We start from the raw sequence: 288,358 nt of genomic DNA, 5'->3' as shown, positions 1-288,358 counted from the left end.
ACGTTAAAAAAAATTTTTTTTTTTTTTAATAAAAATAAAAAAAAATAAAAAAAATAAAATACAAAATTATGAACACAAAATTAGGTGCCCAAATGAATACTTACTTTGAATACTGAATCATATTACTAGAACAAGAAAACACCACACCACAAATTTTTAAAAGTTGATCAACGACTGCAAACATTACACTATCTTAAAAGAGAGAGAGAGAGAAACACAATCTTTTTATTCAGGATCTGCCTAACCCACTTCTACACTACTTTTTGTCCCACCCACTCTTTGATTGCCTCCCCCTATGACAATGCAATAATTTTTACAGTGAAAATGGATAATGGAGTCCTTCCTCTGACACGGTCGGTAGAAATTTTATTTTTATTCTTAACAGTTTAGAACAAATTCTTTGCACTTCCCACTAATTTCTGGCTTGGTCATGTAAATCTCAGGATTGTTGTCAAAACTGAGAAAAGCACTGAAGGTTTCTATATGAGCTGTGAGATTTCAGGGTGTTCCAAGTTTTCTTATGCAGTGACTCATCTTGTGGTCCTCAAATTTTATGAATTGGTGAAACTCATTAGCCAGCTTGTTGTGGATTCCCTCTTTACAGCAGGCATAAGTTCAAATTATGGGGTTGCCTGGGCGGCTCAGTAGGTTAAGCATCCAACTTCGGCTCAGGTCATGATCTCACGGATCATGAGTTCAAGCCCCACTTTGGGCTCTCTGTTGTCAAGGCAAAGCCCGCTTTGGATCTGTTCCCCTCTCTCTCTGCCCCTCCCTCACTCATGCTCTCTCTCTTTCAAAAATAAAGAAACATTTTTTAAAAATAAGTTTAATTGGGGGCGCCTGGGTGGCGCAGTCGGTTGGGCGTCCGACTTCAGCCAGGTCGCGATCTCGCGGTCCGTGAGTTCGAGCCCCGCGTCAGGCTCTGGGCTGATGGCTCAGAGCCTGGAGCCTGTTTCCGATTCTGTGTCTCCCTCTCTCTCTGCCCCTCCCCCGTTCATGCTCTGTCTCTCTCTGTCCCAAAAATAAATAAAAAATGTTGGAAAAAAAAAATTAAAAAAAAAAATAAATAAAAAAAAAATAAGTTTAATTGCTTTTCTAAAAATACGTTTAAATTGTGTTGTTGATGTATTTGGGGGCAAATCAGCAAGAAACTTAAATCTTGCCCAATGTATTCAAATGACTGGCTCCTCTTAATTAGCTGGATTATCCCAAAAATCTGAGGGCTTAGTCATGACTTCCATTAGAAATAGAATGGTCTCCGGAGTAAGAACCTCCCGGACCATGAGCCCCTGCAAGAGGAAGAGGAGGAAATTCTAGACCCAATTCATCCCCCAACACACTGAGAACCTGCCGACCTCCATTTTCCATCCCAGACCCCCTGAAGAAGGGGAGGGACTTGGGGAGTCCTACCTTGTCATGTACCATCAATAAAGTATACTGTACCCAGTGAAAGAAAGAAAGAAAGAAAGAAAGAAAGAAAGAAAGAAAGAAAGAAGAGAGGAGAGGAAAGAAAGGAAAGGAAAGGAAAGGAAAGGAAAGGAAAGGAAAGGAAAGGAAAGGAAAGGAAAGGAAAGAAACAGAATCTCTCTTAATGTATTTCTGCCTTGACATATCTTTTAAAAAGCTTTACAATTTTTTATTTTATTTTTTTAATACTTATTTATTAGAGAGCCAATACACATGCACGAGCAGAAGAGGGGCAGAGAGAGAGGGAGAGAGAGAAAATCCCAAGCAGGCTTCGCACAGGCAGCGCAGAGCCCAACTCAGGGCTCCGTGTCACCGAGCGGTGAGATCATGACCTGAGCCGAAATCAACAGGTGGAAGTTTAACTGACGAGCCACCCATGTGCCCTAAGTTTTACAATTTTTTACCGTCAGGATGATTTCTATTGCTTTCATTGTGGGTTGTTGTTGTTGTTTTTTACCACATTTTGTATATAATCCATTAAGTTTACCTGAATTTGCTCTCAGTCCTTTTTTTGTTTGGTTTTGCATTATTTTTCTTTGTTTATTTGAGCAGAGTTGACACACGACGTTAGGTTAGTTTTGGGCGTACAACATGGGGATCCCATTTCTCTGGAAGTTATGCTGCTCTTGGTTCTTTAATAAATAAATTTAAAGATGACACAATAGGTTCACTTTCACCCAAACTAGGAAGTCTGTGATCTCTCACTTTTTATTGAAATGTTCCAAACCACCTTTCCAAATTCTAAGAAAAAAGCATATTTAAAGTTTATCAACTTTTCGAGTAAGCTTTATGCCCCTCGTTTATGTTCAGTCTCCTCTTCCAAGTGTTCAAAAATATATTCTAGAGGCCTTAACACATTCCACACTGCAAGACTCGAACAGCTTTGCCTTGGACAGACATCCTCATCACACTCACACTCTCGAAAGAAAAATGCAAGCTCGGCCAACCTGAAAAGAAAACCTGTAACAGATACAACACCTTTAGGCAGGGGCAGCGGGTGACAAGGGAAGGAAATACCCGAGGTGACTCCTCATTGCAGCTATAATATTTGATTTTTGCAAATTTGCAAAAACGTATGGCCATGGGAACACATTTGTCCCCTCCCAGTCCTTGGAAGGACGCTGAAACAGAATCTGCAGGGTATCCCAACAAGGGGATAACATCGACAGAGGCCCCAGGGGCTTGAGAGGCCACGACAGGGTTCCCAGGACCGCGGCACATGGGCCCTGCCAGCTCAGGGACACTGACAGAGGGGGAGCTGTGGGTGATGCGATGCTCAGGAGGGTTCGGTGTTTTTTTCAAATGGATGGGGGAAGGGAGAAGGGGACCTTAGTATTTAATGGGTACAGAGTGAGTTGGGGAAGATGCATAAGGTCTGGATGGACAGTGGGGACAGTGCACAACAACGTGAACGTACTTAATGCCCCAGAATTGTCCACTGAAAAACGGTTACAGTGGTAAATTTCATGGTATGTATATTTCACCACACCAAAATAAATTTTAAAACATGTACACGTTCAAACGTTATCAATTTTTTTCGAAAACGGAGTCTGAAGACAGCTGCAAAGGACCCGCCCATCCACACGCACACCAAGCATTTTCCAAAGCACGGGACACACTCACACACCTACCTGCTATTTTGCAGTTATGCGTAGATTTGCTTATTATTTCCCAAACCCGTTTAAAGGTGTTGATTTTCAGATTTTGCCATAATGATTACCTTTCAATCAGATAATAAAAGCAGCCAAATGCCTGTAAAAGCGTGCAGAATGGTTCACCGTCTAGAAGTGGCCCTGACTTCTGGCTAGCTCGTCTTCCCAGGGACGAGGGGTGTCTGTCGGGCTTAAGTGCCGGCTCTCGGGTCCCCCGGATATTCTTTCACTGAAGGCACTCTTCCACCTGCTGTCTTCCTGGGAGATTCCCTGCCTTCCGCCTGCCCCCGGGTCCCCCCACCTGCAGGTAACAGGTGGCTGCAGTTCTTCCCGCTGAATTTGAGAATCTCCTTCCCACCAGCCCAAGGGCTGATCCCCTCTAACCCCCCCAAGCTGTGCCTGGACCCCCTCCACGGGGCATCCATCACTGGGCCCCGGCCCTCTGGGGCAGACAGCGCTGACTGTGCACCCCAGTGTGGTCAGCACTCCTATGAGATCTCCTTTGCTCCCTTTACGAAGATTACAAAATTACATTTTCTAAGCCCTTCTGCTCTCCAAATGTACAACACCCGCACCCCAACCCTACCTCCATCCCCAGCTCTGGAATATGAAACCAAGCGAAGCCCCAAGATGGGCAGAAATGCAAACCACGGGGCCTCCCAAGGACGCCGTGCTACTGGGAAGCACCCAGCTACGCCTTTCAACATCTAACACAGCACACAGTGGGGTATGAATGTGGATTCCAGCCTTGCCTCTGGTATCTTACAAGATGGCTCCCTGAATATAATTCCAAGGAAATTGAGGTTATTCTTGGGAGGGAGGGAGAGAGGGAAGGAAGAGCAGGCTTGGCCTGTTCTATGACTGAATTGCAGTCACCGTTCCTTTGTGGCACAGAAACCGTAGGTCAAATCCAGGACCTTCCTGCAGACCAGAGGGAACTGTTCTCCCAGGAATATGAGCCTGGCCTCTTACCTCATAATAATACCCCCCAAGTCTCCTGCACTGAGAATCAGCAAAGATGAGGACACAGGGACCCGGGCCCCCTGCCCGCCATCACTCTGCATCATTTAATTGACCGTGTATGTTTCCCAGCTCTGAGCTCCGAGAGCCCAATCGTGCTTTTTCCAACCACAGGAAAAATCGTGAAGCTTCGTTTTCCTTAGATTTATCCTTTTGCCTTATTTTTGGAGTTTTCTAAAATTAAAAAACCCAATGTCCAGACCCTGGCTATTTAAAAACAGGCAAGTTAACTTCCGCTGCAGAAAACGGCCCTTTAAATAATTTCCCTGGAGGCCCCGAGATTCCTAAAATGAAGCCATCCGAGGAAGCTGGGAGGTAGGAAAGGAAAGAGAGAGAAATGGTAATTGAGGAGATACTGCCCTCATTTTGCATCCTTGATTTTCCTTCCAGAATCTTCTCAGGCCTGTGATCAAAGGACCTCCCATTGCCACCGCCTCACCCTGTACCATCTCCCACAGCTGTGGGTCTAGGGAGGCCCACCTGAGTTTAGCAGCACTGCCCCCTCCTTGGAGTGACGCCAGGGGAGGCCTATGCCCCACTGGGGGTAAGGAAGAGACCTTCCTAGCGTCTGACGTGAGTTGGTGTCATTATTTGGGGGCTCGCTGCAGAAAGGCCCCCCAGGCTTCCCATCAAAACAGAATGTCACAGCCACAATGACATGGAGATCCCATTACTGAAATCAGTAGATCCAATGATTTGGGGAGTTCACAGATTTTTTTTTTTTTTAAACATGAAGAAATATATACACATTTGCTAACTTTTGATTGTGCCAAGAAAGGATATTTTTAAAACAACCACTTTCTACCAGCACTTTTTCAGAAGGAATGCTTTACCAATTAGATCTTCAGATTTACTTGAATTTTGTCTTTTAACACTTTCCTGGCAATTAAAACTATCTGAGAGTATTTGCTTTTTTTTTTTTTTTTTTTTTAATTTTTTTTCAACGTTTTTTATTTATTTTTGGGACAGAGAGAGACAGAGCATGAACGGGGGAGGGGCAGAGAGAGAGGGAGACACAGAATCGGAAACAGGCTCCAGGCTCTGAGCCATCAGCCCAGAGCCTGACGCGGGGCTCGAACTCACGGACCGCGAGATCGTGACCTGGCTGAAGTCGGACACTTAACCGACTGCACCACCCAGGCGCCCCAAGTATTTGCTTTTTTGTCTAGCATATCTCCTGGGGACCTTGGCTTATTTCCAGCTTGTGTTCTAGTGCCTGGAATCGTGTCTGCCATGTTAATGTGCACAATAAATGCTTGCTGAATAAACAAAAGAAGAAGAAGAAGAAGAAGAAGAAGAAGAAGAAGAAGGAGGAGGAGGAGGAGGAGGGGAAGGAGAAGGAGAAGGAGAAGGAGAAGGAGAAGAAGAAGGAGGGGGAGGAGGAGGAGGAGGAGGAGGAGGAGGAGGAGGAGGAGAAGAAGAAGAAGAAGGAGGAGGAGGAGGAGGAGGAGGAGGAGGAGGAGGAGGAGAAGGCGAAGGAGAAGAAGAAGAAGAAGAAGAAGAAGAAGGCGGCAGAGGAGGAGGGGGAGGAGGAGGAGGGGCAGGAGGAGGGGAGGGGAGGGGAGGAGGAGGAGGAGGAGGAGGAAGAATGCTTTAACTCATGCACATACATGCATGCCCACATGTGCAGAAAGAGAAACTCTCAGAGTAACGAAGAGCCTGTGAGTTAACAATGAACCTGGAGCTTTCTGAAAAAGCCAACCACTGTTGGAGAAGTCCTAATTTGGGGTACCAGCCCCCTCCCTTGGCAATGTGTGGGGACCTAGGCTACACCTCCGTCTAGCAAAGATGATGAGTGGGCTTGAGGGCCCGAAGTTCTGCTGTGAACTTCTCCAGGAAATGTACATAAGAATGAATCAACTCCCCCGAAAGTCATCCCCTCCCTGGAGAAAGAGCAGAAACATGAAAGACTAGTGACCAAAACGTGATGCCCATTCCTTACCCACCGCTCACCGCCCACCAGTGTGGGTTTCCAAGGTCGGCTTAAGTCTGAAGCTTCTGATTCCGTCTCGGTGGAGATAGAGGCCTGTCCCGAGAGGGGGGCCAGCACTGTGGTGTGATCTGCTCCGGCATCAGCATGGAAGGAAGTGCACCTGCTTTCCTCCTACCGTAAGGCCCAAGTCACTCCTAATGTCCCCCTCAAAAGGCATCTCTAGCCCCCAACCGGTCTGCAAAACTTTGGGGGCTCAGTGGAGAGCAACAGCAGACCTGAAGAATGGAGAAATGGACGCCTTCGTTCTGATAAAGACGCTGACACCCCAGCTTTGTACCAGGCGGGGAGCCCCATCGTCACTCCAAAGCAATTTGTAAGGGATTGGAGGTCTTTGAAAGGGGAACGCACCGGTGACCAGGGTTGTATAATCCTGGCCTCTTAGTCACAGCTGACTTTTTTTTCACAAATGCACCTTCCGAGCATAGGCACTGTCCAATTTATATTCTAACGGGAGGAAGGACAAGGCCCCTTGGGAGCTTGGCGTGAGTGGCAAGAATCAATTTCCCTTCTCCCTGCAAATATTCGCCCACCTGAATGTGTGCTTCTGATGATGAAGGAGGAACCTGACGACCGGGAAATAATACATGAAGACAAAGCTCTTTTTAAAAGGGGAACAAGGGGGCGCCTGGGTGGCTCAGTCGGTTAAGCGTCCGACTTCAGCTCAGGTCACGATCTCGCGGTCTGCGAGTTCGAGCCCCGCGTCGGGCTCTGGGCTGATGGCTCAGAGCCTGGAGCCTGCTTCCGATTCTGTGTCTCCCTCTCTCCCTGCCCCTCCCCCGTTCATGCTGTGTCTCTCTCTCTGTCTCAAAAAAATAAATAAACATTAAAAAAAAAAAATTAAAAAAAAAAAAGGGGAACAAGGAGATGAACAGGCCGTTAGGAAAAGACTAAAGACATAAATGCAAATGGCCGACAAACCGATCTAAAATATTTAGCACCACTGGTGACTTTTTTTTTTTTTTGAGGGGGTTGGGCGGGGAGAGAAATCAAACGGGGGAGGGGCCGAGAAAGAGAGGGTCCCAAGCAGACTCTGAGCTGACAGCATGGAGCCAGACATGGGGCTCCAACTCATAACATGACCTGAGCCAAAATCAAGGGACGGTCACCCAACCAACCAAGCCACCCAGGGGCCCTACCAATGGTAACTTTTTAAAAAATGTAAATCGATACAGTGAGTTACCATGTTTAGTACATCCTGCCTGCAAAATAATGTTACAATAGATCTTGTTTCCTGGGGTCGGAGGAAATCGACCCCACAGCAGGAAGAGAAACAATTACAGTCTTTCTGGAAGTCAGTTTTTCTCTACAGAGCAAACCTCAGAAACATGCCTCTGCTTTGACTCCATGGTTTCACGTGCACAAATGTATTCTACGAAATAACAAAGAACACACAAGATGTCTTTATGTAAGGGTGTTCTCCAAGTATCCAACAACAGGGAGTTGTTTAAATCAGCTATGGTATACCTAAGTAATGGAACGAAGCTTACATGATATGGTAGCTGTGTATTTGTTGAAATGGAAAACAGTTAAGTTGTTAAGTTGTAAAAGAGTTTCAAAAACCGTAAGCTTACATTTTTTTTTTTTTTTTGGTTAACCCATTATTTCAATCAATAAATATTACTAAGCAAGAAGAATGCATCAAAGATCAAGATAGATAGTTCCTTGGTGTTCTAAAGATTGCGTTTACCAGGGCGAGGGGGGGCGGTGTCTGCGGGTTGGATAACAAAAAATAACTAAGTCGGTGAGACAATTATACTATGAGAACTGATATACAGGAGATTAGAGTAGGTGACATAGGGGGCCTGGGTGGCTCAGTTGGTTTGAGCATCTGACTCTTGATTTCAGTTCAGGTCATGATCCCGTGGTTGTGACATTGAGCCCTGAGTCGGGCTCCTGGCTCACAGCTCAGAACCTGCTTAAGATTCTCTCTCTCTCTCTCTCTCTCTCTCTCTCTCTCTCTCTCTCTCCCTCTGCCCCTCTCCCCTGCTCATGCACACTCTCTCCAAAATAAATAATAATAATAATAATAAAGTAGGTGACATAATAGAGATCTTTCTGAATTTTATACTGAGATCTGAATAACGAGAAGGAGGAAGCAAGGAGAGTGTTCCAGACATAGAAAATAGCTCGTGCAAAGGTCTTAAGGCAAGATGGAGCTTTAGATGACATGTTTAGATATAGCCAGGACCTGTGGCTAAAGCAAAGTGAAAGAGAGGCAGAGTGGTAGGCGAGGCCAGAGAGGGGCTAGGGGCTGGATCATGTGGTGTTTGATAAACCAGGGTGAGGAGCTGGGATTTTATTCTACGTGCTATGGGAAGACATTGTAGGGCTCAAGCGGGAGGTATGATCTCATTAATGTCACTAAACGTCACTCTGGCCACCGTGTGAGAAGAATGGATTTAAGAGCACAAAGAATGGAGGCAGGGACACCAGTCACTGGAGCCTCTGCAATCATCCAAGCCAGGCTTAAGGCAGGAGGTGGATGTGGAGAGAAATGGACGCAGTCAGGATTTATTTTGGAGCGAGTACCAACTGTATTTGCTAGCGTATGGATGACTCCAAGGACTTCCCCCTCTTTCCTCCTGTTCCCCCTCGGATGCTCCCAGCTCTACGGCCAGTCCTGTCCTGCCAAGGATCATCGTTACCTCCCGCCTTTGGCTTCTGTGGGGTTCCTTGCCCCATAAACGAAATCTCCCTTTCCTCAACCTACCTCAGGCCGGTCTTCACTTCTCGCAACCCTGACTGAGGCCATCGAACACCTGCTGGGTTCCAATCCTCCCGACAGCCCTTCAAGGACACTGCTTGTGTCCGCGGCACTGGACACAAGCAAAGCTCAGAGAGGTGAGGCAGCCTGCCCCTCTGCCGGCAAGGATTCAAACCCAGGTCTTCAGGGTCCAGGGCCGGCACATCCTCCTCTGTGCCACGCTGGATGACCAAGATGTACCCCGGTTGCTGGCTGACTACCAAATACCGCTAGCTGTGCCCTGAAATCTCAGCTCCTCTGTTCCCCCAAAGGAGAACAATGGCTGCCGGCCGACATTAATTTCCCGGCCTCCCTTGCAGCTAGGTGTGGACGTGCTCCTTTCTCCAGTGAAATATTAGGAGAAATGACGATGCAAACAGAAACCTGGCTTCCTCCACCCGCTTTCCCCTCCCTGCAGGCAGCAAGCCAGGCTTGGCGGGAAGCCAGCTTCAATTATGCAGATCACAATAAGGCTTCGGGGGATTGTGGAACAATGACTTGGAAGGAAGCTGAAGCCCTTGAATGGCCACACCGAGCTGAGTCTGCCCCCAGCCTGCAAAGCCCACCCAGACCTTTCCGTGAGACAGAAAGCATATAAGCTTTAATCTTTAAGTGATCCTACTGTCAGGTCTCTTTGTACAGCAGTCCTGCCTTACCTTAACCGATGCATCACCTCAACGTGATCTACATATTTTAAATACCAGCGACCTCTCTTGTTAAACAGTCATTGAGCCCCTCAATCAATACTTCTAGAAAACGCACAGATCCTTGAGTTTCCCCACTTCTGTCCATGGCTGAATTTCTCCAGTCTGTGCACTCAAGTCAATGCCTCATGTTCTCCGAAGAGTACCTTTCAAACCCAGTTTGAGTTGGAAACCAAAATTAATAAGACCTCCATCACCATGCACGAGAAACAAATTTTTTACATATTATTTATAAACAAATATTTGAAGTATTGTACTCTTTCTTAATAAATGCTCAACAATTGAAAGCAAAATTTTAAAAGTCATGCATTCTAATATTAAATCTGCTAGAGAAAAGAGAGTTATTTTGTTTGTTTGTTTGTTTGTTTGTTTGTTTGTTTTGTTTTGTTTTGAATTGGGCTCGTTCCAGAGAGTCCAGCTCTTGGGGGAACGTGGGATCTGGTCTTCAAATGTTAATGAATCATTTTACTTTTCAAAATTGTGGTGGGTTAGTCAGCGAGCAAGACAAAAACCCTGGTTGATCACGATGAGAATTTATTTATGTCAGCCAGTGAGTTTCTTCCCAAAGGGTCCAAATGGGGAAAGGACAGTAAGAAAAAGGGGGGCCACATGCTTGGTGGGAAATGTACCGGTTTGGGACTCGGATGGGTATGGATCCCAATCCTGACTCGACTCTGTGCTCATCAACTCATTTAACTTCTTTGAACCTCAGTTCCCTATAAAACATCAGTACTTATACCCACCTCATAGAGTGTCATGGGGACTAAGGAGGCATCCATAACACAGATAGAATGTTCTGGCAGGCTCGGCCCTCGGGAAATGACCGCAAAACAAAACCCAAGCTCATCCTGCCTCGAGATAAGGAACTCAGCAAGCCTGGCCCCTTTGCCAAGTCGCCATGAAGGAACACGGCATGCCAGCTGGCCTCAAGGTTTCTAAATTGTCAAGGACGGGCTTCTGTGGGTGCTGTTGTGGGGCAGGAACATATGCTCACTGACCACATCCCAGCGTTGTCCTGCAGCTGTGGCTGCCCAAACCTTCCAAGTATCCTCGTGGCTAAACCAGGCAGCAAAGCACAGTCAAGGCCTCATGGAAAAGTCTGCTTTCCAGTCACCTTATTTTGTTGTCCAAATTCATGAACAACAATGAGGGAAAGCCCTGTTTGCCTTCTACTCCTGAAGCTGATCATTCACAAACAAAATCAAAACAAAACAAAAATCATGCTTTTGCCTTCATTATGGTCCTCACCATTAGAAAACAAATAGCTGGTGTCTTGGAAAGAGGCTAAAGAGAGACAATGGATTAATTCGGTCTTTTTTGTAATGGGCACAGGTACTGGGTTTTTAGCTTAAACAGATGTACATAATATCAAATATGGAAAAGCAAGTAATTTCCTCCGTACAGTTTTGAGGCTCCCCTCCCCCCATGCTGAGACCATGATGGTTGGTATGATGGCCATCACCCCCACTCCTTCCAAGCTTCTCCTCATGACTCCCCAGCCTCTGCACTGAGCCCTCACCGTCCCCAGCACCTCGATACCCCTCCATCTCCCGATGAAGCAGCCAGGTGTTCAATCAGCCACTGCTTCCATATGTGTCCTTAGCCCCTTGAGTCATGCTCTCGATAACATCATGCCAAGATTATTAGGGTCTTCTAGCTGGTCTCCACCTCCTGTTTCTCCAAACCATCTTCCATTGGCCTACTGAAAGTGCAGCTTCATTTACGTCATTCCCCCCCCCCCCACTCAATAACCTTCGATGGCTCCCTGTTGCTCATTCTGCAACCAAGATTTTCCACCATATGGCGCTAACCTGTCTTCTCAATCACATCTCTCCTCCAGCACCCACATTCCAACCAGACTTCATCACTCCCTCCTTATTGAACTTGCCCACCTCTTGCTATCTCCATGCCTTTTTCATGTGATTCCTCTGCCTGGAGTCCTCAGCCTCCTTGACATTCGTTCACACCCCGAACTCAGAGCCATCCATCAGAGACCATCTCAAAGGACACATCTTCCATAAGGACTTTCTCCATCCTTCCAACCTAACTTCGAAATCTCATGACATTGTATTTGCACTTTTCTTCTGTCTCTCGTTCCCCTCTACCTTACAGTCAACTCCTAAATGCTTCTGAGCACCGTCTGGTTGGAAGGGAAGGCCGGGAGACTGGGCTTAAACCCCTACTTGAGAAAGCACTGGTTTTACTAGAATTACATGAGAAGGGAGAAGGTCAGACAGAGCGGCTCAGGCACAAACCAACCCTCCCCCGTCCCCCGCCACGCCACACAGCTACTGAAGCCTTCTTGGCCTTCTTTTCTTTCTCCCACTGGTCTGCAAGTGCCTTTTTTTTTAAGTTTATTTCTTTTGAGAGAGAGCGTGCATGCAAGCTGGGGAGGGGCAGAGAGAGAGGAAGAGAGAGAATCCCAAGCAGGCTCCGCGCTGTCAGTGTGGAGCCTGACGCAAGGCTCAAACTCATGAACCATGATATCATGACCTGAGCGGAAATCAAGAGTCTGCTGCTTAACCAACTGAGCCACCAGGCGCCCCTGGACTGCAAGCAGCTTACGGGTAGAGGCTGTGTTCCCTGAGGGGACACCTGCTGCAGGGTCGAGCACAAACAACAGCATCCTGACACCAAGCGGGTTGGGATCTTAAGAGCAGACACGCCCCTGGGACGCGTCCAGCCTGTGCAGCTTCTTCAGTGCAAAACAAGCAGGTCCCCAGCACCCAGTCCCTCCTGGCGTCTCACCGAGGCCAAGCGGGGGACAGTCTGTCCCTCTTCCTCTAACAAGCTTCTGTGAGAGCTCGTGTCCCACTCCTCCTTGAAGCTGCTCTTTTCCTTTTGAACCTACCTTTACCCAGAAAGACATAATGGCGTGGCCCCCAATCCAAAGAGACAGCCCCCGATGCCAGCCCCGAGTGAAGGGTCCCGCCAATGCACTCCACGTTGTTTTGTCAGCTGGGAAGAAATCCTTCATCACTTTCCCCAGGAATCCACCTTCTGAGGGTGTGCTTGAGGCCAGCAGGCGCCACCCTGTATTTGAAACAGCCAGAGACAGCAGATCAGCCCACACCCTGGTAGTGGGTGTGGTGCCTCGTTCCACCAGCTGGAGCCCCAAGGGCTGGACTGATCACTGTGCCCTTCTCGGCAGGCTAACGCTCTCCCCATGGAGTAAGGGCTTCCAGAAGCAGCCTGAAGATACATCCAGCCACTGCACATATCCCTAACCTAAAAAAAAAAGAAAGAGAGAGAGAGAGAGAGAGGCCAAGAAAGGGTGGAAGCCACAGCTCTCCCGTGTGCCTACAACAATGTGAGGCCAGGGCTCATGAGTTCAAGCCCTGAGTCAGGATACCTGTGCGGACAGCTCAGAACCTGGAGCCTGCTTCAGATTCTGTAACTCTGTTTTTCTCTGCCTCTTCCCTGCTCTCTCTCTCTCTCTCTCTCTCTCAAAACATAAACATGAAAAAAATAACAGAAATAAATGTGAGGCCAGATTTTAACCTCTCCCTTGGCAACTCTGCATATGGGACAAGAGAGGAGCTGATACAGACATGACTCTTGTACTGCATTCTATACTCACTTCCCCTACCCCTTGTTTCTTAATGGCCTTACTTTTTTTTTTTTTCTTTTTCTTTTTTTTAACACTTGAGCCCAGGTTAGCCTGTTTCCTGTTCATATTTGTAAGGAATCCAGGCCCTCGGCAGTAAAGAAAGACAAGCATCCCCTGGAGCTTTATATTAGGAATGTTTCTAGAGTGTTGGTAGAAAGCATGTACATTTGTTAATTTGCACCCTAAACACACCCCATGGCCTCATTTAACTCTGAGTGCTCATGTGTGTCTTGTAACTACCTACGCATGGTTCCAACTTAATCAAGTACTTAATGAGCAGCATTAATATTCGTTGTCATCTCCATGGGAGCCTACGCTCATCAAGGTAAATATCTGTGGGCTGTATCCAGAGTCTGTGGTTGAACTAAGAATTGTCTGTCCTCATCCAGACAGCCAACTCTTTGTCCCCCAAGATGGGAAAACCCTGCTGGGTACTTTCCGAAGGTTTCTTTGTAAAAACGAGATGCTTCCACTTACGGATCTTTTGCAGATGCCAAGCGATTTGGAAGAGCGGTAAGAAATCCACTATCTGGGTGGTAGTCATTCAGAGAATCTCGTGGCATGCCTCTTAAGTGCCGGACACTGGGGGTGCGATCATGACCTACCCTCATGGTGCCTACAGTATGGTGGGAGACACCTACATTTATGGAAAGGTCACCCTAAGGAATAGGTGAGATCAGCGTTTGGCAGGAAACGCGTGGGGTGCTGGGGGAGCCTTTCCCTAAAGGAGAGATATTGGAGCTGAGCTGAAAGATGAACGTGGGGAGAAATTAGTTCTTCAACGGCTATTAGGGCCGGAGCGCGCATTTGCACACAAATGCGCACGCACACCCACATCGAGTACAACTCCTCTGTTTATAGCGGGAGAAACGGGGCCCAGCCAGAGCTAATTATAGAAACCGGCGATCCCAATATCTAATCCCTTCCCGCTAAATCACATGGATTTTATTTACATCCCAACCATAGATTATTTCAATACCTTTGGCCAATAAAACGCAGAATATTGAGTTAAAACCACATCCCTCAAGACCACAAGCATAAATAACGATCGTGTTTTAACGTGGATGGAACCTTTTCATTTTGCAAATCCAAGTTCTCATATCAAAATCCGAGGCAGTTTGTTTTCTGTACGAACGGGAAGGTCATAACCCTGTGTGAAACGCACTGGCAAAAATCTCTCTAACCGTGCAATGCTAATTTGGGCGTGAGCTGTGTGTTGAGGCTGACTTCATGGCCCAGCTGGGGTTTCAGATTCGCACATGGCGATTGGGTGGCTCTTTACCGTTGCACTGCGAGGGTCTCTCCCTGGACTCCGGAAGCCTCCGGAGATTTACCGCTGTTCTCGCCAGTGCGTGCCTGCGTTGCCGCAGGGTGAAACATCCTTCTGAAAAGCCCGTGAGAATCCACGTGCAGTCTGTGCGTTTGCCTGTAAGAGCGCAGGGCAGGGACTGGAAGGAAGCACGGAGGAGCCCACGCTGACGCGAGGTTACCCCTGGGGAGCTGCTGCAGTGGGGAGGGGATATGACACGGCCCGCTTTTCACTCTAGATATGCCTGAGTGGTGTAAAACTGTACACGAGAACGTGTTTGTGTATTGCACATTTAATGCATACGTATGCATTTTTTAAAAGAAAAAGCTTAACCTAACATCTCAATAGAACAAAGGTGCGTCTCCGCAGAGACAAGCGTTTCTTCTGGATGTGACGGTCTATTCCAGAAACCTCAGAGCAACTCCCCCGCTGACCAGCACAGAGCTGAGGGTGGAAAACGTGCATTCCGCAGCACCCACGAGGGAAATTTGGAAAGTTGGAGGCGCCTCGAGGTCGCCGCACTTGCCGCCCGCGCCCCCCTTACCGGTGCATTCCCGCAAGCCTTGACTTTACCGCGTGCGCACCCCCCACCCACCCAGCGGATGCGGGTGCGGGTGCGGGTGCGGGTGCTGGTGCCGGAGGGTGCGGCCGCTGCCGGGGCGGGGCCAGCCGAGCACGCGCCCCCACCTCTTCTCCCGCCCGCGCTCGCCCCCCGCCCGCGCCCGGGGCGCCCGGCCCGCCCCCTCCCCTAGCGCGCAAACGAACCTCTCGACGCCGCGCGCGGCGGCGGCGGGCGGGGGCCGGGCGAGGGAGGGGGCGGGCCCGAGCAGCCCCGACTCCGCAGTTGTCTCCCGAGCGCGGGCTGCGCCGCCCGAGCCGCTGGGCTGGGGAAGCGCTAGCGGTTGGCTCCCGGGCCGGCTCCTCCAGGCGCTCGCAGGCATGCAGCCCGGGAGCAGGCGGCGCGCCCCGGGCCGGTGCTGAGCCGGCCGGGGCGGCGGGGACCAGCGCCTGCCGAGCCCCTCCCACCTTGCCCCGGGGCCCGCGAGCTGCGCTCCGGCACCCCCTCTTCGCCCGCAGCCCCGCCAGCGCCACCCCCCCACCCCCCGCGGGCCGCAGGGGCTCATGCAGCCGCCAAGGTAAGCGCGGGCCGGGAGCGGGGCGGACCCGGCCCTGACATCCCCGAGGCGCCGCCGGCACTTGCGGGTCCTCTCCAGCCCCGCGTCTCTTCTTGCTCCCGTCTTGTCCACAGTTGGAGCTTTGCTGCGCCTCGATCGCTTTAGCTCTTGGCAGCAGTAAAGTTTTTGTGGTTTAGTCTTTGCTCTTTTTTCCTAAAATGCTCTCCCCGGGCAGCCGGCAGCGCGCGTGCTTGGACAGACCCGGCGAGCGTCTCTTCCACCGTGCGCGGGCTGGGAGCTCCCTTTCTCCGGCGCGGTCACCGCCCGGCCCGCGCACCCTGGGATGTCCCGCCGTGAACCCCCATTGGCCCGACTCACCCGGGTCCCCCTCCTCCAGCTCCGCGCCTGGCTGCCTAGGCCAGCTGCAGAGCCGCGGGACAAGCGCCGGCCCCCGGGGGGGGGGGGGGGCGTCGGTGCTGCACCTTCTGGGCTCGGGTCCCAGCGGTCCTTTGAACTGGGAGCATCTGTATGCAGGAAGGTGTGGGACTTGGGTTCAGTGCTAAGGGATCGGACTCCCGAGTGGCCCCGGCGTTCCTAAGTGGAGGGGTGGGCCCGACGGGCGGGGCACAGAGACGATTCCGCGCCCGGCTCGAGCCGTGGCTCACGCGGGAGAACTAGCTGAAACAGGGGGACAGGTGTATTTAGGCGGAGGACCGACGTGTGTTGGAGCGGGGGGCGGGGAGGGGCGCTCAGTTGCAATTCTTGATTGCATCCTGTTAATGTAATTGCATTAGATTTGCTCCGGGGCAGAATCAATTCCCCCAAATTGAGATTTTTAATGGGAGCCTGCGAGTTGCTATTATGTCTGTGGTTTCGGAAGGCGTTGGGGTTGTATTTATTTTACAATTCGGGTGTCTCGAGGGCGGAGTAGGGGAAATCGCGCCATCTAGCGGAAATGGTAAGCCGCGCCTTCCTTTTCGCCGCGAAGTTGGGTGTTTTCAAAGTACGGGACTCCAGCGCCAGGTAGAGAGCGGGCTGAGCCCTCCCAGGAAGGGTGGTTATCCTAGTTATCCGTGTGTCTACAGTCTGCGTGAGCGGGAACGCCCCGACACCCCCAGCTCAGTGCGCCAAGCTCAAGGGACAGATTTACAGGTTGTGCCGAGTGGCAGGCTGGCACCTCGAGGAGATCTGTCACCTTCTCCATCTGGCTTTAGGGTCCTCCAGCAAAAACAGAAAATGTTACCTTCCGGTAGGTGGACACCCATTGTTCGGGCATCAGTCGCAGGGGGGGGAAAAAACATGCGCGCACCTTGCTCTTCTCCAGGACGTCACAGAGGAGTGATTTTTCAGGCGAATCTCAAGCCGTGACCCCGAGGAAAGAGATTGACCGAGGACAGCTGAAGGAGAAGTGGGAAAGGGCCTCTTGCAGACCAGGCCAGAATAGCATTTTTTTTTTTTTTACACATACAAAGGGCTTCTGAAAGTTCCACTGCTGCAGCAGATGACAAGCAGGCCCCCTTTACAAGGGACATGATCTCCTGGGAACAACAGGGAATTACTTTGCTGCCTGACCAGCAGAGCGGACAAAGGCTCTGGGTGGAGCACCCACACACCCAGGCGGGCTCCACGTTCTCTGTGGCTCGTTTTTGCTGCCACCTTACAGGCCAGAGGATATTAGCCACGCCAGCCGGCTTCTCCCTATTCTAAAGGATAGGTTGGTTCCTTGTAGAACAGCACGGTGGTCCCCCTGCGGTGAAGACCCTTGCCCCCTTGAGATCCTCTTCGTGGTGGTGATGGGGAGGAAGGTCCCAGATTCCTTTTGTTTTTAATAAAAATAAATTTTTTCTTACATTTTATTTATTTTTGATAGAGACAGAGGACAAGTGGGGGAGGGGCAGAGAACGAAGGAGACACAGAACCCGAAGCAGGCTCCAGGCTCTGCGTTGTCAGCACAGAGCCCGATGCAGGGCTCGAACTCACAAACTGCGAGATCATGACCTGAGCCAAAGTCGGACACTTAACCGACTGAGCCACCCAGGCACCCCGATAGAATTTTTTTTAACATTTATTTATTTTTGAGAGACAGAGCATGAGCAGGGGAGGGGCAGAGAGAGAGGGAGACACAGAATCTGAAGCAGGCTCCAGGCTCTGAGCTGTCAGCACAGAGCTGGATGCAGGGCTCGAACCCACGAACCATGAGATCGTGACCTGAGCCGAAGTCGAAAGCTTAACCGAGGGAGCCACCCAAGCGCCTCCCAGATTCCTTTTAACAAGAGCCCTGCCCCTCCCTTTTCCCTTCCAGGTGAAAGACAGGTGCTTACATTCTAAATAGACATGTAGAGTGGTAGGTGGCGTTTCTGCCTCCCCCCATGCTGTCTCTCCCTTTGCAGGCGTTTATTTAATAACCAGATTTGTGACACAAAGGGTCTTGCAGTGACCCGGCATCTTATTCAAGGCGGGCTTCTCTGACCTTTGCTAAGAAACGCCTTACAAGGTGTGACTGCTGCCTCCCCAGTGTGTGTGATCATACAGAGTAGAGCCATCAGAGGCTCCTATTTAATACGACCCTTGTCCCAGCCCTTCGGCCAGCCACCCCATGTGGGGCCAAATACAGGAACTCTTAGATGAAGATGCAGAATAAAATGATAGGTACTGAGCATCCCTGACATTGGGACAGGAAGTTTTTTCCAGCCATTGTTGTAGTGATGCTCACCAGACCAGTGATGGCGTCTAGATCTCGCTAGAGAAATGGATGTCCAGAGAAGTATAGCCCAGGTTCTGCGGGTTTAAAGTGCTTTTTTCCCTTCAACCTTGCTGCCAAATGAATTAAATTCAAGCATTTGCTTTTCCCACGTGTGGTCCCCAAATTCAGTCATGTCTCAGGAGGTATGATCACCGATCTCTTGAGAAGTCTGCCATCCAGGGAAGATTGGATATCCCCAAGTGAAACCGAACATAAACAAACTAGGATTACCAGAAACCAGTGCAGGCTCATGTGAATCTGTTAGTTCTGTGAAATGAAAAGGCACTACTCCATAAAGATCATTGTTCTAGAACCTGACTTATAATAACCCAAAGGTAAGTTCAAATAACTTTTCAGCATCAGTGGTGTTTCTGTGGCTCTTTCGGAGGATGGCTTGGGTTTTCAAACAACATGCATCATTTATTCATTCAACAGACTTAACATAAATTTAACCCGAAGAAGGAAGGCTCCAGACTCTCCCACCTGCCTGGTATCCAGCCCTATTCAAAGGACAGACTCCTGTTTTCCTAATTTTGACCCAACGGCAGTGCATTTTCAGCCTCTTTTCCTTTCAGTGGAAAAACTAAGGACTGTCTCACCTGAGTGCGCATACATGGTCAGGCAGAAGTCGATCTCCTTGGTGACAAATAAACATCTTTTAAAAGGATCCCCGGTTTCTTAGCCAGGTGTGACCCTATGAGTAGAAAACGCAGCATCAGGATGCCTGGGTGGCTCAGTCAGTTAAGTGTCCGACTTCCGCTCAGGTCATGATCTCATGGTTCATGGGTTCGACCCCCGCGTTGGGCTCTGTGCTGATATCTCAAGAGCCCGGAGCCTGCTTCATATCCTCTGTCCCCCTCTCTCTCTGCCCCTCCCCACTCACGTGCTCTCTCTCTCTCTCTCTCTCTCATTCTCTCTCTCAAAATAAATAAACTTTACAGGGAAAAAAATGCAGTATCATATTAGAGCCTAGGGGTCGAGGCAAGAATGCCTACTGAGTGAGATGTGAAATCTTTTATAATTCTCAGGGCAGCAAGAAGAAGAAATTTTGAAACTTGGGCAGAAATTAACAAAGCAAATGCAAATATCTTTTATAGCCTCATTTAAAAAATTTCAAGGCACTTCTACTTGATGGATGTAAAAATGCCCTACGTACTTACTTGACCTATAAAATTATATCCAGATTACTACAGTAAAGAACTCAAGTGTAGCAAACACTGTTTATGCAGAAAAAAATTACAGAACTACTGCTTGAGTTTACTTCGTGTTCTCCAGTTGTTTGTTTAAAGCAACACCACGAGGTGAAGAACTTTCTAGAATCAAGACACTAGATTTGCCAGAGTCTGGAAATCTGGCAAAAACTTGAAAACAAAAGCTTCTGTCATCTGTCTGGTAGACCAAGGCCAATTCCTGTAGATTCTGTGTCCTCCACGGGGCATAGCAGAGATCAGCAGATAGGAGTGAAAAATGCCCTAAAACTTACTGATTTGCATCTGTGAGGCATTGCTTAGTAATTACCAGCCCTTGTGGCTGCCACTTTGTATGTTTCATTTTTCCATCTTCGGGAACTCTCCCACTCCGGGTCTTTGCCTGGTTGACAGCAACATTTTGGCTCGTTTCCTGGTAATGCTCAGCTCTTGTGCCCTCGTGAGCAGAGATACTCTGGCCAAGTCCTCGATAAGAGTCTCAGTACGGTTATTTTATTCTTAGTATGCTGTTCCTCTGAAGATGGACACAGACTATTTTTTTCATCCTCTTTTGGAGTTGTGAGGACTTCTCTCCCTGATGACTTTTTGAAACGAGATTAGGTGGAAACGCACAAACGTACAACGACTTGCCCCGGTGGCCTCCTGAACGTTCGTGGTGAGCCTTGTCGGCCACAACGCAGACGCTCTACCTCAGAGTTCAGTCTCCTGCTAGTTTTTGATACGTTTCACTGATCTGTACCACGTGGATCTCTTCCCTCCAGTCAGGTATTTAAAAACCATGATACCTTGGGGCGCATGGGTGGCTCAGTCGGTTAAGCATCCGCTTCCGCTTAGGTCATCATCTCATGGCTTGTGAGTTTGAGTCCCCCCCCCCCCCCCCCGTCGGGCTCTGTGCTGACACCTCGGGGCCTGGAGCCTGCTTCGGATTCTACGTCCCCCTCTCTCTCTGCCCCTCCCCCACTCATTCTCGTTCTCTCTCTCTCTCTCAAATATAAATAAACATTGAAAAACAATTTTTTAAACCATAATACCGCATTGTTCCACACACTTCCACAAAGCTTTATCCTCTGTCAGAGTCTGATCCTCTCGTGAGATCCCAAGATGTTGCTAGTTACCCCCCTGCCGGGACGCTGTTTCACTGGCTCTCAAAGAGGCTTGCTCAGAAGACATCTGCTGGGCGAAAGTGACTTCGAGATTTGCTGCCAGTGCCCATTTTCAGCTCCTGACACTGTCAGTGGCATCCTGGAGAACGGATTGCTCTCATAAGAATATGTCCCCTGGATTCGGAGACTTTAGGCTACTCCGTGGTGTTACGGTCTCTGCAGCCGTTTGCTTTGGCCACGTGGCCTGTGGGGATCTTAAATTGACCAGAGCCCCCTCGTGCGAGGGCATGCCCTAGATAGCAGCCACAGAGTCCCAAGCAAATGGAACTCCTGATGACGTCCCCCACGGCCCCCGTGATAAACCATCTCCCCCACCTCCCAGGCCTTTCTCTTTATGCACCCCTTAGAAAAGACCCCCACGGGGCTCCCCAGAAGCCCACTCTTTTGGTCTGAATTGACCGATCTAGCCTCAGCACAGAAACCCTCAAACGCTCTACCGTGGACCCTAATAAAGGCATGAGCCCCAGTCCTGCCTCTCTCCCTGCACCCTCCCTTGACCACCCCACGTGGCCCCTCAAGGTATGCGGCATGCTTTGTCTAGATCTGTGAATAATCAACGTCTCCATTTTAGTTTCTCCTGCGGTCTGTCGTTGAACTGTGGCTCACCTCCCGTGCCCCACTTGACAAGGGTTCATTTGACAGATTCATACCAGAAAAGCACATGGAAATGCGTATCCCCCCCCACAGAGCCATAAACGCTGTAGGGTTTCCTCAACCCAGTTGGTAGCTTGGAAACAATACGATTTAACGTGGGTTTGGAAATTTGGGTGTGTACTTTCATTTACATTTAATTTAATATCCGTTATGGAAAGCGGTAGAGTATAAATAATAAATAGACTTTTTAAATGCAATTGCATTTTCCCAGATGGGCTTCCATTTATGCAAGAGACGCAAAACAGCAAGAAATATAGAGCGCAGAGGCCAGGCTTACCTGTAGACATTATGAGGTTCACGATGGCATCTCTTCACAGGTCCGGACCCACCAGTAACCCCCCCACTGCTAAGTTTGCTAGGTCATTTTGCCTCAGAACAAGGGAATCACGGGACATTAACTTATGGCGCTTCATGTCCTTTTGTGCCGCTAAAATAGTCTGATATTCAGAATACTGACTTCAAAATCGCTTACCTTCCTATCCTGAAGCACACATTCGGCTTTGTATCTTCACGTATCTCAAGAGCATATGGTAGGGAAAAGCCAATGCCACCCTTTTCTCTGCTGTGAGGGTTTTAGCTTGCTTTTATTTTCCTCTGCTAAGAGCATGTTAAGAAAGGAGATTCCCGGGAGCGCCTGGGGCGCTCAGTCGGTTGAGCGTCCGACTTCAGCTCAGGTCATGATCTCACGGTCTGTGGGTTCGAGCCCCGCGTCGGGCTCTGTGCTGACAGCTCAGAGCCTGGAGCCTGTTTCGGATTCTGTGTCTCCCTCTTCCTCTGACCCTCCCCTGTTCATGCTCTCTCTCTCTGTCTCAAAAATAAATAAATGTTAAAAAAAAAAAAAAGAAAAAAGAAAAATTAAAAAAAAAAAAAAAGGAAAAAGAAAGGAGATCCCTAAAGTCCACGTGTCTGATTTCTTTATGTGTAAATGGATGCTATTGGCAGAATCTACAGACTTCAGGCCTAGTTAGAAATATATTTACCTCCCCTGAGCCTGAGCCAGGAGTCAATGAGGACAAAGCAAACCCAAGCCAAGATGGCGCCCAAGGCCTGCCTTTCTGGGTCAGTGACCAATCTCTAGGGGCAGGAGCCCGCCCGGCTTTGAATTGGAGACACGGTCTGAATGGCTTGTTATCTGAAAGGACTGCAATGAATTGAGACTATAGATAGTTTTATCGAAATATCCTGTTGTGTAATATTTACCTGTCATTCAGAGGCTACATCCAATTAAGCACTTTATGAAAACTTGCCCCCCAAATACCATTTAGTATCCTAAAGAAAGGAAAGGAATTCTATAACTCTTTCAACTTCCTAAATCTTTAAAGGGGAGGGGGAGATTGTTCAGGCAAATTGTTCTTTTCTGAAAACGTTTTGAAAATTTTGTTTCTGGAAGACAGCGTATCTCCAGACATACTCTCATTTCTAACACATGACCCACCATTCTATAAATGGAGCATATTATTTGACCAACAGAAAAAAGTAAATGCCAGGTGAACACGAGAAGAGATGTGAAGCAGCTGTAGTTTGGTGGGGAAACACTGAACTTGGCATCACGAGGCCAGGTTCTGAGGCTCTCCCTGCCCTCGCTATTCTTAGTGACCTTGGACAAATCACTTAATCTCCCAGAGTTTCGGTGCCCTCGTTTGTGAAATGGAGACAACTGTGCCCGCCACACGGTTGAGATGACTCAATGGTTATGTGGGAGACTTTGTGTTTTAGTGGTTGCTCAACAGAACTTGCATATAACTAGTAATGCACTTAGAACCCACCCAGGAGTCAAGGTTATCCAAGAGTGCTTGGGGGATTCTGCAGATTTCCCCCCAGTTCCCACATGTACGAAGACTCTAGCAGAATCGGGTGCACAGTAGACACTCTGTTATAATCCAGACAATGGTTCCTGTCTGTGATGTTGTCAGCTACTTAGCAGCACTTACTCTGTGCCAGGCATCTGTCCTAAGTGGTCTGTCTATATTGTGTCAACTCATTTACGTCCTCACAAGAACCCTCTGTGGGAGCTAAAGTCTATCCCCACTTAACAGATGTAAAGGGTCGGTGTTCAGATGGCATGTTCTTAGCCAGAAGGCTGTATTGACTCTCTCACGTCCAAGTGAAGCCTCCAACAAATGCAAAAAAGAAAACAACGGTGGAGGAGGAGGCTGTCACATAAAGCAACACATTTGTTCTTGCTTCTGCATTGGCGCTCGTCCCCACCTCCCATCATCCAGGGATCTTCGGTATTTCAGCTTTGCATTAGCCATTCTAAACAATTTTGAATTTGATGAATAACTTGGTTATCTGTTCCTATTGCTAAATGTCTATGGTATTCGTGCTTGGCACCAAATTGTTCATTAATCCAAATACTCCAGCCTTCTGCTGGTGGAGAGAGAGAGAGACAGACTCCCTGTCAGTTCAGACAGTTGCCATTTGGTGAATAAATGGTTCCAAGCTGGTTATTCTCCCCAGGACTTTCTGGAATGGGGAGAAGTAAACACTGGGTGGTCTGTTCTCCATTACAGGAACCTGGTGTTTCTTGGTATGGTTACCCAAAAGTTTCTTTAAAACAAGAGGTTATTCCATGTTCGGAAGGCATGGTTTCAGGTGTAGGGTAGAATTGCTGGGGATTATCGCTGAAGAATTTGCTCAGCCACGTTTTTACTTGGGGAACCCAGAAATGTGACAGAGGAGGCCCCAGAATGGCTCCTTGGAGTCAGGTGTAGGCAAAGCCAGTTAGTTACAGAGCTAACACCAGTTGACCGGATCCCTAGAGACCCCTCCTGGGCGGCCAGGCCACAGTTCTGCAGATTGCAATGGCGTCTGGGGGTCCAGAAACAGGACAGAACATTCAGGGGCCACAAAGTTAGAGGTGGAGCCACCCCAAATGCCCCGTCTCTCTCTTTCCCCAGATCCACTGCAATGTCTAGAAAGCCTCAATCTCGACACTGACAATTAAGCACTTCACAAATGCTATCATTTTCATACTGGCTTTGTGGGCAGAAGAATTTGTAAGCTGTGGACCAGATGGTGGGTGTGTGCCAGAGTCACAGTCCCGAGACCCAATAGGAAGCGAGACTTTCGTAGGTGACACTCCAGTTATACACTGGTTTGTAACCCCTGCAGGGAGAAGTGGGAGACGGATCAAAAGAAAACGCGTTGGCTTCTCCAAGCGTTTCCTGAGAAACCCAGAAGTCAAGAAAGAGAGGCGAGGAAAGGCAGAGGGGCTGCTCAAATCCAAAGACCATGGAAATGCACCGCCAGAAACTGTTAGCAGGCGATCAGGAGGGCTCCAACCCAGCCTGGGTTAGGCAGAGACGACACAGAGGGAGTCTGAGCGAGAAGATGAACACAGAAGGTGGAGTGGGGTTAGGAGAGGCAGAGGGAAGACGTGACGTCGCTGAGCCTGGGAAGGAGTTGGTGAGCTCAGCAGAGGTAGTGTGACAGCCGCGAGTCACCCAAACCCCACTCTGCCACCCAGCCAGCTGGGTGACCTCAGACAGGTTACTGACCTTCCGCAGTGTAAGTGGGGGTAGATGTGAGTTGTCTGACTTCCAAATGACAGGGGACAGAATAAGCATCTTTAAACGGGAATCGAAGTCCAGGAAGAGGAAAGGATACAATCTGTCTGTACGTACATCTGTCAATCCTCCTTGGCTGGTGATCTCAGTTCTTCTCTGATTGCTTAGCTCCTACCATGATGGGGGAGTTCACAGCACTATTTAACAGGAAATACCTACTGGGAGAGAGCAGTCAGAAGGTTGCTAATCGTTCTTGGCGAAATGATAGCGAATGAGCTAGGCTGATTTTATATGTGCTTACATGCGCATGGAAATATCTAGAAGGATGCACATGAAACTGTTAATAGTTATTGCCTCCAGGGAGAGTCACCTAATTTCATTTGACAGGAAGTTGATTGGTTTGGATCATGTGCCTATATTGCTGTTTGAATTTTTTTACGAAATTTGATGCTAGACAGAAGGAAATGGAAAGCCCAGAAAATTTGTTCCTTCTAGCATTTTCTTTAAAAAAAAAAAAAAATTCCTGGTATATCTTCCCAGCACAGTGACTGTGCCCATGCCTACCATCAGGGGTGAGTTTCCGGGAGGTTCTAAGGGGGCCACTCCATACCGATGTCCCAAGCCCAGCCAGTGCTCCAGGCTCTGTTCCCGAAATTGGAATCATGAGTGGAAATGCCAGCCCATGGGACAGTCTGTGTAGATTCCTAACAGGCGGAAGTTTGACAGAAGGTGTTCCAGACAGGGTGAAGCTGATGGCAATGGTGGATGTCACCAATCTTTGCCGTCGGTGGTCCCGTTTGTTAAGGAAGTTCCTGACAGAGACTCCCCCCGCCCCCGCACACCAACTCTGAGACACTCACCCGTTCTGTAAAGGCCCTAGTTGATGTGCAGTAAGGATGACGGGGAATCGATGCAGGGCTCTCAGCTCCTGAGACACGGAGAAAGCGCATCAACACCCATCTCAGAGTTCTGAGCACATGGTAGTGGAAATCATTTGTCTCTACACCTGACTGCTCCCCTGGGCTGCCAGGAGGGGGCCAGGACTGTCTGTTGCTCGTGTGAGAATCCCCAACCACCGCCACCCCCCCAATCCCAGAGCTGAGTGTTCAAGTACTTGGTGAGTGCTCCTTGAGTGAGTAAAACAGAAACACAATAAATAAATAAAAAGAATCTCCCTTGTGTGGGGGAAGACAGTGTTACTGATCTGATCACGTACATTTAAAGCCATGTCCAAGAGCAAATAAAATCTGCTCATGTATGAAAGTCATAAGAAAGAATCCAAAGAAAAAGTGAGATACTTCTTCAGTTCCTAAAGAGAGCTGGTGGAATGTCAGGAAATTCTATTTCAAAACACCACTAAAATATTGGAGTACAATCTCTCCATTTTATTCACCAAGAATAAGCATCCCTCGTGGTAAGGGAGGCAGCACAGAAGCACACGGAGAGGAAAGGAAGCCTGCAGCAGAAGCGAAGAAAACAAGATGGGCCAAAGAAGGAGGACACTAAGACATTCTGAGATCTACAGGGAAGGGGTCCCTCCCTGCCAGAGTCTGAGACTCACAAATGCTTGGGAAGAAGAGAAGCAAACAGAGGCCGTCTCCTAAATCGTCATGGAAACAGGTCAAGGAAACTCTATGGCCACCAACCCCCAACCATCTGGACAGAGCGGAGCAGGGGTAATTAAAGATGGCAGCCACGTCCTGGTGGCCAGAATGCGCACTGAGCTTCCACACCGGGCCTGCGCCCAAGGGCATACAACCCTGGTCTCCCTGCCCACAAAGGGAGCCCACCCATCTAGGAAGGGGCCCTTTTCATAGCCACTTTGTGGAACATATACTAAGAAAGTAATATCACCAGGCACGTTTTAAAGTCCCAATGAACTGGACAGAGCACAGCACACTTCCTGAAAAGAGAAGATGAAACCGGAGAAATCTATTAGCATTCTTTGAGGAGGTAGAAACAGGCCCGGAGACGAGGGAGAAACCCAGGGATGAATTATGTTTAGACTTTCAAAATTCCTTCCGACTAAGTTCCACCCCGGGGGTCATTCGCAATAGTTAAGTCGCTCCAGAATGTGCCGGGTGGGGAAGGTGGGGGGAATCACCACAGATTGGAACTGTCCTCAGAGACAGGAAACAAAAGATGGGATAATCAGGTACTTTTCTGGATGAAGAATTATAAACCGTGGGGATCCCCAAGGATCGCTGGTGCTCCCAGACTTAGCTTAAATGTCCATAGATCATCTGAAGGAGCGAATGCTCAGATGCTTCCAGGCCTGTGGATGAATTGAAGGGTCCGGAAACAAATGGCAAAACAAATAGTGGATAAGCTAGAGGACAAGCTTACGAGTTAGCAAGCAAATGCATATTTAAGCTTCGGGCAGGGAGCGGGGGGCAGGCCTCAGTTGGATATGGGAGAACATATCCAAATCATAGCAAAATGGACTCTGTCCAGTCTGTTGATAGCCCCAAAATGAGATCTTGGGGGTCTTTGCAAAATGTTTGTGGGATAACGATCGTGCAGGACCCAGTGTTCAGAAGGTGCTAAAATGCTTTCAGAAATGGCATTGGGAGCTAAGCCAAAGATAGGATTCTCCCTGGGCTGTACCCAAACCTGGCGGTTTTACGACTTTGCCCTAGAGAAAAATACCGCAGAACTGTAGAAAGGTTAAGTAATCACCCAGGTAGAAGACTTCCTTGAGAAGCTGGGCTGCTTTGTTCTTTAAGAGCTTTAGGGTGGAAAGATGAAACCCCAAAGATGATATGGTCAAAGTCTATAAAACTTTGGAAGTTACTGTGATGAGAAAACCAACTTTAGTTTTTCTGAGTTGCTGCGTTTTACATTATGAGAACCCTGCTGTGGACATTCAGGTAAGGACTCAAGTTTAGGGTTCCTGCCTTAAGCTCCTGCTTTGCCAGGGTACCTTTTGAAATAACCCTTAGAGTTGAGCCTAAAGAAGAGTTAGTGACCTTCACCTCCACCCCCTTATATATAAGTGCCTGCCACCCCACTGTCTGTCTCCTGTTCACGATCTGGGATGAGGGAATGCCCCTGGCCTGGCCCACTGTGCACCCCACCATCCCACTCTTTCTGGGGCCTGTATGCAATACATCTCACGATTCTAATTCTTTTTGTACATTATTTAAACTACACCTTCCATCAAAATGACTTTATGGGCTTCACTTGCCCAAAGCGGGGAGCTTGGGTGCTGAGGGAACTCCTGCCTGCCGACCCCATGGGGGTGCTTTTGCCTCCCCGTTCAGCCAATCATAAACTGCATATTCTTTTTTTTTTTTTAGTGTTTATTTACTTTGAGAGAGAAAGAGAGCGTGAGTGGGGGAGAGGCAGAGAGAGAGGGAGACACAGAATCCAAAGCAGACTCCAGGCTCTGAGCTGTCAGCACAGAGCCTGAAGCAGGGCTTGAACCCATGAACCGTGAGGTCATGACCTGAGCCAAAGCCAGACACTTGACTGTTTAACCGACTGGGCCACCCAGGCGCCCCTTTAATATGCATATTCTTTTTTTTTTTTTTTTTTTAATTTTTTTTCAACGTTTTTTATTTTTGGGACAGAGAGAGACAGAGCATGAACGGGGGAGGGGCAGAGAGAGAGGGAGACACAGAATCGGAAACAGGCTCCAGGCTCCGAGCCATCAGCCCAGAGCCCGACGCGGGGCACGGACTCACGGACCGCGAGATCGTGACCTGGCTGAAGTCGGACGCTTAACCGACTGCGCCACCCAGGCGCCCCAATATGCATATTCTTAATGCAACACACCAGCTCCGGCTGCTCAGCACCATTAGAGAGAGAGTGAACAAGGGCTAGCTCATCAAACCCCAGACCCACGGGAGCCCTTGAAGTCTGAAATAGGAACTTGAGATTAAGTTTTATTTCGATTAAAGAGGAGTGGGTCCCCCCCTCAGTTGTAGGCAAAACCAACCGAGCTCCTCAAGACTTGGTATAAGCAAAATCTGTTCAAAGGTAGGGGGTGGAGGCAATGGGAGTAGACCCAAGAAGTTCTTCCAGTAAACGAATGAGTTGGGAGCTATTGACGACATATCCCTGGGCTTGTGAGGTTGGTGAAAATACTTCTTGGGACCAGTGCTGGGCCATCAGCTTCCTCCTTGTTACGAGTCTGTGCACACAAGTGAGAGAAACCTAAATCAAACCAGTTTCGGCAAAATGAGGAACTCTCTCGTCTCCCGTAGCCGGACCAGGGAGGAGGAGCTACAGGGAGAGTGGCATGGGGAGCCCTGAAAATCTCCAACCGTCCCAGAAAAGCTCACCAGATAAAATGCGATTTTAGTAAAAACAGCACGCTAACTCTGCAGACACATCCTCCACCTGCAACACTCATCAACACTGGCCTTCACATCAGATTGCTACCCGCAGACTCATCATGTAGGGATCAGAGACCAGGATGCGGCTCCCCCATAGCAACAGTCTCAGGACAGATTCTGATTGGTCAGCTTGGGTCATGTGCCAGTCACCACTTTATTGAAAGTACTTGTTAGGTTCTCTGCCTTGCCTTGACTTTAAATCCAAGAGGATAAACTGATCGACTCAGCCTGAGTATTAATGTGCACCCAGGGTTGATGAAGCGTGATGCAACTTACAGACCTAGCGAATCCCTACACATGAGTCACCTGGGAGAGCTCATTAAAAATGCTGATGCCCAGGCTGTACTCAGGGATGCAGATTCAGCTGCTCTGGAATGGGTCCTGGGCAGTGGTACTGGTTAGCCCCCACAGTGGTCTCCCAAAAGAATATGTCTCTCCTCTTCTTGAGACCTCAGGTGGGGCTTCCAGCTGCGATAAACATGGACACCCTCTCAGAGCCTGTGCTGGCCATTCTCGAGCTTTCTCAGGCTCCTGTTCTGTCTTTCTGCAGCCTAGTCTCCTCCTACAGCCATCCTCAAGCTTTCCAGCCCCTCAGGCAGGCCACACCTTGGTACATGTTATACTGAATGTTCCTTCCACCTGGAATCCTTGCCCTGCCCCCCCTCCTTCGCCCACCATCTCCCCCGGCACTCTCCCACACTAGGAGAAACTTCTCTCCCCACCCTGCACCTGGGTCTGGGCTGGAGGCCCCTGGCGCCTGTGTTCTGTGTCTCTGCTGTCAGAGTCTGTGTTATGCTTTATTGAAAGTGATTGTTAAGTTATCTGTCTAGCCTTGACTTTAAGCCCAGTGCGGGCTTGCATCACTGGAATTAATGGCACATAGAGCACATCAGGCATGGGCTTGGTGTGTTCCACTCTACAGTTTATTAGCCAATAATTGGGTGAGTACTTAACTGCACTCAGCCTCAGTTTCCCCATCTGCAAAATGAGGATGACACTAGAATGACCTTCGCTTTAAGTGTCTAGAAATGTAAAGTACTTAGCCAGCCCTGGACATAATGTGACAGCACAGGGACACCTTGGCCATAGTTGCTGTCATTCTTACTAAAAATGAATCCTTCAAGACAACTCACAGGACACACCATCTTTTTGGTAAAGCCTTCCCCGGGCGGTTGGCCGATCACCCCTCACCTTCCTCTATCGTCTGTTTCTACCAGTGATTCAAAGATAGGACCTGTCTTATTTCTTTAGCCCCCAGGGACTGGCATGCAGTAGTCCTGAGTATATATTTATTGACTGATGACTCAGACCCTGGATTTGGGAACACCCTGTCCGTACCCAGAGGCAGGGAAAGCTAGAGTCCCTGACACCCCTCACTCCTGAGAGGCATTAGCCTTATTCAGAACCTTGCCTTTCAGAAGCCCCGTGCCCCTCCCCTCCCCCCCCCCCCCACAGCCCCACTGCCCGGACCATGGGGCTGGGGCGAAGGGTTCAGTGCTGGGGCCTCCACAGCTAGGGCTGGGGAACAGGGAGCAAGAGCCGTGCAAGGGAAAATCTCTAACCCGAAGCCCAGAGAACAACCTAGGGGAGAACCCATAAGTGGTCAGACTCTATAATGGGAACTGTCTGTATGAAGTCAGCTACACTTTGAGTTAAGTCCATTTCTGTGGCGAATGAAGTGCTGAGTTCCTTAACCCAGTGGTTTAGGGATTTCTTGTTGCAAAGACCTGGGGAGTTGTCAATAAGCTGGTTGGTTTGGCCAGTACAGACAGATTGTTCCAGGTCAGCAAAACCCCATACTGCTCTACTGGGGGCTGGATTTCTCTTGATAGTCTAAACTATGTAAAAGCCAAATCTCCACTTCGGTGATGTCCAAAATCAGCCTCACACATCTCTCCTCGTGAGGAGGAAAAGAAGTCCTTTGCGTCCCTTTCCCAAATTATTTGCTTACGTCGTAAGAATTGGATGTCCTCACAAAATGGCGGCCAGTCTTGGAGCAGGAACTGTGGGGAGTTCCCAGGGCCTCTCCCAGACTGTATTCAGTTGCAGCTGCTGGGTGACAATATTATCAGCCTGCCCCTTACAGACAAAGAAATTGAGGTGTAGAGGCTCCAAGTCCTGCTTCCAAAGGTCTACCCTCAGGCCAGGACCGTGTTGGAAAGGCTTGCGTTGAGGTCTTCTGAAGGCTGCACAGCCTATCTGCCACGGGAGATGTTGCCACAGCAGCTGCGATGAATTCACTGCTGGGGATGGCTGACGGATCCCTTCTCTCTCATTAGTGAGAAGCTTTAGAACTAACCGTGAAAGGCACAATCCAGCAAACGGTGTTCATTGATGGACCTCAAAGGTGCCTCTGTGCCGTCTGGCTCCGTGCCTGCCCCCGTGTGCCAATGTTATCCTACCATTCTGTGGACTGAATCCTTAGGTCTGGCCCAAGGACAGGCCCCGCTGGAGAGGAATGCCATCAGAGCCCTGGATCGTGAGGTTGCTGGGCTCTCACTGGGCAAAACTGCAGTAGTTTTGCAAATCAGGGCTTAAAGTGGACCCCAGTTTGGGGGAGCGATGGATAATTAGAGCCTGTTGGGCTGAGAGCTAACTATTTGGGGGAAAAGCCGCGGCACTATAACGTTAAAGGTGAGCAGTACCTTCGTGGCATTTGGAAATGCCAAGGAAAGACAGCTTCCTTTTGTCCCATGACATACCTGGCTGAGAGACCTCAGTCCCCTTTCTTACCTGGTCTGCAGATCCCAGATTCAGAAGCACTTCTGCTTGGCGTGGGACCTCAGGGACTTAGGGCTTTCTTCCCCTTGCCCAAAGCTTGCTCCTCCAGACCTGCCCTCCTGGCAGGCAGCGCCCCAAGCAGCCCTGCAGCCTGTGTGGCCGTCTGCGAGTGAGGACTGCGATAGTGCTTAAGGGAAACATCAGAATTGGATAAAAATTCAGATTTTTTTTCCCCCTCAAAGAACCAGATGAGTAGGCTTGGAGGAGAGGTGAGGGGGGGCCACGGGGGGAATTGGTTCGACTCAAAACACTTGCTCTGGCCTATTTGTGTTCCGTCCAAAAGATGTTTCCCAGGGAAGGTTGCCAGTCGCTTAAATATCCCAACCAGAGGCAGAAGAGCCTCAGGTCCTAGGGAACCTTGGGGAGGAAGGAGACATATTTCTCCTGGAAAAATAAGCGGCCGAGTTAAGGGAAGTCACCACCCTGATGCCCTCCCAGGAGCGGCCTTGGTGGCCTTGCCCTGGCAACCCCAGGCGGCTGGGCCCTGTGCACCGCGGGGACCGCAGTATCCACACCTCCTCCGGGGTGGCAGCCGTCCTGCCGCCTCCATCAGGCTCGAAGGCCCCCAACTCTGGAGTGCAGCCAGGGCAAGTACTGGCGAGGCAGCGAGGTGCTAGAAGGGGATGCCGGAGGCCCTGAGCCCAGGCCGGGTGGGTGGCCCGGCGGGATCTGGGAGGGAGCCGCGAGGTGCGTTAGTGGCTGAGACCCAGCGGGCCATCCCGGACACCCTCGGATTTTTCGGCCCCCTGCATGGGGGACCCATCTGAGTAGAACAATGAACCAGGGGGTGTCAGTGGCGGCTTCTGGACGCGGTCTGGTTGGAAACGGGGTCCTGGGGTTTGGCTGCAAGCGCAGTGTCTACCCGAGTTGGATATTTACAGGTTGGATGGGGGAGGGGGGCTCTCGGCAGGCGGTCCGGAGGCTGGGCCTCTTCGGCCTGGGCTGCCGCTGGAGTCGGGGAGCCGGGGCGCGCCCTGCGCCCCCGGGCCCGGGTTCCCGAGCTCCCCGCGACCAGCGTCGGAGCCCCGCCGCCTCGGTCCCCGCCCAGCCTGCCCCCCACCCCACCCCACCCCTCACGCGCCGCGCTGAAACCCGAGCTCGAGGGGGCGGGCCACGCGGCGGCTGGGGCGGCGGGGCCGCGCCGACATTGGAGGGGACCCGGGGGAAGGGAGGGCGAGGGAGGGGCGCGCGGGGAGGGGGGGGCGCGCCGGGCGCCCGCGGCCGAGGGGGACCGAGCCTCCCGGCTCGCTGCTCCCGCCGGCGGAGCGAGGCTGCCCTTTCTCCGCAGCGTGATTGATTTTCCTCTTCTTTTCTTCTAAACTCTTCTTCCAGGGAGAGGCTAGTGGTAACAGGCCGAGCTGGATGGATGGGTATGGGGAGAGGGGCAGGACGTTCAGCCCTGGGATTCTGGCCGACCCTCGCCTTCCTTCTCTGCAGCTTCCCCGCAGGTAAGGCACTGCCCCCGGCGCGAGGATGGCCGGCCGGGCCCGCTCCCCGGGCCTCGTCGCTGCGCTCGGCCCCGCGTCCGGGAGCCAGTGGAACTGAAATCCGCCGGCGCCCCCTGGACCCCCGCCTCCCGTCTCCACTGGTCTTTGTTTCCCCCGCGCCCCGCCGAGGGCGCGATGCACCCCCGAGGGGACCGAGGAGGTGGCAGGCCCCCGCCCCGGCTGCAGTGAGAGGGAGCCGGGAGGTCGCAGAGGCCGGGGGCGTCTCCCTCCTTGCGGGAGAGGGGGTGCCGGGGACGCGCCCCTTAGGGGCCCCGAAGGAGGGGTGGGGTGGGCTGGGGAGCACCGACTCGCAGCAGGGGGCACTTTCTCCCGCTGCTCGCCCACCAGTGTGCAGACCTGCCGTGTGCCCAGGGGTGGAGCCGGGGCCGCCCCGGAGGTCCCAGGCGAGTCCCCGGCCGCCCCCTCCTCCGGGACGCCGTCCCGCCCCCACGCGCCGGCCCACGCGGGGATGCCCACGGCCTGGGCTCCCGCGAGCCCGGGTTCCTGTTTGATAACATTCCGCGTCGCCCCCTGTTTGTTTTTATTGTGTCAGAAAGGGAGAGAATTTCAGAATTAAAGCTGAAAAAGCCATCTGTTTCCAATGAATCCCCCATAGTTTTTCACAATGTTTTTGGCAGATCGCTGCTTTCAAATTCCTCCGAGCCCGGACCTCTTGTTTTTGTTGGGGGAAGGGAGACCAACTCCACAGAGAAGCATTTGTTCCTTCCCAAACGCTCCAGTTTCTTTACTTTTTTTCCCTCCCCCCCCTTTCGGGGGGAGGGGGAAGGCACGAAACTTAAATCCCCGGTCTGTTTTCTTTATAATGTTTCATAAAACTTTATTTCATTTTGGCCATATGCTACTCACAGCCTGGAAACGCCAGTTAAACCCTTTATACCCACTTTTCTCTTGCTAAAAATACAAATAAACCCAGTGTCACGGGCCAAATGGCCCCCTTTGCAAGGCGGGATCTGCCGGCCGCGTCCATCGTGTTGCGGGGCGCAGAGGTGTCTTTTCGGCCCCGACGCGGATCCGCAGCCCCGCGCACCACCGAGCTCTTTGCAAGAAAGGATTTCAGTTAGCCTGGGATTGGGTTGTTTTGTTTTGCTTCCCAGCCAACTGGGTTTCAGGAACTGGCGGAACTGGGCAGTCCGGGCTCGGCCTGGCTGCAACTTGGGGCTGCGGGCGCGCGGGCGGGCGGGCGGACCGTGCTGGCAGCGGTAAGGGCCAAAGGATCAGTTTACCTTCTCGCCCCAGCCCCGCTTCTGGGCCTCCCGCGCCAACCCAATCCAGCGCGCCCAGCTCACTCAGCAGCTGCCCGCGCCCCAAGGGCGTCCCGGACAGCCTCAACCTGCTCCCAGCTGTGGATTCCACCGGGGAGGCCCCGGCTGAGGACAAGATGGGGGGTGTCAGTTGCCCCAAAGGGCCCCCGCCCCGGTATATTAACACCTCTGTAGTGAGTCCAGCAGCCAGGTGGCCTACTCCTTCTTCACACACACACACCTTTTAAAAGGCAGTTTCCCCATGCACAGAAAGGTTTTGCTGAAAGGCTGATTTGGTTCCCTTACCAAAACTGAAAAAATAAATAAATAAATAAATAAATAAATAAATAAATAAATAGGACCGTCATCTTTAAAAAGAAATCCACCTTCTGGAGAAGCAGGACTTTGCAATGCGTGTGCATCTCGGTTTGGTCCAGATAAAGATCCAGCCCGTTGGAAGTTTTATCAGATGGGTTGATAAATAGCTTTTGTCCCTTGGCTGCCTTGGGGGATGTGATCTCAGCTCCGAGCTGAAATTGAGAAGGGGGGCTTAGAGGCCCTTAAAACAACACCTTCCCGCTCTTAAAGGGGCAGCACTTGTTAACTTCTTGAATTGGGGAGAGGAAAGGGAGGGCTGGTGGGAGGTACTCAGGAGTCCGGCGGCTGCCAGCACCCCAGTGGTGGTGTTTTTGCTGCTGCTTTCACATCTCCAGCTCAAAACCTTTATTTTAAAGCATCCACCCCCCCGCCGCCCCCAGTCAGAGCAAAGCTGGTGGGTTATAGAATTCAGAATGCGAATTCCATCACTTTTGTTTCCTAGAAGCCCATTTCTTTTTTGGCTTCAAGGCTGGTAACTAAAACCTGGCAGATAGAACAGATAGCTGTTGCCCTGTCATGCCAGCTGGCTCCCGTTTCTTCTCATTTGAGGACTTGACAGCTGCCTTTAGTCAAAATTGCCCACCTTACTGAAAACAGCTTCCAGGCCTCCCCAAACCAAATGCACCGGGGGCTCCAAAAACTCGTATGATCAAGAAACCTGGGTCAGAAGACCGTTTCCTAAGTAAGAGATCAAATGGGTCATTTTCACAACGAAGAGATGGACTGTCCTAGTCTTTGACCCAAGGACAGAGGGACTGCTTTGGAAGAAAGTCAGAGACACTGCAGGTGTGGCAGAGGTCAGGGCAGGGAGGGCCTGGTGGGTGCTGGGGAAAACACGAAGCCTTGGCCAGTGCAGGTACAGAGACCCCCAGGGGCCCTGCGTGCTGCCCACTGAAGGCAGGTGGAATCCACCTCGAGCAGCCACGTGAAAGCATAGGCTTGTTCAGGGCTGGTGAACTTGAATGACTGCCAGGAGTAAACCCATAGGAGTGCAACTCAAATTGGACGTAGTTATGTGGAGAAAGATGCCTTCACCTCCGTGGACTGAGAGGGTTTGTGTCTTTTGAGAGTGTTCACGTGGACTTACCCAGTGGGTATGACATACCTGCTGTGTTCCAGACTCAGTGACGGCAGTCGGGGCCCTCCTCCATGCAGGGCCGGCAGAACCCCCAACTCCTAAAGGGTGAGGGGTCTGCAGTGTCCCTAGGGCGCTAAGGGCGTGCGCTTGGACGATGCCGTGCCCACAGTGGATGGACTGGTGGCCTCGTCTAGCTGGGGCAAGGAGTGGGGCGGGAAGGAGGAGGCCCAAAAAAAGGCTTCTCAGGAGGAATCTTCCACAAATAACAGCTTGTTCAAGACCCAATTAATAGATCCTTCTTATTCTTAGACTTTGAAAGCTTTGTGACTTAATACAACAGATTTTTTTTTTAATTTTTGAATGTTAATTTTTGAGAGAGAGAGCACACACAAGCAGGGGAGGGGCAGAAAGAGAGGGAGACATAGAATCCAAAGCAGGCTCCATAGCGGTCAGCACAGAGCCTAACGCAGGGCTTGAACCCAGGAACACTAGATCATGACCTGAGCCACAGTCGGACGCTTAACCCTCTGAGCCACCCAGGCGCCCCTCAGATTTCCAAGAGAAACCCATCAAAGACCTATGTTGTAGATACGCTGGCATGCTTCCCGTTAATTTCATGTGGCTGCTGTACTCCCAGCACAGTGGTTCCTAAAGTGTGGTTCCTCCCCCAGCAGCATCAGCCTCCCCTGGGAGGCTCCTCCTCCCCAGACTCACTGAAGCCATGCTCCGGGGGTGGGACCCTGGTTCTGTACTTCACCAGGCCCGCTAGGGGGTTCTGATGCACACTCAGGTGTGAGGGCTGCTGTTGCTAAGAATTATTGCCCCGCGGCCTTTCTCTTTCCCTCGTTGCTTTCCCTTTACTTTTCAATTGCACCTGTCCCAGAAATGTTAATCCTCAGGGGAGAAACTCCAGCTTGGGGAGACCAAGTCTCTCTGCTATGTCCAAGTGCATCTCTGTCATTATGGAGATGAGAATAGTTCCGCCAGAGCTGCTGTTCAGAAATGTGCAAGCAAGTCAATTTGCGTACCACATTTTTGTCTTCCCAGTGGGACTTCGTGTCCCAAAGGCAGAGAATAACGTGATGTCTGGTTGCAAGAGCCAGATGACAGCTGAGCCAGCTAGCAGCTAAGGGGTCTGCAGGGAAGAGCGTTGGCTTCCAGGCAGAGTGAGACGGAGAGTCCTATGGACCATTTGCCCCCTCACCCCTGAGGTGAGGAGGTGGTCTTATGGTTGAAGAAGGGAAGCCTGCCTGCAGGGTTCCAGTCATTGCTAGCGATTGCCCCCATCTCAGAGGACAGGTGGGGACAGGCTCAGATAAGGATGCTCCGGGAGGTGGGGAAGACGGGGCCTCAGGACCTGTGGAGGTAAGAGGACGGGGTGGGACCAGTTTATGTGTTGGGGGCGACGTGTGGTTCCTGTGCCAAACCCTCTCTTGAGTGAAATGTGCAAGGCCCTGGACAGAACTGGGCTGAGAACCCCAGCTTTGTGCTCTGGTTGAGTGGTAGCTACCGTGCTGTTTTCCTGCTTGGCTGAATTCAACCTGCCTAAAACTGCAGGCGCTGTTTCTTCTAGGGCGACCAGCTCATCTAGTATCTCCCCTGGACTCTTAGAGGTTTAAAGCTGAAAGTCCCGAGTCCTTAGCCACCCTCTCAGTCCTAGGCACACCAAGATGGTTGGTCACCCTCCACTCCTCTCCCACCTGCCCCCCGAGACTAGTGCCTGGTTTGAGTCCGTTAAGGAGCCCGCTGCCCAGAACGGTGAAGCCCTGAATGTCCGGTGGGCCTCTCCATTCAGTGCAGTTGCTTGGGGCTGGGCCTCCTTCCTCCACCTTTTCCTGCCTGTTCCCGTTGTCACCTTGCTACAAACAGCTGACCAGCCCTAGGACCTTCCTCTGGGCACCCCCCCCCCCAAACCCTCCTTTTAGAACAAAAGTCCTGCTCAGGAACTCATCCCTCCTCGTAGCCCTCTAAAGCATCCAAAAGGGAGGACCCTCTGATTTCTGGCCCCACACTTTTCCCGGGCCTCATTTGCATGGCTTCTGGAACATCCCGAGGCTCCAGGTCACCCCTGCCTGCCCCCCTACTCCACCACCACCCACCCGCCTTCCCAGGCCTTCCTTGCCCAATGCCGCTCCCCACCTAATCGAGGCCCAAGTTCAGTGCTGTCTGTTGGGGTCCAGTGCCATCCCTCCAATGACCTAGACACCTGTCCCCTTGGCTGCAGACACCTGTGCTTCCTCCCAGTTTCGCTGCTTTGCAGGTCTTGGGGTTTTGCTCTCTTCCAAATCACCAGTTCTGTCTATAAGGGTAGAAGAACCGCATTTTCTGTTCCTTTATTCCCTTCTCCTTTCTGGACACACTGAACACACCCAGCAGCATCCTGGGAATTGGAGGGCCCTTGGGTCTTTTTGCATTTCTGTTATACGTGTTTTCTCAAGAGACAGAGACCACAGGCTTTTTTTCCCCAGATTCCCCAACCTTTTTTCTAAAATAATTTTTTCGGGGTTATAAAAGCAATACTCGTTTTCAAAGCTAAAAACCATAAAGGGCAAATAAGTACGTGAGAATAACCCAAACGCCGACCTCCCACAGACAACCTATCACATCACTACTTAAGATTATGAACATCCTTTGAGACGTAATACCTTCTACTGTTCTCTCCAAAGTATGATCGTTTGAAGGAGGACAATCATTTTTAAAGCTCTCCTCGTTTATTGAGCGGCCACAGTATCCTGGGCACTCGGCCAAACGCTTTGAGTACAACACCTCGCGAGATCACCACACCTTCCTCACGGAAGAGAAAGTACCGAAGAGGAAACAGAGGGTCACAGAGGTTGCCTGACATTACACAGCTAGCCGGTGACCAAGCCGGGAGTAGAACACAGACTCCCGACCCTTTTCCGTATCCCATATTGTGAATAAACATACTCCTTAGATTTGCTTCGGAGCATATTCGAGTTTGTGCTGTGCAGCATATAAGGCTTCAAGGTGGCGGGGGGAAATAAGACCCCAAATTTGGAGGTATTAGATAGCAGAGTGAAAAGCTGACCACGGATTCTGTGGACCTAGCGGTTTTTGGGGGTGTTTTTTGTTTTTGTTTTTTTTTTTTTTGCCTCCTCCCAAAGGCCCTCTCTGCTGCCTGTCTGTCCTGGCTTAACATTTCAAAGAAGATGCCACCCAGCCATAGGTCAGGCAAAGAAGTTGGCAAGGGCTGTCATTGTGCAAATTTTCCCAAGTCAGATTTATGTCTTTTGGGTTTTGCTTATTTATTCATTTCATGCACCATTTCACCCGAGCAGTCGAAATACCGAGACGCCTATTAAAGTGATCCGTCTGCACCCAGGTCCCCGCAGAAAGGAGCCCATTATTGGTCCGCATGCTAAGGAATGTCCCATGAACACAGGCTCACACACGTGTGCGCCAGCCGGGCGTGTGCCCAGCTGGCATGCATTTGCCCTCCCACTGCATGAGGAAGGTGGAGGAGGGAGGCCCGCCTGCGGATGGCGGTGAGGGAGAAAAAGCCACTTCAAATGAATCTAGATGTGGAGCGGCCAAGCAGATGAGCCGAGGGTTGCTGGAGGCAGAGCCAGGATGGAAAATTATCATTTCTAGAGCCAGCCCTGGACTCGGGAAAAGGGGTTATGCCTCCAAGCGGGAAGAACACACTGCTCACCTGAAAGCTTCATTGATATCTGGAAAGTGATGTCTTTGCCCGTAACCACTCTGCTGGTGGAACCTGGAGTAGCTTCGTTCTGTGCCCTAAGACAAGATGGTATTGGCCTGGAATCTTGCGCCCGGCTCAGCCCTTGGTCATCATGGGTCCCTCTTTTAAGTTTTTGTTGTCATTGTTGTTTATTTTGAGAGAGAAAGAAGGAGACAGACGATCCCAAGCAGGCTCCACGATGCCAGTGCCAAGCCCCAAGTGGGGCTCGAACCCAGGAACCATGAGATACCCACAAACCTGAGCCGTAATCAAGAGTCAGACACTTAACCAACTGAGCCACCCAGGCGCCCCCATCAGGGCCCCCTTTTACCCAGAAGCCCTCAGCCACCTGATTTGACAGGCCTGCTTGTGGCCTTGGTGAACACAGGTGCTTCTGAATGTCCTGTCTGCCATTGATCTGGTTCCGTGTGGCCCCAGTGGGAGTCGGGGGAGGGTGCCCAGTTTGGAAAGCTGCAGTGTGCCCTTTTCCTTGGCACTCGGTGTGGTTTCTTGTAGCAACTTGGCGTGTGTGATGGCTGGGGCAGAGCAGCCCTGGCAGAGTGTGACAAGTGTGACAAGGGGCAGTGCCTCCTGCCTCAGCTCAGTAGGTGGCATTCAGCCACCTCTTCCCACACTGGACAGTGAGTTAACCCCCAGCTCCCTGGCCTCCCCACCTCCCCTTCCTAGAGCAGTCGAGACTCTCTGAGAACCTCCCTCTTGCCTGCTTCTTTATCCTGTAGGCCAGTTCCCGGACAACGGGGTTTCCGGAAAAGTCCCAGCACCTTTGAGGGACTCACAGGCTAGGCCGGTTCCCCCCAGACCACCTTGGGCTGCATAGGGAGGAATGCTTTTTAGGAAGGATGATCACTTGCGACTTCGTGCAGGTTAAGTAAGGTGAATTCTGCTGTAGCTGACAAAATCTTCAGTCTGTCACCTGGCTGTGTTCCTGTAGGAATCTGATGTCAAACACCTGGCACCAGGAGCGGTTCCTGCGGGAGTGACATGAACAGGCAGCTTTAGACGTCTCTCTCTTTAAAAAAACAAAGTAAAACATTTATTTATATTTGGGAGAGCGCCTGTGGGGGAGGGGCAGAGAGAGGGAGACAGAGGAACCAAAGCTGATGTAGGACTCAGACTCACAAACTGCAAGATCATGCCCTGAGCGGAAGTCGGACACTCGATTGACCCACCGAGCCACCCAGCTGCCCAGCTTTAGGCATCTCTTAACTCAGGAAGACTCCAGAATACCGCCCAGGCCAGAGTTTGCCACATGTTGGCACTAGATCTGATCGCGTCCCCCTCCTTGATTCCCCCAAGAGGGTGGGGAGTGGCCAACTGTCCCCATGCTGAGTGCAGGCAGGCTGGCGCTCCTGGTTTGGTGCTGCCCTCCCCTCCTCCTTCAGGACCCCCTGTCACAGCTTGATGACAAGAGAGGGGAGCCCCAGGGCCTCTGCTGTCCAGGATGGATGTGAGACAGGCCGTGGGGACAGGAACAGGAGGTCTCGGGCTTCAGTGCTGACCTTGGCACAGAGGTTGATCAGTGACTGCTCATTCTGCTTCTGCTTCTGCTCATTCTGTGCTCTGCCTGCTTCTACCCGGACTAAAGCCACCACCTCCTAAAATAGGATTGTGATCATGCCATGCACTTCCTGGAAATTATCGCAGGGCTCCCTACCATCAACTGCATCTAGTCTGAAATCCTTAGGCTGGTAGGTCAGGGTCCAGTCAGGACAACAAAACCGCATGGGGTATTTCCATGGAGGGACCTTAATGTAGGGGATTGTTGGGCGTTTGTGGGAGCACCGGAAAGGCCACCGGGGACCACGGAGGAACACACACATTGTAGGAAGCGGCTTCGCTTGGGAGGCAAAAGGAAGAGAGAAGCTGGGGGCCAGGTCTCTAGAGGAGGGTACTTTGAAAGCACAGTGATGGAAACAGCCTGGGGACAGCGCCCCCTTGTGGTGGAGTCTAACAGAGCTGGGGGACGAGAGGAAAGGGGTTTGAAGTCCCTCCGGTCCCCCACCACCACCTCCCCACAGCGGAGGAAAGCACTTTGGAGCTGAGCGACATTGGCTACCAGCATGCAAGCAGCGTGTCCCCTCCAGCCAACCTCAGCTGTTTCGGAGGCCCCTGTGCTTCCGCATCTCTGTCTCGCCTCAGCTGGCAAATCCCACTGGCCCTCAGAGACCTGGCTGAACTGCCCCTGGTCCCCTCTCGTGCCTCCACCCTTACATCTTCCTTTTGACTCAGTACTCGGATGCAACGTGTTGGCTTCGCATTCTAGAAGTTTGATAGCTGTCTCCACCTGAGCAGAGAAACCACCTGAGGCTTGTTGCAGGAACAGCATGAAGCCCAGGGTAGGGTCTAGAACTTCCAGCAAGTAAATGACTCCAGGCAGGCAGGTGCCATGCCAGCCACAGAGTGGGACAGAACCAACTTGACCGTGGGGCGTGTGTTCAAAACGAGCCTTACCCCTTTAAGAGGAGGCAGGTTTCCCCCTTTCCCGGCTCACCCCGCTCCTCCTCCTGCACAGCAACTGAAACCTGATCTAATCCCTTTGCACGCGGGTAATTTATTGGTCTATTGGGCTTTTCTTGGTGGCAAATTGCATTGTCTTTATTCCTGGGTTCGGGCCGCGGAGCAGCTCCCCGCATTCCTGAGACTCGCTTCTCAGGGCGATCCTTCACACCCCCTCGGTGCACAGTGAAATAAGTTTTATTGGGCTTCTTTGTTATGCAAACAGGGCGGTAATAATCAGGCTATTCTTCTGAAAGATTGGGCTTGATTAACAGTTCAAAGGAGGTCTCTGAAAGCAGCTAATGCCGCACTGGTGCATAAATATTTCCCTCCCGCCCGGGTAAGTGCAGCTGATACTCCGAGCTCCCAGCCCCCGTCTGTTTCTGAGAGGCACTGGGCCGCTAGTTAAAGGAAAGGAATTCAGTCGCGCAGGCTGTGAGGCTGTGAGGCTGTGATTTCTCTCGCTGGCACGTCTCCGTGCACAAAGGAGGAGGTCCGGAGCCGACCTCCCCAACAAGTGAAATGTTACATATGTGGGGTGTCGGGGCACGTGGAAGCCGCCAGCCTCCCCCGCAGACCTAGCAGAGCACTGGGTTGGGGGCTTTAAAAAGGCATCCAGTCGAGCGCCTGGGTGGCTCAGTCAGTTAAGCATCTGACTTCGACACACGTCATGATCTCAGGGTTTGTAGGCTCGAGCCCCGCATGGAGCTCCGTGCTGACAGCTCGGGGCCTGGAGCCTGCTTCAGATTCTGTGTCTCCTGTGTCTGCCCGTCCCCTGCTCGCTCACTCACTGTCCATCTCTTTCAAAAGGGAGTAAACTTAAAAAATAAATAAATAAAAAGGCATCAAATCTCCCAAGATGTTTTGAGAGTAGGGTGTGGAAAATGAGGGACCCCTACTCGCGGGGTCTGCGGGCAGGAGGGGGACACCTCAGCTGGGCCCTCCATGGATGACACAGACTGTTCAGTGAGGCCCACAGCAGCCAGGGGACACCCAGGGGAGCTGAGGGGCCATCTGCAAAATTTGCAGGGTGGTTAACATTTGAGGCTTTTCTGTGTGGCTCTAGAGGAGAGCTGAGGCCCCTCGGCCATCCCTGGAGGCAGATGCGGGTCCACAGCTGGAGCTGTCTAGCACAGGAGGGGCCAGCCCTGCCCTGGCAGATCTCTGGTGGTGGCGGAGGCCGGATGCCCACCGGGGAGGGATGTTACAGGGAGGGAGAGTCCATGCTTCTGCCGTGGAGGCTGCCTGGAGGTGGAAACCAGTGACCAGTGACACTTGATAGCCTCAGGCCCCGGGCTCTAAAACTCCGTGGGGCACCTTGAGAAGCCAACATAGTTTGGTCACCAAGTGTTGAGTAGATAAAGTGATCTTGATTAAGTAGGTTGCACAAAGAGGCAAGGGATTCCAGCCCCAACTGCAGTTGGAAGCAGATGGGTCTGATGCTTGCCCGGGTGGCCGTCTGAGACCCAAGGGGCCACCCACCCTCTAGGCTTTGCCTACACCCCACCCTTAAAGCCAACACGCCCACCTCAGGGGCACTGGAGGGAGTTCAGGGGCTTCCTGTCATGAGTCCCAGCCAGCCACTGTCTTCGCCTCTGCATTCCCCTCGGTTCGTCCCCCACTAGCTCATCCTGAAGTTCTCAGTCTCCCGAGGCCTGGGTCAAACCCAGACAACGCAGATTGTGCTTCTAAGGAGCATAAAGTTCTTCTGTGCGGCACCTTTGCATTTCCCTGGGTGTCTGAGGTGGAGCCCCAGGTCCCAGAGGAGCCTTGCCCGAGGACTAGAGCGGCTAAGATAGAAATGAAATTCAGGAGAAATTCTTACTTCCCATCAGGTTCTTCCTCCCCTGGCTCTGTGCATATTGGCTGTCTTGGGTCCACCCAGGGGTAGCCAAAAGGACCAGAAGGGTCCACTCTGCCACCTGCAGGAACCAGGCAGGGAGGGGACAGCCGAGGCCTTCTCGTCACCCCAAAAGTGGCAAGGGGTGGCTCTCCCTGCAGAGCTGGCCTCCCCTTCTGCCTGTGTGGGTTGCAAACACACTTTCCTCTCCTTGCTTCCTTCCTTGGATGTTCAGAGCAGAAACAAGTCCAAGGTTTCCTGCCTGGAACGAAGTCTCCTGCTTTTTTCTTTTCTTTTTTTTTAAGATACGGTACATAAAAATCAGTCCCTCTGTGGTTTCTTTGGCAGGTGACACTGTGGCTACAAGCTTTTCCTTTTGATGCTGGGCCAGATTACATCCAGGTCTCTGACCTGGGGTGGCCTTCAGCCCGTGATTTAGTGGAGTGGATATGGGGCGGCAGGATGACTCCAGCGAGGGGTCAAGGGCCCCTCAGCTCGCCACCCGTGGGGACCGTCCAGCTCTGGCATGCCTAAAGCCCTTCTGTGACCCCCAGGAAATGACAGCTCATGCATGACCACTTGAGGCAGACAGGCCCAGGAGAGCTGGGTTACTGCCTGGAGATAAGGCAGAGGGGCACGGGAGCCCCCGACCTTGGTCCCGGGCAGTCACTGACCCCCCAACCCTGAGCTATAGCTCCTCCATCTATGGTGGGAGGTACTTGGACTTGCCCTTAAACTATCAGGAAGGTGTGAAAGGCTGGCTCAGAGTCCCCCAAGGGTTTGGGGCAGCCAAGGAAACCCAGCAATTGGCAGGGGGATCATTTTGCATTAGGACTTGCTCCTGGTATCTCCATGCAGGCCTTTCTGCAGGGAAGGGTTGCCATCCACTTGGAGGGTGGTCACTACCCTGAGAACAGACAGGTAGCGATGACTGTGTGTCAGGAACTGGGCGTGGTCAAAGAAAACACATCTTGCTTTTGGGGATTTCAGGACCTGGATCATTCTTGGCTGGTGTCCCAAGAAAGGTATGGCAAACGCACTTTGAAAAGCATAGAAGGAGGGGCGCCTGGGTGGTTCGGTCGTTTAAGCATCCAACTTTGGCTCAGGTCATGATCTCACAGTTTGTAGGTTCAAGCCCCGCATCCAGCTTTGTGCTGACAGCTCGGAGCCTGGAGCCTGCTTCAGATTCTGTGTCTCCCTCTCTCTCTGCCCCTTGCCTATTCACATACTCTCTCTCTCTCTCTCTCTCTCTCTCAGGTAAATAAACATTAAAAAAAATTTTTAAGAAAGAAAGAAAGGCATAGAAAGAGCCCCAAAGCCTGTGGCGGTGTGAGCCACATGTATGTGCGTCTATCAAATGAGGATAAAATTCCTGCCCGTTGATTCAGAATAGCAGTGAGGGCCTGGCCTTCAAGCAATTTGTAGTCTGCACAGGTTCAGGAAGTCCGGGCATTATTACCATTATTTCTTTCTTGGAGGTGAGGCTCTGCCTGTGTGTCCACCCCTAGCTCTACCCACGGGTGCACCGCCCCTGCGCGCTCAACCCCCGGAAGGGCAGAACCTCCTCTTTATTGTCTTTGTGGCCTCACAGCAAATGGGCTCAGCCTGGTGTGTGTGTGTGTGTGTGTGGGTGTGTGCGTGCGCGCGCACGCAGGTACAGAAGGTGAAAGAGGAGGGGGAAGAGGCTGGGGGGCTCTATCAGAGCACCTGGGAGGAGGGGGCTATTTAATGCCTCTAGGACTCAGTTTGCCTGTCTGTGGAATGGGGATAACAGATCGTCCTAGGGCTGTCATAGGTGAATGGAGGTACGTGTACAATGCGTTGTACCTAGTAAGTGCTCAGTACACATTAGCTGTTAGGGAGACCTTAGCCTCCCCCACAAATTCTCATTTAACCAAAGTTAACACAAAGCTGCCTTCCACCAGCTTCCTTCCAGTGTTCTCAGGGTTTGCTGCCGTCAGCTCCGCTGGTCCCTGAAGTGTATACTGATCGAGGCACTGATGCATGTCGGCAGCACAGAGAGCAGCGCCGTGTGGCCCCTGGCCACACAGCCACTGAGCTGCACAACTGCACGACTCGACCACGATCATCTGCCCCCAGGGCACATCCCCTGAAGCCCTCCCCACCACTACTGCCTCCCAAAGCGAGGGCCCCCGTTTCCAGCTCAGCAGTGCCCAGTGACACAAAATCTGTCACAGGCAGCTTGTTGACACTGACTTGACCCCGGTCTGGTCTCTGGATAGCGAAATTGCCAGGGCCTTCGTTTTTCTGTGTCTCACAGAACCCGAGGTCTGTGCGTTTGTTCATTAACAAGAGTAAAGGCGAACTTGTAGAAATTGTGCTTCGGGACCCAAAGTTTCTGATTGCGCCATCTCCCAGGAAATGGGTGGAAGAGGGATTGTGGGCGCCTTGGCAACAAGGGGGGAAGGGACTGTGGCAGGAGGAAGGGCCACACATGGAGACTGGGTCACAGAGGCTGGCAGGACAGAGGGACGCCAGCAGGAGATGAGGGCTCGGTTCGTCTCTTCCTCCTGGATGCCCTCTCCACCTTCAAGAGCCAGGAGAGTCGTCCCAGCCTGGGTCACCCCTGCGACCACAGGTCCTTGTGAGGAGAAGGGACAATGGAATAGGTGAAGTGGAACCCACCTGATTTTTTGGTCCCTGGCCACGCGAACGTCTCCAGTGATCCTGGCTTCTGCAGGGGGGATGCCGGAGGGCCCAGGAAGGGGAGGAGAGATGGGGGGCAAGGCTTGCAGTTCTGGAGGCTGCAAGTCAGGGTGCCAGCGTGGTCGGGTTCTGGTGAGAGCTCTCTTCCTGGCTTGCAGACGGCCGCCTTCTCGCCGTGTCCTCACGTGACAGTGTGTGCCTGTGCCCCCGTGTCTCTTCCTAGAAGGACCCTAATCCCATCATGGGGGCTGCACCTCACGACCTCATCTGACCCTAATCATCCCCCAGAGGCCCATCACCCCCCATCCAAGTGCCGTTACACTGGGGTTGGGGCTTCAGCGAAGGAATTTGGGGCAAACACATTCAGTCCACAGCACCCTCGCTGGTGAGAGGTGGTGAGCAAGGTGGCGGTGAAGCTATCCTGGGTGCCCCCCTTGGGAAGTGTGGCGGCCAGGGAGGGGTAGAGGGAGGGATGCTCCAGCACCCTTCCTGTCCCTTTCCTGTCCCCACCTGTGACTTCTAACCTCTTACCTCACGGTGGGGCGGGGGCAGTGTTTATCTCCCTCTGGGACCTTTGTCGGGGCCACTGGGTCCCAGGCAGATTCCGTGCATCCTGTTTAACCCTCAGCAGCTCTCTAAGGCGGTTGCTAGCCTCGATTCACAGATAAGGACACAGAGGTAGGGCCGATTTCCCACAACTACTGGCAGGGGACGGAGCGGGACTTTGAACCACTCTCCCTCCAGTGCCCACTGCCCACCACCCCATCTGGCCATTGTCACCCTCACACCTTTGCATTTCCGTCCTAGTCCCGGGTGATAGCATCGGGAACATTCTGTAGATGGCTGAGAATTGGGATGGGCAGCACTTAGGGGGAGGGAGGGGTTGGAGGAGTCCCAGGTCACCTCTGTGTGGACCCTGCCTCAGATGGAAGGCCTAGCTCCTGGGTGCAAGGGCAGCCCAAGAGTGACCTCAGGGTCGCCCCCTGCGGGTGGTGGGCAGAGCTGGCTCTTCAGAGGCGGGGTGGCCCTGTTCCCCTGCGGCTCTGGGAGGGGGAGGGGAGCAGGTGAAGGAGCCCTGTGGAGTTTGAACTGAGAGGTGAAAGGCCTGGTCTCCGAGGGCTGGGGGCCTGGGGTCGTCCAGGGCTGCTTAGGGTTTGCTCCTTGGGAGAACTGTCTCTTCTCTTTGCCCCCCTCTGCACCCCCCTCCCACCCGAAGGAAATGCCCCATTCACACACTCCAGACTGGCTGGTCTCCAGCGGGGTTCCAGCTTGGCCCTTCAGTGACCGTTTGAAAAGAAAATGGCCCAACTCTAAAGAAGAGTGGCCTGCGGACCAGCAGCACGGGCCTCCCTTGGGCCCCTGACAGACACGTCGGGCCCACGGAGGCCCTGCTGCCCCAGCCCAGGCCGTTGGGGTGCAAGGCGTCATCCCAGGAACGCTGCTCTGAACAGAGTAGTAAGGGCCACATCTGTGGTGACCCCAGAGCATGCAAGGGACTCCCTTTCGGGGCACCTCGGTAGGACTTCAGGCATGAACTCCAGACACACTGGAGAGCTCTGCAGCTGGGACCCTGCTCGGGGCCATTTTCAAGGCTGTGAAGATACGAGACTCTCATCACCCCTGGCGGGGGGGGGGGGGGGGGGGGAAGGGGGGGGGGGGGGGAAGGGGGGGGGAAGGGGGGGGGGTCCCCCAGGGGTCCCCCATTTGTGGGGTTAGAGCCACCAGTGGCAGTCAGGAGTGAGACACCTTGCCTATCCCACATTGTCTGTGTGCGGGCTGGTCCTGCCCTAGGCCCCATTCCTGACCCCTGCCTTCCAGCCCCTGCCCAGCCTGTGGGCTGGACCCTGAGCTGTGGCCTCTGGGAACTGGGGGCAAGGCCACGGAGAGCCTACGGACCACGGGCCTGCCAGCTGGTGGGGTCCTCGGGGAGAGGCTGAGGGTCGCTTTGCGGCAAAGCGTGCCCCGACCCACTCGGCGGCTGGCGGGGGCAGTCGTGAACGTGCTAACTTATGTGATGACTTTTGAAACTGCCCACTGCATGGGCTCTTAGGCCCAACAGGCCAGATTCAAGTCCTGCTTCAGCTTCTTCAGGGAGGCCTCGGGCCAGAGAAGCAGCCGTGCTGAGCCTGGCTTTGGCCTCGGGGCTGCCGGGAGGGCTGGCTGGGGTGAGGCCCTGGCCCGAGACTGAGTAGCTGTGACTTCACTCTCTGCCGGACGTCCTGGGTCAGCTTCGGCGGGAGCTGAGGCCGGTGCAAGTCGTGCTCGGGCTGCAGTGGTCTGGTTGTAAAGGGGCTAGGGGTCTCCTCTCTCCGCTTTGGGCACGGTGAGGGCCGGAGGGGCACCCATACCCGGCTGCGGGCCGGGCTCCCGAGGCTGGTGGGCAAGCGGTGGGCGTAGCCCAGGCGACAGCCACTCAGCAGCAGCCTGTGCCCCATTCAGACAGTTGTCTTTGATGCCGTGTCTCCAGGATTCTGAGAAAGCAGCGTCTCGGGTCAGCACACCCGGAATGGGTGAGGCTGCCTGAGCGGGCGCTGCGGAGCCTCCCCCCCCTTCCCCCCCTCCCCTCCACCAGGAGGGACTCCTCTACCTTCCCCCACGTAGGCCACGTTAGCATTTGGGGTAGGTTGGGTCTTGGGTGTCTTCTGTAGGTTGGCAAAATACGAAGACAGCAGGAGCACCTGGGTGGCTCAGTCAGTTAAGCCTCCGACTTTGGCTCAGGTCATGATCTCCTTGTTCCTGAGTTCAAGCCCCACGTGGGGCTCTGTGCTGACAGCTCGGAGCCTGGAGCCCGCTTCGGATTCTGTCTCCCTCTCTCTCTGCCCCTCTCCCACTGGTCCTCTGTCTCTCTCTCTCTCTCTCTCTCTCTCTCAAAAGTACATAAACATTAAGAAAAAACTTGGAAAAAAAAGAAATAGGAAGTCAGCATGGCTGGAGACTCTTCCAGCTGCCTTTCAAAGGACACCTACCCCCAGGAGCAGGTTTCTGTGGGAGGGAGACCATGCAGGGTGGGGGTGGGGTGGCTGTCTCACCCACAGCTTTTCCCGTGTTCCCCCAGGTGCCCTGTTATTAGCCAAGTCTGCTTAAGTCAGCACACTTCTTCAACTTGAAAGCTATTAAAATGGAAAATCCGCGGCTCTTCTATTCTGTTAGTTTTATCTGTCCTCATACACGTTGAAGTAAATATGTGACTTCTCAAAAGAAAAAAAACGCCCACCCAGATTCCACCTGAAACAGCTGAATTGGCCGGCAGTGTGACAAACACAGGAGAAGTTAGGGGAGGGGCCTGAATTTCGGGACAAGCGCTGGCTGCCCATACCCAGGTGTGTGACCTGGCCAGGTCAGCCTCAGCTCCAGGCAGGTGCCTATGGAGGTGGCAGATCTCCCAGAGATGGGCCATCCAGGTGCCCACGCACAAGGCAGCTGTTCAGGTGCCTCCCCCGCGTATTTCTGTCCCAGGTTTTATTTGCAACTTGATTTTGTAGGTCAGAAGCCAGCACCAGAGAAGCAGTTTTCCAAGGGTTCATGAGCCAGGCTAGTGGCCTGGGCAGGACTGGCTGAAGCAACAGCCCCGTTCTCCTGCTGATCGCTCCAGCCCTGGGCTGCAGCTGCCCCCTCTCCCTCCCCCCCCCCACCACCTCCGCTGGTCCGCCAGCCCCTTTCACTGCTAGAGGCTACGTAGAATGTTCTCTCCTGCTGCTGGGCTGCATGCCTGGCCACTGAAGTCACTACAGACTGTGCAAAAGAATCTGGGAGGCCGGGAAAGGGCAGGTTCTACGTGTCCAGGTACAAGATGCAGGTGTGTCAAAGCCCCAGTTTTTCAGGCGCGGTCTTTTGTAGCTAATTATCACTAAGGTCTCAAAGCTTGTCAGTGACTTTTTTAAAAACACAACTTAAGGCAGATCCAAGGTTATTACTGTCGGTTGCTTCCCAGCGTCCCCTCCCGAGCAGGATAAAGGAGGGATGGAACTGTGGCGACCAACAGGGAAGCTACTCTTGCTTTGCAGACAGGGTGACGGTAACCGGGTCTTCTGTGACCAAAGCTCACCGTCAACTGGCCAACATTCATGGAGCTTCTGATCTACGTCAGTGCGGTCCTTAGTGCCGTAACACTCTGAGCAGCCTCATAAGGTACATGCTACCGTCATCCCGTTTTCTACAGAAGTATAATGAGGCACAGAGACATCCAGTGATTTGTCCAAAGTCACACAGTAGCAGAGGCCAGGCCACATACTGAATAGTGGGGCTTAATTCCCAGCCAAATTTCTTTTGCTTTTGCCAAAATGCTTGCGGATGGCTGTGAAAGCATCAGCAGATGTCCAAGGCGGCAGGGTGAGGGGACTCTTTGCCTTCTGCGTGCAAACGTGCAGCGCAGGTGGCGCCCCCTGGGAAGGGATGTCCTTGTGCGTGCGCCTGCGGCGCTCACCCAGGGATCTTGACGGCGTGTCCCTCCCTTTCCCCACAGCCACGTCCGCGTGCAAGATCCTCAAGTGCAACTCTGAGTTCTGGAGCGCCACGGCGGGCAGCCACTCCCCCACCTCGGACGACGCCCCCGAGTTCTGCGCGGCCCTGCGCACCTACGCCCTGTGCACGCGGCGCACGGCCCGCACCTGCCGGGGCGACCTGGCCTACCACTCGGCCGTCCATGGCATAGAGGACCTCATGAGCCAGTACAACTGCTCCAAGGATGGCCCCACGTCGCAGCCGCGCCTGCGCACCCTCCCGCCGCCGAGCGACAGCCAGGAGCGCTCCGACAGCCCCGAGATCTGCCACTACGAGAAGAGCTTCCACAAGCATGCGGCGGCCCCCAACTACACGCACTGCGGCCTCTTCGGGGACCCGCACCTCAGGACTTTCACTGACCGCTTCCAGACCTGCAAGGTGCAGGGCGCCTGGCCTCTCATCGACAACAATTACCTGAACGTACAGGTCACCAACACGCCCGTGCTGCCCGGCTCGGCCGCCACCGCCACCAGCAAGGTAAGCTGAGGCTGAGGCGTGGGCGTCCCTGCTGTGACCAGGGCCCAGACCAGACACCTCCTGCACCCTCCCAGTGTTCTTATTTTCAGTAAATGGGCTGATGACTTAGGAATGTCCAGAGAATCTTTGTCCTGAGATAAACCAACCGGGAACCCCCTCTTCATGCTGCCTGGAGTCTGGTATTTCTCAAACTGCTGGATACTGCCCACCAGGGGTTTGTGACATCAGTTTTCTGGGGTCAGGAACCAGCATGCAAATGTCACCTTTTTTTTTTTTTTTAATTGGGCAGGGTAGAACAAGATGGCATAACCCAACACCGATAGAAAAGGCAGGTTGTGAATGCATTGTACGTGGTAAGGGGACACGTTTCAGGAAGCTCAGTATGTGTGCACACATGTATGCATATCAGTGCAAATGCTGGGTCCAGCTGTTAACGTGGATTTCTTACTGGGGTTATTGTCCACAACTTCTATTTATTTGTTTATTTATTTTTGAGAGAGAGAGACAGAGCGTGAACAGGGGAGGGGCAGAGAGAGAGGGAGAGACAGAATCCGAAGCAGGCCCCGGGCTCCGAGCTGTCAGCACAGAGCCCGACGCAGGGCTCGAACCCACAAAGCATGAGATCACGACCTGAGCCGAAGCAGGTGGCACCCCCATCCACTCTGCCACTTGTCCACAAATTTTAGAAACACTCGCCAGAGTACTCAGTTTCGGACTTTTGGGATATTCCTTTCTTGCCCCCAGACTGTATGGTGGTAGAATTCCAGTATTAAAACCCAATGAAAGAGGAGCCTCTCTACAGGTATGTTTCCATCATCACTCTCAAGGAGGGCGCACTCCTGTCCGCCCTGGACAAGTGTCCCCGACCAGCCCCTGGAGGTGACGGTCCTGCCCGGGGCGTCTCACATGGCTGCACTGTTGCAGCGTGAACAGATTTTAGAAGATGGTGATTCTGGCCCCACCCCCACCCCCTCCAGGCCTGTGTGACACCAGATCTCTGGGTTGGGTCAGGCACGTGTTCTTTTTTTAAAGCCCCCAGTGTTGGCTCGTGGAGCAGGTGAGGGACGCCGGGTTGGGGGCCAGGGCTATAGGACGCTGATGGGGTCAGCAGGGCTGTGGGGTACCGTCCTGCCCTCTCTTTGCCCCACGCCTATATGGAGAGGCCGCAGCCCCAGAGCAGAGAGGGCGGTGGTGTCTGGGAACAGGGGGAGGTGGAACAGGTGAGGACAGAGAAGCAGCTCACAGAGCACCCCAGGGGCCACCCACACAGCTTTCCTCTCCTCCCTCGGGCCAGCCCCCAAATGGGATGTGCGTCTCTACCCAGAGTGCAGTCGGCTGGGAACGGCGAGCTAGCGTTGACCTGGGCCGGGTGGCTCTAGAAGTCGGCCACATTCTCGTTGCCATCAGAGGCGTTTCCGAACCATCTGGAGCCCCAGAGGCCGCTGACAGCCGGTTGTCTTCTGACCCAAGGAGGCCTCAGTATCTGGGTGGCAAGACTCAAGTCCTGCTCACAGGGCCACAGCCAGAAGCAGCCACGAATGTGGCCTGTGGCCCAGGCCTTTGGCCATCCCCATCCTCCACAGACCCTCCCTCCCCTCCCCACTTCCAAGAGAGTCTCCTGTGGCCTCCTTCTGAGACTGGGCCACGGGGCACAGCCTCAAGGCCAGGAGGCTGGTGGGCTCTGGGAGCCCAGGGGATGGGGATACGTGTGCCTCCTCAGGGCCTGGCCCACCGCAGCCCCCAGGCCTTTCCGGGTTGGCAGTGAGTCTGTTTTCCTAGGAAGAGCACGTTGCAAGGCGGCACGTTGGGCAATGCCAGGCTGGTCCACAAGGGCGTTTCTGTTCCTTCCTGTCCCTCCACGCCCAAGAGGAGGACAGTGAGGTGACCTGGCAGCCAGGAAAATTCCCGCCATCTCCCCCTGCTCCGGTGGCCCTTGCTGCCTCCAGAGGGTCTCTTCCCGGGCCCATCTGCAGGGGCGGCAACAAGTGGGTCTTTGCCCCGTGGCTGCCCTAGCAGGGTCCTGGCACCAGGCCGTGAAGCCTAGTGGGCGGCAGGGTTGTGGCCAGCGCCCTCTCCACCCCGTCCGCCCTCTCAGCCCTCCACGGACAGCAGGGCCCGCGTCAAGGACCCAGCCGCCTTCCCTGCGGCCCCTGCACCTACCCACCTCCCTCCTTCCCTAGAGCCAAGATAAATGAACGCCAGGAGCCTGAGGCTGCAGCTTCTAAATCCAGCAGCAAACATCCCGCGGGAGGGGACCTCGCCTCCCTGTCCCGTCCTGGCAGGGCCACACAGGGGAGTCTGAGGGTGTGAGAGCGACGCGGGCCTTGGAAGCCCCGCCCCTCCTAACCCAGGGCGGTGTGAGCACCAAATGTGATAACAGAGCCAAGCACAGACCTGGGAAGAATCGTGGGAGGAATCGTGGGCCTCTGCTCCCCACCGCCCCGTGGGGGTGGGGGAGGGGGGCGTGACAGGCTGGAGCGAGAGCCTTTAGGCCACTTCCCGTTGGGTCGTACGGGCTGGGGTGACGTGCCTGGGCTTAGAACCCCTGGATGCCACCCCCCGTGATTCACTGGCACACGCTGGGACCCCGAGCCCAGCGATGCTGTTCCCAGACCGAGTGGATCAGTCGCCCATTCGTTCTTGTGTGCTATCTGTTCAGACGCCCGCCGTGCTCCAGAGGCCCGCTGGGCCCTGTGGCCGGGAGAGGTGCCCGGACAGGGATGGGAGCACCTCTCGCCCTGTCCGGGCATGGAAGTTCTAGAAAGTAGGGAGCTCTGCAGCAGAGCTCGACCGACCCAGCCCCCTTCTGCTGTGACCTGGGGTCACCTCGGTCATCCGGCAGGCTGAGAGCCCAGCCACCTTCTATTAAGCCCTCATCAGCCAGGAGGCAGCAGGAGGCCCGGCCGGACACCCGGCTGTGACGGGCTCAGTCTGTCTCAGGCCTCGGGGCAGACAGGGTACCCGGCTGAGAAACATCGGTGGCCGGTTTCCAGCGCCCTGGGCCTGCCCGCGCCTGTTTTTTTAGGTCTGCACCACGCAGGTGTGTTGGTTTTGTTCATTCATTGATTCGGCAAACGTTGACGAAACACCCCTTTTGCGGCAGCCTCGGTGCTAGGTGCCTCCTCCCCTCCTGGCACCTCCCAGGCCGAGGATGGAGAACAAAGCTGGCCGAGGGGTGCCTGAGGTGGGTGCAGGATGCCGACGCCCTTGGGTGCCCCCGGCTCTGCCCAGAGCACCGGGCGGGGCCTCCTCCACGTCCTTCTGCGGAGCCTGGCATGGAGGGACGGGAGCAGAAGCCTGGAGGAGAGATGGGAGGGCAGCCTGGAGCCTCGGGGGAGGCAGCGGAAGCCAAGAGGCTGTTATCTCTGAGGGGCCTTCGTGCCTCCCCACGAGAGCCTTCTGCCTGTCTCTTCTGCCCACTTGAACCCGCTGTTCTCGGCCCGCCCCTCACCCAGAGGGCCTTGGCTCGTTTCCTGTGATACAGGCATCATCCAGCCCGGCCCCGTGTTCTCGTAGGTGATCAAGATGTAGGGTTTTCTAGGCCAAGCCGACATTTCAGCCAGCTTCCCGCCCCCACTTCCCCCGGCTTCCTTCTGTGCCCAGCCCCCAGCTTCACTGTGCTGGTAGCACCCCATTGCACAGATGTGAAAACTGAGGCTCAGGGAGGAGAGGAACTGGGGTCTCTGCTCTGCCCTCCCCCTCCCCTCTAAAACTTACCATGTGTCCCACTGCCCCACTCATCTATTTGATGTGTCACCCCTAGAGTGTGAGCTCCTTGAGGACAGGGGTCTTGGACATTTCGGCGCCCTCATGTGGATACAGCTCCCAGTGCCGGGCCTGGTGGGGGGGGGGGGGGGGGGGCTCAGACCCCTCTGGGCAGGGGGGCAGCAAAGACAGGAGTGGCAGCCGCACCCGTGGCCATGCTGGCAGCGAGCCGCCCGGCTTTCGACAGGCCCCTTCATGCTGTTACTTGTGGTTGAGTCCCTGGCACTGGTACCAAGAAGAGTCTAGCAGCCTGTCAGCCTTCCAGGAGTCTGTCTCCACGAGAGATGACGGTTAGAGGGAAACCAGCCTTTCCTGTTCCAGGAGGCTGATGGCACTTGGAAAGCAGCAGCACCCCCCTCCCCAACCCCCCCCCCAGCACACCAGGCAGGGACACCAGAGCCCCTCGTCCCTCACCCCCTTCCCAATGGCAGGACCACCCACTGTCCAGACCACCCTGGCTGCACCTCCCGGCCCCCCACAGGCAGCCTCCACATCAGGGCGGGAGCCGCGGGATGGAGAGAAGGAAACAGCAGGAGGTAGAGGCAGGAGGTGGAACTGTGAGGTCGCCATTTTGGTAGGCCAGCGACGGCAGATGGGCAGATGGCAGTGGCCGAGGCCCCCCCGGGGCTCAGAGAGTAGGGCTCAAAGCAGGATGGAGAAGCCGTGGCCACCTTTGACATCCCACAGCAAACCAGAAGTGCGCTGCTTCCCGGGACCAGGCGGTGACCTCAGAGGGAGGGTTGGGGAACTGGGGGCCAGTGCCCGACGGGCTGTGCACAGCCGGGCCTCTGGTGCAGCGCTCCACGGACTCTGGCCAGGTCCCCAGCCTCCAGCCTGGGAGCACCAGCCCCTCCTCGTGTCCCGTGTGGACGGCAGAATGTGCCCCCCTCCGTCCTGACCGTTCCCCGGGCCCCACAGGTACAACACCAAGGGCCCCAAGACTGCCGGGGACCCGCGAGAAAGCTTTCATTTGTTTTAAAGTTGGAAGGAAAAAATCAGCATAAGCCAACCGAGACTGTCTTGGCCTGGATCCCAATGCAGTCACAAAATGTAGTTTTAGTATTTTGGAGGGAGGAAGGGGCCCACAAAGGCCCAAGAGCCTGGAGCCCCCAAAAGTGCAACTGTCCATCTCTCCTCCTCACCTTTCTGAGTACTGGGGTGACAAGGGGGAGTTTCTCTCTGAAGGCCCAGGCCCTCCTGCTCTCCCAGCCTGGTCACCCCTACGCTTTACAGTGTGGGGGCGCCCACGGAGCAGCGATGAGACAGCCCTGGACACCTCCAGCTGGGCCCTGGCTACCGTGTTGGTTTGCCCGGCCTAGAACTTTCTGTGGCCCCCTGGGCCACCCCGTCCAGTCCTTAGTCTGTTCCCCTAGCTCTGCTCCCGAGGCCCCAGGCTGATGGCTCTCTGCCGCGTCCCCCTCAGCCTCCTGTCTGTGCCCCAGGGCCACGCCCGCACCCCCGGAATTGCAGCCGCACCGTCTGGCCTGGGGCCGGCTCCAGACCCCACCCTCAGCCCTGGCCTTTCCCGCCCCTCAGCCTGAGCTGAGGTCCTTCACAGCTGTCCTGCCTCCCCCTGCCGGTAGGACCTGCTTGCAGTTTCTAACGTGCCTGGGCCTCGCCCTTGTCATACACCCACTGTTTGACCAGAAACTCCCGTAGCGCTTCACAGCGTCACCCACCCTCTACCCCGAGGACCCCCCAGGCAGTCATCCGCTGCCACGTCGACCAGGGTGCCAGGCACAGAATTCAGCCACAGCCAGGGTGTCCGTGTTGTCAGCAGCGGCCTGCCTCTTACCAGGGCCCCCTGGACCTGGGGCCCCTCTGAGGTGTGTTACCCCCTCAACTGGCGAGGAGGACAGCTCCTGGGGGGCAGGAGGTTGGGGCTTGGTGGCTGGGGCGGGGAGAAGGGAGGGACAAGTTCTAGGAATAGTGGCCAGGGGTAGGGCAGGGATTAGGGGTGGGGGTAAGCAGGGAGCCCCAAAAGGCCTTGGGTGCCATGTTGCCCCATGACCCCACCTGCCTCCCTGGGTTTGGTCTGGAGTCCGGGTTCCAGCTGCCCTTGGCTCAGGGGGCAGTGGCCTTAGAGGCACCCGGAGCCACCAGTGGTTAAAAGCTGGCACCTGGGAACAGGAATGAAGGAGGGGTGGTGGTTGCTCTCCCAGATTTGACTCATGTCTCCAGCCCATGCCGTCTTCCCGGTTGGGATCATGCAGGAAGGAGCAGGGAAGGGAGCACCTCACCCAGGACAATGCGGGGAAAGCACTCACTCCCTCGTCCCGTTTGTCTCTCCTCCTTCTCCCAGGCCTCCCACCCCGCGGGCTTGTGGCTGAAAAGAGCCCAGGGGCTGGAAACCAAGAGACTAAACCCAGCTCTGCTTTTTGCTGCCTGTGTGAGCCATTGTACCTCTCTGAGCCTGAATTTCCCGCACCGTAAATGGGAGGTCCTGTCCTTGTCCCTGGCAGTGACACACAGGGCTAGAAGCAAGACACACAGGGCTAGAAGCAAAACACACAGGGCCCGGCACGGCAGATGCAGCCAGCGGCAGTGCCCATGTCTGTGGTTCCCAGGAGGACAGTTACTGGTGGAGCCACCCAGCCACCCAGCCGCCTGCTTCTCCCCCAGCAGCTCAGCCCAGCCCCTCACCCCCAGCTGCAGGCGCCAGCAGAAATGGGCCTTCCCGCTCCAGCCCTGGCCAGGGCTGCATGCTCAGCATGGAACCCCACCCCTGTCTTCCTTCCTCCACTTCCTCCTGCTCACCTCCAAGGCCCAGCTAGGTGGCCCTCAGGGCAGGCCCTACCACAGCAGCCTCTGCTGGCCTCTGCCTGCTCATTCTTTCTCTGTTATGTTCAACCAGTGGCTCACAGTCTTCTCGAAGGAATTTGGCTGCAGGTCCGCTGGCGGCTTGAAAGATTGTGCTAGATGATTGTGGACCGTATTCGTTTCCTACGGCTGCTGTAACGAATACCGCAAACTCAGTGTTTCAAACAAGCAGAGATTTATCTCTCGTAGCTCTGGAGGCGAGAAACCTGAAATGAGTCTTTCAGGGCTAACACGAGGGTGTTAGGAGGGCCAGTCCTTCTAGAGGCTCCCAGGAGAATCTGTTCAGTGCCTCTTCCAGCCTCTGGTGGCTGCCGGCACCCCTGGGCTGTGGTCACATCCCTCCCGTCTCCGCCTCCATGGAGAGAGCCCTCGCCTTTTCTGTGGTCAGATCTCCCCCTGCCTCCCTCTTAGGAGGATACGTGTGATTATATTTAGGGCCCACCCAGATAATCCAGGATGACCTCTCCATCTCAGTATCCTTAACATAATCACATCTGCAAAGTCCCTTTTGCATATAAGGTAACATTCACAGTTGCGGGGATTAGGGCCTGATATCCTGGGGGTCATTACTCAGCCTACTATAGTAGATAATGAACTTTTATTTTTAATTAGCTATGCTTTTCTTTTTATGGTTCACCTCTCTATGTAGTAAATGATCTGGTGTCCTATTTAGGGTAGTGATCTAAAGTTCCCCTTCTAAGTCAGTTGTTTTGTTTTGTTTTGTTTTGTTTTGTTGTTTTAAAGTAAAACAAGTGTGGGGGTTTTTCTACTTCGTTTTTAATTTTAATTTTTTTAATGTTTATTTTTGAAAGAGAGGGACAGAGTATGAGTCGGGGGTCGGGGGGGCAGAGAGAGAGGGAGACACAGAATCCGAAGCAGGCTCCAGGCTCCGAGCTGTCAGCACAGAGCCCGATGTGGGGCTCAAACTCACAAACTGTAAGATCGTGACCTGAGCCGAAGTCGGATGCTTAACCGACTGAGCCACCCAGGCACCCCAAAGTTTTTCAGTTTTATTCCAGTATAGTTAACATACAGTGTTATATTCGTTTCAGCTGTACAATGTAGTGATTCAAGAATTCTATAATCAATGCTCATCATGATAAGCATATTCTTTTTAAGTTTTTTTTTTTAATTTTTTAAGTTCATTTATTTTGAGAGAGAGAGAGAGAGAGAGAGAATCCCAAGCAGGCACCACACCATCAGCACAGAGCCCAACGTGGGGCTTGAACCCACCAACCATGAGACTGTGACCTGAGCCAAAACCAAGAGTTGCGCGTTTAACCGACTAAGCCACCCAGATGCCCTATTAAGTGTCCTCTTAATCCCCATCACCTATTTCCCCCATCCCCCACCCACCTCCCCTCTAGTAACCATCAGTTTGTTCTCTAGTAAGACTCTGTTTCTTGGTTTCCCTCTCTCCTTTTGTCCCCCCTTTGTCTTACAGTAAAACTAGTTGTTTTAAGGAAAAGTACTAAGTGCATAATAATGCAGGTGGCACCGAAAGGTGACCAAAATGGGGAATCGGGGCATCTTGGGGGCTCCTCCTGTCCCCAGCATCGCCAGCATGGGGCTGGGCCTTCCCCTCTGACCCCCCCGCCGCCACCATCTCAGCACCACCTAACCCCCTCTCTCCACCCCTTTCCTGCCCCCCCTCCCCCCAGCTCACCATCATCTTCAAGAACTTCCAGGAGTGCGTGGACCAGAAGGTGTACCAGGCTGAGATGGACGAGCTCCCGGCCGCCTTCGCCGACGGCTCCAAGAACGGTGGGGACAAGCACGGAGCCAACAGCCTGAAGATCACGGAGAAGGTGTCGGGCCAGCACGTGGAGATCCAGGCCAAGTACATCGGCACCACCATCGTGGTCCGCCAGGTGGGCCGATACCTGACTTTCGCCGTCCGCATGCCGGAGGAGGTGGTCAACGCCGTGGAGGACCGGGACAGCCAGGGCCTCTACCTCTGCCTGCGCGGCTGCCCCCTCAACCAGCAGATCGACTTCCAGGCCTTCCGCGCCAACGCCGAGGGCCCCGGCACCCGCAGGCCGGCCGCCGCCAGCCCCGCGCCCGCGGCCCCCGACACCTTCCCGTACGAGACGGCCGTGGCCAAGTGCAAGGAGAAGCTGCCCGTGGAGGACCTCTACTACCAGGCCTGCGTCTTCGACCTGCTCACCACGGGCGACGTGAACTTCACGCTGGCCGCCTACTACGCCCTGGAGGACGTCAAGATGCTGCACTCCAACAAAGACAGGCTTCACCTGTACGAGAGGACTCGGGAGCCGCCGGGCCGGGCCGCCGCGGTGGGGATGCCCCCCACCCCCCGGCCGCTCCTGGGCAGCCTCCTGCTCCTCACGCTGCTCCCCGCCGTCCTGGAGGCTGTCGCCGCGTAGGGCAGAGAGGCGGGCGCTGCCTGTCCCTGAGCCGGGGGGGTGGGGGTGGGGGGAGCGGCTGCAGGGAGACCGGGGCCATCGGGGGGAGGGAGGGCATCCTCCCCCGGGGGGGGGGGGTCAGGAGCCGAGGCGGCCGCTGGCCAGTGGACTGTGGACGGTTACCTCACAGCTGCCCTGCGCCGTCTGCCGGCAAGGGCTAGGGCAGGGGGGTGGCCTCCCCCCCCCCACTCTGCCCCCAACGTGTCATTGTCGTCGGCGGGGAGGCCGCGAGAGGTTGTGGTGACCGGTGCTGTGATGTTTGTGACAATAGAGCTGTGTGAGAGGGGGAGCCGCTCCCCTCCACCGCCCCGCAGTGTGAATGTGCAAAACAGAGCCCCTCGGGCCGAAGCCCCCCACCCCACCCCGCCCCGCCAGAGACACTGGGATTGATCAGAGTCGAGCTCCTCCGCCCCCCCCCACCCCGCAATGCACTGAAACAGGCCCAGCCGACTGCTGCCCACGCCCGCCACACGCACACACACACACGAGCACACTCGCGCACACTAAGCTGAGGGGCTGAGGCATCTGAGAGGCTGGACTCCCTCCCCAGGCAGGGCCTCCTTTCCCCCTGGGCCTTAGGACGACCCCCCGGGAATCGTGACCCTTTGACTGAGAGGTTGTGCCCGCCTGGTGCCTTCCTGCCCGCCCGTGGCCTCCCTGTGAGCCGAGGAGACCGTGTGCAGTGTGGCCGCTGTGCCCCTGCTTTGGTTCCCAGGCCCCCTGCCTGACAGCCTGCAGCTGACGTCACTCGTGGGCTCAGGTGCCCTCCTCTGGTTCCTTCCCTCCCCGTCCCCCATTCTCCACCGTGCTTAGGAGGTCTCGTCCTCATTTCTAAATGTCTAAACACAACTCTCCGCGCCCCCACCTCGATTTCTGTTCCCTTCTCTCCAGCAGGGGGCAAGAGCCTCCTGGGTGGGGGAGCGTGGGCTGCAGGGCGTGGGCAGGAGGCGCAGTGGACGGGGCCAGCTGGCCTGCCCTGATTCTCTTCGTCCTCCTCACCTGCTCCCCCGGAGCCCTGCTCCCCGCCCGTCCACCCAGGTCTGCGTGCTGGGGAGAGGAGCGGCGTCTGCCGGTCAGGGTCAGACGCTCCCTGCCCCGAGCGTCCCTGGACGGTCTCGTCCCTCTAGTCCCCTCCCTTAAGCCCATGGCCGCACAAACCAGGAGAGGCTTGCCTCCGAGAGCCCCGGCGCCCACCTCCTGTCAGCCCAGGCCGCCGATCCGAGGAGCCCCGAACCGGTCCCGCCTCTGCTGCTGTTCCGGAGAACCCAGGGACCGACCCCGGGCTGGGCTCCACGCCCGAGGGTGCGGTGCCCGCGGCGGGCGGTTCCCGCAGCCCCGCACTGCCCGGCCCCTCTGCTGTTCCCCAGGGACCTCTCATACACTGGCCCGGGAGGCTCCCCGCCTCCTCCCCAAGAGGTCCCCTCTCTCTGCCCAACCCCGGGCAGGGGCAGGCGGGTGGGAGGCACGGCCCCGGCCCGCCCTGCTGGTCTTTAGATGGTCCCTATGTCGGAAGTAAAAAGTGAAGCACTTTATTTTGGTTGTGTTTGATCGCGTTCTGCTTGGAAGTGGGGACCCCTCACTGCGTCCTTGTGTCTGCGACCTGTGTAGAGTGTCACCGCATGTACATATTGTAAATTATTTATTAACGGCTAAATGCAAGTAAAGTTTGGGTTTTTTTTGTTTTGTTATTTCCTTTTGGACTGCGTGTTGGAGTTTGCTTTCTGAATAGACGATCCTTTGCAGGGGTGGAGAGTGGGGCACACTGCTGGGCGTCCCCTCACCGTGCGGACATTTGGGTGGGGCTTAGCGCGTGTGCGCGCATGCGCTTACGCGGCAGTCGTGCATGCTTGTGGAGGGGAGAGCAGTTTAACACAGGGCCCCTACTTCTCTGAAATTACTTTTTCTTCTTACGGGGCATGAGGCGTCCGAGTTTTCTTGCCTTGGTAAGGCTGGAACAGTGTTGGAGACAGATGGCCACGTGGCAGAGGAACATGAAGGGGGTGGGGGGGCGCGAGGTTGGGTGGGCTGGCCTCAGATCCAGGGTGACGCCCTCTCGGCCGCCACCCTCCCTGCAGGTCCCCTACTCACATAGCCCAGGTACGCAATGATGGCTCCACAGAGGGGACCGAGGCTTGCTTGGGGGGCCAGGTTCACCGCTGGCTGTCATCACCTTTCATCTCTTAAAACTACCCAATGAATCAGGAACAAATTCATGCCCATTTTACAGACAAAGAAACAGAGACTCCAGAGAAATGGATCGACTTGCCTAGGGTCCTTAGCGAGGGCAGGGCCACCAAGTATACACCTAGGTCCTTTTGCCCTGTGTCTGCTCTTAACGCCAAATATGAGGTACGATAGCAGCACTGTTAAGCTAGGCCACATCCTGGGCTCTCCACTTTCCTGGCCCTGTGACCTTGAGCAAGTCACTTCACCTCTCTGAGCCTTTGTTTCTGCCTCTGTGAAGTGGGGAGTATCTATCACACAGGGTTAATTCCTATCAAAGTACGTGGGGGCGTCCAGTGGGGGCGTCCAGTGCTGCTGTCTGTTTTCCCAGAGCAGGAGGGGTCGCGTGAGGCACTGAATGGGAGGAGAGTGGGGAGGGCCACACAGGCCCTTGGAACCTGGGAGAGGTTGGGAGAGAAGCAAACCGAAAAGCTAACGAGGGAAGGAATCCACTGAATGAGCATGTAACCCGTCCAAACGGGAGAGGAAGGTCAAAGGCAGGAAGGGAAAACTTTCTAGAACCCAGCTCTCACACAGGCTCCCAGAAGGAACACGGGACTCCTGGGCTTTGGGAGGAAGAACCAGACTAACAAGACCAAATGTACCTATGCATCTGACCCCATTGCCCGAACTGTCAGCACCCACAGGCCTCTCTGTCAGTAGCAGCCGGGAGGGAACGACACGGGGCCAACAGAGCCCCTGGCACTGGGCCGGCGCAGAAGAACCGATTACTGAGAAGCCAGGGCGCACAAGATTGAAAATAAAAAATCCCGTTCGCCATCAGATGAAAATGCGACGGCCCTCGCCAGAAAGTATTCTTGGTTTGGAATCTGTACAGGCCCCTAAATTTAACCAGCTGGAATTCTTTCCCAGTACCATGCTGGTAGTTGCCCATGAACATGGAAATTTGCATTTCATCATGAATATGGAACACAGTCTTCAGCTAAAAGATGCCCAAGAAGTGGCTTCGTCTTGCACCGCGGGCTGGGTTCGGAGCGCGGCGTCCTCTGTGGCCGTGGGTCGGAGGCCAGCCGGCCTGGAGGGAAATGCACTGGCGGATGGAGGTGCGATACCTCGCTGTGTCCCGGCGTTCCGACATGTGGCAGAAACTCGGAGACGTTGGGCGGCGGACTAGAATTTGTAAGGAGAGAAGACAGGGGAGAAAGGAAGGGGGGAAGCAAATGAAAGGAGGGTCCTGTATAACGAAGGGGGTGGGTTCTGGGATGAAGAGAGTTCCCGGGACCCTTGGGCAGGGCAGCAGTGGAGCCAGGCACCAGTGGGGCTCGTCAGAGCGATGCCGGCCAGCGGCGTGGAGCAGGAGGCGGCCCTCGGGCTTGGGCTGCGGGCCCACTTGGCGTCCAAACTGGCTCTGCCTGTCGCTAGCTGTGTGGTCTCCCTCGGATTTTTGGAGCCTCAGATTCCTTATTTGTAAAACAGAATTAGGAGTACCTGCCTCCCAAGGTCATTATCGAAATCCAACGAGCTAATGCTCATAAATTGCCTCGCACCTGGGCCCTAGCGCAGCCCAGAGAGGCCGCCAGAAATGGAGGTCCTCTCCCACTGCAGGGGCAGGTGCTCCTTTATCCATTTGACAATTCTTAAAACTTTGTAAGTATATTTATTTTGAGAGAGGGAGAGTACGAGTGAGGGAGGGGCAGAGAGAGAGGATCCCAAGCAGGCTCCACACTATCAGCGCAGAGCCCGACGCGGGCCTCAAACTCACGGGACTAGGAGATCATGACCTGAGCAGAAACCAAGAGTCGGACGCTTAACCGACTGAGCGACCCAGGCGCCCCTTCACTGGATAATTCTTTCGTGATCGCGGGCACTGAGGGCATTCGGCAGAGGCCACACGTTGTCGCTGGGGAGACCAGTCACTACACAGCACAGGGACACGGTCGAATGTCCCGCGCTGACCAGCACCACAAAGGAAAGGGAAGCAGGTTCATCTACAAGAGGCCCACCCGGATTGCAGGCAGGCGGGGAGGAGCCTCCATCTGGGGCGGGGGGGGGGGGGGGGGGGGGGGGGGGGGGGGGGGGGGGGGGTAGGGCACCTTTTTCCAGATCACCTGGGTGGATTTTGGGAATGAGCCTGGCCAAGATCCGGGGAGAGCCTTCTGTGCAGAGAAGTCGGGGAGCACAGGGAGCCTGGCCCGGCAGCGGCAGAGTTTCAGGGGCAGCAGAATATAATGGGGCTGGACGCAGTGAGCGGGCGGACCGGGGGTCCTGGTGAGGCTGCAGGGCCCAGGGAGGGAGCACTGCAGACTGGCGGACCGGAGAGGGGGGCGTGATGTTTTGTGCCAGGGGTCCGAGGAAGCCATCTGCAGCTCCGAGCAGGGGCAGCATGTGTCCGACTTGGGTTTTAAAGGGATCGTCTCGGCCATGGTGAGGTGGGGGAGAGAGAGGGGGTTGGGGGCACCAGCGCAAAGCTAGCGGGAAGCGGGAAGGCCGGGGTGGTGCCGGAGGTGCCAGGAATGATCTGCTTTGGGGTAGAATATGGAGGTGCTGCCGGCCGGTTGGCCGAGTGGGAAAACCAGGTGTGGGCGCTGAGCGCCTGGGTAAACTGTGGCGCCGCTTACTGAGCCACGGGAGCAGCGGGTTTGGGACACGTTATTTGGGGACAAAAATCGTACTTTGGGACACATCAGAAACCACACGCAGCTGGACTGTCTTTAATTGTTCAATTAAATGACGTACACTTCCCAGGAGCAAATGTTTAAGGGGTGCAGCCCTCATAGAAGAAACTTGCGAAGCTAAGGGAAGATGCCGTCGCTGAACAAGCCGGTGGCAGGGCTGTGGTTGGTAAGACTGGCAGGGGGGGTCTACCGGTTGTCACTTGGTGGCTAGGCCCAAGGCCACACTCCCCGTGGCTCCGGGTGACCCTGGGCCACGTGCGTGGGAAAGGACAACTGGCTGACCGAGATGGGGCTTTACCCCAAATACCCAATTGTGCACGGACTGAAGTTCTGATCCGGGTGGGGAGCATGGTGTTGAAACTGTAAAACAGAAACTTCAGAGAATAGCAAGGACCCCTGGGAGGGGCGATATCAACTCCCCGCGGCTCCCGGCTGGTAGCCTCCGTGGGCTAGAAGGAGGCCACTTGCTCCTGGCCTTGCCACTTGCTGGCTGAGTGACCTGGAACCCCAGTCCCCTCGTCTGCATTATGAAGGTGGTGGCCGTCCCGCAGGGATACCTGGGAAGACCGGTACAAGGAATAACAGAATATAGGGAGCGCTCCCCAAGCAAGCCATAGACCCCGACAAGCATTTAGTCCCTCCCCTTCCCATCCCACGGGTCACACCGCTTTCATGGGTCCATGGCCTGAGCTGGCATCCAGGGGGAAGCCCCTGGTCCTGCCTGCCCCAGGCTGACTGAGACCTGGAGAGAGGGCACTTGAAGCAAAGGCCCAGCCTGTAGCCTCATACGTTCTGTGTCTCCCACCAGACACTAAAGGTGGGTGGGGACCCTACTCTGCTCCGTGTGTTCGTCTCTTAGGTGTGGTCTTAAAATCACATCTCTTTGGTCTGATTAGCTTTAGCTGTCCAACTCCCGAAATAATTGAAGAGCAGGGCGCCTGGGTGGCTCAGTCGGTTGAGCGTCCAACTCTGGGTTTTGGCTTAAGTCATGATCTCACAGTTCATGAGCTCAAGCCCCGCATCAGGCTCTGTGCTGACAGTGTGGACCCTGCTTGGGATTCTTTCTCTCTCTCTCTCTCTCTGCCCCTCCCTGGCTTGCTCACTCTCTCTGAAAGAGAGAAAGAAAGAAAGAAAGAAAGAAAGAAAGAAAGAAAGAAAGAAAGAAAAAAAAAAAAAAAAAAAAGAAGGAAGAAAGAATTGAAGAGCTCTTTATCCAGCTCCTACTTGGGCCAGAGAAGCTTGGTGTTCTGGCCAGGGGTCAGTGGGAACCCCGCACACCCTAATCAGGAGTCCAAGGACCTCTAATTCCATGGAGGCGCTTGTTGCCCTGGGAAACCGCCACCTCCTGAATGTGTAGGCTGAGGCCCCACCACCTGTTTCAACAGCTTCCTCTTAGCTAACTTTGGGCTTTCTGCACCTTTGACCATTTAATCATTTCCTGCCTAGGACATGGGGAAGTGCCTAGTACCCTGAAGGAGAGGAACAGAAAGGAGTATTCTCAGAAAGTTCCAGCAGAATTGACTTAATTAAGAGATGGCAGTGGTGGATGTACAAGGCATGGTGTGGTGGAAGTGTGGGGGTTTCTAGGATCAGGGGACAGAGTCCCAGGCAGCCTAGATCCTGAGGCCAACGAGGGCACATGACCTGGCCTCATTTCATCCTTGCCCAGAGGAGTGCTGTGATGGCCCACGGATTCTTCCACATTTGAAGCCATCCCGACTCACCTGATGCCTCCCTCTGGCAGGAGCCAGAACCTTCCCCAGGCCAGATGAGTTTGCTTTGTCCAAAGCAGTGGTCAAACCTACTGACCGTGTGACAAGGGTGAGATGTAATTGTTCTCAGACTCAGCTCCCTCTCAACCATGAGATCCTCCTAAAGATGAAATACCTACATACGAACCTGACCTTGAGTCTTGCAATTGCCTTGACAATTTTCACGACACCCTGGAAGGTAGTTGCCATTGCCTAGTTTCCAGATGAACACCCACACCCATGCCACCTACCTGCTCTTCTCTTGAGGGCAGAGAAGGGGTTCGAGAGCCCCCAAACATCGGTGGAGTCAACCCAGGGTTCTGGTCCTGGGTGAGCAGGGACTGGGGCCAGACCCCTGCCTGGAGGCTGGGTGGGTAGAGGGACTTCAAACCTGGACCCTGAAGAGAAGGAGGATGGGAGAGAGGGTCCCTCAGATCTGAAGGCTGAGAGGCTTAGAGTCCAAGAAGGAGATGGCCCCAGGGTTCCAGAGAGTTCTTGGCTGAGTCACCACAGTCCAGGGGTGGTCATCAGCTTCCCCAGGTGGGGGACAAGCCTTCTCAGCAATCCCAGACATGATCCAGCTGCTGGTATGGACCCGCCCCCATTTGCATGGAGACTGGAGTCACCCCGGCATGACAGCTACATTTTTTGGCCACCTGCCACCTGCCAGGCACCCTGCCAAGTGTTTGATTCCAGTAGTGATTTATCATGGGGGAGCCCCCTTCTAGCCACCTCCCTCCTGGAGTTCAGGTGGCTTGAAGCCCAGGCTCCATCCTAGAACCTTGGTGAGCAGGGCTCCCGAGTGGCCTTCAGGCCCCCAGCCTTGACCACCAGAAACCAAATGCCAAGGTACAGGGCCAGGGCCCCTCTCCCCTGGGCACTGCAGGACAACTGCATGTTGACCTAACACAACTTTTCCTTTGTTAACCATCAGGGATGAACCCCTAAGGCAAGTGGCCCCAGCCTCGTCCCTCTGGGGTGTCCACTCTGTAGGTCTAACACAGCCACAAAGGCATTCCTGCCTTCCTTTCTCTCCCTCCCTCCCTTCCTTGCACAAACATTTTAGGAGCATCCCTTATGTGTCCCATCATGGTCTGGGCTTGGGGGATCCATTTGTTTATTCCACATAATAATCACTGAGGCCCTGTGGGGTGTCGGCACGAGGCTCCGTGTTGGGGATCGAGCAGTGCAGTTGACCCCAGCAGATGAATGTGCCTGCCCGAGCGGGACCGACTTCTTGAGAGAGAGGCGGACAGTGCACGAGTTAGTTTGCTGTGAGCAGAGCAGGGAAGGGAGTGCAGAATGGCCACGGGGATGATACACCGGTTCTCCCCACTTGTTAGTCCTCTGTCCCCGAGCCAGTCACACATGGCTTCTGAGCCTGCTCATCGATAACAGGGGGAAGGTTAGGGCTGAGTCCCAGGGCCTGCAGGGATAAGATGACACCAGTGGGACGGTACTTGGGTGACAGTAGGGAAAGCCATTGAAGGAGGCCGTGACGAGGTGGCCCTGAGAGGTGGGGGGAGCTGGCGTGGAGTCTGAGCTCCACCCCTCACTAGACGTGTGACCTTGGGCACATTTTCTAAAGTCTCGGGGCCTCGTGATGCTCCACTGGAAAATGGGGATAAATCCTGCCTCCTAGCATTTTCATGAGGACGTGATTCTAAAAATACAATAAAGCAGGGGCTGCTGGGTGGCTCGGTGAAGCATCTGACTCTCGGCTCAGGTCATGATCGCACGGTTTGTGAGTTTGAGCCCCGCGTGGGGCTCGCGGCTGTCAGCACAGAGCCGGCTTTGAATCCTCTGTCCCCCTCTCTCTCTCTGCCCCTCCCCTGTTCATGTTCTCTCTCTCTCTCTCTCAAAAATAAATAAACATTAAAAAAATACAATCAAGCAAAGGGCCTGGAGCCTGACACCCAGTAGCCATCTGCAGACGGTGGCTTTTGCTCTCACAAGCACATCCCATGGGGCTGCTTCATTTAGTCTTAAGTTCAGGTCACAAACAGCTCAAGGTTCCCAAACATACATGACATGCAGACCCCTTCCGGGAGCCAGTGTTTCTCCAGTCCCCCCATGGCTGGAGTTTTTATAATTCATGAGGCTAGGTATAAATTCTTAATTGTAATGAATTGTAATTATAGCTCCTTTCAACTATAAATCCAGACACACTTACCAATCAAGCCGAAACCAAATGCAAACAAATCGCATTAAATTGCAGTGATGAATGACACTGTTTTCCGGACGCCGAGTGGGCCCTCTTCGTGTGACGAAGGTGAGGTTGTCCGGCCCCTGTCATTGCTGCCAGGCAGTGACTCCGGACCCCGCCTTCTTTTCACTCTTCAGACCCCGTCGAACTTGTTGCCTTGTGTCCCTCTGTCCACCTGGATAAGTAGCACTGACCGCTTTGTGCCAATATAACACCAGAGTCCTGGGTTCCTTTCTTCTCCCCATTCTTCCAGATCATCCAGGATTCGCTTAGATTAATTCTTTACAGTGTTCTCCAAGGGGCACCTGGGTGGCTCAGTTGGTTAAGTGTTGACTCTTGATTTCAGCAGGTCATGATCTCGTGGTCATGGGATCGAGCCCCACATCAGGCTCTGCACTGAGCCCTCTCTCTCTCTCTCTCGGCCCGTCCCCCTGTTCGAGCTCTCTCTCTCTCTCTCAAAGTATTTTTTTTTAATGTTCATCAAAAGGAAAACAGAAAAATTTTAAATTCTTCCAGGTATCTCTAAGAACGACCCGCCCCATCATACGTCTGTAGGCCCCAAGTTTGGGAAACACCAAGCCAGTGTGCAGTCCAGAGGGAATTAGCTCATCTGATTACTATTTGTACCCGCTGGCAGAGCAGGCCTCAGAGAGGATTTCAGGGAAGGAAAGAACGCTCTGGGGCAGTGGGGACACAGTGACGTGTGGGATGGGGTTCAGAGGAGGCCCACAGGCTCTGTGGTGGGGCCCCCTGAAATGTGGGAAGAGGAGCCGGGGAGGCCCACAGAGGCTTCATCTCTAGGCTCTCGGGGGCAGGGAGGGGCAGGGTGTGGGCTTGACCCCAGGACAGGTTACCAGGCTTAGGCGGGGCCACGCCGAGGACCCCGAGCCTCGAGGAGTTGGCCACAGTGATGATGGTCCACCTTGCACTGTCCTTAGCACGTGCCAGGCACTGCTCCCCATCAGGTTTGGGTGGAACTATTCCCTCTGAAGGTTAACCCCTGGCCCAGCTCGCGACAGTCGGGGGTGAACCCTGACTTGAAGGTGGACGCTGTCTCCGGAGCCCATGCTCTCAGCTCAGCTGCCGCCGGGGCCCTGGGTCTCCTCGCTGGGACTGAGGTCCCTCTTGTGTGAGCCCACTCGGCTTTGCGCCTGCTGCCGCCACCTTCACACCTTCCTGCCTCCTCACCCTTCTGCCTGCTGCACAGAGTCCCCGGCCAGGGCCTGGGCTAAGGCAGCTGGGGCCGTGGAGCCAGCCCCCTGCCCCAGCGGAGCCATCCCAGACCCTGCCCCACTGAAACAGCACCACGGCGGCTGGTGAGCTGCCTCTCCTTACTACCCGCTCTGGCTATCACCCTTTAAGATTGAGCTCCCTGAAGGCTTGGCTGGCGGCGGGCAGGGGGGTCCAAGAGACGGGGACGTTCCGAGTGGCCAGCAAGGGCAGGTCGTAGAGGGCTTCGGACCCAAGCCAGGGAGCTTGCGGCTAAGGTGAAGGTTACACACAGGGAGCAGCAGAGTGATGCCTGGGCCTTGCGGCTCAGGACGTCCCTCTGGCGGCCGCACGGAGGGGAGGGGGGAGGAGAGGCTGGATCCGGAAGGGGCAGGAAGGAGCCTGTGTATCCCGGAATAATCGCTGGACATGTCAGTACATTCGGGGCTGGCTGGTGGGGAGAGAGCCCCCCCCCCCCCCCCCCCCGTGCTGGCTGAGAGGCCTAGGCCGCCACTGGCCAGCACTGCCCCCTGGGCCTCCTGCTCGTGGAGCAGGTGAGGCTGGCTTCTTCCTGCAGCCTCTCCTCTTCCCCATCCCCTGTCACGCTTCCTGCGGGGATGAGGTGGCTCCACGTCTCTGGCTCCAGCGTGGGTTCCGCAGCCAAGGGAGGCGGCCCCACCAGGGCGGAGAAACGACGGTAAGCCTCCCCAGGGGGGGTTCTGTAAATGTAGGTGTTGGCAGTGAGGCAGGCTGTTTGTGGAAATCTTCTGCCCCCTGCAGGAAGATTCTAGAACCACATTCACTCAGGACCCTCGGTCAGGGAATGAACGGGGAACTACCGCTCACTTTCCAAATACAACTCGGGCCCCAGGTCTGGTGGCATGAGGGGTCTCTGAGGAGCCTCAGGATGTTCCAAGGCTGCCCTCCGACACTGATGATGGCCACCAAGCCATCTCCCTCACCCCCCCACAGGCTGGTATTCTCCAACAGGGAGGCTCAGAGAGCTAGAGAGTAAGCCCAAGAATGCCAGTTGGTTCAGACCCAGCTCTGCCCACTTCCTACACGCACGCCTTCCCCGCCTCCTCTGGGCTCTGCTACCACCACCTGTTCCCGCTCCCATGTCCCGGCACTGAAGTGACATTTTGTCCTCTTATTGTTGGTGTAGGTGTGCCTCACCACCTCTCCGTTGAAGAGGGTGGGGCCCTCATCCTGCTTCACCCTGCATGCGTCCCCACCTTTTAGAACAGGGCCTGGCCCACAGGAGATGCTCAAGATCTTGGTCGAGGGACAAACTTTCTCTCTAGTGACTGTCCCGTCCCCATCGGACTGTGAGCTCCCTGCAGGGCCTTGCTATTGGGGTCCAGTCTCCCCCTAGAGCAAGGCCTCTTCCTGGGCCCCTCTGATGAGCTGGTCCTGGGCTGACGGCTGCTGGGGCAGAACGCTAAGCTGGGCCTGCCCAGCAAGTGCCCTCCACGGTGTCCCCATCTTCCCCCACCTCCCAGCAGGGACTGATGAACACTGTGTCCCTCTGGGCAGCTTTAAGGGTTTACAAACCTTCCCCTTTTCCACTGTGTGAGCTTCTCACGTCTAGAAGCTGCCTTCCTGGTGTGCAAATGAGGATGTGGATGTGGAGGCCATCTGCCCAACTGCACACAGGGCGGGGCCCCCACGGAGACAACACACTGACCTTCCTGCCAGCCCCTTTAGACCATCGAGGTCCCCTCTCCCCCCCGCCAAAGCCACCATGGTGCACGTGATCGGCAAGGACTGAGTTTCAGCAAGGACAGCCCCCTTTGGGGTCACACATGCACACAAAATTTAGGAAGATACCGTGTTCGAACACTCCATGAGGCAGCTGGCCCCAAGAAGTAGATAACCCTACCTGTTTCTGAGGTGAGAAGGCTGCCTGTAGGGCAGATGTGTCATGTTCCCACACAAAGCCAGATCACATGGCCACAGAACTGACCGGGAAACTCCCAGACGTCAAGCCTGGGACAGGGTGCCCCATGCACCACGAGGGCCCAGGCTTCTACGGGATGAAGAGCTTTTATTCACTCGGGCTCTGTCCCTTTCCCAAATCACCTAGCAGAACAAACAGCGGAGGCAGGTTGGGAGGCGACGGGCTGAGTGGCATTGCAGCCTTCGAATGTGACCGGCAGGGGGTCGGGGGGACGCCGACACAGCAAAGGCACATCCTCTGGTGGCAAACCTGGTCCTGCTCCTTTAAAGAGCCACAGGTCGGCATCCGGAGTCCAGACTGGTCTGGCAAACCACGGGGCCTTGTGTTTCAGTAAGTGACCTTTCAGTCGGTGCTAATTGAGGAGGGCTTGCCTTCACGCCAGACACTTGAGGCCCCGCCAGGGAGGAGGGAGGGGGCCTTGCGCCTGCTTCTTCCAGTAAAAGGCAGGCTTCTTGGCAGCGGTCGGTGTAGAAGCCGCGTTGCTATTGTAAATCCTGAGCTGATTATTGCAGTGCTTGTTCTTAAAAGTTTCCCAAAGATGTTCCAGCTGAGCTGTGAGTTGCAACACGATTGTTGAGTTGTTTATCGGCAGGAGGAGCCCTCAACTCTTCTTTTGAGTCTTGGACTCAAGAACTCTTGTGCACCAAATATCCCAGCCTCTCCCTCCTGCACAGGACAGGCTGAGGGAGGGCCCCCGCGGCCGGGTCTCCCGGGTTGAGAGTCCCAACCGGGGAGTTAACTGAGCGAACGTTATGGGTTTATTGGGTATCAAGAATAAGGAGTTCGAGAAGACTAGGAGTTTGGTTTTGAAATCCCCCAAGCATTAGCAAAACCCCTTGGGTCTGGCAACCTTCTCCAGCTCCTACTCAGACGGGATCTCCACCCGAGGGCTGGGCCACCCCTCCTGTCTGGGCCTCGTAGGAGCCGGGCCTGCCCCTGTGCCAAATTGCTAGAGTTAACATTCGTGTCAGTGTTTCCATTATAAAATGCCTTTTTCCCTCTTCATGAATATATAACCCAACTGTTAAATCACCCTCACTGCTGTGGACTGGCAGACACTGTGCTTTCACTTCCTCTGGTTGGAAGGGGAGCTACAGGACCCTATCTGGATGACACAGGTCTTCAAAATGCACCTTCCAGGTCTCCAGGGCTCCTTCTCTGGCACAACCAACGTGGGAAAGGGTGGGCTGCTCTGCTCCACCAGGAACTGTCACTGGTCCGGGTAATCCCGTCAGATGCGGGGAGCTGCCCAGCCAGGGACCACTACCCTTGGCAGTGGCCACGCAGGGAAAACCTCCGGAACCTGTGAGGGTCCTAGACCCAGCAACACGCTGGTGCTGGTAGGAAGAACACTGCAACTTCAAAAGGCTCCATTTCACAAGCTGTCGAACAGGCCAAATGACCCGGCAGCCAGGGGAAGAGAGCTGGACGCGTATCTGGTCACGTTTCACGCCGATGCAACGCAATGCAACGTGTCCGCCCAATTCTAAAAATCCTTAGTAACACTGTTTAATATACAAGAATCAAAAGTACAGCAGTTGTACAATGTAGGAAAATTTAATACATACTATATAAACAACATTATTTACATCAGAAATCACTAGGACAGTGGCATTTTTCACAAATATAAATTAATTACTGTTTAGTCAACAGGTTTGAAAAGTCCACAATTTTACAATAAAGAAAAACCATCTATCCCCAAACGAGTGGGGTCAGATGGACTAAAGCAGCCTGGACCCTTGGCCTGGCTCTCTCCGCCTGACACTGTGGCCCTCAGACGAGCCCGGAAGACCACCAGTGCTGGGCCCCGGGCCACCATTCCTGCTGACGAGTGGATTTTGGTCTGTAGGATTCCAGTGTCCCCATGTGAATTCGTAACCGAATCGCGTGTGCACCACACATCCTGATATAGCTCTCAGCCATCAGGCTAGAGTGCCTGCAGCACGATGCGAGAAGTGTTCTGGCTTCCCGTGAAAGGGCCAACGCAAGGACTAGGAGAGAGGGGGACCAGAGGCCGTAAGATGGGGCTCTGCAGAGGGCCTGGCGGCTTCTCTCCAGCATCTCTGAAAGACCACAGTGATGCCTGGGGCTCTCACCGCACCCCTTCCCAGGGCTGTGGGATACCATGCTAACCCTTGTTCCACACTCAGACTTCAGGTGATGCCAACTCCCCTCTTCCTCAACCCCTGCAGTCTCCACCCAATTACTGAATCTTTCAAAGCTAGGCTCTGTGATATCGCCCTCACAGGTTCCTGGGGTACTTTATCCTATCCACAAGGGAGAGAATTCCTATCTGTGCAAATCTGTTTTTGATAAAAGCATACAATATTCATACTGATTTAGGTCAGTGAGGAAATGCCTCCTTTTTCCTGACTCTTTAAACATACCTCAACACCTAAAATAGATGCTTTTATGGGGATACTGTAATTTTATAATCAATTTAACACTGATCTGGCTAATATTGCCTTTTGCTACATCATATGGCACAGTAAGTCCTGAATGTAAACAAAAGGAAGTTCCTTTTTCTTCATGATGAGACATCTTTGGGAATAACATCTCCTATCAACTTCAGAGGAAAAAAAACCCTGATGAGTATTGAAACACAGGGCCTCCAGTGACTTTCCTGGCTTCCCAGGGGACACAGCCTGACTTCCCTCCCACAGGGGAAGACATCCTGGGGCTCATCCCTCCCTCCCTTCCTCCCACCACAGGAAGGGACAAGCCAACCTAGCCCTCCTCTTTGGCCTGGGCAAGAAAGACACAGGGTAGTGTCAGCAAGAAGTTAAGCTGGTGGAGGCCACAGCAGACACCCTCTTCTCTCCCAAGCAGTCACAGCATGTGCCCAGTGGAGTGGCTGTGGCCAGAGGCTCCCGGGCATTCTTTGGGCCGTGGTCCAGGGCATGTTCACCGGATACGAGCCCACGGTGAACAATCCCAGTCCCGAGAGGAGATAAATAAGGAAGGGACAGACCTACTAAGCTCCCAACATAAGTTGTGAGGACCCAGACTCTCATGTGGAACTCACGCCCGGCCAGCCCCACGAGCGATGACCCACCAAAGCCACATCTGCTTCCCCAGGGCGAGCTGACTTGGGAATTTCTCAGTAAAGGCAAAAATGGTGCTGCCCAGGTTACCAGCAAGTAAGCGATAACAGTTTTATGAAGTCCTCACAGGTCAGTTCAGGGAGTTTAACCCTGTGCACACCCAATGGAAAGGTGGTCACCAGCTCTGAGCCTGGACGCATATAGGCACAGTGTAGGTTCAAGTCAGTTATTCCACCTAGAAAGGCCTTTGGACAGTCAAACAATACTGGCAAGCTATATTTAAAGGGAATAAAATGGAAGGCCCAGTATCCGTAAAATGTAAGGTGAAAGGAGCATGATTAATTGGTACAACTGACTCGCCTTCCCACTTCTGACTCTGTTCAACCCGAGTAGGACTCTTACTGTCTGCAGCTCAGTCCCCTGTCCTTGGAGGCTTCCTATTTTGGAAAAACTTTACCTTAGGTGTACGCCTTATTTGATCTCATTCTAAAACCAATGGAGTTCAATTCTAACGATCTCCGACTGGGAGTGGGAGCCTGTTCCCAACAGGGACCCAGACTTCATCTGTCCACCCGCCCTGTGGCGTCAGGAGTTGCACGTTCTGTGCAAGTCTACTTCTTCAAGCTGTGCGAAGGGAACTGAAGTAACGAGCGTGGCTGCAAACGCTGACCTGGCGCAACACTGAAGCCCCGCCCCCCCCACCTCCCCCGGGAAGCATGCCTGCCACCCACACCCCTGCCTGGGCGCGTGCTTGCAGCAAGCTTCCCCTCCTCTCCAGGCCCTGCCCTCAGACTGCTCATCCCAGGAATCAGAACCCCACCGGGGATTCCGGGTCCCTGGCCACACCGCCCCTCTAGCCCCTCTCTCACCCCTCTCCCCCCACTCCCAGCCAAGGAAGACCCACGCCAGCTCCAACACTGCCGAAAACTCACAGTACGCACAAGTCAGCCAGATGGGCCTGACTCTCCCCTGGACCAGGGCAAAGGAGATGTCCAGATAGTGTGGGAAAGGTTAGTGTTGTAGGGAAGGGGCCACTGTGGAAGCTGCTCCCCACCAGCCCCTGCACCAAAGGCATCACAAGGAGGCCCAAGTGTATGGTTCTCCCAAGAACACATGTGAGGAGTGTACCTGCTCCCCTTCAAGTCTTATGAGGCGACACCCACGCCCCGCCCCGTCAGCAGCATCCGTCACATCACAGTGAAGCAGATCATGCGTGGCCCAGCAGGTCCCGTCAACCTTCACATACACGCTCCTTCCCAGCCCACTGCACATGGGCCCAGCGCACACGGACCCAGCAACAAAATCCTCGTGACTCTGAGATCCCTTCTTCCTTCACTGGGGAAACACAGCCCACGAAGCTGGGACGCAAAAGTCACGTCTTCCTCCCAGCACTCCTCGCAGTGGGAGGCCAGGACCAGGCTGGAATGGGAGGGGGTGTCAAAGTGCAGGAGTGGCGACCCAAACCCAAGCTGGACCAAGTGAAAGGCCCCCCGCTCCTTGAGGTGCTCCTTCCACCGGCGAGCTGACAGCAGCAGCATGTCCAGAAACTCCACTCACTGGTCTAGATAACTGGCTCCTACTGGATCAGACCAAAAATATCCAGGTGCTTAATGACTCTTGCTCTCCCCTTCATTCCCAGCTGTCCTTTATGTTTTCCGAACATTCCAGTTATAATCTGGGTTGTTTTTCTGTTCTAGTGATCTCTCCAAAGGAGACCTGTGATCCAGGGGTGACTTGGAATCGTGGGGGGATTTCTGAGAAGGGGGCGAGCGAGGGTCTGAGACGGCGGGGTGCAGGGGGGGCAGGGGTTGTTTATACTCCCCCAGTTTGTCTGTGTGGAAAGAGCGGTAATGGTCCGAGGGTCCCTGGCCATGGTAGCCCACAGGGGGGCGGTGATCAGACATTCGTCGGAAATCCTGCTGGTGGTAATTTTGAGGCCGAAATTCATCGGCTCTCCTCCGCTTGGAGTCATGATGGTGCCTGAAACAGAGACACAAGGGTTAGCTGACAGCTCAAGCCCACCCCCTCCTCCTCGCCCACCTGGCTCACCCTCACACGCTCATACCCAAGGACCCTTCCAAAGGACTCAGAGTTCACAAATGTTCACATTACTAGGAATCAAAAACAAACAAACAAAACCAAAAGTAATAACAAAGGGCTATTTTACACTTATTGGCCAATCCTACCCTACAAAATGACATACACCTCAAGTCTGCAATGAAACAAGGACACCCTTGAATCACTGGAGGTTCTGTAAAGATGCACTCCCTTCAGGAAAACTGGCCAGACCTACAAACATTTTCATATTCTTTGACCTGGCCTGAGGGGAAAAAGAGCCACAGAAATTATTCGAGAAGTTATTAGTAACAGCAAAAGCCACAATCAACCCAAACATTCAACAATAAATGCAGAGTTAAAGTATTTAATAAATTGACTCCATGTAAAGAATAGTAAAATTTTTACTTAGCACCACAGTAAACTGCTTGTTATCTTATTAAAAGAAAATTGGTACAAGTCAACAACAAAAAGACAAACAACCCAACTCAAAAATGGGGAAAGGACTGAAACAAACATTTCTCCAAAGATCTACAAATGGCCACTAAGCACATGAAAAGACGCTCAACATCTTTAAAGAATATTGATCATCAGGGAAATGCAAATCAAACCACAAGGAGCTACTTACCGGATTCACACCCACTAGGATGGTCATGTTGAACACACACACACACACACACACACACACACACACACACACACACAGAAAGTAAGTGTTGGCAAAGATGTGGGAAAATTGCAACTCTCATACAATGCTAGTAGGAATGTAAAATGTTTCAGCCACTGTGGAAAACAGGTGGTTTCTAAGAAGCCAAATGTAGAATTCCCATACAACTAACAATTACCTCTTAGGTATAGACCCAAAAGAACTGAAAACAGATATTCCAACAAATAATTTTGCGCTCATGTTCATAGCAGCACTATGTACAATGGCCAAAGGTGGAAACAATTCAAATGTCCATCAATGAATGGATGAACAAACTGTGGCATATATATACAATGGAATATTACTCAGCCACAAAAAGAAGTACTACAATGCAAGCTACAGTGTGGATGAGACTCAAGCATTATGCTAAGTGTCCAAAGAAGCCAGTCACAAAAGGCCACATCTTGCTTGATTTCATTTATACAAAATATCCAAGACAAGTAAATCCATAAAGACAAAATACAGATTGGTGATTATCTGGAGCTGCGGAGATAGAATGCAGTGACTGTTAAGGGCCATGGGGTTTTCTTCAGGACAATGAAAGCGTCTGGAATTTAACACCAGCGGTGGTTGCACAACATTGTGGATGTATTAAAGGTCACTGAATTGTTTGCTTTAAAACAGTTAATTCAGTTTATGTGAATTTCCCCTCATTAAACAACAGAGAGAGAGCTGGTGACTTCAACTTCCAGTCAAGGTGGAATACGGGGAACTAGACTCACCCTCCTACCTGGAACAAGCAGAAAGGGACAAAAAATGGTTTTAAAGATACCAGATGTCCATTAACAAAGACCAGCGATTCCCTGAGGGATGGAAAAGTAGTGAGATGAGGCTTATAACAACCCCACTCATTGCCCTGAGACAGTTTCCAGGCCTCAGCACAGGGAAGGGGAGACGTCCTCAGTTGAGAGGCAGGGGGCAGAACCAAGGCAGCTGGAGCTCACAGGATGGAATGCAAAAGAGAATTCTGCACCCAGAAAGAAGTTCAAAGACCTGTAAAGGGTTCCCCTTGGGTATTCAATTGAGCACTATAAAGTGTGTATATGTGAAGAAACTATCCAAGGCCAGGAAAAGAACCACCCAGAAGATTAGAGGTACAAGGGCCCTGTTCTCACCAGCCACACCAAAAAGCCTCAAGCTTCAAGGGACATCAGTGGAGTACAACAAAGTGTTCTTACCCTAGTGAGGGGGAACAATTAGACTGCCAGAGCATTATTCTCATTCTGACAAATCTTAACAGCAAGAGCTGAAAGAATCAAACTGCCTCTAGATAACCTATTTCTCAGAACAGAGTTCCAGAATATTTATAGGAATACAAAATATCCAGCACTCAGTGAGGCATCTAATCAAAAATTACTAGGCATGGAAAAAAGAGGAAGGACCATAATGAGGAGATAAGTTAATCAGCTACAACCAATCCAAATGGTAGAATCAGACAACAATGATATAAAAACTATTTTTTTTATATTTAAAAGGAGAACTATCATCTTTGAGAGCTGCTGCTTTTACTTTTATTTCATTTTATTTATTTGTTTTAGAGAGAGTGGTGGGAGAGGAGCAGAAAGAGAAAGAAGTTTGTTTTTTTAATTTTTTTAATGTTTATTTATTTTTGAGAGACAGAGAGTGAGCGGCAGATGGGCAGAGAGAGAGGGAAACACAGAATCCGAAGCAGGCTCCAGGCTCCGAGCTATCAGCACAGAGCCCCTGACACAGCGCTGGAACCCACGAACTGCAAGATCATGACCTGAGCCAAAGTCAGATGCTCAACCAACTGAGCCACCCAGGCACCCCTAGAGAGAATCTTAATCTTAAGCAGGCTCTACACAGAGCATGGAGCCCGACAAGGGGATTGATCCCACGACCCGGGGATCATGACCTGAGCTGAATCAAGAGTCGGACACGCAACCAAGTCGCCCAGGTGCCCTAAAAACTATTTTTAAACTATATTCCAGATTTCAAAAGGTTAGAAAGATTTAAGTTAAAAAAAAAAAAAAAAAAGCTCAAATACAACTTCTAGAAATACAACTATAATGTATGAAATGCAAAATATATTGTATGGGGTTCAAGGCAGGTTAGACATTGAAAAAGAAAATCTTAGTGAACTTGTAGACACAGCCAACAGAAACTATCCGACTGAGACAGAAAGAAAACAAAATTAAAAAAAAATAAGCAGAGCATTAGTGAGCTGTGACAGCAATCAATGCAAACAGCTTAATACAGGTTTAAGTGGGATCTCCACAGGAGATGAGGGAGGTAGGACAGGAAAACACTGATGAAATAATGGTTGAAAAAAAAAAAATCTTCCTAATTTGATAGGAAAGACAAACCCACAGATCCAAGTTCAACACTTCCCAAACAAAACAAACATGAGGAAAAATACAGCAGGATGCAGCACTACAACCAAATGGCTAAAAACCAGTAATGAAGGAAAAAAAGACATGTTTTATAAAGATGACAGATTTTCCATCAGAAACAGAGCAAGCAGACAGAAGAGGAACATCTTTAAAGTACGGAAAATGTTAACCTGGGAATTTATACCCAGCAAAGTATCTTTCACAAATGAAGGCAAACTAAAGACTCTCTCAGACATACAAATGCTGGAAGAATTTATCCCCAGCGGACCCATACTAAAATAAAAGTCCTTTGGGCAGAAAAAGAGTGATGCTGAATAGAAATACAGATCTACACAAAGAAATGCAGGGCAAATGCCCACTGGAGCCACACAAGATGAGACAGAAGGGTGGGGGCAAAGGGGTTCAGTTGAAACCTCCTCTAAAGGAGACAGCTGCTACGTGGCTATATAATGTGTTACCAGATCCTCCAAAAAGGGAGATGCTGAATAGGAAATTTTCCAAATTTAAATTCAAGTCCAAGCAAAGCATGTTGTTAGCCTAAGAAAAGCCAAAGTTGCTGTGAGGTTAAAATATAGTCAAGTCCTATTCTAGGAAGAATACAGAAAACTTTAGCCCTTCCTATATACTTGGTAACTCTCCCAAGTTACAATCTTGGCTCATTAATGGTAGTGTATAGCTGTAGACAGGGTAAAACTTCACAAGTCTTTCACCCCTCAACTGTGGACTGGTGGCAGGCAAGGTCCACAGGCTGGGACCCATCTCAGGATCCCTGCTACCCAGTGTATCTGAGAGCCTCACATCAAGCTCAATAATTTTGGTCGTGGGCTCTAATGTTTCAAAGCTACCACTTTCCTACATTTCCACAGAAGAAGACACAAACTCTTTTCCTGTACAAGTAGAAGGATAAAACTGCAAATGGCTCCCTATGACCCAGAGAACACAACTTAAGACCTATAATCTGGCATTCAAGGCCTTCTTACTATCCAATGTGTCCATCTTCTGGACTTCCCTCTTTGGATGCTCACCCTTGGCCTGGGCCTGTGATACCCATTCCCCTTTCTGTTTAGCAGACTCTTCAAGGCTCAAATCAACAATCAGCAACTTCCTCTCTGCCTCAGTCCTCAGGAAAAACTCAAAACCTCTACTTTCAATCATCCACTTAGCACACCATATCAGCTGTCTACACCGTAATTCCTCCCCAACACCCTGAGGATGTCCTGATGGCAAAAACATTGGTTCAGACTAGGGACCATGACTGGCACAGGATGAGATGTTCAGTGAACATTTAATAAGTACATTAATGTGTATGTCACTTATCTCTTCCCCTTAACCAGTGAGACTCCTGGCAGAGGTCGGCCTGGTGTCTCGGGACCTTCTGCCTACCTGTCATAATAATCTCTGTGTCCCCTGTGGTCTCGGTCGCTACTGTACTGGTCATAAGGTCTTTTTCTGGACAGATTGTTGGGTCTGTAGCTCCCAGAGCGGTGGGCGTCCATGTGTCGCCGGTCCCCATAATGGTGGTCCTTGTACCAGTGCTGCTCATACTGGTGGTGCCGGTCACTACCCCACGGAGGATTGCTGTTGCCACCACCATAGTTGAACTTTCTTTCCCTCTGCCAGTCTCCTCGATCTGCAAGAAAAGAAAGAACAGTTTCGTGACTTCAAAAAATGGCTGAATTTCACACCCACTGAAGTTTAAACTCAAAGGCTGACACGTTATATAAATAGACATTAAATTTCCTCCTTCCTAGCCTTTTTGCTGCTGGTAAACATACCAGTAATGAGTCCCAACCTTCTCTCCCTCAACTTTGAAGGCAAAAGAAAACTCACTGCTTTTCTCCTTATGAAATCATAAAAATTACTGCTTTTTCTTTTCCTTGCCTCTTTACCCTCCAATCTGGGGCAGACCCTTAAAACGAGATTTCACTCAAAAAAAACCCAGAAACAAAAAACAAAAAAAACCCTAAACATTAATTCAGAAAACAGAACTGCTGAGTTTCATAGCCATAAACTGGTATCTTCTGTTTACACATCTCAACTTTATTTACCCACTGCTACAGATAACATGGTCAGCCAGTGCCTGGTCTCTGAAAATATTTCCAGGCTATTCATACTGATTCTACTACTACTCTTTCCCAGCCCACATCAAGGAGATAAACCTCCTCCTATAAAAAGTGAATCCTCTAACGTTGGATTTGGATCAATACACTAACTCTCAAAGGTAGGGCCAAACTGATATCTGTTTCAGCTTCTATAGCCTCCCTTTTCCTTCAGAAGAATCACACTTATTTTAATCAGAAAGGCAGTAAACACATAAAAGTCCAGGAATGGAGGCTATAGTGGGTTTAAGTGTGACCCCCAAAATGTATGTCCACTCAGAATCTGTAAGTGACTTTACCGGGAAACTGGGTCTTTATATATGTAATTAAGGATTCTGAGATGAGATCATCTTAGATGTAGGTTGGGCCCTAAACCCAATGACAGATATTCTTCTAAGAGAAAGGCAGAGGGAGGTCTGAGACAAGGAGACACTAGAGATGGAGGCAGAGACGGGAAGAATGCAACCAGAAGTCAAGCAGCAACAAGGGCTGCTGGTGGCCACTACAAGCCAGGAGAGAGGCAGGGACCAGATCCTCCCCCACATCTCCCAGAGAGAGACAACCCGACCGACACTCAGTGCAGACTTCTGGCCTCCAAAAGTGTGTAAAAATACATTTCCCAGTTTGTGGCGCCTTAGGAAACTGGGACACAGGCTTACCCAGAAGAACTATGTGGCCTCATGGGAAATTCGTCTTCTATCTACAACTATATTAACACCAAAAATAAGCCACCAAGTAGATACCCCTCTACTCATGCTGCTGGTCTTCTAAATACTTTTCTATAGAGCCAAAGAATAATGAAGGAACCTGACAGCTTAGGAACTGATAACACACTCAGCCAGTGGCTTAAATTCCCTGCTGCTCTGGTTGTGGATCAGGCCAGACGACCAAGAAGTAAAAAAACTTTAACTATTCAACCTAATAACTTAACAGACAACAACAAAAAGAGACACCTTCACAACATGAAAACCAATCACTTGGCGATGGCTTCAAATGGAAAGTAGTATTTCAAATGGGGTGTCAGTGTCTGCGGTATCATGGAGAGGCTTACAAATCAAGCCAACTCATTTATTTCCAGAGGAACTGAACAGTGCTTTTCTTTCTTCTTGAACCCATCATGAGGTAGGTCGCTGTTAGGAAGTACTGAGCTATTTAGGAGATGGGTGAAGAATCCAAGACTTAAATAAAAGACTACAGTGATATAAGAAGAGTTCTTTCAAAGGATCAGAATACAAAATCAGTGACATCACACGAATAACACAAAACCAGTCTGATCCCAGGAAAAAGTCAATACAGATAATACAATCAGATCTACGAACATGGATATATCTCGCTTGCTCTCCCTCTCCCTCTCTCTCTCTTCCTCTCGAGAGGAATTACTCTTGTAGAGTAATTACCTTTTGTCCCCCTGAATCAAATGGGGATCAATTAACTCAGAACTACTTAGATTTGTAACATTAGAAGACCTGGCACTTGTGCTTCCAGGCAATTCAGGGTAGCTTACAGCAGAATTACGCTCCGCCAAGGACAGTAAGAAAGGCCAGATAAACAAAAATTACCTGTTTGAGGACATCAAAGAGTAGACAGGGCATTCAGGACTAGACTAGAAGGCATTAAGACTGAAGAGCAGAAAACCTTAGAGAGGTAAGGTGACCGCTGTAGTCATTGGGGAGGCCTGTGATTCTGAGCACAGGCAAGGGGCTGAATATCTGAGCTTTTACCAGCACAAGCTGAGCCTTCGGTGGTCTTTCTAGGCTAGAGGGACATGGCAGACTTGAAGGGCTCAAACACACATCCAGTCTTCCCTTAAGGTAAGTGCTGAATCTGCAGGGAGCAGAAGGCTGAAGACCTAAGCCTCAGAAGAGCAGAGCAGTCCAGGTAGTCTCATGGTGCTGAGAAAACCAAGATTCGAGTCTAGGGCCTGCAGAAGATGAGGGGCAGAAAATGCTCCAGGCCCTCTGCTGAGCACTCTGAAGAGCTAAGCCCCAGGAACAGGGGAGCCCAGAGGCAGACTAGACGACTAGACCAGAATGATCGCCTTACACTCCATGTGCTCTTGGGGAGGAAAGAATGAATCCTCTCTAGGAAAGCAACACCATCTGAAGCTTCCATAATTTTTTTTTCAAGTAGGCTCCACACCCTGCATGGAGCCTGGCATGGGGCTTGAACTTACGACGCTGAGATCAGACCTGAACCGAGATCAAGAATTGGATGCTTGACTGACTGAGCCACCCAGGTACTTCTGGAGCTTCCACAATTTTTAAAACATAGGTTCCCCCACTTAATCAAAAATAACTAGGCATGCCAAAGACAGAAATATATGGATGAAAACCAAGAAAAATAAAACACACAACAGAAAATGATTCACAAGAATTGAGATACTGGACTTAGCAAAGATTTTTAAATAACTTAATTCGTATGCTCAAAAACAGAGGAAAAGATGAAGAAAATCAAGTTTTCTAAAAGCCTGAGAATTTTACCAGAAGAATGAAATGTATTTTTCAAAAGAAATCAAATCAAATGGAAATCCTAAAACTGAAGTTTAAAAGAAATGTACACTTCATTAAGATTATTATGGAATATTTGATTCTTTGCAAAATCCTATACTAGGACTTCTATGTATGCTATATATAGTGTGTGTTTTCACAACTTTCTCGATACTAATTCAAACACAGTATTGTTCTGAATAAGCATTCAAAACAACATTCAAACATACACTACAGAAAACGTTTGATGGTTCCTCAAAAAATTAAATTAGAATTACCACATAACCCAGCAATTCCACTACTAGGTATATACCCAAAAGAACTGAAAATAGGTACTCAAAAGTAACTTACACACAGATTTTCACAGCAGTACTATTCACAATAGCCAAAAAGTAGAAACAACCCCAACAGATGAATGGATAACAGACTGTGGTGTGTACCCACACAATGCGATGTTATTCAGCCACAGGAAGGAGTGAGGTACTGATACCCATTACAACACAGACAGACCTACAAAACCACATTGAGATACCACCTCACGCCTGTCACAATGGCTAAAATTAACAACTCAAGAAACAACACATGTTGGCGAGGATGTGGAGTAAGGGGAATCCTCTTGCACTGTTGGTGGGAATGCAAACTGGTGCAGCCACCCTGGAAAAGTGTGGAGGTTCCTCAAAAGCTTAAAAATAGAACTACTCTATGACCCAGCAATTGCACTACTAGGAATTTATCCAAAGGATACAGGTGTCATTTGAAGGGGCACATGTACCCCAATGTTTATAGCAGCGCTTTCAACAATAGTCCAATTATGGAAAGAGCGCAAATGTCCATTGACTGATGAGTGGATAAAGAAGATGTGGTACATACATTCACAATGGAATACTACTCGATGATGAAAAAGAATGAAATCTTGCCATCTGCAACAACATGGATGGAACTGGAGGGTTTTATGCTAAGCAAAATAAGTCAGTCAGAGAAAGATACATATCATATGATATCACTCATATATGGAATTTGAGAAACTTAACAGATGACCATAGGGAAAGGGAAAGGGAAAGGGAAAGGGAATGGGAAAGAGAAATAAGAACAGAGAGGGAAGCAAACCATATAAATACAGAGAACAAACTGAGGGTTGATGGGGTAGGGGGTTGGGGGGCATGGGGAAAATGGGTGATGGGCATTGAGGAGGGCACTTGTTAGAATGAGCACTGGGTGTCATATGTAAGAGATGAATCACAGAAATCTATTCCTGAAGACAAGACCACACTGTGTGTTAACTAACTTGAGAATAAACTAAAAACATACATTAAGAATAATGAACTATTTAAAAAAAACAACATACAAAACAGCCAAAAAAACAAATAATCCAGTGAGGAAATGGGCAAAGACATGAATAGACACTTCTCCAAAGAAGACATCCAGATGGCCAACCAACACATGAAAAAATGCTCCACATCACTCATCATCAGGAAAATACAAATCCAAACCACAATGAGATACCACCTTACACCTGTCAGAATGGCTCACATTAACAACTCAGGCAACAACAGATGTTGGTGAGGATGTGGAGAAAGAGGATCTCTTTTGCATTGTTGGTGGGAATGCAAGCTGGTGCAGCCACTCTGGAAAACAGTATGGAGGTTTCTCAAAAAACTAAAAACAGAACTACCCTACGACCCAGCAATTGCACTGCTAGGCATTTATCCAAGGGATACAGGTATGCTGTTTCAAAGGGACACATGCACCCCCATGTTTATAGCAGCACTATCCATAATAACCAAAGTATGGAAAGAGCTCAAATGTCCATCGATGGATGAATGTGGTATATATATGCAATGGAGTATTACTCGGCAATCAAAAAGAATGAAATCTTGCCATTTGCAACTACGTGGATGGAACTGGAGGGTATTATGTTAAGTGAAATTAGTCAGAGAAAGACAAAAATCATATGACTTCACTCATATGAGGGCTTTAAGAGACAAAACAGATGAACATAAGGGAAGGGAAACAAAAACAATATAGAAACAGGGAGGGGGACAAAAGAGACTCATAAATATGGAGAACAAACTGAGGGTTGCTGGAGGGGGTGTGGGAAGGGGGGGTGGGCTAAATGGGTAAGGGGCATTAAGGAATCTACTCCTGAAATCGTTGCTTCACTATATACTAATTTGGATGTAAATTTTTAAAAGTAAAAAATAAAGTTATATTATAAAAACAAACAAACAAAACATAAACCTTGAAAACAGAAGTCAGACACACATAGTATGATTCCATTAATATGCAATGTCCAAAATACATGAATCTAGATAGACAGGATACAGACTGGGGACTGCGGAGGCTGAGAAGAAGGAATGGGGACAAACTGTCTCCTGGATGTGGGATTTCCATTTGAGGTGATGGAAATGTTTTGCAACTAAGATAGAAGTGGTGGTTGCACAACACTGAGTGTACTAAATGCCATTGAATTGGGTATTTAAAATGGTAAAGTTTAACTTAAGATACAAAACAGATGAATGTAAGGGAAGGGAAGCAAAAATAATATAAAAACAGGGAGGGGGACAAAATAAGAGACTCCTAAATATAGAGAACAAATTGAGGGTTGCTGGAGGGGTTATAGGTAGGGGGATGGGATAAATGGGTAAGGGGCATTAAGGAAGACACTTGTTGGGATGAGCACTGGGTGTTATAAATAGGGGATGAATCACTGGAATCTACTCCTGAAATCATTATTGCACTATATGCTAACTTGGATGTAAATTTAAAAATAAACAAGTAGATAAATTTTAAAACTAAATGTCAAAAACAGGAAAAAAAATGAATACATTTAAAAAGAAATAAAAAATAAAATGGTAAAGTTTATGTTATATGATTGTCACCTCAATAAATTTAAACACAGACATACAGATTTTGTTGCTGATCTATAAAGTCAACTCATTCTTTTTAATAATTGATGATAATACTTAGAGTACAAATGTCCTACTATTTATCCAATGATTCTCCTATTAATGGATATTCAAGTTATTTCCAACTTTTTGCCATTCTAAGACTGAATGGCATCCTCATACATACAGAAAAGGGGCTTATGTATTTAAGATATTTGAGATTAATTCTTGGAAAGATTGTAGCAATTCACACTCTTAGCAATTTGTATGTATTTCACCCTTTTAACTTTTGTTGATCTGAATGGCCGAAAAAAAAAAAAAAAATTGGTTAGCTTACCATTGCTTTAATTTACACTTCCCTAACAGCAATGCTGGCCATCTTGTCATATTGGCCATTTGAATTTCCTCTTCTGTATGAATTCCCAACTCCTAACCTTTGCCCATTTTTCTATTTGGTTATTCTTTTGTTACCAATTTACAAGGCTCTTTCAGTATTAGCAGTTTTAACCATGTGACTGTCCTATATAATGTAAATTGTTTCTCTCAGTCTGTCATTTGTTTATGATGGTGGCCATGTTCTTCTTAGAGCTGGAGCCTTTTGGATCTTTACTTCATGTGCTGTGTCACTAAGACAAAAGAAGACAGTAAAGTGTTGAAGGAGAATAAAGTACAAAGGTCTAGCTATTTTCGGAAAATACAATGATTCTTTTGGCATCTCTTTTTAAAACTCCACTTAATGACCTACCTGCATTACTAAAGTGTCTTTTGTTGGGGTGATTATAGTTATCTCTTGGGTGTCCGTGCATCTGTGGGCCATGGGAGGCAGGCAAGTGAGGCTTCTGAGGGTGAAGGTTGTGTGGGGTGTGGGACTGAGATATCAGGGAGTCCCGGCTGGAGCCTGAGGCCTCTGGTCGAAATGGCTTCTTACCACCAATCACATCATCTTTCTTCTTTTGCTCCTGAGAATAAAAGGAAACCAAAGAATCTTAAGACCCCAGGCTGAATTCCCAAGAATAGTACAGAGGTCACCACCTCTAAGTATTACCCTCTTGCCCCTCTTCCGGCTTCCAACCTGCCATCTACTATATTCTTATAAACCATGTTCATAAGTTTCCCTGAACTCCCCCTGCTGCTCTGACAAGAAAGTCACGCTCCCCTGGCAAGTCACTGTAAGACCGTGTGCATGGGCTGCTGGGTGCCACTGCACAGGGCCCGCCCAGGACAGATGCCCGGGCTGTCAGCCTTCTCAGAGACTCATCTTGGACCATGTAAAAGTAGGAACACAACTTTCCTAGACTAACTAGAGCAAACAACCTCTGACTAGCCCAGTGGGAACTAGTTCCTACGCCAAAGTCATCAAGCTAAACAACTCAATGTTTATTTACTTCTTTACCACACAAGAATATGTAATAGAAAAATATTAGAAAATATAATAAGAACAGCAACAGCAAAAAATAATGTAAAGTGCCCTAAAATCTCACTACCAAAGAAATTAATGTCTGCGATTTGGTCCATATCTTTCTAAGCTTGTGTTTATATGTGTGTGTGTTATTTTTTTTTTTTTAACAACAAAAATATTATTTGGTATTCTTCTTTCACTTAACACATTATGAAAATTTTCTCATGTAAACACTTACTTACACTATTGTATTATGGCCGAATAATATTCCCCAGCATGAATATATCATAATCTAGTTAATCTATTTTTTATTGTTGGGCATTCAAGTCATTTCCACAATAAACATGTTTAAATCCTTAATTACCTCATTAAATTCTCAGAAGAACTGTTTTTGTCTTTTGACAAATCTGACTGAACTGTCCCTCCAGAAGGCTGTGATAGTGCACACCCCAGCAGCAGGACCACTATTTTTGTTCAATATGCTAATTGCTGATACTTAGACTAACGTGGCCCCTTTACCATCGTGTGTTCAGCTATAAACCCTCATCGTAACTTTCACTCCCCACTACAGGGTCTTTCCCACTATTTCATTCCCTCCTCAGGCTTTTCCTGACTATCCTTGCAAACTTTTATACTGCTTAAAATTTACATTAACGTTCAATGATACTAGTATATTATCTCTATATATTACTACCATACCATATTCTTCTAAATTATAAGCTACTTGAGCATACTATTCTACAGTACAACACACTACTAAGCATGTTAAGTTCATGCAACAAATACTTCTAAGCACCTTCGCTGTGCCCAGTACCTTTCCAGGCACTGAGGATATAGCAGAGGATGAGAAGCATAATATCTCTGCCTTTGAGGAGCTGACAGGTTAGTGGAGGAGGTATTAAATGTCCAGAGACTGGCTCTAAATGGCTGATTTGGGGGCCCTAAAGGGCTGATGTGGCAGGTCAGCAGATCTGTGAATGGGCATGTCTTCAAAATCAGCTAAGGCATTTATGTGCCCATCCCCTTATGCCAAAGAAGGGAAGGAACTTCTGGGCACCTTCTCATGTTGGCTCCTTTACGTGAGTAGCTGGGACGTTACATACAAACGCGGGAAGGAACACCAAGTATACGTGACCCAGAAAAGAACAAAACAAGTATTTTCCGCCCACATGACTTATCAAGAGCCACGTTTATAAACTACCACAAGACGAGAGAATAAATGATTATGGGCATAAGAACGCAGGGTAGGGGCGCTTGGGTGGCTCAGTTGGTTAAGCGTCTGACTTCGGCTCAGGTCATAATCTCACAGTCCATGAGTTCGAGCCCTGCGTCAGTCTCCATGCTGACAGCTCAGAGCCTGGAGCCTGCTTCAGACTCTGTGTCTACTTCTCTTTCTGCCCCTTACCCTCCCTCCCTCCCTCACTCTCTCTCTCGCTCTCTTGCTCTCTCTCAAAAATAAAATTAAAAAAAAGAATGCAGGTAACAACACCTTGTCAGAATTTTAACACTCTTTGGTTCTAACAGATTGGCTATTTCAGCCACCGAGTCTGTCACTTTCACTACCAGTGCAGTGTGCTGAGAAAGCGCAGAGCTAATATGGCATAGGAGCACACAGTACAGGGAGGCAGGGCTGTGGTGGACCTGAACATCCGTCTGTGAGGGGAGGGCGGAGAACGAGGGACCCTTCTAGCACCAAAAGTATCATTCCGTGACCATCTCCCCAGGGAAAAACAGTAACTAAGGAATTGGCTCTGTGCAAAACTGGCTTTTATCTGTTAGTACGAATTAGGATTAAATTTGTATTTTACCTCCTCTTCTTGAGATCTTTTCTTATGAGCCATCTTGTACAATTTATGCAATTTTCGAGCATCAAATTCTGTAAACTTGGAAACAAAAATCCATAGGTTCCTAAAAAAAAAAAATAATAGTTCTAGTAAATTACAGAATTTTAAAATAACTTTTTATTCTCTTTATGGATGGCAAGCTACTGAATTCTGCAAGGGATACTCTCCAAGTGTAGAAATTAAATAACAGAAACATTCTTTCAGGTCTGTGTTTCATTAACACTCCTTCAGATGCCGTGTCCACAGAGTTTGACTGAGGAGTCTGGAGACGAAGGCTCTGTTTCCGAGCTAAAATCCCTTATTTCACTGGCACTCAGGAAAGCCCTGGAGTCTTCCTCCACGTTCTGCACTTCCTGGATTCTGCCACCCAACCCGTCATTACCATCTTCCAGGTGGAGACCTCCATACACTCGGGCATCTCCGTGCTCCTGCCCCTTCTCCTCCCAGCTGTCACCACAAAGTCTATCCTTTCTTCCTGAAAACTCCCAAGGGGCGCCTCCACTGTAATTCCACCCCATCTACCCCAGCAAGGCATTACAGTGAACAGGAGAGTGCTGGGCAAAACAGGTGTCTAGAACAAGGAGGCAGGGGTACTGGCAGTGAGCTGGAAAAGGAGTCTCCCCTCTCTCCACACACTGAAGAGAAGAGTTTCACCAGGTCACGCCACCCACAGGAACCACGGGTTCCCTAAGTAGTAAACCTGCTGCATCAGGTGCAAAGCCATCAGTGGTCTTAACAAACTGCCTTTAAACCCTAAAAACCTCCCAGCCCCCCTTCTCACTGTCTCACTTTGAAGCCTTCGCCAAAGCCGGAAAACTCTCCTCATCTGAGCAAGTCCACCCTGCCCATGCCCACTCGCCTGCCTCTCAGAGAGTTTCCTCCGACTGCTCTTCTGCAGGCCCTTCCTCCTTCTCGAACACCTACCACACACATGGTCTCACAATCACCACTTCATCAAGGGCCGTCTCTTCTGAGTGGACAAAGACCTTCTTACGAACTACTGTTAGCCAGGACCACAGTACCTGGCACAATTAAACACAGATAGGCCCCAGGTCACGGGAGGAATCCTAGCTTCACAGACTATGTACTAGGATGACCTTTTGTTATCTTCCAACAGAGATTAAGTTGGGTAGAAATACATCCCAGAGGCTAGCTAGGTATAGGAAGAAGCTGGTTAACAGCATAAAGGGGAATAAAAGTAACATTTGAAGCTTAATATCTTTTTAATGGCTGTGAAGCATGCTACAGATAGCATCATGGCGAAGTTTTCTTAAATCTATTTTTCACTCAAAACCAATCCACTGAGATTGGGCATATTATACCTAAATAATTATATTAACCATGAAGTATAGGAGTTCAAAGACTGTGGATTTTAGAGACTCAGTGTTACAATGATTTTTGAGGAAGACACTCCAGTTGTTTTTGTAAAATATCGTTAAGTGAATACATAAATGAATATATACGAGCCATGATATGCCTTAAAAACTGAAGTTCTGTATTAAACTGTATTAATACAAATGACTACTAGCGTTCTTTTTAATTATCAGGATAGAGAAATCACAGTTCTGGTGATTTTAACCTTTGCTTCACCTCGTGTGTTAGTAAAGAACTGATCAAATAGTTTTTATATCTGACTAGCAACCTGAGGTGGGTGAAGTAGTGAGACCAGATGATTTTTATCCCTTCCAGGCTTACAGACCAAGTCCTTGTTCTGAGAATAGGCCAGCAAATTCGGTACTCCTGCTGTTCTCTTGTAAAATAATGACATCATCCTACCTATTTCAAAGACTGGTCTCAGTGGAATGACCTATTGCAGGAAAATGAAATTGAAGCCTGCAGGTATGTTGCCAATAGATGATTTTTATTGGGGGAAAGATTTTCATTAGGTGGTTATGTCACCCTTTATAAAACAAGAACAGATTCCGCCCCCCCCCTCCCCCCCCCATACACTGTCAAATCAAACAAGGCATTCTGAGACCAAGGCCACTCACCTCCTCCACAGTTTGATGTGCTCCTGGTCTGAGTAGGCTTTAAGGCACTCGGCTATCCGGTCTCCGATTTTCAGCAGGCAATTTCGGGTATGCTCCAGCTGTTCCTGCACATTGAGCCCCTTGTCAGGTTTGTCCAGCTGTTTCAGTGCCTTTTTCACGGGCCTCATCCTCTCTTTGCACTGGAACAGGCCAACAGAGTAGAGATATAAAACACTTGCAGCAAAGACACCTTGTCTTTGGTTCCTGTGCCCTAAATTCCCAGAGAAAACCCGGCCCACTCTCACGCCATGTTACCCTAGAGGAGGAATGGGTTAGAGTCAGGGGAACAAGTGTAAGTATTAAGTCAGGAAAACCTGAGGTGCAGGTCCCAACAGCATCTCTTAGAGTGAAGACCTCTACACCTTTCCTTTATTACAGCTCAAAATGCTTCTGTTTCCTCACCTGCAACAGGGGCATGATAATGCCTCTTAAGTCCATTATGAAGATCCGAGGAGAAGCGAAATTACAGACCTAACCTAGAAACTTCTCACCACCATCTAAACTATCTAAAACTGCAGGATAAAATATTTACAAGTCCTTCAGGCTTATAAGGAACTACGTGGGTAGCTTCCAGATAAAGATGGTGGGCTAAACACCAGAATGATTTTCTCCTCCTGCCCAACTCCACTAACACAACAGTAAAGGGAGGGTCTTAAAAAGAGATAAGCCCATAAAGACAAGGGAAAGTGAGAGAGAAAACAAGAGCCACAAAATATTGGCAGCAAGGGAAATCACTCAACAGACCTAACAGGCGAACCAACCTGGTTTATACTACAAAATTCCCCCCAGAGTCTCTCTAGACACCTCTGCAAGTAGGAGAGGGTGAAAACTAAGAATTGGGTCTTTTCAACAATGCTTAGAAGTAACTGATACCCAGAGTCACAAGAGACGCCCAAATCTCCAACTCTGCCCAGCAAAAGATGTGGAAGTTATTCTCTGGAGAGTAAGAAGGAAAGGTCTCTGAACTGGGCTACGTGGGCACAGCCAAGAGGCAAGGCTGCCGCACTGAAACAGGAGCATATGGACATATGCACACTAGATGAGCCATCACCTGGCCTTCTGCCTCCCAGACTCCAGAATGAAGACAGCCAGGCCTTCGCCCTCCACTCAGGAGATGGGAGGATTCTTCTCCACAAAATCTGACCATCTAAGAGGAGGAACTACACACTGGAAGCCTCCCAAGGCAGCAGCCCTACCACATCACCCATGGTGAGCACTCAAAGTTGATCAGGCTCCACCCACGTCAGATGGCTAGGCCCCTACTCCTAAATATGTGTGCAGACAATGATAACCAAGCCATTTGAAAAAATATCTAACATGAATGATGGAAAACAAATTCAACAGAAATATAAAAACATTCAAGAGAACCATGAAGGGGTGGGGGTGGGGGTAGGGGGGAGATCTGGGAAATAAAACATGACAAGAGAAGTAAAAAGCCTGAAAGAAATAATGTGAGGCATGCCCGGGTGGCTCAGTCGGTTAAGTATCCAACTCTTGATTTCGGCTCAGGTCAAGATCTTATGATCATGGGATTGAGCCCCGCATTAAGCCGTGCAGGGTGTGGAGCCTGCTTAAGATTCTTTCTCTCCCTTCCTCTGCCTCTCTCCCCCACTTGTGCTCTCTCTCAAAAAAAAAAAGAAAAAAAGAAGTAGAAAAGACATAATGTGAGATAAAGTGAAGGGCATCTCCTAGAAAGTAGAATCTAAAAAGCAGAAATGGAAAATAAAAAAGGTAGTAATATTGGGAACCATCCCAAGAGTTCAATATCCAAAACAGAAAGTTCCATAAAGTTAAAACCAAGAATTAGGAGGAAATTACCACAAAATAATTCAAGAAAACTTTTTCGGACACATAGAGAATGGTTGTCAATGGCTTAGATACTTGGCACAACAAACTACTAAGGCACAAGATCATGACATTTCAGAATGATGAAAACCCCACAAACTTCTATCACTCTGTGATAATTCCTTCTGTTTACTTTTCAGAGTTATACCTCAATTTTAAGAAAAAGGACACAAAATAGAAAAGTGTACCACAACCTGGAAGATACCTAGAACAACTGTTATGAGTAACAAATAAATCATGAATGTATAAAGGGCACTATAGAAAAGGTAAGAACAAACAAATTACCCTAAAATAGGCAAAGGAAATGCACAGGCAATTCATTAGAAACATGAATGCCTAACAGATACGAAAACAAGTGTTCACCCATGCCACTGATCAATAGTTCATAGTTCTCAGATAAGCAAAAATTAGGAAGTCAGAAATTACCAAGTGTTTCTAAGACTGGGAAGCAACTGGAACTCAAGTTCACTGTGAAAAGGAGTGTATAAATCTCCATAATTGCTTTCAAGGTTAATTCAACAGTACCTAGGAAAGTGATGGGTGTGCATGCAAGCCCTAGGAAGACCCAGAACTAGAGAAACGTTTACATGTGTAAATGAAAATATTTACATTTTTTGGGGTGCCTGGGTGGCTCAGTTGGTTGAGCATCCAACTTCGGCTCAGGTCATGATCTCGCAGCTCGTGAGTTCAAGCCCCGCGTCAGGCTCTGTACTGACAGCTCAGAGCCTGGAATCTACTTCGGATTCGTGTCTCCCTCCCTCTTTGCCCCTAACCCACTCGCATTCTGTCTCTGTGTCTCTCAAAAATAAATAAACATTAAAAAAATTTTTTTAATAAAATATTTAAAACAATTTTGCTATTTTTAGTAGTAAACATTTGGAAAACCTCAAGGTTCATCTACAGGAGAAACCATGAATTATAGAAGTCTTAATACAGAATAATACGAAAAAAATTATTTTAATTTTTAATTTTTTTGTTAAGCAAGCTCTACATCCAACGTGGGACCTGAACTCTAGACCACGAGATCGAGAGTTGCATGCTACACCAACTAAGCCAGCCAGGCGCCCCAAAAGTTTAAACTACTAACATGGATAAACCTCAAAAAATAGAGATGCTGAGAGAGGAAAATCAAGTTACATGACATACACAGCGTGGCATTTATATCAAGTCTTTGAATATGGAGAGCAAGATAATGTGCTGCGTATGGAACTTAGGAGGCTGTGCAGTAGAACAGTTAAGAACCCAGGCATTCATGCCCAACTGTCTGGGTCAAACCTCTGTGCCACATCTTAACTGTGGTGACACTGGACAACTTATGTGACTCTCTTTACCTTATTTTTTAGTAAGTAGAGTGGAGATAACTACCTACCTCATAAGATTGTTGTGGAGAAAAAGACCTAAATGCACACAAACAGTGCCTGGCTGTTTATGTGACCCATTATGGTCTTTATAGACAAACAAAAGTCCTAAAACTCTCAAACCAAGCACAAGAATGACAACTGGACCTAAAACCACCCTTATTCCTGGGGAGGTAAGAAAGGAGAGGTGTGGGTTTAGAGTCAGAAACACCAGGGACTTCAACTTTACCCTCAGTCTTAAAAACTCACATTTGACAAGGCTTCAAGGTACCTGTATCAATGTCTCTCGTATTCTTTACATTTTTCTACATTTTTTAAGGATTTCATAATCCTTAGCACGATTAAAAGAGCCAATATGTAAGATCATTCTGAAAACGAAAATGGTACACAGAAGCACTAGCTGGGGTTTCCTCTCAGAAATACTGGGCTAAGGACAAACCAGGATACAGATCAGATGGCTGGCTGTACAGTGAACTTACCCCTTTCAGATAGCTTAAATACTCAAATACTGATGTATCTTTTACTTTAGAGATACTTCTTCAGATACACTTCTTACACCTAAGTGTACTTGACATAAGAAAGTAGTCCCCATCAGAGAGCTCAGGGCAGAACAGTAACAGAGGAGTAAGATAAATGAGAAGGAAGAATAAAAAATAGATATGTGTGTATAGATTTGGGGGGAACACAGAGACAGGAGTAATGAGAAGACTACCTTACAGGATGAGGTCAGTATCCTACCCTCTGCTGCCACACAGCAGGAGTATTTTGAGATTTGGAAGACCAGGTTCTCTTTGAGACTGAATTAACTGCTCTAGCGAGCTGTGATTTATGCAAGGTTGGGCAGAGGAGGTGAGGGGACTCATGGAGCACACAGTCCAGTGAAGAACCTGCAGCTCCGGTGAGGGGCTACGGTCGCCCTTAAGGACACACTGGACTGTTTTCAATCCCACATGAGACCTGGGCCGTGACTTAGCCCCTAGCACCGCAGTATAGAGCATGGAAGGTAACACCAGGCTCACCACTGCTCCAGTGCACTCAGCCAGGACCCCGGCCGCGTCTCATGTCATGCTGTCCCCTTGTTCTCACCACACAAGCCACAGTGGCCTTCTGTAACCCCCTTACTGCACCATAGGCAGTTCTGTCACACAGCCTTTGTGCATGCTGCTGCCTTGCCCTGGCACGTTCTTCTCTGCCCTCGTCTCCTGTGACTTCTTCCTCTTCCTTCAGAACCCAATTTGAACATCACCTCCTTAAACATGCCTTCCCAATAGCCTCTGCCTGGGTCCGCTCCCCTTCTCACAGGATCTTCAGAGAATCTGCTGTCCCTCCCGCACGTCCCCATCACAGTAGCACAAGCACAATCTATGTGCCTATCTGACTATCTCCCCCACTCAAATGTAAAGTCTGCAGTGACAGAAACAGTCCCCTTTGCAACACAGTAGGTTAACTCCAGGGGCTGGCACACAGAAAGTATTTAGGAAATGTTACCTCAGTTAACACTAGGGTTTCCCAAATGCCTCTAAGGGCCGCTTGCAGCCTTTCTGAGTGGGAGCACAAGATATGAAATCGATCCCCCAAACTCTCTCCCCAGAGAGTGAGTAAGAAAATCTCTTCCTTCCAGCCTGTTCCAGAGCAAAAGGTCTTCAGACAGTAGAAGCAATGTGTTCCAAAGTAATATGCAAACACTCAGGCCAACTGCGGTTGTGTGGCTGACCTGAGAAAGACGGAGCCACGGCAAGCACTGTGGCCAAACACACCAGCACCCCTCAATTTTAAGACTTACTATGCTGAATGTCTCCTGGTCCAGATCATCGTCCTCATCCTCTCCAATGGGGACAGGCTCACTTCCTGCTGTAATATGGACAGGACCCTGAGATCGCTTTGATTTACTTGAAGATTTGGCATCACCACCTTTAGGCTTTTAAAAAAGAGTTACAAGGAATCATTGTCATTTGTGCAATCCTGCCTTGTAAGCTGGACTTCTTACCTATGTCACATCACTCCAGTGGGGAAATGTGACGGACTCAGTTTATAAAAAGGGTAAGATGAAGTCTTCAGAAACACCATGTAATCAAATCTACACAATTAACAAATGGCTTAATCACACATCATTTCCATTTCTTTCTCCAAAAAACCAATTATAACTTCAGCTTCAGAACAATGCTATTTTGGCTTCTATCCCCTCACCATAAAATGCACAAAAACGTCATCAACAGGCTAAGATTATAAATTGCCAAAGCTCTTGTAAAGTATCATGTAGCAACTTTTATTAAGAGCTTATGAACATACACTTTGATCAAGAAATCTGTATTAACTTTAGTACTGTAAATGACTGAAATGCACACAAATCCACATGGATAAATCTCATTTATCCATGAAAGGATGCAGAAGGATGGATATACATACTTATACACTGACTTCACGTATGAACATTTGAAAACCTAATAGTATGCTTTGTTTACGATTCTTTAATACATGGTAAAAGTATAAAAACACAGATAGGAAGGTTTCAAACCATGAGAGGAAAAAACAGGAAGGCAGAGTCAGGAAATCAGGTAGAAGGAATGGAGGGGGCTTCAACAGTGCCGGTAAGGTGTGCACAAAACACAAAATACACCAGCCAAACAAAAGGCACTTGGAATAAACATGAAAAAATGTTGGTAACAGTTATACATGGGTGGTGGATGAGTGGATGTTTGGTACACTGTTCCTCGTGCTTTTATTTTGGAAATGTTTCACTTAAAAAAAAAAAAACTGAGTATCTTTCTGCGGGAGCACAGATGCAAAGGTATCTGGCACAGGTTTTCCTAACATAAAAAATTTCAAAGTGATTTCAATATGGGAAGCTTAAATTGCTTCCAAGATATATAACCAAACAGAACCTTCTTTATTCAAAGTGATTTTAACACTTATTCACTTGGAATGTTGTTTCTGATGTACTGCTGAATTTGGGAGAAAGGACTACCCAAAGAGTCTGAGTTGATCTTCATTTTATACTCATCCGTATAAAACAAAAGTTCAAAAGGGACTCATCAAGAAATCTACTACAGAGATCACTGGATGATGGGATTATAGTAGATATTTGTTTGTATGTTTTAATGATTAAGAGTGAATTACAAAATAATTTCATCAGAAGTCAGCAAGCATACAAGCAACACTCTACCAGAAGTCTGTGGTTTAGAATTAACTTCTTAAAACTCCCAAAGCAAAGGTTCTAGAATAGCAGCGTTTTTCATCCATTTCTACTCTAAACACTTCATTGGATATATTTGGTTCAACTCCTAAACCCGTCAAATATTCAAATTCATCTATGGATTATATTCTTCTACCATGAACGTAAGAACATATTTCAAGTCATTACCTGTGAATGCAGATTTCTCTCACCTGTCCTATGTCATTCAAAACTTCCCCTCTGAAATGTTATGAGAGATCAAAGGCCTTCTATATTAAAAAAAAAAAAAAAAAACCCAAACTGCACATTCCCCTCTCTGTAAGAGGAGGTGCGAGCATCCCCCTGACAACCCCACCCTTCCTTCTTAGATGTGCCCATAAAGAGACGATGATTTCCGGACCCTCAAACCCCATTCTAAATCCTAGAAGAAATTTCAGAGGCTGTGGGTATCTCAGTAAGTAGAAGGACACTGATACCTTCTCTTTCTTATCTTTTGACTTCTTCCTCTCCTTGTCCCCTTCTTTGTCTTTCCTAGAACTCATTTGTTTCTCCTTGTTCTCCTTGTTCTCTTTCTTCTTCTGTTTCTTTTTCATTGGACTTTTTTCTAAGCCATCATCCTAGAAAACAAACAGGGCTATGAGCTTTAGCCACAAACTTTGTATCTACTCGCCTACTTTCTAGAGAGAGGAGCAACCGTCTGCATTGGTTCATCACTACATCTACACTTGGAAGCTTGTTTTCACGCTTACAGCCTTAATGCATGCACTCACACAACTCTAAACTCCCCAATGATAAATAACCAGTTAAGCCTGGAGCCGCAGATGCTCTTGACTCACATCTCTCTAATTCTCACAGCAACCCTTCAACCAGAGGCATTATCATTCCCATTTTACAGACAGAAAAAACTGAGGCCCAGAGATGTTATATACCCGCCACCTAGTAACTGTCAAGGTTGTTAGTTTTTGAATTCGCGTATGCATGACAAACCCATGCCACTTTCTGCACTCACTGCTGATCCTCTTGGAGCTAATCTCAAAGTGCCATCACACCCAAAGGGAAACGACATAAAATCCCATAAAGTTGTTACTCCCTGAAACAACACACCAAATGCTACCAATTTTTCAGTTTGCTCAGGCCAGAGGTCTCACAAGCTGCCAGGCCCCGGGCCAAACCTGACCCACAGAAGCGTTCTGTTAGCCCACGACGCACTGAACAGCAGAGCCGCTGCCCCTCAGCATCAGGCACAAGGCCCCTGGTGAGCCACAGTCCCTACCACTCCCTAACCTTTCTCACCGCAAGGCTTGGTGTCATGTGCCATTTATCACTTCACCTTGCACGGGTCCCTTCATTTACTTCCACTATCTAGGACTCTGCAATGGCCGACTTAAATGAACCGATTCCCCTCTCACGGGTTAAGCAAAGACATATAGATTCTATTTTCACTTTATTGACTCTGCATATAAACCAAACACATCTTGAATGGTTTTATATATACCAGTTGGCAAAATAAATGTAGCCTACAAGCAAACTGTCAACTGAAATCCAGCCACATACCTTTACTTCTCCCTCTTCCGATGGATTGTCTGAGTGTCTAGGTGATGAAAACTCAATCCCATGCTCATCTTTCAGCCTGGGCTCTTTGTTTTCTTTCTTTACTCGAGGCTTCCGCTTCTTTAATTTGGCCTGGAAGAGAGAGAAAATGATGTTAAAACCACAAATCAAGTCCCTTAAAAAGCATGACCAGGTAACATTAGGACTCTTCGGAGCAGGAGCAGTCATACAATTCAAACAAGAAGATTCAAAGGCAATTCAAAGCATGCAACTTATTCTACCTGGGGGAAAAAAAAGGAGAACAGTCGTGTAGGCCCTATACAGGTCCCTATGCCACATAAAAGCCTCCACATCCTTGGACCTATGGATTCCAGTATTTGGAATTCACACTAAAGATAGAATACAGAAGAAGGAAAAGCACCTTTATGCACAAAAATACCAATAAATTTAATGTGAGACATAACAGTGACATTTGAAAATCGAGAAGTACACTCTATCTAAATACTAGGAAAAAGGTTAAAATATGGATCCACTCCAACATGGTTCAGAAATCTACAAGTATAAACATGACTTAATCTGTCCCTCCAGAACCTAATGTACACTTCATACTCAACATGCTATCTGGAGAATGGCACTACTTATGACACTATAACATTAAAAATGATCAGAAATGAAATGTGACTTTATATAAAATTTGTTTTGTTTATAATACAGGGAAACGAATGCAAACGGCAGAGCTCTCAGAGGACTAGGAACCAGCACCCACAAAGGCTGCTAGTACCAAATGTAACCTCTCTCCTCCTCACTGTGATTCTCATTTGAAATGAAAAATTGGGAAAATAAAAGCAGATTAAGGTTTAGATGAGTTCACTGGCAACTCTGCTGGTATTCTTCACCTGGTATTCTGCAGCTAAGGCAGTCCTAACTGAAGGCCAGTTTCTGAATCCACCGAATCCATTAACCATCCATTAGACCTACGGGACCCATCATTCAAGCAGCCCAGAGTTAGCTACACCAGGTAAACCTGGTGGTACTCATACAACAACCGGCACCCTGTTCCAAAATTGAGGAAGCAGCATAAAGAAACAGTAAAAGCATATGTCTGGAGTGGGGCTGGGAGAGGTGAGGACTGTTTTGAGGCAATACTGGAGGACAGTGGGCTTGTAAGAAAGGTGCCAAGATGTTTAGGTCAATTACCGAATGAACTTTTCTATTATTACCAACCAAAACATCATTATTGCACCCTCAAAAGCAACACCTGACTATGGAATGTGCCTCCTGGAGAGGGCAAGCATCCCTTCTCCTACCTAATTCTGCAGGGTTGGAGCCTCGGCCCGCTGAAGGATGCCCGGTCGGCTGCCCCACTCACCTCTTCCCCGCCCGTCACAGCCCCCTTCTTCTCCAGACTCTTCCTGAGCAGCTTCAGCAAGTAGTCCGCCCGGGTCTGCAGCTGCTTCCCCTGCGGCTTTTTATCCGTCTCCACGGGCAGAATCTTCAACAGGAAAGGAAGAGAAGCACCCGCCACCACCCATGTCCCGGTTAGTGGATCCAGATACACAGAAACAACAAAGAACTGAGCAGTCCTTTCCCTCCCCAACCACCCGAAATACAGATAAAACCTCAGATCCTATCTCACGTCCATGGCTCCCGGTCACTGAAAATCCCTCATGAGCCGTTCTCGTTTTACAAAATGGGATGGAGAAATCCAGCTCTCCCACTGGCTCCTACCTGTGCTGTTAACAGGGTAGAACAACTCAGGTAGGAGGGGCTTGTTGGCTTCATCTGCTAGAGCATCCCAGCCGTCGTGGATTTCCTCCTTCCAGGAGCAGGGAATCCCTGGAGCTAGGTTAAAGCTTCGTTTTAGATTGAAAATGCTTCTTAGAGCATTGCCGGAGAGCACTGAGCTATGCCAGGACGTGGTCCGTCCCTGCTACCACGGTGGGACCTCTCGGGCCAGACTGGATTTGGTCTCAGTGCTTATGGCAGGGTGCTGTCACCCTCTCAGAACACCACACGTGGGATGAGCATTGTTTGACGTGCCAGGAAAAGCCCTGCCAGGAGCACAACGTGGAGCGCGTCCTACTAAAGTTTGAGCCAGTCAGCTTTCCCTGCTTACAGCTCTGAGCACGGCCTCACTGTCTGGTAGCCTGACTGCAACGGGTAGGGTGGGAGGCTCGATTTTGTGGGAGACGTACAGCCAAGGTTTAATCCCATTACAAAAAACACCAAGGTGTGGCTCACTCTGTGTGCAGAATGGAAATACGACTGCTTCAAATACAGTTTTAAACAGGCGGCCAACAATTAAGGCCGAAGAATCCTTGTATTACTAATAATCTTACCCTGGTATTTGTTGCAATGACATTTGATGTACCTTCAAGAAGAATTAGAATTTTAAGATTTCTCCTGTGATTTCCCCAAAATCTCACCTGGCTATTATCTTCATCTATGTAACAGTGCCCCAGTCCACCAAAGATGGTAATATTCCCCAAAACAAAGAAATCCCAGGAATTTACTACTGTACTAATTTCGAATTTGATCCCCCACCCCCCAGAAAATAGTTAAAAATAAGTTATCAAAAAATATGTATTATTCAACAAATCTGGAAATCTCCAGCATCACAGATTTACTTACTTTGTCAGTTAACTTAAGCTCTGGATCCGTTTTAATTAACTCCCAGTTTCCATAGCCATGCTCATAAATTCCCAGGAGTAAACGTGAATCATCCTCTACCCCCCACTCGACATCGAAATGTGCAGCTTTCACTCGACAGGTTAAGCAGTATCTAGAGGGATTTCAAAAACAGGAGGACATGAGAGGGGGGCCCTTTCAAATTTGGGACACAAAGTATCCTGATGCATTTTACAAAAGACAGTGAAAGCATGACCTGACAATCCATGACTTAACCCCAAATCCACTTTCTTACAACACAACCACTCATGAGTGTGCACAGGATAGACTCACTTTTTTTTTTCTTCAGGGTCCACGGGGATAGATTTATGCAGCATCTCAAACTCTTCCTCATGTTGTATAATGGATTTCACATTAACCTGAACCCCAGATATTTTGATTGTTGGGCCTCTCTTTTTCCCTGGTCCTTTCCCTGAAGAACACCAATTTGACATCAGTTAAGTGAGAATTTGCTGGAGTTCCAACTCTTATTCACTAGAAATCGATCTGTGGCTTATTGTTATAGTTCAAAGATATAATCTAAAATCAAAAGTTTCTCAATTAATGTTTATAAAGTAGCCTCCAAATAATTCAGATTTTTAAGATTTAGGATTTTTTTTTAATCCACTGGTATTTATAATTCTCTTTTAACTTTCCTGTTTGTTTTATACTTTGGTTATAAAATTAAAAGTAAAAAAGAAGATTTGGAAGGATGAATAGTAATACTGATTTCTTTCGTTTTCTAACTATCCTCTTAACAATTCAAGAAAACTTGAAATTTTTTTTATGTTATTTATTTTGAGAGAGAGAGACAGACAGACAGACAGACAGACAAAGAGAGTGCAAGCAGGGGAGGGGCAGAAAGAGGAGAGGAAGAATCCCAAGCTCACAAACTGAGAGACCATGACCTGAGCCCACATCAAGAGTAGGACACTTAACCGACTGAGCCACCTAGGAGCCTCAAGGAAACTCCAGTGTTACAAAGATGATCTTCTCCATGAAAAAAGTAGATCAAGTTAATACCAACTGAAATGATGAACATAAGGTGTCATGGAAAGACTTCTTTAGCCCTAGTGCCAGATTAAAATAATCCTAGAATTAAAGATGAAACCCAGTCAAATCTAGTCATAGTCCAGCACAAGATGATGACACTTGTCTATGAAAGAAAAAAATGGCTCAGAGCCTGAAAAAAAGATTTCTTTTTTGTTAACATTCAAGTTGATGAAATGATGCTATGATTATAAACCATTATTTAGATACTCTTCTGTAACCCACTAGAATTCACTTGCAAATGCTATTCCCAATACAGAAGAGTTGGAACAGAATGTGAGGAAGTGGGAAAGGCACTTCTCTAAAACTCAGAAATCTGGATTTATTCCCAAATCTGCACATAGTACCCCTTCCTCCCTTCCCTTTTCTCATTCTCACTTCTAGTTATTAACCTGAGTATCAGTTTCCCCACCTTAAAATAAAAGGATTACAACAGAAATACGGGCAAAGGACAGAGACAACTCACAGAGAAGCAAATACAAATGATTCCTAAACATTTGAAAAATACTCAACCTCACTCACAAGAAGAAAAATGCAAATTAAATATATATGCATACCATTTCTTTTTTTTAATTTTTTTTTTTAACGTTTTTTTTTTTTATTTTTAAGACAGAGAGAGACAGAGCATGAACGGGGGAGGGTCAGAGAGAGAGGGAGACACAGAATCGGAAGCAGGCTCCAGGCTCTGAGCTGACAGCTCAGAGCCCGACGCGGGGCTCGAACTCTCGGACCGCGAGATCTTGACCTGAGCCGAAGTCGGCCGCTCAACCGACTGAGCCACCCAGGCGCCCCGCCATTTCTGACCTATCATGTTGAAAAATTCAAAAATTTGAGAAAATTATGTTGGTGAGACCAAGAGACCAACACCCTCATTCAATGCTTGGTGGGAGAGAATGGTGCAAAATGGAAAGCATACACAATTATCTACCACAACACTGTAAAGCAAAAGATTATACAGCTGAATGTCCCTTAACATATGGTATATCAGTAACAGATTATGCAAGTCTTAAAAAGAATAAAAATCAGGCAGTGGGAAAAAGATGAATCATTTTTAATTGTATTGAGATATACAGTAACCATACAAAAAATAAACAAAATTGGGTAAGTCCAAGTGGGTCAGAGATATAAAAGTAAATGAAATCATACAAGAGGAGAAAAAGTCACAGTGAATTCCTTTTTATTCTGGGAGTAGAGGAAATGTTTTTAACGGACTCAAAACCTAAACACAGTAAGGTAAAAAGACTGATACATTTGATTATATAAAAAATTTAAGTTTTCTTAAAATGCCATAAGCAAAGTAAAAAGACACATTACAAACTATAGGGGAAAACCAGGAACTTCCATCAGAAAAAGAGATCCTAAAAATTAAGACCAACAGCTCAAAAGAAAACAAAGTAGAAAATGGGTGGTTCACAAATGGCTCTTAGAAAAACCTTACTCATTAAAAGAAAAACAAGACACCATTTCTCACCTATCATCTTGGCAAAAACCCAACCATTTGACAATATCCTGTTTGTGAGGCCTGTAAACACCACCAATATCCATTGCTGGTGGCAGTATAAATGGTACCAGACGGTTGGAGGAGAATTTAGCAAATTCCAACCAAGTCATACTTCCCCAGGACCCAGCAAACCCCTTCCAGAAACCAATCCAAAAGATACGCTGGCAGAGATACGAAACAGCATATCCATTAGACTACAAATTCACTGTGGCTTTCTTTAAAATGGCCAAAGACTGGGGCGCCTGGGTGGCGCAGTCGGTTAAGCGTCCGACTTCAGCCAGGTCACGATCTCGCGGTCCGTGAGTTCGAGCCCCGCGTCAGGCTCTGGGCTGATGGCTCGGAGCCTGGAGCCTGTTTCCGATTCTGTGTCTCCCTCTCTCTCTCTGCCCCTCCCCCGTTCATGCTCTGTCTCTCTGTCCCAAAAATAAATAAAAAACGTTGAAAAAAAAATTTAAAAAAAAATAAATAAATAAATAAATAAAATGGCCAAAGACTAAAAACAACCCAAATATTTGTTGCTCGGGAACAATGAAGTCCGAACTAACATTTACTACATGGCGGAGCACTGCAATTGCAAAAGGAAGGAGTGATCTCCGCACGTGAAAATACGAGGAACACAACAGGGGAAAGAAACACACACACACACTGAAATTCTTACAGAGAAACAGTAAAAAGATAAACCCTAAAGTATTATTAGAAACACCGACCTATGGGGGAAGAAGAAAGCAGGACTGGGGGCTGGGATGAAAGTAAGATTCTCTAAATGAAACTTGTTTCAGAGTTTTGGAGCTTTGGACCATGTAAATGAGATTTAAGTCAACATGAGAAAAGCAACCCCTGAAAGTTGAAAATAAATGAAACTTAAAGGGGTTGCGCTATTAAGTGGGTGAGCTAACAGCAGAGAGAAAAGAAGAACTTCAAATAATTTTAAAACACAGTATTTTGACCGCCCAGAGCCAGTGGGATGAAAAAAAGCAAAGAAATCAAACTTTGAGGAGTAAGACTGGTATCGATATTCAGAAATGTGTCCAATGTAGGATAAGACAAATACATAATTATGTTAGCTTTTTTAGGAACAAAAATTTCCCGCTTAAGGAAAGAGTTATCGACAATCTTACATCTGAATGAGAAATGTCATCCTGAACCCAGAGTTCATGGCAAATACAGATAGGGGCAACAAGTTACCCAATGGCAGGAGGAAGCAATTAACCGGAGCCAGAATGAGAACATGAATCAAAAAAGAGGGATGTGGGAGGCAGGGAACGGTTACAAGGAAATCTCACCAAAATATACTGGGAGATAGGAATAGCAAGGTACAGAACATGTGCTGCATTTTTGTGGGAATAAGGGGGAAAATATCATCTATTCATTTTTTGTAATATGTATTTTCTTATTTCTAGAAAGATACAAGAAACAGGGTACCCGTTTTTAAATTTTGAACCCTGTGAATGTAAAATTTATTCACAACAATTACAATGAAAAAAGAAAACACTGTAAACTTAAAGTTTATTCTTGGGTGTATTCTGAGTGCTATAAAAACACGAACTGGGATCACTGTCCAAACCACTTAAGTTTCTTTCACAAAAAAGGAAAAGACATCTAAAGAAATTTTTGACTCTACTGAAGACATTTTAATTTTTTAGTATTTATTTTTGAGAGAGAGAGAGAGAGAGCGTGTGTGAACACATGCACACATGTGGAGGTGGGGCACAGAGAGAGGGAGACACAGAATCTGAAGCAGGCTCCAGGCTCTGAGCTGTCAGCACAGAGCCTGACAGGGGGCTCAAACTCACGAACCATCAGATCATGACTTGAGCCGAAACTGGACACTTAACTGACTGAGCCACCCAGGCGCCCCATCTGACTGAAGATATTTTAAAATTCTACTACTTTCGATAATGCCCTTAAAAAAATCTAAAGCCCAAATACCTCTTCACTGATCTTAGCTAACACTGCAAGCCAGACAACATGCTAATAGGCACTTTTCAGGTATGGGATTACGCAGTAATCGTTCTAACCTCTGAGGCTGGCACCGTTACTCTCAGCAAATGAGACCATTGACAGGGTATAACTTGTCACGCATAACTGTAACAAATTCTAGTGCCACGAAAATCTCGCTGTAACAGAAATGTTTACAATATTCATCTCCTATTTTATTTATTCCACTTCTCTAATCCCTTTAAGTCTGCCACAACACAACTCATGTTTGTATATCCCAGATAATTAGAGATGATCGTTGTCAACAAGGTCCTCATTTGTAGCTGAAATACAGATGTATACAGTCAGCTCTGCCCACTCAGGGTTTTAGAGCGTTAACACAAATCTAAGGTTTCTGGAGCAACATCAGAAGAAAGCACTCACGCTGTTCATTACCTCCACCTTCTGCAAATCAACTTCGTTTGTGAGTTGAGCTCTGGGATCTCACAACACTGAGCTCACAGAAAGGAAGGTCAGAATACACACCTCAAAGGATTAGGGATGCATGGGATAGAAGTCTGTTCTTCAAAAACCAGCCCCTTAGCACAATTCCCATTCCCAAGTGCCAGGTCCAGGAGAACCATGGGCAGGGACTTGCTGACTTACCCTCGCTGGCATTTTCTTTCAGCTGTTCTTCATACTCCTGCATTGCTGATACACAGCTGTTGTGAATCAGCTCACCCAGGCGTTTCAGATCCGCTACGGACTTATCTACCAGTTCTGCATCGCGGGCTATGCACTCCAGCCTGAGGAAGGACAGATATGGGGACAACATCAAGGCCCTGTGGCCACTGTTCTAATGTCACATGAGCTACCACCTGGTCCCCTATATGCTTGCTCCTGCCAAGACATCTTTCTCTCCTTTCCTCACTGGTTGTGTCAAGGCTCCACCAAGAGCCCTCCAACAGTGACTCAGGGCTAATGTACGCATTCCATCATTAAGAACTGTGCCTTGGAGTAGTTCACAAAACAAAGTAATTTCAAAAAACACAGGGGAAAGGAGTCGGCTTCCTTTACTAACTAGATGGGCTGTCTGACAATGGTAGCAGGTCAAGTGCCAAAAACTGCACTACTCTGCTGCTTTGGACAAGCTCACAATCCTTTCTCCAGCCCTACTCTCATTCATTACAATATTCCTAGAAGCAAAGTACAGTTACTGCTACAGTATGTTTCACTGATCTCACATGAAGCATGCAAATACGTTAACGTCTAAAAATCAGTCTGCCCAAAGGAGCTAGACACACTTTCCCAGACCCTGATGATTTTTATGGTACCAGGCTCAAAGACCAGCATTCTGACCTGGAGGATCAGCAACAATCCTGGGAAGGTGCACCTGACTTTCTTGGTTTCACTGTTGCTACGGCTACACGTCACTGCTTCCTCTCCAAACAGGACAAAAAACACACAGGCTTGTAATGTTCTACTACTCCAGAAGTTTATCAGGAATAAGAGAAAGGAATCTGGTATTCCCTTCAAATCAGTACTATTATTTATAGGATATATTGCTAATTCTGGACAAAGTACTAAACTAGGTTGAAAGAGTCTTGCTGAAATCCAACTTCTGAGTTCATTTTCAGAATGCACGTAAAATAATGAAATAGTAATGACAGTCAACCTTTAGTAAGTTACAACTGGAAAGGTCTCAAGCTATTTGCATTTAATCCTCATGACACCCTATTAAGAAGAAGACTACAAAATCACAAATGTACATTACTGAATAAGAACTAGGCTGCAAATAGTTACTACATATATTCTTTCAAATGGAATTATGTGAGCATCGCTTCTGGAAATTATTTCTTTGCATTACAGTTTTGAATGTACTTGCTACATCTTCCATTCCAGCAAAATCTCTCTTCAGATGGTCATCTCTGTCGTCCCTCCCCAAAAGGCTGTGTACAATCACACAACACGCTAATATTTGTTAAAAAATGTTTCCAGGAAAATAAATGTTCTTAGCGTTAGTACTAAATGGAAAGTAGTGCCTCCCCCCCCCCAAAAAAAAACCCCTGCTACATAATAAAAATGAAAAACAGGTGGATAAGGAGCTTACCGTTCAAGAGGGAGACCAAACTTCTTATATGCCTTGATGAACCTGAGAACAGGATCAATAAAACACATTTAAAAAGAGGCTCTTAGCTCTGCTGATGCAAATACAACACATCCTGTGATGAAACACGTCATACACACTGTCAAAACAGACTGAGCCCAATCCTTGCAACTGCCACTAACTAAAAGAGTGCTGACTGACTCTGAAACTTGTCAACTGAAAATAATGAGTGCTAAAGATGTAGTCAAAGTAAAGATCAATTTTACTCTCAGTGACTGAGCAAGAAACTGAAAAGGGTCATTATAGAGAACAGAGACCTAACTCTAAAAATACCCTTTTTAGAAGGTACAAGTTTGTGGAGTTCAATATGGAGTAAATGATTCAACCACCACAACTCTTGGGATAAGACTCCAATATGGCTAACCTCTCTATTCAGTTCAATACTGTTACTATCGATTCCACATGGTAATATTTTTTATTCTTTTCTGGTCAATAACACAACTGTAAGATTTTTAAGACTGCCTCAAATACTTCTGGGAACAAGGCAAAGTAAATACATGATTTAAAAGTTCTTAGGCAAAACTATTTTGGAAACTCTACTGACTCCTCCTGTGCGACCTTATCTGCAAACAAAAATCCAATCGATCCACAAATCTCTACCCTTAACTGTGTTCTATGCTGGCTCATGTGTCATCTGCTTCCCTCCCAACAGCTAAAAAGCAGGATGTCATGATACATCATAGTCCTCACCGTAATCTGCCACATCACTAAAATCAGACGTTTAACCGACTGAGCCATCCAGAGGCCCTCATTCATTCATTCTTAAGTTTTATTTATTTTAAGAGAGACAGCAAGCATGAGTGGGAGATGTGCAGAAGCTGACACGAGGCTCAATCTCATGAACCAGGAGATCATGACCCGAGCCAAAATCAAGAGTTGGACACTTATCCAACTGAGCCACCCAGGTGCACAGCCTCCCGCTCTGTCAGCTGATTTTTTAAAACAACTGCATAAAGCAGTAATTATAAAACTGTGTTGATGGGTTTATAACATGTAAAAATATAACTTGCTTGACAATAATAGCACAGAAGAGGGTTGAGGATTAAAGCTATATTGGAGTAAAACTTTAAGACAGCACTGGAATTAAGTTGATGATACTCCAAACAAAACTGTTTCAAGTTAAGGTACTAATTATAATCTCCAAGAAAACCACTAGGAAAATAACTGAAAACACAGTAAACGAAACTATATGGGAAAATTATGAGAAACACAAAAAAACAAGGGAATTAAAATGATATACTAAAAAGCACCTACATAACACAAAAGTTTGTAGCCCTAGGAATAAAAAAAAAAAAAACAAAACATAAGACATAAAGAAAACAAATGGCAAAATGCAGACATAAATTCTAACTTCTCAGTAATTACATGAAATGCAAATATGATTAAAGACTCCAAAATGAAAAACTTGAAAGAATAGATTTTTAAAATATGATAGAACTACATACTGTCTGTAAGAGACACAACCTAGGTTCAAAGACAGTATACTGAAGTAAAAAAGAGAAAAAGATAGTGTGCATACAATATCCAAAAGGAGCTGAAGTGGCAACACTGGTACAGATTTTTTTTTTTTAATTTATTTATTCGACAGAGACAGAGACAGTGCAAGTTGAGGAGGGGCAAAGAGTGCGGGAGAGAATCCTAAGCAAGCTCCACGCGGCCAGTGCAGAGCCTGACTCGGTGCTCAAACCCACAAAACTGCGAGATCATGACCTGAGCCAAAACCAGAGTCAGACGCTTAACCAACTGAGCCACCCAGTCGCCCCCAGTATCAGATATGTTAAAATGAACTTTAGGACAAAAATCATTATGAGAGACAAAAAAAAGAGAACATCTTATGATAAAAGGGCCAATTCATGCAGATCAGTAAGGAAATGGAAGACTCAGACAACATGGAAACAAACAGGCATAACAAACATCTGTAGAACGTTGTGTCCAACTATCACAGAATATGTTCTTTTTTAAAAAATTTTATTATTTTTGAGAGAGCGAGCGCACGAGCAGGGGAGGGACAGAAAGAGGGGGAGACAGAGGATCTGAAGCAAGCTCTGTGCTGACAGCAGACAGCCCCATGTGGGGCTCAAACTCACGAACCACGAGATCATGACCTGAGCCGAAGTTGGACGCTTAACCGACTGAGCCACCCAGGCGCCCCCACATTCTTTTCAAAATAATACTGAGGGTAGGGAGGCAAGAGGATGTAAGGTATACATATAAGACTACCTACAAATTCAAAATGGTTATGATGATAACATCGTAAGTATGAGAGGACATATACTCTATTCTGTCAATGTTTGCATATATTTACACTGTTCCATAATAAAAAAAAGAAGGAAAGGATAGTTATAACAATTCAGGGGAAAATAAAGACCTCACAGTTTATATTAACTTGGAAGGACTAATTGATATGAAGTATCTTCATACTATTTTCTTCAGCCTAAAATAAAAAACATCATGCAAAGTGGGGGAAAAAATGCTTACAAGCATTTTTGGAGGGCAGATGTGTACGAATTACATACCAACAAATGTGCACTAAGTATGGACACAGACATCTAGCATCAGTTACAAGTGAGAAAAGGATGCAGAACCAGTATGTTGGGTATACTACTAATAAACCAAACCAAACCACAACCAAATGGGTATCTGCTTGATGGGAAGTGAGCTGGGAAGACCAAGGGTATGAAAGTAGCATTATCCATACTGTTTTAATTTTTTACATTCATACTATTTCTTTTATATACACAGACACTTGGGCATGTGTGCATTCTAATCTTTTTTTTTTTTTTTTCTGAGAGAGAGAATTCAAACTGAGGAGAGGCAGAGAGTGAGAGACAGAGAATCCCAAACAGGCTCCGTGTTGTCAGCACAGAGCCTGACACAGGGGCTCAATCCTACAACCCATGAGATCATGACCTGAACTGAAACCAAGAGGCGGGTGCTTAACCAACTGAGCCACCCAGGCGTCCCTGTATTCCTATTCTTAAATAAAGAAAAAAAAAAGAAAGGCTCAGCCCAAGTTTACCTCCAATTATGTCTTTTCTCTTGGCTGGCTGGACTTCCTTTGTGAAAATGCTCAGACTAACCAGAGAACAGAAGAAAACAAAAAGAGCTGAGCAACCAACAAGAGAGTGCTCAGGCGAGGAAAACCCTGGAGAGGGACCATTTTGGAGACTCAGGGAAGGATTCCGTCTCCTGCCTTCCTTGCAGATTGTCAGCCTCTGCCCTCCCTATCTTAAGTGCCAGGAATCCCAGCAGCCCACGGCTCACAGCATACCCTCCAAACACACTCGAGTGAGAGACAGCAGAGCCTCCACCAACCTTCGGATCTCTGCATCGGTAAATCCCTCGACAAGGTCCTTCCGCACGCTTCGGGGGCGCCCCCTGCGCTTTGGCTTCTTGTCATCATCGGAGTCATCGGTCTCACTCTCAGAGGCAGAGGATCTCTGGGCTTGCCTCTTGGACTCAGTGTCAGAGTCACTGTCATTTGTCTGAGCCTGAAAGGGCAAAGTCACACTGTAGCTAGTGCCAAGCACAAGAGGCCAAAGGACCAAAGCCAGCCCATCTTAATTCTTTAGTGCCCGGAACTTTTCATCCTATCGGACACGTCCATTTTCCTTTAAGAAAATAAGGAGGCAGATTTCACATCATGAAGGTAGACCTGCTTGGGATATTCACATTTCCAGAGATATACTGAAACGTAATGCCAAGTGAAGTGGAATAAAACTATCTGAATTGTAGGTTCATGTTTACTTCCTTGGGTAAGTTACTTTACCCCCTTTGTGCTTACGTTTTCCATTTGTAAAATGGGGAGAACAGTACCTCTTATTTGGGTTTTCATGAAGATTTAAATGAGTCAATAGGCACAATAACATGACTATGCCTGGCACACAATTAGTGCTCAATCAACGGTAGCTACTATTACTAATATTCATTTGCTATGACCTTAGCCAAATCTGTTATGTCCAACAAACTGGGTAATAAAACTTGTTCTACCTATATCAATGTTGTTGTAACAATTAAATTAGATGGAGCTTGTAATGGTGCTTTATAAGCTGTGAAGTATGTGTTTGTTCTCTGTTTGCGGTCATATAATCTCTTACGAAGTATTTATACCAAGTGCCATGAACAAACACTTAAAGGCAAAAGGAGGGTGGCTCTAAAAGTCAAAGGCACGGTCAAATAGAACCAAGTTGCTAGGATTACTGGTTCTAATCTCAACAGGAAAATGCACATTTCTGCCAAACTCCAATCCCATCCATCCATCTCACAAAGAACCAATTTATAAAGATCAAATGTCAAACCGGTGCACTCATGAGCAATGCAGAGTGCTCCTTCTCTGAGAATTTTACTCTAAAATATTCCTCCCATGTCAAGGCAACAATGTAAAGCCTCTTTCTTGAATAATCAGTACTTCCATAGTAATTTAATAATTAGTACTTTGCAGAGTAAGAAGCACTTTCCTATCTTGATCTCACTTGATCACCTTTTTAGTGGAACTCCGAATTCGAGGCAACATATAAATTTCTTCTAGCTCCTTCTGACGCTCTTCCTCCTCTACTTTTTTTCTTTGCTCCTCTGGAATGATCTCATCCCAGTCCTTGTGAGGCCGCTCTTCTAGCTCTTCTTCATCTTCCATTGTTGCAAAGTTGGCAACCTTCAAACAAATGGACAACTCATTGCCTGACTGACATTTCCCTATTTCCCAAACACCTTCTGCTAAACCTCCAACTCAGCCAGCATTTTTAATCCAAATAAGACACTGTAATATCAGAACTCCTGTGACATTATATAATCAGATAATCAATTATCTGCTAATCTCTCCCTTATTCTCCCTAAATCATCCTGCCAAACCCTCATCAGAAATATTACTGAGAAATAGGGAAACAGATATAAAGATATAAATTGTCTTAGAAGTTTTATGCAAAGATTTGTTGTTAAGTCATACACACTTAAATATGATACTAACTGGAAAATTTAGAGAGTTACTTAAATACCAATCCATTATGAAATTACAATTCTAAATTATAAATTGCTACTAAGTCGTGCTCATTGGAAATAATGCATAACTCAAAGCAGAAGCAATCAATACCCAACCAGCTGCCTTACTCATTTTTATCCGAAGTATAGAAACTAAAGGTATGCAATGATTTCATACACTCAAAAGTGCACGTTACTCTTAGAAATGAAAACGAGAATACAAAACACAAAAAATTCAAACAAACCTGGAAGAATGTTCCATTTGTGACATATCAAATATTTATTATCTGGCATCGATTTGTACATATGTACACATACATATACGCGTATGTATACGTATTATGTATATGTATATACGTACACCAGAACAAAAATCATCTAAGTGTACGCATTTCAAAGACTCAGACTGTGGCTACACACAGACACATCCTACAGCTCTGGTCAGCCTCTGAGCAGTGGTGGGCAAGCCCCAGACACAGGCTTCACATCCTTTTTACACCTTCCCATCTAGTCTTTAAGGCTAAAATTAAGTACAAAAGAGCTTTTGGAGGTTCCATTCCTCAAAGTCACTTAGAACTGACAGTGAAGCCAGAAGTTTATGACTTTTGGCCACAATTAATTCTAACTTCCACCACAAGATACTGTGGTCTTCAGGATAAGATTTTTATAATTCCAAGGCAAAAACAAGAGGTATAATTTCTTAGACTGAAAATTTAACATTTTTGTTTTATAAAATCATTTGACCAATCTCTTAAATTAAGTACTGTCTGTAATTACTTTAGATCTGACTTTTAAAACAGCTAGATAAAAATAACATAAATGATATAAATATATATGTCAGTGGTTCATGCAGACGGGAAGTGAAGTGGTTAAAGTGCGAAGTGGTTAAAGGCCACACGCTACAGGCCAGACCCCCTGCCTAGGATGTAATCATAACTCTAATATGTGTCACCTTAGGAAATCTACTTAGCCCCTCTGTGCCTAAGATGCCTTATCTATAAAACGAAGAAAATAATATCTATTTCATCCTAGGGTTGTAAAAGGGCTTGAAGTATCCAAATATCAATTACTATTACTTAAGAAAATAGTAATCTTAAGTTATCTCAAAAAAAGCTTACTATCTTTTCCAACATATTAAATTAGGATAAAAAAGGATTTGTGGGAAAAACAAAGTCAATTCAGTTCAAACACTCCAGAAATAAAAAAGCCCCTCTAGGGTAGACAGACTCTTACTGTTAATCAAATCACTTGATCAGGTACTGAAATGTAACAGCCAAAAAGGCTTTAGAAAGGCAAGGGTCACCAGTAATATGCTGACCACTTCTGATTAACCTGTTAATATGCAGAAATTGTTATACCTAAATAATCACATAATATTTTGACCAAATCATCATCATGAAGATTACTTTTTAAAAGAGAGTAGTATTCATAGAAGTGGGAGTCCAGTACAAACAGTAATAATTCACCTTGAGCCTCAAACACACTTACTCTGATCCTTTGGTTTATTCAATTCCTTCTGTGTTCTTCCTCTGAGACAACTTCTACCTGTGGCCAAACTTGGACCTCATCACATACTAGTGCTCCCTTCCCAACACTTCACCCATCTCTCTCACAATCCTAAAGGTTGTACTGCATTTAACCATCACTGGAACCTTCAGATGTCCCCTGCTTCTCTAACCTGTATGGAAGCAGCCCATAGCCAATCCTTTCAACCATGTTCTCACTCAAATTCAGGAAACTTTTGCCACGTGGACAATCCTCAGTATCGCAAGCCAATCTCCCACCTTGGGACCACCAAATGAACCAATCCCTCTGGCCTCAAGTACCACTGGAGGAAGTCATATGACCCTGCTGACTGGCTCCAACTTGAAGTCCTATCTTCTAAATTCAGCTCACTTCTCCCTTCAGTTCCTCCCGTAACTCTTGGCCCCACCTACGGCTGTCTCAAATCATTTCTACTTTATTCACTTACTGGTAATTAGAGTCACCAAGGAAGGAATCCCACATCTTCTCTCCCCTCCTAGACCCTGAAGCGTACCTTCCTTTTTCTTTTGAAGGCCAACTCCACCACCATGTTTTTGATTATATCCCTTCTACTCTCTTCTAAGGCAATGTGTTATCAAATTTTCCTTCTTTCCTTAGAACCTCCAATATCTCCCTATTCTCAAGCTCTTTCCTCAACCTAAAGACATAACATCTTTCAAAACCCTTGCCTTCCTTGACTCTTCTATCCTCATAAATCACCTTCACTACACTCTTTATAAGCTTTTAAATTAAGTCTATACTCAATGCTGCCACCTCCTTCCTATTCATCTGGTGCCCAGCTTCTGCACTTAGATCTGACCTCATTTAATTTTGTTGTATCAGACACCACTCCATATTGCTCTTAAGAAAAAAAAAAAAAAGCCACCAAGTCATCAAGAGCTTTCTGTCACCTTCTGTTTCATACCTTTGACCTCTTTTGTCATCTGATTCTATTAATGTCTCTCCACAACCCCTTCCACACTTTCCAGAGCTCCACACTATCTGCTTCTCCACATATCTCATTGACACATATTCTGAGCCCCTTCACCAACTTTTCTCTATCCACTGACTCTGACTGGGCAGGACACACCACGTAAGCGACTACCTCCACACAGAAGACTATCTGTAGTGTACACTCACAATAACTATCTATACACACACCTGGAACTCGGGAGAAGAAAGGTAAGAGTCAACTGAGGTAAATTAAACGTAGAGCACCTTGCACACAGGAAGTACTCACAGATAATTAGTAGTAGTTAATAAATCAATGCTGAGGATTTCCTCCCACAATAATTTTCATACCTTAAACTGTGACAGAAGCTCATCTGTCGCACTTGTTGACACTTCATTCTCTCTAGTTTCAGCCAAGCGTAAAATTTCATCTATGTCCATTTCCTAAAGGGACACCAACAATACAATATGGTAAATGGGCAACAGTTATCACCATGAACTGCAGATGTTTGGTGCAAATAAACCAAATCTCCTTTCTGATACTTCATTTACCTTTACAGTACTCAAGCTTATTCCTTTACCTCTAATGTCTCAAACGATTATTTATACAAATGACAAGGTGAACTTAGGAAATTACAGGAAATAAAATTGGAATGAAAAAGAGCAAAGACAGAATCCTCAAATGCTTTTCTCATTCTTTCCTATTCTATTTAGTAAGAGCTTTGAGCTCTATTAAAAATAAAAAAGAAACTATACCCTTCAAGTAATTACTATTCTTTATAAACACCTCTCACAGACTCAAAATCTGCTTCCAGAAAAATTTAGACTCCCACGGATGCTTGTCAAAAACGTTTTTTCCTCATTGTTAATTACCTGAGGCTCTGACTCCTCCCCTTCAAGTTCTTTGAAGAGATCCTCTGCTCCAAATTTCAAAATAGCTGTCAGCTCTTCTTTATTAAAAGGATTTGAGCTGTAGAAGTAAAATGTAGTTGTAATCTCTCAAGAATGTCAAATAACCTCTATGGAATTCTACTATAAAATAGCTACCCTTCAAAAAGGAGTCAAATTACTGGTAAATTCTGCCCCAAGAAAAATGATCTCTCAAAGATTTCATTTTTTTTAATCCCCAGGATAAGTCTGTGTTGGTAAAGCTAACCTAGCAGCAGACTAAGAAATGAATTATTTTCCTGACGGCTCATCCATTACAGGGTTAAGAAACATAATTAGCAACATGAAAGAAGAGAATTCTTTTTTCTCTTTGTCCTTTGACTCAGAAAGTTATGGTTTACCAAGAATTTTCAACCTCTCATCTTTGGTCCAAAATAAAAGAACCAAGCTTTGTCCATTTAGGTTCCTCTTGAATGGAAAATGACCTGAAAATATTCTTTTTAGGGAAGGGCTCATTTGACTTCTACTTGTGACAGAGGCTGCAGGGAGGCCTCAGAAGACACTCAGCAATTTGGTCAAAACGTAAACTCAATCAGAGAAATAATTGTGCTCCTAAATAAAACCAACTGAAACTTGACTATCTTCCTTCTAGACCTTTCTGTTTTTAGTAGGAAAAGTAACAATCTCCACACAAACATTTTTCACCAATAGTAAACAGCGGCCAACCCCATCTGGCAGATTCTCACTACTGAAATGTTTAAGGCGACTTCGTGCTGAGATGAAAGATGAAAGTATGATGGAGGGGCATGTGGCTGCCACTGCTGCTGCGTCAAATGTCATATGTGGAGACAAAACCAAAAGGCAAACAGAGGGGCAAGAAAGAGGGAGAGCACATGAGCAGAGGGTTGAGAGGCAAAAAAAGAAATTAAAAAAATTAAAATGACATCTTGTGGTCTTCAATTGGCCTTTTCTAGGTAATTAATGAATAACACCAGTTGTAGAGAATCCTATTAGAAGGATGAATTCTATCAACTGTTGATGTAAAATCAGTTTGGCTCTGACCACCTCCTCTGTCTTTCTGGCACTTACTTGGACCTTCCTGAGTTGTTTTCTAGAACTGTCCGGCCAGTGGTATCCATGCGCTGAATCACCAGATGGTCCAATACCATCTTCTTTTTGGCCCGTTCAATGATCTCCTCCTCCACAGTCCCCTTTGTAACCAACCGGTAAATATTTACCTGTACAAAGAGAAAGGTTATGTTTATACCAGATCACACACACACACACACACACACACACACACACACACACACACAAGTTACCTCTGTCTAAAACCAAGAAGAGAAATAAAAAAAGACTTACTCTCTCCTACCAGAAATGACTATAAGCCATCCATCCAAACAGGTGGCTTGAGTAGATGCAATATTTTTACCGTAACCAGTTACAATCTTAAATAAAACTGCCTCTAAAGAACTATTATTATAGCCTATTCTAATGATAAAAATCTTGCTAAGAATAATCAGTTTCACTGATGACAAGCTTCACCAAAACTGAACCTCTGGCCGAATATGAAACTTAGGCATTACCCGATACTAGAGCAGATTTTGAGATTCACATGGAATCTCAAAGCAAAAAACAAAAAAACAAAAAAAGCATGTATTTTTCCAACATAGCTCAGAGCGAACACTGTCATGTATAATAAAAATAGGCCATTTTAAACAATGTTAGATTATTTAACAACTTACCCACATTAAAATAGAGAAAAATTTCAGTTCTAAATCTATTCATCAAATCTCTTTCCTGGGGTAAACCTGAAAGTCATTGGTGATGTACTTCTCAAACACCAAAAGAGAACAGTTTCCTAAGAAGTTCATCTTAGCCCCAAAACACCTTAGACGCCTTCTCTGTACTAATTAACAAGCAGGCATCTACACTTAAGGAAATGAAAGCAAACCAGGAAAAAAGCATTTTACAAACATCCTGGAAGGGCTAAATAACACCCCCCCCCCCCACTCTTCCGCCTCCCCCAAACCACATCCAGATGTCTCTCTCCACTGACCTGCTTCTTCTGACCAATTCTGTGGGCTCGGGCTTGTGCCTGCAAGTCGTTCTGGGGGTTCCAGTCAGAGTCAAAGATGACGACCGTGTCTGCCGAAGCCAGATTGATTCCCAGGCCACCAGCCCTTGTCGAGAGCAGGAAACAGAAGTCCTGTACACAATGCAATATACTACTTTATGCAGTGGCCTTCTCAGAAACAGTTTCACAGTCCAATAAGCCCTTACACCTGGAAACCCCTGCAGGTGTGAAGAAAAGTGAGATATGATGGACAAACTTTATGGAGGCTACAAGAATGTCAGGGACTTGATGGTAGAGTGAATTTTCGTTTCATTAAGCTGAAAGAGTCAGTGCAGTACACTAAGGAGTAAAGTCGATTCTAGTAAGGCAACCAGAACCAAAGAATTAGTGTTTTCTCCCGGCTAAAACTAGTGTTACAAGCAGTTAACAAAATCCAGAGATACTTCATTATCAAGGGGATCATTCCAGCAAGTTGCCTAGACACTCATTTTCTGGGTAAAGGTGAACTATGCCTCATAAGGTAGTCGGTTAAGTGGGTGAGGAACACAGCGACACTGCACCAATAGATCACATGCACTGGGACCAGCAAGAAGCACAGGATCCCTGATCAGCACAGCACACGCACAAAAAAAACTGAGCTGAAAAAAAATGTGCAGAGCACAAAAAAGTGTGTGGCTGAAGAGTCACGTGCAGGAAAAGACCCAGGCTCTGACATACTCGTTTTCACACCAATAATAGAGAATAAGCAGCCCCGTATACCTGCCTGCACCTGAGCGCTCAGAAAATATGGGGCAGGAGGCAGAGAATAAATTATGTGAGTCAGAAGAAAAGAAAGCCAAACAGATTTCTATTTTTAGGGCATTTGATCATGTATGTCAAAGGCTGACACCTTTTTGGCACACAAGTGACACTCAAAAATTGGTAGTTCTGAGTTACATTTTGATAAATGAGTGTCTTTAATATACAAAGACACGATGAAAAGCTCTCCACAGTCTAATTAAGTCACCCTCACCAGCATTTGGCCATAAAAATTTTAAAAATAGAGATAGCGGTCTCAGAAGAACTTTAAACGATTCCAGTAAAGACTGATCAACAGCTGTGCTGAGGCACACACTTCATGATGCTTGGTACAAATACCAAGCGACACGCCACACTCTAATTTACAGAAGCCTACAGGTAAACAGTGGACACTTCAGAATGAGATACCTACACCAAATAAAACACGGGGTCTGAATTAATCATAGAAACAATTTTCTCTATCAAAGATAATATGAATTATAAGATGTTATTTGTGTCTACTATCAAACTGAAGAGAGAAACTCAATGAAATTCAATGCTGCTAAGGGTGACATAAAAATGGAAATACTCATGCACAAGGAGTATGAATATAAACAGTTTTGGGAAATGTAGCAAAGTATACCAAAAACCTTTTTTAAATGCTCATACGCTCTTGACTACACATCCAAAGACAACAAAGTATGTGATCAGGTTTAAACATTAGGTTAAATAAAGGCACGAGCATGAGAAAATACTAGAAATTAATGTTTTTAATCTTTAATGACATGGGAAAATGCTCACAGAATTTTAAATGAAAAGTGACAACTATATGCAAAAGGATCCAATTAGGTAAACATACAGAGAAATAAACAGTTACATCCATTATGAATGGAAACACACCCCAATGATGTGAGCAGCCAGTTGTCTCAGGAATGGGGGTTTTGTACAATTTTTCTTCTTCGTACTCTTCACTATCTCCTAAATTTCTAAATGTGCATCGCATATTTCCCCCCAATGTTAAAGTATTTTTCTTAATAAAAAAGGCTCAGATGTGCAAAAACAAAAAAACAAAAAATGGTAGAAAACCTGTATCTTATATACAGCCACGGGGTGAAGAATTGAGATTTAAAAAAAAAAAAAAAAAAAAAAGGCGGCAACTTTAGCTTTTCTCTGAGAGAGGATAATATGAAACATTCAAAATATTTTTAATGTTTATTTATTTATTTTGAGAATGTGCAAGCAGGGGAGGGGCAGAGAGAGAGGGAGAGAGAATCCCAAGCAGGCACCGCGTTGTAAGTACACAGCCCGATGCAGTTTCCATCTCATGAATAATGAGATCATGACCTGAGCCGAAATCAAGAGTCAGATGCTTAACCAACTGAGCCACACAGGCACCCCTCATATTATTTTGTAAACTAAGAGTAGGGAACACAAAACCAATTTCAATAAATACTAAATAATAAAAATAGCTAGCATTTACTGAGTACTAGTTATGTGTCAGGCAAGGAGCCTAGTGATTGCTATGTGTGGATTACTGCATTTAATCCACTAACATTTTAGGCTAAAGAAGCCAAAATACTTTTTGTCTAACTAGGACTACGATGTGCAGTTCTAGAGGCAGAAGACATACCATTTTGGAGAAACAGACATAAACACTAAGAATTTAGCACTTAGCCCTTTAGAAAGCAGAACATTGTTAACTAAAATTTAAATGGAAAAAAAAAAAAAGACGTAAGAGAACTTTTTATAACTTTAAACGTTATGTTTCATTTTTTTGTTCTTGGTGATAGTTATATGGGTGTTTTCACTTTGTAAACATTCATCAAACTCTATACTTAAAATGTGCGTACTTTTGGGGCGCCTGGGTGGCTCAGTCGGTTAAGCGTCCGACTTCGACTCAGGTCATGATCTCGCGGTCCGTGAGTTCAGGCCCCACGTCGGGCTCTGGGCTGATGGCTCAGAGCCTGGAGCCTGTTTTGGATTCTGTGTCTCCCTCTCTCTCTGACCCTCCCCCGTTCATGCTCTGTCTCTGTCTCAAAAATAAATAAATGTTAAAAAAAAAAATTTTTTTTTAAATGTGCATACTTTTATTTTTGAGAGAGCGAGAGTGCACTGATAGCACGGAGCCCAATGCAGGTTCGAACTCAAGAACCATGAGATCGTGACCCGAGCTCGAGTCAGACGCTTAACAATCGAGGCACCCCAAAATGTGTGTACTTTTTTATATGCATGACACTTCAATTTAAGAAACTTGACTTGAAAAAAATCAAAAGAAAGCAGAATGTTCAGTCCGTTCTACCTATACAAAGTAGTGGCCCAGGCTTCAGAAGCGCTCATGTTCTCTCTGAAACTCTAGTTCTACTTCTGGCTGTCTCTGCTGATGCCTTTACCCGCACACAGGGCTACAGTGTTTTCTCCACTAAACCTCTTCTCCCCAGCTTCTCTCAAATCCCACAGCATCTAACAGTTTGATATGCACAAACCACAATATTACTATGGTTTCTAACTTTTCCTAAGCACCCCTTCTATATGTGCCTTAAAGCCTAAATACTTAAGAATGCAAATCTAAGGTGGACAACATAATTTAAGCCATCTCGTACCAGCAATCCAACAAATATGAGACCTGGCAAATGTATTTTTTAAGCCTCAGTCACCAAAAAAGTACATATCAGAACCTTCTGATGTAACACACATGTAAAATTAATCCTACAGGCCAGCCATCCCCAACCCTTGCCTTGCTGCTCTCCCAGGCCCAAAAATTTGCTATCTGGAAGTGACTACAGAACACTCAGTTGATATTAGAACTACTCTGTCAGTAATCCGGACCAGGGGAGATAAACAAGCATGCATATACTTTTCTGGAATAATAAACAAAATTACGAGGCATCCTTTATATTAGTGATTTCTCATTCCATTCTCAAAGCAGGAGAAATTTATAGCGAACTGTTTCTGAAATGAAATATATTAAGCCAGAAAGGCTTTCCCCTGGACACAGAACCCAAGCTGCCCAGATAACAAAGCCATGCATGGTATACCTCAGACCCATCTGCATTGAAGTGGTCCAGGGCCTGTTTTCGGATTTCTCCCTTGATGGAACCATCCAGACGCTGTAAAAATAAACCACAAGAAAATCATAAGGTAGAAAGATCAGCTACACTCTGAACAAAACACCAGACTTGCAACCTTTATCATTCCAACAACACCCACTTAGTAAAAATAACCAGAATGCACTGGCAACATGCTGTCAGGGGACTGTGCTTAAGCAGCACATCCTACTTGCCCAAGCTCTCCAGTTACAGACTCAAGGTCAGAAACTTCTGGATTCAAAGGGCTATCTAGGTTGATCCAAGGATCAGAATGGCTGCTGGGGCCTATACGGAGAAAGATGGCAATACTCAAGCTGTGCTCAGAAGCTGTGTTTGCTTCTACATCTATAGGTACTAAAGAGATCAGGACACTGTACCACTGGTCACCTAATAACTAGCTCATACAGAAAATGGTCCTTCTTAGCTAATGCGACTACAAGGTGCACAGTTATTAAGGGCTACACAAACCAAAAAATTTTGTCTGGAAACATTTTGCCATAACATTAAAAGTGTTTAAATTAAGTTGATCATATATCCCAGCTTTTCCAAAAATTACACTCTGAAATCACAGCAAAATGTTTAAGCAGCCAAAACGCATATTCAAGAGAGCCTCTGGCATTAACTAGTTCTTTTATTAGAGTATGTGTCAGTTCTAGATCCTAATGTCACCATAGAAAACCGTATGTCAAAAAAATACTTGAGAACTGTCACCTGTCATCTGTACACATAAAGCATTTCTTACTCTTTAAAATCATATTCACATGTCTTCCCCTCACAATCACCACTTGAGATGAACAAAGTATCTCATTTCACAGAAGGCAAAACTGACCCAAGAGATGATGTCAGCTGGCCAGTGATGGGCGAGTGGCCAGGGACATAGTCCATGGAAGGACCTACACCTCCCCAGCTCAGAGCTCTGCTGACCAGACCCAGAGCCACAGAAACACATGTCAGATCACACCTGGCAACCCTCTTTCTCCTTTCTTACTTACCGACTCTGTTCAAAGCCTTAGCCCAAATATATGTTTAAATGGCAGGTTCAGAGCCTATATTTGAAATCAGAGAACCTAAATGCTCTCCTTTAAAATTCCCATTAATAGAAAACAGCAGACATGCCAGACCCAAGTGGACTGCAGTCTAACATTCCCTTCGGAGAATAGAAATGAATTTTTGTTCTACCTGATATTAAATGATGAGCTTGACCTGAAAGCTCGTCAGACACACTGAGAGATAACTGTCTTTATGCAGCGTGCTGATTTCTTAAATAATAACCCAGTATTAAACCATATTCTAAGACAGCTGCTGAAAGACCACACAAGATATTATGGATATGACAACACCTTTCAGGGCATTTTGAAAGACAATCTGTTAGTGAGTTTAAAGCTTGGCCTTCTTAAGAAACAATCACTAACTCCAAGTTTCTTCAATACCAGTCTAATTACATAGGTTGGTTGGAGAGTCCATCCACTCAAAGTCAAAGAAAGAATATTTCCCAGGCAATCTTAAACATCAAAGCACTTAAAGGTTATGCCAAAAGTCAAGATAAACAGCACACACGTCCATAAATGAATTGGAGAGAAGTTTCACACAGTCTAATACCCAAAAAAATACTGTGCTGAGGAAACTCCTCTCCCTCTTATCTGGTTTTTCTCCTTACACTGTAGGAGATGACTGAGTGAAAACAAAACTCCACGGTAACAATCCCACAGAGAAGAGAGGGGCCACCTTGCTTCAGGGCCCAGCAAACTTTTCACGTGTGCTGATCCTGTGAGTCCCAGCCTCACAGCCAGGGTCAGCTTCCTCTGGGATGAATACACAGAACTATCACCTCTCTCTTTCTTCCTAGGAACTGGACTTCTGTAATTAGGTCCACACTCCTTCCTCTCTACTATTACCCCAGACATGGGGCCATAAGAAACCATCTGACACATTTCTCTTGCCTGCTTTTCCTCTATTACTCACCTCTTTACTGCCCCCCCGGCCGGCCCCCAAAACAGAATGACCTCACATGACCATTTTCATTACAGGGTAGCTTAAAGGTATGGAAATAAACATAAAGACCCTCCTGGAACCTTAATTTCAATTTGTTTCCAGCTAGGAAACTTGTTTCCTAACTTTAGGATAATTTAACAAGCAAAGCACATAAGCCGGAGAGAGGCAAGCAGGGACTCCAATTTCTGAGCATCCTTACCTGGAAAGGATAGTGCTTGATAGTCAGGTACTCAGCCAGGATGTCCAACATTCGGACCATCTGGGAGAAGATAAGGACTCTATTCCCCCTTTCTCGAAGTCTTGTCAACAGTTTATCTAATAGAATCAGCTTCCCACTGCTCCTGATCAGGGACTGGAGATTAACAAGACATTCCAATCATCACACACCAACCCATATTTCAATTTGCCCTTAATCACAAAGAGTTCCTTTATTTTCAATTTTTGTTAACGCTTATTTATTTTTGAGAGACAGAGACAGAGAACAAGCAAGGGAAGGGCAAACAGAGAGGGAGACACAGAATCTGAAGCAGGCTCCAGGCTCTGAGCTGTCAGCACAGAGCCCAATGTGGGACACGAACCCGTGAACCGTTAGCTCATTACCTGAGCCGAAGTCAGATACTTAACCAACTGAGCCACCCAGGCGCCCTGAAGAGTTCCTATTTTTAAAATCATCTTTAGGGGCACCTGGGTGGCTCAATCAGTTTAGTGTCCAACTCTTGATTTCAGCTCACGACATGATCTCACTGTTCGTGGGATTGAGCTCCGAGCTGGGCTCGACACTGACAGTGTAGAGCCGGCTTTCCATCCTCTCTGCCTCTCTCTCTCTCTGTCCTACCCCTCTCGTACAAGTTTTGCTCTCTGTTTCTCTCAAAATAAATTTTAAACCCATCTTTAGGCTGAAACCCCATATAGTCTGGCTGACAAGTAATTCCTCAAATGCTCTGCACCTGGTTTATCTGCGACATTGTACTTTCCATACTTCTCCTATTTAACTTTCCTCATCTGTTTTTAAAGCTTCTTTTGATGCTCCATGAAGAGTCATCAAAGGAGGAAAGAAAAGACTTTGATAAAAAGCATCTATAGACACTGAAGTGCTTGAGGACTTCATTACAAACGAGGTGACCACGCACCAGGAGAACCTCCTGCCCGTTCTCTCGCTCGCTGTCTTCTGGGGGTTTGATCAGGTAGCAATGGTTGCAGCATTTTTTCAATTCCATCACAATGTTCAGGAAACCAGACGTGCTGCCTCGTGTTCCCTTGGCAAGAGCCTTGTAATTCCTGGTCAGAATCCATCTGCAAATTAAAATAATGACCTTCAATTCAAAGAGAGAATCGGAGGCATCAGATTATAAGAGAGAGCAAAGTTACTGGAAAGATAAAGACCAAAAAGGCCTAGGACCGTTAAAAACCATGGAGGGATATTTCACTTTCCATCTCCTGCCGCCCAACCAGGACTGCTCACAGCTTGAGTCTGGTTCAGAGTGTTAACCACTGGGTAAACATGTTCTACTGGGCATTTCAACCTGACTGAACACAAGAATATTAAAAAGAAATAACAGTGAAATATATGTACATATACACACACATGTGAAACAAGGACTGTCACCGAAGCACTCTTTATCACAACATAAAAATGGAAATAAGTTGCCTAATAGTAGAAGACTAGTTAAATAAAGATTACCAAGAGACAGAAGCTATGTACCCATTTACAAACTGTTGTAGAAGGACATTTTATATGACAAAATGCTCATGGTAACTATCTTTTATATCTAAATTTTAAAAGAGAAAAGGAGAAATACATAGGTATTTATGTATATCCATATATAAGCTTTAACTATACACTATAAAACATTAAAAGTGCTTTTTTTTCTGAGTAATGAAACCTCTTTACACTTTTAACAATCCTACTTTTAGAAATCTATCTCAAAGTAGAGTGTTCATGGATTTTCACTGTAGTACAGTTTGTAAGAGTAAAGTATTTGAGGGTTGTCTGGGTGGCTCAGTTAGTTGGGCATCAGACTGCTAATTTCAGCTCAAGTCATGACCTCACAGTTGTGAGATTGAGCCCCATATGGGGCTTTGCACTGAGCGTGGAGCCTGCTTAATATTCTCTGCCTCCCTCTCCCTTTGCCCCTTCCCCCACTTGCCCTCCCTCTCAAAAATAATAGATTAAAAAAGAAAAAAAGAGTCAAGTATTTGAAACAATCCAAATGTCCTCCACGAGGGCTGGTTGAATAAACTATGCTACAAATCAACAATGGAATATTATGCAGTTGCAAAAAGAAGAGAGTATCTTTATAAACTACTATGGAGTGTTCTTCAGCACACATCACTGAGTGAAAAAAGGTACAGAAAAATGTATACAGTATGCTGTTTATATAGGAGGAGGGAGACAGCAAAATGGTTAAAATGTATTTGGTTGTATTTTAAAAATTAGAAAATAAAGGAAAGAAAAACATTAAGAATTTTACTTGGTATCACCTAAGGGAAGAAAGGCCTAGAATGAAGGGGACAAGGATAGAAGCTAGGTATATTTGAACATGCCAGCTTTTGTAGTTGTGCCCTTGGAACTCTACAAATATTATAGTTATGAAGAAAAATTAAGCAAAGTCATCTTTAAAAAGTAAAACTAAAATGAAATCAAATATTGTATCTAGTTAGGAGCATATCCACAAGACAAAGGATCTCAAGTGCTTTTAAGACTCTTAACCATTTCTAATAGAATATACCTTTAAATTTTATTTATTTTTGAGAGACAGAGAGAGAGCGAGCGAGCGTGCACGGGTGAGGGAGGGGCAGAGACAGAGAGGGAGACACAGAATCTGAAGCAGGCTCCAGGCTCTGAGCTGTCAGCACAGAGCCCGATGTGGGACCTGAACTCACGAACCATGAGATCATGACCTGAGCCAAAGTGGGACACTCAACCAACTGAGCCACCCAAGTGCCCCTCCAATGGAACACAAACAAAATACAAACAAAAAAAACCCTTAACCTGTTTTTGTTATTCACAATGCTGACAATAATCCTTGCATTAAAATTATTGTAAAGCTGTGTGTGTAGTATGAATTGGGTTGGTGCAGTTGAGAAGTCAAATTTTTGGTAGGGGTATTAAGACTATTAAGGTCAAATAAAATCTCTACGTTGTCCTGTTTAATTGGAAAAAAAATCATGATGTATTTTTCTTCTGTTTAAAAACAAATTTTCTAATTCTGTCCACAGAAAAAGCCTGTGAGTGATGTCCAATGTAGCTGCAAATAACAGCTCTAGTAGCCAATTTGTGGTCTCCAAATTCCATTTTCCAACAAAATAGTATGCAGAGCATGCTGGATATATGGCTGACTCTAGTTCTGAGGCAGGAAACGTACAAGATGAACATGGACATTTTATTATTTCAGAAAGCAAAAAGCTATCAACTACTGCTAGGATTATGTCAAAAGGCCTCAGAACCAACTTGAATAAGCTCCTCCCAGCTAAAAATGGGAGTCATTCTAACCATGAGTGTAAAACAATACCTGTCACAGAATGAAGCACAAATTTGCTTATTGAGGAGTTCACAATCATACCAAAACAAATCTCATTGGTCAAAACCTCTGAAGACATGGAGATAACCTATTGTTTCTTTTAAAAATGTCAAATATCCAACATGAATGGACCTCGAGCACACTGTGCTAAGTCAGACAGAGAAAGACAAGTACTATATAGTATCACTTATATGTGGAATCTAAAAAAGCCAAACTCATAAAAACACAAAGTAAAATAGTGGTTACCTGGAAATGTGGGGATGGGACAGATGTTGTTTAAAAGTACAAACTGCAATGAGTAGTAAATGATCCCTAGAGATCTAATGCATGGCATAGTGAATACAGACAACAGTATCATATACTCATCCACTCTACTACGAGACTAGAACTTAATGACTCCAACCACTAAAAAGAAAGGATCATTAGGTAATGTGATACCGATGCTAACTACACTACAATGACAATATATTATAGTATGTAACTATATCAAAGTAACATGTTATACACCTTATATTTGTACTTTATATGTCAAACATGTTTCAATTTACTTATTTTTTAATGTTTATTTTTGAGAGAGAGAGTCAGAGAGCGAGCAGAGGGGGGACAGAGAGAGAGGGGGACACAGACTCTGAAGCAGGTTCTAGGCTCTGAGCTGTCAGCACAGAGCCTGACATGGGGCTTGAACTCACAAACCACGAGATCATGACCTGAGCAGAGGTCGGACATTTAACCAAATGAGCCACCCAGGCACCCCAAACATATTTCAATTTAAAAAATTATATTTTGTTGGGGTGCCTGGGTGGCTCAGTCGGTTGAGCATCCAACTCTTGATTTCAGCTTGAAATCCCCAGGATCATGGGATCAAGCCTGGTGTCCAGCTCTGCACTGAGCATGGTGCCTACTTGGGACTGACTCACTCACTCACACTCTCTCACACTCTCTCTCTCTCTCTCTCTCCCTCCCTCCCTCCCCCTTTGACCCTTCCCCACTTGTGCTCTAAAATAAAAAACACTTTTTTAAAAATTAGTGTTTTTTAAATGTCAAAAATCAAAAAGAATTATGCATTTACTTATTCTGTTTTTCCTATATGAACTGTTCCTCAGTTGAAACAGGGAAGTTTCTTTTTGTAGAAGTGTTCCAGCTAATAAACAAAGGAGTACTAAAATTTGAATAGCACCACTTTGTAATCCCTAATGAAGTAATGGATCTAGGCAATGCTTACCAAATACTTGCTAATATCACAAGAAGACAATCTCCTATGAAAGAATGTACCTTTGCATTCTATGAAATACTCATACTGAATCTGAGTCTAATCAAACATCTACACTTATCTGGAAATGAGAAGGGATCAAATAAAAATATTAAATGATGCCACGGAGCTAGAATCAGAAAAATCCAGGCTGTGAAAAATATCTAGAGAACACAGACTCAGTTTCTTCTCAAAAAATTTACAAGGACGGGGTAAACGGGTTCAAATAAACTGAAGAGACATGCCAACCAGTCATAATGTATGGAGCTTACTTACATCCCAATGCAAACAAGCCATCTGTGTGCATGTGTGTATGTGCCTGTGTATATTATGTATATGACAACCAGGGAAATGTTAACACTAAGTATTATAAAAATAAGGAATTATTGATATTTTAAGTATAATAAGAGTATTGAAGTTATGTTTTTATTGAGGTATGATTGACATGTAACACTGCATTAGCTTCAGGTGTACAACATGATTTGATACTTGTATATACTGCAAAATGATCACCACGGTAAGTCTAACATCTATCACCCTACACAGTTACAAAAACCTTTTTCCTCGGTGGTGGGGACTTTTAGGATCTATTCTCTTAACAAGTTTCAAATATACAATATGGTATTATTAATCATAACTGCCATGCTGCATGTTCCATCCTCATGACTTACTTATTTTATAACCAGAAGTTTGTTTATATGTTTTGACCCCCCCCCTTCACCCATTCCTCTTACCCCCCATCTCACCCCCTCCCCCGGCAACCACTGTTCTGTTCTCTGTATGTGTAAGTTTGGTTTTGTTGTTGCTGTTGTTTTGTCTCACTTTAGTCCTTATCTTTTAGGTACCTACAGAAACATTTGATAAGTACCTGAACCATGTTTCAAACAATCTAGGGGTGGAAATGGGGGTGCAAATGAAGATACAGGTGAACTGAGGCTGGCTATGAGTGGGTAACTGAAACTGGGTTGACTCTGGGTACATGACTACCTCCTATTCTATTTCGGTACATAGCAGAGATTTCCCAGAATAAAAAGATTTTTAAAAGTCAAGCTAGTATTAGGCAAAAGGGTCAGATAGTAATTTTTGACCACTAAAATCTTGTGGTTTTTTTGGTTTCATTAAAAACAAGCAGGGACTGGGTGCCTCGGTCAGTTAAGTGTCCAACTTTGGCTCAGGACATGATCTCATGGTCTATGAGTTTGAGCTCCACGTCAGGCTCTGTGCTAATAGCTCAGAGCCTGGAGCCTGCTTCAGATTCTGTTACCCGCCCCCACCACCCACACACACACACACACACACACACACACACACACACACACACACACCCCTCTCTGTCAAAAATAAAAATATTTTTGGGGCACCTGGGTGGCTCAGTCGGTTAAGCGTCCGACTTTGGCTCAGGTTATGATCTCACGTTTCATGGGTTCAAGCCCCACGTTGGGCTCTGTGCTGACAGCTCAGAGCCTGGAGCCTGCTTCAGATTCTGTGTCTCCCCTCTCTGCCCCTCCCCTGCTCATGCACGCGCTCTCTGTCTCAAAAATAAATAAACATTAAAAAAATTTTTTTAATAAATTAAAAAAAAATAAAAAAATTTTTTAAGTTTTGAATTAAAAAAAAAAAAAGCAAGGCATATTATTAGAGAGATTACCAAACTTTTAACCTTAGACTATAATTTTCACGGTATGTAGTTATAATTACTCCAGATTTAACTTGAAATAATCAAAACTAAAGCCCATTACGAGCATATTATATACTACCCCCTGTCCCAAATCCAGCATTTTGCCTTAAACTCATCATAACCTAAACCAAGTCCATAACCTGGCCAGGCCACTTGGGGTGCCAGAAAGGAGAGCATCTTCCCCCATCAGCACAGAGGGGAACACTTTTCCTTCTAAACCCGCACAGCCCCCTGCATCTGCCTCAGTTAGTAAACAAACCTGTTTTAGCCACTTGTCTCTACTCTGTCTTCCCTACTGAGCAACACTTCTGGCAGGAACATGTTCCACCCATCTTCGTACTCCCAGTATTTAGCACAATGCCTGCCACTTTGTAGAATCTTAGTAACTGACTGAATTGAGTAGCAGAAGAAATACATGACTGGGTGAAATATACCTGTTTATTGGAAGGGGATTAGCATTAAAACTTAACATGTACTTCGGACTACCCACATAATGAAAAGTGCTGTGCAAATTCTCACCCAAAGAAAAAAGCAAGAATAAAACTTCCTCTTTCTAACCATGAGTATACTGCTTCTTAAATCTGTGTTGAGGCATCACTGAAAAAAGCAGTCTGTCAACTGTCTATCTTATGGCTTCTCTGTACTGATGTTAATCCCACTGAGGCTTGACCCGGCCCACAGCTTACTTGTAATACTGCTTCTGCAGAGCAGACATCTCCACCCTGAGGATCTGTTCCACTTTGGCAGGAAGGGATTTTTCTACATCCTTTTTGACCCTACGGAGAAGGAAGGGTTCCAACACCTTATGGAGACTCTGATAGCCGTTTTCCCTTCCTTTCCCATGGTCCTCTTCAAAATCTTCCCAGAATTCAAACCTGGAAATAAAACAGGACAGTGTTCATTACAGAAGCAACCGAGAAGAAAAAGAAGCAGTTTTTCAAGCTAAAATTTCAATTAACTAAATGGAAAAAATAATCTGTAAACAAACAACAAACAAAATAAGACTCTTCCCTATAAGGAAAGATAAATTTTATCAGTCACTAGCTCAGGAATACAAGAGAGGGGAAAACAGTAAGGAAAGAGAAAACCACTGAATCAATCCAATGAGTCTACAGAGAAAACCCACTGAATCAATCCAATGAGTCTACACTGGATAACACTGGGTTTCCAATTCTTAGACTGGATCTAGAGTTCACAGGACACTTCTGTATAACATGCAATGAGTAAGTATACATAAGTTATTGTTATGAAATGTTCTTCAGAAAAACTAATAAGCTATCTTTTAATAAGCTGCAATTTCTTAGGAAACAAATTCAAAGGTAAGAGAATTAGTGGCAATATTACAGCTGTCACCACTCAAAGGTAAAGTCAGTTACATAATTTCCATCAATAATCTTCACTGTTCATAGATTAAAAAATTAGTGGATTTATGATGACAGTAACCAAACTATGGCCCCCAAATAAGAACAGTAACACAAGTGACACCAATTTAATAGTATTAGAACTTGAAGACACAAATTTTATTAACAATAAATTCTAAAACTTAGGGGCGTCTGGGTGGCTCAGTCAGTTACATGCCCAACTTTGGCTCTGGTCATGATCTTGCAGTTTGTGAGTTTGAGTCCCACATGGGGCTGTCTGCTCTCAGCTCAGAGCCTGCTTTGGATCCTCTGTCCCCCTCTCTCTCTGCCCCTCTCCCACTCTATCTCTCAAAAATAAATGTTAAAAAAAATTTTTAATGAATTAAAAAACTTGTCACCATAATAATTCTGCCTCAACTCTATAGAGGAAAGTTCCTTGCATTTCAACATCTTTTAACTTTTTTTCAATGTTCATTTATTTTTGAGAGACAGAGCATGAACAGGGGAGGGGCAGAGAGAGAGAGAGGGAGACACAGAAGCTGAAGCAGGCTCCAGGCTCTGAGCTGTCAACACAGAGCCTGATGCAGGGCTCGAACCCATGAACCGTGAGATCGTGACCTGAGCCAAAGCCGGACGCTCAACTGACTGAGCCACCCAGGTGCCCCCTTGCATTTCAATCTTAATTCAATCATCTTTGATTACTAACGGGCCTGTGGCAGAAGTCCAGAATAGGACACGGTGAACAGATTTCTTTCAAAAACAAACCCCAAAAATGAAGGAAATTTATTTCATGAGGATTGAAAGAAGTACACGGTTTTGCCACTAGAAAGCCAATGATGCACTTGGAGGAGCTAGCAGGGTTCTGTGTGCAAACTAAAGCTCAGTAGGGGAGAGCATGCCATCGACCAAGCCTAGCACTCAGTTGATCGCTGCTGCGTGGTCTGCCCTCTGATACCAGGCAGCCCTCCTCTGTTGAGGCCAGTCATGTTCCGGAATAAATAGCTCAACATTTCCTAGAGCTCTGTAAGACTCCAAAGCAACTACTCTCTGCTAAAATGGAAAGTCAGAGAGAAAATGCCAGCACCGCTAGTGTGCACTGGCATCAAGAGAGCCTGCTGCCATTTCTGAACTGATAAACGGCCACGCATTTCACCAGGCACTGCGAGGTGGGTCAACACCTGCCTCGGTAACACCTAGGAATGAACAAAACAGCCATCTTCAGGAAGTTCAGGCAAAAAGATCTTTTGGGGTAGAAATCTAAACACATCACTAGAGCTTATAGCCTGATAAACCTAAGTTGTATTTTGTCACACTTCTATGAAAATACTCCAGGAACAAAAATAAATGAGGAATTAAAACTAGGAAGAAGACTAAAATGAACAAGGCCAACTGAACTATCTCAATGCTAGGGATGGCACATCACACACAAAATGTATGAAGCAACTGGACATCAGGAACTATCACCATATCAAGCTATTTTCTGAAGAGCTGGGAGACAAATTTAAGAGAACATTTCAATTTACTTAACGTTCATTATCATTAATTAAAACTATACTAGTCTAAAAACTTAAATATAAACCTTATTTATAAGTTACTTCCCCTACTGTGCTAGACAACAAATATTTTCACCTACTTAGTGTATTCTTACTAAAAAGCATTAAGAATCCCTTTATGTATACACTGAATGGTTTATGAATGGCCTATGGTTGCTTTCCCTCTGAACAGCAGAGATGAGTAGCTGTAACAGACCATAATGCCTATAAGCTGGAAATGTTTCTTATCAGGTCCCTTTAAGAAAAAGTTTGCTGTTCTCTAAAGCAGAATACTGTCAACTTAAAATACCACATACATAAAAGGTATAGGCTTATAGCAGTAAGTAACTTAACAATAACACCATGCACAGCCTAGAGGTTATTTTAGATATATCCCTATTATCAACTTGTGTACATAACATATGACTCTCACAAAAGTAGGAACAATTTGGATTGCTTAAATATTCCAGACTTTGGGATTTTAGAAAAATAGAAGTTCACTCTACTGAGGAATAACAAAGAAGAAAATTAAAAGAATGAAAACAGTATGCTAGAATTCATGTGATAAATATGCAAACAAATTCAGACTGGCCTAGACAGCAGAGGCAGAAGCAGAAGCAAAAACAAAACAAAAAACAAATCTTATACCAAGAGGTTACATCTCTGAAATCTGCTCTACTGAGTTATTTTGTGGAGTGGGTATGCAGTACATTTTGCAAGTGATTATACACTCAATTCTTGGGGCTTGCTTTATCTTTTTGTATTTTTAATACCAAGCACCATGCTTTGCAGAACAGTACTTACAAAGTAAATGACTGGTACATATTTTAATAAAGGTAGTGATCAAATTGCTAAAAAGGGTAGTAGTCTGGTCAGAGCCACCATGCAGGAAAACTGACTGGACAGACCATGTGCTAAGAAAACAGATTACAGTTGGTTAAAAAAAGAACTAACTTCCGGATTTAAAAAACAGTAATAGACCAGCGAAGGAAACAATCAGCAAAACTAAAAGGCAACCGACAGAATGGGAGAAGACATTTGCAAATAATATATCAGATAAAGGGTTAGTACCCAAAATCTATAAAGAAGTTATCAAACTCAACACCCAAAAATCAAATACTCCAGTGAAGAAATGGGCAAAAGACATGAATGGACACTTCTCTAAAGAAGACACCCAGGGGCGCCTGGATGGCTCAGTCGATTAAGTATCTGACTTCGGCTCAGGTCATAATCTTCCAGTTCATGGGTTTGAGCCTCGCATCGGGCTCTTCCCTCTCTCTTTGCCCCTCCTCCACTCATGCTCTGTCTCTCTCTCCATCTCTCAAAAATGAATAAACGTTAAAAAAAAAAAAAAAAAGAAGACATCCAGATGGCTAACAGACACATGAAAAGATGCTCAACATCACTCATCATCAGGGAAATACAAATTAAAACCACAATGAGATACCACCTCACACCTATCACAACAGCTAAAATTAACAACTCAAGAAACAGCAGATGTTGGCGAGGATGCGGAGAAAGAAGAAACCTTTTTCACTGCTGGTGGGAATGCAAACTGGTGCAGCCACTGGAAAACAGTATGGAGGTTCCTCAAAAAACTAAAAATTGAACTACCCTACGATCCAGCAATTGCACTACTAGGTATTTATCCAAGGGATATAGGTGTGTTGTTTCAAAGGGGTACATGCACCCCAATGTTTATAGCAGCACAAGCAACAATAGACAAAATATGGAGAGAGCCCAAATAACCATCAACGGATGAATGAATAAAGATGTGATATACACACACACAATGGAATATTACCCAGCAATCAAAAAGAATGAAATCTTGCCATTTGCAACTACATGGCTCGAACTAGAGGGTATTATGCTAAGCAAAATTAGTCAAAGAAAGACAAGTATCATATGGCTTCACTCATATGAGGAATTTAGGATACAAAACAGATGAACATAAGGGAAGGGAAGCAAAAATAATATAAAAACAAGGAGGGGGACAATGTAAGAGACTCTCAAATATAGAGAACAAATGGTTGCTGGAGGGTAGTGGGAGGAGGGATAGGCTAAATGGGAAAGGGGCATTAAGGAAGACACTTGTTCGGATGAGCAGTGGGTGTTATACACAGGGAATTAATCACTAGAATCTACTCCTGAAACCGTTGCACTATATGCTAACTTGGATGTAAATTTAAAAATTAATTAATTAATTTAAAAAATTTAACACAGTAATAGCCTGTCACAGTTGAGGAGATGAAGGTACAAAAGTTATCTGACCAGGGGCACCTGGGTGGCTCAGGGACACCTGGGTGGCTCAGTCAGTTAAGTGTCTGACTTCGGCTCAGGTCATGATCTCATAGGTCCGTGAGTTCAAACCCTGTGTTGGGCTCTGTGCTGACAGCTGAGAGCCTAGAGCCTGCTTCAGATTCTGTGCCTCCCTCTCTCTCTGCCCCTCCCCTGTTCGTGCTCTGTCTGTCTATCTCTCTGAAAAACTAAATAAACATTTAAAAAAAAAAAAAAGTTATCTGACCAAACTTAATTTCGCTCTGTACAATAATTTTTCTTCGGTGGATCATTTCTTTGACAGGACCAAGTGGTTCTGTAGCACCATCTGGAATCGAAGGAACTACAGCTAAGGATGAGGAAAATACTGGATTTTAGTCCTCTGCATACCAAGCTCAGGCAGAAACAAAGGTAAATCTTAATTCCTTAACTAATGGAGTTGCATGAATCTTTGTGGAAAAACAATCTTTTAAAAAATGTTTGAGGAGCACCTGGGTGGCTCAGTCAGTTGACCGTCCTGACTTCAGTTCAGGTCATGATCTCATGGTTTATGAGTTCGAGTCCCGCAACAGGCTTGCTGCTGTCAGCACAGAGCTTGCTTCAGATCCTCTGTCCACCCCCTCTGCCTGTCCCTCCCCCATCCCACGCTTGCACTCTCTCTCTCCCTCTCAAAAATAAACACGTAAAAAAAATAAAAAATAAAAATATGCTTGAAAACAATGTTTTACAAAATTTTTCTCATGTTTATTCATTATTTTTGAGAGAGAGAGAGACAGACAGACAGACAAAGCACGAGCAGGGAAGGGGCAGAGAGAGGAAGAGACAGAATTTGAAGCAGGCCCCAGGCTCTGTCAACACAGAACCCAACACGGGGCTCAAACTCAGAGACCGTGAGATCATGACCTGAGCCGAAGTCAGATGCTTACCCAACGGAGCCACCCAGGCACCCCGAAAACAATGCTTTAAAAACAAAGCTTTCGAAGAGAAAAAGTTCTCTTACACACACACAAAACTACATCTCTAACTCCAATCCATCATTCCAAAAGTAATTCAACTGGCCACAAAAGAACACTTTGGATGAACTATCAGAATAATCATGTCTACTAGGAACGCCACAGTTGCTAAATAGCAAAAAAGTAATTATGACCAATTAGGAACCAAAATCCCTACCATCCACTCCAGTAGTCAAGTACAAAAGGGCAAATCTAGCTAACCATTCATTGGTGGAAACTATGCACCACATTCTTTTTTCAGGGGACAAGCACAGATGTTGCATGGTGCCTCAAGACTCCTACTATGTAGAATAGTCTCATCTCATCTCATCTCATCTCAGTGGTGCTATGTAGGATGTACTTCTTCTCTTAGAATTTGAAGACCAAAGGATATTTATTGACCTTAGTCATAGAAGACCTGAAACTGACCTCAGTCCATCCAACTTATTGAATGATAAGGGACACATTTTCATCATCTAAGTCAGCATTCTGAAGCAAATACTTCCAGTGTATCAAAAAGACCCAATATGAAAACTATAAAGTAATACACAGGAAAACACTCTATTTCAGAAAACAAAGGTTAATAATAAATAATTGACAATTTGACTATTTCTAAACTTTTCTACGTTATGTTTTACGGCACTTGTACCTTTGAAAAGCATGCTTTATAAAAACTCGGCCTTATGCTAATATGTGATGAACAGGGTCTCATTACAGAAGGTACAACAGACTGTTCAAGACGAGAAGAGGGCAACTGCCTCCATCCTCAGGCTACTATCGACTCACAGAGCTCTGTGGAAGGGACAGAGGACCCAGGTGAGAAGAAACAGGACAGGCAAGAGGACAACAAGGAGATGGGATAGGCAGGGTGCAGTGTGACAGGAAAAGAACCTCTAACATAGTGTTTCTCGACTGGTGGTGATGCCCAATGTCCCCCAATCCCTGGGGGACACTGGGAATGTCTGGAGACATTTTTGGTTGTTACCACTGAGAAAGAGGGCAGCTACTGGGGTAGTGGCGAGGGATGCTGCTCAATAACCTATAATGCAAAGGACAGCCCCCAGCAAAAAAGAATTATCCAGCCCAGAATGTTAATAGTGCTGAGACTCAGAAACTCTGCTCTGAGAGAAGGCAGAGAAAGGAGGGGTGCCGAGGGAGCTCCACTCCCAGAAGCACACCGTAGTGAGGGTGCCTGAAAAAAAGAGAAATAGTTTCAGCCTAATCTGCTAACACAGTAGTCAGGGCAGCATGGTTAGAGTGGTCAAGCTTCTCTACTCATCTTCTGAAGAGTCTTAAACTATCCTTGAAAAACAAAAGTCAAAAAAAGACAGCCACCAACAAATGAAAATAGAGAATTTGTTGCTAGTAGTCCTGCCTCACAAGAAATACTAAAGAAGTCCTGTAAGCTAAAAAGTGTAAATTTTAACCCAGTGACAAAGTCCACAGGGAGAAATAAATATAACTGGAAATGATAATATAAATGTGTAAATATGAAAGACTATATGTTTTTCTCTTATTACTTTAAAAGACAAACCTGGATAAAGCAATACTTTTATCACTGTCTTCTTGGGTTTACAACACAAGGAAGGAAATAAAAACGAAGCCATCCTGGAGAACAGTTGTTATATTTTACCAGAATTAAACTAGTATTAATCTAAAGAAGACTGGGATGAGATGCATACTAAAAACCCTAACAACCAGTAAGAAAATAACTTTTTAAAAAAACCAGTTAACAGAAGAGTTAAAGTGGCACACTATAAAATACTTGTTGAGACAAAAAAGGCAGTAAAGGAGAAATAGAAAAGAGTAAGACATATTAGGGAGAAAAGTAAAATCGTAGACATAAATCCAACCATATCAATAATTACATTAAATGTGAATGAATTAAATTCTTCAAAAGGCAGAGACTCAATTAAAAAGGGAAGATCCAACTACATGTTGTCTACAAGAGACACATTTTTAAACTCATAAACAGCAATTGAAGTAAAAGGACAGAAACAGCATAACATGCAAACAGTTACCAAAAGACAGCTAAAGAGCTGTCACATCACACAAAATAGACTTAAGGAACAGGAAATATTACTAGAGATAAAGAGGGACATTTCATGATAAAAAGATCAACACATCAGGAACAAAGAACAATTACAAGCATGCACAAACCTAACACCTGAACCCCTCAACATACACAAAGGAAAAAGTAACAGAACTGAAAGTAGCAGATCACTCAACAACTACAGTTAAATATTAAAATATTTCACTGTCAATAACAAAACTAGCCATGATGTCAGGAAAGGTATGTAAGACTTGAATAAGACTATTTATTAACTAACTTGACTTAATGGACATTTACAGAACTCCACCTTATGAAAGCAGAGTATTATTCAAGTACACAAAGAACATTCTCCAAAACAGAAAACATACTAAACCATATAAAAAAGTTTTTTTTTAAGATTTATTCATTTTTTACAGAGACAGAGCATGAGTGGGGGAGGGGTAGAGAGAGAGAGGCAGACACAGTATCCGAAGCAGGCTCCAGGCTCCGAGCTGCCAACACAGAGCCCTACACGAGCTCGAACCCACGCACTGTGAGATCATGACCTGAGCCGAAGTCAGACGCTCAACCAACTGAGCCACCCAGGCACCCCAACATGCTAAACCATATATAAATAACAGTGAATTCATTTAAAACATGTTCTCTAAAACAAAATTCAATTACAAGTCATCTGGGAAAACCTAAATATTTCAAATTAACCAACACACTTTAAAAAACAAACAAACAAAAACCATGCAACAAAGAAAAAAACACAAAAGAAATTAGAAAATAGGTGAAACTGAATAAAAACTTGGGCAAGAGATTTAAGCAGACATTTCACCAAAGATCCACAAAGGGCTAATGAACACATGAAAAGATGTTCAACATTTTTAGTCATTAAAGAAACGCAAGTAAAATCCACACTGAGATACCACTACGCTCCCACCAGAATGACTAGACTGATGACATACCAAGTATTGGTGTTGGTATACAGAACTGGTAGGAATGGCAGATGGAAAGTAAATACCTACTTTCCAAACAACCCAGCAATTTCACTAAGTATCCAACCAAGATAAATAAAAACAAATAAATAAAATAATAAATAAATAAAAACAAATGTCCACACATAGACACAATAGCCCAAAACTGAAGCAACTCAAATGTCCATCAACTGGTGATACATGTAATGGAGTATTACTCCACTTTAAGAGAATAAATAAATCTCTATGACACAGGTACATCTCAAAAATATTATGCCAAATGAAATAAGCCAAAAACAAAAGATTACTTATTAGGATTCCATTTATATGACATTTCTAAAAAAGTTAAATCTAGAGATGAAAGCTGATTAGTGACTGCCTCAGACTAGACACAAAAGCAGATTTAACTACAGGCAAGAGGGAACTTTCTGGGTGAAGAAACTATTCTAGAACTAGATTATGGTGATGGTTGCACCAATACACAAAGTTACTAAAAAAAACGAATTGTATACTTACAATCATGTATTTTATGATATGTAAATTACATCTCAACAGTGTTTACAAAAAAGTTAACAACACATGGGGGAAGAGACCACTCATGTTTTTCATTATGCTATCCAAAATGCCTTGCTTAGTTTATGGCACATAGCAGGCACTCAAATATTTTGAGTTATAAAAAAAAAATTGTGGAGCATTTCCCTGTCAATCTGACAACTCCTGACTAGTTACTGCATGCCAGATACTACTCCAGCCAATGTGGACCATTGAGGAATAAAGTAAACATGATCCTTGGTACTTCTGAATGCATAAATTTAATGACATGAGATGAATGAGGAAGAAAGGAAAGCAGTGAGGTACCACATAGAAAAAAAAAAAACTGGGTAGGGTGATAAGCATGTCTGACAGGCTTTTGTAGGTTAGGTGGTCTGAGAAGAATCTGAAAGGAGGTGGTCATAAAGGCTCAGGCAAAAATGTTCCTGGCCATGTGAAGATGAGGAGAAAGACCATCCCAGATAAAGAGTGGCAGTGGCTTGGCAGGTTAAAGGTACGGAAAGCTGGCAGAACAGCTGGCCATTCTGGGATGGGATGGGAGGAATCAAGAGTACCATCGAGGTGCCACACTGGGCGGGGTCTCCCAAGGTAGGGCAACAAATTTAGGTTTCATTTCAAGCATCACTGAATACTGCTGGATAACTAAGTTTTATGAAATGTGTATACCATCTCCCCCATAAAAATCTTTTCAATAAAGACCTCTATGATTCTTTAGTAAATTACAGATCTGAGTAATAGCTAATGCTGATTGCTTCTGTTATCACAGGTTTGGGTTTAAGATATTAACACCTGTCAGACTGAGTACCTTGTATACTTCATTTCAATTCTTGATTACCTTATAACAACAGTGAGAAGGTCTAACATTTCCTGTTTACCAATTATTTCCCCAAAGCATTAACAGATTCAAATGTCTTGTAGATAATAGGCTTTCCTCCTTGACATGCTGAATTCTGTGCCTCCTAACATTTATTATGGAACGTTTTACTAATTTTATTCCTGCAGCAGTTTAATGTTTTGCTGTTCCCAAATCATGTCATCTGTTTTTCCTAAGGTCTATTTTTAAAAAGTTAAAAAGCATTGGCATTTCAGACATTCTAGCATCTTTCGAAACACATAGGAAGGAGCTTACTTCTCCGGCATAATAAAGTGCAGCAAGGACCAGAGCTCTTTGAGGGAATTCTGCAGAGGGGTCCCCGTAATCAGGAGCCTATGGTGGGACTTGAAATCAATCAGAGTTTTATACAATAAAGAGTCATCATTCTTCAACCGATGGGCTTCATCCACTCCCAGAAAGGCCCAGTTAATACTGCCCAGCACAGTCTAAAGTAAAAACAAAACAGAACGAGCCACCAGGTCAGAAGGAAACCCAAAGTACTTTCAAGTGTTAATTATCTCTGTACAAATGCCATCACAAAGGTAATACACAGAAACATTTGTTCTTCACGGACTTAAAATTGTATTAGGACTCTTCTGTTTAGTCTGTGTTTTGCCAGACTAGTGTCTACTCGAAAGAGCACACCACCATCCAAAAGGTTTTGGGGGAGAGGGGGAATCTCTTATGCCACGTACTGCTGCATGCCCCACGGCAAGAACACAGAAATTGGTATGCTGGGCAAAAATGATACAGAAACAAAAACTGTGATTTTGCAGTCTCTCCTTAATTAAGATTCTCCTCTGCCTATTCTCCACCCCAACTCTGAAGCACAGAAACAACAAAAGCCACCAAATTGAACTTATTTACACTTATCTCCAGTGGGACCACCTGCCACATACATTTCTTAGTAATTGTAGAAAAGAGAGGATATGAAGAACTTCATTTTTACGTCCTCCTCACAGAGACCATTCACATCATCTGTTGTGGAGAAATTCCTTTACGATGATACGATGGGAAACGCCTGGGATGGCACTCAAGCCCAGGTTCCAATGGCCGACTAGAATCTCAAGTAAGTTACTGGCTTCAATACCCTTTCATCCTATTATTTAATTCAATTGGACTAAGCGATCTAAAGTCCCATTCAACTGTAAGGTTCTGATTTTTATTTATAAGCTCAGTATTCTTTGTGGATTTTTGTTTGTTTACTTGTCTGTTTTTAACTAAATAAAGAAAAGCAACATGGCAAGCGGGAAGCACAGAGCCCACCATTGGGACAAGTCACACTACAAATTACACACCTTATCTTTTAAGAGAATCTCATATGTTGTTATAAGTGCATTGAACTTCAGCCTTTTAGTCTGAGAATGAATCCATTCATATTCCCGTATCTAGAAGAGAAATCAGTAATTAAGATACAATTTCAACTTTTACCTTTCTTATCACCAGCAGTCTTGTGACAGATGCATAGAAACACGCCAAATAAAAAAACTGATTAGAATTTAATGAATATTTTATACATTCTAAATTGACTGAAGCAACCAAACTATAGAGCAGTAAAAGAATTAAAAGATCACTGAGCAGCAGAAACTTTACTGCCAGAACTCAAATAACCTATCACTTCCCCCTGCCCCCATCCCAATACATCTGACAAAACTGACAAAAAAATGCATTCCATCTGCAGTTAAACCCTGGTGACTTGAACTGATCTAGCAACCTCCCAGAATGTGAATTTTCTTAAGGAATATTTTATTATTCTTTGCTCTTTGGTAGTGCGATACTTTTATTAACAAATAGAACAATTCCCAACCTCTGGCTTGGTCAGAAATTTCATTAATCTAGAACAGAAAGATGTGGCCTCCAAGAAAAAGGAAAAGGAAGGTTACAGAATGAAAATGTAAAATGCATGAAAATAATGTTAATGTAAAGGAACACAAAAACTAACACATTCATACTGCAGTGTGACCGGGAGTCTGGCAGGCACATGGCCCATCATACTACAGTGTGATCGGCCGCCCGGCAGGCACGATGGCCCATAACAAGGCTCCTGTAGTTTGGCTGTCAAGTTGGGGACCGGGAAACAGGACAAGGAGCACGTGCAGGTAATCACCACCAAGTGGGAAGAGCAAAGAAAAGGAGTATGAGAGTCCACATAGAAAATTTCCCTGACTCGGGGCGCCTGAGTGGCTCAGTCAGTTGAGCATCCGATTCTGGCTCAGGTCATGATCTCACAGTTCGTGAGTTCGAGCCCTGCATTGGGCTCTGTGCTGACAGCTTGAAGCCCGGAGCCTGCTTCAGGTCCTGTGTCTCCCTCTCTCTCTGACCCTTCCCCCACTCGCACTCGGGTCTCTCTCTCTCTCAAAAATAAATAAACTTCAAAAAAATTTAAGAAAAGAAAAGAAAATTTCCCTGACTCCACAATTTTCAGAGTTCACTTTGTCTTCACCTTTGAATGCAGTGCTTGAAGCCATTTTGCATCATCTAGGAAGTGTTTTCTTTTGTAATGGTTAACAAATAGATTAGCAAAGCTAAGAACGGCTTAGAAACTCAAAATTAGAGCAGGGAAATCTGCAAATCTACCAGGTTTAGGTTAGACGACTTGAATGAAAATATTTAATAAAAGTAAGTTTCAATCGGTATAATATATAACATATCTCTCAAAAGTTTGAGAATTCCTGATGGCTTTCTCTTGGGATAAGCAATCTCCCAGAAACAGTTTTCTCTAACACACAGTAATGAAAGAGCAAAGGTCTGGGACCAGACACATCTCTGTCCCAACCCCAGCTCTGCCACTTTGTAGCTGGCCTGTGGACAAGTGTTAAACTCTGAGTCCTTTTCTTCCTCGGTCGGTTGGAAAGAATACCATCCACTATCATGAGGACTATCATGAGGACTATCATGAGGATTACAGGTCATATACCTGTAAAAGGCACCCAGCACAGACAAGCCCTCACACACAACAGGTGCTTTTAAAAAAATTACTCATAATCAAGAAAAGAACCGCTAAACAGAGATCAACTCAAGCCTCTCTGTTCTAAGTTCCCTATGCTCAAGTTAAGGTTGAAAACAGACAAATAATTCTCATTTCTATAGCCCCAGCAAAGTCCATTGTCCTTTCTCATTATTCCTACCTTACTAAGTTATGCAACCTCACCATTTTAAAAGGCTGGGAAACAAACTCTAAGAACTTGATCATTTTTAGTAGTATCTCTCTGTTCAAACAGCAAAAATAATATTAACATTCCACAGGGTATTAACTCCATCTTATAATCCATTATAAATAAAATAGTCTTAGAAATATGAGACAAAGAGAAGAAAAACTAAATACTGCAATCCAACTAAAACAAATTCCCATTCACATACTGCTATTGCTTTCCTTTAATATAGTAAGCATATTTTAAAGAATATGTGAGTTGCATTTTTGTGATACATAAATCTCCCAACAGTGGGGGCACATTACAGTGTCGGAATCATAATGTTACTAAAGACTATAATGGTTTTAGGTCAATTTCCAAAATACATTTATAACACAGATTCTATCCCAATTCTTTTTGTTTACACACCGTATTTCTGCTCATCAGGTCACCTATGTAAACCACTACGTTAATCTCTGGTGCCCAGATTTCAAACTCCCTCTGCCATGAGGTGAGGGTGGATAAAGGGACGACTATAAGAAAGGGGCCATACAGCTGGTGTTGGTGGAACAGGTAGGAGAGGAATGATATGGTCTGGATGGTCTTTCCTAGGCCCATTTCATCAGCAAGGATTACACTGTTACTTCTGCAGGAAGAGAAAAATAAAAACAAAACAAAACAAAACCATTAGTACGTGTACACACACACACACACATACACACACACACACACACACGCACACAAACCAGCATGTGCACAAACAGCAAGGACACCAATGACTCCCAATTCACCAAGCAAGGCACTGGTTACCAGCCTCAACTGTATTTCCTTTGTAGTAGAAACTACAAAATAGCAGAACAAGTGATCTAAGTACAGTCAAGCTTTGGAAATACTTTAAGAGCTTACTCAGACTACATTCTTTACCTTGCATTTTGTTCTTTTACATCTACCCCTTGTAACACAGAAGGCAGGTTTTGTTTTATGGGGGTATCCAAGAACATGACCTTGGGTTCCACCTTTACAGAAAGCAGGGGGGCAAACTGGCTATCCCAACTGCTGGTGAACCCTACAGCCTGATGGCCACGTGCCTTTGCTCAAATCACCCACCTACTCCACTGCATGCCGCTGGGTTGTTTAATGCTACATACACTCCTCCCCAGGCCTATGTGCTGCAGATCTGGAGCTTGGTTTGTTGTTTTTTTTTTTAATTTTTTTTTTTTTTAACGTTTATTTATTTTTGAGACAGAGACAGACAGAGCATGAACGGGGGAGGCGCAGAGAGAGAGGGAGACACAGAATCGGAAGCAGGCTCCAGGCTCTGAGCCATCAGCCCAGAGCCTGACGCGGGGCTTGAACTCACGGACCGTGAGATCGTGACCTGAGCTGAAGTCGGACGCTTAACCAACTGAGCCACCCAGGCGCCCCAGAAGCTTGTTTTAAATACAGCACAGTCTACAGCAGAGACAGGCTGCAAATCAGATTTCTGAATCCACCCTACACCTACCAAATCAGAACACCTGGGAAAGGGCTCAAAGAGCTGTACTTTTAACAGACACTTCTGGATATTCTGATGCAGGTGTATTCCTTGGACCACACTTTGAGAAACACTGCTCTAGGAGACAGTCTGGATATTTTAACAGGATATTAACAGGAGAGGATTGTTCAGCTAGAAGAAAAACACTTGAAGAAATGGCCAGAGTAGGAAAGTATGTTCAGGAAATAGAAAATAGCCCTTTTGGCAGGGAATTAGAAATATATACATGGCAAAAGGCTGCAAACATTAAGAGTTTCTAGAAAAATCAGGCGATTAAAGGTTTATACATGTATAACAAATGTTTAATCAATAACCCAGAAAGAACTAAAAATAATGGACAAATTACAAAGAACTGAACGGATTAGAAATACAAGACATTTAATTTACCAAGAAGAGACTGAATTTTTAAAAATACATTCCGTGTTCCACAGAATGGCTAGTTTTATGGGAAAAGAAAAGGACAAAGGCAAATATACTGGGGCAGGGGAGAAGGAAGAGGCCATACCTCTCTATAAATCTGAATCTAAATCTAAATCTCTATAATCTAAATCTCTATAATTTATGCACTATTCAGATATGTTATGTTCCTTTGTGTAATTTCCCTCCTATTTCTCTCACCTTTCCACACTAGTAGGGAGGAAACAGGATTTTCTCCAACATTTCCTCTCCCTAACAAACTGCCATTGTTCATACACTGAAAGAGATTTGAATGGATTTCCCTGTTTTTCTAAAACTAGGCCAAAACAGCATATTACTTAATGTAAGGTTCCTGTGACTAGGGCCTAACAACTGTTTGGGTCCTCTTCAGCACACAGTGTGACAGTGATGTTCGTGACATGACTGCACATGACATCTTTGTGGCTAAGACCCTTCAAGTACAAAATGAGAGGGCTGGATCACACAACCTCTTGAGGTTCCACCTAGCTTTAGAACTATCTTCTAGGAAGATGAGATCTCCCTGTTCTCTGAAACAAAACCAGTTTTTATGCAATTTAGAATAGTCCTATCAGACTTACATCCTTAGTCACACAAACTGAAGCTCACCAAGGGCTCTAATGTTCATAACTGAATGCTAGATGCTGTATTAGATTTTACAGGACAAAGAATATAGGTAGTTTCATTGGGAAGCAGGCATTCTAAATGTACCTCTAACCAGAAACCACTTTTTGGCATTGAGAAAACCAGTTCACATGGTTTTATTTCCAGGCTGCAGTTCAATTTGGAAACAAGAATTTTTGCCTTACTGTAAAACACTGAAGCACTTAAGAATTGCATATGGGGGAAGGAGTTTGCAGGTAAGCATTAAAGATCCTTCCCACACTGTATGCCCTGGGAGGACAGGGAAACTAGGTCTGTCGTGGTTCACTGTTAAAACTGTCCAGGCCTAGATGGGGCCTGACACATAGTAATCAGAGACTACTTAGATTTGCAATTGATCTGATGGACAACATCCATGAGTACTGCCTCCAAGCACCTTTAAACTTCAAATGCTTTCATTGTCACACCTTTCCTTTTCAAAATTCAGGTGGTTTTGTTACAAAAAGTAAGGACAATTTTATAGGTTCAACCATCAGAGACCTTCCTCTACATGGGACAGTATGTACAGCAACCTTAGGAGGGAGGGGGGTGTTTCACACTATTCTTCAGCACTACCACAAGAAATGAAGGGAAAGGTTTCCCTGGCCTAGAAGGAAAATGAATGGAAAACAGACATCTTCTTTCTTCCCGAGAAAAATGACTTCCACATCACAGATGTGGGCAAATTAACTTGCTACTTATATTCACACTCAGAAACAACATGTTATGACATAGGTTTCTGGCTAGGACAAATTATCCCCAAATAACTAATTAACAAAGTATTCTTTACTTCAGATTAAAATGGTATTACACATACATATGAACTCCTACCAAAGCCTTCTCTCAATCACATATTTTTGTTTCTATAATACACAACAGAAATAATTATTTGCACTTAAAAATAAAGAAGCCAAAAACGGTACAGAGAATTTCAAACCTATTTTCTACCTACTTGCACCAGGAATGAGCAAGCCAGTTGAGACCTTCTAGCTGATAATCACGAAGCTCCAGATTCTCCCCTCCTAAATATGCTGGCTGTTTCTTTAAAGCCACAAATCGTGGTCTCTGCTTCAAGGCCTGAAAGACAAAAAAATTCACAAAGCCCATGTCTGAAAAAGACTTTCTTCCTATTCCCATGTTAAAATGCTACCTATGATTTATGTGCTCTGAACTAAAGCACAGAAGTTTACATTTCACATCTGAATCACCAACCTCACCTACCCCACCGCACCCACACCTCCTTTCATTGAAGTCTGTACTCCCGAAGCCAGATGTATCCTGAAATAGTCTTTGGTTAACGTGCTCCTGTCCTGAAGTCAGTCTGTGAACATCCTTACACAGCACTAATTTTACATCATCTCTATCATATGGCAGGGAGTGCTCCATTTTCATCTTTATAATCTCATTTAAACGGTACAAAACAAGACCACTGGGAAAGTCTGTATATGCCAAACACAGCAGAAGGTCACCATGAGAACATCTAAAAATTCCAAAATGCCAACCCCCTGACCTTGAACCCCCCAAGTGTGTGAGTTTGGTTTTCTAAAGGAAAGGATGTGAAGAACATCAGTCTAGTAAGGTCATGTCTCTATGCTTTGCACAGTACAAAATGTGGATTCTGTGACTAAATCCATTTGGGAAACAATGTAATACAAGTTACATAAATTTCATTACTGTGACTTTTCAAAGTCTAAAACGCTTGTCCATATTGTGAATTTACAGAAAAACTTCATTTAGGAATGCTTCCCAAAGTCCTTTGGCCACAAAGTCTTTTCATAGCGAGCATTTCTCTGAAGATTAGGGCTCTATGGCATCAGCACCCTATTACATGATGTACCGCCCTAACAGTGTATTTGGTTAAGGTGATTACCGACCGTCTCACCTCTCCTCTGTGAGCACCCAGCAGTGAACAGAACCTGACTCCTCACACCCAGCCACCGAGCCCCACGTCCACTTCTGCCACGGCTCCCCCAGAGCTTCCTCCCCTCCAATCCTTGCATCCCACAGTGACTTCCCTTGTCCGCACACTGTGGTTCCCTCACGGACTTCCAGGGCATGTTTCTGGCTGGACCTTCTGGCTTTCCTAACTACACACTGCCATTACACGAAGTTTTCCGAATACAACACTGTTTCCATCATGCTGCTCTCTCTCAGGGAGGTAGGCGTGTCCATACCCACCAGATAAAGCCAGCATTACCCTCCAAGGTATTCAAGACATGCACACTCGGACCTAAGTGCACTTGCCAATAACACCTTCCTCTCTTCCAGCCCCAAGACCATCTTTCTCCTGATGCCTTTCAGGGGAGGGCAATAACCTGGGCCCCCTTCCATCTGTCTATCCAGCACCAACCCATTCTTCAAGAACCAGGGCAATTCAAGTAGTGCAATCTCTTTAACCCTTTAAACCTCCTCATGGACTACTGGAGCTCAGTGACTCCTGCCTCTGTATTTCTCTGACCACAGTTCGTTTTTACACTCACTGCCCCCTCAAATACACACTGAATTCCACAGATGGCGGTCTGGTGCCATGAACTGGACGTCAACTCCTCAGAGACAGAGCCCATGTCTTACACAGACTTCTTCTGCCAAGGACCCAAGCACACCATTTTACATGTGGAATGAATTCCAAAAAAGGGAAAGGATTTATGCAAACAATCAAGCAAATAAAAAGCCTAGATGTTTAGTTTCTAACTTAGAATTCAGAGCTTCTCCCCTTTCCCATCACATTTCTTTGTTTTATTTAAGTTTATTTATTTTGAGAGAGAGAGAGAGAGAATGTATGAGCTGGGGTGATTGAGGGGCAGAGACAGGGAGAGAGAGAAAATCCCAAATAGGCTCCGTGCTATCAGCGCAGAGCCTGACACAGGGCTTGGACTCACAAACCATGAGATCATGACCTGAGCTAAAATCAGATGCTCAACCAACTGAACCACCAGTTGCTCAACCATCAGTCACTCAACCGACTGAACCACCCAGGCGCCCCACCATACAATGTCACGTCTCTTTAAAGTGCTTAAATTCTTTCAAATATTCTGCACAATATCTCTAATTAGACATATCCAGTTCCGTGAATTTTAAGATTAAAGAGGTCAGCGAAGCCATTATACAATTCATCTTCTTCTGTTTTAATATTTTCCTTTGATGTCAAGGTTAATTCATCTTTCACGTCAAAATGGAAATTATCATTTACTTTTGTACATTTTCTCTTCCCAATATCTATGTGATCAACCCTTCCCACCAACACATCTTTCCCCGGAAAAACCAAAAGCCAGCCATCACCACACCTTGCATTCTCTCGTTGGGATGGTTTTTGAGTTGTTCCGACTATGGAAGCTGTCAATACAGCTCTGGAACTTCTTTCCAATCAAGGCTTCATCTTCCCAGCTGCACTCTGAATAGGGCAGTCCCATCCATTTGCATAGATATTCAGGTTCATTTGAAGGTGCCGGCTTCCGACTGTGAGCTGTTTGGTATACAAAAATTAGTAGATTAGCAACTGTCAATCAAAGAAGGGGAGTGTCACTGTTTTACACATGACCATTGAAACACCAAGTGGCAAAACTAAATACACTGCAAAACCTGAACTGCTCTTAGATGCTCACTAACATTTGTTAACCAAATCTTTTGCTTACCTGGAAAATCTGATTGACCCAATGTAGATTTGCTTGTCTTCACGGCTACACAAATGGAAAATACGACAGAAAAGTTATCACTATAATCAAGGAAAGAATGACATTTTAGGTCCTATGAATAAGAATACAAATATACTCTATAATCTGATATCATTTAAAAAAAAAAAAAAAAGGAACACCTGTCTTGCTCTCACAGCCCTGAGTAGCTACAACCCCATTTCTGTTCCCCTTTACAACAAAACTCCCCAGGAGAGTTGTTTTCACTCCCGGTGTCCCCCTCATTCTCTCTTGAAGCCACCCCAATCAGGCCTCATCCCCACCACTCCACAGATCCTGAACCAGCCCAAGTTCAAGGATCAAGTCTCAGTCCTCCTTCCCCCCAGAGCATCATGCTCTCAGCCCCCCTCCTCTCTCACCAGACTTTCTTTCTCTTCTCCTGTGGCTTCTCCCTAACTTCCAAAACCTGGAATGCTCTCAAACTTCCTAGTCTCACGAGGTATACTATTTCTGATAATCTCAGTAAATCTTAGGCTTTAAATACTATCTACATACTGATAAATTCCCAAATATAAATCTCCAGCGCAGACTGAGAGTTCTAAACTCCAAGCTCACATATGCTACATACAACCTTCACGATACTCCCCAATTAGTCAACCAAGAAGAATAGCAAACTTACAAATATCAAACCCAGCTCTTGATTTCCACTCCAAGCCAGTTCTTCCCTTAGCCTTTCCATTTCAGTAAATGGTACCTCTGTTCTCCTATTTGCCTGGGTCATAAGTCTTGGCATCGTACTTGACACCGCCTTCTCTCATCTCCCACGTCCAAATTTACCAGCAAATCTTGTTAACTCTTCCTTCAAAATCAATCTAGATAGCCATGTATTCTCTTGCCTTTTTTCCCCTACATCTATTCTCTACAAGTAAGTCTACAAAATGCATTTTTAAATTTACAATACCCCAAAACCAAAAGCCATTATTTGCGGAGCTCAAACACTGCTAAAATAAGTTTCCATGTGCTCACCGATTATTCTTTCGACTATCTGATACTGTTTGTTCAACTCTGAGGCCAGCTCTTGTTGGCAGTTGAAATATTCCACATCTTCAGGAGAGACTTTTCCTAACCTAGACAGAAGAAAAGAAAAATACATTCCAATTAGATTTGGGAGATCCATACAAATCTATCAAAGCAAAGTCTAAGAAGAGCAAAGGAAACTGAGCCTTTACTTCCATCTGTCCCTTTAGCAATCCTTCACTAGTAATTAAGCCAGAGATTTTATAAAAAAACATACACTTTTAGGAAACCTTAGACTCATAAAACATACCAGTTGTTCCTTCTTTATAAAGAAACCTAAAAATAATTACTTTGTGTAATAAATTCCAATATCTAAACAGAATAGGACCATAAAACTGTCTTCCAGATTTAAAAGGAAACATGCCTTTTTCATATAGGTATGTGTTTTGGGAGAGATTAAATGTAGCTTTTACACAAAGCTAGTTATTCTTTGGACTAAAATTCTATAGAAGGACAATACTGGCAAGCTGAAATGAACTATTACTGTACTTCCGAGGATTTTAAATTTGTAATTGCTTTACAACCGACCCCATTCTTAGGGATACCTAAAGGAAAAATAAGTGATTTACTGAAGGAGCACATGGTGCACAGTAGTAAAATTGGGAATTAGAACCCATCTGGCCCTATTTCTAACACAAAATAACCTGATCACATTACACTGGCAGGTCGGTCTTCAGGGTTGAACCTGATACCTCTAATTAGTCACTTTAGGTCTGTGGGTGCTATAGGCCCCACATATTTCTCATATGCAACTTAACCACCTTCAAAGTTGTAAGTAAATTAAACTAAAAACAATGGTCTATCAGAGCTTCAGGAGTTCATCTGTTTCAGTCACATCATTTCTGCAAATTGTGAAAACCGAGATTAGTGGTAAGTGTACTGTAACCCAGACAGTTCTGGAATATTAACTCCTGACATCTAAGCCACCCCAGCGTAATCATAGGAAAATGACAGGGTGCCTAAGACTTAGCTCTGGATTTGGGCTGCCAGAACTCCAATCCTGGGACCTCCCGGAAAAGTTGCCTTGTGCCTCACTCTCCCTATCCACAAAATGTGTACAATGGTACAATGTGTGTACACTTGTACAATGGGTACAAATCTCATGGGCTTATCATGAGGATAAAAAACACTGGGTGTGCAAAATGCTCCATAAGCTACTTATTATTATTATCAAACTCTGCAAAATTGGTGGCCGTATACAAAAAACATATATATATATAGTGTCTTCAGGTCACAATTTTATAAAATGGAATTGTGACCAGCTCTGTATTCAGATAATTAAGGCAAAATCTGAGTTCCTAGACAGCTATGTGCTCCACACATTCTTTAAAAACCTTCCTTCCCTCAAGGCTGCAAATATACCATTGCTTGAAAAATGTACCATTGCTTGATTTCATCCTCTTTCTTCTTGAAGTTCTCTAATTTTTTTAGACCCTTCACTTTCTGCTGTTGTAAGGATTCTTCACTCTCCCATGTGCTGTGGATGTAAGACCAACCCTTCCACTTGATGAGGTACTGGACTTCACCCTCATCCTTTTCAGTGTCAAAGTCGCCACTTGGGTCTCCATTAGCTTCAATCGCATATACAGTAGTAGAAGCTCCCGTAGCTGCAAAAGGATTCAGGTAAACATTTAAAAGTGTATTAAATCAGACCCTGAAAAGGCTTCCTGAGTACACATTCAGCTAAAGAATCTCTTTTTGGATGAAGCATCAAAATCCTGTTGACTGAAAAATAAGCAGAAATTCACAAACAATACAGGATGAACAAGATTCGTAATTTCAAATACTGTCAAAACGCAAACCCAATTTCTACACTTTAAAATGTTTTCCAAAATATGTTGGTGAAATCAAAGAAATCCTTGTGTCTAAACACAAGAGAAATGGAAGAGCAACACCCTTCTGGTTTGGTCCCTACTAACTCAGAAAACAAATCTGTCTCTCCAAGAATACTAAGAAATAGGGGCGCCTGGGTGGCTCAGTCAGTTGAGTGTCCAACTTCAACTCAGGCCATGATCTCATGGCTCATGAGTTCAAACCCCATGTCGGGCTCTGTGCTGACAGCTCAGAGCCTGGAGCCTACATCGGATTCTGTGTTTCCCTCTCTCTCTCCGTTCCTCCCCTGCTCGCATTCTGTCTCTGTCTCTCAAAAATGAATAAACATAAAAAAAAAAAAAAAAAAAAAAAAAAAAAAAGAAGAAAGAAAGAAAGAAAGAAAGAAAGATCCCCCCACCACCCCACACCAATTACCCATCCACCCAAAGTTCTGTGTTAACTCTTAACCAAAAGTGAGGCTGGATGGAAACAAAAAAGAAAAAGGAATTAAGCAGTATTTTGATATTTTCTATATGGAAAGGTTAAAGAAACTAAGTTATAAGACACCTCAAGTTAGATATAAAAAAATCTTCATTCCCTATCACCCAGGAGATTCAGAAACACCTAATTAAAGGTAAATTTGTTTCAGGTTTATAAACCAGAATATCTGCGACATCACTGCTTTTTAAGCTATAAACACATCTTAAGTTTCAAGTCTCAAAGACATATCGGACACATCCCTACATCCTCTGCAATGAAACATGACATTATGCCAGAACAACTTCCACCTTTCACGACCACTGTGAGCATGGACTGAAATTCTTCATTTGAGAGCTGAAATACAGAAGATTTGGGCCTGAGTAGGTAAGACATAATTTGCTCCCCACAGAGACATACCTCCTTTCTTTCCCAGCCTTGAGTCTAAGACCTTCTCAATAGTTTCACTGTTGTCCTGCTGGTCATCGGCTCCTTCTCCGGTCATTTCGATGAGGTCGTCAGAGTCAGTCTCAAAGTCGTCATCTTCCTTATAGCTGCGTGAGAAATAGTGCTGGATAAATGAGAGACTACCTTTCCAGAATTAAAGACCAAATACAACGACGTTCAAGAACCATATCCTTTTGGCTCCGGCATGTTGTTTTAAGATCAGCCACAGATAAAGTGGGCTCAAAGTACCTGTTTCCTCCTACTTAAGTATTAATGCATGTTCATGGAGAACTGTAGGAAGGCTTACAGTTCAAAATAAAAACACACTACTGTTTGTAGTGATTTGTGTAAGCAAGATACAGAAAACTACAAGGACATGCCTATGCTTTTGTTTTTCAACAGGAGGTTACTATGTAAACAAGGAAACTACAAAGAAAACATATACTGAATGAAAAAACAGCTGTTTCATTAAGCAAAAAGGAAACACTATTTCTAAGATGAAATGTTTCAACCCTGTATTTTGTCTGATAATAAGAATATGAAATTTAAGTATCCTCAAACTGTTGAAAACTTCAACAAACATACTTCCTGGTAATGAAATATCAAAATGTAACCTTTCACAATGTAACCTTTCACCGTATATAAACAACAAATGGTTTGGGAGTCACACGAGAAAAACACAATCCTGGATGTACAAGAGCTGAAGGAGGAAAACGTACACTTTGGCATATTCAGCACATTGTCCAAGCCTTTGAATCATTAACTAGACACACTGGACAGGTTAATATCTCCAGGACTTAGTTTCACTATCTCTCAGTAGACCAAAAGAAACCTGTGTATCCTCTGAAAGAAAATGAAATATCCTTGGACTCATATAAAGTAAAATACTGATGTCTGCATGTTTCTATTCCTTTATTTAATTTTCTAGTAATACTCCATATCCTATTAGTAAGCTTAATAAAATTACACCCAAATACCAGTACATAAAGTGATCCTCAGAAGAATCTGTCTGATTGAAAGAGCAATTTAAAAGTGAGAATATAATCCAAACATCTTTCCTTAAAAAGGGTGACAGTTATCACTGACTAACCCACCTCAACAGAACATCAACACTAAGTGCTTTTCTTTACAGGAATGAAGGCCAGAAATGAACCACTGCTATTCCTTCCATATTCCCACTGGCCAACATCATTCTTTTTTGCAAGAAATTTCTAAACACAACCTCAGGACACAGGTCATTATTTTTGCCTATCAAAATCCAAAATTTTGCAAAATCCTGGTGGCACCTGGGTGGCTCAGTCAGTTGAGCATCAGACTCTTGGTTTTGGCTCAGGCCATGATCTCAGTTTGTGGGTATGAGCTCCACAATGGGCTCCACACTTACGGCACGGGGCCTTCCTGGGCTTCTGTCTCTCTGCCCCCTCCCCTGCCACCACCAACTCATGCTCTCAAGTGTGTGCACACAAGCACTCTCTCTCTCTCTCTCTCTGTGTCAAAATAAACTTAAAAAAAAAAAAAAATGCAGAATCGTGGACTCACCTGAACCAAGTTCTACCCAACTATCACCCTCACACTAATGAAACACTTCTGGGGCACAACCTACCTAACATTTTTAGCTGCTCTGCGACGAGTCTGCCTTTTAGGAGCTTCATCATCTTCATCATCGTCATCAGAAGAATCTTGCCTTTTTCTCTTTCCACGCTGAGTCTTGGGTTGCTTTTTAACACGAGGTTTGGGCACTGTTCTAAAATGAGAAGAGAAAAAAGGGCAAAGTTTTTATTCTATCACTTGGTGTCTATTTCAAATCTATAATTTCCCAGAGCCACAATACATATATAGGATTAACCTGGGGAATGTCAGAAATGTATATTCCTGAGTCCCATTTGCTAAGATTCTAATCAACTAGAAATCTGCATTTTCAACACAAAAGTAATTGTAATACTGATAATCCTCAAACACATATAGGAGATTCAGTGAATTCTGAGGCAATGGTTCTCAACTACTCCTCAGGGTTACCTGACATAAAAATATACATGCAACATGTTACTGATGGTACTTCTTTGGCAGACAACTTGGAAATATCTATCAAACTTAGAAATGTCAACATTTTTCATTTCTGGGAGTTGATCTTACAGATATACACTGATACCGGCACAATAAGGTATTCACTGTAGTATTATTTGCAATTAACAAAAGACTAGGAAAACTCTAAATCTTCATCAACTTGGAATCAGTTCACTCAACAGAATAACTAGGTAGGCATTAAAAAAACAAAAAACAAAAAACTTTTCCATGTACTGATATGAGAAGATTTCCAAGATAACTAAAGAAAAACGCAGGGGTGCCTGGGTGGCTCAGTCAGTTAAGCATCCAACTTTGGCTCAGGTCATGATCTCACAGTTCGTGAGTTCGAGCCCCGCATCGGGCTCTGTGCTAACAGCTCAGACCCTGGAGCTTGCTTCAGATTCTGTGTCTCCCCCTCTCTCTACCCCTCCCCTGTTCACATTCTGTGTCTCTCTGTCTCTCAATAATAAATAAATGTTAAACTATATATATATATTTTTTTTAAATGCAGAAGAAGATGCATGAAATGCTATCTGCATAAAAGGAGCAAAAGACAAAAAATAACTACACGCATAATAGTGTGTGTGACACGTACAAAACATATCTGGAAGACTACCTGAGAAACCACACCCTGCCACACAGACTAAGGAGATGGCCACCCAAGGGAACTCACACACAGCCAGCACGGAGAACCACAGCCTAGGCACTCCCGTAAGGAAATCCCGAAATACTCTACCAGTGGTAAAAAGGTGAAAACAGGAGAAAGAGACAGATGGAAACTCACAATCTTATCTGTTTCTCTCACACCTTCCATAAGCAACACTACAGAGAGATGATCAGGGATTCAATAAATGACAGGTAAACTCTAGAAGAAAAAGCTGAAGTGGCTTTCCAGTCCTGTGACCAAACTAAGTTGACAAATTTCCCTGCCAGCGTGGTGGGCCAGTGTAGTGTCCTAACTCAGAGGCAGGCAAATGTTGGCTGCAAAAGTCCAGAGCACAACTGTTGGCATTCCCAGACAAGACGCAAAATTGAGGCCACTATGCAGGCACTTACTTAACGAGAAAAAATAAATTTTCACATAATTTTTACTGACAAAACTCAAAATGAAATAATAATCACAGGATTTATGGGATACACATCTAATGATAAGAACTGAATTCTTTTTGAAGGGATAACATTTCACGGAACTGAGGTTCAAATTTAGTGTTGCCTATCATCAAACTATAAATGTTTATCTCTAAATGCTATACTTAGCTCACAGGCCATCCAGAAATAGGTGATTGAGTGGGATGTGGCCCAAAGGCAACAGCCTGTCAACCCCCATCCTAAGCAATACTGCAAGGAGGAAAATTCCCCTGAGATCTCTGCCTCCTGCCCTCCTTTCCCCAACATGAGTACCTTACATTGCCAGCCAGCTAATGAAATTACCAAAGTTTCAGGGCACCTGGGTGGCTCGGATCACTTAAGCATCCAACTCTTGATTTTGTCTCAGGTCATGATCTCATGGTTTGTGAGATCAAGCCCCACATCAGGCTCTGTGCTGACAGCACGGAGCCTGCTTGGAATTCTCTCTCTCCCTCCTTCTCTGCCCATCGCCCCACCTCTCAAAACAAATAAACATTTTTTTTTTTTTAAATTACCAAAGTTCCCTGCGACCTCGCCTACTTCTTTCCCTGCATAATCAGATTCTCTGCTTAATGTCAGATTCTAAGAACAAGGTAAGAAACAGTGACGCATGCTTTCAACCAAACAGTATTTTAAAGTTAGGAATTAGTTCTTCCCCCAAAAAGCCTGCATACTGCTCCAATACACAGGGAGCTTTTTTTAAAAGCAGAAGATACGTTCACCCCTCGGAACTAGTAAGTCGGGGAGTAAGAAACAGAAGCTTCGCTCTACACGACACACCATGCAAACACCCACAGTCAAATGCAAGCATCCTCATCACCTAATCACTTGCTAACGAGGAAGCCTAGCAAGAAGTGAGCCCGAGACTTCCAAAGCCCCGAATCACAGCACACCGTAGGCCATCATTCTACCACTGTACCATCCTTCTCAAACTAACACAAACTAAGCTCCACCAGAAGCAGAGAGTTCAAGCAAACACTGCACCTTCTGGGGACAGGTCTTCTGGCTTTCACTTTTTTCTGCTCTGGTTCGCTCTCTGCACTGGTGCCTTGTTCCTGTTCATCTTCTGAGGGCTCCCGTTTCCATTTTTCTCTGTGATCAAAAGCAAAGCAAAATGATTTTTTTCTAAATGAACTCCTCAGGATTGTTTAGTTTGAAGAATCTGACAGGACCAATTTCAATAGGATTCTCCAAAAGGCAGAACATGTATAGTTTAGGTATTATGGCTAAAAAAGGTTTATTCTAGCTCTATTTAAACTCTGGCTATGTTCCTTCCTAGACTGTGTAATATCTATGCCTATTTTTTCTCTGGTGACAAAAATAAATGAAAATGGAAATGAAGAAAGTATTTTTTAAACTATTCTGGAAAAAAAAAAGCTGTTAAATCTCTTCTACTCTATTTTTATTTACCACTACCATTGAACAGATTGAAGTCGTAATATATACGAGACCAGTGGTTCTCAAATGTAAGATGATCAGAACCACCTGAAGAACTTGTTAAAACAAATTTCTGGACGAGTGCCACAGTTTCTGATTTAGCAGGTCTAATACGAAGCCTAAAAATGTTTATCTTAACAAATTCACAGATGATGTGAATCTTAATAAATTCTAATACTGGTTAGAAACTTCTTTTAAAACTACTATAATACTAGACATGCTAACATCTTTAAAATATATTCGATAAAAGTCCCTAAAATTATTTTTCAGTGATAAACCTACCACTTACTAGCTAATCTATTCAGCCAAAGATGTAGTTCTTAATAATTATTAGATACAGTAGGTGTTCCTTTGCTCCTTGAGATCTTAGAAGGCTTTAAAGGGCCGTACCTTATAGCTCTCTCCTACCACCCCAAAGAGTTTTTGAGGTTTAAAGACCAAACGTGGGACTTAGCTCATTTCTAGGGAAGAAGGACAGAACACATAATAGTCACTGAGCATGAAATATCTAGGAAAAAAAAAAACTCACAGGCAAGTATCTGAGGTTTTATAAAACAACTACCACTGTGCCTCTGGGTCTATGCATAGGAAATAAGATTATGCTGAAGACAACTGTCACAGAATCAAAGTCAAGTTAATATTCTTCACGGGAGAATAGGTCAAAGGAATAGCAGGAGCTTACTGCAAGAAGGTGGCTTATCTACAGATTCCTAAGAATCTTCCTAAAAAGTCCAGGAACCACCCTACTTCAGGAAGCATGAAAAGGCAGTACAGCACTTTTATGTACATTACTCAAGTTCTACTAGCACTGTTGGTTTCATATCGGTTTCCCTTAGAGTAAGTGACTGCTTCCAGGAGGCAGGGCCACTTGTCTTCATCTTTGTACCAGAGTTCAGCACAAAGGCAAGCAAATGGAGCTACTTCTTTGTTGAGGAAAGAAATAATTAAAGAATGAACCGTATCAGCCTAACAAACAGGCCCGGTACTTTTCTTTTGGACACAGACTGCCGAGACACTAAGGCCTATTAATATTGCATAATATCCTTGCAGGTCCCTTTTTAAACAAAGAATTCCTTATATCTAACTAAACTCTAGGCATGTTAGTCCCCCTCCCTAGAACCTAGCACAACAAATGTTTGCTAAGGAACCAAACGAATAGATGGGGACGGCCAGGAAGGAAGAAACAAGATGTCTCCAGGCACTAGAAGATTGGCACATGAGACTGCAGTCTCCTTTGGGAGAACAGTTTGGCTCTCAGAAGGGACACACATAGTCAAACTGGAGAGAAGTGGTTTCACAGTTAACAAGCTTGAAAGAACATGAACAATTAAGATGTGAGGGAGAGCAGATCAGATGAGAAAGATGCACAAATATTAGTTGTAATTTACGGAACTCCACAGGAATTAAGAATCTAAATCAGGGCACTTAATGAGGTCCACTTCTATGACTTTATGGAACTAAGGTGGCAGTAAACTGACAGAATCAGTGTTGAGGCTAGAGTCCTCCAGTTAAATTGGAGGTCTACAGACTTATGGACAGCCAGGAAGATTCAGAAACTTCTAGTATGAGAATGCACAAAAACTGAGCAAATCAACTGGTCCAAAGTCCGCCTCCTAAAGCAGGAAACTAAAACCCAGTGAGAACAAGGTGTTTGGCATTACATGTCAAACCTACAGACCTCCTCCTCTCAGTGACAATCCACTGAAGACCACAAAATCAGGAAAAGTCAGACTTACACATTCTGGGAGGATCTGAACAACAGAAGGCTTAGAAGGCCTAAATGAGTTAGTATGCATGTGTATCTGAAACTGGCTGGATTATTTTAAATTTTGTTTTAACTTTCAAGAACAGAGGGAAAAGTTAGATCAGCAATACTAAGCCACTTTGTATAAAGGGAAGGTGAGGGGCACCTGGGTGGCTCAGTCGGTTGAGCGGCCGACTTCGGCTCAGGTCATGATCTCACGGTCAGTGAGTTCGAGCCCCACGTCGGGCTCTGTGCTGACGGCTCAGAGCCTGGAGCCTGTTTCCGATTCTGTGTCTCCCTCTCTCTCTCTCTCTCTCTCTGCCCCTCCCCCGTTCATGCTCTGTCTCTCTCTGTCTCAAAAATAAATAAACGTTAAAAAAAAAATTTTTTTTTTAAATAAAAAAAAAATAAAGGGAAGGTGAAAAGAGTGATCATTATAAAATGATTACTTCCCAACTCTGTAGATGTAGAGGGCTCTCCTAGATCACTGGCTTCTTCTATATAATGCAAACTTTATGAGCACGACTCCCTGACTAAGCCATATGTATAAGTCGGGCTACAAAGAGGAGTTGTCTAAAATATAAGGTTGTGTTTAAAAATTTTTTTCATATGTTATAGGAGATGTGAATTGCCAGATCCAGCTCTAAGAGGGCATCGGCAGGATTCCCTAGGAGAGAATCAATGGAATTTTTACCAAAATTTTGGGGACTAGGGATAAAAATACCAAGGTCTGGCCACTGAGGCCCCATGGCAATGTAAACAGATATGAAAAAGTCAGAATGCAAGCTAACGAAGTATGGTTTTCTTCCTTTATTGGAAAAAGGTGGCTGGCAGAACACAAACCCTAAGACAGAAATCAAATCTAAATAACTGTAAAATTCCTTTGTAAATAAAATAGGCCTAAATTCTGGCCAAGAGTCACTGAGGCTTCCTACTAACTATCTCTAAGAGCCCAGAGAAGAGGATTCCTTTCTCCTCCACTTTAGAAGGCAAATCATGAAAAGAGGGAAATAACTGCTTAAACTTCACTGATTTTCAGTACATTTCCCAGAGAGAACGCCTTTCAAGAGCAAGTTTCAATGAAAAAGAAAACTCTGGGGCAAATTCTCCACTGTGTCACAAGTTTCTGACAGTTACAATTCAAAGAACTGGGAAGAAAAAAATAACTATGGTCCCAGAAGAAAAACTTCCAAGTGATTTACGGCTAACACATTTTTTTTTTTCATTCCAGTTGGGAGAAGATGTTCTGGAACCATTCTAGAGTGGCTTGAAAAACTGATGGTACCATAATGAGCCAGCATAGGTCCTCTACATTTCACAAATTTGGACAATATTAAGAAGTACTGCATGGGAAAGGGTTGAATAATCAAAACAGCATGAGTGGGTCAAATAAAATTTGAAAAATTATTGGTTAGCATGACTAGGTCAGGAGTTACAATCTCCAGTACCCACTTGGGCCAGGTAAGGACTGTAAATTGGATTGAAAACAGAGAACTCCCAGTCTATCTGAAGATTACAAAGACCACTTGTTATGAGGACCAGTACTGACAGATTTTCTCAAAAAAAAAAATCTAAAACTCTGAATTCTTAAGCATCATCCCTCAAATTTTCAACACTGCCAACTTGAAAAATGTTCTCAATATCGTGCAGAAACATTATGCTCTACAGCTTCTAAATTTTTTAAATGCTAACTTACATTATGACTCTGGGGAGTTAATCCCTTGTAAGACTGTATTCTTCAAAGATGCCAACGTCATAATAGCACAGAAGGGCTGTGAAAGACCACTAATACAGGATCTAATCCTAGATGGGACCCTGCAGTGGAGGTGGGAAATGTTATAAAAGACATTCCTGGGTCAAGTAACAAAATGGGGATATGGATTAGACAAAACTATGTTAGCAATGTTAAATCTATTTGTAGTAAAACTATCCTGTGCTTAAGAAACAGAGTATCCTTATTCTTAGGAAATCCACACTTCAGTATTTAGGGGTAAAAGGCCATGATGTGTGTCAATCTTAGTCTTAAGTGGTTCAGAAAAAATATTATATGCATGCATACATAAATATTTACAAAGAAAGCACTCACAACAATAAAAACAAATGAGGCAAAAGTGGTAACCAATGGTAAATCTGGGCAAAATACACAGGCAGTCTTTGTACTACTGCTTTATTCTTACAACATTTTTAAACTTTGAATTTTTAAAAAGTTTAACAAAATAGCTTTTTAAAAACTTCAAAATCTGTGGTACAGCGCGCATTTCAGAAAAACCTTTCCTTGTGCTAATACTTCAAAATCTCTGCCCCCTTTGAGTCTCTCAATTCTGAAATCCACATGCCCACACACTAGGTCCTGTTATGCTTGCTCACATCACACAGACCCCCGTTAGTGCTGAGGCTTTGCAGAGGGAGTGCCAGCACCTACTGCACCTCCTCCTACTAATTATAATTAAACGGACTCAGGAAAAGAGCTCCCTATAAGCCCCAGTACTCACCTGCTGCCCAGAGGATAGCAGGAAGCGAGGCCAGCCCAGGGCCCAAATAAACAGGAAGAGAACTCCCCCAGCTCTGGCTAAGTTCCTAGGGAAGAGGCCGGGGAAAGGAAGGGCACTTACAGAAGATACAACCCCCTGCAAGGAACGAAGAGGTTCTACTCAGGGAAAGAAGGCCTCTAAGAACGGTCAACTTTAGAGACGTCTAGGATTGACAGAAGGAAAGTGAGCACAGGGGCCAGTGCGCTTCTGCACACCCAGACGCCACTGAAGTAGAAACTGGAGGTTTTCAAGCACAGCACCATTTAGATCCCAGTCAGGAGACCAGAAGAACATAGCCAGATGGTAGAGGAAAGAACACATGCACAGACTTCCCAAAAGCCCCCAAAAGGCCATCAGATCAGAATAATTTCCCACGCAGGCCAAGGAATGGGGTAGAAAAAAGCCTTCTAAGATGCCAAGAAGTACAGGCTTGCCTACAGTTTTTCCTCCAACTCTAACAAGTATTTCAAACACAAATGAAAAGTGTATGTGCTCTGGAGAGGACATACTAAATACTCAACTTTTCCTAACACAGTTCCCAATAACCCTGTTAGGTTGGCAGAATGAGTATTACTCTATTTTGAAGATGAGTACATGGGTTTAAAAAATTCAAGCTCCTTTGCCTTAGGCCAAATACTTATGAAAGATTACTAATTAGTAATTCTATTACTAATTACTAATTCTAATTACTAATTCTAAAATTAGTATTTGAGAACAGAAAATACATATAACTGGGGCTCTATTTTAATAGGTACCATGGACAATCGTTTACCATGAGAAACCCCTGAATTTGTCTGCCAAGTTTTCAATAGCTACATTTTCAAATGAAGCTCCTCAAGAGGTGGGCTATAGAATTTAGACTGTCAAAAAGATCCAGACACTCTCCAAAAGTAATTTTTTTAATTCCAAAAAAAACCCAAAAACAAAAACAAATTTTTTTCACCTTAATTAAGTATAATTTGTGAATTTTTAAAATAATGAATATATAATCTACGTTCTAAAGGAATGTCATGTTAAGCCCAAGAATTAAAATTTTCTGGTTTGTAAACTGCAGTATTAAAATTATACAGTAATAACACTTTGAAATTTAATACTAAATTGGGTGTCAGTCCAACAAATATAATGTTGCCACACCCACACAAAGAACAAATTAAAAGAAAAAAGAGCAAATCTAAATTTGTTCCTTGCTCAACCAGAATAGAACTGGTGCACATTTTTAAGAAAAATAACAATTGTGCTAATCAGGCTAACCAAATGGAACAAGCTGGGGTTTGCCCTAAGAAGTAGTCCAAGCACATGGAAACACATGCAACCCTGAGCTTTGAGGGCTGCGGCAGCAGTGGGTCGTGACGGACTGCAACCCAAGACAGCAAGAGAAGAAGCAGACTCCGGGACCCGGGACGGACGACCACACAGAGAAGGGAGCCCCAGAGAAGCTGACATGTTCAAAACCCCTGGGGGAAGTAACTGCCCCATGAAAGACTTACTGTTTCTTCAGCTGCCTCTGGCCTCTTCTTTTTGGGCTCCCACTCTCAGACCCGCTACTTGCCTTCAGTGTGTGAGAGGGGAAAAATGATTACAGACTTTAATTCACAGTTCATAGGGACAACACGATCCCCTGCTTCCACAATCTACTCAATAATAACATTATCCAATGTGAGCTTTCAGACAAAAGAAACCTGTGTTTGATCGTGCTCACTCTTCTTTTCCTTTGAAAATTAATTTGTCTGTAATGACAGAGTTACCTCTAACACCGGGAAACCCTCCCTCAGCTTGACTTCTACAAGGGCTCAGTCCAATAAAATTCTCTGTGATGATGGAAATATTCTGTATCTGCAGGGAACAATCTAGTGGCCAGGAGCCACATGTGACTACTGAGCCTCTGAAACATGGCTAGTGCGGCTAAGGAACAGAATCTTTCATTTTATTTTACTTTAATTAAAAACTTTAAAAGCTACATGTTAGAGGCAACCAAACGTGATACTGCAGATCTAGAACATCATGTGAAATGCCACAACATTTAGTGTGTCATTAAAGGTGGTGACTGCTGATTTGTCCCATTTTAGACTCATTACAGAGCATGTTCAATCATGAGCCAACAGTGCCCTGCTGACAGCACTAGACCAAGGAACGTTTATAGTCAGAAACATTTAAGTGTCTCTTTTCCCCCCAAATTAGGGAAACTATTTCTATTGCTGTCTTGTGCCCTATAGAGAATGTGTTAATGGACGTATAAAAGAGGAAAGAACGGACACAACTACGTGACCGGTTGTAACAAATATGGTTCAGCAACCTTGTCCTAGACACTGTGGAAAAAGAAAACTCGGGCAAACCAGCTCAGAGGTCATTCAAAATAAAACACCATAAAGGCAATATGGATGTTAACAGTCAATTAGATTTTTAAAATATGCTTACCAAAACCCACCTCCAACTCACTAACCTCTATTAACTTTCATCAGAAGAATGCTACATACTTAAGAATAGCAAAGTCCTTCTCTCTCTCTCAAAAATAAGCATTAAAAAAAAAATTTTTTTAAAGGGGGGAGGGGGAGTGCCTGGGTGGTTCAGCTGGTTAAGCAAAGTCCTCTTAAGAATACAGAAAGGGGGGGGTGCCTGGGTGGCTCAGTCGGTTGAGCGGCCGACTTCGGCTCAGGTCATGATCTCGCGGTCCGTGAGTTCGAGCCCCGCGTCGGGCTCTGTGCTGACAGCTCGGAGCCTGGAGCCTGTTTCGGATTCTGTGTCTCCCTCTCTCTGACCCTCCCCCATTCATGCTCTGTCTCTCTCTCAAAAATAAATAAACGTTAAAAAAAATTAAAAAAAAAAAAAAAAAAAAAGAATACAGAAAGGGGACATCTCACTGAAGCACAGAAGAGCACCTCTTCAGAATGTGGTCTATACACCTACTACAGAGGTAAGAATTGACAAAACTACCACATGAACTGAGAAAGGTGAGAAAAGTCTATTCTATAGAAACAATAGAACCCAGTAATTACCAATTTTAAAAAACAAACTACTCAATCTCTCACAATTAGATCAGACTAAATGTGTGTGAATTATTTTATACTGCACACTAAAAACAGAAAGCAAATTTGAATTAGTTAAAACGCTGTATTTAAGCAAATTTTCCTTCCTTTCTCAGAAATAAATCTGAAACAACTTCCACTATTACATTTGTTTACCAAGCAATGACTCATTTTACAAAATGTAGATTTAGAAACTAGGTATTTTAAAAGGTAAACTTCTTATAATAATCAATTTCACTTGAAACTTGGAAACCTTAAAAAAGAATAAAAACAAAAATTTGAAGCCAATCTGTACAATACTCTACTAAGACATTCATTATGACACAATCTTCCTGGTAAGTTTCTTCCTTTAAAAGCCACCTGTGGTTTTCCTTGCCATATTAAGGTGAGAAAGCTCACATTAGAGTCACTTAACTCCAAGGCAACAAGTTCAGTCATGTCAATGGTAGCATATACCAGAGTCAAAAAGGATGAGGTAAGATAAGGAGTTTAAATGTATCCCCTTAAAACGTGTCTTTTTCTTACCTCCTCCTTAATATTAAATCGTGATGGTTCTTGTCTGCTTCGGTTTGACCGCCTAACCCCATAAACATCAGGATATTCTTCCCACATCTGTAAAATTAATAGACCATGAGTGAATCCTTTTTGATTTACTATTTTCATTACTGGAACACGTATTTCAATTTAAGAAAATTCAAGTAACTAAATGTCTAAAGGGTGTTTTGTGTCAGTTTTGTTTATGAGACAATAAAGTACCATCTTTATTATTCCGAAACACACTGAAGCTTAACAACGCCTCTTCTTTACTGAATGGCTCTTCAACTACATGGCACACTACATACTCGTCATTAAAACATAAACTTACAATTGAATAATATGGCAAGGCTCCTGCTAAAGACAAAATCTTTACTGATGAATTTGAAGTCCCTAATGCTTTCCAGTATCAGCTATGTCCACACACTGACCCATCTGGGAAATCAGAAACCAAGCAGGGCTCCAACCATCTATTTGTACATTTCCTCTACTGCCTCGGAATGTGTAATGTGCCAGATGTACGCAAATTAGGCACTTCCAACACTTAGCTAGAAGCTCTCAGATGAGAACCACTGTCTCATCTGTACACTGAACCCTGTCTCTGTACACTGTATTCTCCAGCAGTAATTACCCTTAACCTTTAGGACTTGACTTTTAGTTACAATCCTCGCTGGTAATAGAAATACATAAATGAAGTTGAAAGGAGAGATTCGTTGAAGAGAAATTTTTTTTCTCAATATATCAACACCATCTTATTTAAAAGATGCAAATCAACAGATGTATAGAAAAAATGTAAAAGACCCTTCCAACCTCTAACGATAACAGTCTAATCCCCCAATCTCACTCTCCTTCCCAAAGATAATTCACACCAAGCATACCATGTGTTTTTCTAATGAAATCAGTCACACAGCGGCAAAATGAATTTGGATGGATTGTGGAACACTGAGATGAAGATGTTTAATAGGAGTTAAACATGTAGAAAAGATGCCGGACAGCCAAGATTAGAAATGTGGGCTTGTTGTCAAAACACAGGTGACAGCAAATGTCATGAAAATATTTAGAAAGTGAAGCCACAGGAGAAGCCACTGGCTGAGACTCGTGAAGTGTGTAGAAAGTGGACCCCAAAAAAGACAAAACTGATGAAAGACAATTCAAAAAGACAGAATGTCACTAAGGCAAGGGAGGATATTATCAACAGTGCCTTAAAAAACAAAGTGCCAAGTAGGCTGAATAAAACCAAAGCCTCCAAAGAAAACAAGCAAGATGTTCCAGGAAAAGGCACTTTAGAACAAGAATCCAACATAATCATGAAACCCAGTGTTCCCAGTTTATAAAGGTGACAAATCCATAATGGCCTTAGAATAATCTCAGAGTCAGGAGGACAAAGGTCCAACCAGGAGGAGTTAGGAATAACCAACTGGCAGGATCTGGGTGACAGGCAGCAGGACACTAAACAAATCTGGCAGAGAAAGGAAGGAGACAAAAAAGTTTACTCTAGCCCTGCTGACCCTGACCCTGACCCCAACCCCAACTCTTACCCCTTTTTGGACTTCTGCTAAAGGTACAAAATTACTCAACACAGGTATTTAAGGAGCTTTTATTAACTGGGGTAGCTAAATCATTTAAGTGTCACTGTACCAGTTAGTTTTATCATTTTAAAATATTAGGCATTCAGGCTCAACTGCTGAGACTATATTACAGGATATACTGTAATGCACACATACTAAAATCATCCTGAGCTCATCTTTGTCCTTTTGAAGGCTATGATATCTAATTCAAGTCTTCAATAAAAAAAAATAAAAAAATAAAACTGCGACGTATACAGAAAACAAAGAACCTTCCTCAGAAGTTCTCATTTTAGAATAGCATCATTAAAGTCACAATCTGATCAGGATGCCTGGGTGGCCTGGTCAGCTAAGCGTCCGACTCTTGATTTCACCTTAGGTCATGAGCTCATGGTTTGGAGGTGAGTCCTGCATCAGGGTCGGCACTGAGAGTGCAGAGCCTGCTTGGGATTCTCTCTCTCTCTCCCTCTCCTGCTTATTCCCTCTCTCAAAACTAAGTAAGTAAACTGAAAAAAAAAAGTCACGATCCAATCATTCTACCTAGTTAGTACATCCATCTACCTGTTAACCTTATTAAGTTTTTGGAATTTATTGCCTTAACTTTGAAAGTGTATTTTAGGAGCACCTGGGTGACTCAGGAAGTGTCCAACTCTTGATTTTGACTCAGCTCATGATCTCAAGATCCTGAAATGCAACCCAGCGTCAGGTTCTGAGCAGAACACAGAACCTGCTCAAGACCTTCCCCCCTCCCTCTACCCACTACCCAACTCGCACGTGCACACACACTCTCCCTCAAAAAGTTTTAAACTAAAATGTATTTTAATATTTCTGTCTGAAACTTTACTTGTATTTTGAAATTCAGTCTTAGTAATAATTTCTCCTTTCTTAATTCCCTTTTATCTACTTATATAAGGTTAAAAAAAATTATATATATACACACACACACACACTCATACACACGGTCTTATAGTTAACAGCTGAGAATCCCAGTCAACTAGATTTCAGTGAAGTTTTAAACACTATGTAAGTCACAGTTTCCATGGTTTCCTTTTACCTTTTCAAGTAAAGAATTCCTCACTGCACAGAAGAAAGTTATATTCAGATGTTTTCTATCCATTATACTTTCTTCAAAAGTGTGTTGTGGTGTTCTGAAAAAAATACCCAGTCTAGATGTAGAGGAAACCAGGCTCAGACATTATCCTCTGAAGATTGCCAAGCAAAGCCTTCTGCTACAAGCCTGGAGAGTAAGTTTCTGAGTTTAGTGATACTCAGAGCAAAATCTTTCAGTGGTAATCTACATGCAGGGTGTTTTTGCATTTCCACTTGTCAAAGGTTCACTGACACACTGAGCAGGTAGACAAGGTGCAATACTTGAGTGTCTAAGTCACTGGTGATGACTGAATTAGCAAGGACAGCTTTCATTTTCTTATCCCTAACGGCTTCAGATGCTTCATCTGTTGAAGCATCTATCAAAGCTATTCTGTAGAACCTGCAGGTAATTTAAAGTTATTCGTACTACTACCAAAATCTGAGTGCTCAGACAAAGATTTCTGTCTTAAGAGTAATAAAAACTGATTTAGCATAAAACTTTCATTAGGACATCTTTTAAGTTTCTAAAAGAATATTCTTTTGCATTTTCAGTGATTTACACCTAACTGTCTCAAAATGGAATTTTAAAAGATAAGCTGTGCTCTTGTGACTAATTAGGCCAAGTCATTAATTTTTCCCCAAAAGGAACGCATCCCAGTTTGTGCATCAATGAGAAGACACTATGCACTTCAATTTTTGCCTTTTTGCATTCTTTGCTACAAGACTCCTCCGTTAAGCAAACAAAATCTATATTGCCTAGATGCAAGTAACTTTTTTTCCTGTGAGAAGTATCTTCCTTCCATCCTTCAGAGAAGAAAAATTGCCCTTATTCTTGAACTGTTATTATCCATAACTAAGCTCCACAACTACATTCCATAATCTGTCAGTAATTCACTCTGTAGTGTTCGGTACTATTACCTTTTTTAAATGTTAAAAACCGAAACTATAAAAATTTGTCTTTTTGCCCTGTAATTTGATGGTTCGTGTAATTATTTCCCTTATGGCCCTGTGTCTACTATATTCAAAGAGTAGAACAGAAAGCAATCTTTATATCCACAGACAGTATATTACAAAAGGTGGTGGTAGTTTTCATTATCCGAATACACTAGTGAGTTTTCCATGTGAAATAAAGTTCTGCTTGCTGGTCCTAGCCAGCAGCACATTTTCACTGTATAGCAAAGTAGATACCTTCTTCACATCAGCTATCCGTTCCTTCTTAGAGGCTGGCTTCTCTTTGGCTTCTGGAAGGACTGGCTGGGATTTGGAACCCGCCGACTCACTTTCAGATTCCGACTGGCTCTCTGAAGATTCAGAACTGCTATTTGACTCACTGCCATGTCCACTTCCTGGATCGCTGCCCTGCTCACTCTCCGACTGGCTGCCTGAGTCTGAACCCGAAGCCTCTTCAGATGCTGAGTGACTTAATTAAAAAAAAAAAAAAAGTACAAGATATAAGAACTGCCACATAAATCTGTTTTTTAAAAATTCCACATAAATCTTTTTTAAAAAGGGGTAAAATGACAGCTGAGAGTAATTCTAGTAATACACAATCAAAATCTTCAAATTCACTTTTACATTCTTATATTGCCAATAATGTCATTATCGTTCCAAACATTCCTAGCAGCGACCATTTCCTGAGTGCTTAGATGATGCCATATACCACTTAATTTATATAAATTAGCTCTTTTACTAAACTCAAAAAGGGCATGTTATTTTCTCCTTCACTCATATGAGGAAAAACTGAAAACTGAAACCTTAATGACAGGTAAGGAAAAACTAAAACTCAGAAATAATTAAGCAAGTATCCCAAGATGACACAAGCAGAATTTGAAACCAGGTCAATCTGTCAGGATCCACTAAGTCTTATTTGTTCAGTATCAGTCTTTCCGTCCTCAAGACAAATATTCCCCACACTCAAAGAAAAAATCAACACAGAACAAAACAAAACCAAAGCGAAGTTCCCCAAAGAGTAAGAATGCAATCTGGATGCAATTATCTAATCACTGGTTATCAACAATAGGTGCAAATTTGGGGAGTTGTATTGAAAACACACCCACTAACCCCAACCAGAGGTCCTGCCTGGGAATCTCCAGCAGTGAGTTCCAGAGCTGATAGCAGAAAAAAAATAAACAAAAAGAGCACTCTGAGTCTGATGTGAAAGCGTAAACAAATAAAGACTGCTATGGGCTACCACACATGCCACCCCTTCCTCATTCCAAACACCCCTCAGGAGGGAGGGACCTAAGTAGGCAGATGACAGCAGAAGCTACAAAACACAAACACCAGAGGCTGTGGAAGACTGAGTATCAATCCTGGAAGCCGAGGAGGCTACATACCCTGCCCATTTTCGAACAGTAAAAAAGCAATTCAGGGGCACACTGGTAGCAGTGAAGCCACTTTAAAGGGAAAGCCCTACAATGAGAAGGAATGAAATCTGGCCATTTGCAGCAACGTGGATGGAACTGGAGGGTATTACGCTAAGTGAAATAAGTCAGGTAGAGAAAGTCAGATATCATATGTTTCACTCATGTGGATCTTGAGAAACTTAACAGAAGACCATGGGGGAAGGGAAGGGGGAAAAAATAGTTACAGAGAGGGAGGGAGGCAAACCATAAGAGACTCTTAAATGCAGAGAAAAAACTGAGGGTTGATGGGGGGTGGGAAAGAGGGAAAAATGAGTAATGGGCATTGAGGAGGGCACCTGTTGGGATGAGCACTGGGTGTTGTATACAAGCGATGAACCACAGGAATCTACCCCCAAAACCAAGAGCACACTGTAAACACTGCATGTTATCCAATTTGACAATAAATTATATTTTAAAAAATAAAAATAAATAAATAAAGGAAAAGCCCTCAACTGGATGGACTCCAGAAAAAGGTGGCCAGTTCAACTCTTCTGCTTAGAGCTAAAGCATAGGAGGGGAGGCTAGCAGCAACCCAGAAGCTAGAGTAACCGTAACTTAACCCAAAGGGCCTTGAGTTCAGCAACCAGGAGATAAAGGGCACGCGGCATGAAGCCCAAAAGGTTAAAGAAGAGAGGCTTCGTATTTACACCCACTATATCTTCCCAACTAGAAATTAGGGCCTATCAATTGACAAACGTGTCCACACAATGACCAGGGCAGTACACTGGGAACTGGGATTGACCCTCCAAAATCCCACATGATCCACAGTAAGTGCATTACAGCAAAGGCGCCTTTGAGTTAAGATGATGCAGTCAGTGAGGGGGGGAGGTGTCCTAGCCTGGGGAGGGGAAAAGAAAGGAAAAACCATGTATTAATTACCTAATCATCTAATAGGTGCCTGGCCTTACTCTAAGTACTTTACATGTATTATTTTGCTTATTTCCCAGAACACCCTATTGGGAATTTTTATCCCCACGTGAGGGATGAGAAAACTGAGATGGGCAAGGATCCCAACCCCCAAGTCTGGCTCTAATGTCCATATTCTATTTGACCACAAGGGTTCAAAACGTTAAGAGACTCAAAAAGTAAACCCTTTCCATGTTATACAATGTCCAAAACTAGCTAGGCATCCCTGTTAACAGGTGATTCACACTCCCAAGGCCTCATCATACTAACTCCTTGGCCCTTGTAACAGTAAAGGCGGACTGATCCAGCTGACTAAAGCATCTGAAGTCACTTATCCTCCACCTGTGACCAAGCATAAGGCAGTCCACCAGGCAAAGAAAACAAAGAGGAAGGCTGGACAGTACAGTTAAAAAGTGCAGGCTGCAGCATCCACAGCTCGGGTCTCAGTCCTCGAGCCTATCTCAGCCTATGCCACTTTTTAACCTGTGCCATCCTCTGTAAGGTCATGAGACAGCTATGACAAATGGCACCTATGACAGCAGCACTCTATAAATGTCAGGGCCTTATCCAAACATTAGACTTTTCAGAATTTCACAATTTCACATTTCCCTTCTAACACAAAGTTCTTCCAGCTAGTGCTCATTATTAGTGAGTCAGAACCATACAATCCATGGCAGTAGCTGGAAACGTTATTACTTTTGCCTCCACCATCTGCTCACAGTTTTAAAGGTCCAGAGGCAGCTCCAGAATTTCCTTACAAGGAGTTTATAAAGAAATCACTTTTCACTTAGAAGGGGAATTAGGAACATACCTGGAGGTTGCACTTACACAGCCAAAGCCCTGAGTGCTTAGAGAGGCCTGGAGGGTGAGGAGTCAGCTGGCCACCTCCCCTCACCCACCCTGGGCCTGATGCTGGAATCATCACGTCTCAGCATGCCGGATGAAACCTGGCCTCCACCTGTCAAGTTCTCAGGACTCAATGCCTAACCATTCCTCCCCCTCCCCCTCCCCCCCACTGCCCCAGCCTTACTGAACCACTGAGTACAGAATGAGCCCTAGGATCGCTCACCTCCAATCTCTGCTTGTGACAAACACCACTCCAATTCTTAAAGCCTCAGGTATTACCTTCTCTAGGAAAACATCCTTTGTGCCCTCGCCATTCCTAAACTCAGCACCTTTTAAGTCTTCCATAATACTCTGCCACAGCAACTGTGCCAGAGCAGTTACTCCCATAGGCCACTCAAGGAGGCAGCCTCATTTCAGTCTGCGCGTCAACCACTGGCTCTCGTTACTTTTATTATTTTTTTTTTAATGTTTATTTACTTCTGAGACAGAGACAGAGCATGAGAGTGGGAGGGGCAGAGAGAGTGGGAGACCCAGAATCGGAAGCAGGCTCCAGGCTCCGAGCTGTCAGCACAGAGCCCGACGCGGGGCTCGAACTCACAAACCGTGAGATCATGACCTGAGCTGAAGTCGGTCACTCAACAGACTGAGCCACCCAGGCACCCCGGCTCTCGTTACTTTTAGCAATGACACATCCCAGCCTAGGGGATAGACTCCAAAGCCCCAGTTGTTAACATCCGTGCCTCTTTGCCTCCCCATTTGTCCCATCCTATGCAAGTAATTTGGTCACTTGTTGACCTCCCTAACAGATGTGAGAGCTAAACTGTCTTCTTTGACGTTTGCTGTGCCTAGTATGCATGCTAGAGAACAGAATGGAAAGGCGGACTTACTGACTTTGCTAGAATATGCAACTGTTTTGAAACACTTGAAATGAATGGTTTTTTTAATTACTGTAATGCATAGTATCTCCAGACAAGGGATTAAGGCTGAAATCTCATTTTGGCAATCACCACCAACTAAAATTGTCACAAGACCTTAGTATGATCCATATAGTGCCATGAAACACAAAACATTCCAACAACAACCAGACAGAAAATATTCAACTCCCAATTTTAAAGACACAAGAAGTCACAAATAGCATTCATCTGCTGAAGATAACTAGAATAGTCCAATGCTAATAGTCCAGTTAGCATTTTGTGCTGAAAAGCAAGAATCACTGCATATGTGATGGAAATGTCCCAAACCAACACCCACAACGGGGTATGTGTATATGTACACTACATCACTCCCTTTAAATTGCCCATACACTACATCACTCCCTTTAAATTGCCCCAGTTACTATGAAAACTCTACTTTTATTTAATCTGTCCCCAATTAGTGGGACATTTAGACTATTTTTAAATTGTTCTCTTAACCAACAAGCCACAGATATCCTTGATATACTTCCATATTTCTATATTTCTGAGTAGAATATTTATATTTCCAAAATGTTCACCGTAACTAATAAAATATACCTATCCTAGTATATGCCTTCTGCAGCTGTACATTTGTGTTTGTGGAGGGAAGCGACCTCTAGAAATGTAACAGTGCACACAATACCTTTTAAGAAAGAAAAAACCACCACCTATGTTGTTAAGAGTGGTTTATTCATGGGGGCGCCTGGGTGGCTCAGCCGGTTAAGTGTCCAACTTCGGCTCAGGTCATGATCTCATGCTCCATGAGTTCGAGCCCCTCGTCGAGCTCTGAGCTGACAGTGCAGAGCCTGGGGCCTGTTTCAGATTCTGTGTCTCCCTCTCTCTCTCTGACCCTCCCCCACTCATGCTCGGTCTCTGTCTCAAAAATAAATAAACGTTGGGGCGCCTGGGTGGCTCAGTCAGTTAAGCGGCCGACTTCGGCTCAGGTCATGATCTCGCAGTCCGTGAATTCGAGCCCCGCGTCGGGCTCTGTGCTGACAGCTCAAAGCCTGGAGCCTGTTTCAGATTCTGTGTCTCCCTCTCTCTGACCCTCCCCCGTTCATGCTCTGTCTCAAAAACAAATAAACGTTAAAAAAAAAAAATTTAAAGAGCGGTTTACTCTGTTGGATGAGTTATTTCAAGTATATTAATGGAAACCATCAACTACTTGTGTAATTTCAAAAAAAAAAAAAAAAAAAATCAAGTAAGCATGAAAAACCAAACCTCCAAAGAAACAAACACCAAATTCACAATTGCACTTACCTCTGGGGGCTGAGGGAGACAGATGTGATCACAGAATAATATTGGTGATGTTACATGACTGAAGCTGAGTGGTGAGTTCATAGTTGCTCATTATATAAGTATCAGTCTTTTTAACACTTAAATGTCTCATAATATATCCAGACAAAAGAATCAAATGCAAGGCAAGAGATACTAGTACCCCAATCCTACACAAAATGAGCTACAGATTTGAAAGAAAGACTACGTGTTTTTTAAATTATTTTTGAAACCAGAAAGTCATATTTAGCAGACTTAAAATAATATTTAGGGAAAAAAGGTGTTTTTTAAAAGAAAGGCTAACATCATATTCAATGTCACTGAAAAGGCAGAAAGCTTTTCCTAAAAGATCAGGCACAAGTCAAGCGTGCCCACTCTCACTGCTCCTCCTCAACACAGTACTTTAAGTCCTACCTAGAACAATCAGGCAACAAAAGGAAATATAAGGTAACTGAAAAAGAAGTGAAATTGCTTCTATTTGCAGATGGCATGATTTTACATGGAGAAAATCCTAAAGTCTCAACCAAAAGGTTGTTGGGTCTAATCAATGAATTCATTAAAGTTGCAGGATACAAAATTAACCTACAAAAATAAGTCCTATTTTTATACACTAAAAATGAATTTTCTGAAAAAAGAAAATCGATCCCACTTACAATAGCATCACCAATAAAGTACTTAGGAACACATTTAACTGTGGAGGTTAAAGATCTCTATTCTGAAAACTGCAAGACATTAATGAAAAGAATAAAAGACTACACAAATGGTGGGCACCTGGCTGGCTTAGCCAGTGGAGCATGTGACCCTTGATCTTGAGGTTATATATTCGAGCCCCACATTGGATGTAGAAATTACTTAAAAATAAAATCTTTAAAAAAAAAGGAAAAATATTTGGTATTCATAACTTGGAAGAATACTGTTAAAATGTCAGTATTATCAAAAACCATCTACAGAGTCAATACAATCCCTATCGAGATTCCCATGGCATTTTTTACAGAAAGAGAAAAAGCAATCGTAAAATTTATATGAAACCACAAAAGACCCCAAAGAGCCAAAAATAAATACAAAATTTTTTAAAAATCTTGAGAAAGAAGAATAAAGTTGGAGGCATCACACTTCCTGATTTCAAATTATAAAGCTATAGGCATCAAAACAGGATACTGGCATTAAACAGACAAACAGACCAACGGAACAGAATGTGAGAGCCCAGAAATAAACCCAAGCATACACAATCAACTAATATTTGACAAGAAAGCCAAAAAAAAAAAAAGCAAAAAAAAAATGAAGGGAGAACAGACCCTCTCTTCAATAAATGGTACTGGGATAACTAGATATTCATATGTAAAAGAATCAAATTGGACCCATATGCTACACGACTCAACAAAAATTAATACAAAACATAAACTAAAACCATAAATTTAAGACCTAAAACCATGAAACTCCCAGAAGAAAACAGAAATAAAGCTGCTTGACAGTAATGTTGGTAATAATTTTTTGGATATGACACCTAAAGCACAAGCAACAAAATCAAAAATATACAAGTGACCGGGTGGCACCTGGGTGATTCAGTCTATTAAGCATCCAATTCTTGCTTTTGGCTCAGGTCATGATCCCAGGGTCATGAGATGGAGCCCCACAATGCCTGAGATTCTCTCTCTCCCTCTCTCTCTGCCCCTCCCCTTTGTGTATGCGCTCACACGCACTTTCAAACATTTAAAACTAAATAAATTATCTTCTGCACAGCAAAAGAAACCATCAACAAAGTGAAAGACAACCTACCGAATGGGAAAAAAATATTTGCAAATAATATATCTGATAAGGAGTTAACATCCAAAATATACAAAGAACTCCTCTAACTCAATAGCAAAAAAAGAAACTATTTAACAAATTAAAAATGAGTAAAGGACCTCAACAGACATCTCTCCAAAGATATACAAAAACCCAACAGGTACATGAAAAGGTGCTCAACATCACTACTCAGTAGGGAAATGCATGTAAGAGCCACAATGAGATGTCACCTCACACGAGTTCAGAATGGCCATCAACAAAAAGAGGTAACAAGTGTTGACGAGGACACTGAGAAAAGGGAATCCTTGTCCACTGCTGGTGAAATTGTAAATTGGTACAGTCCCTATGGAAAACAGCACAGAGGATACTCAAAAAAATTAAAAATAGAACTACCATATGACCCAGTAATCCCACTTCTGGGAATATATCCAAAGGAAACCAAAACACTAACTCAAAAAGATATACCTGCACCTCCATGTTCATGACAGCATTTACAATAACCAAAACATGGAAACAATCTAAGAAAAAGAAATACCGTGTAGTCTCACACGTGGAATCTAAAGTAACTAAAAAGTAAATAAAATAACTTTTTAAAAACTCATAGGGGGTGCCTGACTGGGTGGCTCAGTCAATTAAACACCTGACTTCGGCTCAGGTCACGATCTCATGGCTCATGGGTACCAGCCCCACTTCAGGCGCTCTGCTGTCAGTGCAGAGCCCGCTTTGGGTCCTCCATCCCCTTCTCTCACTGCACCTCCCCCACTCACGTTCTCTCTCAAAAATAAACAAACGTTAAAAAAAAAAAATCTCATAGGAAAAAAGAGATTAGACTCATAGTTGCTGGATGCACTGAGAGGAGGGAGAACTGGAGGAAGGTCTTTCCAAAAAGGTGCAAATTTCTAGTTATGAGATAGGTAAGTAACAGGGACATAATATACCAGATGACTATAGCTAACACTGCTGTAGGATTTATCTGAAAGTTGTTGCGAGTAAATCCTACAAGTTCTCACTACAAGAAATTTTTTTTTTTTTTTTTTTACTATACCGGTATAAGAAGATGGGATGTTAGCCAAACCCACTGTGATAATCATTTTACAGTATATGTGAATTAAAACACCATGCTGTATGCCTTAAACTTACACAGTGACATATACCAACTGTTTCTCAATAAAACTGGAAAAAAAATGATATTACCTTTACAAGAAAAAGAGTCTTAATAAAGGTACAACTCAATTAATTTGCATACTTCTTTCCTAGGAGGATAAGCTCCTAAATGTTGAAAAAGGAGTATTTTTTTAAAAAAAGAATATTTAAGAAACAAAAATTATAAACACTGACAGTCTAGTTATTCCCTCCAAAGGCAAGATTAAATATTACGCAGACTTGCTATTAATGCCGAACTATAATACAAAATAACTGTCAATACTAAATTGTAGCTTATGATGCTGATGTACCGGGGTCCAACTGAGTTAGTAGGAGAGGAGACCTTTAATCAGGCTTTCACCTAAACAAATAAAGTAATAAAATGAACAGATTTCAAAGGCATTAATAGGGATAAAGCAATTAAAAATGGAATATTCTGGGGGTTCCTGGGTGGCTCAGTCAATTGAGCATCCGACTGTTGACCTCAGCTCAGGTCATGATCCCAGGGTCACAGGGTCCAAACCCACATCAGTCTCCAGGCTGAGCATGAAGCCTGCTTAAGATTCTCTACCTCTCCCCCTCTTCCCCTTTCCCACTCGTGCCCTAAAATAAAAAAAAGGAGTACTCAAGAATCTACCACATATACAAAATCCTCATGAAAAGTAAGTGTATCTTAAAGTTACTCCAAACCTAATTTGCAAACAAGTCTTGTAATTTTTCATGGAACAATCACGACACGGGAGAATCAGTGCAAAAATAATGAAAGGGACTTTCGTTAAAACTGTGATTTTAGGGGCGCCCTCCGACTTCAGCTCAGGTCACGATCTCGCGATCCGTAAGTTCGAGCCCCGCGTCGATCCCTGGGCTGATGGCTCAGAGCCTGGAGCCCGCTTCCGATTCTGTGTCTCCCTCTCTCTCTGCCCCTCCCCCGTTCATGCTCTGTCTCTCTCTGTCTCAAAAATAAATAAACGTTAATTAAAAAAAACAAAACAAAAAAAAAAACTGTGATTTTAGATTCTAATAGGAAATAAATGTTTATGAAAAAAAGCTTAACACTTCTCACTTGTAGATAGAAGTGGATTTGGTAGCTCTTCAAAATCCTTTTTGAAGGTGGCAGAAATGTAGTGTGAAGTGTATTTCACAACTGGACTTTGAGAGCAAGCAGCACTGGAATAGCTCTTGTTCCAGTTTTAATTTATTACCGTTTCCCACATGGCCACAAGAGGGCAGCACAGCAACATGTCAGTTAGAAAGCCTGTGGGTTCTCTGCCCGAGAGCTGCCATTTCAGGCTTTGGGTAGTGTTTACTTTCCTAAACACTTAACAAAATGGCTGAACTGCTTGGCAGAGGATGGTTTTTTTGTGTTGGTGATAGAAAAATCTGGTAAAAACAAAGCAATCTACACTGGAACTCCTTAAAACTTATTTCCAGACTACATTCTACCAATGATATAAAAGCTGATATTTATGGAGCACTTACGCATCAGGCATGGGCAAAAATTGCCCTCTAAATCCCTACAAAAACCCTCTAAGACAAATTATCCTCATTTATAGAAAGTCTTAGCCCAAGTGTGTACACATATGTTATCCATCAGCCCCACAGTATGAATTATGGAATCTACACTCTTCAACTCTAACTGGTATTGCTATCCCCGCCACACATACATACGTTCTTCAGTTAAACAGATCCTTAAACCACCCAAGGTTGATGCAGAATGATTCCTTCTCAATCACTTCTATGTGTTTGAAGAGTACAAAAAGGCAAAGATCATTAAACCATGAGTTTCTTATTGATAAAAAAAATACTGGGTGTAGTTCCTTAAATAAATGGAACTGCATTTAAGACCTTTAAGACCTCCTCCACCTCTCGTTCAAGTCCTACTATTCTGAAGAATAAGCTACATTATAAACAAGGTTAAAAGACAAGTAACAGACTGAGAAATTTCAATGTATGCACAACAAAGGATTTCTACAGAGAACATAAAAATAACCACAGATCAAAGAAAAATCCAGTAGAAAACTAGGGAAAGGAAAGGGACATGCAACTACAGAAGAAAAACTGAGATGGCCAAGAAACTTATAAAAAGAAATTAAACATCAGGGGTAATTTGAAAATGTATTATCACAACAGATTAGTTCACATTCACCTGCTTTGTAGAAATTAAAATGTATGATAGTATTAAGTGATGGGGAGAAAACAGGGGAGACAGTATTCATACACCATTACTGAAAAAGCAATCAGCAGATGCTTTGCAAAGCAACGTGGCATTTTCCAGTAAACCTCAAAATATGCATATGAATCATGCAATTAAATCTGTGAGTATATAACCTGGCAAATTATTGAACTTGTGCAGGAGGTGGGAAGTATAAAAATGTTCACGGCTTTGCTCATAAAAAAAAGGGGGGGGAGGAAATAATCTAAATTTAGATTCATACTCTGCAATTAAATACAAGTTAGACCTAGTAGGGATTATATTTATAAATGTCACCATGACAATTTCAAAAACTATTCAATTTTTAAAACAAAAGCACATTACATGAACCATGTACATTTTTAAAATACCAAGGTTTTTAGATGCCACGTTCATGAAAGTGACTAAGGAGAAGGGGCAAATAGGATTTTAGCCGTATCTAACTTGTTTAAAGCTTTAATTGTAGTCTTTCAATTTTTCTGAGTTTTTCTGAATTTCTCAAAAAAGAGCTATGTTTCTAAGATTGCAGAATTGATCAGTATTCAGAAGCAGACCTTCCTGCAGTACCTCCCAAATTAAGAAACTCCATGCTAATGTGGAAAAAACACCTACCTTTGATAAGCATGTTCCTAACATTTTCAACCGGTGCCAGAGGAAACCTTGTCTTGATCACGCTACTTCTGCTCCTCCACTAACCAAATAACACTGAGTAGTCCTAAATAGCTTAGGAAGCATCAAACAAATGGCACTCAGGCACACAAACCATTAGGAAAAAAGTGAACTATAGCAAGAAACCTAGATGAGGTACAAACCTAGATAATCGTTTCACAAAGAGCTACCCAATTCAGATCTGGCAAGACACGAAGACTAGACAAGGATAGGACAAGCTCTCTGCAGGAAAGAACATGAAGACTTTCTAACCCACCAAGTAATGAAAACAGGTACCAGGGGAAAGCTGTTCCTATAAACCTATCATCTCAGGTGGGTACCATTTAGAACCCTGAGGACAGATGGGACTAGTCTGAATTCCTTTCAGAATATTTAAAGTCTTATCTTTCCTTACTAACCTTTAGGCTATGATATTTAGACTTTCGAAAGATAACAACTCCAACAGTTCAAAGGAGATTTAAAAGTCCTGAATGCTAACCTCAATAGTAAGTGCAACTTCTGCCCCCACAGAGTCAGAGGACGGAAGTACGGTCCTTGGATCAAGCCACAGAAATCAATCAGAACGGTGCGAACTCACAACTTTCTCAGTACTCACGGTGGCAATACTCACTGTGGCAGGCACTTTCCTAAATGTTATAGACCAGTTTCTTAAGTGTGCCATTACTGACACTTTGGGCCCGATTAATTCATTCTTTGTTATGGGAGGCTGTCCTTACACATTGCGCGAGGTTTAGCAGCATCCCTAGCCTCTACCTAGCACACACCAGATGTACCGTAGCTCCAAGCAAAAAGATCTCCAGACACTGCCAAGTCAGGGAGGGGTTGTCCCTAGTGGAAAACCACTGCTTTCAGACGTATTATTTTATTTAATTCTAACTTCCCTGAGACACATACTCTGCCTTTATTAAAAGATAAAGAAACAAGCTCAGAGGTTCTTGCCCAAGATCATACACAGCTAAAAAGCAGAAGAGAGATGAAAATTCTTGTCCCAATTAGCTCTTATTTCCCAAACCTGCATCAGCACTAGAAACCACCATAGTTTTTGTTCAAGATAGATTCCTGGAACAAGTCCTCCCAGACCTGACTGAACTCAAATATCCAGGCAAGAAGGCTGGGAGTACGTTGAACAAGCACCCAAAGTGGCTCTTAGCAAGTAAATCTGGGGGCTTAAATGCCTCTGTAAAGCTAAGTTCAGTAGGAACTTTTATTTTTTTTTTTATTTTTTATGTTTTGGTGAATCAAGCAAGGGAAATGGAGAATCTGACCCATCACCCTCTGCCCTCAAAGTCACAACTTCCCAGCCATACGCTGCTCTATTTGAATGTCAAATAACCTTATACAGGAACTGAAGACACTCAAGATTTTCCACACCCACCACATTCAAGAACTATTTCCCTTCAGGGCACGTCTCTAGAACACTGTTTCCAACCCTGGCTATTTATGCCAACAGACCCACCTGGAATGCTATCTCCCCTGCCCTACTACTACTTAACCCCTAAAATCCCATCAGGTAAGGGGCCTTTTAAAAGTTCTCAAGTGATTCTGATGCAAATGCTATCTGGGAAGTAAGTAAGGGAACTAAATTTAGAACAAAACAACAAATTAGAAACCTGGTCTTCATAAATAAATCACTGCCAAACCCAAAGTGTGTGGGGGAGCAATGGGAGTCAGACTGCAAAAGGATGGGGTTCCTCTGCAATTCCCAGTACCTCCCCCTCCCAGACACCTGTCTTTCCTCGTTTCCCCAACTACCCCCGTGGGAATTACTTCACCAGCAACATCTTCACTAGAAATTCTTTATGCAAAATGACTTCTTGAACTTTGTTTCCAGTATCAATCAAGCCTAAAATGTATTTTGAGTTTTCGGTTTAAGTTTTTTAAGAGAAACAGAGTACAGGATTATTCTAGATTTTTACTATTTTCCCCTACTATAGTTTCCTCGCAACCATTCAATCAAATGACAATTTTCTTTTTTTTTTTTTTTTTTTGATGGCAACTTTTTTTTTTTTTAACGTTTGAGAGACAGAGTGTGGGACAAGCGAGGGAGGGGCAGAGAGAGAAAAGGACAGAGAAAATCCCAAGTAGGCTCCGAGCTGTGAGCGCAGAGCTCAACTCGGGCTCCATCTCACAAAGTGTGAGATAATGACCTGAGCCAAGATCAACAATAGGACGCTTCACCGACTGAGCCACCCAGGTGCCCCTTGATGGCAATTTTTGACAAGATGCTTAAGTGACCCTGAAACCAAACTGCCAGTGTTTAAATCCAATGCCACCATCTGCTTCCCCTAATGCCTGTTTTCTATCGGCAAAATAGGGTAATGATAATCACACCTGTCTCAGACTTGTGAAGACTACCCAAATTAACACATACAGAGGACTGGTTCTAACAAGTTCCAAGCTCACAGTAGGTACTATAAATGATAGGTATTGTGTCTTTCCAAAGCATACAACATAGTTTCCATTGAAATACCTCTCACAATCATCTCATTTGTTGGTTTGGTATGTTACTGAAATGCAAAATTACAAGGGAAACCAGCATAAATAAATCTGAGAAGTATCTGCAAATCCTTGTTATGTATACAACGCAAGTGAAGGAACACAATGGGATGGGTATAAAAGAGCTCAGCAGGGTGTAGGACCCCCCACAGGCCTTCAAAGGAAGAGAGTTCTGTGACAGTTAACCTGGGGAGCTGGCTAACCAGAAGGTCACTAGCATTTCTGCTACACTAACCATCACATTAAATACACAATGAAAAAAAAAAAAAACAAAACCCACTTTCAGTGCCTGACAGAGTAACCACTCCAAAAAGCATAAATCTATTCCAGTATTTTCCCACAAAATGCTTACCACATGCTGCTTTCCTTTATGATACAATCCAAAATGAAAGATTACCAGCATTACAGGCACTGCTTGACTTAGAAATAAACCATACAAATGCCATTCCTGAGGTTTATTATCCTATTGTATTCTCTTTTATTTTTTTTAATGCTGGGGACAATTCACAACCCACCACTGTAAATAATTGCTTCACAGCAGAGCCCACGTCCACTGCTTTCAACAGTCACCTGAATTAGCTGTTAAGGAAAGGGGATTCTGAATGGAATGCATTCCTGCATTCAAAAGTCAACTCTGGAATCCAAACTTTTAGAGGGATCTAAAAAGGGCTTAAGTAGAGAATTCTAGTAAAGAAGAGATGCACTAGAATTTAAAGCAATTAGGACCAGAATTCAAAAATCTTGGAGTCAAAACTCCATCAGCATTCACTGTTAAAGGTATGCGACTGCTGGATCCAGCATGACATTTAATGCGGAAACTGTCCATCTTCCATCAAGCATACAACAACCCTTAGGAGAGCCCCACCCACTTTTGCTTCCAGATCTCTAAACCTAAGCTTTTGGTAAAACTGCCCAAAAGGGGCACAGAGAAAATGAGGCAACGGGAACACCAACAGTTAGAAGAGAATACAAGAGGGGCGCCTGGGTGGCTCGGTTGGGCGGCCGACTTCGGCTCAGGTCATGATCTCGCGGTCCGTGAGTTCGACCCCCGCGTAGGGCTCTGTGCTGACAGCTCAGAGCCCAGAGCCTGTTTCGGATTCTGTGTCTCCCTCTCTCTGCCCCTCCCCCATTCATGCTCTGTCTCTCTCTGTCTCAAAAATAAATAAACGTTAAAAAAAAAAAAAGAAGAAGAAGAAGAGAATACAAGAGGTGCTCTGTCATAAGAGGCGAAACACATGCAAACATACGGAAACACGCAACTGTAAACCACATGGAGGGCTTTGGAAAATTAACTCAATCCTGGGGAGCTGGGCTGAAGAACTTTAAGATGCTCTCCAGAGCCTGATACAGAAACAAAAAAACAGAATTCAACTCCCTCACAAACCAAAAGGAAAGGAAATGAAGAAAGTTGGGGAACCAACAACACAGAAATCTTAAGCCTAGACTACAGTCCTAGCAGAATAAGACTGAACTCTGGACGTTATGCTGAGTCCAATATATGATGATATGCTGAGAATGGATTACTAAGAGCAAGCCACAGCCAAGTAGACATTGGTTGGAAATATTGCAATTACATCTACATCCAAAGAGCACTGCTACTTGGTATTCATTATTCACTCTTGCACAGCTTGAGAGGGGAAATGAGGCAGAGGGTAAACCAGGGCAATAACCACTAGCTCCAGAAGAGGGGTAAAAGGGATCTAGTCAGAGTTAAGTGCCACGGGTAGGGCTGTGACTCACACAAGAAGTTGTTCTGGTCCAGGAAGAATCATACTCTCCCTTCAAAAGGCTGGCTTTCTCAGAAAGAAATTCTAGGAGAAGATTAACTGCAAAACATACCCAAGGTTTCAACTAACAAAAACGGACTTGCCTTTTTTTTTTTTTCATGTTTATGTTTGAGACAGAGCATGAGCAGGGGAGGGACAGAGAGCAAGAGGGAGACACAGAACCTGAAGAAGCAGGGTCTGAGCTGTCAGCACAGAGACTGAAGCGGGGGCTCGAACTCACCCCAGACTTGCCTTCTAAAATCATTTTAACAACCCTCTCTCCTAAGTGGCCTAAAAGACCTCTTGTGGGAGGCCAGGACGCCAACTTCAACTCTCAGGAACCATTTGGCTCTTAATGAAGCACAGGAGAGGGAAGAAAGTAAAGCATTAGAAGTAAAATATTACTCACAGCTTACATTTAATAAGCACTTTCAACGTAACCGCCTCCTTGCGAATCACTATATAGGCATTATATTACTTAACTTCATTACCCAATGAAGAGTATCATTATCCACATTTTTAAAGTCAGGAACCTAAAAATCCAACAAGTAGTACTTCACTGGCCTAAATTGGAGAAAGTTTTCAGTACTCAAGGAAACATTGCACTGGTGGGTATTAGGTACACAGCTCTTGTCAGGCATTGAGGTTAACAGTTAAACACACCACAAATAACAAAATAACTTCCTAGATTGAATTCAAAGTATAAAATCAGAACCATCCTTAAAATGGTGCTTTCGCCAAAGCTCCAGCATTTCCCCGAAACCATGGAGACTTTCCTGTAAAGGGAATTTAAAGTACTTTTCAGTATGAAACATAATCCAGATGTCACTGAAATAAGGGAGAAAGGTGACCCTAACCAAATATTGTAACAATAAAATACTAAATCGCAAGTGTTTCAAAATGTAGCATGAAAGGCTTCCTTCCATATACCTAGGTTCTCCAGGATTTATTTCACAAAAGGCTCATTATTTCCCACCTCATAAATTGCATTCGAGCTTTTTTTAAAAAAAGTCCCTCTCCCCAGACTTGTCCTGTTAATTAAACTATGTAGGAGACAAGGTCATAACAGACATTAAAAAAAAAAAAAAAAATGTGTTCCAACACTGTGCTTAGTTACTGATCACAACGTAAACATACAACAGACTTTAAGCATAGATATATTTGATGGTATTTGGTATTTGGTATTTGATGGGCATTTGTTGATGGAGTCAAATTTTGTTGTTCTGGCTTTACACTAATTAACACTGAAGTTCCAAAGCAACAGCAATTTAACCAATTTTACCAAGGTATGAATTTCAATTCAGTGCCCAGGCAGGCTGGAAAGCAGGAGGGAATTGCTCAGCTATGACAAGCACCCAGTAGAGTTTATTTGTATACTAATTCTTAGGCGATTAAAAAAAGTTTCTTGGCTCACGTGCCCCCCGTTCCTCAAGAAAGCCAATTGAAATCTAAGGTTTTTTACAAAGGACCTAAAACACCTTTTTAAAAAAAGCGAAAACAAAAACAACTCATAAGCAGAAAAAACTTACTAGGTGACAGAGCAGTCACTCACAATTTGTGTTAGGAGCAAGTTTACAGTAGTACCCCATCTTACAGGAGAAAGGATAGGAGTCTGGAAAGCTCAGTGACCTCAGGAAGCATCTTTCACAACTGTTAGGGATTTGCTATACGAGGGAGGGGAGAAGAATAAACTGATTATAAAATCTGTGAGTTTCAGATAACTGTCAGGTAAAATTCAACTGACCTTCCAGATTCACCTCTCAAGCAATAACTTGGTAAACTTTGCACAGCACTCCTTATCAAATATTGTCTGATGACGTTCCCGCGATGACTTAATCTTTACAGAAGATGCTAATTCCTAAGGTGCCAAATATCAATTGGAAATTGTAGGTTTTAAAACCGAGAAGTCAAAGAGATTAAAGACAGAAGAAAAAGGCACAAAAGTCTTAATGGACAAACCTAATCACTCTGGCTCCTGAAAAAGTTCACTGGTTCCACGTGGCATGCCAACAGCTCATAGATAAATTGCTATTATTCAAATATGCATTTTAACACACACAGTATCTATTTTGGACTAAACACCTTCAACAGAGTAGTTTATATCCTGGAACATGACTGCAATGCTACTGAATTCTATCACAGTTTTTTAGAAACTTAAGGACAGTTAGCGAATAACAAAAATTTAATCCAACTAACAAGAAGTCAATCTCAATAATACACAGAAAGAACCTTCATTCTTGTTGCTTTGGATGCACTTCAGAAGTTCCAAACACCAGTTAGTGATCAAGTTCCATGAGAATTTACCTCTATCTAAAGCTAATTCGTTTATATATAACTTATAATTGAGCATACAGTTTAAAAATCCATTATCAAATCTTTGATGAACAAGTCTATAAAACCGAAAATCCTGTTTCACCTAATGTTTCCATAAACTATCCAAAGAATTCTTCCTGAAGAATCGAGACTGTGGGAACCTATAAAACCCACTAGTACAGTGAATTTTACCCTTTATAAACTTCTCCAGAAACTTAAGATATGCCTAGGTAAACCTCTATCTATGGTCCACATCTCTCTGCAAGTGACAGATCTTACTCGGTAAGAAACTTCTGACATATGGCCAACTAAGTGACAACTCACTCCTGTCGGTGCTAAAAGGACTCCAAAAGCACAGAAAAAAATTTTTTTTTTTTTTTTTTTTTTTTTTGTTAAGGTGCAGAAGGAAAACAATACAGCCTTTCCTTCAGGCTGAAATTCATTACGTGTAACTGAATAATGAAGTCATCATCGCTAACCTCTAATTTCTTTCTTTTTTTTTTTTTTTTTTTTTCCAAACAGAAATCCCTGCAAAGGGTTTCCAAACGAGACAGACCATGAGCATAACCACAGCACTGTAATCAGTTTACCAGGACCAAAGTAAAATCTCCAGAATGGGAGATTTGAGAGGTTTCCCGAGGTTCTTCCGGGTGATCCATTCCACTATCAACCAAGTTTTGGGAGTCACCGTTCTCTAGCAAAGTGCTGCTAACACTTAAAAGTTGTTTTATAACACTTGTTTGCATAGTAATGGATGCCTCATGCTGTCTTATTTTTTAAAGCTAACTTAATATTTATAGTTACTTTGTGAAAACTCCTAAGCTGCTTTCTTATTCCAGAGTTAATGTTAATCATAAACCACTTTGCACATACTGACCTGAGTTTTCCTCCATCAAATGCCAACTGAGAATATGTACGGTACCAAGTAAAAATGCACGGGGACGGGGACAAGTTCAAATAATCCTCCCTTTTTTTATGAGCCATGATCACCCGACAGCTATAACACCCGTTAAGACCTTTCACTGTAAACAAAAATATCTCCTCTTGACAGTGAAAAGGTTTTGGTCAATGGTGACACAAGATAGAGTTTACTAATCTCTTCACGCTGAACAAAAAAGGTAAAAAAAGAAAAAAAAAAAAAAAAAAGACCCGATAGAATATGATAAAGGAAAGCGAAAAATGTAAAAACTGGTAGGTTTTCGATTTGAAGGCTTCCGAATAGTGCCTTCTACTTTCTCCAAAAGTAGAAGCCGCTTTCTGAGAAGCCAACCCTTCCGAGGGAAGGGCAAAGAAAATACACGCTGCAGGGTGTGGACTAAGAGGAAGGGCGCAGAGGACTGCCAGAGGCGAAATCGGCCGGGTGACCACCCACCGGAAAGCCCCAGTCCGGGGTCGCTTCCCCTTCCCTTTCCTACCCCGCGCCCCCAAAGCTGCCGGCTCCCCAGACGAAGAGGCAGCACCCCGGCTGCGCACGCAGCCCTACGTCACTGCGTTCGCTCCTCCTAGGAGCGAGGGGACGCGCCTGACGTCACGGGGCGGGGCCTGCCGAAGGCCGCCGCTGTTGACCCGCTGTTACCAGGCGTGCGCACAGCCAATCAGCAGCATGCGCCGGCGCCGGCGCCGGCCGGCCTTTGAACTCGGCACGGCAACTTCCTGCTGTTTGGCGAGTACACAGTGCAATGCAGTATGTCTGTCAGCGCTGCGGCACAAAGGAACAGCCATTTTGTGACTGAGCTGGACCTGCACCAAGATGCCAGGGGCTCACGGAGCTGCTGCCCGCGCTACCTACCAAGCTGCCCCTTATTTTCGCACCAGAGAACCAAGAAAGGGGAGGCTGGGGGTGGGAAGGAGTTTTGATATTTCAAGTTTCAGTTCGATTTTGTCTTCGCAAAAATCCCGATTCTTAAGAATTATCAGCATCATAAAATGGCTGCCACTTAAAAAACTGCCTGTTCAGTCCACAAGCAACTGCATTATGCCATTTCTAATTAGCCCCAGGCTTTTAGAATAACTGCTAAAAGGCTGATTAAAATTTGCCCACATCGGAGGTTGACAAAATAAATCTGGTTCAAAGGCAGACGATTTAGAGATAAATTTAATAAACTGTGTTTTTGGATAAAATTGCAAACGCAGCGTCCTAGAACAAACAGAACTCTTTGTGTGCACACACAGTTCCAATCACATTCCCTTCTCTCCTATCTCCATTCTTTAATATTATTGGAGTTATCCCAAACTGCCAATTATTTGGGTAAGAAGTGTGTGGTATACATTTCCATGTATGTCCATCACTAAAACTTTGTTTTAAATATTTAGAAACTTGACAAATCTATCAAGGTATTTTTAAATTCGTATTTTTTGAAAATGAACTTTTTAATCTTCAGAAATCACGATATGCAACGTGTAACATACTTAAAAGCATTAACAAAATACAGGAGTAACATACAACTTTATGTAATAACTATTAAGTGACTGCATTATTTCCAAAACAGGGAAGTATCAGGTTTACCTAAACTTGCACTCAATCCTTTCATATCTATCTAAAGTAATTCTAAGTTTACTTGACCTGCAAACTCCTCCCTTCCCCTCTTGTGGCTCAGGATACAAAATTTTTGTAGTATTCCCTGCACACTAGACTTTGTGCCACAGAAACTAGGTCCTAGCGAGGAAATTCTAATGGATTAAGGGACCAAGTACTAGTACCTAAACAGTCTCCTTAATTGTAGCTTCCTAAAAGTAACATTAATCTACTACAGTAAAACACCCCTAGCATCCTGTTAAGCTTTATAATTTTAAAAGGAAGTGATGTCATAATTATGTACATGTATTCAGATATGCAATTTCGGGTAACTAATTTAAAACTCCCATCTTCAGGGAGTCTATCAGATATTTTTGGACATTCATCAGGTTTGTGAATCAAAACACTTGACAAAATGCATTTGAAAGTACAGTGCACGCTTCCAGTTAAGCTGTAACCCCACTGCCAACAGGCCAAGTCATGATAACTTCCAAGTCGTTTTCTAGGTAAGTAAATTATTAAAAGAAAGAATAGCAACACTGCTTAATTTTTTAAATTAGAAGGCAGTCTCATCAATGATGTTAACCACAAACCTTGCATAAGAGAGCCAAAACCTATGTGAGACTATGCAAATCATAAATACTCAAGGGAGTAACAATTTTAGACACTGGATCTTTAGTAATTTGTCAAATCCACCTGGGGATTCCTGTTTCTTAAAATTGGTGTTAACTTCTCAGAAAAAGCAGTTTAGGATCAGTTAGATAAGTTTCCTGTCCTAAATCAAACCTGGGTAATTACATGGGCAGTTCAGTTCAAAAGACAGTCCAAACTGTGTGACAACTCAATTTGCAAAAGAATTTAGAAAGTATTTTTAAAGGGTCAAAATATTGTTAAGTATAATAAAACATAAATAAACTTCAACCTTGCAATAAACCATCTCAAAACTTTTGAATTCACTAGCCTAATAATAAAGTATATTATTTCTATAAAATTATAGAAGTAAAAACAAAATTGGATAAAAAATCATATAACCAATCACATCCTTAACTGCATGATTTAAAATTCATGACAATTTATAAGAACACACATCAAGAAATGTATTCATAAGCACTTTTAAAAATTAATATACAGTTCATACAACAAAATGTCTCAGAGGCTTTATTACTTAGTCACTAATAATGTACTCCAACAAATATGAAACAAATCGTGATTTGAACAAACTGTATTTGTAAGCTTCAGAAGATAAAGCATTCCAGGTGACTCTGTCAAAATAAATCAATAAATTTAAAAGCAGCTACAACTAAAATGCAAAAGATACAGGTCTACCAACCAGAAAGTACTGTCTTAATATGAGCATATAAATGCAAACCTTAAAATATTTTAAATGTAAAATATACAAATAGAATCACAGTAACAAACACAAAAGAGAAGTATATTAAGAGTATTCCAGGATTTCTGTGATCACAGGTTTGATTTCATAAATGCAGGAACTGTACCCATCGAGTAAAGGTTTTGATAAATCTTATCAAAATTTCCTAAAATGTCAAGAGTATCAAAAGAAATACAGAGTCAAATAAAAATACAAACTGAGAGGCATCAGTCAAAGGGTCCTTTTTGCAATTTCGTTTTAAAATGTACATTTTTTCATTCATATAACTTTCTCAAACGTCTATTTACTATAATTTACTACCACAAGGCTCCTCTATGGCCTTCAGTTACAAGTTTGGGTATCCTAGATTCTTCAAAGAAAAAATTTGCCTTGTATGTAAAATGGTGCAATGCAGCAATGGCTAAACCGACAAGGTCATTTTTCTACAGCACAAAAACCTAAAAACTGAAATTTATTGACAGAAAAACTGGAGTTTACAGGAAAGGCCCCCTTGAATAAAGGTACCTTACCTTTTGACTGCTGTAAGAGGCCTTAAGTCACAACTCAACTTTCATAAATTGCTACCAAAAAATTAGGGTGTGGCATATTAGCAATCTCAAGGTCACGCTTTAAAAAACGAATCCAAATTAGTAAAATACCTAAAATAAAACAGACAGCTATCCCTGTCTGTCAAGGTAAACAATGTAAGCTGAGGTTTCCCCCAAAAAAGAGAGAGAAAAAAGGAAGAAAGTTGATAGCTCATACCTCGATGCATTGCTGTGTAGCGAACTGTCCTCCTCTTGGCTTTTGTCCTTATTTCTCATCATCTTTTAATTCTTAAATATTAAGGGGGAGGGGGAATCTGTGTTTGCTTTGAAGTCCTGTGCCCAGGTATTTACTGTCAAAAGTTGAAAGAAAGGTAAGGTCCCAGCTTCTATCGATGTTTTTATTATCAGGAACAAAGTCCTGACGATGTAGCGATATTGTTATAATACAACAGCGGTAAGCACCAAAAAACAAAATATTTCTATTTTTTCTTTAAAAAAAAAAAACACAAAAACGGATAAACCGAACAGAAGGAATCATCACTATCAATAAGGAAAGTTTCTCAAAGTAACACACTGGATACAAATAACAATCTCTGTATCTTATTGCGTCATCCAGGAATTTCTCATATTTACAGAAAATAAAGCAAACTTAAACATCTAAATCTTTAAAATTATCACTAATGATCATGGACTTACCTGATCCATGTAGTAGGTCCAAAGCAAGAGTCCTATCTAGTAGTAGAAAAATATCAGATCCCAAATAATTAAAAATAAAAACAAAATTCTCCGTTACAAAAACGAAAAATAAATACAATAATCCTCAAATATGTTAACTGGTCAAAAAAATAGAGCAACAATTAATACTAAAACGGGTCCGGAAGAAAAAAAACCTCATTAGGAGAGCGCACAAAAATGGAGGTGCGCCATGGCTTCTAAGCTGGAAAAAACAACGACCTGGGCTCTCAGTACGGCTGCTTCTTTCCAACAAGGCACGAAAAGAAAGCTCCCAAAAGCTGCTTTTCTCCCTTAAAAAGGTTCGAATCGACCCCAGTAAGTCACTAGGAGAGGCAGGGGGCTGCGGGGGCCCCCTGAGGCTGCCCGAAAGTTAGGGAAAGTTGCGTAAAGTGAGGCGAAGGCAGGGAGCAGAGCGCGCTCTCTCTAAGGCACAGCCGCCATCTAGAGCCTCCTTCCCAGCTCTGAGAGCTCTGCCTTTGATTGACACTCTCTACATTTACCCCACAACTCAGGTGATGTACCATAGACCCACCCCTTCATCTCCACCAAAAAAAAAAAAAAAAAAAAAAAAGAAAGAAAGAAAAAAAAAAGATCCTCCATCCCAGGGAGCCTGAAGACCCCTACCCCCACACCTCCCTGCCCCACCAGACCACCCCATCAAGGGGAGGAGGGAGGGTTTCTTAACCCCCTCTGGCTCAAGCACCCTTTTTAAGCCAGAGAGAAATGTAATTTGTTCCTTTTGTCTAAAGATCTGCTAAATATTTCAGTCCTTGAGCTAAAATAACTTCCTCTCTGGACAGGAAGTGGTGTTTTATCAAGCCATTTTGAAAGAGGGATAATTCTTAGAGAATATAAAGCTAAGCTTAAGTACTAATCTTTTAAAAAATTAACCCCCCCATGGGTAAAATGGCTGTCTAAATAAAAGCAAAACCTCAATTTCATAAATTAAATTCAACTCTTGCCTTCTTTATGAAGTCTAAAAATTATCTAAAGACAAATTGTAAGGGGGGATTTTCCATCCCAACTGGAAAAAGGGGGTACAACTCAACAGCGCCTCCCTAGTGTTCAGTTGCATTAGGGCAAAAATTAATGCAACTAGTTTATATCCAAGAATCTCCATTTTTCTTTCAACTTTCACAAAATTCTTTAACCCATTATATATAACCTTGAAAACTTCACCAAAAAATTCTCAAGACCACAATATATTTACTTCACACAGAGCCAGGCAAAACAAAGTTCTTAAATTTAAGAGCATGAAATTACCATGGGCACCCTTAAGTAACAAACCCAACAAACTCCACCTCCAAACCAATACAACAGATATATCGCAACCATTCCCTTGTATTTCAAATCAAATTCTAAGTATACATACACATTTCAACAAGGCAAGTTATTAACAACCGGTCCTATCTGATGGCAAAGTTATCAGAGCAATGTCACAGGGCAAATTCTCCTAAATATCAAAACCATGAGATATACGGAAACAAAATGAGAAAATGAGTACTAATGCCAAAAACAAATTATTCAACACTTTTTCTTTCAACAAGCACCCCAAGAAAACATTCACACATCCAAAAAAATCAACTTTCCTCACTTGACATTACAGTATGCCAAGACGATGTCCTCCCCTCACTGAAGAAATCCATTTTAGGTTTATACCTAACAAAAGCAACAATGTTGCATCTAAGGTAGTAAAATCCATAAGCAAAACCTAGTTTCAATTCTGTACTTTCTACAAAAGATTTTCTACCAAAATCAAAATCCAACATTCCACTTTTGATTTATACAGACCAACCACCTCCAGTCAGTCAGTGAGAATATTGCACATGTACTGATCAGAGATATCTGCCCTATGATATTTGACAATCACAAATCGCAGAATGATTTCTCAAAAGCAAAAAACTGAAGCTGAACTACTCTTTATTGTCTGTATAATGGGAAAAATATAATCAACAAGTCATTTGGTCTATCAAAATAAAGCCTACTCCACTTTTATAAGTTACTAAAACTGGTATTAGTCATTTATCAATAAATGGAACAGCAGTATTCACCTAGAATCCAAAAACAGTAATTACACGGTACGATTCATTTATTCTAAATTCCTAAATGTACAGAATAAAAATACAAGATAAAAGCCCTATTTCACATTTATATAAAATGTATTATAGACATCACCACCACCAAAATTTTAAGTTCTTTTGTGAATACCCTAAGGACACTTCCATATAAATCCAACACTTCTTCCCCTAATATTAACTATTAAAACAACAGAAAGCATCAGTTTGATATAAATCTTTAGATGAATATTCAACTGCAAGACACTTATAATATTAAAAAGCATAGGTAAAAAAGACCTTGTCCATCAACACAAAAGAACTTATAAAAATACTTTATCGCTCATCCTGAATTCTGAGGCAAAAGGCGTTTTATTTTATAAGCTCATTACACTCTCATGGCAAATTAAAGACCTATTATTACCCCTTGTTAAGTTTTTTCCCCAAGATATTTCAAAAAAGCACAAAATAGCATTTCAACCAAATGACCATCTCTTAATGCACAAATAAATTTCCACAACTTTGTGAAAAAAGACCAATCTTAATCAACCAAGTAAAACATTTTCCAGCACACCATTTCCATTTTACCAGCTTTATTCAGTACACTTTCCTGCTGGGCAACTGTAAAGGTCAAAGTGTTATTTCAGGCAGTAACTGAACATTTAATGAAACGTCAGCTTTAAAAAAAAAAAAAGCCCAAACTGAGAAATTTTAAAGTGTTAGAAATTTTATTAAAGTTAACATTTCACAAGGTCATACTCATACAAATCAAACTGCAAAAAGTTCCAGGCATACAAACTATCATTTGTGTTAATGTGCCATCTTTCTTCTCCAAATGTCAAAAATGTGCTTGTTTTAATGATACAAAAAGTCTTTAGAAAGTCCATTTGTGCTGGGTAAGAAACCTATGTCTTCATTCATTTCATGAAATCCATGTTAAAAGAACCCTGTCTTGGTTGTGTATTATCACAGCACTCTTGTATTAATCCATTTTCCTCAATTCCCCATAGTGGACTGCCATCTTGTTTTCTCAGTGGTAGGGTCCATTTGAGACTCTTCAAGCTGACTGGGTGCTTGATGAAAACATTAAAAGAAAAAAATGCTGTTGGAATACCAATCATCTTATTCCTTCAAACAGAGAACATCCACCCACCTTGAAGATACTCTTACATACACAAAGCTTTAATTTTGTAACAGCTTTCAACTATGAAACTGTACTATATTAAAGTTGTATGCACTGCACACACTTCTCAATGAAGAGAATCATGGAAAGACTGCAAACGAGTAACAAAGTTCTACTGTCACAGATACATATGTAACCATAAAAAAGTGGTAGTGAATAGTCAAATTTTTACATGTGTAATGTTATTATATGGTCAATATGAAATAAAAATTCAAATTCAAAATCCTGGAAAACTAAATTACAACAACACTATGGATTCTAAATCTCAAGACAGAAAAGTTTCCAAGCTTCTTCAAATAAAACTAGTTATGGAAAAGAATCCTAAGGAAGAAAAAAAAAAAAAAAGGAAAGAAAAGAAACCAAGGTAGTGGGTAAAGCATAGTTTTCCAGCCCAACAGATGTTAATTAATTTTGTTTAGATAACACAAATGGCCAACAGAGATGTCACCATCATCGGCTACTTATTTGAGAATACAGAAAATATGTAGCAACTAGGAAGCAAAGAGATCAAAAATGCAAACTGACTTTTTGGTATCTGCCATAAAATGCTATCAGTTTTCAAATTAAGCACAAGTAAAATACTCCTATTGACAAAATACCAAATGTTTCTCAACAAAAAACAAATCCATTACTTAAATAATTTGAACTAAAGTTATTAGGTGGGCAATCAGGATACTGTATTATTAAATAAATAATCCTGATCCATCAAGATCAAACATAACTATAAAAGTGAGTTTTAACCCCAGTCTTCTCAATCAGTTTTGCAGCTCAAACTAAATCTATAGAAGTCAAGTCTGGGTGACTAGAAGATTATTAAGTGAAAAATATTTTTGATCTTCTGGTAGTCAATCCTTACCTCTTAAACTATCATTAGGATTTGTTATCTACGTATAGAATACAAAAATCTACTCAGTAAACTACTGGGTAACCAAGAGACACTGGCACTCATGTTAGAAATGGGGTAAGTGTCACAGCATCAGTAACAACATCAGATGTAAGATCTTTCTCCTTCACATACTTTCCTTATTTCTCTCCACTCTACAATAAGAACTACATAACTCATTCATTACTATTGTCAATAAAATACCTTCCATTTGAATTATTCACTCCAAAATTAAGGAACATATCCTTCCTATGTTTAAGTATAAAAATAAAAATACCATCAGTTCTCTTGCACCATTAACTAATTTGTCCCCAATCTCTACTGGTACAATGGCAGTTCAAGCTCTAAATGACATTGGGGATGTAAACACAATTATGATGAAAAAGACACTAATGTACAGAGAACAAGTTATGATCATTTCAATGGCTATAGGTGCAATATATTCAATTTAGTACATTAAATGATAAACTCAATGCTTTATATTCTTCTGCCACAGGACAAAAGGTAAAATTCATCCAGGACATTATATGAAATTTCATTTTAAAAATCATTATTTAAAAAAAAAAATTCAAAAGAAACCTAATGATACTAAAATCATTCTAAAATTACTTAATAAAATATACTAGTTTGTGTGACAATAGAGATTACAAAATACTAGCACACTGATCATTCTATCACATATACTGTTATGTTTTAAGACAGCTAAACAAAGAGGAATGAAGAAAGCCAATGCTAAAGAGAAAGCAGACTCTGATAACATTGTAAGGCCATGATCAGTCTGCACTCCTACAAAGCCTATCAAAAGCCAACAGTGAGAATTTTGTTAATAAGCAAAAGTGCACAGTCAAGCATCAAAATACCTAAAAGAGCAATGAGGGATTTATGAGTAAGCCATTTATCTTCATGGAATTCCAAATTCTTGCAAAAACCGAATTTATAAATAAGCAAAATTATGTTAAAAAATAAAGAAAGTGGGCATGAGTTCTTTCTGTGAGCCTGGAAATTTTCTTGGTAACAAAATCCAGTTCTTCATGTGTAAAATGGAAATTGTACCTACCTCATGTGGCAATAGTGAGAATTAAATGAGTCAGTACATTTAGAGCTTTCACATTACCTGGCATATAGAAAGACCTCAATAAATGTTATTTAGCTATTATTCCCATATACCACAATAACCAACGTACATGGAGATCTACAAACTAACCTTACAGAAGCAAAATAATTTATATTCCAATAACAACAATGTGAAAAATCCATACGATATGGATTGACCCCATATGGGATCAACTGTTTAAAGACAAACACTTTCTGCTTTAAAAAGATAATTTAGGGGCACTTTGGTGGCTCAGTTAAGCATCCAACTTTGGCTCAGGTCATGATCTTGTGGTGTGTGAGTTTGAGCCTGGCACCAAGCTCTACACTGGTGGTTCAGATCCTGCTTGGGATTCTCCCTCTCCCTCTCCCCCACTTATGTGCTCTCTCTCTCAAACAAACTTTTTAAAAAATAAATAAATAGATAATTTAATCTTGCATTAAAATAAGATCAGTATAGAAATCTGAGTAGTGTTCAGATATCAAAACCCTACTAACTCTACATCTCTCCAGTAACTTGTGAATTCCTACGGACATACTGAAAGGATGATGGTTTGATATAGAATTCCATCCTCAATGAGACCTTCATCTTTTGTTTACTTCACATACAGGTTCCAAGGTCATTCCATGAACAGGTAGAATTTTTCCACAATGACGTTCATAGTTTATATCTCCTTTTTAAGGAAATTGTTCTAAAAAAAATTCCCAAAAGCCAAAGCAAAGACTTCTATGGTAAGAAGGCACTAAATAAAGCTACCCCTTAAAATCCCAAAATATTGTACATCCATAAATTTAAGAATATGAAATTAAGGAGATCTTCTCTTTAAATTCTAATTTAGTAAATGTGTTCCAAAATCACTGGTATTATAAAATCAAGTAAGTTAGCTGACATACAAGTGAAGTTGTCTGTTGAAATGCAACTCCTGACTGAACTAGGCTTACGAGGGCCTCCCCTAAATTAAGGATAAGTAATCGCCTTACTTCTACTTCCCAGCAAACTCCCACTTTTATTAGCAACAAAAAATGTGAGGGACAGGGAAGAGTACAAGGAAAAAGAAAAGATGAACGACTCTTAATTTTTAAAGTCGGTGGTTCTAATAATGCCACAATAAATTAATGTTAATTTTTATTACTTTAAAACTTAAATGCTTATTGCAAAACCAAAGGGACATAAGGGTATAAACGAGGAGCAAAAATCGAATCTTCCCATCATGTAATTTAAATTCTTGGTGCTTATGACGACTTCAATCTTCTTTGCTCTGATCTTTAAATTTGAAAGCATTTGGGGCTCCTGGATGGCTCAGTCGGTTAAAGGTCTGACTCTTGATTTCAGCTCAGGTCATGATCTCTGGGTTCATGAGTTCAAGACCCCTGTCGGGCTCCAGGCTGACAGCACTGGAGCCTACTTAGGATTCTCAGTCTCTTTCTCTCTCTGCCCCTCCTCCACTCCCTCTCAAAAATAAATGAACATTAAAAAAAATAAACTTGAAAACATTTAATAGTGAATTCACATATACAGTTTTATTACCAAAAGTAACTTCAATCCTCAATAGGATCACAATATATGCCTGCGTCCTAAATACAATGGGGATAAAACTTAACTACAAAATTATTTGAAAAACACCAGCCAGCTACTGATCTCTTAAGAGAATAAGATTATGGTAACTAAGAAAAAGAATCATGGTACTTCAAAGTTTTACAATCAAATCAAATCTTCTTTATTTTCCATATATTAGTTTAAAATCTGACTATATATGCATGTTAAGAGGCTCAAAGTTGTAGTTTGTATCACTTTCAATTTTTACTGAGTCAAAAATTTTAGTTTTTAGACAGTAAAAATAAATACCGCATTAAAATGTATATTTTCATAATGAATTTGACCTTCTTTTTCAATTAAACCTAAAGTACTAGTTGATAAATAATGTTTGGCAGAAATTATATACCATAAATCAACAAGTATTTATTGAGGATCCACTATGTGCCAGGTAATTAATGTCTTTAAAACATAAGACAGATCAATGGTTGTACATTAGAAAAATTTTCATCTCTGCCCTCACCATCACCATCGAAACATAACCAAGAAATAGTAGACATTTATACAGAAATTGAAGTACTAATTAGAGCAAAATTATCATCTATAATGTAGATTCCCAAATGGGATTCAAATTTATGAAACAGCTAGTATGTAAAGTACCAAAAAGTTCACTCAATAATAAAACCTTTAGAGAATTCATCCAAATTCACTTCTACAGTCTTTCCCCATTCTTTCTCATGCTGGGAGTTAGAATAAACTCTTCCATAGTAGTAGTAACCAAGTCTTCTAACATCAAAGCATAATCCCAGTGTGAAAAGAATTTTGTATTGGGCTTTCAAGTTTAAGGAAAGTTCAGAATTATTTAATTTACTAAAATTATTACACTGAAATCCATTAAAAAGTATGTTCTATTACCAAAAGAAAACCCAAGGGCTTCTGAGTTCTAGGAAGAATTAAGTTGACACAAGGGATGGATCTAGGACAAGGACAGGTAAGCTTTCTTTACAGAAAAAGATAATAAATATTTCAGGGTTTGTGACCATTAGCTACCAACTATTCTCAACTCTGCAGCTATAGTGGGAAAGTTGACACAGACAATGTGTAAATAAAAGAGCAGAGCTGTGTTCCAATAAAACTTTATTTTTAGGGGTAGGTTACCAACACCCAGCTCTAAGGTGAAATGTCAGATGTTCAAATGTGAGTTACTTTGAATTCTGTAAGGGAGTTTAAGTGAAGAAAGAAAATAACAACTTGGAGTAAATAAACAAGCAAAATTTTAATAAACTTCACACACATCTAATCATGTTTTTTATTTTTGTACTGCTTTGAGCTTCACCAAATCTCTCTATATTTTTACAAGTAATTCAATTATTCAAATTTCCAAAGTCATATGAAAATTTTAAAACCGATCAAACATGAAAATTAAACAAAACTTACTAAATGGTTCCACCAACATCTATTACGTTGTACAGGCCCTTTAGAGAATTCAGTCTCAGGATTCACATTTCTGCAAGAAACAAAAAGAATATAATTTTATGCACAGAAAAAGATAAAACTAGACTACTAAAATGCCTTTATTTGAAAACTTCAACATGACGATCCACCAGAAGACCAAGACATACACTTATTTATGAACAACATAGTCCAAGCAGAAGTTCTAACCCCAAGGATTTTTTATTTTTATCTCTTAATTTTAGTATTTATTTTTGAAAGTGAGAGAGACAGAGTACAAACAGGGGAGGGACAGAGAAACGGGGAGACACAGAACCTGAAGCAGGCTCCAGGCTCTGAGCTGTCAGCACGGAGCCCAACATGGGGCTTGAACTCACAAACGACAAGATCATGGCCTGAGCTGAAGGTGGACACTCAACCAAATGAGCCACCCAGGTGCTCCTCTAGCCCCAAGGATTTTCAATCTGGCTATTTGGAGACTTACCTACAGAGTAAGTTACTACAAAAACCATTCATAAGTCTCAGCCCCCAAGAACTCCCAACAGAGCAGATAAAATCTGGCCTCCCTATATGGTAGAGAACTAGTTGTTTCAGAGTCCAACATCACCTCTTAACAGTACAGAATTATTTTCTGATCTTTCATCTAATCTACTTTCAAGACTCGTAAAGGAAAACTTCCATTACCCACCTGCAAGGCCATGTTTCTCTATTATTATTATTATTAGTTCAATATTTAATCAAATTATTTTAAGATAAAGTGATAGAAACCTTTAGACAAAATTTCAAACGACTTTTGTCACCAACTGCATTGACCTACTCAAGTTAACTCTAACCCTTTTTAAAATACATTAACAAAAATACCATATCCATACTTTCCACTAATTAGACTGAAATGCCCCATTTCACATTTCAAATGCCCTCTGACTACAGGTATTTTTTCAGTCACTCCTGCTCTGAAGTATAATAACCATACTATGTAGAGCTATCATAAAAGCTCTAAGTTCAATATTAAAGTGTAGTAATTTAAGGATTTTTAGAAAGCACAATAGTTTAGGATTTAAGTTAAAACTAACCTATTCAAATGTTGTTCCATAACTAAGATTTCAATTTTTCAAATTATAAATCAAGTTCTTGATTATATTACCAAATCTTAATCGGTTTAGTCATTTTGACTAATCATAATCAAAAAATGCAGGAAAGACCTGCTTCAAAATTATCTCTAAGAGTTAAAATGCTAAAATATCCTCCTAGCAAGTTAACAAATGAAGCAATTTGTAAGAAAAAGGATTATTTACTTTTAAGCTTCCAAATTTAATTTGACCTTAATAAGAATAGAGATTGTGAACAAAGACAAGTCTTAAATCAAGTAAGTGAACTAAACTGATTTAACTCTTAAGAGAATGGTGGAATTGACTTATTTGTGGAAAAAAAAGGTCTGAGGGAATCCTTCACACTGGGTTGGTGATGTGATTAAAAAGCTACCTACAAGTTTGTCGCCTGTGGGTTTCACTTGGGAGTTCACTTTGCACCACTTCAAAAATTACTGACACCAATGTAATCTGCCATATCATCTCCTTTCCCAAAATTGAGAAAGCAGCATTCCGCCTTCCTTTAAAAATGGTGGGGAGAAGCCAAGTTTGGCTTCAGCAGACTACAAAAGTAGGTACTTTTGCTCATATTCCTACCTATCTTTAATATTTTGCCATATCATAGATTCTCAATATAAAGCTCTAAGTGTAACGTACATTTTGACTTATATATTAAAAGGCAAAGACTGTTATCTTTATTAGCCCATCTGGGCTTTTCTTAAAATATTGACTTTGTTACCTTTTTAAGTCCTTAACGCAATTCTTACATATAAGAATAAAACCTGACAGCACTTTTGAAATGAATATATGAAATCTTCCACAAAAATAAGGTAGCAGTAAAGTCATTACCACTTGTAAGAAAATTCAGAAACCATTCAAGTTAAGCAAACTACCTTGATAATCTGAATTAAAATGATTATGATCACGATATAGTACACATCAAGGGCATATTGCTTATTTGGGAAATATTCCTTATCAAATAAATAGCTTAATTTCAAAAAGCAAAGGATTGTTTTCCAAAACACAAAACTATCTTTGTATATTGTACAAATCAAAACTTTACCCAATTGTTGTAAGAAATATGCCACTTGAATGTTATGAAAAAAGTCAAGTCCTACAGTTTTTATTTATAAGCTTCAGAACATCATCAAATTTAAACTGTAATGGTTAACTACATTCAGAAATAACAGCCAAATGTGAAAATTAAGTTTGTACTGAGCCACTCAATCTAGTAGGGGAAGATAGCTCGTGTCTTTGAAATATAAAAATTTCTGAAAGGAAATTAAATAGATTATGTCAAGCATGTAAACTACAAATCCTTATTTATAGTTGTGATAGCCAGCTATAAGTGTTACATTGAATACACTAAATTTTAAGTACATTTATTTAACCTAGCAATTTTTTATTGCAGCATTCTAAATCTCACTTGTTTAAATACAATTTCACACCTTAACTGGTTTTCAAGATCAATTTTCCAACATCTGCATTTAGATTGTTAATATTTTGGAATGCCTACAATCAAAAAAGTCGGGTACACTATCACCCAGGGGTCATGTTATTCAAATCATTTCTTCACAGAAACAACACATATATTTATTATGCAAAATTATAAAAACTATTCTCCAGTTTGTATAAGATACTCCTTACTATTATTTTTATCACACAATTAAAGGCTAAAAGATATTTTAAGAGATTAGAAACTCCAAATACTTTCTAGAGATTAGAAGACAAGGTCTGCAGTGAAATATCAAGATTACAGGGCTAATTTACATTTAGAAGCTCAGTTTCCTGATTGCCGATTTCCTGATTTCCACTCTTATCACACACACCTCTCATGAATGAAGAAGATGGAGATGTCCTCATAGTCTGTTTCCCCTTAAGCCTCTCAACAAAGAAAAAACCCGGAGCAAATAAGTAAATTAATTGGTTGTCCGCAGTCCAAATTTTTAAATAATCAAAAAACTAAGAATAACAGTAAATTCAACTTGAAAGAAAATTTATATTCAACATACATACCTCTATCGCATAATCTAGCCTCTAAGTGTCATACCATAGTTCGTGAAAATCTTGTGATTAACTATGGGCAGAACATGGCTGCTTTCCTTTCTGTGGGATTTCAGGTAATTTTTTAAATAGTACCATAATAACAAATGCAATAAAACCTATCGCCAGTTCAACCTAGTAATGATTTTTAGGATCCAAAAATTAGTTCAAAATGCCAAAATAAAAACGAGTATTTAAGCATCACTTGGTTCTTAAGCAGAATATAGCAGTAAACCAGAAAGTTGCTTTTTATATGAAATCTGGTAACTACTGCCTATTTTACAAGCAATATTTTACAGCAAATATCAAAACACTAAATATAAGCAGCATCAGCATTAAAGTTCAAGTACATGTGAGACCTTTTTAAAATGTGACTTGCTATAATCGTTTATCTTGTTGGTGATAAAAGAGAAGCTGCAATCCATTATATTGAGGATTAATTTAGAAATTACTGTATCATTTAAATATTTTTTTAATTCTTGATACTGGAGTAAAAAAGATAAAAACCAAATCATTTAACATTTCTAACCTTCAACCATTCACTTTTTATTTTAATGGGTCAAACTGCACCTTTGATAGGCCATTACAAATTTACTGCTGATTTGTACTTAAAATTACATTACACTTCACATATATTTGTGTCCAAAAGGCCCAATTCTCAATTTTTATGACAGTGACCAACCACATGTGAATGCTAATCTAATATCGTTATCATTTACATACAGGAAACCGTAACCTTGGCATTTGTGTCAAAGGTTAAGATGAAATAGATTTTGATTTTTTATATATATATAAGATCTTTAAAAACACTATAGTTACAGGTCTAACATTTAGTTTTCTTTTGCACACTAAAACACAAATTTGATCAAACTGCAAAATGACTGAAAAGGAAAAATTAAGCTAAAACAAAGGCAATAAAAATATTACCTTTATCACCTATCTCAATGATATAATTAGCCAACATCAACAGATAAAAGAATTTCCACATTTCAAGGACAAAGTTAAACTTGCCTTTATATTACTTATTTGGCTAATTTGGCTATTCTTAAAATTTCCGAAGGTACTATATATACATATTTCCTCTGCTAAATCCCCAACATCAGCTTGACAGTAATTTCCATGTTCAGTGTTAACTTATAAAACACCTTTCTTGAAAATTACCCGCAGACGTATTTTTTCATTCACATATGTAGTTTTAAGATGTGAAAGTATTATATACATGTTGAAAATTATTTGTTCCTTTTATGCTTTAAAAACAATTACAAAGTTATAGATTAGGTCTCTTTAGATGCGTTATTCTAATTTCCTGTAAGATAACTCACTTTAGTATGAGTTTGAAAACAAACTCATAACAACAGTTAAAATGAACGTATTAATTCCATTAATAAGAACTAAAATACGAAAGTGTCTTCAGTTTTTAAAATACAGTTCTTTTAAGAAATGTTAAGATCAGCAAATACAAAATTCTAAGCCATTTCCAAAATGTGACCTTCATCATCCAAAAAATGGCTGAAGAATTTCAGATTATAAAGACATACAACTCTGATAACTACTGATTTAACCATAATCCTGAAGCAGCAGATTATTGGAAAGTAATGACCATCTTACTGCTCTGATATAAATTATGTGTATCAACTATTTTCTTATAATACAAAAGTGCTTTGATGTGAGATAAAGGAATTTGATGGGCTTTTTTCTCGTCTCTTTTTCGAGATGAACAGTCTACATTTTGTTTCATTGACCAACTTAGTGATATTTTCCTACTCAAATGTTGGTAGCTATTAAATTTCAGATGTTGAATAAAACATTTACTTACTTGCTATATAAAATAGACTTTTGCAAATATTTCCTTTATCCTCAAGGATAAAACTCCACGGTCTCAGTCTTCAAAATGGCATACCTTTTGGGGGGGAGGGGGAAATACACCAATATTCTAAACAATTTATTGATGGAACAACAAATAGCAAGTAGAAATGTTTTAAAACTTTTATTGTGTAAAGAAAACAAAAACAAAATCCATGCTCATAAAACTTGATTTTTTAAAATGTTCTTCCCTAAAATCTACTTACTACGAATACTAACTAGCTCAAATTTTCCAATAAATTCATTTCTTTAAATACTTAAAAAATTAATTTGCACAGTATATTAGAGAATTACAAAGAAAAAAATGTATCTTTGGTTCACGGTTTTTCTCAAAATATAATCAGTCTTTTCTTGTTCCCCAAATTAAACAAAGGCTTAAGGGACCTTCAGTATTTTAAACTATTCAAAAGGCACATTAAGTTACAATGGCTAAGCACATACACTTTTCATTTAACGGAAAGGTTTAAAGGCTTTGTCAAATTATTTCAGATATTCAGTTATTCATACTCATAATCACTACTCATTGGAAATACAAATTTATCAAAGAGCAAAATAAAAACCAAATAGGCTTTTTATGTTAAAGTAATTAAAATTTACCCAGCCTTACCTCATAAAAGCTGTATTTGTTCAGAACCATCATCAACCATATTTAATCTGGTAAGTTACCTTAAAAAAAAAAAAAAAAAAAAAAAGATGTATCAATGTTTTGATTTTTAAACATTTCTTGGCCAAAGTTTCAGTGTGATGAAACAATAAGAAAATATTCCAAATACATGATCTATGGACAAATTTAGGGACGGCTCATGGACACACCACCTTCACAGTTAAGGATGCAGTTATTTCTTATCTTAATAATCTATCAGTCTTTGTTTTCCTCATCTTTTGGTGGCATGAATAAACACTAGAGATTAAGGCACGGAGATTAAATAAACTACAGAAAATTCATATCTCCAGACAGATTTAAGATTATAACCTCATTTTTATTTTTCTTTTGATGCCAGGCAATACACAAAAACAAAGGAAAAGTTTACCCTGCTTAAACACTGAAATCATCTTAAAAATTAACCATCTAGAAATACCTTTTACAATTACAAACAATTAAAAATTAACTCCTCCAGGAGAAATTAGTGAAGTTAAAATGGCTACTGGTTACTTTAAATTTTTAAACCACAAGTTATTTGATCTCACCAAGTGAGATATTAGCTTTGTCTTTTAAGCAAGTCTAAAACATGTAGTGTCTATGACCTTTATTCAATTTCAAACCAGGGTCTTGGAAATTTTGTCTCTCCCTTCCCCCATTTCTCCCATAAAAAGATCCTACGAGGTTAAATTGCTAGCAATTATTTTGCATTTCACTATTCAAAAAAGGAGCCTGAAAAAACAGATTCAGAATATACATTTAAAACTTCTCTTTCAGTGTTCGAATATAAAAAATGCGGTTTTGAAAAACCAGAATTGATACTTAAGATTCTGTAAATCAAGATATGCGCAACTGATGTAACATGTAGCACTATATGAATGCCTTTCAGAAATAAAGCAATTTCACTGACAAAAAAAAATACCATCAGAAATACGGTCGATTACACCAGTAACTCTGATTTTCTAAGTACTACGTAAATCTGCCCAACACTGTTTTTACGTAGATCTGCACCTTTACAACACGAGAGCTACCGCAGAATGGAGACAAATATGTTATAACATACACAAAGGTTTGTGCATTTGTGGTTTGCTCCTCAAACCATTAAACTTAAATTCCCTCTCAGTTTTTTAAACTCAAAACTATAGAGGACTCCGCAAATTCTTGAGAAAGCAGTATTTATTATGAAAATACTCTTCCGTTTTCAGCAGATCTAGATTTTTATGCATGCAACAAATGCAACAAATATGGCTCCTCTTCATCGCCCATTACCGAGAACAGTCCTACTTTAATATTTACACTAAGAGAAAGTAACTTCACAAAGAGATTTGGCGTCAGAATATTCCTTTGTAAAAGTTTCGTCGACCACGGCTTGTGCTAACATAGATTATTTTTAAAAATAATAAAATGATGAACTTCAACTTTTAGAAGTCCAGGAACTGATCCAAGTACGTTCTAACATTCAGGTGTGGTAAGTTACAGATAACGGCTCCTTATGACCTTTTAAAAAGTACCCCACAGTATATTTAATCATTATTCAAACATCAGAATGTCAACTAATCTTGGCGTAACTAGTCCGCAAAATAAACTATCTTGATCAAACGTCATCGTCTACTCTCGTAATTAAAACCTATTTATTTCCATTAAACAGCCGAGACGACAGCATAGTAAACTTATCTTCGTAATTTTTGAAATACCAGCGGCACTTCTCCAACTTGCATTTTTAAAAGACAACCTTAACGTCATCAATGTTTTAATAAGCAGCAAGTACCTTCTTGTCTGTAACACTGCAGCCGTTTTCAAAATCGGCTTTGAAAGAGTTAAAAGCCAACACCCAAAAGAAGAAAAAAAAAAAAAAAAACACAAGTTTTATTTTTGTTTAAACGTAGTCAGGGTTCCATTGTTCTTTTTAAATTCCACCATGAAGGAGAGCTCCCACCTCGCCGGAAAGAGGTCAAAAAGCTCCCCCGTTGGAGAACCTGAAAAGGATTTTTTTTCCCCCTTACCCTAAATATCAAAATAACTCACCCGGGCAGAAAGGGGCTCTCCTCGCGCGGTCCCCTTCGGGCTCCCGCCTGCGGTCCCCCGCCGCCGCCCCTTTCCCGGCCGGGCCGCTGCGGGCAGCGAGGCCGCCCCCCGTGGGGTCTGCCGCGGGGCCCCGCGCGCCCCCCGGCCCCGCGGCGCCCGGCGCTTCCCGCCCGGAGAGCCAGCGGGCGCCGCCGGCGGGGCCGCCTGGGGAGAGCCGGCCAGCGAGGCCCGGCCCGCCGCCCCCTCCTGCTCGCGCGCTCAAGGACATTTTGCTTTTCCTCCCAAGGACAAAGGACAATAAAAGGAGCCGGGGAGCCACTCACCGGGTCCGAGCGCGGCTGTCGGCACCTCCAGGTCGCCCGCACCCGCGTTCCGCGCCGTGCCGCCCGCCCGAGCCTCCCGCCCGCGCCGGGTCGAGTCGCCGGGGCCCCGGGGAGCCTCCGCGGCCGCTGCCGCAGCGGCGCTTTCGGCGTCGTGGGCCCGGCCGCCCCGGGCGCCTCTGCCGCGGGCTCCGACACCGGCGCGCGGCCCGCCTCGCCTCGGCCGCGGCCGCTTCGCTCCCGCGGGCCTGAGGGTCGCCCAGGCGCAGCTTCCCGCCGCCCGGCGGGCCCCGCGGCCGCGGCGGAGCGCCTGACAGCTCGGGGTGCTGCTGCCTCTCCGGCCATCTTGTGCCGTGTGTGTGTGGTGTCTCTCTCCCGTCTCCTCTCTCGGCTTTACTCCCTCCTCCTCCTCCCCCCGCCCCACACACCACACAACATGGCCTCTTCGCTGCGGCGGCGGCTGCGGCGGCAGCAGCAGCTCCACCGCGCTCCTGCCCGCTCCCCTCCCCCACTCTCCCCGCCTCCCGCCCGCAGCCCCTGGTCCCAGCGCGCACGCGCGCTGCCGCCCGCCCGCCTCGCCCATTGGCTCCGCGAGCTTCCTGCCACCCCTTCCCGGGAGCGGCCTCACGCACGCTCGCAGGCGTCTTCCTCCCTCCTAACAACAACTACTTCGGTGCTATTGGCTAATTTTGATCCCACCCCTTCGGCTGCCTCCGCGCGGATAGGCTGACCTTAGTGCCATTCACCTCCCTTAGGTGTTTCTGGTTTTCTTGAGGGGCACCAGCCCGCGATTGGCTGGTGATGGAACCTTTGGGTTTGGAGCTGAGCTGTTGCTTTTCGCCCCGCAGTGCGGACCCCTCCAGGCTGGCTGGGGAGGGGAGGGGTGCGGGTGGTGGTTCCTGGCGCAGGCTAGGCCAGGTAGGATTTAGTACAGAGACCTTCACTTCTGCTTAATAGCTTCACTTCTGGAAAAAGCTCGGAATGCAGTGCCTCTGAGCTCAGATTTTTGTCTTCTTTTTTTAGAAAAAGGAAAATGACTGACAGGTTGATAAGCAAACAAGATGCAGGTTCATAGCCCTTGGGCAAGCAGCCATGTCTCCTCAGCTGTAGAACTCAAGATCTAACCAACCAGTCTTTCTCTAAGGGTCACAAAGTCAGGACCAGTGGTTTTTACAACCAAGCACATATCCCCAAGCCCAATAATCAAATTGAGTTGCCATCTACTTGAGGGTTGGTAAGCTTCCGGTTGCCCATTTATGCGAGGCAGCCTATTCATAATGTACAGTGTCCTTAGAACTTAATCAGTATTTCATAATCTTGGTTGGACTTGATTCCACCCTTTAGGGCAGTATTTGTTTAAAGGGGTAATTTTAACTTGAACAGTCACAGTCTACCTGTCCAACCTTCTCCCTGAGAAACCAGGCAAAATAAACTTAATTTACTTTAAGAAAATCTCACTATTTTTCACTATGTCTTCCTACTTTGATCTGGAAGCTATTCTAGGCATTCAACAGGAATAACTGAAAATCTAAACTTCCCTGAAATGGATGAGAAAGGAAAAAGTGGCTCTCTCCCACTGCCACCACTATAGAAATCTTGCTTCTTTTGGCAGGGAATCTAGGGAAATGGAAGAGAACACCAGAGGCTCTTAGTTTTAACAGATTTATTTGCAAGGCTGATTCTTGGGGCAACTATTAAATTCTCTAGAGACCCTGCCCCTGGGTTAGAATGTTAAATACTCATCAGGCCCAGGAACTAGCTCTGGTCCTTCTTTTAAAAAGAGCACAGTTGAAGGGCACTTGGGTGGCTCAGTCAGTTGAGTGTCTGACTTCGGCTCAAGTCATGATCTCACCCTTTACGGGTTTGAGCCCCATGTCCGACAGCCCCCTGCTTCTGATTCTATGTCTCCCTCTCTCTTTCTGTCCCTCCCTCACTCTCTCTCTCTGTCTCTCTCTCTCTCAAAAATAAACATTTAAAAACAATTTTTTAATAAAAAAAATACCATAGTTGTTAATTGCCTTGGCTCAAATTGGCATCAATTACTTAGGGCAGAGCTAAGACTAGAACCTAAGTCTCCTGACTTATAGATTGTGGATTCCTTCTATGCAACCTGGCCATCCACCCTAGCAATATAAGTTTAGTTCTAAGTGGGCACACAAACAGAGTGCTTCTTTAATTAAATTTTTTCCATTTAATTTCCAACAGACATCCCCATATACAGTCTAGCTTTGAACACCGTACACCCGCAACAAGACTTCTTTCTCTGAATTAGCGCCACTCTGAACCCTTTTTCTTCATTCTTCCCTGTGTGTTCTTACTATGCTATTGTTCACTCCCCTTTTCCCCTTCCTACCACTACCTTAAATCCATCTGTGATTCTACTTTTCCATATGCTTCACCAAGTATTCTGTGCCAGCAAAACAGACCTGAACAGGCCTTTATTAAAAATAGTAATGTCTGGGGGCGCCTTGGGTGGCTCAGATGGTTAAGTGTCCAACTTCAGCTCAGATCATGATATCACCATCCATGAGTTTGAGCCCCACATCAGGCTCTGGGCTGAAAGCTCAGAGCCTTGGAGCCTGCTTCAGATTCTGTGTCTCCCTCCGTGTCTGCCCCTCCCCTGCTCTCTCCCTTTCTCTCTCTCTCTCTCTCTCTCTCAAAAATAAATAAACATTGGGGGAAAAAAATAGTAATAGCTGAAAAGCCTTGAGTTAGCTATGTGCCAGGCATTGTTCTCACCCCTCATTGTAGATTAATTGAGCACCCCTATGAGAGACTATTATTATCCCTCTGCATTATCTTTATTAGGAAACTGAGGTGCAAGGAGTTTAGTTTGCCTAGGCTCGCACCAACAAGACTTACCAGAACCAGGATCGAGCCCAGGTGGTCTGGCCCTGGACCCATTCCCTTCAGCCTCTCCCAGTTTCTTTTTGAAGACTGCACCTTGCCAGAGAAGTTCAGTTGGATCCCTGTCATGTGGGGCTGTCTAATTTGCCAGCTGCCCCATCCTCGACTTCATTGAAATGTTCCACCTTCAGAATTGGGCCTCCCTCCAGTTGGGAAATATCTGGTCTATCCTAGGTGAGTTCCCAGATGCAGGCCCCACCCTGTTACTGTCAAACTCCTTGCACGCCATGTGGGAAACATCTAGGTCTTGTTTTGTTTTATCTTTGAGCGTGGACCCACACAGCTCAACCGTGGGGTGACTCCCTTAGGCAGCTTACATAAAGTAGCTTTCTTCTCCCAAGCTTCTATCCCACACAACATCCTCTTCAGAGAAAGCCCTTATCGGCCACGTTGAAACTTTATTCCCCGCCACACGTGACAGCCATAATTTCCTTTGACATATCTTTAGCGTGTCTTTAGCCATCCTTCATTAAAGTTAGACTAGCTCTGCCCTAAATTAAAGGCACCTGACACCTGGAGGACCCCGTCCTATCCCCTCCACTGTTCTTTTTCGGGCTAAGTGATCTGCCAATGAATGGAGAAGAGATCCCTCCCTCCCCCACAATGGCTTCTATTACTGCTGTTTCTTTACAGGGGAAAATGAAGAGCCCTTAGCCTTGGCTCACGTGAAGGAAAGACCTCTGTGTGTGCTCTGAGTAGTTGTGGTCCTATTTAATTGTGACCGAATGAAAATACGGATGGGCCGAGAATATCCTGTAAGGATACAAGGATTTGTTTACACTGGTTGCCTCCACGGAGATCTCGAAGGTAGAGAATGAAGTAGGAACTGGGAATGTCACTTTCCACTTTATACCCACTGGTGATTTTTGAAATTTGAACCATGTGAATGTAATACCTTTTTAAATAAAGAAAGAAAAGAAAAACCTGAAATCCAAATAATCTGCTGAGCTAAAAGCTGACACTGTCAGACAGGAAGGTAACTTTTTCTTTTAACTATTTAATTGTGACATCTGCGTTTGTTATAATAAACACTTTAAAAAAAAAATGAAATAAAGGTCACGCAACGGTTGGTACCTCCAGGGATGTGAATAGCATTTAAAATGTCCCTGGTTGGGGCGCCTGGGTGGCTCAGTCAGTTAAGTGGCCAACTCAGGCTCAGATCATGATCTTACCAGTTTATGACTTCGAGTCCCACGATGAGCTCTTTGCTGCACGCTCAGAGCCTGGATTCTGCTTCAGATTGTGTCTCCCTCGCTCTCTGCCCCTCCCCCGCTCAGTCTGTCTCAAAAATAAATAAAGATTAAAAAAAGTTTTAAAAATAAAAAAATAAATTAAAAAAATAAGGAGTCGCTGCTTGATGATAAGGATTCCTGGAACATGAAATGGAGTCAGCAGCTTTCATTCCCAAGGTAACATGGTCTCATACGCTGCAGAACCGTCCTTCCCACTGTGCCCCTGCTTCCCGGGAGCTCTCCAGATCTGTTTCCCTGTTTCTGCCCTCCTGGCTCCCTGTGGCAATTAAAAAAGAGGCAGAGACGCCAGCAGGGTCTGCTTTTCTTCGTTTTCTGTCCTTTGTGTCTACCTTGGTCTGGGGTGTGTCCCTTATGTGATCAGCCCCGCTCATGATGGAGGCTCAACAGAACCCAGAATGTCTTTGCCTCAAGTCAGAGACACGGTTTTCAAGTATAGGCCTTTCCAGATTCCTACAGTTCTGCTCCTGCTCTCTGCTGTTTGTTTTGCCGCTTCTATTCTGCATGATTATATGCAGACTGTTACTTCTGTACCCACCCCTCTCCTTCTTCCCTTGTGACAGTCTTCCTTCTTCCCAGGGTACATTGCTCCCGGGATTGACATTCATTTGAAACTCCAAATATCATTTCCAAACACAGTTATAACAATGTGCTCAATAATGAGCTTCTTCCATGTTTGAAGTACTGTTTTACAAGCGGGGGGGGGGGGGTGGGGGGGGGGGGGGCCGAGGTACCTGTTCTCATGGAGCTTACATTCTAATGGGGTAGGAGTCCATAAGTAAGAAAATACCAGGTAAGCGCCATAATGACGGGGGCCTGATTTCAGCTGAGTGGTCAAGGAAGGCCTCTCTGAAGAGGTGATGTTTAAATTGAAGCAGGAAGCGCACCAAGGAGACAGCTATCTGTATAACTGCGTGTGAGTTTCAGGCTAAGATGGCAGATGGTATTCATGCAACTAATTTTGCTCCAACCCAAAACTGCTCTAAACAGATTTTCTTTTCTTTTCTTTTTTTTTCAAATCTTTTCTTTCTTTCTCTCTTTCTTCTTCTTTTTTTTATTTTATTTTTTTATTTTTAAGTCATAAACTCAGAAGGAAAGGAGAACAGGAGAAAAGAGCAACACAATTTCAGAAACTGGAAAATAGATGGCTAACCGGTGGTAACTGGTTTAGCAGATCAGAGAAAGCTGAGCTGCATCCCAGCTTCTACTGTAAATACCTCAAAAGGCTCAGAAACTGCCAGAACCAGGGATCACTGGGACTGAGGGTAGAAGAGAAGGCTAAGTGAGTGAGAGCAATTTGAAAAGCAGTTGGATCCCCCATCCCATCCCTGATCCCAGCAGAAGGTTGGAGGTTCATCCTGCAGTGAGAATCTCTGATCTAGAGGACGCCAGGCACACAGAGGACATAAGAACCATGGCAGAAATGGGGGGGTTGGGGGATCCAGAGGCCAGATATATAGCAAATGCAGCAACTCCAACCATCTTGTGCCATTTTGGCTCTCAGAATGCTGGCAATACGATCTTCACCTTCCAGATAAGAGACTGGAAACCTCTTCCAGAGGAATCTAATCAGCCTCTGAGGAAAGATCCACAGAGTCTGACACTGGGGCATCTCCCAACTGATCCGATCAGGTCACCGTTCAGTGAAGCTCAGGGTCAGTGTGCCAGACACCTCGTGTGCACCACTTCTCATCCTCTTGGTCTCACCTCTTACTCTGCCCACAGTTGCAGGCACTGCCCCATCAAGTTCCTTGCATCTTCCCAGAGCAAGTGTGATGGTTAATATTATGTGTCAACCTGACCAGGCCACAAAATGCCTAGATAGTAATCATTATTTGTAGGTGAGTCTTTGAGGGTATCTCTGATTAGATTAGCACTTGAATTGGTAGACTGAGTAAAGCAGATTGCCCTCCCCTATATGGGTGGGCCTCGCCCAAACTGTTGAGAGCTTAAATAGAACAAAAAGGTGAAGGAAGGGAAAAGTTGCACTCTCTTCCTCTCTCTCTGCCTTATTATTTTTGAGATGAGGCATTGGTCTCCTGCACTGAGATGAGAACTTATGCCATTGGCTGTCTTGGGTCCCAGGCACAGGGACTGGAACTATACCATTGGCTCTCAGGGTCTCCAGTTTGCAGAATCATGGGAGATCATGGGACTTCTCAGCATAATCACATGAGCCAATGCCTTATATCTATATCTATCTACTGTTGTTTATGTTTTTCTGGAGAACCTTAGCTAATGTAGCAAACAGAGTTTCACCTCAGCCCTGAATCTTGCTTTCCATCCCAAAGCTTCTCTGATACCCATGTGCGTGTGCAAAAGCACTCGGCATCAGCATTCAGGCATGTGCAGCCCAGAAATTCAGGGATGATAAGGTCTGTGGAGCTACCTTCGAGGATAAATGTTTCTTTCCCTCTTTCAGCCCCTGGGTGGACAGTTCTGAGACACTCTCCTTAAGACCCAGAACATCCCGTGGAATGGAGCACCAGTCACTACATCAATGGCCAGCTGGATAAATTTCTGTCTTTTTTCACTCCCCCTATCCCTTATTCCTGCTTCTTTGGATCGCTCACCAAATGCACTACCTCCATGTAAGTCTTGAGCCTTTAGACTGTACTCTTATTCATGAGCACACGGCTAATGACAAACAGCTAAAGAAAGCTTCTCAGTGAAGGATAAGGACCAAAACCAGCAGAAAAAAAAAAAAAAAAAAAAGTAACTTGAAGGAAAAACAGACCATGCAGGGAAAAGACATCAAAAAATAAATTTAGAAAATTATCATTAGTATTTTCAAAAGGAAAAAAAATAATATTGCATTCATGAAAATAGGAAAGGAGGCCATATAAAGAAATTATTCACGGGTGGCCAGGTGGCTCGGTCAGTTAAGTGTCCGACTCTTGATTTCAGCTCAGGCCATAATCACTCAGTCACAAGATGAAGCCCCAGGCCGGGTTCTGCACTGGGCATCAAGTCTGCTTGAGATTTTCTCTCTTCCTCTCCCTCTGCCCCTCCCCACCATCTCTCTCTCTCAAAAAAAAAAAAAAAAAAAAAAAAAAAAAAAATCAAAGAAACAAAAAGAATTCTCAGAAATAAAAAATGGTATGTCAGAAACAGCAAACTCAATAGAAAGAATGATAAGATTGGAGAAAATTCACAGAAAGTAAAACAAAAAGGTAGAGATGGAAATAGGAGAGAAAATTAGAGGCCAAGTCATGTAGGTTCAACATCTGAATAATAGAAACTCCAGAAAAAGAAAAAGAAAAAAGATAATGAACCCAAAGAATCATCAATTAAATAATTCAAGAAAATTTCCTACAAGTGAAGGATACAAGTTCCAGACAGAAAATGTTTATCAAGAAAAAGACCAACAGATGAATGCAAACACACACCAAGGCCCATCATTGTGAAACTGCAAAATACAGGGGATGAAGAAAAGATTCTACCAGCTTCAAGAGAAAAAAAAAGTCACATACGAAGGACCAGAAATCTAACAGTTTTGGAGTTCTTTTTTTTTTTTTTTAATATTTTATTTATTTTTGGGAGGTGGGGGATCTGAAGTAGGCTCTGTGCTGACAGCAGCAAGCTGGATGTGGGGCTTGAACTCGGGAACTGTGAGGTCATGACCTGAGCCAAAGTCAGACACTTAATGGACTGAGCCACCTAGGTGCCCCTGGAGTTCTCACTAGCATCACTGGAGTCAAGAAGATATTCAAGTAACATCTTCAAACTGCTAAGGGAGGGTACCTGACTGTGTGGCTCAGTCAGTTAAGCATCCAACTTTGGCTCAGGTCATGATCTCCCGGTTGTGAGTTTGAACCCTACGTGTTGGTGTCTGTGCTGACAGCTCAGAGCCTGGAGCCTGCTTCAGGTTCTGTGTCTCCCTCTCTCTCTGCCCCTCCTCCATTCATGCGTTCTCTCTCTCTCTCTCTCTCTCTCTCTCTCTCAAAAATAAACAAACATTTAAAAAATGCTAAGGGGAAATGATTTTCAACTTAAAATTCTTTACCTATCCAAATCATTTAGTAACTATGAGAATAGAATTAAGGTGATTTTCATGTAAAATCTCAAAAAATTTTACCTGCCAGGCATGCTTTTTCAAGGAGCTGCTAGAGAATGGAGTCCACAGGGCACTAAACCAAGAAAGAGGAAGCAATAGGATCAAGGACAGAGGAGATCCATTGCAGAAAGCAAGCAAACAGTCCCCAGGTGGATGGTACAGAGAGATTCCAGGATGTCAACTGTGCTCCAGATGGCCACCAGTCAGAGCTGGAACAGTATAACCCAAGAGACAGACATGTTGAGGATGGCTTCATCCACGGGCTCCCACCCATCCTTCCTTCCTTTTCACTGAGGACTAAATCCACAGGTGCACCTGACCCAGATTCTACTGTTCCTCGACCTGTCTTGGACCATGTATCGAGAAAAGTGCCACCTAGATCACCGGAGGACTCCTGTCTTCCCCCACAGAAGCAATCTGCTTTGACATACTTCTAGGCTATGGTGAGCTTAGAAGCAGATAAAAACAAGAGTGGCACACTCCCCCGACCACATAACAGCCACACGTCTAACACCTGCTTCCTACTATTGCCCTACCCGTGCCCTAACTGTGCTGCACTCTGTTTTCCCCAGGATTCACTCATGACATTGCCTAGGAGAAGTTCTGGTAAATTCCCAGAGAAGCTGAATTCAGACTCTAACCTAGGGATCATTCCCTTTGTCTTGGAGGCACCTTCATCTGACGCTGGCGTTATTATTACAGCAAGGTGTGTGCTTGCTACTCGGCTTTTCAAAACTAAATCATAACTATTCAGGGAGACCTGTGTGGCTGATTTTTTTTTTTTCGAACTATAAATAAAAGCAAGAGAACAACTAACCCTAACTCAAAACTCAGGGGAATGGGTAACCTCTGGTGGGGGAGGGGCACAGTCACGAAGGGGAACCCAGGAGGCTGCAAGTGTACTGTTAACAGTTTATTTCTTAAGCTGGGCTGTGGGGACAGGGTGTGCCTTTGGGTATTATTATTTACCTGTAGGTAATATACTCTTTATATACTCTTCAGTATGTAAGAACATTCCAGATGGTAATTTTATTTATTTATTTATTTATTTATTTATTTATTTAAATTCAAGTTAGTTAACATAGAGTGTAGTATGTAGGTTTCAGGAGTAGAATTTAGTGATTCATCACTTACATACAACAACCAGGACTCATCCCAACAAGCCCTCCTTAATGCCAGTCGCCCATTTAGCCCATCCCCCCACCCACCTCCCTTCCAGCAACTCTCAGTTTGTTCTCTGTATTTAAGTCTGTCATGGTTTGCCTCCTTCTCTGCTTGTAGCTTATTTTTCCTTCCCTTCCCCTGCGTTCGTCTGTTGTGTTTCTTAAACCCTCATATGATAATTTTGTTATAATTCAATTATGTTAGTGATAATTTTTAAAATAATGATCCGGGGCGCCTGGGTGGCGCAGTCGGTTAAGCGTCCGACTTCAGCCAGGTCACGATCTCGCGGTCTGTGAGTTCGAGCCCCGCGTCAGGCTCTGGGCTGATGGCTCGGAGCCTGGAGCCTGTTTCCGACTCTGTGTCTCCCTCTCTCTCTGCCCCTCCCCCGTTCATGCTCTGTCTCTCTCTGTCCCAAAAATAAATAAAAAACGTTGGAAAAAAAAAATAAATAAATAAATAAAATAATGATCCAACCAGGAGAGAAAAGCCACTGAAAAAGACCTAAGGCAAGAAGAAACTTGTTTTATACTGAAATCGATAGTGTTTGAGGAAGGCTAGCCTTGTGAGATGGGTGAGCTAGGAATTATTGCAAGTGTCAAAACCCCTGATTTTGCCCAAGCTGACTTTCTGTCCAACGTCTTCTGCCACCATCACATTTGCCCAAATCAGTTGGCTATAGACTGTTAAGGACAGAAGTCACAGGAATGGGTTGGGGACCAAGGAGGAGAGAACATCATAAGAAATAAAGGACTCAGCCTATTTGTAGGAAGTTTTCATGGTAGTTATCACCAAGTGAAAGATCATCCCAAGGTCTCATCCCATCCCCAGAGACTCGTCATTAAAAAACACAAAACGGGTATTAATCATCAGTTTTTCTATTACAAAAGATAGAAACCCCACTGTTATCTATAGTATGTTAAAAAATCACCACAAAACTTTGTGGCTGAAACAATAACGTACACATATTATCTCACACGGTTTCTGTAGGTCAGTAATCAGAGCAGCCTAGCTTTGTGATTCTGTCTCCGGGTCTCCCGTGAGGTTGTAGTCATGATGTCAGCTGAAGGCTTGACCGGAGCTGGTGGATCCTCTTCCAAGATGGTTCACTCACAAAGCTGTTTGCAGGAGGCCTCAGTTCCTTGCCGGATGGATCTCGCATAGGGCTGTCTGAGTGTCTTCACAATAGGGTAGCTAGCTTCCCTCAGAGTGAGTCATTCAAGAGACAGCAGAGGTAGAAGGCAGCACTTGTAATGTCTGTTATGATCTAGCCTCAGATGCCACACATCCTGATTACACAGATCAGCCGTGTTCCGTATGACGGGGACCAGAGGAGAGCTGGAATACCAGACTGGGGGAGTATCACTGGGGCCATCTTGAAGGCTGGTTACCACACCAGCTTGACTTCATAAACATTAAAAAGTCTTGAATTTCTTTCAAAATACTAAGAAAATGAAAAGACATGCAACAGATGGGGACAAAATATTTGCCAATATATATGCAATAAGTCTTTTATTCAGAATAAAGAACTCTCAATATTCAGTAATCACAAACAAATATTTGTAAATGGGCAAAATATTTGTTTTTTTAATATTTATTCATTTTTGAGAGAGAGAGAGAGACAGTGTAAGCAGGGAAGTGGCAGAGAGAGGGGGAGACACAGAATCTGAAGCAGGCTCCAGGCTCCAAGCTGTCAGCACAGAGCCTGAGGTGGGGCTCAAACCTATGAACTGTGAGATCATGACCTGAGTCAAAGTCCAACACTTAACCAACTGAGCCACCCAGGCACCCTGGGCAAAATATTTGAAGAGACCATTCACCAAGGAGGATATACAGATGGTTTAATAAGCAATTGAAAAGATCTGGGGCCCCTGGGTGGCTCAGTCACCTGAGTGTCTGACTTCAGCGTAAGTCATGATCTCCCAGTTCATGAAAATTCAGATCTTCTGTCCCCCTCTGTCTCTGCCCCTCCCCCACTCTCTTCCTCTCTCTCTCTCTCTCTCTCTGTGTCTCTCTCTGTCTCTCTCTCAAAAATAAATAAACATTTAAAAACAACACATGAAAAGATCTTCAGTATCCTTAGTTATTAAGGAAATCCTAATTAAAACCAAAATGAGATGGGGCGCCTGGGTGGCTCAGTCAGTTAAGCGTCCAACTTTGGCTCAGGCCACGATCTCACTGTTCGTGGGTTCGAGCCCCACATTGGGCTCTGTGCTGACAGCTCAGAGCCTGGAGCCTGCTTCAGATTCTGTGTCTCCTTCTCTGTCTGCCCTTCCCCTGCTCACTCTCTCTCTCTCTCTCAAAAAAAAACAAAAAACAATAATTAATTTTTAAAAATTTTTAAAAATGAGATACTACTATGCACGTAGTAGAAAGCTGAGAAGTCCTGTCAGGGGGTGAGGATGTGGGGCAAGTGGAACTCTCCTTCCCATTTTGTTGGCGAAAATGCAAAATGGTACCAGCACTTCAAAAAAGGTTTCTTTTACAGTTAAACATACTTAGCATATGACCCCTACTCTTATTTGCCCAAATGGTGTATCTGTGAAATGAAATACTACTCAACGACTTTTAATGAATGAACTACTGATACATGCAATATGGATGAATCTCAAACCTAAGTTAGTTTGACTGGGGCGCCTGACTGGCTCAGTGGGTAGAGCGCGCGACTCTTGATCTTGGGATTGTGGGTTCAACCTCCACATCGAGTGCAGAGATTACTTAAAAATAAAATCTCTAAAATAATAATAACTTTGCTTGAGTAAAAGAAGCCTGACACAAAAGTACATACTATATAATTCCATTTATATAAACCTTGAGAAAATTCAAACCAATAGCAAGCAGATCAGTGCTTTGGTGGCCTGGGGATGGGAGACAAGGTGGGAAAAGGTAGGAGGCAGGGATTTCAAAGGATATGAGAAAACTTCCAAAGGTAGTGAATAGGTTCATTATCTTTATTATGCTGATTGTTTCACAGAAGGAAATGCGTGTCGAAACTTACCAAATTGTACACTTTCTTTTTTTTATTTTTTATTTTTTTTAATTTTTTTTTTTTTAACATTTATTTATTTTTGAGACAGAGAGAGACAGAGCATGAACGGGGGAGGGTCAGAGAGAGGGAGACACAGAATCGGAAACAGGCTTCAGGCTCCGAGCCATCAGCCCAGAGCCTGACGCAGGGCTCGAACTCACAGACCGCGAGATCGTGACCTGAGCCGAAGTCGGACGCTCAACCGACTGAGCCACCCAGGCGCCCCCCAAATTGTACACTTTCAACATGTGCAAGCTACCATGTGTCAGCTATACCTTAACAAGGCCACTTCTTTAAATGGCAGAAGAGTTTGCCTGTTTGCTTATTTTTGATGGAGCATCCTGTGAAGATTTTAATCTTAAAACGTTTGTTCTTATTTTATTCCTTTTTTTTTCCTGGCACACATGTTCTAGTCTTTGGTTTTTTTAATTTTTAGGTTTTTTAATGTTTATTCATTTTTGAGAGAGAGAGACTGAGAGAGACAGAGAGAGAGCAAGAGAACATGCATGGGGGAGGGGCAGAGAGAGAGAGAGAGAGAGAGAGAGAGAGACAGAGGATCCAAAACAGGCTCTGCCTCGACAGCAGCAAGCCAGATGCGGAGTTCAAACTCACCCGCCAAGCAGTGAGATCATGACCTGAGCTGAAGTCGGATGCTCAACCGACTGAGCCACCCAGGTGCCCCTAAGTTTTTTTAACAGTTAACACCTGGTTCAAAATTCAAAGAGTACAAAAGGGTACACAATGAAAACTCCGCATCTCTGTTCCCATTTACCCAGTACCCCTCTGGGAAAGCAGTTTATGTAACTATTTTCCTAACTCCTTCTAAAGACATCCCAGATTTTAGTGTCCTTCCAAAGATATTCCACATTTTATTGTAAGGAACACACCACTAAAATGAATTAGACTAACACAGTTGGCTTGAAGCTCTTGGCCTTAAGGCCATCTTCTTAGAAACCTCCACACCATGAGAGCCAATGTGCAGCCTAAAGTGAAAAAGAAGAGAGACGAAGCAGAGGTCCAAGTAAGCCACTAGCTTGTGCACCCGTGGAAACTCCAGGAGCAGAAACAAAGAAAGCCATAGGTTAGGGACGCTGATGCCAATTGTTGGACTCCATGCCTACTGTCTAGAACCTGTCTAATGGATCTAGAACATCCATTGCCATCTGATCACAGTAACCATCTTTGAGAGACTCTCCTTGTTCATACCTAAACAGTCCTTTTTGGTCCTTTGCCTTGGACCTGAGAACATCCTGTTCTCAGTTGTGGCTGAATGTTACACATGCACAATAAGCCAATCTCTTCTCCCTTAGCCGAAGGCACAAACAAACAAAAAGGTTGCAGGATCAAGGGCATGTTCACGTCACACAGACCAGTACAGTCCTCGGGAAGCCATGCCACCAGGAAACCCCTTCCATAAAACTATGACCCACAGTCTCAAACGTTTCTCGGCCTTTCCCCTGCACCTCACACTGACCACTCACCTCCTATAGTTCTTGGGGCCTGGCCCTTTCTGACTTTGCACACTCTTTGCTTTCTTCTGACTGCTCTACCATTTCTTCTCAATCACCTTCTCGGTTGCCTTCCTGCTCTCCCCTGGCTCTTCTCATGAAGACAGCCCCCAGGAGCTGGTCTTGATCAGTTCCCTGGAACATCTCATCCATTTACAGCTGTCCTGTGAGAGAGGAGACCACTTTCAGGTCTAAGATTGGTGTTCTGCCAGCTTGATACAGCTGCTATTCAGCAGGACTGATGGTATCACTCTCACGTGATCCTGTCTGGCACCTGATGGCCCCTTACCTTTGCACAGCCCTCCCCATAGACCTCAAATATGCACTGCTCACATTTCCAACTAGGTACCCATCCTACAGAATCAGTTCATGCCAAACCGTTCTGTTTTCTCTCTTCCAAAGTGATTGCTTTTCCTCCTTGGAATTTCTATGAGTTAATGGCTATGCTATTCAGTATTCAGGTAGCCCTTATCATAAGTTAATATTTGTCTATTTGGGTATACGGCTCATATCTCCCTAAGTAGACTCCACGTGGCTTTACCGGAGGTAGAGACCTTGACTTAGACTTTATTTTGTTTACCACTGCACAACTGTAGATGCTCAAATAACAGCTGATTGAAGATTTGCTACAATAAAATTACCCAACGGGTCATCAAAATACCCACCAACCATAAATCAAATTCCATTTAATAGATTTGGAGAACTTGATATCGGATGGGCTTCATCGTGATTTAGCCAAAGTAAATCATCACAACTTAATGTACTTTTAATGTAAATATAGGTTTCCACTTATCAGAGCTCCTTAAAAGTAGGACACACCCTGTGTGTGGGTAGTGAAAAATAGATCTTGCCCCCAGCTCTCTGATACAATCGCTGGAATTGCTGTCATGTTATGCAATAGTCCATGACTGGCCAACCAGAAATATCTCCATCCTGAGCACTCCTTTGGACTTTATTCAGGCTCTTTTAATTTCCAGTCTGTAGGAGAGTGATTCCTTTACCTGTGTTTTCTCCTTGCTAGGTATAGGCACTAGGCAGACAGAGTGGATAGAGGCAACATAACAGCAAGCAAAGCACAGGGGCCATGGCACCATGAACTTTGGGATCCAACCTGAACTTAGCCATTCTCTGGTCATCTGACCCCAGCCCAGTTCTGAACTTCCTCTACAATTAAAAAAAAAAAAAAAAAAAAATCATGACTCCATAGAGAATCCTGCATCACTCAGTCTGTCTGTACACCCTTGGCAACCCTCACAAATACACCGGACAAGGAGGAGACGGCCCCAGGTGTCTGGGAACCTGAAGCTAATAGGAAACACCATTCCCGTTGCCCAAAAATGCAGGGTTGTGAAATAAGCAAGCAGCTGGCCTTCATTTAAAATTTTGATATTTTGTTCAGCAGGGATATTTGAATATTAATTTTAAACTTTTAAAGATACTACCTTAAAACATTCTTTGTCTTAATTTAGTGCCTCTTACATTTTGTGCCCAAGGCAAGTGCCTCACTTGTGTCACCCTAATCTCAGCCCTCTTGGAATTCTAGAATTTGAGAAAAGGGACTCTGGTTACTGAAAAGTCTTTGCTTCTTTCTCTTTTTCTTTTTCTTAAATTTGTTTTAATGTTGATTTATTTTTGAGAGAGAGAAAGAGAGAAACAGAGTGTGAGTGGGGGAGGGGCAGAGAGAGAGGCAGACACAGAATCCGAAGCTGGCTCCAGGCTCTGACCTCACCTCTGCCATTTACAAGCTTCAAGACCTGGGTTTCCCGGGGCATCGCCCTCACAACTTCCTCTGCCATACAATATAGATGATTATATCTGCTGCAGTTTCTTTGCAGGACAGTTAACTATGAAAGTCGGATGAGTTAATGTAGGAAAAGAACACTTTTAAAGCAGCATTGTGTTACATACACAGAAAGGGATAATAATTAGCACTGGCTTATCTTCAAGCTTGCACTTTGAGCAGGGATTAGCAAACACAGCTTGATCTGGGAGCTCGCAGGATCAGCCCAGAGAGTCAAGCAAACAAAAGTAGAACATCTTTCCCCCAAAGATTACTTAGATGCACGAAGAAGGGGTATCTGTGACACACTAAAATGCACATACATGCCAGAAGTCCTTTGCCCGAATTTACATCTGCTTTGTACAAATTGTGGTAAGCTACATATAAGGTAAGATTTACCACCTTTAATCATTTTAAAACATACATTCACATTGTTGTCTCTGCTTTTTAAGAGTTCATGAGGCACAGGATTTTGTGGTTCGTTTAGTCACTGTTGAGAACATGAATCAAGGCTATTCAGGAGATTTGGAAAAGCCTGTAAGGAGAGGGTTTCAGTTAGCAGAGGATTGGCTTTGGTTCTCTAGTGTTCCCGTGTTTCTGTGGGTCCGGTAGGGCCACGGGGGCCTGCCTTGTGCCCCAGGGTAAGTTATTCTGAGAGGCAGTGTCAATACAGGAGCTGAGAACTTGGATCTGGAGCCAGACTGTGCGCCTTTGAATGGAGGCTGCAAGACCTTGAGAGGTTGCTTAACCTTCTGTGCCTCCATTTTCTCTTGTGTAAAATGGAGGTAATAACACCCAACTTATTGGGCGGCTGTGAGGATTAGTAGAGTAAATACATAAAGTCCTTAGAACAGTGCCTGCTGTGTCTTACATGCCCTGAGACTCAGCTAATGTTACTGGGGGAGGAGAGAGAGGGAAGGAGAGACGTGGGTGGTGGAACAGAGGTGATGTTTCTGCGTTTAGCTTTGAAAGAGATGGGGCCAAGTCAACACAAGAGGGTGGAAACAAAACAAAACAAACCCCAGCAGAAATGATTTCTATCTATGATAGAGGCACTGTTGGTGAAGTGGGGTCTGAGCCAACTTGAGAGGCTTTTCTCTTTGCTGATTTTGTTTGGTACCATTTATAGTGGGTTCTACGAGTCCTCCTAGCAAGTTATTGAAGTTGAGAAAGGTCTTGGGGACCCACAAGACAAGGAAATCTTAAGATCATGCTGCTTTAGTAACTTTGTAGGCTGACTTTTTTCTGGGCACAGTACTAGGATGATTGGTGAAAAACCTGGTCAGTCTCCTGAATGTTGCCTGCTACCATCTTTTACATAATTTCCTTTTATTTTCTCAGTTTCCTAACTTTCTAGGCAATTTGGATGCTTTTGAATATCAAAACATATTATTCAATGGCCATTCCTTTTCAGGCATGTAACATAAATAAATTTGGTGGAGTTTGTCTCATCATCTAAATATTTTCATGTTAGCCATCATCTTTAGTGACTACAACTAAGATTATCTTGAGCTCAAAATGCAATTAGTCTATGAAGAAAATATTTGCAATAGAATTATTTTTATGAAAAGTACACTAAAACAACATGTAGCTTATCTAATTAGATAATAAGTTTAGGGGCCCCTGGGTGGCTCAGTCAGTTAAGCGTCCAACTTCTGCTCAGGTCATGATCTCGTGGTCCGTGACTTTTAGAGTCCAGCATGGGGCTCTATGCTGACAGCTCGGAGCCTGGAGCCTGCTTTGGATTCTGTGTCTCCCTCTCTCTCTGCTCCTCTCCCACTCATGCTTTCTCTCTTTCTCTCTCTCTCTCTCTAAAATAAATAAACATTTAAAAAAAGAATTACTTAAAAAATATATTAAATTTAAAAGGTATGCATTAACTTTGAAATACTCTACAAATATTTCCCCCCCTTTTCTTTCTGTCAGATTGTCAGTAATGTATTCCATTTTCAGATGGAAAAGTAAATAACCAGACTGAAGTGACTTCTCATTTCTGGTCCCTAAACAGTGCTCAAACCAAAAGTCCTTCCTTGGATTTTACAGGACGACAGAATAGGCCAAAACTTCCAAGGTAGGCTTGAATGGTTCAAATTACCTTTGGCTTGAGCATTATGACTGTGATTGACTACTTATGACCATGTGCTGTTTCAAAGACAAAGACAAAAACAAAACAAAAGCAAAAGCAAAAAAAAAAAAAAAAAAAAAAAAAACGCAGAAAAAAACATAACTTCAAATTTTACTTTGAAACTTTAGCTTTTCCATCAATAGATTTCACCAAGAAACTCTTCCCTTTAATTTTGTGTTTGTATTTGCATCAGTGTTGTGTCTTTCATAGTATTCTGTGGGGTGATAGAAAACATTAAATGTCTCTCTATCCAGAGATCTAGGGAACAAAGCTCTTCTTGGGTAATTGCTGTTGATGAACATATGGAAAGACACTTATTCCTTCAATCTGTAAAAACAAATTCCAGCGTGTTAAAAAAAAATAAGCTTAACTAAAATGAACTTCTCCACAAATCAAAACCACAAAGTGGTATCACCTCACACATCTTAGAATGGCTATTATCAAAAAGACAAAAAATTACAAGTGTTGGTGGGTATGTGTAGAAAAGTGAATCTTTGTGCACAGTTGGGAATGTAAAACACTGCAGCCACTGTGGAAAACAGTATGGAAGTTCCTCAAAAACTGAAAAATAGGACTACAATATGACCTAGCAATCCTACTTCTGGGTATTTACCCTAAGTAAATGAAAATATCACTTTGAAAAGATGTGTACATACCCATGTTCATTGCAACATTATTTACAATAGTTAAGATACGGAAACAAACTAAGTGTCCATCAATGAATGAAAATATGGTGTGTATATGTGTGTGTGTGTGTGTGTGTGTGTGTGTGTGTGTGTGTGTATGTATACACAATGGAATATTAGTCGAAAAAAAGAATGATTTTGCTATTTGTGACAATTTGGATGGATCTAAAGTGAAAAAAGTCAGAGAAAGACAAATACATCTGATTTACTTATACATGAAACAAAACAGAGATAGGCTCATGGATGCAGAAAACAATGTGGTGGTTGCCAGAGGTGAGAGGGAATTGGGGGATGGGCAAAATAAGGGCAGGGGATCAAAAGGTATAGACTTCCAGTTATAAAATAAATAAGATACCGGGATATAATGTACAGCATAGAGGAATATAGTCAATAATACGTAACAACTTAGTATGATAACAGATGGTAGCTAGATTTATTGCAGTGATCACTTCGTAATGTATATAAATCTTGAATCACCATGTTGTTCATCTGAAACCAATATAATAAAATATGTCAACTACACTTCAATACATTTCAATAAAAAAAAAATCTCAGCTCATTCAAATGAAATTTCAGTGTAAGTTTTAAAATAGCTATTATTGCAGGGCACATGGGTGGCTTAGTCAGTTGATGGTCCAACTTCAGCTCAAGTCATGATGTCATGGTTTGGGAGTTCGAGCCCCTCATGGGGCTGTGTGCTGACAGCTCAGAGCCTGGAGCCGCTTCGGTTTCTGTGTCTCCCTCTCTCTCTACCCCTCCCCCCCCCCCCCCGCACTCTGTCTCTCAAAAATAAAAATAGAACATAAAAAATAATTTTTTAAAATAGCTGTTATTGAAAAAATGCTCATGAAAATAAAGACCAAACAAATATAATTTAGTCTTAGGGTGGGTTGTTCAGAAACTTGAATGTTGGTTTCCTGCTCCCCTTACAAAGAAAGTCTCTGAAACTTCTGAATAATCCTGTATTGTGATTCTAACTCGGTGATTCTCAAAGTTTTTGTGGGCATTTTAAACATCTTTACTTGGTGAAGGGATAAATGGAAAGCTATGTACACCTTTAAATTATCTCATTGAGAAATCTTTTGGTCTCTTTATAGGATAGATATATATTCAGAGTCTGAATTTTCATGCCACCATTTTTGTTAAATTATAAGAACTTCTCAGGGCACCTGGGTGGCTTGCTTAGTCAGTTTTGGCTCAGGTCATGATCTCACACCCAGTTCATGGGATCGATCCCCTCATCAGGCTCTGTGCTATGTGGAACCTGCTTGGGATTTTCTCTCTCTGTCTCTCTCTGCCCCTCCCACGCTCTCTCAAAATAAGTAAACTTAAAAAAAAAAAAAGTGTTGGTGGAGGTTGGTTCTTTTGGAAGATTATTAGAAAAATCTGTTCCACACCTCTCCACTAGCCTCTGGTGGTTGCTGGCATCTTTGCTGTTTCTTGGCTTCTGGAAGCATCACTCCAATCTCTACATCACCTTCACATGGCATTCTCCCTGTGTGCAATGTCTGTGTCCTAGATCCCCTCCCCTTCTTTTTAAAGTTTATTTACCTTGAGAGAGCACGAGTGGGGGAGGGGGAGGGAGAAAGGGAGAGAGAATCCCAAGCAGGCTCCTCGCTGTCAGCACAGAGCCCGATGCAGGGCCCAAACTCATGAACCATGAGATCATGACCTGAGCCGAAACCAAGAGTGGGATGCTTAACCGACTGAGCCACCCAGGCGTCCCAGCTGCTTTTTATAAGGACACCAGTCATATTGGATTAGTGGCCCACCCTACTCCAGTAGGACCTCATCTTAACTAATGACATCTGCAGTGAAAAGGCCTCATTCTAAGATTCCAGAGGTTAAGATTTTGACATATGAACTTAGGGGGGGATGGACATAGTTCAACCAATAACACATATGAAGACGTTTATCTTAACAGATAACTACATGGCATTGTGCGAGAGACCTACCCACTCTGAACGTCAGATTCATTTCTCAGGAGGTGTTTGTGACCGTTTAGTCCCAAGACCGTGTGTCTCCGAGAGACTGAGGACTGGCGTATCCTATTGAACAGCTTGAGTGAGAAGCAGGCCCAGCTTTGCTTCTTCTGTCCACACAAGTCCCTGTGAACAGGACTGTCCCCTTGCCCCAGCACCAGTGCTGGTGGTAGAGAGTCCTTTGTCTCACTCTATTGTGATCCTCATATATAGGCTCCTCTTCATTACCAGCTCGGCAACAGCTACATACATAATTCCATTCCCATTGCCAGGATGCAGGAGCTCCCACCGCTCACCCTCCCAGGACCTGACTGGTTGCCATCACAGGCTATCACATCTGGCTCCATATTCTTCCTCTGAACTGGTGGCATCCCAGCCAACTAATGCTTCCAGCCTCCCTTTCCCAGGTCTTGCCTTGTTCTCTCGACTATTAAGCAGGTGCAGAGCTGATGTTTTAGCCCAGGCCTCCATAACACCCCAGACAATGGGTACACAACTGAGCACTCAACAGTTCCTCTTATCACATGTCCTACTAGATCTGAAACTGTTCAATGACCATGTTGTCCAAGCTATATATAATGTATTCCTAATTTCTAGAATGGGATTCCCTTCAATCCAAATTTTGGAGCAGTACTTTTGTACAGCCAGTGAACCAGCCATAGAAACATTCTGACAATCATTGTATTCATAAATGAACTATCAGTATCTTATATTTAATAAAACCTAGGAGACTACATACTCACAAACAAGCTTATGGAATCACAGAAGCACGATCTGAGAAAGAAATCCACCCAGTGGGAAGATTCGGTGTGAAGATTAATTTCATGTGTCAGCTTGGCCAGGTTATGGCGCCCAGTTGTTTGATCAAACACTAGTCCAGATGTTGTTGTGAACGTTTTTTGTAGATTTAATTAGCATTTACAGTGAGCTGACCTTAAGTAATAAAGACTATTCTCAATAATGCCTCTTCAAATCAGTTGAAGCTCTTAAGAGCAAAAACTGAGGTTTCCTAGAAAAGAAGGAATTCTGCCTCAAGACTGTAACATGGAAATCCTGTCCGGATTTTAGACTTGCTAACCACCCCAACCAATCACATGAGCTGATTCCTTAAAATAAGCCTCTCTAGATAGAGAGATGATGATGATGATGATGATGATGATGATGATGATGATGATTCCTATTGATTCTATTTCTTGGAAGGACTCTGACTGATATATTCAGATTTATTCTTAATGGTGGCCAAGAGAACAGGTTGAGTTGTCTGAATAAAGAATTTGAGATGAATACATTGAGAAGTTAGAAACCCAATCTTTAGCAATTTTTCACTCTGGGTAGTAGGGAAAGAGAGAAGAAAGATAACGGCTGTCGACAACTTCAAATGATTCGCTTCCCACCTGGAAATGGCACCAATAAGGTGCCATCCCAAAAAGGATGTCTAAGATGTTTTCTTAAATCCACATATATCAGATCCAAAAAAAGAGAATGAATTCTCAACTTAACCTCTACAGATGAATCCTTAGAAAATTGCCCTATTGACAGGCTATTATTACTGTAAGGTGAACTTTCCTTCTGTCTGTAAGGTGGACTTTCCTTCTGTCTCTACACAGTTCTTGAAAGGATGCAATAAGTAGGTTATTCTAGCCTCAAAGGTAATGAAATGAATTATGAATGACTCAACGGATAGCAGTGAACAGATAAAAATGTATATCTTCCGGGCCAAAAATAAGCTAATTAAATCAAAACTCAAAAGGCAAACACTAGATGAGGGGAACTATTTATTAATAATGAGGAACAGAATTAATAGTTTTAATATTTAAAGAGCTCATAACCTTCAGTAAGAAAAACCTCGATAGTTAAATATGCAAAGGATCCTACCAGACATTTCTCAAAAACAGGTAATAGAAATGACCGGCAAACATTTGGGAAAATGTCCAGCTTCACTAATTCCAAGAAATGCAAACTGAAGCAACGATGAGATTGCACTTTTCATCTACCAAATTAACAAAGATGGAAAAAAATTAAATAACCATGATGGTCCTGATGGGGGTAAACAGCTATTGGAACACAATTTGGTAAGACCTAAAAGACTTGACCTAGTAATTCACCTTCTGAAAATCTACCTAAAGAAGGGTTGGATCACAAAAATGTTTCACACATCATTATTTCAAATAGTTAGAAATTGAAATGTCCTACCAAAGAGGAATGCCATTCTCATTTAGCCATCCAAATAATTATTGAGTGCCTACTATGTGATCATTTCCTGAGATTGCTAAACAGTGGCTAGTTGTTCTAGATTAATCTTTTTAAAAAAATTTTTTTAATGTTTATTTTTGAGAGAGAGAGAGAAACTGACAGAATGCGAGTGGGGGAGGGGCAGAGAGAGGGAGGGAGTCACAGAATCTGAAGCAGTCTCCAGGCTCTGAGCTGTCAGCACAGAGCCCGATGCGAGGCTTGAACTCATTAATGGAGAGATCATGACCTGAGGGGAAGTCAGGCGTTCAACTGACTGAGCCACGCAGGCATCCCATAGATTAATCTCCTTTAAAACATGGACTGAGATCTGTGTAAATAGATGTATGTGATTATACATAAGCTTACATATGCTTGTATCTGCTTATACCAACACTGGAAGTATACACAAGGAACTCATAACAGAGATGGTCTTTAGGAAAGATCTGGGTGAGGGGGAGAAGGGAAAATTACTTTTCACTACACTCTTGTACCTTCTTGAATTTTTTATTTATTTATTTATTTTTAACGTTTATTTATTTTTGAGACAGAGAGAGACAGAGCATGAACGGGGGAGGGGCAGAGAGAGAGGGAGACACAGAATCGGAAGCAGGCTCCAGGCTCTGAACCATCAGCCCAGAGCCCGACGCGGGGCTCGAACTCACGAACCGCGAGATCGTGACCTGAGCCGAAGTCGGCCGCCCAACCGACTGAGCCACCCAGGCGCCCCCCTTCTTGAATTTTTTAAATGTGAACATTGATTTTGGTCATGTTTTGAAAGTACATGATACATAAATAATTTTATTTCTTATAAAGAAGTCTTTAGTTGTTGTCAAGTCATTTCATGGGTGTCTTGTCTTCCTGAATGTGGAATACTCTTCAAGGGAAGAGACTGTTTTATATTTCTTTGTATTCTCCCATAGCGCATACACAATTCTGGCACATAGTGGGTGTTCAAAAATATTTGTTGAATAGAAAATAATGTAATTTGGTGCTCAGATAGAAGTTAGTTAACATAAAAGTTAAAATCAATAGTTCTGGGTATTGCTTTAATGCTGATTTGTGTGTTTTAAAGCATATCACTTATTGTTTATATCATAAATTGCTAATCTGGAAAGAAGAAAAAAACAAGATAATTGATGGAATTCTTTCTTGAAACTATATAGGGAAATGCAAAATGCCCTTTTAATTCATATGCATCTACTTGTAACCTTAATAAATTGATTTAAAGACCCTTCCAGAGCAAGTATGGAAACATAGAGATAATCTCAAGGTTTTAATTATTACAAAATTTTAAAAATTTCAATATAAGGTCTATTCTGTGCATTTGTAAGAGATTAGATTTGTTTTAACACACTTGGTAAGGTATTTGTAATCTACAGCAATTCCTTTATCATCAAACACATGTTTGTTTGTTTGTTTGTTTGTTTTTATTCTCCTGTACATGAGAAACATGCAACAAAATTGTTACGGTAACACAATGCATTTACCAGTGAATTTATCTCTTCTCTACAGTTTCATGAATGAATGGACAATATCACTTGATTTGGTATATTGATTCCCTTCACTGACTCCCTCCCCTCGCCCATAGTCATTTACTTTCAAAATATCATTGCCTGCTGAAGAAATTAGCTGGCATACTACCAAAAGGAAGTATATTTCACTAAATGGAGTTCCTGAAATGCAGCTTTTGTTTTTTTGTTTCTTTCTGCTCTGCCAGCAACTTCAGATTATGAGAAAGTATATTCTCCGCATTGCGTAGCAGAAGACAGTTCAGGACTGTTCCAGAAGGTGCAGCTGCTATTTGGTACAAAGTACAAAGCAGGGGGAAAGCTTGAGGAAGAGACTGAAGAAACTTTTGAAGAAAAGATCTGTTTTCCTTTCTGAAATGAAGGAAACAGTTTGATGTGGAGTGAAGTACTAGGCCCTCCTAGTGAAAAAGCTAACAGAAAAGGAGGCTGGTCCAATGTGAAAACAGAATTGGAGGCAGAGCTGGAAATAAGGTCTCTTAATGAGAGAATGAAAAGGACAAGGTTCAGTGAAAACCATAGTGAGCAAAATTCTCCCAGTGGATTGAAAGGATTTTGCTGCAAAATTCCTTAATGAAGGAAACCCACAGGTTTGCTGGGATGCCGGTAGGCTAGATGGCAGGAAATTGGAAAATTTTATTAAGCTTGAAAATAAAGATTCAGATGCTGGTCATAATAGCCCATGTATGTAGCTCTCTGTGCAACAACGGACAAATGACCAATTGCCAACTGCCAGCTTGTGACCAGAAGGCAGGAAAGGTGGCCCAGTAAAAAAAATAAATAAAACAAATGCCTTGTCATTGCGGAGGAAGGAACAGTGTGCTGTATTTATTGTGGTCTCTGCATTGTTTCCATTGGTAAGAGTAAGAAAGAAAGAAAGAAAGAAAGAGGGAGGAGAAAGAGAAAGAAAAAAGCAAAGAGACCGATAGTAGAGAAATTCTCATTTCAAAGAGAATAAAGGAAAAGGAGAACAGGACGAAGGAGAGGTGGGAGCCGACGGTTAAAGATGTCATTTTGGGGTGCCTAGGTGGCTCAGTCTGTTAAGCATCCGACTCTTGATTTCAGCTCAGGTCACCATCTCACAGTCTGTGGGTGCGAACCCCACATCGGGCTTTGTGCTGACAGTGTGGATCCTGCTTGGGATTCTCTCTCTCCCTCTCTCTCCCTCTGCCCCTCCCCTGATTGCTTGCTCACTCTCTCTCAAAATAAATTTTAAAAGCTTAAAAAAAAAAAAAGATGTCATTTCAATTTCTCTTCTCTACAGTTCTGAAGCCCACTTTTATTCCCATTGTACAGGTGAGGGAGGCTCAAGGCCACATAGCTATGAAGGGATAGAGCCAGATAGGACCTGATGACAACGATTCCCCTCATTTCCATGCCACACGTGACCATTATCAGCAGTCGGCGCTGAAGAGGGTCATCTGTCAGCTGTGGCTCATCGGTAAATGTGCAGAGGGGAAGTCAGCACGTGGGGCATTACCTGCAGAATTGTTGCTGTAACATTAAGTTACATTTCACCTCTGGGAAAGAGGTAATGAAGGACACAGAAAAGCTTTTAACTCTTTTCCACACAGGAATGGAAATTGCAACTGGTCATAATGACATGCTAAAAGCCTTGGCCTTTAAAAAAAACCAAACAAACAGAAAACTGGATTAGTTTATCCTGGAAATGAAAAGCTGAAAAGAGATGTAATGTTCTGTGATACAAAAATTACTGATATATTTAAATCATCACCACGCACACACACACATACACACACACACACACGAGAGAGAGAGAGAGAGAGAGAGAGAGAGAGAGAGAGAGAGAGAGAGAGAGAAGGTGGGGGGAGAGAAGGAACGGTAACACAGTTGAGTGTTTACAACTACAGGGGCAAATTATAAACACTTAACTTGGGATTTTCTGCTCTCTCTCAAAACATTGCGGATCTCTTGGAATTGAGGGACTGGTTTCATGTGGTCTTGTCTCAATGCAGAGGTTTATGGGCTGAGTTGTTTCTTTGTTGGTGCTGACAGTTGGTTAGAAATTACAAGATGCAGATTCCCATGTGGTGTCGGGCCCATCGTTTCACAGAGGAGAGCGCTGGGGTCCCAAACCCTCCTGGGTGCCCCCTGTCATTCTGAACCCCCTTCAGTCTGAAGACTCCTCAGTTAGGCATCATTCACTTAGTCCCCAAAACTACTGTGACCTCTTACTCCAGGGAAGGGCAGTCAAGGGGCACTGGAATCGCCTTTGGACCCCAAGCAAGGCACAAGGGCCCTAAGTTCGACTCCAAACCCTATACTTTGTCCTTGTCACAGTGCGCCTCCGTCCTAGCTCTGGTCCCTGGATCTTATTAAAAGTACAAAATACAGCGTCCTCTTAACTGGCTAACGCAAAAATGAGACAAAAAACCCCATCGTAGAGAAAATGAACTTGTTTTTAATTAGTTAATTATTCCTATTTTGGGAAAAATACGCAGCATAAAACTTAACCATTTTTTAATTTTCATTTTAGAGAGAAAGCACGCACAAGCGGAGGAGGGGGGCAGAGGGAGAGAGACAGAATCTTAAGCAGGCTTCATGTACAGTACAGAGCTCAATGCAGGGCTCAATCCCATGACCCTGCGATCATGACCTGAGCCAAAATCAAGAGTCAGACACTCAACCCACTGAGCCACCCAGGCACACCCCCCATCTTAACTATTTTTAAGGGTACAGCTCAGGGCAACCATCATCCATCTCCAGAACATCTCGCAAAACCGAAACTCTGTTTCATGAAACGGTAACTCCCTATTCCTCTTTCCCTCCAGTCCCTGGCAATCACCATCCTACAGTCTGAATCCATTATTTAACTACTCTAGTACCTCATATAAGTGGAATCTTATAGTATTTGTCCTTTTCAGACTTACTTCACTTAGCATAGTGTCCTCAAAATTCATCTGTGTTGTAGCATGTATCAGAATTTCTTTCATTTTCAAGGCCAAATAATATTCCATTGTATATACGTCACACATTTTGTGTATCCGCTTATCTGCTGATGGACATTGGGGTCACTTCCACCTTTTGGCTATTAAGCGGGTTTTCAAAATCTTGCATTTGCCTAGAAATTTTTCTTAAAAGTTTGAAAGCACTTTTCCATATATGATCTCGCTTTATTCTCCGTATCTTCTTCATTGCATTTAGAGATAAATTCATAGGGTTATTATTTTACAAGTTTTGAAAGTGAAGGCAATCACAAAAGGTGGAAAACAACCAGGGAAGGCATGCCACAGCAACCAGTCCATGGAGAGGCCTTATCAAAGGCAAGGCAAGGCAAGGCAAGAGGCTCCCAGTTCTGTTCTCCAGGACGGCCCTGGGTGTTGGGTTGCCTTTGGCACACTAGAGAAGTCCAATACCAGGTCGGAACTGGCAGGAGAAGGGTAGGCTTGCCCTAGATTCTGATATTTATCATCCACTTCCCTGGTGTTTGATCACAGGCAAAAAATATAATAGGTCCAATGTTTCTCTAATATAAATGAAGTCAGAACACAAAGAAAATCAACTCGCTTGTAATTTATTTGTTAAATCTGACATTTGTACAAAACAGGATTAGGGAGATTCCCACCATGGTTACCCCTATCAGAGGGAAGCTTCTATAGAATGAATGACTAGAGAAAACAGCTGAAGAATATGACAAGTATTTGTCGCGCTCACCAACAGATGCTACGAATGTTAGTCACTCGGCAAACATTCTTAAATGTTTATTTTTGAGAGAGTGTGTGTGAGCGGGGGAGGGGCAGAGAAAGAGACGGGGACAGAAGATCTGAAGGGGGCTCTGCGCTGACAGCAGTGAGCCCGATACAGGGCTCCATGTCATGAACCGTGAGATAATGACCTGAGCCGAAGTGGGACGCCCCTTAGCAAACATTTTTAAGGACCTGGTGGGTATTAGCACTTTCACATGGGTTGTCTCACCTTGACCTTGCGAGAACCCTCTGTGGCAGGCCTGTTTCGTCACATTGTACAGGGTTAGTACCAGGCACAGTGCTGAGGGCAGCACAGCAACCGGGGGGTCCCGGCCCGGCTCCACCGTTACCAGCGGCACCGCCTGCCAAAAGGACTTGACCATCCCCAAGTTTCAGTTTCCACATTTCTAAAATGAGGCCCGTAGTAATGTCCACCTCCTAGAGCCATCACAAGGATGGGGAGAGATAAAGCGTGCAAGCCACTGAGCGCGACGCCTGGCACACAGCTGGTGTTGAGTCTGCTTCAGCCAGTATTATACACATGCATTCACCTGAGTTCACCTGGTCACCAACCCCATGAGACATCTATTCCTAATATGCCCATTTTCCAGATGAGAACACAGTGGCTAAGAGAGGTTCAATAGCTGCCCGAGGGCCTGCGTGTTGGTAGTAACAACAGAACTGGGGTTCAATGCCGGTGTCTGGTTGTCCAGATCCTGGCTCTGCTCCATTTTACGGCTGTCTGTGGAGCTGGAGCCCCCCGGGCCAGGAAGTCTTCGAGGAACAATGATGCAAGCCGCACTGTCCTGGGACGCCTGCAGGCAGCTGTCCCCGCTGCGGCAGGGGGAGGCCAGCGGCATCCTTAACACAAACAGCTGCCCAGTGGGTCCTCAACCTGCACACCCCAGCTCGCCATGAGTCATGCCAGTGACCTGGCCCCTGCTCATCTGCCACCCCGAGACCTTTCCTGTGTCTGCCCACCCGCACCCCCTCGTCCCCTTTCTCCTCTCACCTCCTCTTTGCCTTCCCACAGCTGTATTTCCCCTCTCCATTTTCCTCTCCCTCCTCTCTCTCTTCCTTCTAGGCAGCCTCATTTGGAATGGAACTAAATTATTCTGTGTTCGTGAAACAAGGCGTTAAAGTTTCCTGAAGTTTTTAAAAGCAGATGAATTGAATTTTTAGGCCAGGCTTTTAAAAAGCCTCAAGCATCAGTGGCTTGGAGAGATAGAAGAATATTCTGTAAGGAAAGCCAATCTAGCAAAATGTTCATCGTAGATAGAGTCTAAGTGGTAAATAGATGGGTGTTCATTGCAAAATTCTCTCAAGTTTTCTGTGTGTTTCAGAATTTTCATGATGTTGGTGGGGTGGGGGGGAATCCGAGGCTTTCAATGAATTTTTGTTGTGAGGAGGGCTGAGACAATGGCCTCAATATAAAAAAAGGTTTCTCATCAGTCCAGGCAGAGTGCATTCGGGCCTTCCCAGTGTCCGTCCCTCTTTCGGAAGGGAAATCACTGAGGGGCTCGCCCAGGGCCCACAGTGGAGCGAGCCATCTCCAAACAAAGCCAGGCAGAGGCAGACATCGGGCTGTCTGCTTTTCAAGGAGCCTCCCCAAAAGCTTTCATCTCAGGGAAGAGAATGTGAGAACTGAGCTGACTTAAGTTGCTCAGGTCCCTTCATACCTATGGCTGAGAAACAGCCATAGGTCGGTAGCCTTCAGAGAATGCCATCATCCTGCTCACTCCTTATGTGTTGGTCCACATCACTCAGAATCACAGGCGGTGCCTCCAGCGGCAGGAGTCACGGAACCAGCCCAGTCCCTGGCACAGAAGGTCCTGCTGTGAAAGGTGACAGAGGCATATCTGGCAGGGCATATTTGGGGAGGCTCACAGTGTCCTTTCATTGCTGCTGCTACCCGATCTCAGTGATCAGTCAAGCTGACGTCCGGATGCCTTTTCTGAGCTGCCCCTCCACGAACGGACTGTCTTCTGACTACAGTCCTATGGAGGACAGTCCAGCGGTAATAATGCCTCTCTGGCTGGGGGAGGGCAGGCCAGAGTCTCTGCTCCCTTCCTCCTTGACACACGTGACATACGAGAGCTCAGAGGGGCCTGCGCAGCAGTGCGACAAAAGGCACGAGCAGATTCAGTACGCTGACTGTCGGAGCTCCGGATCAGAAACGGCCTCACCAGTCACTACAGGAGACTGGTTGTACAAATCATGGCAGAGCCCTGCAACAGCTTTACAACCTCTTTTTCAAAAAGGGAGAGTGTGTTTAGGTATTGACAAGGAAGAATTTCCAAGCTGCATTGCTAAATAAAGATAAAAAGGAAGAGAGAGGGAACAGTGTGTATAGTGTGTGCCCGTTTGTGTGGTTTAAAATACATCCCTCTGTGGCTACAGATGCAAGACTATCTTTGGATGTACCAGAAAGAGGTTGACTCAGAAGGTGAGGGCAGGAGGGCAGGGGTAGGATGAAGACTTACTCACTAGACACAATACGCTTTTTCTGTTATTTGACTTTTGATTAGGTGTATGTTTTCTTTTCTTTTTTTATTTTTTACTTTGTTTTTGAGAGAGAGAGAGAGTGCTCGAGCAGGGGAGAGAGAAAATCCCAAGTAGGCTCCTCACCCAACATGAAGCCCGATGCAGGACTCGATCCCACGACCTTGGGATCATGACCTGAGCTGAGATCAAGAGTCAGACACTTAACTGACTGGGCCACTCAGGTGCCCCCATGTGTGTATTTTCTATTTAAAAAGACATACTTATGTCAAAAAAATAAAAACGAGACCAGATTCTCAAAGCAACAGCCTGGGGACTGTAGTATTCAAGGTGTCCAAGCTCCCTTTTCTCCCAGATACGTGAGTCCCAGTAATTAATTCAATCTCGGGCCTGGAGGAATAGAGACCAGCTTATGGCAGATAGTGAGGACCTGCTAGGGAGACCCCTCCCCCACAGCCTGAAGCAGGGTCTGTTTAGGAAGCTGCATTACCACCACTACCACCAGCGCCCAAGGGCACCATTTACAGCTCTCATTTCTGATTTCCAGGCAGCTGGTTTGATTAGAGGGGAGGAAAAGAGAGGGGGAAATGCAGCCAGGTTGGAGTTGTTTTGGTTTTTTTGTTTGTTTATTCATTTATTTTTTGAGAGAGAGAGAGAGAGAGGATAGAGAGAGAGAGAGAGAGAGACACACACAGAGTCCCAAGCAGGCTCTAGGCTCCAAGCTGTCAGCACAGAGCCCGAGGCAGGGCTCGAACTCACAGACCGTGAGGTGATGACCTGAGCCAAAGTTGAATGCTCAACAGCCTGAGCCACCCAGGGACCCCCAGGTTGGAGTTTAGAAAGGAATGTGTGGCCATGTCAGTCAGTGTGGGTGTTTCCAAGTGGGCCTCTGCCAAGATTTCCCGGGGGTTATGGAGCTGTGGTGTCTCGAATTCTGACTCCCGGGGACACTTAGACCCTAGCCTTTGATGGCAAGCTGTCTGGGCTTCCTCCCTGTCCTGGCTCTACCCTTGACTGGCTGTGGGACTTGGGACATAATAAAATTTCTAAGACTCCATTCTTTCTTCTTTTTCCTTTTTTTAATGTTTATTTATTATTGAGAGGCAGAGAAAGAGAGACAGAGTGAGAGCAGGGGAGGGGCAGAGAGAGAGAGGGGGACACAGAATCTGAGGCAGGCTCCAGGCTCTGAGCTGTCAGCAAAGAGTCCGACATGGGGCCCAAACCCACGAACCTCAAGATCATGACCTGAGCCCAAGTCAGACGCTTAACCAATTAAGCCACCCAGGAGCCCCTAACACTCAATTCTTTCATTCAGAAAGTAGGAGGGAACGTAAGGATGGGGAGAGAATAATTCTGCTAAAGATGACATGGGGTGGTTGTGAAAATTAAGCTTTCAGTGAATGCGGCCTAGTTTAGCAAGGTCATAGACTCTGGAGCCAGACTGTCCGGGTTTAAATAACTTTGGAAAAGTTATTCAACGTCTTTGACTCAGTTTATTCACCTGAAAAATGGACACAATAATGGTACCTATACAATAAGGATTTTATGAGATATACCTAACTTACCACCTATAAAATGCTTAGCATAGCGCCCGGTCTATAGCAATTTTTGAGCTGGATAAGGTCTTAACCCAACCTTTTATTTTTAATAATGAGGAACTATGGTCCAGAGAGCAGAGAGGGACTTGCCCAAGAGTTGACTGTTTATTAGTGACACAGCCAGGAGTATAACCCAGTCTCCCAACCTCCAGTCTAGAATATTTTCCACTGTTTAGGCCAAAATGTTTTCTCATGTTCTGGTATAAAATTAGAAAGAAGTGAGGAAAAGCCTGTTTTGGATCAAATAAAACAATATCGGGTTCAGATTCAGTGTGTGGCCACAGCCCAGTTTCTTGACCTCTCTAAACCTACTCCTCCTTGGGAATAAGAGGAGGATAAAAATATGAGCCTCATAGTGGTGTTGTGGCAAGTGAGCTTTGACATGTAAAATGCCTGGCACAGGGCATTTCTTAATAAATGATAATAATATCAATGCCAGTTAACAACAGGTGCTAGTGTAATGAGGCTCACGAGTCCCACGTCTGTGAATAGATGGCTTTTACTCCTCACTCTTCCCAGGGCTTGCAACCTAACTGGATAAATCCCAGTGGGGATAATTATTAACGATACAGACTCATTTGGTAGCAATGATCTTTTAAAACAAATTGGAAATGCAAGAATAAGCTGTCTATTATCAGGGGTAGGGATGAGTTGGTATTAGGACTATGAAATATCCTAGTAAATAAGGTTGGTTTCTAAATTGGGTCATGATATTTCTGATCCAAAGTAAGTCTGGCATCAGCAGGAAAATGCAAATTAACACCACAATGAGAAACAACTCCACACGCGTCAGAAGGGCTAAACTCACACTTGCTAAATACGCACTGTTCGTAAGGATGGTCTGGAACCCACACACACTGCTGGAAGGAATGCAGAACGGTAAAACCACTTTGGAAACCAGTTTGGTAGTGTCTTATAAAGTTACCCACAATCTTACTATATTAATTATCTATTGCTGTGTAGCAAATTGCCCCCAAATTTAGTGGTTTAAAATAGCGTGCATCTTTTTTTTTTTTTTTTTTTTTTTTCTTTTTAAAAAATCTCTCATAGTTTCTGTGGGTCAGAAATTGGCTCAGGGCACAGTCTGCTCCACCATGTCTGGGCATGGCTGGAAAACTAAAGGCTGGGGATGAGAGCGCCTGAGGGCTGGCCCACCCACATGTCTAGAGATGAGGTTGGCGTTGGCCAGGGGCTGTTGCCTGGAGTCCCCTCACGTGGCTCCTCTGCTTGGCGCGGGCTTTCTCAGTGCTGTGCCTGGGTTGGTTCCCAGTGCAAGCCTCCCAAGAGAGGAGACGGAGGAAGCGAGAGAGGGAGAAAGGGGAAGAGATAGAGAGGTAGAGAGAGAGAGAGAGAGAGAATACCTGAAAGGAGTTATCAAGAGAGTTATGAAGAGTTATCACGTCTTGGGGCGATTGGGTGGCTCAGTCAGTTAAGTGTGCAACTCTTGATTTCCACTCGGGTCATGATCTTGAGGTTTGTGAGTTTGAGCCTCACATCATGCTCTGAGCTGACAGCACAGAGCCTGCTTGGGATTCTCTATCTCCCTCTCTCTCTGCCGCCCCCGCCCCCCACTCGTGCTCTCTCTTTCTCAAAAATAAACAAACATTAAAAAAAAGTTATCACGTCTTTCCCATTTTTAAACTCTCACAACGGCTTCAACCTGGTAAGTAACCTCATAATTAAGCGAGTGAATTTTTCAAACCAGGCGTGTTAACCTCTGTGGTGGTTAATTTTGTCAGTGTGTCCAGACGTGTGGCCATTATTCAGGATGTTTGTGTGAGGGTATTTTTGGATGAGCTTAACATTTAAGCCAGGGAACTAGAAGTAAAGCAGATTGCCCTTCATAATGTGGGTAGGACTCATGCAACCGGTTAAACAACTGAATAGAACAAAGACCGACCTCCCCTAGCAAGAGGGAAGTCCGCCAGCAGACAGCTTTCAGACTTGAACTACAATATTGACTCTTCCTGGGTCTCCAGAGTGTCCGTTCACCCTGCAGATTTTGGATCTGACACCCTTTATAACCACAGGAACCAATTTCTTGAAACAAATCTCTCTCTCTCCCCATAGGTTCTGTTTATCTAGAGATCCCTGACTAATACAACCTGGTTTCGTAAATACCACCAAAACCATAGACTTCTTGTTTGGAAGTTTTTGTCTTGGTTCATAACTACAAATAGGATTTTCATTTAACGTATTTCCTGTGCCACTTCTTAATAATAGACAATGTACCCCTAATACCCAGCATTTACATAGTGGCTGTAAAGCTCATAGCAAGGTGGCAGTTCTCAGCGGTTTTGCGAGGAGGATGGGAACAGGAGCCATTACATGGCTCATCAGTTATCTGTTGCAAAGAAGCTGTGCTCATCAGCGCAGAAGTAAATCTTTCATTACTGGAAAATGTGAATCAACTCAAGTGAAACAGGGTTCTGTCAGCTTATAAAACTTAATTATGTTTCTAACTCCATAAATTCATCCAAGTAAAGACGTTTGAAAACACCTAACTTCCAGTTTGAACCGACAGAGAATTAATGGCAAGAATGCAAACGTACACAACACCTTAAAAAATTTCTGAATTTCTTAACTGTGTCCTTCCAGCACGAGCGTGAGCTTTACATTTTTGTGTCCACTCGGCATCAGAATCGCCCCATTTCCTCTCATATGACCAGCTGCAGAAAATTCTCGACTTTCAGAATAAGAACATTGCCCCCATCACCCCACCCCCACCAAACAAGAGAATATGGAGTGGGAGAAATCGGTGCGTGGCTTAAGTTTTTCACCCTTGTAGAGTTAAGAAAAACACTTCAGCATGAGGACAAAGCTCCCTTGTTTAAGAGCCTCCCCAGCTGCACTTCAACTAAATATATCCTGGGCAGAATGTTTTCATTTCTCCACCCCTCTCCTGGAGCCAATCACACGGTGACAAACAGCTCAGAGGCCCCCGGGGACTGGCACAGCGGAGGTGAGGCCTCGGTTACAGGCTTCACCTTCCTTTCCCGGGCTGGCCTGCTCTGTGGCCGCCCCGCTTCCCCCAGAGGCTGCAGGGAGCACAAGGCAGGCTCAGGGAGGCAGGGAGGAGGCCTGCAAGGGTTAACTCGGAGGCCTCTGCCTGGAATTCAGGCACCACCTGGGCTGACAGCATGAATGACTCATTGTTTCCCCTCTGAACAGTCTGAGGAGTGCTTCTTGGTTGTCAATAACCGAGGCAAAGTAAAATTGTTGCTTCCCTTTCAACATAACCAATTTTCTAAAACTGAATATAGAACTGGAAATCTGGAGAGTGTGTTCCTTCTGCAGCAACCGTAGCCAAGGTTACTGCTTTGAGTTGGTCTGCAGGGACAAAGGATTTAAATTTATGGTCTACAAACAGAAAGAGGCCTAAAGCCAGGGGTCCTTTCATTTACAGCTGTGTGACAGGTCCTATAACACAAAGCAAAGTTGGTTTAAACCTCTAGTCTGCCTAAACCTGTGCTCTGACCGGATTCAGTACTAGATTTGTATGACTCATGCATTGTATAAAGGGAAATTTTGACTGATCATTTCCCAGAGCCAAATTGAAGATGCACATGCACGGAAGCCCACAGATGAGTCTTCCGCACCCCTATTTCTAAAGTAGCATGTTAACAGTAATGCCCCACCTCGGATTGTCCTGTATGGCACCCTTCTTTGATGTCAGCGAGTTTTATGCTCCTTGGGAAACTGGATTGGTAGATTTTTCTGGACTGTGGGATCTCTTGCTTTCCATAAGTATAAATTTAGCCCCAAAACTTGAGAGCCTGACTATACAGACATTGTACTACTTTTCTGCATTTGGGTCACACGCAACACATTTTGAACTCTTGTTTCCATGGTCCTTTCCATTTCCTTATCTACAGTTTAGGTATCTCCAGGAAAATGGTCAAAAGGAAGACATAGAAAGACAAGAAAAAAGTCCTGTGCAGATTTAGGTTCTAGGCTCCAAGTCAAATCTGGGAGGTTAGCACACAGCAGAGGGTTTTCCTCATCAAATTAAGTAACGGCCCTGAATAGATTCCAAGTCAGTTTGACTTAGAATAAGGAAACGAACAGTTGGTGTTGAAGAAAAGGGAATATGCATGGGATGTGAAGATTAAATTGGGTGATTAATAAAATGGCAGAGATGCCGTCATTGTGATCACCATCAGTCAGTTTACATATCCTTCAAATCACCGCAGCAATAGGAGACTGGTTTGGTTTTGGCTGGTTTCCTGTGATATATACAGGGCTACTCCATACCATGGATGGAAACTCATGCAGATTCTGCATTGGAAAGAATCAAAATAACAAAAAATAATTGCCCTCTCTTTCAAACCAATGCTATAATTTGGCAAATTGAGTATCTTTCTTTGATTGTCAGCATCCTTTAAAAAATTTTTTTTTAATGTTTATTCATTTTTGAGACAGAGAGAGAGAGAGAGAGAAAGAGATGGGAAAAAGCAAACAAACAAACCCTGACCTAAAAAGAAAAAGGAACGTGGCAGGCACACTCGAGATTCTTAGGTTAGCCCTTCTCCATTTGTCCGAAGGCCAGTCCTCCCTCCCCCATTTCCTTGGCTTGTTTGTCTCTCTCAGCCATGGGCACAAATGCGGAAGCTGTAAGATTATCAATTGCTCAGGGCTCAGATCTTTGGAGAAACTGTCTCTCCTGAGCTCATCAATGTAAATAAACCTCCGATCCTCCAAGATCTCCGCTCCAAGAGTGCCGCTTGGTTCTTCCGTCAGTGATTTAGCCTGGTTCCCCAACCGGGAAACCCAACCCCGCTGGCTCCTTGTTGCCACTGGTCTGGGACAATGGTGGGGTGGTGATGGAACGGGGAATCTCAGAGGAAAAGGGTGTTCCTGCCAGGTTGTTCGGCAGCTTCCAAACCCTATTGCCTCCGTCTGACCCCGCTCCGTCTTTCCACCGGACTCGAAGAGACTTAGCAGGTGAGGGCCTGGACCCGACGATGGAACTGGTAAGATACTATGCCCCAATTCAGTCAAGCCTGCCCATAGGGGTAGAAGGGGGACCTGATCACTCCTCGGAGACCTCAGAGACCTCACAAGTAGGAATTCTGTGGGAGGGAATGTAATAACCTCTGGTGTGTATGTGAGTGTGAGTGTGCAACTCGGTCTGGCTTGCCTGCCGAGTTCGACTTTATGGCTCCACAGATGGGCACCCTTAAGGTCTCCAGAAGTCTACAGAGTCTGATTGGGCTCTCCTGCGTCGTGATGAAAGGCATATGGTCCAGGGCGGCATGAGAAATAGGCTCCGACTGTAAGTCACAAAGCTGAGTCCACTACGGCTAAGCCTCAACAAAGCTCCTTCCGGACGCGGCCAGTCAAGCATCTGGTCTCCTCGTTTGAAGGGACCACCCTCCCTTTGTCTGTCTTCGCGCCACCAGACATAGGGAGACTCAGAAATGGGATCAATACAGAATAAGCCCACAGTCCTCTAGACTATGCTCAAAAATTTCAAAAAGGGGTTCTTAAATGATTATGGAATGAGGATAATGCCAGGAAAGTTAAGGACCCTACATGAGTTAGAATGGCCTACGTTCAGTGTAGGATGGCCCTTAGAAGGGACGTTAGATGTCCAAATAACCCAACGAGTCTAGCTGGTAGTCACCAGGGATCCAGGTCACCCTGACCAATTCCCACACATCTACTCTTAGCTGGAAATTGCCCAAACCCACCCCCCCCGCCCCGCCCCTTGGGTGCGATTCACCCATAGCAAACAGGGCCAGGCAAGGGTCCTAGCCACCTCATCCGAAAAACCAAAGACACAACAGAGGCTCAGCTCTCCTCTAGTGTTGGCCGATGACCCAGAGGACGATCCTGTCCTTCCCCCACCCTATGACCCACCAAGGCCTACAGCTCCCTGTAGCTGCCCAGGGACCTGACACCCATCCACCTTTCGGCTCTCCTCCTCCCCCCACTCTGCCCCCTGGGTGCTGAGGATTCACTCGCACCTGGGGGGGGAGGGGGGGACAGACTACGCCCCCGACCTGGTCCTAGCGCCCTCCAGATGCCGGTACAGGAGATGCGGGAACCGAGAGGCAAAATGAAGACGGAGCAATCCAGCCCGGCTGTTCCATGACGTGTTATCAGCCTTTCTCCACCACTGACCTCCTCAACCGGAAACACGACACCCCGTCCTACTCTGAGAAACCACAGGCAATGGTGGATCTGACGGAGTCCCTCTTCCAGACTCAGCGGCCAACTTGGGAAGACTGCCAACAGCTATTCTGTACCCTGATTAACAGAGAAGAGAGGAGGGTGATGAAGGAGGCCCGGCGATACCTAGAGGAGCATGCCCCCGCGGGAATCATTGACCCTGTTGCCTGGGCTAGGGCGGCCGCTCCCAAAGAAAACCCAGCATGGGTCTTCACCACGGACGACAGACAGGCCCACATCCGCTGATACCAGGAAACCCTCCTCTGGGGAATCCGAGCAGGGGCCAAGAAACCCATGAACATGACCAAGACATCATCAGTCACCCCACGACCAGGGGAGGCCCCCGGGGACTACTACGAAAGACTTTATGAAGCCCACCGGGTCTACACTCCATTCGACCCTGAGGCACAGGAAAGCCAACAAATGGTAAATCCCTCCTTTGTGGCTCAGGCCCCCCCAGACATCCCGAGGAAGCTTCAGAAACTAGAAGGCTTTGCTGGTACGAATATCACTCAGCTAACAGAGGTCGCCAAAAGGGTCTACGTAAACAGGGAGGTCACAGTCGAAAGGGAAGCTGAAAAGAAATTAAAAAAAAAGGTCACCCTCCTCACTGCTACCCTAAACGAAAAGGATAATACAAAGATGGGGAAGCCTCAACCACCAAAAGGGGGGAAGCCCAGAGCCCCCTTGGTGAAAGATCAATGTGCCTATTGTAAGGAAAAGGGACACTGGAAAAATGACTGCCCTAACCATAAGGGGACCCAAAAGCCTAGCTGATACAAGGAAGAACCCCAAGAAGGAGACCTCATCGGCCTCACAGAAATAGACTCAGACTGAGGGGGACCGGGCTCTCTCTCTTGGCCCCCACGAGCCCACGATCAGAACGAAAGTGGGGGACCAAACAGTGACTTTTATGGTTAACACTGGAGCTGAGCACTCAGTCGTCACTTCCCCAGTGGCCTCTTTCAGCCAAAGACTGCAACCATCCTTGGGGCTACTGAGACGTGGGCAGTACAACAGCCTTTCTGTCAGGCTCAACAATGTGAACTCTGGGGCCACAAGGTCTGACATGAGTTTCTCTACCTACCAGATTGCCCTATTCCCCTCCTGAGCTGAGATTTACTTTCCAAGCCTGGGGCTCGAATAACTTTTGAGCCCACGGGACACACCAGCCTCCGATGAAACCCAAAGCAGGAAGAGACCCTGATGTTAACAATCACCATGCCGAGAGAAGAATGGAGACTCTTCTGTGCCCAGACCCGACCCTGTAGCCCGCCAGAGTTTAGGCTTGCCTTCCCTTCTGTGTGGGCTGAAGGTAACCCACCTGGACTAGCCCGAAATCAGGCCCCTCTATCACTGTTGAACTCGTCCCGGAAGCCCAGCCTCAGAGGCAGAGGCAGTACCCACTTCCACAAGAAGCTAAGATGGTCATCCAAGAGCATCTGGTCAAACTGAAAGAGGCGGGTATCCTAGTTAAATGCCATTCAGCTCGGAATATCCCATTCTTGCCAGTCAAGAAGCCAGGAGGAAGATACTGACCGGTTCAAGACCTATGGGCCATCAACAACATAACTATTTCTCTGCATTCAGTGGTTCCGAACCCATACGTGCTCCTCAGCCAAATTCCAGGATCAGCCAGATGGTTCACTTGCCTGGATCTAAAAGGATGCCTTCTGTCTCAGCCTAGTTTCCCAGAGCTAACCACTGTTTGCTTTTGAATGGACTGAACCCAATACAGGACATCAAATGCAACTCACTTGGACCCACCTTCCACAAGGGTTCAAAACCTCACCAACCCTCTTCGGGGAGGCGCTGGCTGCAGACCTTGCCAACTTTCCAAGAGAAGCCACGAGATGCACCCTCCTCCAGTATGTAGATGACCTCCTCCTTGCCAGCGACACCCAAGAAAACTGCACAGGAGGCACAAAGGCCCTCCTGCAGCTCCTGTCAGACTCGGAGTACCGAGTCTCATGGAAGAAGGCACAGATCTACCAGCAGCAGGTCCCATACTGAGGTTTCCTCCTCACCCAGGGAAAGAGAGAACTAGGGCTGGAAAGGAAGAAGGTCATCATCTCTTTGCCACAGCCCCAAACAAAGAAGGGCCTGCAGGAATTCCTGGGAGGCTGCAGGATTATGCCACATCTGGATCCCTGGGTTCTCAGCAGTGGCAAGACCCCTCTATGATCTATTAGGGGGAACAGATCAAAAGCCCCCTGTGTGGACTGGAGCCCCCTGTGTGGAAGTGAGAACAGCCTTCACAGAAATAAAGACAGCTATAAGGCCGGCTCCATCTCTGGGCCTCCCAGACACAGAAAAGCCCTTCAATCTCTTTGTACATGAAAAAGACAAAATAGCACTCAGGGTACTCACTCAGACTGTAGGACCTTGGCCACAGCCAGGTGCATACCTGTCAAAGAAACTGGATCCTGTTGCCGCAGGGTGGCCACTATGTCTTAGGGCACTAGCGGCCACAGTCCTACTCATTAAGAAAGCAGACAAACTTACCCTGGGGCAAGGACTTAATGTCAAGGTCCCACACACAGTTATGTCCCTCATGAACACACAGGGGCACTGCTTCCTCTCCAACTCTTGGCTAACATGATACCAAGGGCTCCTCTGTGAAAACCCGTGGGTCACCCTCGAAACAGTAAGGACATTAAACCCAGCAACTTTCCTCCCCACGGAAGAGGGGGAACCCGACCATGACTGTTCCAAAGTAATAGATGAGGTCTATGCTAGCTGCCCAGATCTACGGGATCAAGCTATAAAAAATCCGGAGCTCACCCTGTTTAATGACGGTAGGGGTTACTTACAGGAAGGTGCCCAAAAAGCAGGTTATGTAGTGACCACAACTACTGAAGTCTTAGAAGCCAAGACATTACCTGAAGGGTGGTCAGCACAACGAGCTGAACTATATGCCTTAGTCCGAGCTCTCACCCTCAGTGAAGGCAAACGAGCGAACATTTACACTGACTCTCGATACGCCTTTGTTACTGTACCTGTACATGGGGCCATCTATAAGGAAAGGGTGCTCCTTACTGCCACAGGGAAAGCTATCAAAAACAAGAAAGAAATACTAAAACTCCTTGACGCCATCTGGCTTCCAAAGGAAACAGCAATCCTCCACTTTAAGGGACACTGGAAGGTAGACTACCCCACAGCGTGGGGAAAGCGCCTGGTAGATGAAGCAACCAAGGCCACAGCCGGCAAAGACACAGATAGGCCTGCAAGGACCCTGATGTCTCCAGTGAAAACCCGTCCACCCAGTTACATTGGAGAAGAAAGAAAATGGGCCGTGGCAGAAGGGGCCACCCTGACTGAGGAGGTATGATGGTTATGCCAGATGGATGTGTCTTCGTTCCATCAGCAACAGGGGGACACCTAGTCAAGGAGTATCACCAACTTGCTCATCTAGGAAAGACTGCATTAGAGGCCCTCCTCAAATAACACTACTACATCAGCCAATGGCCAGCGCTATGCAAAGCTACCAGTGAACAATGCATAATATGTGCTAAAAACAATGCTCAGTCTGCACCATGGCCCCCGCCAGGTGTCCAAAGAATAGGAGCTAACCCGCTTTGAAGGTCTAGAGATAGACTTCACAGACGTGCGGCCAAGCAAGGGGTTCAGATACCTCCTGGTGATAATGTGCACATACTCTGGATGGGTTGAAGCCTTCCCGACCAGGACGGAATGAAGCCAAGACTTGGCTAAAGTCCTCCTGCGGGAAATCGTGCCCCGGTTGGGCCTGCCCTTAACAAGTCACAGTGACAATGGGCCCGCATTTGTGGCGGATATTATGCAGACCTTGACTAAGTCTCTCAACATTACCTGGGGACTTCACACCGCTTACTGGCCCCAGAGCTCAGGAAAAGTAGAGCAGATGAATTGCACCCTCAGAGAAACCTTAGCAAGTTCCTGTCAAGAGACTAGCCTCCCGTGGCCAGATTTACTGCCCTTAGCTCTAGCATGCTTGCTGCACACCTGGGACATTAGGTTTCTCCCCCTTCGAGTTAATATATGGGTGGCCTCCCTCATGCCTGGGAAATCTTTCAGGAAACTTACAACAGGTTGGGGATAAAGGAATAAGTGAACAGCTTCAGGCACTGGAGACCACCTTAAATGAGTTACAAAGATATATTATAGAGAGAGCCCCAATTCTCCTAGGGTCCCTAGTACATCCCTTCTTGCTAAGAGGCTCAGTCTGGGTCAAGGACTGGAAAAAGAAACCTCTTAAACCACAGTGGACTGGGCCACACATTGTTATCTTAACCACCCTTACCGCCCTTAAGGTTTCAGGCATCACCCCATGGGTTTATCATTCCAGGGTCTCAAGAGAGCCAGTCCTGAGGAGTCTCTGACCTGGAGAGCTGACCCAGACCCAGTAGACCTGCTCAAACTAACCCTCTGGAAGACTCCAACTCCTGAGACCTTCAGCCCTGCTCCAGCCATGTCCCAGAAGCTGGCTGGTCTAAGCCTGGCCGAAGCCTGAGGATTCGACGGATTAATTGGACCATCCTTAACACCCCTGTTCAAGCAACTCTGTCAACCCCTGCCTCTTGCCTTGCTTCTTGCCATCGGACTAGCAGAGGTTGCCTCAACAGATTGGACATGGGTCAAAAAGCTTATGTTGGGTCTCACCTACCTCCTCTGGATGGGAGGGCTATTATGTATTCCTTAGATCTTATGCTAACCTCTCTCACCCTCACAATTATTGCATACCCACAATGTCCTGAGGATTGTTATAAGATGGTAACAAGAGGAAAGTCAGAGAAAACAAAAGCATTCAGCTCCCTCACCTCAATAGAAAATGTTACAAGGCTGGGCGGGGGGGCGGGGCTTTGTTTGCCAGTCACAGGACGCTGGGTCACGTAAATTTTGGGCCACAGAGATTATCAAAACAGATGGACTCTGCAAAAACAAGGGCCTTACAAAAGGGAAGAAAGCCTGCTTTACTTACCTTCCCCTGTTGGGAATGTCAGATGGGGGAGGAATGCAGGATAAGGCCCTTCAAAAGGTTATAAAAAATACACAGGCCAAGCTGGTACAGCCATAAAGGCGACCACTCCAACACCCTACTGGGGCCTAAACCTCTCGGCCCTTAATCAAATGATTTCTGATTTCCCACTCTCTGGCGCTGGCCAACACCACCTACCAGGTCCTCCATGGCATAAACACCATCCAGATTTGCTGGATGCGTTTGCCTCTCCCCTGGAAGGGCTTACTTAGCCACTCTTGTCCCCTGGGACTGGGAAGCTCCTGAAAATCTCACAACAAATGCTACTGTCTTAATTGGGCCCTTGGCTACAGGGGTCCTTCTCACAAATGCTGTTAATCTAACTTGGATACTCCCTGAGGATACAGACGGGACCTCCCTATGCAGGAAAAACCTAACCATAGATAAAAATGAAACCCTATGCTCACCTCCCGGGGTTTTCTGCCTATGCTCCAATTCAGCCTATCAATGCTTAGAGGCCAACTGGACTCAGATGCGCTAGTCTTCCTACACCCCCCACCCCCACCCCAGATATCTGTATACACTGAAGGCCAATTCCTGGCAGCCTTTAGCCCTAAGCCCCAGGCTAAACCAGGAGTCCGGCTACCTGTCCTAAGACAAATAGGAATTGCTACAGGGATAGGAACCGGGAGACGAGGCATAGACTCTTCTGTAGGACTATACCACAAGCTATCCCAGGAACTAAATGAGGATGTGGAGCGGGTCGCTGACTCCCTGGTGACCTTACAAAATCAAATAAGCTCCCTGGCAGCAGTAGCCCTCCAAAATAGGCGAGTCCTCAATCTCCTTACTGCAGGAAAGATAGGCACTTGCATCTTTCTAGGAGAGGAATGCTGTTATTTTGTAAACCAATTAGGAGTAATCAAAACTAAAGTCAGGGAACTGACAGAAAGAATTCAACGCAGACAACAAAAGGGTAACAGTCTTTGAAAAGGATGGGATTTTGCAAGTTGGACACCTTGCTCCCTGCCCTGGCAGGACCACTCCTTTCCATAACCTTGCTCGTAACCATTGGCCCACGCATCCTAAACACCCTGGCGTGCCTCATTGAAAAGACTGCCACATGCCAAACTGCAGCGTGTATTTCAGCCCTTCAAGGATATCAATCGATAAGACAGAAAGATGACGCCTACTAAAAGGAAGATTTTTAAAGGCATCAAAGTGGGCGAATGATGCGGGGGGAAAAACAAAACCCTGACCTAAAAAGAAAAAGGAATGTGGCAGGCACACTCGAGATTCTTAGGTTAGCCCTTCTCCATTTGTCCGAAGGCCAGTCCTCCCTCCCCCTCTTCCTTGGCTTGTTTGTCTCTCTCAGCCATGGGCACAAATGCGGAAGCTGTAAGATTATCAATTGCTCGGGGCTCAGATCTTTGGAGAAACGGTCTCCCCTGAGCCCATCAATGTAAATAAATCTCCGATCCTCCAAGATCTCCGCTCCAGGAGTGCCGCTTGGTTCTTCCGTCAGTGATCCAGCCTGGCTCTGTAACAGGGGAGGGGCAGAGAGAGAGGGAGACGCAAAATCTGAAGCAGGCTCCAGGCTCTGAGCTGTCAGCACAGAGCCCAACGCGAGGCTCAAACCCACACACCGAAAGATCATGCCCTGAGCCAAAGTCAGATGCTTAACCAACTGAGCCACCTAGGCAGCCGATTGGCAGTATCCTTAAAATAAAGCGAGGGATCAAAATACTTGTGCTGCTACCTTTGTTGAGGCTAACGAGAATCTGCAAAGATTCAATATTTCTCCGTTTTTGTAGACAGGACACAGTTATTACAGCATGCTTAGAGAAACAGCAATAATCAAAGCTTCAGTTTCTCACATCAAGCCACAAGTAAACGTGTAGTTCTCTGAATAAGCCTGTTTTTACATCACATACAAGGAATCTATTTGCCAACGAACTTCCTTAGCTACTAAAGATTGTGTGGTCCTTGTGCCAACAACATAATCGAGCATGACTGTTGAAATATCTGGAGGACTGTGATCAGATGGCAGAATAAACAAACCCTACTACGTGCTCTGGATTTTCTAACACAGAACGAAATGTGAATTTCTGGGCAGCTTTCTAGGTGCGGAAAGAGGCAATTTATTTCCATTTTCTCAGCAGCAGAGCCACCTCACCCAAACCTTACAGTGTCTTTTCAAGAAATCACGGAGTCTTTTCAAGAAATCACAGGTCTCAGGACTCCAACTTTGCTTTTAGGTCCTTTCTATTGGGTGGTGGGTTCTTTTGGGTTTTCTCAAGTCCAAAAGAAACGCAACTTGCATAGCCGATTGTTTTTTCTCCAAGTGCATAGAAGTCTTTCACAACGAGTGTTAACAAATGTAAAATTCTCTAACGCACCCTTCTCCTTTAGACACCCCTCCCCAATTGCTGTATAACCTTCACTTGTTTTTAAGTGGGCCTAACAGGAACACTGGAGGTTCTTAAAGACAGCATATGTCAGAATTAACTGTGAGGCTTTTCCTAACAGAGCCCACTACCAACCACTGCCCAGTAGCTCCACACATTTGAAAAGGACAGGTACGGCCAGGCAAGACAATAACTTAATGGCTTTTAAATCCAGGCAAGGAAAAGGAGACAGGTGACTTGAGCTTCATTTTATGATGTCATAGCACGTTCAGGGCAGAAAGGAGTACTTTGCATTTTATCATTCCATTTTATCATTCCAACTTAATAATGCCATTAAAGGACAGCAAACACTCAAGGTGTTCAGAAAGATTCCCTACTCCCTTTAAACCAGATAGGATGCCCGTTCAAACAATGTAAATCTAAGCTATGACAATTTAGGAGGAAATGATAATTGAAAATCCTCCCTTGAAAACAAAAGCTCTATTAAGCAATGTTTGAAACTTCTTAAGTAAGGTTTTGTTATCTTGATCAGTTTTACGTGAGACAGAACATCAATATTCTACTTTGTACGCACATCACATACATCGGTGATTCTTATCTCACTGGTGTTTAGAGAGAAAAGTTAGTATTTATTTAGATGCTCCTTGTGATATGTAAACACAGATTGCAACAGGACTAACAATTTGCTCTTATTAGGAAATTTTACAGAATAGTTATCAGTTCTATCCATCAAACATTATCTATTTTAAAGTGCTGTGATTAAGCTTCTGAAAACCAATTACCTGAATGAAGTGAACTTTTTTGTTGTGCGCATTCTATGCCTGTGGAGTCATCAAGAAGAGAGGGCATATGTATGAATCTACCTCACTGGGTTTTGCTAAATTGCTATCAGAATCTGAGTATCACATGCATGCTCGACCAATCTGCCGCAAATGTCAGAAGAGGTAGATGCTCAGGGAGAAACTGAAGGACTGGATAATGGTAGTAAATTGGAAAGTCTGTTTAAGTAGCTGAATTAAAAAGTTTGGAATCCTAACCATCTGCTGAACTTATTTTTCTTTTCTCTTTTCTTCCCTCCCTTCTTCAAATAGTTTTTGAGTATCTATGTACGGGTCAAAAACTCAAATATCCGTAGTGGCCAGGAACAAATGTAAATAAGCAAAGCAGGTGGATTTTAAGAAAAATTGAGACAGACATATTTTATGTGTCTAATCAACACAGAGACAACTCTTCTCTCCCACCATGAAATGGGCTCTCTCCCACTATCCTCAGAAGATGCTTTAGTCTTGCTGCCTCTCTTTTGGTACTGAGAAGTATTTTACTCTAAGAAAAATATCAGTGCACACTCACTATAAATGATACCTCATACTTGGCTTCAGTGGGAAAACTATAGGGAGTGGCAAAGGCTGAGGCAGAGTGGAGAGCTCCTGTCCTGTCTAAAGTGGTGGTCTCTGGGTCCGTGGCTCTTGATTTCAGCTCAGGTCATGATCTCAGGGTTCCTAAGATAGAGTCCTTTGTCAGTCTCTGTGTCGACAGTGTGGAGCCTGCTTGGGATTCTCTCTCTCTCTCTCTCTCTCTCTCTCTCTCTCTCTGCCCCTCTCCTACTCACGCTCTCTGTCTCTGTCTCTTAAAATAAACAAACTTCAAAAGATAAATCAATAAAGTGGCCAGTATTTTTACCAGGTACCTGGTGGAAACAGGTACCTCTCTCTCTCTCTTTCTCTCCTCCTCCTCTCTCTCTCTCTGCCCCTCTCCCACGCATGCTCTCTGTCTCTTAAAATAAATAAACGTCAAAAGATAAATCAATAAAGTGGCCAGTATCTTTACCAGGTACCTGGTGGAGCAGACCCAGGATGGCCACATCTTAATTTTAAAGAGACGTCAAAGACCCTGGTTTGTAGGTAAATCCAGATTTTAAAATGTGATCTGGAATTTTTTAAAAAACAAATTTTAAAAAGAGTTAAACAAAATAGTTTGGTGGTCTGGATGAAGCCTGTGATTCACCAGTTTGAGCGTCAGGCACCCTGCTGTGAGGTGTTGGGAATTCAAAGCCTTTTTTTTTTTGTTTTTTTTTTTGTTTTTTTTTTTAGAAAGATCTTGGATCTTGGGGTGCTTCAGTGGCTCAGTTGGTTAAGCATCCGACTTCAGCTCACGTCATGATCTCATGATTTGTGAGTTCGAGCCCTGCGTCAGGTTCTGTGCGGACAGCTCAGAGCCTGGAGTCTGCTTAGGATTCTGGGTCTCCCTTTCTGCCCCTCCCCTGCTCTCTCTCAGAAATAAACCTTGAAATTTTTTTTAATTAAAAAAAAAAAAAGAAAGATCTTCAATCTCAAGAAGTTTATGGACTAATACATTTAACATGACTAGGCACCCATGTCTATGTGTGCCCAGGGGAGACCAAGTCAGATGCAGGTTAGTGGGCAGGGAGGCTGGTCAGGAAATGATTCCAGAAAGTAAGTATGCTGAGCTGTCTTGCTAGTTGAGTGACACAAGCAGAAACGTAGAGGAAGGAGGTCCAGTGTCAGGTATCACCCTGTGCTAAGGCAGGGAGGCCACAAGCAACCTGAGCCTTTTGTTAAAGAAGCTGAGGTCGGGCAGAGGAGGCTTAAGAGGTTGGGGGAGGGGGAGGTCCTCCCCGTCAGACATGTCCAAGGCTGTGCAATGAAGAGGGAAGACAGAAGAGTTAAGACTGAACTCAAAAGTACATGAAAGCCAGTTGTCTGTTTGGCAGGTCTTAGACACATTTTCATGGTCTAGTGCAGCACGCAAATTCACTCAGCATCTGCTGGAAATTAGATGTAATTTCAAAGTAACCAGGAAGTAAGAATTCGAATTAAAATAGAAAACCTAACCCTCAGCATTAGGTAATATGCTTCTCCTGGCTTCCTACTTTTTAACTCATTATTATGTCTGTGTGAAAAGGTGGGCTGGTGAGGTGAAAATTTGAATCCAAGTAGATTCCTTGATTGGAAGAGCTGACCTGAGTGGTCTCTGTATCTCGTGTCAGGGTAAATATAAATCTAAAGAAATAAATTTCCCTAGGACAGAAGGGGGTCTCTAAAGTCAAACATTTACTTTAGAAAATTTGTGATTGTAAATTCTCTGCCCCTTTGAGAGGCATGTAAACCTTTTTAAAAGCTAAATAAGCCTCTTGCCCTTTTTACAACCCGGGAATGACCTGGGAGCCATCTCTTTGAAATGTAATCACCAAGGAAGAGAGCATCCCTATTTCTGTGGGAGGGTAGGAGTCTAACTCAGGTTCCCCGTTCCAAGTTACAAACCTACCTCCTGTGATAAAGGTGTAAGTTTACTTTTTCCTTTGGATAATGCGAATTAGCTAATAGCGATTTCCAGCTACCAATTGCCAAGGTGAGTTCAAGATGAACTCTGTATGACAAATGGTGCCAAGTCCTCTTACTTAAAACTAGTTATTCTGAGAACAGGTATGTGATAGGGTGTATCTGCTTAGCTGTGCAAAAGGGTGAAATTTCTTTCTGTCCTTCCAACCTCTCAATGGATTGATGTGATGCACGTCCTATTTCGGTTTAATGCTTTCTCTATTCAGTGATGAAACTGTTGTCTTTCTCTTCTACTTATGCAAAGATTTCTTCGTGTTGGCAGAAGATTTTGTTTTTAATTTTATTTGCCCAACACCTGCCACCAAGGTTAGTTGAATTTGTGTCTTCCAGCTCGGGGTCTGGTAAGCGTCTAAATGCCCTGACTGATACAAGCGTGAAAAGTCTATTCACAACAAAGAGGAACATTATTTCAGGGAAAGAGACTTACACGCTCGTCCCCCAAAAGTGCTGCAATTAGAAGACATCATGGACTCCCTGCTGTGTTTTCGGAGGCAGCATGTGGCACAGCGGCAGCCTGGCGCAGGCTCTCCTTAGACTGCCTGGGCTGGACTCCGTTTCCCTCATTTACTAGCTGCGATGCTTCCGGCAACTACTCGACCTCCTGGTGCCTTAGTTTCCCTACCTGTAAAACAGGAGAGAAAAGCTATCTCGTAGTACCCGCCTCTTAGCACAGTGCTTGGCTAGTAAAAAAGCCTCAAAAATTAATTAGGATTATTTAGCAACATTATTCCAAGATTTGTTATAGACAGAAACGCCTCTGGGACGTAAAGATGAATAAAACATAATTCCTATCCCCAGAGGTATTTACCATCTTAGAATAATGATAATGGTACCATGAGATTAATCTGGGTTTAACCTAACCTTTCAGGAAAAAGAAAAACAGAAAAATCAACAGGTATTCTTAAAGGAGAGCGGATACGGCCAGGGGGAATTACCCTGATTGAGCTCCACTTAATTATATGGTCTTTAACATGGGGCGTCATAGACCGGTTTAAATTTGAAAACACTTCTTCCTGAGCTAGCGTAACAGGAAAAAACAGAATTCTTATCAAAAGAAACGAACGTATCCCCAACTTTGAAGCCAAAAGACTAGGAGACCACGGCTCACACACCCTGAGGCGATCCCCGATTTTTCTCCCATCCAGACAACCTCAACAGAGAGGACTTTTGTAAAGTTCTAATTGTAAATAAAAACTGACAACAGACACTCTTAAGGCCAGTCGTACAATTCTCGCTTTCCGCTAAGCTTAAGGGTGTTCAATTGGCTTTGTTCCGTGCGTATTAAAACAGAACTCGGAGGCCATCTTGGAAACAAAAGGGCTTTGGGGGCCAGGGGTAGAGGAGGCGGTATCCTGGCAACGGGAGGCGCGCGTTGCGCCGCGCAGCCGCACTCCGTCGCACCCTGCCCCCTGCCGCGTGGGCGGGGCTGTCCCGGCCGTGGAAAATTACCGCGGCTGCTCTTAAAGGCACCAGCTCATTTCGTACCTGAAGCCCCTGCGCTAGTGGCCCTTGTAAGCTAAGATGTGGAGTCTCCATTTTATCTTCCTAGAGGAAATAAATTCATTTCGCGGTCTATAGGACTAAATCTATAATTAGGCAAATAATATCGAAATGAATAAGCTTCCATATAACCAGGAAAAGGGGGGAAAACCCCAAACACCTGAAATATCAGCTGTGGTGTAAAGAGAGCCACTAAACACATGAGAACGGGATGAAAGGAACAACTTTAGGGAAAAAGTTACATAGACTATGCAACAAGTTTAAAAATGATTCGGCTCTGAAGCAAAGTAAACCTATTTTTGACAGATGGATTGACAGAACACACTAAACCTTACAAAAAACAAGATAAACGTGTTTAAGAGGCAACAGGATGGGTTCAACGTGCATCAAAAATTTATCCTCTCTTTATAGATCAGTTTTTGCGGTAGAATAAATAATCTATGAGATTTTTCCTGGTTCTTAGTCGTCAAAGAACTTTCTTCATGTTCGAAACTCTTATGATGTACAAGTTATGGGATAGGTTTATTGCTGTCTTACTTCTCTGAAAGAACAAATAAAACCTAATTCTCCTGGTTTTTGCAAGGTAAACATCTAGGATATATTCTACTACGCTCAGTGGCTCTAAATTTATTCCCCTTACCAAGCTATATTTACTAGAAGCCATCCTGGAAACATCAGGGTGAAAAAGAAATATTGGCCTTCCCCAAGTAAAGCTCTTGACGTATTGAATCTCTGTTCAATCCGTTTTAAAATATGAAAGATGGTCCTTTATTCTGTTCCTCCTCTGTTGGTTTGCTGGGTAGTAGTTGTCTTTTCCTTTGTAAACTATCGGGCATACCCATTCACTCCTGTACCCAGACTCTGTGTCAGAATGGATCCTTGCGAAATGTGAAGGTGACGTTCCAGGCTTGTCGTGGCCCTGGCAAATGGATTTTCCACTCCAGGACTGAGCCATTTTCCTTATGCTTTTTTGCCTTATTAAGTCACATTATGTCGCCACCCCAAGCCCTTTTTAAAATGTCCCTTTTTCCCCTCCTAATGTAAATTCTGTCACATTCCAATCACCACTTCTTAGTAATTTGATGGACGTTTATGTTTTTTTTCAGAACTCACAGCTGTGATATTTGAGCACTAAGGATTTTTTTTGTTTTTTTTTTTTTTTTTTTTTTTTTGCGCGAGTTTAGACGCGTAGGACAACGTTTAGCCTGTAAGTTTCAATTTGGGATGTTAAAGAAGAGAGGACACTTGTGACATTATCTTACTTTGTAGAACCACAGGGAAAGCTAATTACATGTAACAAAAAGGTGTGTGGTGTAGAGTTGTCAGTCGCTCCTAAGCTGTAGGGGAATGTGCTTTAATGTCAGGGGAAATGTTCCTTTGAAACAAAAATATGTGCAGGCGCTGCTCGTGTCTACATTTTTGGCCTACGAGATTTACCAGGGCTAAGAGACTGAAATCTGAAAATGCCCATGTCAGATGAGATGCTTTTTCTAATTCTTTACGGAGTCTTGCCGTGGAAGGCCTGGTCTGTAATAATACTTCACGGCTGCTGAGCTGGCCAGTGAAGGTGCTAGTGCTTGGTAGTGTGGCTTCTACCCTTCCTCCACAGCGAAGTGGCGTTTTACAACCTGAACAGTTTTTGGAGGAGGTTGATAAAGGTTTCTAACCTCGGAGGGCAGCCCTGATGCCTCCTGTGGGCAGCCTACGGTGCTGGGACATAATCTCCGTTTCGAGATGGAAAGAAGACATACAGAAAGTTCAAATGGAAAGAGTCACATGGATTTTCCCTCTCAGATCCAATTCTGCAATTAAGTGGCTAAAAGTCTAAATTACTATAAATTAGAATCTAACTCTGATGGTTTAAAATGAAGGAGTTTTGGAAGGAAGCAAAGTTTTTAAATATGTAAAAAGAAAAATGAGTAAGCCAAGCTGGGAGATGTGGGTCGTTTATTTAAGAAAGATGGTAAGACTGCATAGTTCGCACAATCCTCAAAGAAGAATCACCCAGGTCTGAACACAGGAAGACAGGGTTTGGGAATTCGGCCTTTGTGGTAGGGTTGCCAGATAAAATACAGAATATCCAGTCACATTTGGATTTCTGATAAACAATGAATAATTTTTTTTTAGAAGTAATACTGGGGACATAATTACGCTAAAACTATTGTTGTTTCCTGAAAATTAAAATTTGACTGGGCAACTTGCATTTTTATTTGTTAAATCTGGCAATCTTACTTTTTTTTAAAATTAATTTATTTATTTTGAGAGAGAGAGCGTGAGTGGGGGAGAGGCAGAGAAAGAGAGAATCCCAAGCAAGCTCCACACTGTCAGCACAGAGCCTGATGTGGGGCTCAAACTTACTAAACCGTGAGATCACAACCTGAGCCGAAAAGCAAGAGTTGGATGCTTAACTGACTGAGCCACCCAGGCGCCCCTGGAAATCCTACTTTAAGGGACCTAAAAAGGACACATTTAATTAGGTTTCTCCATCTGCATTAGAGTGGTAACGACCACTGAAAGCTCCCGGTTCAAAATGCCAGGCTGAGGTGTGAAATATGACACACAGCATACAACTATGTTACCACAAATAAGTAACAGATGGCTATCACTTGCAGCCCATCAAAATATCACGAGCACTTACTATTACCTTGTTCATTCATCCATTCATGCAACAATTATTTTTTGAGTCCTTCGGTGTATCAGGCATAAATTCCAGGACCAGTAAGATAAGCAAAAGTAAAAATCCCTGTCTTAGAAGAGTCCTTATTTTTGTCAAGTGAACTAACGTGAGAACTGATAATTGCAGTCAATGACTAGTGATCCCAAGTTTGATAGATAGCCATGAGAACATCAAGTTTATCTGACTAAGGCAGAGGAAAAACAGCCAGGTTTCAAAGGGGAAATTCTTTTGGAAGATGGCTGGGCTCACCACTGTATCACCAACCCGAAAGAGGAAGGGACTTTGAAAGAGACTGAGCCAGGAAAGTAGGAAAGGACATTAGTAGAGGAATCTGCTTGTGCAAAGGCAAGAAGTGTGAAGAGACTGGATTAAAAAAAAAAAAAAAAATCAAACACAACAGGACAAACCAACAATGGAAAAAACCTTGAGAATCAGGTGTAGCTGGAGCTACGGAGAGGGTTTGCTGGGAAAATCTGATAATATAGGGTGGGGCCAGATTATTAAGGCGAGTCTACAAGAGCTCAAACTCTCCTTTGGACAACCAGAATAGGATCAGGACAGTGGTGGGAGAGACCCATTGCTAGACTTTTTCAATTCACTCCAAAAAAAAAAAAAAAAAAAAAGTGTGTGTGCATGTGTATCATCTGGGCCTGGATCTTTGGAACCTAAAAACGAATACAATATTGTGGTGCCTGGGTGGCTCAGTCAGTTAAGCATCTGACTTCAGCTTAGGTCGTGATCTCTCGGTTCGTGAGTTCAAGCCTCACATCGGGCTCTGTGCTAACAGTGCAGAGCCTGCTTGGGATTCTCTCTCTTTCCCTCTCACTCTCTCTCAAAATAAATAAATAAACTTAAAAAAATGAATACAATATCAATCCTACCTTCTATATGCTCTTGGTTTTCTAGGGAATCCAGTCTCTTAGGCAGTTACATTCAGTACAGTGGGGTGAACTACATTCAAAACACCTGGGCAAATCAGGAAGTAGGAAGGAAGGAGAAATTGGCTGGGAAGGGAGGGAGTGGGCCAGCCAAGGCTTCCCAAAAGAACAGATGCTTGGAATTAAGGTATTTTTTTTAATTTAAAGAAAATGTAATATTTTATAGAAATAGTCATTTTCCCAATGGAACAAAAAAAAATATACAGTGAAAAGAAAATCTTTCCTCACCCAGACCCTTGACTGCCCATCAGAGGCAACAACCACTATTACATTAATATAAATGTAATGTAAATATACCAGCCCTCTCTCTTCTTTTTAGACAAGTGGAGGTGTCTTCTACTCAGCTTTTTATATCTCCATTTTTTTAAATGTAACAATATATTTTGGAAATCAGTACTTGTGGATCTACTCACTTCTTTTTTATAGCCCTGTATTTCATTATAAGGATAAATCATAATTTTTATACCAGTGGTCTACAGGACATGTAGGATTTTACAATATTTTGTTTTGCTATCACAAATAGTATTTTTATATATTCTTTTTTTTTTCCACATGTGTGAGGCTACCTTTGGATGTATTCCTAGAAATAGAATTCCTGGATCCACAGGTCGATGCATTTAAATGTTGACGGTTATTATAAACATTGCCCTTCTAGTGCTCGCTTCGGCAGCACATATACTAAACATTGCCCTTCTAAGGAGTTACATTGATTTATACTTTCATCCTCACGATATTAAGGTTTGAGTTTTGATGAATGAGTAGGAGTTTGCCAGGCAGATAAAAGAGCTAAGGGCATATTTTAAGAGTGACACAAGGGACAGCAAGCTGCTCAGGGCACTAGGCAGGACGGCTGCAGACTGGTTAGGAAGCAATTGGTCAAAGGAGAATGAGGAACAGAGTGCAGGTAGGAGGTGGATTAAAGTAGAAGGATTAATAATCAGTGCCTTCTGCTAAGAGCTTATTTGTGCCAGGCACTGTGCTAAGCGCTATGTACTGCCCATCATTTACTTCTCACCACAAAGAAATAGAGAGCTCCAATTTACAGGGATGGAAGCTGAGGCTCAGAGATGTTACCCTGCTCAAGGTCACAGTTTGTAAATTCCACAGAACTAGAACCCAAATCCAGCTAAGCCATTAACCACTGCTCCATGGAGCCTTGAAAGAATGAGAACTTTAGAGCTATCTGATATGGGGGAGAGGAGATTTGGGGAGACTAGAAGGTAATAATGCATTAACAAAGCCCTGGCTCTGGTGGAACGTGCCCACAGCTTGCCAGTACAGCAGTGTAGACTTTAGGGCCTAAAGTCTAGGACAAGAGACAACCTAGATTCCCTCTATTATTTCTGGCAGGGCTGACTTGAGGGGCTAGTTTACCAGACCTCTGCCTTTCATTGCTGAGCACTAACTGTACCTGAGAGTGAAATCTGGATGTTTTCAAGATTAAAGAATATTAAATAACTTTAAGTATTACAAAAATATATTTATTCTCCTTCTCCTCCTTCTTCCTACTCCCAGCCCCCTTCTTCGTTTATATCAGTAGCAGATTTTAAACTTCAATTCCATCGGTTCTCGGCCTTTTGGCTAAGATCAAGTGTAAACTTCAATTCCAAGGAGACAGGTTTCTAAGAGCTATAGAGCTCTCAAAAGCTGCTCAAAGTCCATGGTCCCTTAAAAGAACTAAAATGTAAAATATTCATCCATTTGCTGTCTTGGGTATCATCTATGAAACACAAATGATAAAATGAAAAAAATCTAGAGCTGTTTTTTTTTTTTATTTTTATTTTTTTAACGTTTATTTATTTTTGAGACAGAGAGAGACAGAGCATGAACAGGGGAGGAGCAGAGAGAGAGGGAGACACAGAATCTGAAACAGGCTCCAGGCTCTGAGCTGTCAGCACAGAGCCCGACGCGGGGCTGGAACTCACGGACCAGGAGATCATGACCTGAGCCGAAGTCGGCTGCTTAACTGACTGAGCCACCCAGGCGCCCCTTTATTTATTTTTTTGAGACAGAGAGACAGAGCATGAACGAGGGAGGGAGACACAGAATCCGAAACAGGCTCCAGGCTCTGAGCTGTCAGCACAGAGCCCGACACGGGGCTCGAACTCACGGACCGTGAGATCATGACCTGAGCTGAAATCGGACGCTTAACCGACCGAGCCACCCAGGCGCCCCTAGAGCTGTTTTTAAAAGGATTGGAGTGAAGGATTCTCTTACAACAGGTTTTAATTTCAGATACACAGCACTGGTAGAACCAAAAAAAAAAAAAAAAAAAAAAAAAATCTTCACGTTTATTACTGTTTGTCTGCAGAATCAGACTATTGAGTAGCTGGTCTCAAAAAACGATAGTCCTTAAGTAGAGATAAGCCTCTGCACTGGGGTACTGTCACCAAAAGGAAGACTTCTAGAATAATAATGATTGCCACATATGGTAGCTCTTCAAGTCTCAAATGTTTGAATATTCTTAAACTGTTATTTATTCTAGGGCAATGGATCTTATTTCAAGTTTAGTAATTAGGATTTCATTTAAAGAGAGACTAGGGTTGTTTAATTTATTTTTTGAGACAGGTTGTTTAAAGTATAGGGATGAATAGAACCGATATTGCCCCAGGAAAGAGCATCACATTCTCTGAGATAATTCTGAGATGATCACAGAATGGCTGCTGATTGATACGTATCCTTTATGCATACATTTGTCTAATTCCTTTTTTACTTTTTTTTTTTTTTAAATTTTTTTTTAACGTTTATTTTTGAGACAGAGAGAGACAGAGCATGAACGGGGGAGGGGCAGAGAGAGAGGGAGACACAGAACTGGAAGCAGGCTCCAGGCTCTGAGCCATCAGCCCAGAGCCTGACGCGGGGCTCGAACTCACGGTCCGTGAGATCGTGACCTGAGCTGAAGTCGGACGCTCAACCGACTGAGCCACCCAGGCGCCCCTCCTTTTTTACTTCTCAGTATTCTCTAAAGCATTTTTAGAGAGAAGAATGTGGCAAACAGGTTAATTTTGGAAGAATGGTCTACACAGAATAGTTTCCTTTTATTTTTTTATAAAGTTTATTTATTTTGAGAGAGAGGGTGTGCACATGCACGTGGGGAAGAGGCAGAGACAGACAGAGAGAGAATCCCAAGTAGGCACCACACTCGGCCCACAGAGCCCGACATGGGGCTCTCAGGAACCGTGAGATCATGACCTGAGCCAGAATCAAGAGTTGGACGCTTAACCCACTGAACCACCCAAGCAGCCCCAGAATGGTTTCCTGGTAAGGAGTATCCCAGTATCATCACAGTGATCTACAGAAACCTGAGAACTACTGGGCTTGGTCATTTTGCTTCCAACAGAGGTGTTTTTCCTGTCCCCATGGTTAAAGGTCTAGCAGTATAGCCACAACAAAACCACTGGAAACAATAAAATGATATATGATGGTTAGAGGCCTTTCAACTAAAACCTCATATTCCCTTAGTTCATTTATTCTATAACAAGAACTACAAAGTTGATATACTTGCCTCACACTGGAAAGAAAACTTCAGCAATTAATTTCTTTTTGTGTCACATTTATACATAGAAATGAAGTAGTTCCAAGAAAAAGAGGTCTCTGTATTTTTAACAGTGAAAGGATGCCTTTTAAATGTTTAACCTAAACACTCATGTCTGGTACATATTTGACATGCATCCGTATCAAAAGCAATGTGCCAAGAATAAATGATTTATAATCAAAACAAATAAATTAAGAAGAGAGCAATGAAAGCACAAGAGATGGGATTTGACCTTAGGTGGCAGGCTGATGCACAGTAATTAGAAGGCTCAAGATGGAATGCTATTAACTCCATAGTTTGGGGAGGCAATATGTACCAAGTAATCTTAAAAGCTCAGATTCATTGTAAACCTTATTTCTCAAAATCTGAAAAGCTTTTTGTACATAAGTATTCGTGTCAATATTACTTACAAGAGCAAAAATTGGCAAACAAATTCGGTGTTCAATAGTAAGTAGTTAATGGTTAATTCATTTGATAGAATATTACGCGGGCTCTAAAAATCATTAACATTCTAATTCGACCTAAGAAAATGTACATTATACGTGGCTAAATACAAACCACGAGTTGCAAAACTAGGGATGGGATTACTTTAAGACAAACCATTCGTTTAACAGTGGTTATACTTTGATAGTGGCATTCTGGGTGATTTTCTTTGTATTTTTCTGTACTTTTCCTGTTTTCTATTGAGCATAATTTATTTTAGTAATATAAACTAAAGCAATATATATTTAAAAGGTACCAAATTGTACACACAACATAATCCCCCCAAAACAAACTTAAAATGCCTTGAATAAGTGTCTCTGAATTACTGGAGTGCAGATTCTTTTAGTTTTCTTCTAAATTTTTTTTTGTTAAAAAAAAAAAAATCAAATTTGCTATAACATTTCATTCTAAAATTTAAAGTCCATTTTCTCCTTTTAACAGGAGGGCAGTGCTAATGAAATTCTTGAGGCAAACAACTTAAGGCCTGAGGATACTAATTCTTGTGCTCAGTGCTTTTTGCAGAAAAAAAGTTGCCCAAGATCTGAATCCTGTGTACAAAAGGAGACAAAATGGGGGTAATCACTGCAAGATACAAAGACTAAATGGGGCAGGCCTCTTTTGACCACATGCTTGCATTCTTTTCCCAGGCTGAAGGGAGAGAGGGTCCTTACCCCTTCAGGTGAAAGAACCCTTTGGAAACAGTCCAGCCCTTTTTTGCAAAATGATGGCCGCATCTGCATTGAAACCTTGTAAGGCATGGATACAAAAAGCAGGAGATGAAGGGAAATTCTTTCAAACCTTTGCTGGGGTCAGAAATCTGCACTTAAGCCTTAAGATAAAGGCCTCGAGCTTTCTTTTTCCCCTTTTTCCCCTCTTGACCACATTATGCCGTTTCTAGTCTGTCACTTAATAGCGACGCAGTTTTGGCCACAGCATAAGTGTTAAAAACCCCACCAGACCGAGAAAACCGTAAGGGCTCCTTCGAAAACAAAGTAATGTCTTCCCTGAGCTTTGTCACTGTAGCGTGCCCTCATTCAGGCCCTTCGTACATTCAGAAATTTTTACTAATTAAACCTCCCAAACCTATGGGAGGCAAGTTTTATTATTTAAAAACAAACAACCCCGCCCTCCTCCCCCAAACAGTCTCATTTCGGAGACTGGCTAAATGACCTCACAAATTACCAAGAATGAGCATCTCAAAGCAAGAGGACAAATTTATCAACCCGGCACCCGCCAAACCGTCACAATATTTCACAGACTTACTAAATGATCTCACAAATTTCCAAGAATGAGAGCATCTAAACGCAAGTAAGGGGATAAATTTATAAATAAAACTAAGGACAAACGTCTCCTTTATTCTAAATATACCATCATAAGCAGCATGTCGAGTTAACTATTTTTACCCACACTGGCTCTTTTGCGTCTCAATCTCATGTAAAATAAAACGACGAGGAAGGAATATCGAGCCGGGGCAACTGTCCAGAAAGAGGCTGAATGGCTGGGTCTTCCAGCTCCAGATCCACGCACAAGGGGAAGCTGCAGGCTTTTCTCTAAAAGCCAAGAACTAAGCGACTTCGCCTTCTTTATTTCCTGCAGTAATACACAACCACCCACATCTACATTTCTTTCTGAAAACATGACCAAGGTGGATGATAGAGAACAACAGGGCTTCGGCTTCTGCCACACATTCGGGGTGCAGGGCAGCTCCCGCGTACACACTGGGCACACTCATTCACACCACACTGGGACAGGGCGGGGAGGCCACTTTAAAGCCTAGAGCCCTGAAGGTCCCCCCCCCCCCCCCCAACAGAAGGGAGGCAGTTCTAACTCTGAACAAAGGCAGGAAACGGGCAATCAAAACTGCAGGAAAGAGAGGAGGGACTGCATTTCGAGCCAACTAGGACTCGTCCAGCTGGATCTGCCGCCCCTAACCTCGCCCTCAGGAAGAAAACGCCCCGAGAAAGGCGTTTCTGCTGTCCTAGTTTGTAGAGAGCAGCAAACGCAAGGCCAGAAAAAAAAAAAAAAAAAAAAGCCCAACAAGCCCAAAAGCAAAAAGCCAAAACACCCACAAAAAACAACCGGGACTGTGACTGCGAAGCAGGTCGGCGACTGCAAGCGAATGCGCCGCAGTGACCTTGCGGGGAGGGCCGGGCCTGACAGCCTAGCGCGGCTGCTCGTCCCCCAGCGCAGAACAGACACAGCCGACGCAGCCGGACAAAGGGACAGAACACTCCTCCGCGCCCTACTCCACACGTCTGCTCTGTTCCACGAACGCCAATGCCCTTTAAGGGACCCGACAGCTCAGGGGCGCCCGGTGGGCCCCGCCCCCACGCCGCCGCCATCTTGTTGTTTTTTCCAGTTCCTCCCGGCCGCGCACGTGGCACGTCGCTGCGGAAGCCAAGGTGCCGCCCCACTTCCGGCCAGGCCGGTTCCAGCCGGCCGCGGCCCGCAGACGCGCGACTGCCCCCTGGCGGGCGGCCGCTCCGGGCCCCGCCCGCCCCCGCCGCCATTGCCTCCCTTGCCGGCCGCACGTCCGCGCGCGCGACCAGTCCCGAGCGCAGCAGGGCGCGTGTGGGCGGGGCTGTCGGCGGCGCCCGCGCCTGTGCGGCCACGTTGCGCTTGGGTTCAACCGGGGTCACCTGCATCCTTGCACGCAGTTTGAACCGTAAGCGCTGTACGGTTGCATGGAGGGGTCGGGGTACGCGGTGCTCGGTGTACCTGAAGGCTTTGAAGCAGGAGCCCCCACCCCGGTGTTCGGAGGTGTGTGTTCCAGACCCTGTTTGTCCCCGCGGTGGGGGCTCCGGCTCCCGGGTCCCAGGAGGTCCCCTGCCCTCCCCACGTCTCTCGCGCTTCCTTTCATGAGCGTGTGTTAAGATCGAGGCCGTGCATGTGGTGCATCTTGGCGTAATCTGCAAGCAGCCTTTGCGATGGGAGGTGTTCCATTTATCAAGAAAAACACAGAAGGTCAGAGAATGACTTGCGCCAGTGGCGCAACCTGTAGTTGTAATCACAAGCATCTGAGTTCCCACTCCGCCAGGAGGCTCCCAAGGGACCCTGTGACCAGCAGCTCCTGCAGCATCAGGAGTTGGTTAGAGATGCACTTGCCGGGGCCTCCGCCAGACTTCCTAAATTGGAAACGGGGCTTGCTGGGGCCTCCGCCAGACTTCCTAAATTGGAAAGTGGGGGAGGCAGGAGACAGTCTGTGATTAACAAGCATCGTGTGTGAGGCACGCTAAAGACCCCTGAACTCCCAGGCATTTTAAGGGTAGGGGAAGGAAAACTGTTGAGGGCTGACTCCAGGCCACACGATGGCTAGGTATTTTCGTAAGTCTCTGATAGAATCTTCCCTACCGCCCTTTTTCGGGAGAGGGAACTAGCTCAGACTTTCCATGAGTGTAGAATGCTAACATTGGTATAAAACGGCACAAGATTGATGTGTACCGTTTGCTTGTAACATATATGCGTAAAATATCCCTGGAAGGATATCAAAAAGTGATTTTATTTTTATTTATTTATTATTATTTTTTTTTACCTCCAAGAAAAGGAGGTAGGTTGCTGGGCGGGGATACTGAGTTGGGAACGTTTTTCTGTAAATCTTTGTAGCTTTTGCATTTCAATCATATAAATCAGACCTACTCTGAATAAAATCAACAGTTAAGAATTATACTCAGAATAGTATTAAGAGCAGAAACCAGAATTTGAATTCAGGTCTGACTGGCTGCAGGTTATATTCCATGTGCCCTATTGACTACACATGAAAAACTTTTAAACGTAAAATGCTGTATACATTTGAGGTCTTGTTATTAATAATGAAATACTAATTTCTTAGAAACTTAGTTTCTGTTTTAAACCTTCAAACAATGATCGTGCCTAATTGTTTTCTACATGACACGTTATATGTTGTGTAACGTTGTTCTCGTTTTCATTACTAATCACGGCAGTAAAATGACCATAAAACAGACCATAAATGTAATGTGTAGCCTCTGAGGAATATTGATATAGGATTAATTGATAATTGCAAAGAGATTTGAGCCCCTTTACTGAAGATGAATGCGAAAAGGCAAAGTGCTCTTATATCCAAGACTGATCATTGTGAAAAATTTTATTTATGTGTTTATTAGGTTCAGTTTACAACTGCATATGTATACATAATGCTGCTTATTTTTACGCAGATCAGTATCTAAAACATAGAAGTTCCTGGGTTGGGAGAGCGTCATTTATTCTCCTCTTTGTTGGAAATTGCAAAGACAGTTCAGGGCTGTGTGACTTTTTAAAATTTTCAATTTAATTTTTTTAATGTTTATTTTTGAGAGAGAGACAGTGCTCAAGCAGAGGAGGGGCAGAGAGGGAGAGGGAGAGACACAGGATCCAAAGTAGGCTCCAGGCTCTGAGCTGTCAGCGCGGAGCCCAACGTGGGGCTCCAACCCGTAAGCCGTGAGATCATGACCTGAGCTAAAGTCTGACATTTAACCTACCAAGCCACCCAGGCACCCCAGGGCTGCGTGACTTTATGCGTGTTTACTTAACCTTGCAGTGCTTCAGTGTGCTCGTGTGTTGAAACAGATCTTTAAAGTACTTGCCTCACAGGCTTGTTGTGAGAGTAAATTGAGTCATGGTGTATACTGCACTTGGAACAGTGTGTGGCACAATGTTAGATAAATTAAAAAAAAAATTTTTTTAACGTTTATTTATTTTTGAGACACAGAGAGACAGAGCATGAACGGGGGAGGGTCAGAGAGAGAGGGAGACACAGAATCTGAAACAGGCTCCAGGCTCTGAGCTGTCAGCACAGACCCCGACGTGGGGCTCGAACTCACGGACCATGAGATCGTGACCTGAGCCGAAGTCAGACGCTTAACCGACTGAGCCACCCAGGCGACCCAGATAAATTTTTTTTAAGTTTATTTTTGAGATTGAGAGAGAGAGTGAGCCGGGCAGGGGCAAAGAGTGGGGGGACAGAAGATCTGAAGTGGGCTCTGGGCTCGAACTCCCTAACCATGTGAGCATGACCTAGCTGGATGCTCGACCCAACGGACTGAACCATCCAGGCGCCCCAATGTTAGATGAATTCTTAAAAAAAAAAAAAAAAAACACGTAATAAAATATGAAGAAATAAAGTTTGATGACAGGATAAAGAGGTAGTGTTGTTTTGTGTCTAAGAACTTTCTTGTTGGGTAGGGATTGTAAAGATTTGTGTTTATTTTAAACATTTGTTCCTAGTGGTAGCATTTGGTCCCTGAAATTAGGAAATTGACTCTCTGTAGTGATTCTCCGAAAGCTTCACTGTCCAGTTCCTGGACCTGCAAATCCTCACTGAGAGAAGAGTGGTTTTTCCATAGGTCAGTGGCTGGGAGTTGGCTGGTGAGAAGGTGCTTGTCTCTTGGTGACATCATGTTGGCAGCTTGTAATTGGCATGATGGGGCTGTTTATGTGTCAGGAATAGGTAAAGCTACAAATCCAAGGCTTTTGCCCCTGGGGAACTGTTTGTTAAACATTTATCAGCACAGTGTGTTATCCTACAGCAGAAGCCCCGCTGGGAGAAGCCCCAAGAAGGATGTTGCTCCTCTTGGGTTGCCTCCTGTGATGATGTGCCTGGAGTCAGGAGTCCCATAGTGGCCTTGGGCTAAGATGTTTCAACAGTCCTAGTCTCTTAAGTTGTAAACTAGGGGTGAGTCACGAGTTTTTCCTGGTGAGTCTGTTCTGTATTGCACAAGCATTTCTGGGGCAAGGGGGAAACTGAGCAGCCCAGGGAGCTGTCTGCCCACCCCGCACTCCCTGGAAGAAACTTGCACTGCAAAGGAAGGGAGCTAAATGAGCAGAGGGGTCATGCTGGCAGAGCTAAATGCTGGGAGGTGTCTGTGGCCCACTGTATTTGGGGAGTCAGGAACTGCAAAAACGCCCCCCCTTTTTAAGGTATGGAATATTCTACAAAGGTCTCTCTCCTTGTGAGGGCTATAGCTAAAGTCAGTGAAAGAGATTTGGCACAGTAGAGGAAGTCATTTGTTCGTTCATTCAACAAACCTGTAGTCAGTGCTCAGCTCAGTAGTTTTCACAGCTGTAATCACATGGGAAGCTTACAGATCGACTTCAGTTTAATCTACCAGGGTTTGGGTGTGTGGTACGCTGAATGATGGCCTCTCCCAGAAGACATCGTAATTTCCGGAACCTGTGAATGTTATCTCATCTGGCAAAAAAATAAAAAAATAAAATATAACAGCAAGAAAACAAACAAAAAAACCCTTACAGATGTGATTACGTTAAGGATCTCACGATGGGGAGATTTTGGATCGTCAAGGTGGACCCTACTTGTCATCACACATATCCCCATAAGCAGGAGACAGAAGAGCGTATGACTACAGATGCGGAGATTGGAGTGACATGTTTACACTGTAAGGAATGCCAAAGAGTGCTGGTAACACCAGAGGCAAAGAGAAAGGCGCGGAACAGCTTTTCCTTTAGAGCCTTCCGAGAGAGCACAGCCCTACCAACACCTTCTTTTTGGACTGCTAGCCTTCAGAACTTGGAGGGAACAAATTTCTGTTGCTCTAAGTCATCCAGTTTGTGGAATTTCCTGCTGCTCTAGGAAACCAGTTCAGGGTAGGACACAACTTGTTTTGCAGTGTCTTAGTGGCATTTTCCATATGATTTAGCAAATATCGGTTGTCCATGTTAGAGGTGGGTACTGATAAGGATCACAGAGGGTGATGTCTTGACTCAGTGGCTACGGTGCACTAACCAGAACCCTGTTCCCAATAGGCCTGGAGCCAAGGAATCCGTATTTTGCAAGCAAGCGAAAGCAAACCCGCATGTGATTCTGAATCACGGGTATTTGCAAGTCCATCCTTCTGCTATGTATTATGATAGACATTAGAGATGCAAAGATAAATAGATACATTCCCTGTTCTCAAGGAGCCTACAGTCCAGCAAGGAATTAGATAATCCTAGTAGAGTCTTTTAAGCGTTAGTATTTGTTGAGCTGTTTCTTCATACTAAGTGCTACACCTATATGCCGTCTCTCCCGATCTGCAGAAGGATTCCAGGAGGAAGGTATTAATATTCCCTAAGAAAAGACAGTTGTAGCAGGTTAAGCAACTAGTTCACTTTTGCCCAGCTGGGAAGCAGGCAGGGTTGCCAGGGAAAATGCCGGCACAGGTATTTCAGGCATGAGCCATCGTGTGAGCCAAGGTCAAAAACATGCCTGTGGCAGAGAGCCAAGTCCTGCTGGGAACTGCCTGTTATCTAGGGTGGCTGGAACACGGGGTGATGGCGGAGTGAGGCAGGAGATGAGGCAGAAAAGTGGGCACTTGTACCCACAGACTGGAGCAGGGACCTCGGTGCTGTAAGGTCCCCTTCAGCAGCCAGGAAGGAGGAGCCCAGGAACCTGGTGCGTGACCAGAGCAGTGCAGGGCGAGTGGGGCCTCTGTCTTCCTACATTTATCTCCCCAGCATTGCTGTGGCTTTCTACCCCTTAGGGTTGCTATGCCTGCCGGAAGGGAAGGCCTCTCAGCTGTCGGACTCTAAAATCCAAGGAATTGGGCTAAAGCTTCCAATTAGTCATCAGCAGTGTTTAAGTCATCAGCTGGTTTTTTAATTAATTTTTTAAAATGTTTATTTATGTTTACGAGAGAGAGACTGAGCACGAGCTGGGGGGAGGGGGAGCAGAGAGAGGAGACAGAATCTGAAGCAGGCTCCGAGCTGTCAGCACAGAGCCTGACTGGGGCTCGAACCCACAGACTGTGAGATCATGACCTGAGCCGAAGTCAGACGCTTAACCGACTGAGCCACCCAGGCGCCCCAGTCATCAGCTGTTTTAAGGCGAAAACAAAAAACAACAAAAAAATCCCCACTCCAACCCAAACCTTATATTTTATAGCAAATCCGAGAAGAAAATGGCATTATAGCATAAGCTTTGACCCTAGGGAAGAACAAATAGAAACACATCTCCACTAAACAAACAGAACCAGGTACTGGCACTTTGCATATCTTCCCTCTCCAACCCCAGCAACTGTTTTTTTTAAAAAAACCTTACTGTTATGAAAAAAAAAATCTACAGAAGTAGAAAATTGGGGTGCCTGGCTGGCTCAGTCGGTAAAGCACGAGACTCTTAATCTCAGGGTTGTGAGTTCGAGCCCCATACTGGGCATGGAGCCTACTTTAAAAAAAGAAGCAAAAAATAGTGTTATGAACCCCCATGCTTCCCTCAACCCACAATTCTTAGCCAGTAGTCAACCTGGTTTAATCTGTACTCGTGGTCCGCACCAGGTATTTCTTTGTTGTTAAACACTTTTTATTTAGATAATTTCAGGGGTACTGAAAAACTACAAGAATAGTCTCACAAACATCTGTATCAGCGATTAACCGATTTTTCCCACCTTCATTGAGGTATAATTGATATATAACATTATGTAAGTTTGAGTTAGGTAATGTGTTGATTTGATAATATTGCAAAAGGACTATGGCCATAGCATTAACTTAGATTCACCAATTAACATTTGGCCACATTTGCTTTATCTTTTCCCCTCCCCCCCCCCCTTTTTTAAAAGAGTGTTCGAGCTGGGGGAGGGGCAGAGGAAAAGAGAGAATTCCAAGAAGGCTCCATGCTCAGCATGGACCCCACAACCCTGGGAGCATGACCTGAACAGAAATCAAGAGTCAGACACTCAACCAACTGAGCCAACCCAGGTGCCCCTCTTCTCACTTTCTTTTTATTTATATGAGAATTGCAGAGCATTCCTATTTTAAAGTTCAGGAACCTAGGGTTTAGAGAGGTAAATAAGTAGAATGAGCAGTTTACTGGGACTGGAATGGAACCACATGCTAGTTGTAATCTTTTCTCCCCGTTTTGTTCTTTGTGGCTTTGATTCTTTTGAAACCTTCCCTTATCTGTATTTTGTCCTCTGCCTGCAGTTAGATTTTTTTTTTATTTAAGATTTTAATTTTAAGTAATCTCTACATCCAAGGTGGGGCTCAAACCTACAACCCCGAGATCCAGAGTCACATGCCCCACCCACTGAGCCAGCCAGGCCACCCTTGTAGTTAGGTTTCTAATGCTGCCTTCAGTGTCTCTTCCTTTCCTTTACCACTTGCTGGTCTTCATCCAGATGGCCTCAATGCTTCTCCAGTCTTCACTCCATGGTGGTCTCATCCCTGCCCACCTGACTCAACATGGTTCTGTCTTTGAACTCTAGACTCAGATGTTCCTTTCCCTTCTGGATGTTTCTGCCAGATGTCCCAGAAACCCCTCATAGCGCCGTCTAACACTGAGCTCATGACTCCCCACTACCCAACCACTATTCAAGACCCTTCCCCCGCCTCTGCTTCCCTTGCATCTCCTGTGCTGTCTGAACCGTCTCTGGCACTTTCCCGCGCCCACCCCCTAGCCATTGAGCCAAACTATCTCTTTATCTCCATTGCCCCTACCCTGATCCCAGGCTCCTCCTTCCTTCCTGGACCCCATAGACGGTTCACTAGCTGGTCTCCCTACATCCACCTGGCTAGCCCTTAGTGGAATCCCTGGAGCAGAGACAAGTGACCCCGTCAGAATGCAGTTCTGACCTTGTCAAAAGCAAATCCAGTTTAGCCACCTAGCTCTGTCCCTTCCCAGGGTGCAGAACCCTTCAGTGACCTATTGCTTTTTGGATCTAGACCCACATCCCCTGAGTGAGCAAGGCTTATGAGGCCCTGCACGGCTTGGCTCCTGCTCACCCCTCCAGGATGGGCAGCTCCCAGCCCACTGCCCAATCCTGTGGGTTCCAGCTACAGTCCTCCCTCTCACTTGGGAGCCTTTGACAGGCTCTTCTCTCCATCTGAGTGCTCCCTTCCCTCCCCTTACCCACCAAGTCCTGTTCTTCAGACCTTAGCAGCTACCCCTTCTTGGCCTCACCTCATTTTCAGGGTTGCTCTCCTCCCTAGGGGGCCGGCTCTCCCCTTGTGCAGTATCACAACCCTTGTGATATTTTACTGGTATGATTCTTTGTCCATTTTCTCACCTGGAACCGTAAGGTCTGTGGACAGAGGCTATGTCTTCCTTTGCTGATCCTTGTGGTGCCAGGCACATAGTAGGTATTGAATAATTACTTCCTGAATGAGTGAATGAGTTAATACTGAGCAACAAATAGCGCTCAGTTCGGAGAACCAACGTTAATAACTAATTACTTAGCACCGTTACTGCCATCTAGTGGTGACTCATGTTATTATCCCGCTGGGCTCATCGTCAATGATTGCCCTTCACGGTGGAGGTCTGTCACTGCTCCTGGCACAGAAGGAAATCAATACACGAATAAGAATAATAGATACTTGTTGCGCTCTGGCCTTGCTTCAAGTACTGTAGGAGACACGTGAAAACACTGCCTACTTGATGCCTGAGCAAAGCGGTCTGTCCAGGGTCAGGGGCTAGAGAGGGAAGACCCTTCATTCAACACCAGGAAACAGAGCCTGTGTTTTTTAACTCTGCCTCACTGCTTCTGCATTTCTGCCACTTAGCATATGAATTGTACCCATAGGACAACTGGGATTGTTGTAGTGGTTGCAGAGGGCTTGAACAAAACCCTCTTTAATGGCAGGAAACATATTTTGGAACTAGAGAGGGTACTCTGGGGCTGTTCAGATTTCAATAAAACGTCTGAATTCCCGGAGGGTTGCTTATGCTGCAGCCAGGGACCTGTGAGTGCTCTCATTTGAAGGCCCCTGGACTATTGGATATGCAGTCTTTCTGGGGGGTTCACAGATGCTTTTTCTTGGCCTGTATTTCCTAGGCTTTTGGACTTTGTGGCCTAGAAAGCTCTGGTCTTTAAGTCTCTCCAAAGCCTTAGATAAGTCTCTACAAAGCCTCAGATCTTTCATGGAGTACATTTTGAAACAATCTGCCGAAAGCACACTTGAGAACTGTGGTAAACATTAATTATGTGTACACCAGCTGTCTCGAATGGTTTTTGAAACAAGGGAGAACATATATGAAGTGTATGAAACAGTTGTACTTTGTGTTATGTTCCTGAAAACTTCATGCAAGTACATTTTGGATGGGCAGGTAAATTTGATGTATATATTTTTAACGTTTATTCATTTTTGAGAGAGAGAAAGCGTGGAGGAGTGTCAGAGAGAGAGGGTGGTGGCGGGGCGGGGGGGGGGGGTGGGTGGTGGGGAAGAGAGAGGATGCAGTGTGGTTCTGCGAAGACAGCAGGGAGCCTGATGTGGGGCTCGAACTCACGAGCAGAGCTGTGAGATCACGACCTGAGCTGAAGTCAGACGCTTCAGCTCTGAGCCACCCAGGTGCCCCAATAATGTTATCTATGTCAAATAAAGTAAAGGGAGCCAGAGTGTTAACTTTTACTGGCAAGTTGGGTGGAGAAGTAAGACGCGTACTATTTAAAAGAGATCTGTGGTGAATTCTGTTGTAGAGAATGGTTTTAAATGTGAACTTTCAGGGCACCTGGGTGGCTTAGTTGGTTGTGTCCGACTTCTCAGGTCATGGTCTCATGGTTCGTGGGTTCGAGCCCCACATCGGGCTCTGTGCTGACAGCTCAGAGCCTGGAGCCTGCTTCGGATTCTGTGTCTCCCTCTCTGTCTGTCCCTCCCCCACTTGTGTGCATGCTCTCTCTCTTTCTCTCTCTCAAAAGTTTTAAATAAACGTTAAAAAATTTTTTAAATGTGAACTTGCATCAGAATCACCTCTGCTTGTTAAAGCATAGGTTGTTGAGGCCCCACCCCCAGAGTGTCTGACTCAGTGGGGCTGGGAGAGAGCCAGAGAATTTGCATTTCTAACCAGCTCCCAGGGGATGCTAATGTAGTTGGTCTAGAGACCACACTTTGAAAACTACTTGAGCAGTGAATTATACCCTAATTTATTGCAGTTCTGTTTCCTTTCTGTCTTTTCCCGGCAGGTCAAGATCCACCAACCTTCACTGTTCCTCTTCCCCCGATGGAGGAAAACAGGACGGAGGGATTCTCCGTCAGCTTCAGTCTCTGTCCAGCCTCCACCTGGAAGCCACAGCTCTGCTAACACACAGGTCAGGTGGTTGATGTTGCCCCAAACCTTTCAGGATAAGCATTTATTCTCACAGAATAAAATCTCTCCTTTAGTACGTTGCCCGAGGCCTTTATATCTGGCCCCTCCTTACCTCTCTATCCTTTTTCCTCTAATGTGGCATTCTGTTTTTTCACATTCCGAACTTTCTGCTCGCGGCATTTCTTTGCCTACTTAATTCCCTTTTGTGTTCCTCAACCTGAGGATAAAACTGCGTAACTGTCTGATCCTGGCATACGTAGGTTTAAGGGACGATTGAACAAATGCATGAATGAATAAATGAATACATAAGAGGACAGAAAATGGATTCCCCCCCCCACCCCGTAAATGTTTATTTGTTTATTTTGAGAGAGAGAGAGCATGAGCAGGACAGGGGCAGAGACAAAAGGAGAGAGAGGCTTCCAAGCAGGCTCCACGCTGTAAATGCAGAGCCCGATGCGGGGCTTGATCCTACGAACTGTGAGATCATGACCTGAGCCAAAATCAAGAGTCAGACCCTCAACTGACTGAGCCACCCAGGCGCCCCAAGAAAATGGGTTTTTAAAAATTGTGGTAAAATACGTATAACATACAACTTACAATCTTAACCATTTCTCAGCGTACAGTTCAGTGGCATTAAGTGTGGTCATACTGTTGTTCCATCATCACCGCCATCCGTCTCCAGGACATTTTTCACCTTGTGAAACTGAAGCTCTGTGCCCATTATCCACCAAGTCTCTACTTCCCGCTCCCCCCCACTTCTGGTCACTACCATTTGGCTTTCCGTCTCTACGGGTTTGACTTCTTTAGGTTCGGTGGAATCATGCAGGACTGGTCCTTTTGTGACTGGCTTCCTTCACTCAGCATAATGCCCTCAAGGATCATGCATGTTATCGCATGTGTCCGAATGTCCTTTTTTTTTTTTTTTAATTTTTTTTAACGTTTATTTATTTATTTATTTTTTATTTATTTATTTATTTTAAACGTTTATTTATTTTTGAGACAGAGAGAGACAGAGCGTGAACGGGGGAGGGTCAAACGTTTATTTATTTTTGAGACAGAGAGAGACAGAGCATGAACGGGAGAGGGTCAGGGAGACACAGAATCTGAAACAGGCTCCAGGCTCTGAGCTGTCAGTACAGAGCCTGATGCGGGGCTTGAACTCACAAACCACGAGATCATGACCTGAGCCGAAGTCGGATGCTTAACCAACTGAGCCACCCAGGCGCCCCAAACGTTTATTTATTTTTGAGACAGAGAGAGACAGAGTATGAACGGTGGCGGGGCAGAGAAAGAGGGAGACACAGAATGGGAAGCAGGCTCCAGGCTCTGAGCCATCAGCCCAGAGCCCGACGTGGGGCTCGAACTCACGGACCGCGAGATCGTGACCTGAGCTGAAGTCAGACGCTTAACCGACTGAGCTACCCAGGCGCCCCAGGAATTTTTTTTTTTAATGTTTATTTATTTTTGAGAGAGACTGTGCATATGTGAGCGTGTGAGCGGGGGAGGGGCAGAGAGAGGGGGACTGAAGATCCGAAGCAGGCTCTGTGCTGATAGCAGACAGCCCCATGTGGGGCTCGAACCCACAAACCGTGAGATCATGACCTGAGCTGAAGTCAGACACTTAACTGACTGAGCCACCCAGGTGCCTCTGAATGTCCTTTTTTTTTTTTTTTTTTTTTTAAGGTTGGATAATATTCCATTGTAGGTATTTACTGCCTTTTGTTTATCCTTTTGTACGGAGGATAGATTTTTATACCAGGATTTAATTTTCAGCACTGTTTGAAGTAGCAAAAGGTTGGAAGCCATTTAAATGTCTGTGTGTAGGGGATCAGTGATATAAAGTAGACATAACCTCACAGTGGAATAACAAAAATGGGGCCTCTCCTGAACTGGTACAGAATAGTCACCAAAATAGAACATTACAGTGTTGAAAACAGTATAGACTGTTTTACTTTTGGTGTAATACCAAAAAAAAAAAAAAAAAAAATTCCAGAACAGGTCATATGTACATGCTTTCCATAGTCGCCAGAGGCTGTGTCTGGGGGAGGAACCAGATGATGTACTTTTTGCTGTGTGCCTTCCCCTCCACCCCATGTGCTCTTTGATATCTTTTGCATTTTGTACCAAGCATTATGTACTTCCTCTTTAAAAATGTTGAAAAGAATGCAAATAACCTGTCCAGAGGGAAAAGTGATTAATTTCCTGCAGATCTTACATAAGGAAGGATGCTTTGTGCTTACAAATAATTATTAAATTAAGTCAGTAAGAAAGACTTAAATTAAATTAAACTTGGTTGGTTAATTCTCTTGACTCTCAGTAGAGATTAACAACGGATCTGATTCTTTGACTACCCCAGGGATTTTTTAATAACTGAATGTTATCAGCAGTTTGGGGATCAGATCTATGCAGTACTCAGAGACTGACCTGAAAAAGCTCCATCCAAATGAATTTAAGGACAAAGCCTTGACTTGATGCACTGCTCCTCTTTTTTTTTTTTTAATTTCTTACAGTTTATTTATTTTGAGAGAGTATGAGTGGGGGAGGGGCAGAGAGAGAGGGAGAGAGAGAGAATTCCAAACAGGCTCCACGCTGCCAACACAGAACCCAATGTGGGGCTCGAACTCATGAAACTGTGAGCTCATGACCTGATCTGAAAACCAAGAGTCGTTTAGCTGACTGAGCCACCCAGACATCCCTTAAATTTTTTTTTTAGTGTTTATTTATTTTTGAGAGAGAGAGAGAGAGAGAGATAGAGATAAAGCATGAGCAGGGGAGGGGCAGAGAGAGGGAGACACAGAATCAGAAGCAGGCATCAAGCTCTGAGCTGTCAGCACAGAGCCCGATGCTGGGCTCGAACTCATGAACCCTGAGATCATGACCTGAGCCAAAGTTGGACGCTTAACCAACTGAGCCACCCAGGCACCCCTGATGCATTGCTCTTCTTAACGGCTATTCAAGTGCAGGCTTCCAAGGGAACACTCCTTCACAGCTATCTAAAGCTTCAAGGAAAACTGCTTTTAGATGAATTTGATAGCCTTGTCTGAATAAATGCTTACGTCTGAATCCAAAGGGGTTTGTGTCTCCAGATCAGGGTCCATGGATAGGCCTTCCCATAGAACGAATATTTGTTCATAACGGAGGTATCTGAGTTAATCACCATCATTTGCATTATGGGCTCCTCAGTGCCTAAGCAATGCAAGCATACCTTCGAAACTGTGAGATTATCTGGGGGCACTTGGGGGGCTCAGTCAGTTCAGAGTCCAACTTCAGCTCAGGTGGTGATCTCACAGTTCATGAGTTCAAGCCCCACATCTGGGCTCTGTGCTAACACTGTGGAGCCTGGAGCCGGCTTCGGATTCTGTATCTCCCTCTCTCTCTCCCCCTCCCCCACTCACGTTCTGTTTTTCTCTTCTCAAAAATAAGTAAACATTAAAAAAAAAAAAATAAAAAGCTGTGAGATTATTCAATCCTTGCTCTCAGATGTAAGATCATGCTAGCACTTTAACACCGAGACAGATGGCCCTGGACATTCATTACCAATGACAATTTTTGTTTCAAATATTCCCATTGATAAAAAGGTAATCATCATGTGCCTGGCTTCTGAAGAAATATGCTTGGAAATTCTGTATAATTGGTGTGGCTGTGATGACTCTGGATATCACTAATAATGGCTTACATTTCTATAGCTCCTTCCTACTTCTCAGTGACTCTTCATTGGTCTCAAAGCAAAGAGTCCTTCCGCAGGCACCGAGGGTTTTCAGGATCTGATCCCGATCCTGTCTGTCTGATCCTGTCTCTTCATACCCCTGCACCTTCTGTGATATCTTCTCCAGCTGTCCCCAAGTGTTCTTTTGTTTGTGTTTGCTGGACTTTGAACTCCTCTGGGCAGTGGGTCTCAAGAGTCCTCCGGCATTGTGCCAGCATCTTTTGGGAGGCTGGTTAAGGCAGGGCATTAGGCCCCACTCCAGAGTTTCTGATTCAGTAGGTGAGGCGTAGACCTGAGAATTTCGTTTTTAAAGAAGCACCTAGTTGATGATGATGGTTGTGGTCTGGGGACTACCCTGTGATGACCTCTGCTCTGGGGGAAAGGACTGGGCTTTCTTTCTTCCTTTCTGTGTCTATAGCGTCTGCGCCATCTTGGTGCGTGTTGGGAGTCAGCAGGTATTGGTGTTGAATGAGTGCAAAGACAGTTATGTTGGGTACTGTGTACACTGGATGTTTCCAGTCATACACCAGAGGGAAATCTGAACAGTGTCAGTGAACTGATGACGAAGACGGTGAGGGAAGAGGCAGTGCCGGGTACACAGGAAGAACTCAGTAAGCACAGGGAAAAAGAGGAGGGAAAAGTGTAGGTAAGGTGTGAGGGAAGTCAAGAGTGAGGAGGTGAGGGAGATAGATTCTTTCTACCTCCAGAAGTTGAGCCCTAACACATTAATTTTGTAACGTTTCTTATTTTCTTAAAAAATATTTTTAAATTATTTTTTTGCTTTAGAAAGAGAGAGTGAGAGAGCATGAGTGGGGGAGAGGGGCAGAGGGAGAGAGAGAGAGAGAGAGAGAGAGAGAGAGAGAGAATCTCAGGCAGGCTTTACGCTAAGCCCAGAGCCCAAGGCTCAATCCCATGACCCTGGGATCATGATCTGAGCTGAAATCAGGAGTTGGACGCTCAACCAACTGTGAGCCACCCAGGTGCCCAACATTTCTTCTTTTCTTTTTAAGATTTGTTTTAAAAAAAAAATTTTTTTTTTTAACGTTTATTTATTTTTGAGACAGAGAGAGACACAGCATGAACGGGGGAGGGGCAGAGAGAGAGAGAAACACAGAATCGGAAGCAGGCTCCAGGCTCTGAGCCATAAGCCCAGAGCCCGACGCGGGGCTCGAACTCGTGGACCGCGAGATCGTGACCTGAGCCGAAGTCGGACGCTTAATCGACTGAGCCACCCAGGCGCCCCATGATTTGTTTTTTTTTTAATGCTTATTTATTTTGAGAGAGAGAGACAGTGTGAGTCGGGGGCGGGGGGTAGGAAGAGAGAGGGAGACATAGAATCCAAAGCAGGCTCCAGGCTCTGAGTTGTCAGCACAGAGCCCGACGTGGGGCTCAAACCCATGAACCACGAGATCATAACCTGAGCCAAAGTCGGACACTTAACCAACTGAGCCACCCAGAGGCCCCAACATTTCTTATTTTCTAATGTAAACTTTTGTAGGCTGTAAACTTCCATCTAATTGATATTTTCTTAAATCCTGTATGTCTCAGGTTATAGTTATTTTGTTATGGTTCACTTTTACGTGTTTTGAGATTTCTATTATGATTTCTTTTTTGATCCATGAGTTATTTAGAAGTGTATCTTACATTTCCAGTCATGGGGTTTTCTTGTTATCTTTGTGTAATTGCAAACTGCATTGTGGTCCAAGCTCGTAGTCAGTATGGTGTCATTTTTTTGAGGTAATCCTACTGGCCTATCACGGGGCTGCTTTTTGTAAATGTTTCATGTATGCTTGAAAACAATGTGCTTTCCCCATTTG

General features: G+C 44.7%; 2 protein-coding genes and 2 long non-coding RNA genes across 11 annotated transcripts; 1 reads left to right on the top strand and 3 right to left on the bottom strand.

Annotated features, from left to right (window-relative positions):
* The first annotated feature begins 15,396 nt into the window (after window positions 1–15,396).
* RGMA (repulsive guidance molecule BMP co-receptor a) lies at window positions 15,397–60,923 on the top strand. 2 transcript variants are annotated; one of them, XM_042940468.1, is made up of 4 exons: window positions 15,397–15,634; window positions 33,344–33,459; window positions 51,406–51,920; window positions 60,167–60,923. In XM_042940468.1, exons 1-4 carry the CDS (start codon window positions 15,621–15,623, stop codon window positions 60,887–60,889), a joined length of 1,368 nt encoding a protein of 455 aa, XP_042796402.1. In that variant the 5' UTR covers window positions 15,397–15,620; the 3' UTR covers window positions 60,890–60,923. The 2 variants fall into 2 exon arrangements, with proteins under 2 accessions (XP_042796402.1, XP_042796403.1); XM_042940469.1 differs by lacking the exon at window positions 15,397–15,634 and adding an exon at window positions 32,979–33,047.
* A 13,477-nt stretch (window positions 60,924–74,400) lies between these two features.
* CHD2 (chromodomain helicase DNA binding protein 2) lies at window positions 74,401–197,115 on the bottom strand. Of its 6 annotated transcripts, XM_042941085.1 has the most exons (39): window positions 196,536–197,115; window positions 196,057–196,189; window positions 173,848–174,079; window positions 169,997–170,083; window positions 167,936–167,997; window positions 161,721–161,828; window positions 159,148–159,288; window positions 157,518–157,651; window positions 156,190–156,415; window positions 154,758–154,858; window positions 153,735–153,779; window positions 153,387–153,565; window positions 151,055–151,179; window positions 147,921–148,137; window positions 145,659–145,748; window positions 144,616–144,806; window positions 134,447–134,635; window positions 128,443–128,605; window positions 127,512–127,664; window positions 125,270–125,341; window positions 121,440–121,589; window positions 120,470–120,618; window positions 119,366–119,462; window positions 118,844–118,936; window positions 115,524–115,694; window positions 114,359–114,534; window positions 110,987–111,028; window positions 109,543–109,682; window positions 104,703–104,841; window positions 104,373–104,523; window positions 103,111–103,233; window positions 101,745–101,873; window positions 100,667–100,807; window positions 98,802–98,936; window positions 93,777–93,955; window positions 91,750–91,849; window positions 89,288–89,501; window positions 82,456–82,702; window positions 74,401–77,937 (listed from the first exon to the last, which is right to left on the bottom strand). In XM_042941085.1, the coding sequence occupies exons 2-39, from the start codon at window positions 196,116–196,118 to the stop codon at window positions 77,604–77,606; spliced, it is 5,487 nt and encodes a 1,828-aa protein (XP_042797019.1). In that variant the 5' UTR covers window positions 196,119–196,189; window positions 196,536–197,115; the 3' UTR covers window positions 74,401–77,603. The 6 variants fall into 6 exon arrangements, with proteins under 6 accessions (XP_042797019.1, XP_042797018.1, XP_042797021.1 ...); XM_042941084.1 differs by lacking the exons at window positions 196,057–196,189; window positions 196,536–197,115 and adding an exon at window positions 192,285–193,350; XM_042941087.1 differs by lacking the exons at window positions 100,667–100,807; window positions 196,057–196,189; window positions 196,536–197,115 and adding an exon at window positions 192,285–193,350.
* Window positions 197,116–199,337: 2,222 nt separating this feature from the next.
* Window positions 199,338–212,507, bottom strand: LOC122221651. Of its 2 annotated transcripts, none has more exons than XR_006203359.1 (5): window positions 212,432–212,507; window positions 210,374–210,432; window positions 209,720–209,803; window positions 204,758–204,827; window positions 199,338–199,701 (listed from the first exon to the last, which is right to left on the bottom strand). It is a non-coding gene; the product is annotated as an uncharacterized LOC122221651 (long non-coding RNA). The 2 variants fall into 2 exon arrangements; XR_006203360.1 differs by lacking the exon at window positions 212,432–212,507 and adding an exon at window positions 212,175–212,417.
* Window positions 212,508–257,124: 44,617 nt separating this feature from the next.
* On the bottom strand, window positions 257,125–263,038 carry LOC122221652. Its single transcript, XR_006203361.1, has 3 exons — window positions 262,811–263,038; window positions 262,126–262,320; window positions 257,125–257,471 (listed from the first exon to the last, which is right to left on the bottom strand). It is a non-coding gene; the product is annotated as an uncharacterized LOC122221652 (long non-coding RNA).
* Between the last annotated feature and the right edge of the window lie 25,320 nt (window positions 263,039–288,358).

Source organism: Panthera leo, chromosome B3, assembly GCF_018350215.1.
Source record: "Panthera leo isolate Ple1 chromosome B3, P.leo_Ple1_pat1.1, whole genome shotgun sequence".
Classification (NCBI taxonomy): domain Eukaryota; kingdom Metazoa; phylum Chordata; class Mammalia; order Carnivora; family Felidae; genus Panthera; species Panthera leo.
This window is presented reverse-complemented; position numbering and strand designations above follow the sequence as displayed.

What these genes read in the sequence shown, in the direction of transcription:
- RGMA (XM_042940468.1), top strand. An exon ending in TCTCTGCAGCTTCCCCGCAG is followed by an intron (nt 33,460 to 51,405) that starts GTAAGGCACTGC and finishes CTTTCCCCACAG; the next exon opens with CCACGTCCGCGTGCAAGATC. An exon ending in CCGCCACCGCCACCAGCAAG is followed by an intron (nt 51,921 to 60,166) that starts GTAAGCTGAGGC and finishes CCCTCCCCCCAG; the next exon opens with CTCACCATCATCTTCAAGAA.
- CHD2 (XM_042941084.1), bottom strand. Translation starts at nt 192,391, where the DNA reads ATGGCTCATAAAAAAAGGGAGGATTATTTGAACTTGTCCCCGTCCCCG. An exon ending in GACCCTGAAGAAAAAAAAAA is followed by an intron (nt 104,524 to 104,702) that starts GTGAGTCTATCC and finishes AAATCCCTCTAG; the next exon opens with ATACTGCTTAACCTGTCGAG. An exon ending in AAAGATCTCAAGAAGAGGAG is followed by an intron (nt 89,502 to 91,749) that starts GTAAAATACAAA and finishes TTTTATTCTCAG; the next exon opens with GAGCAAAAGAAGAAAGATGA.